We start from the raw sequence: 237,428 nt of genomic DNA, 5'->3' as shown, positions 1-237,428 counted from the left end.
ATTAATTAGATAGAATTATTTTTAATTAAAACACGCTGCTTTACATCCTTAATTAAACAGATCATTCAATTATCCCCTTTGAATGAAATTATTAATAAACATAATATAATAAGCGTTAGATTCAGTTTTTCGTGTTTTCTGATTAAAAAATGGACAATCATTTTAGGAAGGCAGTTTACACCATCGCGAAGTTTTGTTTCTTTTTGTTTTTGTTTCGTATCTCATTCGCGCGCCCCCTTGTGGAGCGTTTTCCCGTCGTCGTGACAGGCGCTCAGCTGTGGATGCAGACACGCACACATGCAGGCACATACTCGCGCTCTCTCTCTCTCTTTCTCTCTCTCTCTCTCTCTCCCTCTCGCTGTGACACACGCACGCATACGCACTCGTCCAGTGGTCGAGTACACGCAACCTCCTTTACTCGACTGACGACGGCCGCCGGAGCATGTAGTCCTCCGCGGCTCTTTTGGCCACTAACGCCCGCCACAGTCTGACAACACTCGCCCGGCGAAAGTGCTATCGAGGGGGGGGAGGAGGAGGAGGAAGCTCGGATGGAAGACGGCTAGAGCGAGGTGTCCCCACAGTGGAGCCATTTATTATTATTATGTTTATTTTATTTTTTTAATTTCCATTACTAAATAGTTTTTTTTTGTGTAAGGTTGTTCCCCACCGCGACTCCCCCTGGACTAAAGCTGTCATCGGCGGCTCCAGGCCGTCGTCGTCGTCGTCGTCTACCATGGCGAGCGGTGACTCGCATTTGTCTCTTTTTGGTCAAAACTCCCAATTCGGATGTTGAATGCCACCGTCGAGCTGCTTTTTCGGGCTGTTTTTTTGTGTTCGCGTCACGCTAAACAATTGACGGGAGCTCCAGAAACAGACTAAAATAGGGAGATTGTTTGTTCTCGTGGTTCCCCGGGCATTATGGCTGGTGAGTGGGGCTGGGGACGCCGGCCAAGGCTCTCCAAGGCTCCCCCATGCTAGCCGAGGCGGATGGCACGGTCCCCCATGGCAGCGACAGCTCTATGAGGACAAGCGATAGCGACCCTCCGCCGCCCAAAGCCGCCGCCGCCGACTCCTCGATCCTCATCTCCAAGATGCAAGACGTCGTCATTCCCTTCTCGTCCGAGGTGCCCTGTGACAATAATGGGCAGCGCATGTGGTGGGCGTTCCTCGCCTCCTCCATGGTGACCTTCTTCGGGGGGCTCTTCATCATCCTGCTGTGGAGGACCCTCAAGTACCTGTGGACCGTGTGCTGCCACTGCAACGTTAAAAGCAAGGTAATGGGCTTCCGTGTTCATGTCTCCGGTGGCTGGAAACCAGATGGCACCGGGCCACAGTGTGCTACACTTAGGGGAGAAATGTGTTGGCACAGTGAGCCATGTGGTTAGCGGGGCTGCTTCACAATCTAAAGAACCCAGATTTGAATCTATATGTGCTTTCGTAGATTTGTGAATGTGAGTGCCCAGCGATTGACAAGTAACTACTCCAGGTTGTGCTCCACTTCTCTCATCAAAACATCTCTAGATTACCTAGGTCCTAAATTAAAAAATCTATCTTGGATTGGTTGTATCCTACTTCTGTCACACACAAAAGCCCTGAACCTGATAAGCGGTCTAAAATCGATACATGGGCTGGTGACCAACTATTTATTACTTTATGAGAAGCATTTGAGATTGACAGGTGATCAGTCCAGGATGCACCCCAACTTCACTTGCTAAACTCAGCTGTGGTCGGCTCCAGCTCAGGTTGCCCACTGCTTTGCCTTAGAATCCTCCTCACTCGCTCCCAGCTGTCTGTTTTATCCATGAACTTTTGCGTATTAGTGGGCCGCTTTGGTTTGAATCATGGCTCTGACTCACATGTATGGGTGGGGGCTGGGGCGGGGAGCAAGCGGTCCCCCCAGTCCTCCCTGACTGCGATGCGCTTTATTTCATAATGGCTGCTGCTGGGAGCTACTTTGATATTTGAGATGTAAATAAACAAGTCTTGTCGGTCCGTCTTAGGTGAAAGCAGAAGGGTGATTTAAAGAGCGTCATGATAGATAGATGGATGGATGAGTGAGTGAGTGAGGGAGGTGGGCAAGAGTGATCTGCTTTGACCTTGATGTGTTGGCGCCGTGTGTCCAGTTCAAATGAAAGTGTGAGATATTGTATATCCCCTTGCTGCAAGCCTACCATGTTGTTTCGACCACTTTGTCATGCTGAGATACATCCAAAGACGTATGTGTGTGTGTGTGAGCGTGTGGCCTCTGATACTCCCCACTGGTGTTGTAGTACTCAAGGTTAGGTTTCTTGATCTTGGTCTGGTCTCCTATCCTTTTGTATTTCAAATCATGGCAGACTCAAACAGGGGAATCTGGATGATATCTCCTTCAGAATATATCGCACTAACCCTTTAACACCACCGATTTGAATACAATCATCTACTCGAACAAACAATTACAAATGTTATCATACGAGCATTAACATGGTCTTGACTTGGTCTCGTTCTTTAATGTTTTGGTATTGACCGGATGACGGTTATTTAAAGTTTTGACTTGGTTTTAGACCGGGTAGCTCTTGACCTTTTGAATTTTTGGTACTGGCCTGGTCTCAGTTACTTAAAGGCTTGACTTGTTCTCTTAAAAATTATTCATCTTGACTTGACTGTGGTTCTTTAAATTCCTGATGTTCGCTTGGTCTTGGATGCATTATTGGTTTTTGCTTTGGACATGGTTAGTTAGTCTTAGTTTTTACTTAATCAATGTTCTTTAATGTAATAATTTGGATTTTCGGATCCTTAAAATCTTTGTCTTGAATTGGCCTGTTTCTTTAAAGTCATGAGCTTGACTTGGTCTGTGCTCCTTAAAGTATTGATCTTTGTTGTAAAATGGTCTTGCAATGGTCTCATTTTGGCAAAGTTTTAATCTGGAAGAAAAAGATTTCTACAAAAACGAGTGGCTTCTTTCTGGGCCTAAACTAACCCCTCCCTCAAAGTTTGGTATAAATCTATTCATCAGTTTTTGTGTAATCCCGTTAAATAACAGACCTGCAGATCTGAAAACATAATTAACCTCATGACATGAATATCAGCCATCCACTACTGTACTAATTTATCATCAAGCATCCACAACTTTCATGCTCAGTTTATCTGTTTTGCCTCTAAAAATGTGTGAACATCAATTGCATAATCTAACACGCAAAATTAGATTCCTTGAATCAATAGCGTTTTCCCTTTTGGATTTCTTTAATTTCTACTGAGCGATGATTTGGACCACATTGCGGTGCAGGCTATAACTTCAGTATCTCTCGCTCATCGTTTTTGTACATAAGAAATGGCTCCAAACCATCCATCAAACCTTGAACGGTCTCGTAAGGATACAGATGAAAATAAACCATTCAAGTATAATTTGGAATCCGTCTTGTGACTGCTGGTTGGGATCCGCTTGTGTCCCCTAATAAAAAAAAGAAGGAACCTTGTTAGAGTTCCCAGTCTTTTTTTATTTTGGAAGGCTGCGTCATACTGTTGGGTGACTTTGGTAGGCTTGACACTTGGCTGCAGAGGGAAGAGGCTCGTTAGGAGTATTAGAGAGGTGGAAACGGGATCTGTGTTCAGCTGACTGGAGCGGCCGGCTAAGTCCGCAAGTGTCAAGAACAGGATGCGTCTTCGTTTGGCGGGGGGTCGAAAGACTTTCTTCGGGACTGTGTGCAAGAGGAAGGAGGAAGTGAAGTCGGTGCGAAATGAGCCTGTCGCCATTGACACGCAGCTGTGTCCTAATTCTCGCAAGCGATTGTCGTCTCTGTCAGGGCTTTGGGAGGATAATTGTAGAGGGATATCAGTGGATGCAGGAAATGTCAAGTGTCTTCCTGGAAACACCGGTTAGCATGCCGACTGCGTCCAAATTCAGGACCCAACTACGGTGTTCTTGGAAGGCCAGTGGCTCCCGACCTTTATTGAACCAAGGCACAATTTTTACATTGGAGAAATCTCACCACACGCCACCAAAAATGCCATGGAAATCTCAATTTGCTCAAATTTACTCACTCACCGTGGCAACAGGTTAAGTGAATATTGCAATAATTTTTTGTTTTCATCATTGCCAGTCAAAGGTTTTGTCACAAATTCTTATTGACCAAGAGACCAAGATACCAAGAGAAAGTTTGTCCACTCCAAACGGTTGACTGGTAGAACTTGCTATATAAAACATGAAAGGCGTACAAGTACCATTCATCACTGCTCGCAGCTTTGATCAATCAACCAAATTGCCTTTTTGAGGGTTTTAACATACCCCCAAAACTTACCAAACCACAGCCAGCTAGTTAATCATCTTCTACATGTTTTTATGCTATAGTATTGTCTCTGTGCAGCCAATCAGATTGCTTTAGGTCCTCTCTATGTTGTTCATGTTTTGTTTTATGTATCAATTAGTGTTTACAATCTTCCATTTACTTGTTCGTTAGCTTTTTTACAGTTCTGTTCTTTAATCAAAGGCTTCTTTTTATTTCAACGAAGGGCTTCCCAACGTGTAAAAGAATCACTGGGTGAGGGTGCATGCCACTATCTATTTTCTCTCTTGCTGAATGCAAAGCTTGTTTTCAGTGTTTTTGTGCTTCTTCCTCTGTGCTGTTTGGTTACCTAATAGTCTAGTTTATCTACGGTACTCTGCGTCATGCCACCTCCAGAAGTTCTTACATGATGCCTCTGCTAGTGGAGATGCGTGTGGGAGGGAGGAGCATAGAAGCTTTTCTAACTTGAATGGTATCATCGTCTGTTTGAGAGGCTGGCGGAAACATGGCACTGCTAGTGAGATTCTGAGAATTTTTTTGAAATATTTCTAATGGGATTGGAAAACATCTTTCTGAATGTTATTAACTCAAAACAATTCCGCCAGGCAGAGTTGCTATAACAGATGATTACATGGATGTAACTCAACTAGCTGATGTAGCTCATTTTGCACTTCTTTAGCTGGCAAACTAATAGTTGCAACCAAGAGGTTTTGTTCAATATTTTGCCCGAATACATCCTGAATCAATATTTAAAAAAAAAAAAGAAAAGTCTGCTTTTTGTCTAAATTCAGCAAGTTACATTTGGAGATCCTCAGGGATCATTATTGCATCCCAACTCGATTCATCACCATGTAGCTTTGCCACATTTTGTCCTCATGTTGTTCTCTCCGTAATTTCACCAACTTTCTCAGACAGTTTTTTTTCATTCATTGTCCTCAATTCGTCCCTCTAGCATTTCTGCTAACGTCTGCCTTGTTCATGTCTCAATCCTTGTCCTTGTATCACACAGGCCCAAATTCAATGATGGCACTAGGGCAAATTTTCCACAGCCTTCCCTTCAGTGTGTTTCATGCCCCGGTCACGTCCCCTATTGATTACTGCGACATTATTTTCACTGGCATCCAATAAGTTCAAGACAATGGCTCCAAATTATTCCAAAAGACCTGCACCAGGGCTTTTGATCTCATCTCCTGACTCTCTTGCTCTATTGGCTTGTAGTTCAGCCAAGGACACAGGGATTTTTTTTTTTTTTTACTGCTTAAGCCCACACATAACTTTGTTCCCACATACCTGGGTTTAATATCAGCCCTTCTTCTCTGATGTATTGTTTATTCCTCGGGTGGTTTGGAAGCTGCCATAAAGTGTAAGGGTTATTAATTGAATGACTATGCGACCCTATCGAGGACAACCTGCCCACATGAAACTCGAGAGTGTATTTGAGCACAAGCATCATACATACTGTCTAATGTACTCACATTAGTGCGTTTTGGTGAGCTGCAGCTGATGCAGCTACTGTACTAATAAGCACATTCGACCTCACCCACCCTCATCTCCCCGTGCGCGTTAATGTGCACTTTAGAGTCGACAGCTGTCCGAATTGTACAATTGTTTCTGTCCAAACAGCTCAAGCAGAAGGTTGACGTTGCAGTGTACCTGCCACCCCTCTTGTGTAACTTAACTTCCACTCATGACATTTAGCTTCGTCATCTAATGTAGCTCACATTTTGATGTGATTGTTTGTGGCATCCAAATGTTCTCACCTCGCCTTTACAATTGTTTCCTGTGGTGAATGACACAAGCGGTCACAAATCAGAGCGGGGTTTTATTGCAATTTCATTATTGCGTTTCATTGGCTTTGCACCTGAATCCTGATTCTAATCTCAAATGACAGTGTAGTACTTTTATTTAACCTGCTTTGTGATGCAGTTACCGGTAATTACACATCTTAAAATGAATCCTCGTTGAGATTTCAAAACTGCAAAAGCTAACATTGTGACATTGAGGGGGTAGATGATCCCTTTATTTGTCTTTTGGAAATATTTAGGATCAATGTTATTCTGTAATTGGCAACATTAAAGACACAGTTGAAAAATAAACACATTTAATTTAATCTAATTACAAAATAAATGTCTGAAATAGTGTTGAAATTATAATCCATATACAATAGTGCTACTTATTATTAGGGATGGGCATAATAGCCTGTTAAGTGGTAAGTGAGAATGGTATAGAATTCATTGGATTCATTTTGTCTTGTAGGTAAGCAGTGCAGTACTTGGTTGCAACCAGCAGAGGCGCTGTTGACTCACCCTTAATGAGTTTGTGACATAAAGAAGTGAACAATTAGAAATTAGTTAATGAAACCAAACAATAAGCAAACAGTAAATATGGCTTAAGCGATGGCCTAAAACTGGGGCGTTTCTGTGACCTCTGACTGGGAATACCCATTGGGACTATTCCCAGCAGTCTTCCATGCAGCATGAGCATCATTACTCACTCTATACAATAGGTACTGCTATGACAACAAAATTTGAGAACATTAGGAGATTCTAAATTGATTGCAAACCTACTTGGTGATGAAATGTCAACTAAATTTCATTAAAACAGCCTACTGGGCCAGCCTGGCATTTTTGCAATGCCTTGTGGGGCAGTAATGAATGACTCTATAAACTCTGTCTGGCAGTAAGTGGCTGGTGACCAGGAAAAAGAAGAATCCAAGTAATTCTGTTGATCTGAATTGCCACATTTGCTGCATAGTTAAAAAAAAAACATTGTTGCTGAAGCAATTTAGAGTGCTGCATTAATTCCATCGAAGTGGTTGGTGCCCATATCACACCGTTTACAATTACAACCCCTAGCAAAATGCTTTGAGGGAGTAAATCCAAACCGGATTGCAAGGAAGCACACAAATAACTCCGAGTACATACAGATTTTCTGCTTGATTGTGTGTGTATTCGAATGTTTGTTTGTTGGCGCGCCAGCCAGCGTCTAGTGGGACTATTAAAAATTCATCCTGTCTGGTCGAGATTTTGATGTGCTGTTTGCGTTACCCGCACTGATGGGCCCACTCAGCACCAGTGATGGGACACATCCTGAGAATCCTGAGAGAACATTGCTTTTTCCTCAAGTCTTTAGTAGCATTTTGTAAGAAAATTGAATTTGCTGTATTTTGAGGACATTTTGAATCGTTTTTGCCTTACGATTATTATCCTTATTGACATGCTTTAAAATGTTTTTTCAAAGCAAACTACAGCCACTTTGTTTGTGGAGTGTCTTGAGACTTGATTAGCCTTATCGAGGGGCGTGGCTAATGATATTCATGCTCCGGTTTGAATTGTCTTCTACATTTATATTGATTTCCTCCTAAATTCCTGTGAGGACATGTCAGGCGCCAGATTCGTTGCTCAGCCTTCATTCAATAGTTTAACGACTGTTGTTTTAATACCGCCAGATAAATTCCAGCTAATGCGCACCGCCCAGTGATGTATGGCAGCCTTGGGGGAATTTTACATCACAACAACTCATTTCCATAAGTGAATGTTGCTATTGATTTTGGGGCCTGAAGCTTGCCAGGATTTAATTGAATACTTGAAAATCCCTCCCAACGTATGCGTCTCTTCATCTCGGCCACAATAAAGTGAGATCCTCTAGAGCAGAGTGCTCCACTGTATGCGTTACCTTTAATGCTAATGGCTTGTGTAGGTGTCTGCGCAGAGGAACTGTTGTGTGTGTGCGTGTGTTGTCGTGTGCTTGGCAACACACCAGCTGTGTTTTGCAGAGCTCACGCCCCGCAGTCAGCTGTCGCGCTCACTAACCTCGGCCTTCCTCGGCGCAGCACAAGGCAGTCACCAAAATAAAATGCTGGGATTGTAGCATTCTGCATAAAAAGCTTAATCTTAAATACATTATGTCAAAGAGCAGGGCCATTTCCATGCAGCACAAGAAAAGAAGGACCTAAAAAGAACCCAAACAGCCCCCCCCCCCCCCCACCGTGCAATTAATTAATTAAGGCTCATTATTATTATGAATGTAGCTATGTAATGTGTGTAATGGAATGTAAGATCTTCCACTGTTTTTCGCAAATCCACCAAATTTTCTCATCGTGTTTGTCCACACATGTTGTCAAATATTTTGTCCAAAGTCCAAAAAGCATATTTTAAGTACAGTATATGGAGAAAAAGTATACACATCATTAAATGGCTGTGAAATAAAAAATAAATAAAACCGTACGGCTTTGAAAAGAATCCCCTGGCCACACCATGAAATTCAGTATTGTTTTACAAATGGCACTTTAAACTTGAAGAGGACCATATTATTGAAAAGGTATTTTTAGACGCTTGTGTTGAAATAGTTGGTTCTTTCTGATTTGGTGGTAAAGAGATGAAGTGCTGCCTCCAAGAGTGAAAAGACAATCAATGTTCATTTTGCACTTGCCTTTTTTAGACCTGTTAGCTCCTCCCCCTAGTCATCAGGCTAACAAAAGCGTTAGTCCACAATGCAGGGTGGCATTGTGAGTAGTGGTGCATTCTTGGCTGTAATTCGTGATGATTGGAGTGTTGATGAAAAATGACAGACATTTGGACACCTGGGAAGTGTTTTTAACATTGAACATTTTATGACTGTTTAAAATGTATGCCGTGGATCAAATCGAATGAGCTTGTGACCTCTTCCAAGGTCAGACTGTGTCCCGTAGGTGGAGGTCATGTCTACTTTGGTTCATATTTTTCCATAATGATGGATGATAAATTCAAAGTTGCATATGTGTAATCCCACCATTTTTTTTTTTTTTGTGTTATGGGTATAATAATTGTACAATTGATTGGATTATTAAGGAACGTGACGTGTAGAATAGTTAATTGCGTCTTGAAGCAACTGAATTCAAAACAAAATTCAGTCTCAACTATGTGACGTCGTCTATGGCAAAGTTGCAGCATTTATAATGAGCACTTCTGCTGTGATTTGCACTTGGTGGGAGCAGTGACCAGTTTCGGTGTGGACGTAGCCTGAGGATTTTAAAACAACTTGAACAGTTAGCCCTTACAAATCTCAAATTTTTGAGAGAGAGCACCTGGGTTTGAGACCACACCTCCTTTAATCCTGTGAAACCGCGATATTGACATTCCTCACAGTAATCTAACCAACAGAATCTGATACCGGCCCGTACTGTAGTTTGTGTATTTGTGTGTATTTATGGTTTGAGGAAACATCCATTGCCAAGAGTTGACATGAGGAATGCGTGGGTCTAACGCGTTCTTGTGGTCGCCGGTCAAGATGCATGTGTCCCGTCATGTGTTGTTGACACATGCTGGGTAGGGTTTGGCAGGGGGCTGGGGAGGCAAGTGTCCAAGCGGTGCAAAGCGCGACTTCTTTCCACCACAGCCTCTCACGCCTGTCCGCGTTGCCGCCACAGCAATAAAGGTGTCAGCAGTCTATCGGTGTTAAATTTAGCCGATAAAAATCAGAGGGCCCACCGACATTACTCTAAGTGAGACGTACATTCTCGGCAGTCCAAAAGTCCCAAGAAATTCTTGAACATTTCAAAGGAGACAGCTATTGTTTTCTAGTTCTGGCGAGAAGCAAATCCCAAATTTCCTCCGTAATCCTAATGTTTTAGGACTTGGGTCACGGTATCAAGTCTGTTAACAAGCTAACAGACAAACAAAATACTGAATTGAGCAATATTTTTCAATTCAGTTTACCAAATTACTTTTCACTTTTTACTGTTTGAGTCATAATAGACACATTCCCCGGAATCAGAAATGGTTCAGTCCGGTTGGCTAACATGATTCTTTGTGAACCAGGATGTAGTTAGTTAAGTAAAAAACAAAGCACAAGTAAGGCGCGCCACAATATTCAACTTTTTCTTGTTGCAGAATTTTTTCCCAAAATGTTCTACCGAGGGGTGTTTAATTTTATTTTTTGAATATACCATACACTAGCTAAACCAGTCTTCTAACAACAAATGTGTGTGTGTGATTTTGTATGGTTGTCAAAGCTATTTCGCCCTTGAAATAAGTGAGTAGCTTGCTATCTACTGTAACCAATGGAGAAAACGCATGTAACATTAAACCTAAGTCCGAAATGAAATATGGGTATCATCATGTTGTCATACGTCATTCTCCGTGGCGCCAGGAATAGCTAGCTAACTTTTTCTCATATCATTGTAAGCATTTTCTGGATTGCAATCACTTCGTAATATGTGTTATTTTTATTAATATGCTGTAGGCCAGTAAAAACACCACTTGAAGACCACTGTCCAATGCCATTCCAGTTAGCTATTCTGCTATGTGTCAAATTTGAAAAGTGTTCTAATACAGGTGCTGTTCAATTTGAGTTTAAACATATACTGCCATCCAAGTAAAAAAAACCAACGAAACAATGGGCCTCATTTTGGACACCGCGGTCTCATGCAAGTTTAACAGGCTAGTCTGCTAACAACAAACATGTCAATATCTTATATTGACTTGTTTTGTTGTTGTTATGACGGATGGTGTGCTTCATTTTTTTCTTTTCACTTTTGCTAAGAAATTATTTCCTCATCCTGCCATTTGCATCATGATGCAAGCGTGTCCCAGAAACAGAGCTGGTACTGTGCCAACGTTTTCCTAAGTAGCTAGATAATTAACGAGCTACATAATTTTGCTTCACTTATGTTCACAATTCAATCAAAACAGAGATCTGCATTCCATCAGTGGCATTCTTGTTTTCTTTAGCATTTTTCTTTTTTTGGCTACGTGCAATTGTAAATGTTAAATGTTTTTTTTTTTTTTTTTAATCGACTAGGTCAAAAGCAGCGAACGGTCAACTGTCTTGCCCCCCCCTCCCTCTGTTGTCCAATGTGGAATGTGTGACTCATGAGTTATTCTCCTTTGGACATCCACACTTTTCTCGGCCCTAATCCTTAATTCACCAGGCCTGATTTGATGGCCATCTAGGGACAACTTTAGTGCGCCATGCTGATGTATGTTAATCCACAGACAAGGAGAGGCCATATATCAAGCAGGACTATGTATATCATGAGGCGCTCACACACAACTCCAGCCGTGCTAGCCAAAGTGTTGGCTCGCTGTCATGTTGTTATGTCTTCTTTGGCCCGTCAGCGTGCTATTAAAAGGACATCCAAACCCCGGGAAGTATTGCAAGGTTAAAGGTGAGACAGGAAGGGTATACCTGGTTTCACGGTGAAAGGGCGCTAGATGGGCCTTCCCCTGATTGGAAACGTGTGATAGGTGATACTCGTCAAAGTGTATGGGCAAAACCATTTGGGGATGAACCTGACGCTTGACACCAGCTAGGATGTAGGAGGGAGCTAGCTAGGGCTTGTTAACTTGCGATTCAGCACCTGGATGGCTAGCGTGATCATGGCTGGCAGTTGCAAATCTTTTTTTTTTTTTTTTGTATTCCTCCTGTGGTCCTTGAACACAGGTAATAACAGGGAAAGTGTGTTTTTGTTTTCATGTAGACATGCTGCTAAAATAGATCATAACATATTACTGAATATGCAAAGTTTGAACACTTCATTGTTTTTTAAAATTTGATTTCCATTGTGAGACAGCAATTTCAACCAATCTGGTAGAACGGCTCATATAAGCTTAGCTCGTTAGTTTATTTAATACCACCACTATCACACAATTATAAAAGCCGTCAATACTGAGAAGGAAAAAAAATAGTATACATCAACACAGATATAAAGTATATCATATTAACCAGATATGATGATTATTTAATCTCTTCATGTGTGCAGATTGTTACAAACTTGTTTTGCCCTAACAAACTAGTCAGAGTCAGATTTATTAAATAACCTGTCCCGTTGCTAATCTATTTGAAGTTACATCAGCCAAAGCTACTTATTCTAAAGACCATTGGCAGATTAGATTGACGTGGCAAAACATTGATGTTGAATTGGTATTGGACAAAATGTTTACCATCCACATCATGTACTAAAGCCACACTAGAAAAAACACTTCATTCACATTAAAGTTGATCTTATAAATGTGGGTCAGAGCTTGTGACAGTGTTTAGGGCAGTAGAGCCTGGCGATCCGCCTCTGGTTAGCAGGATAATGCAAACCCGGCTCAACCAATTCTAAGCATGTAAGAAACAGTTAAAAATTAGAATTAAGAAATGTATTTTATTGATTTCTTTTCGCCATTTTAGCCACTATGATGTCAATGAAAGAGTCCCCTGCCTCACTATCAAAGGAATCCCCTCTATCCATGAACTGGGAAGTAGCCTGTTAGCTAGCAAACGGAAAAACAAATGATTGCCATTTCATGTTTTCTCGTTAAAACAACTCTTTATCATTCAGCATTTTTACATGTCGTTCACTGGAAAGAAAGAAAGAAATGAATGTGTAACCAAGCACAAATTGTCTTTTAATGAAACCAGAGTGTTTATCTAAAGCCTCATTTCATCACCATTTGTGTTCACATATAAACAGTAGAGCCGGCTTTGTTTTACATTTTGCATGCAAATCAGAAATTAAACATCTCCTCCACCGTGAAATTTCCCAGCTCTGGTGGGACTCGTCTTTTCTGCTTGTGATTAGCAGACACAGCCAGTCATCTCCCGCTTCCACACACACACCCACACACGCGCACGCACACTCACACACCGCCTCAGCGATTGGGGTGAAATGTGGACATCACAACGCGTCATAATTGGCCCTCGGATGGAGGCTCTGTGCAGGGGACACGGCGGTGACCTTCAAACATCTCAGCAGGCATTTCCAGATTGCCTCTCTCTTAGCAACGCACACACATGCACACACAAAAGTATTTTCACTCTCTCAGGAGGTTAGGAGTGTCTGAGAGTCACCCATCGCTACGGCGACCGACCGCTCGCAGCAACCTGTTTCGGTTAACCTGAGTGAGGGCTAGGCTGATATTGCTAATTGTCGTCTTCCGAGCAGGCCAACGGCAGCTTGTTTTTGTCTGCATGTCAGCCATGTGATGTGCCCTGTCTAAGAATAACTCGTATTATTCTAATCGGCTAATAATAATAATGGCAGCTGTGCTTGGATTTCAACTTATTGCAAGTGGTTATAACACCACATTTTGTCTAGTCATGGGAATCTAATTTTAATCAGGCAGTTTAGTTTTGATGAAATTCCTGTTATAAAATCAACCAGGTCGTGACTGTGACTGTCTTTTTTAATAATTTACCTCAGCCAAGGTCATCATCAAAATATGATTGTTGGTTCATGTTCAGCAGAAATGACTTAATCTAATGGAACAGACAACAGGTGAAATGAGGTGTTTATATTCTTTTCTCAAATTCATAATTGCTTATTTTTCACACATGGACAATTCTTTCAACGCCAAACCTGAAAATGAGGGTAGACTCACATTGCTTCCATCGTCAATGGAATAGGGCACAGCTGGGCGACAAAACAGTGTGAGTCACATGTTCCAGTGCTGTTGCTAGCATGTGAAATGGGTACATTGAAAGTAAAGGCGCCATCTTCTAAGTAAAGGTAAATAAGTACAAGTACGACTTGTAATTAGTAATGGGGAACAATAAGACATATGCGTAATTGTCAGTGCAATCCCTGGCTGAAACAATTAATACTAATTAGTATTGAGTGAAAGTGTAGTCGGACTCGCCGACGGACAGCCGTTTAAAATTGGTGGACCGGCCTAAAGACGGGTACTACTAAAAATGTGTTGGGAAATGTAAACTTATCATCTGTAAGTCACAAATCATTATTCACAATAATGAGATAATATACACTGAAAGGTCGAGGCAAACCGTGTAGTTGTTTCTTTGAGAGACGCTCATTACTCCTTTCAAATGTTAGTCCATATATAAGTTCATGCTAACAGGTTAGCTGGCTAGTTAACAGCTTGCCAAATATACTCTGTTAGTCGCTGGCGCTCATGTCACTCACCAGGCAAGGACCCACATTTTAAAGTCATACACACTCAAAGTCACAGATACCGCAGTGCAGTACGGTTCAGAGTAGCCAGCTATATATTCATCGGATAATGTATTTGGTGAAGCAGCATGTGATTTATTGCTCAAGTTTTGTTTGTGTTCTCTCTGTTCCTCTCTGCAAAACCTAAAATTGAACCACGATTAAAAATCTCAAATCAAATCAGAATATGCTTACTCTCCTATTTCTGTAGGAATAAAAAAAAACACCTCCTGGTGTCTCCCTCGGGTTTATTACAGCAATATAGAATATTGTCACAGCTGTGTTCACAGTCACCGGGAAGACGGATCTTTGCACTGTGACAAAACGACCACCATCCATTTAGTGAATGTCTTGCGCTGCAGATAACAAGGACAATGGGATGTTTTTACGAGCAGCGAACAGCATCTCGCTCGCTGAACACCGCTCAGACAAAGTTAGTTGGCCGTCTACACATTCGTCTGACATTTTCCAGTATGCCTGCGCAGCACGAGTTAACCCCCGTTGCCAATTACAGCCTCGTTTGATGCCCGCCGAAAACGGAAGCTCCCGTCTCGCTCAGGTTGAAGCCGCCTTTTTTTTTTATTTCTTCCCCCATCGGAAAATCCTTGAAGTCAGGAAGCGAGCAAGGAGGGCCAATTTGAGAGTGACACGAACTGTGTAAGATGACGCGGCCAGGCGTGAGCGCCGAGGCCCGAACGGCAGCATGTGTACACGTCGTCGTACGAGATGATGCGCATGGATTCATCATCGGCGGCGACGGAGGCTGATGTGCAACTGACACGCACGTCGTCTTACATTGCTTCCTTCATCTCCTCGCACACGCAATAAGGAAGCCATTTGTTTTTTTTATTGTTCTGATCAAATTCAACTTGACTGCCGTACAATTTACTGCCATTGTCATATCAATATCTCCCAATTGATTTGCGTTTACGATATGATGTGTATTTTAGCAGCAGTATGCGCCTTCATTTAAGTCAAATATTCCCAAGGTCTATATATTTACCTTAAAAAAATACCTCTGAGTCTTCATGGGATTATTATTATTTTTATTATTATACATAAATACCTCCAAAACATCATCATTATTGTATTGTAGTTTTCTACTTTTATTTATCGTCATTATAATGGTACAATATTGATGCCGTGTTAAAATGGCATATTTAAAAAAACAAAAAAAAAATCCATAATTTTAAGTGAAATCACAAAATATTGAATTATTATTATTGTTATTGCAAATTCATGACTTAAAAGCCGAGCAAATGATTGTAGTACATTACAGGACCTTTTGTCCCTAATGTTGTGTCCAGTGAGCGTGTCTATTTCTCTCTCATCAGGCCCTTTACAAAAAAAAAAAAAATCATTCCATCATTTTGCCCCCCGTGCCTCACACGTGTCAAATGGCAAAACCACTCAGTTTGTCAATGTTTGCAACCGAGTGAGACTTACCTTCAAGAAATGCTTTAAGCTTTCTTTGCCATCTACCTGTGGAAATGCACTACGATGGTCCAATTATCACGTGGGCCGAGGCTGCAGCGGGGATTAGTTGTAATATTCAGACTGCTCCTGTGAGAGGTGGAATCCATTGGCCACACTTTTGTGCAGCAACAGTTCTGTGATTTGGCAGCTTGTATTAAACAGAATGACGGCCCTGGCTATTCTGTGCAAGTGAAGGCTGTTCAGCACCACGGAGAGCGCCGGGAGGGACAACTAAAGTAGACGAGAGTGGCTCTTTGGCTGCTGTTTAGTATGATCAAGTGCTCGGACGTCATCTTGTCTCTTTGTTTGAACCTTTTAGTTGATTGTTTGAACAGACACCAAGGTAAAGAGGGATCTGGCTTTAATGGAATAGCGCTTATGGAATAGTGTGTTTTCTCTAACTTCAAAGTAGCACATATGGACTGCGGCAGCAAGCATTATTTGCTTTGGAAAGGCAGAATAAAGAATTAATGTAGCTCTTGTATTGAATGCCATTTAAGTGTGCTGGTGTGCCTGATGAAGTGGCCGGTGAGTGTGTATTAATATATTAATGGAATAACAGCACCTCAATGATGTTACAGAATGTATATTGTATGCATTGACAACCACACATTCTGCATTAAGTGATTTTAAAAACAATTATGTCAATCAACTGAGGAATGTATTAACAATCACTATCACTCTTTTCACAAGAGCCTCTTGTTTTTAAATGTGTAATTTGATTGATGTAGACTTGACTTTATTTGGAATTATGGATTTTTTGGGGTATTTTATTTTTATTTTAAATGTACTTCTATTGATTGATTAACAGTTGTAACTTGTCATAATTTTATAATAAATACTAATTGTAATTTTATTTAAACTACAATTTAAATGTTTGAATTGATTTTACTTTGTAAATTAACATCAGATTGATTGTTCATTTTGAATGTAATTGTGTTTTTTAAAGAGGTTTAAATTTAAATTTATATTCAAATCTATCTAGAATTTTGTTTAAAGTTGAAAAAAGTGATAAATTTTAGTTCTTTAGTTTAGTTTGTTTTATGATTCTTTTATTGTATTCATAGTATGATATTTTTTAGTTTTAACCAGACAAATGCAAATTACAGAATTTTATCAGAAAAATGGAAGCCAGTAAAAACTGTTTAACATATTGTCAACTTCAAAGCTACATCAAAACAACTAAAACAGCTGTCATGACGTTTTAAGGTTTTATCCAAGAACAACAATTATAAAAAAAGCATTAGAGAGATCCATGTTTTTTGTTAGGCAGCGGCGATATGCCGCCCAAAAAAAGTGACACTCATTTGTTTCTGATGTGCGAAGCATTGCAGGAGCTCGACACAGCAGACAGATTACCAATAGGGACCATTTTCGTTGGCAGCCGCGGTCGTAAAAAAAAATGTGACAAACAGGCAGGAGTGGGTTGGCACATGTGCACAAACAACCAGTCAGCCATTGTGTGAGTGGGCATGGGCGTGGGTTTGCGGAAAAACAAACCCCTCCCCACCCACCCGCATAACAAACACACAAAAAAGGCTTTAACTCTCAAAGACGCGCTGCCAGTTCTGTCTTGCCTGCCCTCATCCTCCTCGCTGTTCAGGTGTGCCGAGTGGCGCTAACAGACTTAGCGACGCACCATTTAGCAACGAGATAAGTTGATGTTTGGATGCTCACCCCGATGACAGCTACGTCAGGCTTTATTAACCTTGAACGCTTGTTTTACCAAGCAGAAAGTGTTTCTTCATGCCGGAGCCAAACGTGATTGCGTTAGTGAAATCAAAAGGTTGGTTGTTTGGTGTATAAATAGCTGTCATTGCAGTCAGCACATTAGAAGTCGACGTATGTTAATTCTGCTTACTCAACAAAGGAAAATACAGTTGTCATGTTCACTTCGATTTTTATTTAAAAAAAAAAAAAAAAAATGTGGTCTGAAATTCAATTTGTACATATAAGCCTAGAACAATTTCTTGTTAATAACCTATCTAAAAGTGGATTGCTCCTTGGTGTCAATTGGACAATTTGAGTCCCAGGGTAGATGAGAACCAATTTTCTTTACCATTTAGCTTTTGCTTCTTTGTGTTTCAGAACAAAAAAATGCTAAAGTAGCATATCAGTTTAGAATTTTGATTAGATTTGGTCCAAAACTGTCGACGGTACGAGCTGCCCCAACTCAACAATTAAGGATTCAAGCCAAGACTGTTTAAGAGTCCTTGCGGCCAATGTTGATACTTTTCAGTTATTATTACGTTCTCTTTAGTGGCGTAGCATCTTAGTGGGGTAAAGGGTAGCCAACATATTGGAGGTTACAAAAGTCAAAAACTCTCCTACCCCTTTAGAGTCTCTGTTGGTCTAGCAAGGATGTCGGAAATTTAGACATTTGCATTATTTACAGATTTAAATAGACTAGTGATCTGCGATACCACAAAGATGCTAAACTTCCTGTACACAAGAACTACGACTCGACTTGTGCCGACAATCGAGCGGACCCAGAACATACCTTGTGCTGCTGCGGAAGCAACTCCGAGTCATGCAAAATACCTCACATTACAAGCGCCACCCCTTTAAATGCATGCAGCACGTAACATAAGCTTCAAGTTCTTCAAGCTGGACCTGACCTATGAACCTCAGCCCTGTTGCACATACCGCTTGGAATCTAGGTCAGTACGTTGATCGCTAACGTCACTCCGATACCTGATAAGTGCGTTTGGACGCTATCTGCTGCTGTCACTGGTATCGGATCAGATCCGTCTGCATTTGTCTCAATAACTTTGTTTTCATCGGATCTGCTTCTTTTTGTCATGTGTATCTTTCCGCTTTGGGCCCTGATTACGAATTTGAGAGTGCTCTCGGAAAAAGATTGAAATGGATTTTGGATTCGAGCCATGACTTGATTGAAGAGGCGTCCGCAAGGAATTCGGTGACAAAATATATTCCTCGACGTCCCGTTGTCATGGTTATGTACGTTTTCCCTTTAAGGGTGTGTCTCCTTTGCCCGTCACACCAGAAATGGAGAACTGTGACATGGGTGCATCCAAACGTGGTAACCTTTCACCTGTCCCCACTGGGGGTCGAGAGCAAAGGTGGCGAGGGTCGTGGGAGAAATGGGCCTGTCTGCATGTTCTCATGTGACATGTCGAAGGCAAAACCCCAGTCAGGGCTGCTTTTCGAGGTGAAACCTTACCTTTGCACGCGGTGTTGGCCTCTAGTTCCTCGGGGGGCTCGCCATTCCCCCGCCCCAAGCCCCCCCCGCACCCCCCGTTAGCTTTGCAATTAGGCTAATGCAGTCTGGGGCCATTGCTGCCTTGCTTCCACATTTGGAGAGGAGTGCTCTGATTGAACCAATGCAGTGGAACCATTTTTTTTCCCATAGGAAATTACGGAAATAGAAATGTATGTGCAATGGTATCCATAAACTTGGATAATGAGCCACATGCTGCTTCACCATGTGTATAAAAATGCATTTTGATCTGATCACATCCAACAGCCTGCTGTAGTAAATTTCCTTTAAACATAAACACATGGTTGAGGAATCATGTCCTTAAAGGTCAGGGTGCAAACATTGAACATTTTTCTGTAGGAAATGCATAATTGTCATTAAAATGGTAGACAGCAGTTTACTCACTAAATACAATTCAGAATGTGTCGTCTGCGTTTGAATCTCGCGTCCCCTCATCTTCGGCTTTTTGCGGAGATGTGACGTCACAGTAGCCGGAGGATTCAGTGACTATTAATTATGAACGGTCTAATAACGCCCCCTTCTGTCGGCTCGTGTCTTTCAAAATCCTCTCATTCCAAAACGTCGCTCGCCATTGAATGTGCTATGTTTGTAGCGCGTGGACATTGTACAGTCTACGGTGTAGCGAGCGGTTTAGCTATATCTACGTCACTTCCGGTGGCTAGAGCCACGATTCCTCGAGCCTCCATGAGGTTCGGAAACACTCGGAATGAGTAAGTAAAACCTATTTTCTAATCGATCTGTGGTTGACAACTTGCAGGAAGTGAGTTGTATGTACTATAAAACCTATTACCAATCAAAATATGAATTTTAAAGACTCTGAAAAATGTTTGCACCCTGACCTTTAAGAAACTGTGGCAAAATGGATTGCGGCCAGCAGAGGCGCCGTTGATTCAGTCTTGACTAGTTTGCTGTCTAAAGACGCTCCAACATGAAGTCAGCTATGGGTGCCATGATTTTGCTTAATAAGGCAATGGAAAGGAAACAGAAGTTCAGAACATTCAGGAACCTCTTATATCGTGTAAAAAACAACGAATCATTGATCCCTACTAAATATAGTCAACTGATCAGGATTGTAATCAGACTTCTGCAGAACATGCTGATGAGCTGATCATTTCAATCATGTGAGTTGGAGGAGGCACTCATCCAAAACATACAGAATTGTGGCCCTCCAAGACGAGAGTTGCCCACCGCTGCACTAGTTTTAGCCACTACATCCGAATAACCAAATAACAGAGGGGAAGAATCATTTTACTCCCCTGCAGCCTTCCTTTTAACATGCAATTGCATTTAATTGGCCCAAACGCTGTTCCTACTTCCGCTTGTGGTTTGTGTACGTGCGTGTGCCTGCGTGTGCCTGCGTGTGTGTGAGTGTTATGGGGAGGCCACAGCAGTGGTCAGCCAGTGGCAGGATGGCCGTGCCTGATACGCAGAGATTGCAGTGCAAAATGTGATTTAGTGCTGTCTCAGGGCCAGCTTTGTCCGTGCTGTTTTTCTTCACTCATATTGTACAGAATAGATGTGATGAATAAAATGCCCCCCGCCAAAAAAAGGATAACATTAAAAAGCATTAAAGACCTTGAAAAATGAATTCAGAGGATTGTTGCTAAATACAGTGTACATATTTGAAGATAATTGCCGAATGCGTGCAAAGACAGAGCTACAGTGTAGTTGACTTACATGGGGATAGAGCATTTCAACATTTCAGTTGACCAGATTTTTGGGGGTGTGGCTAAAATGGTGTCTAGTGACACACTTTGGAGTCTGCCATTAGTTCCCCCTTTCCCCTCTATATAGCAACCTTATTTGCATCAGCTGTTTTCTGGCCCAATTAGGACATGTTCTTAGCTAGCTAGCCACGCCCATATGCCAAAAAATGGGGGAAAAAAACTATAACATCAAATGTTTATTGAGTGGCAGTATTCGCCACTTGTGCTGACACGCACCGTCGCCGTGTCTCAGTCGTAAAGTTGTGACCCAGCGTTTATCTCCTGGAAGGATGCCTGACCTCCTGCTTGCCAGCATGCAGGCGCACGGGGTGTTTTGTGTGACCCACTGAAAGAAATAGCCGCAGCACAGAAGGACTTAAAAAAAAAAAAAAAAAACTTTCATATGGATATACTGTGCCTTTGCACTTTCAGGTCTATTTATTAACAATCATTCCATTAAACTATCTTGTAATCTTGTGAGAATTAAAAGTCATATTTTTTGGATGAAAAGGTAAACATTTTTTAAAGCATGACATACGTATGACTATTCTTGTAAAAAAAAACTTGATTTATTCCAATGGATTACTTTTAGTGTTAAAAAAATGAATTCATTCAGGTCAGATTACAAATGTCTTTCTTAAATATTTTGACGTTTTTTTTTCTTTTGAAATAACTTTGTCATAAAATTATAGGTTTTGTCCTCATTTGATTACAACCTGCAATATGTATATATATATATATATATATATATATATTTTTTTTTTTTTTTTGGGGGAATCTCGTAAATATACATTTATTATCATTAGACTCCGTTTTTCCCCATAACATTTCAAATTTACTCTTGTAATTTGATCACTTTTTTAAGATCATGGAATTGTTTTTTTTTATAAGATTGGAAAAAAAAACCCTTAAACTCCGACTTTTATTTTTGTAAAATTTCATCTATTTTTGTAAAATCTTTTTTTCTGCCTCAGAAAGTTTCACTCTGTAAAAAAACAAAAAACAATTTAAAAAAAACGTGTAGCTCAAGAGCTTCTTCACTGAATAAATTTTTCAGAGAACAAAAGATGTCTTGTGTGTACTTCTGCAGGTTTTAGCAGCATAGAACATCATGCTGTCCATGTAGCTGTTACACGTACCACATGAAATAGCCCACATATCTGTAGCCTATTCTTGTGGCAGGCATACTATAGAATGCAATGTGCAGGGAGAGGCTATGGGGGGTCTACAGGTGGAATCCCACATGAATAATGGAGGAAGCATCGTGTTGTTCATTTGTGTTGTGGACACAGATACTGTGGCTGAATTATTGATGGCAGGCAGCATTCTTTGCCCTTATAGTCATGAATCAATCATGAAAAATCCCTCAAGCGGTCAACATTTTTTATATTTTTCCCCACAACATACATGCAGTCATACATTGTATTTATTGTATTGTTTCCTCTTTCCACTTCAGCCCATTGTTGCATGAATATAAATCGTGTTTGGATCCGTGGGAAAGTGCATGTTATGACTTAACAATACCTCTACCTGCTTGTCTTTCTCACCTCTCTCTCTCTCACTTTTCTCTTTCTAGTCCAGTTTCAAGGGGCATTGATCTCTGCTAACTTGACATGATGCAGGAAATCATCTAAATGCACCCGGGCCTCCTGGGAACAAACTTTGGCATGCTCGCCCAGAACTCTCCTGCTAAAGGTTGGACCTAATCCTGCCTTTAATAGTAAACAACAGCTATAGGGCACCAGAGCGCTCTGATTAGAAAGAACAGTGGAAAACTGCACCAGTGGGCTTTCAATACAAACTGATGTGCAACAAATGAAGTACATGACGCGACACAAGTCTGCAATCAATGCTTCCTTGTAATTCTGTTCTGCAAATGATTAGCTTTATTGCAGTGGCGGATTGCTACATGAACTGCAAATAAACCAAGGAAAAGAACACAACATACTCCTTTTCATCAAAACACACACCACACTGTTATGAAGGTTCATTTTACTTTTAGGGCTGCTGCGGGGCTCTGCCAGAACATTTCACGAGTGGCCACTGGTTTTGCGACGATTCAAAATTTGAATCGCAGTCGCATAATGTGGCGACCTTGCAAATTATAGCCAATCAAAATGCACGGAAGCATTCACACAGGTGGAAAATCGGTTTCCGTGTTATAAGTGAGTGAGACACAGCCACCCACCAGGTGCAAACGATAGAAATATAGCATAGATGGTACACATATGTTTCACAACAATACATAACCATATTTACAATTTCATAATACCTTGGGATGAGATTGGGAAGCTTGTGGTAAAAAAAAAAAAAAAAGCAGTTCACATCGCAAGGAGTCAACAAAGACACTTCTCGATTTGAATTTGTAATTACTATCCTCAATGACAAAAACATTGTCAGATGCTAAAGACACTATGCTAATGAATGTACCCGCTATAGGATAAGAGAATGAACGCCTTAATACTTTGAAGTGCAGGAAAAACATTGCACAAAGCTCTGACGGTTGTTCTGATGTTGCCATGGCAACAACAAAGCCAACCAATTCTATTTAAATTGGGATCGATTCTCAATTTATACCCAGAAATTAGTGTTGAATTTACTCGGTTTCTATTAAAGCTGCTGTTGTAAGTTGTCAGTTACAAACATTAACAACCAATTCAAGTTAGCCATTGATTTTTTTTTTTTTTAATGAGAAAGGCACATTGAGGAGAAGTTAAGCTAATTAATTTGGTAAACAGAGCTTTCAACATTATAACTTGAATGAGACATTTTAGTACACGATCGAGTGTGCAAACACTCCACTCTGAACAGTAACGTTTGTAAACATGCTGGCGTTAACCCAACATAAATGATGTCCTCCAACAATTTTAAAGGCCGCAAAGTTTTGAGTTCCCATGGCAACAACAAATGCACAGTTCTGTCAATTCGACAATTTTTTGCATCGCTATCCCTCATGTGTGTAAATTAGCATTGATTTTACTGGCTTTATTTTAAAGATGAGTAAAGAACAATTGGGCGTTTTGGCTTCCATGATAGATGTAGATTGGGGTAATGTTTTTACTTTTCAACCACAAATTCAGATGAGAAATTAATAAACAGGAACGTTAGCATGCACCCAAGTGCTTGAGCTTGAATAATTGTCCTGTTCACCGTTGTTGGGTCCACCAGTTTTAAAGCCCTCGAATTGTGCTGAATAGGCCATGGAAATAAATAAAGACAGAGTTCTCCATATTACAAGCCAGCGAGCTACCAAAATTATTTTTGAATCTGATTTTCAACGTATTGTTTCTTTAATGACATCTAAGACAAAATGAAGTCGCTTTGCTTCTTAATTGCTTTTTTCATGTCAACGAAATAGAAAGCTCTTAATGTAATTCATGTCAAATATGACAACATTTTGACAGCATTAATAGCTTGTCATAAGCATATGTCTGCCAAATTGCCCCCTTTGATGTTACTCATGAGCCATGCGTACTCGCCGTACACTGTAGCACATATACAGTAGCGGACTAGCATAAAAGGCACTTACACATGCTAGACAGCGAGAGGCTGAGGTGTACAGTTTCTTTCCTTTTGCGTAATGTTTTTTCAGGCATACTGGAGCCTCCTCGGTGTGTCATTGTTGAACAGAGTTTAAAATAGATGGGCGGGGGGGGGGCTTTATTTGCAGGCAGCTTAGTTGCAACTGCGACCACACGTGATTGAATTAGAGCACTGTCACTCGAGTCCATTATGGCCGCTTGGATATTTTCCATCAGCAAGTCATTCCTTAGTCCTGTTTAGCAATTTCTTTTTTCTAAATTTATTGCCCCACAGCTGCATTACGTTGTTAGTTGATGCTTCCGAATGGACACTTTGGGCATTGTCTAAAATCGTAATTGACATGGTAATTGTTTAATATGTATTTGATACAAATATGTAATTGCCATTTTGCTGAATTCTGGACGGTGAATTATTATGCTGATCTTCATTGTACACCATTGTGGAAACTATTTCCACAAAAACAAACATTGTTAAATTAGTACGGCTCTGACAGTGTCAGTCAATGTCACACAATCACAAGAATGAAGCCATAATTCCAAAGACAAAAAGTTGAAATGTTTTGAAAATAAAGCTTTGATTTTACCAGGAAAAAAAGTTGTGGTATCACTTTCTTTATTATCTTAATACATTTTTATCAGGGATGTCACGATATCCAAATGTCACGATATGATAATATCACAATGTGGACTTCACAATACAATAGTTACCACGATATTGTGGGGACGTTGGCAATATATGAAAAATCTCACGATAAAATAAAAACATCACAATATTCTGTTTTTGTGCTGGAACTGTACAAAAGGAAAACAACTTGGGCTTTCAAGCAGATATGCTGCTATTAACATCGTGACATGACGACGACAATATATTGTGGCAATTTTAATATCGCAATATCACGATATTGCTGATATTGTTACATCCCTAATCTTCTTAAAGTTTCACAACTGTATTCTTTTACCCTTCTTGTAGTAGTATCTTCGATTTATGACTTTATTCTTGATCTTTTTTTTTTTTTTTTTTTAAACAATGTTTGTAGTGAAATGTATTTTTTTTTTTCTTGTGGCTTTCAAAATTTTTCTTGCAACTTTACGATCACTTTATTGTACATTTATGACAGTTTTCAGTTAAATTATAACATTTTGTCTTCTCATAACGATACCCTATTTTTCCTCATTATTTGAACTGTTTTCCCCCTTAATTGTATGCTAGATTTATTTATTTTATTTTCATAGTGGCCTTAATACTAAAGTAATGATCATTTAACCCTAGAACATGATTGTAGTTCAATACTCTAGTAGTGCATTACAGTGGTGATAAGAAGGCTGCATTTTGAGCAACCTACCTTTTTTCTACTGCTGATTATAAAAGAATGGAAAAAGGTAGAATCTAACTTATTTTCCCTGGTGAAAGGAGAGAGTCTATTCTCTCATTGGTAGTTTAAGTGTACATATAATCATCAAACACAATAGCCTGTGGGTCTTGAAAATGTCAAAACGCCCTAAAAGGGCTGGCGGTGAATGCGTTTGAAAGGCCGCTTTGGTGACACAGCTCTTTCTATTGGCTCTGACCAGCTACAGTAGAGTTCGGTGGCAGAGCATGTGTGCATGCAGGTCAGGCCACATGTGTGAAAAGCTCAGGCGTACATTTTGACTGACGGCGAGTTTAAGGGCTCAGCGGAGTCACAAGTGGGGGATGAATGACGCGGCGCGTGAAGCATGTGACGCCTCCGCAGCGTGGCCTCCGGTCCTGCCTGGTGAGCCGCAGAGCGCCCGGCGGCCGCTGACGCCGCTACCGTGGAGCCGGATGCCATTAAAGCCGGCTCGAGCAGTGCTCTATGACATTTTCTTCAGAGGTGTCTGCAGTAGAATCAAAAGTGTCTTGTCAAGCCCATGCCCAGCGGATTGAGCGTGCACCAAGGTTGCACTTGGGAGTATTTTTCACCCTCCTCCAGGCTAAAAATAACGTGACAGTATTTTGGTATTTTAGCACCTGCATTATTAGAACGCCCTTCCTCGGCCTACTGCAGCCTACCTTTTTAATATGGAAATGAAAGATTAGAATCATCTAACCTTGACATTTGTTGCACTTTGACCAAAAAAATGCGTTTTTATTGACATTGAAAATGTGGACCTGCCGAGCCTTCGCTGCACGCGATTAGCAGGCATTAAGGCGTGAAAGTAGTGTGTGATTGAGAAATGTGCATGTTATCAAAATTCACAGAAGTCTCTTACAGGGAGTACAGCATTCAGAAGCATAGCGTTATAAAAGTGCTGACCATTGCTTCTAGTTAATGAATGGAAGAATGGAAATCATTTTTATATATGTAGATGAAGTCTTTCATGCAAAAATGGTTATAATAATGCTCTAAAAAAATCTTATCTGAGAATACAATGGAATTGAGATCTTCATCATACTAAAATTATAAACTATGAATGTTTTTCTTGCTTTTATGTACTGTATAACGATGCTTTTGAGATACAAGTGACGCTACTTACAAATTTTTCGACGCTAACGGTTAGCATTGCTGGTTTTGGTTTTAGAACCCTTTCAGCAATGAATATTTGACACAAATTGTGGCGCAACAAATGTAGATGGGTAACATAACAGTACTCACATGCAAATATTCTTTATTCTCCATAAAAAAATGATTCAGCAGCTTACTAAGTTACTAAAATGAGCAGTGGAAGAAGGACTATTCTTTTTCAATTGTGTCTATGTGACTGTATTATACTGCCTCCCCGTGGTCAAGGCAGCCACACCAGAAGGAGCAGCACAATGAATTGCAGCATTAAATTCCGTGCACAAACTGTTTAATTCTTAACATTGTATTTGTTATTACTCAATGTTTTTATGAAGTACAGTATTGTAGAGTGCTATTTTTCCTTATTAAAAACATTAATGCAACACGTTTAGGAGGCTGCAACAGGTTTCTTTCAATTCATTTTAATGGGAAAAGATAATTTTGGAAGTGTTCTGAGTTTAGAGTGTCGTCATGGAATGAATTTAACTCGCATCTCAAGGCACCACCATATTTTGACCCCTCTATTGCTAAAATATTTCACAATATTATGACCCTGTTGTGTATCTTAAAAGATGTTGTACTGTACATTTGAGCCAAGTGTGTACATGTACTTTAGAGTATACATGAATATTTGTATGTACCAGGGTATAAAGATGGATGAGTTCCATTTTGTCTTAACCTGTCATACAAGTACAAAACTACCATAACAGTATGATGTGTTCCACCCTTTTATGACAAGTGATAAGACACAGTTACAATTTACAAACATGCCTGGGAAGTGAGTCTCTTCACATTAATATTGGAAGTTATTTTCTGGTGTCAGTTCTTTTATCATTTCCAACTTTGCTGTATTGTTGCAAAGATATGTTGTACCAGTGTACAACATCAAAATAGGTTTCAGTCTTGCTTCTATGGTTATCATTAAATTATATTTGTAATAGCATCATACACACATAAACAACACAAGAAAGTACTTCTCTTACTCTGTAAGTACTTTTGAGCCTTTTCACTTGGCAGATTATGGTTGCTCTGGGGCCTTATTTGCCTTTGGGCCCTTCACAATCGAGATTCGCCTTTGTACACACCTGTGGCTGGAGGCATGAATGCTTATTTTTTTTGCCCTGAGGACTTGACTTTTTTATGTTGAAACCAAAGTGGAACGCGACTGTCACCATCATGATGCCAGCTCTCTTCTAGAAAGTCATTAAAAGTAGTTTGGAGCATGTCAACTGTAATCCCATGATGACCTCCTGTCCAATATGTATTCTAGTTTATTCGCCTTGGAGGTCATGAAACACCTTTCCGCAAATAGAGGAGGGAGGCCTTTATTCGAATAAATGCATTTTTAATACTATTAAGCAATATTTCCGGTGAATTACAATTTTTGCCAAGTGCAACTGAAAACTAAATCAAAAACACTACTTGGACTTGCACACAGTAAGCTGCTGGAATGTTCGCCATAATTTACTGTAAAATCATCTAAAATGCTGCGTAGAGAACATGCAGTAAGTCCCCACAATTTGGATAACCTGAAACACTGTTAGCATGCTTTGGTTTTGCTGTTTTGGTTAGCAACATAGTTCAAATGGGCTCTGCAGGCAAAGTTTTCATGTCTGTGTGAATGATTGAATCTCTGAACTGTAATGATTACAATTACTTCCTGTTTTTGTTCAGTCGGGAAATGGAGGTATTTATTTGGCGGATGACGCACCCAACGATTAACTCGGATATGGTGTTTATTATTTATGGAAAGACGGCAAATAGACTCTTCTTGGCATTTAACAAGGAACCGTTTGTGAAAATCACTGCATCGACACTGACCACATCTCAGTCTTTCTCCAGCAACTTGCCTCCCTGTTGCTCAGCTTCAGCCCCCCCTTCGCCAACCACCATACACACACGCACACACACACACCCCTCCTCCAAGCCTCCTCTCCCACACGCTCTGTCTCACACACCTACCGTCTGCCCGCCAGGTCTCTGTTGCTAGGCGACAAGCAGTGAGCGATGGACTGCTCTTATGAGAACGACGCTTGTCCGTCATCAGCTCACCCCTGCATGCGCATGCTTTTTTATTTTGAGGGACTTGGCGCGGGCCTCTTTGCAACACAACCGTTTTATTCACAGATGTTTAGGGCATCTTCATCACTCACATAGAAATAAAGAAATAGTTCTTGTCTCATATGTCTTCATTTAACAAAAAAATCAAGCTTGTGATTAGAGTAGGACCCTTGATTTTGTAGTGCAGCAACAATTTCATCATGAATGTGCAGATGATATTGATCAATGTTTTGATCAACATTTTTTCATCAATTATAGTTAATTATTGCTTATGTAGTGCATACAGATATCCAAACCCAAGTGATACAGCAAACCTCATGGAATTGCATGTCTTGTTGATATGATCTAATAATGACAATTGGAAATTATTCAGAACTTAACGTTAGATTTGTTGTTGTTATATACGAGTAAAATGTAACATAATGTCGCCTAATTTGTATTATGAAAGTTAAAAATATTAGAGTGTCTGTTTGGTAGCTCACAGCCTACTTTCTGGTTCATAGAGGCTGACAACCAGTATGGTGGTAAGATTATAGCCAAACATATTTGAAAATGCCTTCCATGTTCTGGATTCAAACTCATTGAACAAAGAAACCTTGGCCAACTTGCGCACGTGTGTGTGTGTGTGTATGTGTTGGGCGGGGGCTGAGTGCAGCAAAGCAAAGGATCAGCTCATAATCCAAAGCATACCACATCATGTGCCAAAAATGGTGGAACCAGTGTTACAGCATAGCGCTCAGTGGTGTTTAATAATAAGGTGACTGCTGATAGATGCTGACAAGATATACTGTGAGGTTTATCGAGCTTTTGGGGTCATATAATAATAAAATTAGGCGACGACCAATATGGATTTTTTTTTTAGGCAGATTGTGATATTTGATTGAAGAAAATTACAATGAATTGGTTTTGGTCCCTTAATGCTTACAACAATAACTATATTAATTACAGGCAGAACATTAGACTGGTTTATAAAACATTGTCCTTTAGTATTCATTGAATTTTACAACAGAGACAAAAATCTGCCATTTTTTATGCAGATTTTTTTGGAGGGGAGGATCGAGGGGTATTTGAAAGCCATTGTTTTTGTCTTATGTCATAATACATTAATGTGTTTATAAAAATAAAAAAAATGACAAAAAGAAAATGGAATTTTTGCTCATTTTGAACGAGCTAATACCGATTAAATCAAACGGCTGATTAATCGGTTGGGCCTTAATTAATGGTAGAAAACCACATCCTAACTACTGCATGTTTTACCTTCAAATTTTTACAAATGTGTAAGGTTGTTTACTTATTGACTTTTGTGCTCCAATCCCAAAATTCAAATCCCTCCGCACACATTGGCCTGCGCCAAGGTAAGACATATACTCTAAATTTAAACAAAATTCTAGATCTCAGTGAGCCTGCTCCATTATACGCCATACACACCTGTGCCGTAGTGCTGCCTCAACCATGTTTGACACATGATATAGTATGCTTTGAATCATAAACTGGTTTTAAAATGGCTGTTGCTTAAGCGCTAATGATGTGATACATCACCATTAAATCACTCTATTGATTTTTCGGTCCCACCGTGTTCACATTCAAATAGTATACAGTTCACAGCGTGGATTAATGAGTGTATAATATGTCGGCTCAGTACAGCAATATTGAAGTCAATCTCGACATTTAAACAGGCTTCCCTCCCTCCTCGCATAAGCAAGCAAAGAATTTCAGCGTTTCTTCCTTCCCTTTTGATCCGTCCCGCAGGCCCCGGCGCCTTTTATTTTGACAAATGAGCATGATGCAAAGCGCTAAAAAGCACTTAGTCCAGTATCGATCACCAGCCGGCGATCGGCTATGTGGCAGAAGACGTGAGGAAACAGTTGTTGCAGTGAACCTCCTGGTTGGCTAGGCGCTGTTAAATAAAGTACACGGATGCCGGGGATTAGCATCGTGGATTTTCTCGCCCAAGAGGAGCTCACGATCAGGCCGTTCCTTTGCTGCAACAGGCATAATGCATCCAGATGAGTGGATTACTAATGCTAGGTCTTAGCATGAAGCCGGAAGGTTGGCTATCTTGGCTGTGATGCGTTGTTTCCCAACCCCCACCGTTAAACCTTTCACGTCCATGTTGACTCGCCAAGAAGCCTTGGTCTGTGTACACATAAGAAGCGAGGCCGTGAGTACATCACTGCCGCCGTCGTCCGCAAGGACAGTAAGCGATGATGTGAATGGCTTTGTTCTAGCGGTTAATCTCTCGCTCGTTCGTGCACAAACACACGCGCCTCCCTTGTTGTCTGCCTCCAAAATGCGATTTCATAAAATAAATCCCCCTCGCATGCAAATGGAGACATTTCGTCCTTGCGTCACCCTCGCTAACTTCACACTGTTGGACGGCAAAGTAGAAGGGGGGGCGCTTATTCTCACATCCTCCCAAATGAATCCCGGCGCAAATTGGGTTTAAATAATTTGCAACAAATTAATTTAATTATCATTTAAAATATTGGATATCTGTCCATGGGGACAAGCGTGTCACTAAATACTAAACCAATCATTGCTGCCAACCTTAACTTTGGGCCAATTCAAAACTCTACATTTAAAAATGTCCCTCCACCAACCTTTAATCTGTATTTATTTCAGACTAGTTCTACATGTTGGAACCACTCAACGTCATGTACATTTTCTTCCCATTTTGATGTCTCCTGTAGCCCATTTAGTCAGCAAACTCATTCAACCTGAATTGAATGCACTCAGTGCTGATGGCTGCCAACTAGTAAAGTCATTCATGCAAAGGCAGCCAAGTGACAGTCCATCCAGCAGTTAGATACAGTGGCTCCAAACTTTGCAGTTTTGTGGATGTATTGAATCCTTGGCCGGCTTGTGGAACATCACTCCATTCACTTTCCACCAAATGCGGGTCTCTATGATAATATGGACTTTTTATTTTCTGTATAAAAATAGTCTACTATCTTTCATCGCTCATGATATCAAAATTAGTTTTACATCCTAGTAACGTCATGTACTTTTACTTCCCGTGTTTATTCCTCCTTCTGCCCGTTTAGGCAGCAAACTTCTTTGACCCGAATTAAATGCACCCTACACAAGGCTGGCTGGTTCCGGATGTTGCGACTACACAATATAACCTTGTTGACCTCAATTTTAGATAAAAATGTTTTCCACGAAGAAATCACATATGAAACGTCAACATTCAGTTCCTTGTATACAAAACAAAAGCGTAACACCTGCAGGTATCCGGGAAATACTGCAAAATTCCGAGGCTCAACGTTAAACTCTTGACATTTAAATGTACAAGCAATCAGATGAACAACCTCACATTCATTTTCCATCAAATGTCACTGTATGTATCTATCGTAGTACTATATGATTTATTTTCGCCCTCAAAATGGTTCACTAAACTTTACATTTTAGAACTCCTATGTTATCACATACTTATTTCTCATGCAGCCCGTTTAGGCAGCCAACTTGTTCATCAAATTTACCATGCTAGTGAAGTCATTTGGAACCAGAATCCACACCTTAAAGGCATACGTCTAAAACATGAAAAATACAATACATAGTAGTTATTTCACTTTATAAAACCAATTTCTCTCTTTTACTTTCTTTTATGATATTTTATACAATGCAGTACTATTTTAGTTAGAATTCAAATTCAACCATTTCTTCAGAGTAGCAAATAAACATGGTTTTAATGTGTCAAACGAATGTTTCCTCTTGACACTTCCCTGCTTTTTTTTTTTTTTTAGCTGCTTAAAGCCTTTGATTTGCGAGGCGTTAATCAGAGAGGAACAGCGGACGCCTCAGACCTCGCCGGCAGCTTCATTTCCACTCCACATCACACGAAGCCTCAATGCTGCGACGCCACACGACCCAGTGTTCCTTCAAAGGCGGTGACCTATCCTATAAATACGGGCAGATTGCTTAGCTGCGCCGCCGTGCTGCATAAACACGCTGATTCTCTGTAGGCTTCAACAGACGCACGCACTCGCTGTCTGCCCCAGCTCGTCTTAATGGAGCTTGTTAGCTGAGGTCACAGTGCTTCCCGTGCTGGGGTCACAGTTTAAAAAAGACAACCCCAGCCACCGGAGACAATTGGCGATAGAGAAAAAAAAAAAAAAGTATTTACTGATCCCCCGGTGTCCCCGTTTTCTGACTGCGGGCAGAAAACCGTGCAAATTCTGCATGATTTATTTCCCCCAGTGGGAGGCGTGAGATTCAAATTTAAAATGATGTAACGAGCCTGCAGTCAGAAGATCTTTTGCGCTTGCATTTGTTGGCCTCTCAGCTGCTCTCAAATCAAGGACAGGTCTCTGAATCATTTGGCTTTTTTCTTTTCTTTTCAATATTTACAAAACGCCCTACTGCAATAACCCCCCCACCATGAAATCACTCACAAAGTAGCAAAACCTCCTTTTGTTACACGGCCCCTTCTTCTGTAATAACTTGCAGTCACAAAAAGAGTGAGAATCTCAATTCCTAATCTAAAATTTAAAAAAAAATATCAGACTAATTAAGAATCATTTAAACTGAAACCTTTCGCTTGCCCCTTGTTATACACTTATACACCTTTCTGTATTAAAGGTGAAGTCAACCCAAAAATGTTCTTTACAATAATACATTCTATGCACCTCCACTAGTCTAAAAACAGCATTCTGATCAATATTGCGTTTGTGGAATATTAGTTCAGCAGTAAAATCCACACGTGTTTGTCCATCCCAGGGGGAGACAATTTTGCCATTTGCTGTCGACTGAAAATGACATCACAGTTGCTCACGGCTCAGTTAACGACCAATCACGGCTCTGCTTCAGAAAACAGGTGAGCCGTGATTGGTCCTTGACCTGAAGAGGTCAAGAAAATGTTTGGTTTGACTTTGTCTTTAAGGACTCTTATACCCTATTGCCCTACTATTTTGTTAATTCAAAGTAGGCAGTTTTGTTCAGTTCTACTTTGAATACATATACATATATGTATATGTATATATATATATATGTGTATATATGCGTATATGTATATATATGTGTATACTGTAAGTATATATGTGCATAAACATACACCAATGTTAAAAAAATACTTACGTGCCAGTGTCAAAAAATCTTTGTACTGGTAAAAACTTTATTTAAATCTGATCTCATTTTTTTGGAGCGTGTCTCACAATAAAGGTGGCATTTCACAAATGATCACCTTCAAACACAATTAATGAAGAAGCCGCGATAAGCGCTATCATCGTCAGCATCTCCACACCATGTCACACCGTCCAAGAGCAGCTGCCAGCATCAGTGCGACAGTATCATTGCGTCAGGAGAAGATCACGGTAATGAGACCTGCCTCTCAAAAGGGAGAGCTCCTAATCTCCTCGCTCTGCACGAGCTTCTCTTAAGATGCCCGAGTGGAGTGGAGCGCCAGTGAAAATACAGCGTCGGGAAGCAAAGTTAAAAGTGAATAGGTGGGATGAAGGAGGAGAGATTACCGCGGGGGAGGAAAATGACAATGGCAAGTTGGAATGCGGCCTGCTGTACAGTATGTGCTCGCACTAGTTAAGACATCCGTCTTAGTGGTCACTTCATTAGGTACACCTTGACAATCTAAATGACGTCCAACACAAATATTCTGCTGTTGTGAAGATTATCAGCTTTGATTGACACTGTCCAAGACAAATTGGAAATGTATTTTACTGCAGTTATTTGATTTTATGCACATTTTTGCCTCCTAGATGATTAAATGACATGTGGAGGGGGTTGCTCCATTGAGTGAAATTTGCAGCTATGCAGACGACTTTTTTTCGAAATTAATACAGTACGTTTTGTACTTTTAATTTTAATTTTATTTGTTTTACTTTTCACATATAGTGCATTCATCTTGACATTAGTTGAGTCAGTTGTATTTAACCTTTAATTACAGTACAATAAATTTGCATTTAATCTTTAAGAGCCGTTTTGTTTTTCATTTCAGTATTTTCTTTTTTTATTTAACTTTGAGCAGTAGATTTTAAATCAATAATTATTTTAGTAGTTTTATCTTTTTCTATATTTAAGAGTGCAATTTATTTATAATGTTACAGTGGCCTAGGTTGTACTTGTTAGTTGTATGTATTGTTGATTTAGTAATTTCTTCTCAGAAATTTGCTCTCATGACTCTTGTGGCACAGGTGTAAGACAACCACGATGCATTTTGTAGGCTTTATGTTTAATATCATTTTTAACCCTGTTGTTGTGGCTGAGTTTGTCAGAATTTATTATTTTTTTAAACTTTGGGTACTTTTTTTTGAGTATTTTTAAGGGGTGATACACCTGAAAGAGTGGAGGCCACAATTCGAAAAAATCTTTCCATAGCACCGTTTGACGAGTGTGGAGAATATGCCTCATAAGTACACACACTCTTTACTTAATTAAAGTCCAATTACACCACCCGCTGCGTCTGTGCTAAATGTCACAAACAAAGTAAAACATTTAACCTTCAGCGTGCTGTGACGCCAAGTCAAAGCTAACTCCAGTCACGGCGCAGCCTTCCACCGAGCTGCTGCTGTCTTTATAAAAGATGTCGCTGCTCTTACTGCAAAGCAGCATCATTGATCAGCGCAGGTTTGACAGCATTGGGCCAATTAGGGCAAAAGCTACAAATTCGGCTGATTTCCTCTGTGGAAAAACACCTAACACCTCCTGTCCAGCGGTAACATGTTTTGTCTCTGCCTGCTTGAGTGTGAGAAAAGCTGCGTTTAGGTGGGAAGCTCATTAGAGAGGGGTGCGAGGCTGCTTGGGATCAGCGTGGAGACAGCACTCGTCTTTGTGGAAGCACTCTACTTGTTTTGTTTTTCTTTCTTCACATCCACTGGAGGAAGAAACCTTTTGAAGACCTTTTAAGAATAAAAGTTGCTAATTTTAGTTCCTTGTAATGACCTGCAAGACCTTTTTTTTACCAAGCCAAAATGATAAAGGGCATTCAAAGTGATATATATATATATATCCCTGTTAAATACTAAATAAATATAATTTTGCTGTCGCTTACATACAAATCCACATTTTTCTCATTTAAGTCTTTGAACAACATTGCATCAAGTGTCTGGAACATTCTTTTGGAGTGCTCAAGCTTGAAGGACAAAATGATTGATGGAGTTACTTCGGTTCTTCCATCAGCCATCACACTTTTCAGGTCCATCTTATAAGGCCAACTTTGTGTTCTGATTCATAGGTAGGCTAAGTGATGTTGACACTGATGCAATAGAAATCAATCATATATACGGTATATACACAGGTGTACACACACACACACACACACACACACACACACACACACACACCTATACTGTACATTTTTACACGGACTCGCCACGCTCCGTAAAATTGTCCAGCGACCTTGAAGGGATGAAAGTGTTATTCTTGAAGCAATCATGGAAAACAGTCAGCCTTCAAGGTGTTGTGGAACAGATGGCTTGTTAGTGGGTGCTGACACTTAAAAAAAAAAAAAAACTTATTGTGGCATTTAATGCTTAAGATAAATGATTATCTCAAAGATTTGTTCGGAAAAATACAGCCTTTTTATCAAATGCTATATCTCCTGCAGGAAATGCAACCGGTTGGGAGGCTGCTTATAAATCATTCACCGTTGGTCTGAAATATTATTAAGCTTGAGCTTTTCGTCTCATATTAAAGACGTGCAATTTGATTTATTGACAATTTATTGGTAACAAGCCTTTGACTGGCTGTTTTCTTGTATAGCTTTTTCTCTTACCAAAGCTGTTCTGTATTGTAGCAGTCAATGATGTTCAAACCTTCAAACAAATCTTTAAATAAAGTTGTTTTATTTCGAGAAACTGTGTGAATGGTTAGAGTCGTTTCGTATCGTTTTATTCCACGGAGCATCATATCTGGGCTCGTTAATGAGAAGCATCTCTGTCTTATTATTCGCCGGGTTGAATAACATTCACTGGAAGACAGATGCGTCCTACAATTTATTAATTCGGACACAAACGGATGTTATTTATTTGTCTTTGCCTATGTAATGATTTCCCGTGAGTTATCTGTGTTGTTGTTTTTTTTTTTTCACTGCTTAGTCATTTGTTAAAACTGTACGCCTCCGTCTGCATGTAATTACGTGGTCTATTTGTTTTCGCGGCGTGGCTGTGTGAGGCCATAAATCTCTGCTCTGTTGGATTTTTACTGGATGAGTATTTCTTGCGCTGTCAAAAGCAGTCAAAGCAGAGCAACAATCAGCTCAAGAGGCTGCAAGTTATAGTCTGGGGATCTGAAAACTTTTTTTCAGGGGGAACACACAGTCCAAGCCTGTTTTCTTGGAGTTTAGATACGTTTTTATAACATCAAACCACAATTTTAGCTTGCTAGTTTGTGATACAACAGTGATCCATACATACCCATGCTATAATACTGTCCCCATGTTTAACACATGATGTGGTATGCTTTGGATCATGAAATGGTTTATAAATGGCCATAATTCCCAAATGGTAAATCACATATTTTTGTGAAACCCCAAATTAGCAGTTATGCATATGGATGCCACAAATTAGCTTTCATCATGTTTGACAAATGATGTGCTACACCATGGATTCTAAAAAGAAAAATACATTTATTTGTCCCAATAATGAAGGACTTAATAGGTTACGCTCTTCGGTGATGTTCTGATCCGGGATGAAGTTTCAGCACCCCTGGTTTGGGATTTACTGGCTGTTCCCAGAATTAAAACTCAACTTGATGAATCCGCCTACATCTAAGCTCCTAATATGGAGCTGAACGTTAAGAGCTTTTGGCTTGAGGAAAGCCTACTGTAGGTTTGCTTCTTTTTATCATTGTTCTTCTTTGTTCTGCATAGTTTGTTTGCTAATAAATTTGGGTGTCTTCTAATGGGTTCTATGACTAAATTCCTTGCCCTTAACCAAGCTTTCGCATCAGATTGCGATCTTTTTTTTATTTATTTTTTTTACATAAAGCCCATCTTTAGCTCTCCCACAATTTAAGCTACTCCCCGGCTATTTTCTGCTGACATTAGAATTATCAAATTCAAAGATGTTATGGATGACGAGTTCTGACCTTTTTAATCCCCCACAATTCACAGCGTCATCTATTTTTAGCCAAGAACCACTGGAGCTTTAAAGATTGTATCAATGGGAGAGGAGCAGTCCGTGGTCTAATTCAACCGGATGGTACATTCAAGATTTTTCCTTTAATACTCGCTTCTTTTGGTAGGGAAATAAAGTGACTTCTATTTGAGTGGAGGGTCATAAAAGAATGCACATCTCAGACATCCCCCGCTGTCAGGCTTGCTTTATGATGCTATGATTGTTTCTGTCCAGCGGCAGGAGGAACGTTGCGAACGGGGCTAAAGTGTACTTAGTGTCCAGCCATTGTGAAGAATGCCTTCCTCTCCTGGTGTGCTGATAACGTTGAAACGATTCTGCTGGCGGATGCCATCTATTTAGTTCACCATCCACAAAATGTCCAATCCCACTCTGGCCTGAAGGTCTCAAAATGGGGCCAATATGAGACTGATGCTATTGTGGAGATGGATAATCGTTTGGTTTTGGTATGATCGAGCCTGATGACACCAACAATACTAAGACTGAGATTGCGCACAGTATTGGATCGTAGAAAACTCACACACAGATGGCCTGATTTCCTAAAGGGTTGCATGTGAAAAAACAGGTGCACACTTAATTGCATATGCAAACAGATGTGGAAGCTGATCTACCATCCGGGTGCGATGTGACTTATCAAACCTGAGATGAATTGCGCTGGCTGATGTACTTTTAGTAGTCCGTCTGAAAGGCTAATGCAAACCAGCTTGCAAAGCGGTGCCAGCTTAGTACTGGCTAAATCGGAGAACCTATCCCCTCGTCGAAAGATTTTTGAAATGTTACAAAAATTAGCATGGCATGTCTATTCAGAAATTACATTTTGGAGCTTCTGAATGATATAAGGTCTATCCTGGAGACAGTCACAAGAAGGAGTCATGCCTCACCTCTGCATTTCCTTGCATCTTGCTGAGTTTAACACACTGCGATAATTGGCGCTGCCCTTTCCCAAAGCAATTTTAACCATAGTTTAATAATAAATGGGATCAAGACAGGCTTGTAAACATTTCAAAAAGGTGTGATGGACAACCTACTGTTTGCTGTATCTGCTTTTTAGTAAGATTGCAATCTTTGTAAACCATTCACAACACGTCCTACAACTGCGTGCTCAATTCGGCGTTCACTATTTGAGAACTTAGTAAATCAGACCCACGGTCACAAATGATAGTGTTTCACTCGCCTGAGTTTCATGTAGGCAGCTAGGGTTGAGTTCCCACTCAGTGAAAGTGTGAATATGAGTGTGAAAAGTTGCTATATGTGCCCTGTGATTGACTGGCAACCAGTGCAGGATGCAGTCAGTCCTTCGCCTGAAGTCATCCGGGATAGGCTCCAACACCAAATGTGTTATACATATAGATGGATCAAACTCTAAACATATCTAGTGAATCATATCATTTTCCCACGTCTTTAAAAATATATACTAAACTGGGAATCGTACCAAAGCCTTCTTATCTATGGTTGCTTCCTTCAAGTGACCCAATTTCCTATTGTTTTTCTTCAATGTGGCCCAATTCAGATATGCATCGTGGTCGTGTTAGCAGAAAAAAAAAAAACATGCTGAATTGGACATCCTTAGACTCGACTGGATATGATTGATAGAAATCTGATGTCTCCCAATGAAGCAGAGACAGAGAAAATAACCCCGGAGAAAACCATGACTGACAAGATGTTCCAGCCGTCCAGTATTGCCACTTACATTTTTATAGTTGTCGAAGTTCATTTTGGCCATATGTACACGTGTGTTGTTAAGGGGTTTTGATTTACGTTATTAGCCAACCTGGTAGTATCTGATATGTAAATTAACAAAAAACTAATCTTTGAATGTTCTGACCTCCAGTTTCCATGCAGGTGTAATAGTGAGCAGAATAACGTTGCCATACTGGAGATATCAATGGAAGCATCTCATCGTCCCAGAGTTGATGTCATGTTGCCTTCTTTTGACAGCAAACTGGTTGAGACTGACCCAAACCCTGACACGTAACGAGATAAATCATAAAGAAAGTGAATGGCGAATTGAGAATTATTTGCGATAAAAAGTCCCTCTTTATTTCATCAATTTTATATCCAAGCGCATTAGACTCTGGCAACAATTCACCCTTCTCTTACAAGTGGCATTAGTGGCTCTTGTTATTTTGCTGTTGCTATGATACTGGATGGACTAAAAAGGAAGAGCTTTTGTGAGATTGTAGTATTACTGAAAAGAGACCATACTATTATTAAAATGACTCGCCAAGGCATTAGACGCGTTTCCCGTGTTCTGCTAAAAGTGCCTCTATGGCAACATCCACGCTAATCTCCCCAGAGGGCACCGTCGTTAGACAAGAGGGATCTTCTCACGTTTCCCAAACCCAGACCACTGATTAGTCTGTTAGTTTTTATTGGATGTCTGTTTTAGGTTTAGTCAACGCAAACGTGGAAAAAAAACCCCAGCCTTTTCCCACATGGCCTTATCAGATTCAGCCTTCCACCTGAGCGCATGTGCATTTGCCCAACACAGGGCTCCTGTTCACCGTCCCTCCTCCCTTTGCGCCGTGACCCAGTGTCGGCCTGTAACCCATGGACACTGGGTAACTGTACCGCCATTAAAATAGCAAACAGGGCGAACAGAGCGTGTTATGAGATTCGCTCGTTTCTTGTCTCCCCGGGTGAGTCTATAAATAGCCGCTCACACTGGAATAGAGTTTTCCCCAGCGATGCAGACGAAAGCCAGAGGAACAGCTGCACTAAAGCCAAGTCCAGTTAGATCAGCACGGTCACATGGGCGGCCGTCGGTCACTCACTCTTAAAAGCTAAATTTACCTATGAGGATGAGGCTCTTTCTCTGAATCAGCCTTGCATTTTCCACATTGCAAGCTTTTTGTTTTCACTCTGGCTTGTTGGCGTAATCTGCGTCGTTATCGCTGTCAACCTCGCTCTGTCGTCGTGTCACTCTTTCCTTTCGGGCACTTTGACCTCGTCCTTCTGCGGTCTCCGTTACCCCGTCCTGTCGATTTCCTACTGTCAGTTTCTATTTTGTCTCCCTCCCTGTGTCATGTTTTAAATCTCTTTCCATGCCTCTCGCTCTCTGTTCCTCTCATTATTGCTTCTCCTCCCCTGTGTATGCTGCTAATTGGCCCAATCCTAATATTAACTGTGTTCGCGGCTCTCGTTATGGGGACGCCTCTTGGAGGAGGAAGATGAACTGAATACACGTTTAAAAATGGGAATTCTAAAAGGAGACACGGATCAAGCCTCTTGTTAATAGAAAAATACATATATAAGTTATACATCAGTTTTATTGTTGTTGTTTTGTTGAGATGACCCACAAGGTGTTTTAGAAATGCACAAGTCCATTTGGGATAAAGCCGAGAGAAAATGAAAACTAGGGTCGGGAACCTAGGGGTTTCTGGATATTGGTTGTGCCGAATGTACATGCATGTGAATTATGGGATATAACATTATTCCAGCAGTCACACTTTGGTATATGTACTTCGGGTTTAATGTCACTGTTAAGTTTCCTTTTGTGTAAACAATTACAGATATAATTTGTTTGCTTGAGTTTCGTTTGCTAGGTATGTGCAATCCAAAGAGTTTTATATTTGAAAAAACAATTTAGCAATTTAAAACAAACCAATAAAACCTGACAACAATGACAACCATGAAGCAGGAAGAAGCCTGCTAAGTTAGGAACGCAAATATATACACGCGTTACACATGCCATGATGGTTTGTTGACATTTCTTTTAATTCCCCCATCCTACATATATTGCCCTCCTTTTTGAGGTTGCACATGAACAAATTAGCTACCGGCCATCCCATCTCGCACCCCCTTCTGTGGCTGTCTCACACTGAGTGTTGACATCACAGGTGTGTATATATAGCCAGCAGATGGATTCTCCCATGGCAGGCTGCTTGCTCTCCTCCCTCGGCTCAGGCCACACTGTCGGCCCCTCAAATGAACTAGAAACAATTTCTTGTTTACATTGTCTTCTCTGATCTGTCCAGCCATCACTTGGTGACTGCATGCATTATTCATGTTTCCTTCCTCAACTGGCACGCATGCATGAACACGCCTGAATGCACCACTGCTGCCGAATGTGCCATCCTAGCGTTCTGTGTTCAGGTGTGCACCAAACTCATTGCTCTCTACAAAATCTCATGAGACCTGGACCGATGGTACTGTACACTTGGGCTGCCAAGATTAGTCGACTAATCACGACGACGTCGCCAATCAAAATTTATTATTAAAAATTATTTGGCGCATTGTTTTTCTCTCAAAACTGCCTTGTCTCGCGCTTCTCGCTGGCTGTTCGCCTGTCTGCAGCGCTCATGCGCAGTTGATACAATCCGGGTTATCTGTGATGTAAACAGAAGCATTGTGGCTAAAGTAGTCTTAGCGCTGACTTGAAATGGCAACAGAGACCGAAAGTTACGGCGCATTTCACCATATATACTCAATACAATGCAAACCAGCCTTTCATGGCGGGACGACGGGGATGCACGATCATTTAAAAAAGGAACAAGGTCTTCTTTTTTTTTTTTGCTACAGGTGCATACCACATTTTGATCGTGCAGGTGAATTTACTAGTTTTACATGATGCATACAAGTAAAGAAAAACAAAACCTTTCGGACAAACGGTTAAATTAAGAAAGTTAAAAGCAAATACAAGTGTTCATTTGATTTTTCTTAAGCACAATTTAATTTTAATGTCTCTCGAACATCTTTGCAACATTGAACATGCTCTGATGGAAAAAATCAACAACACGCTCGCTAACACTAGCAAGACTTCACCGTTCAGTGAGATATGGGATTTAGGCAAAGTCACTGCTGTTTTAGCTAAAGTGAGCCAAGCTGTCAACTATTCCGGGTCATTAAATGAAACAGTCTTGGTTTTATTTCCGCTTGTCTTCCCACAGTCAGGCGGTGAGAGATGCCTGATTTGTGAAGGGATCGTAGATGTTTATGATGGCCACTTTGTGATTGTGTTGTGTCTTTGCCACTGCTTCCAAAGTTTCTCCATACTCTTTATTAACCTTTTAGCCCTCATCTTGAGGAGGAGGAGATTGGAAAATGTACCGGTATACAGTATCATAGCTGATATCAACTGGTTAGGGTTATCCCGAAAAAAACCCCCCAAAAAAACAAAAACGAATGAACAAAAACAAACGAGTCAGTTTACTTGTCTCTCTGTTTCAAGCCTAGCTTATCCTCCTGATCTCGTTGTCCATAATGGCGGACAAACAACTACCAATAACGTGATGGAAAGCTGCCTGTTTGATCTGATTTTTAAAGTACCAATATACTTCATACAATCAAATGCAGGTAAGGAATTAATAATAGTTGATTGTGGTTGTAAGCAATTTTCACTATTTCATAATTTCTGAGGAAAAACGGTTAGGTAAAATAAAACATTCTTCGTATATAAAATATTAACATTGGTGGAAGTGCGCAGTCTAATTTGTCCAATTCAAAACAATACTGTAGGTTAGTGCTTTAACAACAAGCATCTGTAGTTTCAATAAAGTGTTGCTTTAATTCCTTGTTTTAATGATACGCTTGAAAGCGACTCTGTTCTGTGAGACGTCTGGAGCCAAGAAATTACTGCAATGCATCGACATCGCTACCGCAACATGCTTGGGGTGCTTTGGAGCAGGCGCGCGGCCAATCCGAGTGAAACCTCAGACGCACGCACGCACGCACGCACACACTCAAGCGCTCACACACACTGGACATGGAGTTCTCCACCATGTGACCAGTGAGACAAATGCTAGTTGCTCCGTGACTTCTGAGAATGTTAAAAGGAGAGGTGAAGTGTTGTAAGGTGTTGCACATTTAATTGGTCTATTTAAAAATTGCGTTGACACTATAAAATGACTGTGAACTTTAGATTTTCTACAAGTGTTGAGCCCTAGCTAAAAAAAATCATGAATAAATTCACTACCAAATGATCAATATCCAAGATCAACATAAAAGTTGTGAAATTTATATTATTTTTCAGAATTTGGAGAGACACCGTTAAGTGTAAGGTTCACAAATACACGTTTGTAAGAGTGCCATCTGTTTCATTACATCCAGCAAGTGCAAAATTGCAAGGTTTTTGTTTGTGCGCTGTCAAAATAATCTAAGAAAGTGTTTGGGTCCGTTTCTCTGCTCTGTTCCAGCTGCCAAAAACAACTTTCTTAAGTAATTAAACCTTGATCCTCATGTTCTTTCACAAGTCAAGATGCAGAGTTGATGTATCTAATCCTTCATTTTAGTCGGCTCCTCTCTATTTCTATACTCTGGCCAGAGCCACCAAAATTAGGCCTAATTTTGTACCAGACCTTAAATGTTGCAGCCTTGCTTCAGCAGTTACATATTTTACACTAAATGTGTTTGATTACATGCTTTCTTGACACTTTGAGGCTGTGAGTCCCCTAACACTAATAACCAAATAAAGCATAAATAAGCAAATTAGCTAGTGGCGTTATAAGGGTGGAGGCCCCATGGCAAGAGCAGATAATGATCTAATGACTAAGTCTGTCTGTTTTAGGGCTAGTTTATTGGCATTGTTCTGGGGGTCGGAATCAAATTAGGAAAATGGCAGCTGTGTCCATGCCTTATCATTATGAAATGTAATCCAATTTGACGAGACAATCCTCTTGAAATGGACATAGCAACCTCCCGGGCTCATCTGTAATAGCACTGCTCTTTAGTCATGCTCAAGTACTCACGTGTCGTATGTCTGGTTTGGTCTTTGTGGCCGAAGGGATCCATAATGGTCAGTCCATCGGTTGCTTGGTCTATTTGGTTCCTAGGTACAAGTACCATTGCTTTTTAAATTTGGTTTCATCTACTTACTGTGGAATCTCCAAGGTCAAACACAATCTGTTATGAGGGGAAAAAAATCCAAGAGAGAAATAGTGGAGATACAACTAATGAGTTCAAGTGTTGCCATCATAACATCTTAAAGTGCAGACAGTTTTTAAGTAACATTTTACTGAAGGGGTCGTAAGTGGAAGTAGCAGTCAGTTCATAAGTGTTGTTGTGAAAAAAAAACTTTTTTCTTTCATAATGGATGACAAAGGCTGAGTGTAATGTAAACATGAGTTATATCACAGCTAACTTTGTCCAAATGTAAAAAGAAGTAAAACTATGTTAGTAGTGTGCAACGTAACCGATGTTCAACTAAAGATGCCTCACTGTATTTATTTTGCAAGATATGGGTCCATCTTCATGAGTAAAGCAATAGCAACCACAATTCCAATTGTTGACATTGCACGTAGTCATGAGCCTCTTTTTCCCGTCTTTTTCCTGGCACACAGTGTCGTAGTTGTAAACGTACCCATACAGAACTGTGTTGTCAAAATAGACATGGGAATTTCTCGGTTTAGTTGCCATAGTATTTGAGGCAATTTGTGAAAACACAAATCGGTACTATTAGTCAGTCCACATGGGTCTGTTGTTTCGACAATTTAACTAATCTGTTTAAAATAGATCTACAACTTTAGTGATACTATGTTCAGTAACTCAAAAAATATCCAGTTTTCCGCCTGATATGTACCCTAATTTTTCTTCACTGGAAAGTTGCTATAGTGCAAGACTGCTGTTAAATGAACTTCATCGGAATGGGCCACTATCTACAAGATTGAACATTATTGCAATTCCAAGAATTCCCCAAAGATGCTTGTTTGATAGATATGACGGGTGACATTTTGCATAAGTCTAAAGGGTATAGGAATGTTGCAACGTGACAGTACTTTCCCCCCTGTCCCGCACGCACGAATTAGCATTGAAAGGCCCGCACGACAGTCACCCCAAGGAGCAATTAACTTAAAGAAGCATATGTGCGGAATGAAAAGCGCAACTATACATCATTCTGTCATTATCTAATATACACCCATTCAAAACCACGCACGCACGTGTGCAGCATATAGCAGATGGATGTCATTATGGCGTGATGGCCTTTTCTCCCCCCCTCAGAGGTTTTTAGCTAATCATGAATGTGGACATGCTTACTGAAGCTTTCCCACTAAGTAAAGAGGTTGTTTGAGGAGCTCGTATGACAAAGTTGACAAGTATAGTGATGATATCATTAATCAGACTATTGTTCTGTCCATGTGCGGTGGACGCTGAACAAAATCCCATGAGGCTGACCATTGCTTTCAAATTTATAAGAAATTGAAATATTTATTACAGTGCTCATGATAAATGCTCAAATACTGTATAGGTAATGTTCTATTGAGCTTTTTAGCAGAGTACTTTTAATGTAAGTGCCAGATGAAATTAAACAAACAGCTGTTGTAAATGATAAAAGGGCTGCTGATAAATTCCTTTTCGAAGTTCCAATGTTGTCAATACTGTTTTACTCCTTGGTTTATTATAAAAAACAAAGATAACACATACAATATTTTGGGAGAGAAAGGACCAAGTGACATCGGGGTTTGGATTCTTCTTCAACGTTTTGTTTCCCTTGACGTTATGTCCACCTGTCCTGTACGAGAGCATCTTTTTCTATTGTGTTCTTTGTCGGTGCTTAACAGACTCTTTATTTTTTTGTGTTACAGGAGGCTCAGAAAGTGAACAACCCCGTCAACAATCAAGCAGCTGACAGGGCGCTAAAGGGTCCTGATGAGAAGACGGAGGAGGTCCCGGCCAGTGAGGTGGGATGGATGACTTCGGTCAAAGACTGGGCCGGCGTCATGATCTCTGCCCAGACTCTCACTGGCAGAGTTCTGGTAGGTTTTTTTTCTCCCATATAAAAATGTAAACATAACAAAACCTAGGGTTTCAAATTCATGAGCAGTATGTTGTGCATTGACATGCCTACTTTGAGCTAAGTGCTGAATTTTAGTCTTTCTCCCTGGGGCAAGCAACTCGTTTTCACAGTCAAGCTGGCCTCGGACCAAATTGGCTCCGCTCAATGTTTAGCCCACTGCTATAATTTTTTTGGTGTTACAGTGCAGAGGTTGGATGAATATGTAACTCTGAACATGCAAATCAACTGTGTATACTTTTGAGTTTTGCCTTTGATGTACAACTAAGGTTATCATTAGCAGTGTTTCACTCTTGTTCTATGCTACACCTTACACCAAAGCTCCAAAGTTTCCAAACCCTGATTCAGACCAAAATCAATTTGGTCATCCACATCCCACATTTTTTAACGTCATGTACCATTTGGACAATGTACAATTAATCGCCACCACACACTGTCGAGACGTTATTCGATTCCACAGGGGAAACTATTTGATGTCAAATTCTGGCACACTGATTTGGCCGGCACTGTCCAATTAGCAATTATAGCCGACTTGTGGCATGCTGTTGTACAAGGTGGTGTTTACTCTGCCAGCTGAACCAATGAGTGAACACGCTTACAGTATGCTAATTTGTCACGTGCAAGCGGCAGATACCAAACTGTAAATGCTGCCACTGTAAATTGAGAATTTATTACGGTAGATTAGAACTGATTTGAGACAATCAAGATGTGATTGACGTGTAGACTTTCAGCCTCGATTGAAGAGGTTTCACAAAAGTAATGCATTTGCCATTTAGGAATTACAGCTATTTTATGCGGGGCACCTCCATGTTCAAGCGCTAATTAATGCTAATCTGGCGCTGTCGATCAAAATCGAGCATCGTCATATACTGGAGCTCATTATAGTGCAAGTGTAGCCGATGAAATTTCAAATGAGTATGCATGATCCACATTGTGTAAAATGAGATATTTCCTTGACGGCCTTAAAAATGTCATTGTTATGAGCCTGAGTCATGTGTCACACTGTGGGAAAAGGACAAAAGATTTTATATTAAATGCTTTTATGGTACTGTCACAATTATAGCCTGACCGAAAGCATATGCCACATTGGCGTACTAATAGCAGTCTGTTTGTTTAACAATTTAAAATATACCATGAAATGGTAGCTTGTGATAGGCAATTATTGTGGCAATTGAGGCAAAATAGAGTGCTATCATTGACTGCCTACAGCAAGCATGCTGTTGATTCAGTCTGGACTTCTGGAGATTGCTGTCTAAAGAATGACAACAGCGTCAACTATGGGAATACACTGTCAGAAAAAAAAAATTGTGCACAGGGTACATATTGGGACCCTCCCGTTTGTAAAACTGCACTGCATACAACAGTGGGCTCTTTCGAAAGGCATTCGCATAGGCCTCACACTTGCTGTACACTTAAATGCAAATAAAAAGGTACAGAAAGGGTCCCTTTGCCTCCTTGGACCATTTATATATCTTTTCTGACCATAAACTGTACTTATTTGTACCATGGGGTTCAATTGTTAACCCTACAGGCAGGATACATAACAAAAATGTGTAGCCGTCGACAGTACCCTTTTTCTGAGTGTGGGGAACACCAACGAGCAATTTTTTTTATTTTTAGAGTTGGAATAAGGAAATGTAAAATCCCCAAATCTCCAATTCTAAGTAGCAGAGGTAAGTGGTAACGCACTAGATTTACTTTTTTGATTTATTTTTTGTGAAGAAGCATTATCTCCTTTCAACTGAGCTACATTCGGCTCACTTATCTATTAATCTACTGTTTTTGTGTTGGTTTGTCAGAGAGACTTGGGCGCTGTTTCATGACCTGTTTCACCAATTCATCGTAAGCACCAGTAAAGTTTGACTCCAATTCACCAATCAAACAGCCAGGCCATTACATGACAGGATATGACATGTCTCCGGCTTCACACAGAAGTGTTTTCAAAGTGACTAATTTATGTGAAGCAGGGCAGAATTAAAAAAAAAAAAAGAAAGGCTTTTACTAGAGTCACATTATTCTAAAGTAACAGTACTCTTACTGGAGTACAATTTTTGGCTAAGCAACTCTGCTCAGTAGTAACTGAGAAAAGTCTGAATGGACTTTCAGGAACTGCCATTTTTAAGTTTGCCGTAAAGTGACAGTTGCTTCATACTTGGCCAGGGTAGTGAGGAAACCGGGAGAGATTGGTGTGGGCCTTTCATGACGGAATATGAACAATCCTATAGGGAGCTGTCAATTTACAAAATGAGCCTCTCTTTCATCCACTGGCATAGTCTCACACTTTCATCTCGTACTCCGCCTCAGAGCTCCGGCTCCATCTAGCCGCTATGCATAAATGTATGTGAGCGAGTGACATAGAGGCAACGACATAGAAGATGACACAGGCGAGGAATGAGACACCAGTTGCTTTATGGAATATGCAAGGAAACATCACCTTCTCACAAGTCTTATTTCCACTGGGGACGATAATTGTGCCTTGTGGTTTTTCCCTAGTTTGCATACATGATGTAATAATATGCAGCGCAAAGTGTGAATACTATGTGTAGGTGAATGAGTATCTCCTCATGTGGGCGGAATATGTACATTTGTGGATGCTTGGATTTGTCCACATACTACACAGTTCTTGCTCGATAGCTTGGGTATGTACTCTGTGTGTGTGTGTGTGTGTGTAGGTGGGTTAGCGATGTTTGTGGGACTCGTGCACTCCTGTCAGTGTTTCACTGCAGATCAAGATTACAACGAGAATCTATGTACACAGAACCTGGCCGGTAACCATAGCAACTGCCGTGTAGTGGGGCTCGGTCAACTGACATTAAGGGGGTGTCTGCCTAAAGTGAGCAAGATTGGGCAACGCTCACACACACGCAGGTGGGATTCAAGCGTCTTGATGCCGACTCCATTGCATCCAAATGGCCGAAGCGAAGAAGCCCAAGGTGTTGTTGCTCAAAGCTGATTGATGCAGTCACAAGTGGGTCGCACTCAGGATGTGTTGAGGGCGCTTTCACATCTAATCACTCTGATGGAGTTTAGGGGCCACCTGGGCCACACTGAAAGTCCACCTTATGGGCTGCTTGCCTACTGTATGTGTGAACATTTGAACGTCTTCAACAAACTAGCAGTGTTGGATTTCACCTGTCTATGGGATTTTCCTCCTCTTCTGCCTCGTTTATAGTTAATAGCTGTAACACAATACACAAATATTGAAATAAAGAGCACATCTTAAATATATTCGGTAAAATATGTTTCAAATGTTTGCAAGTATGTTTTTTTAGTCAACAATTCTTTTGTTTTTAGTACACTTTACGAACAATCCGTTCTCACAACATTCTGTTGGTAAAAGAGGTTCGGCGGTGGCAGGAAATGACAACCCACCGCCCTCAAGAGGGGAATTGATGGTACAAGGTTTGACATATTTATGAAGAGATTTGCAATCAATGCTCATACAGTCTGATTGTTTACAGTGCAGCAGAGCTTAATGTAAAGAAAAGGCAACTGTTCCCGTGTGTTTTCATGGTTTCTTTTCCAGGCAGAGGGAATGTGTTGCTACATACCGCTGTGTTTGTTTGCATATAGAGAGGATGAATGAGTTCCGATGTGGAGATGCGCGTTAATACCCAGTAGGAACACAGACTTTTAAAGCTGTCAGACAGTGTTGGATTACCAAAAACTAGGCATTTTCAAAATTCTTGGAAACTCTCAATGAGAAATAATGGGAAATGCACAGTACTGAAGTGGAAATGTGCAAAATTACTGGTACAAGGACCTTGAACTTTTTGGAAAGACAATGTTGACACATAACTGTGGTTACAACAACTATGCATTTAGGCTAATCCGTTTAAATTTGTAGTCTGAACAATGCTTTACACTATTGCCGTGTGATGTTTTGATCATATGTCACAGTGCAATATAGAAACATTTACAGTATGTTAGCGATTAAATGACTTCAGATTTTTTTGTCGTTAAAGCTGAGGTGAGGTAGAGTCGATGCCACCACTAATAATTCAACCCCTACCATTTGTTATAGGCACCTGACCCACTAGTTTATTTTTCAATACATTTTTCATTCGTATTTTGCTTTAAATCTCTTGGAAAATGTCCAAATTTGGAATAGATTCCCAAATTCCCAAGATGAACTTCCCATCAAAAGTTTGTAGAAACTCGACTGAGAATGTATGAGGAATAAGTCCAAGACAGAATCTCATTGGCATCCCCCACCTCCCTGACACACACACACACACTAATTATGCCGTTTTTGTTTATTCGCCTTGATGAGATCCCTACCAATGAAAGATCAAGCACAACCGGAGGCTCGCTGACTGAATAACCAACAACTCCAAATCCAAAGGCTTTGCCTCCAACCTCCCATTTTAATCCACCACGCTGCGCTGATTGAGCGGCGTTAGAAGCTCTTTTTCACCAGTCCGTGATGCGTGATTTGACTTTGCCCAAATGGTTCGCTCTGATGAGAGTGGAATTAAATATCCACCCACGGTGCATAACCATTACGATCTGACATGTGCTGCATGAGAAACAGCTCATTCTAGTGATTAGCAAGAAGGCTAGTAGAGCAGAAACCTATTAACGCTCAATGTATTGTTCAGAATTTGTTCGCGGCGCCATTAAAGACAGGGCTGTGGGCGTACTTGGCCACTTACAGTATGTTTTCGAATTTATAAGTCCATCTTTGTGCTTTGTGTGATATTGCCTGACATCGGCTCTGATAATACATTGTGACCGCAGACTGGTCCTTTGTCAAAGTTCTCATTATTAGTCTACTATCACTCAAAAACACACCATATATTCTATTTCAATAAGGCATCATCACCCTATGTGCTCAGGGTTAAGATTGATGTCAACGTTAGGTCTTTCCAAGGGTGTCTTTGTTTTTTGCCTGCAGTTCTCTGTTGGAATAGCACCACATCAAATATTTAATAGCGTCTGTAGTGTGGCTTTCAGATCACTCTGATCTCAGGGTCATAGCAGCGACAGATATCAAGAGTAATAAAAGTAATCGCATGAGACCTCCGAAATGGAGAGGGAAATGGACCGATGGGTGAATAAGTGTGATTTGTGTGGACTTATGCAAAGCAGAAAGGAATTTAGCAATGGAGTGCCACTTGGAGTCTAAGGAGGAAGTGTTTCTGAGAGCCCTGTGAGCAGCTGTTCACTCACAAGGGCCTGCATGTAGGTGAAAGGCACGGCACCTCTGGATGCCTCATCAAGCTCTTGACAGGGGAATCACTCCAATTGCTTTGCAGATAGACCTCATTAAGCACCCAAGGGCACACCGTCCAAGGAAATTTCCCGTCGGACAGCTGGAAATGCAAGTGGCCCGAAATTCTTTTTTTGGACTCTTGACTAATTGATTCCTGTGTTAATGTTACGCCGATAATGTATGTAATCCCATAATGTCTAAGAAAAACAGGGATTATAACCTCCAAACGTAGATATTGGACTATCTCCCTGCGCAGTGGATTTGCACGGCATGGTGGTTTCCAGAAATAGGTCAGGTCCCGCCATCTTTCTTAATGGGATCTTGGGCGGCAACCGGGGACCATCTGTTCACAAAGCCTATGGTCATCCCTCTGCCTTCCCATCAACCCAAACATTGCATATCAAAACTTATCTTCTGTGTTTTATGAAATACAACACACACATCTATCTCTCTTTTAGCATGTGCATTCTTGCTAGTCAAACATGATATGACCTTATTGTCTGACCTTGCAGATGTTCACCTACCTGAATTTTTGTGTTCGAGTAGTGAATGTAAACAGCTGGCATGAGTTGATACTTTCCCAGTTAATTGTAAATATCAGTCCAGCGATATAGTATCAGTGGCTATAGTTACATGGAAAAATGATCTTTAATCCGTTCAGAGTTGGGATTGAAATTATGATCTGACGCACTGTTTTAATGGGACACTAAAAATATTGATCCGATTAGGACTTGTGTATTCATGGATCACACTTTCGATCGGAACAAATTATTTTGACATGCGCAGATTGACCAAATATACTGGAAATAGTAGTAAAAGAACTCGTGTTAAAAAAACATCGCTCAATCCATTTCTTTTTTCAACATCAGCGTTATTTTGCGTATTTGTCCCGTTTGCGCTGTCACGTGGAGTTAACACTTCCTAGTGGAGCTGCAAATGTACCAGTTCAGTCTTGCCGCCGCTATTTCTTTCGCTCGCTCTGCTTCTACTAGCTTCCGGGTACAACAAAAACACATTTATTCACTCCACATACATGCGCGATAAAGACGGTTTGCTCCGAAATTTCAGAATAAGTGTTTTCATGCGCGGCGATCGGAGTATCAATCGATATACCAATCCTCTCGTTCGGAATAAAATCTTGATCGGAATGGCCTTGATCAGCTCAGAATATTCCGAATAGGGTGTGTACATATGTAATTTTTATTCTGATCAAGCTTTTAATCTGAATAAAGGTGTGGTTGCGATAGTGCTCTTATGTAAACATAGCCATTGAGAATTTATTTGAAGACGGCATTTATATGAGAGGAGGCTTTTATTTGTACAAATTCTACTGTATGTGTGGATTCCATTGGTCAATCCTTGGGTCCTAATATATATGTACTAATAATGCAGTGCAGTTGGAGGTAGAACTGCGTCGGTAGAACTTTTGGATGAAATGGCAACACCTCAAGCTTATAGTGATACAGACTCAGTGCAGATTGGTGTTATTTTACTGATATTTCATATCTGATATTTCTTCCCTGCACTTTATAAACAAACTTACTTCAGTATGAACATGGAAGTACGGAATGTACTTTCTCACGTCATGTCCTCAAATGAACAGAAGCACAATTGGGTGCATCTTGGCAGCAAAGCAAAGTGTACAAGGCCACTTTGCGTGTATGTTTGTTGCGGCCTATTGTGTTTGCGATGTGTCCTCAAACGTCCCGTAGTGGAGAAAATGAGTGTGAAAGTGTTCTCGCCTGCTCCCTGGGATTGTGACCTCTTTCCTGGTCCGAGAGCAGCTGTCATTCACTGTGTTCTCCACGCTACTGCATTGTGTTTACCTCAATGTTTTACACCATTACACCGACAGTTATCGTACACTAGTTATCACTAGCTACAGTACAGTATGTTTTCTGTATGCTTTCTGTTTGTTTTTTCATGTGGATGTATCCTAGTTTGCTTGCTTGCCGGTGTGTGTAAACGCACAACTATGTGTGTGTCTGTTTAGCCTCGCTGATTACGCTTTCCCGTTGAGTGTGTGTGTAACTAATTTATTGCTGTCAGCAAACTCCTCAGCATGGGTACAGCTGTCAAAACAGCCTCAGCTCCTGCGTCGTGACAACGGTTTCAACCCTCCACATGAAAATAACTGGCGGCATCCTGCGCCGTGCAGGCCGCTTTGTTTGCATATATGGCCCGATTGCAAACATGAGGGTTTTGCATCAGTGGCTTTGTCCAGCCAAAGGGAGCCCTGTATGTGTGAGGGAATTCATGAGGAAGTTGAACAATAAAAGAAATCCACCCACTCGCTCCCTCATGTTAAAGGAACACACAGAAATATTGGGGGAAAACAAAACTGATGACTAAACAGTGACCATCGTCCTATTTACGCTGTTGCTCTGTTTTGTTTTGTTTTGACAAATGATTGTAGTATTCCGAAATGCCTTACAGTACAAGTATAAATAAATATGCCATGTCTCAAGTTCTGCTAGAGTATTTTAACTTTTGAATTTCCTTTCCTTGAATGTAGCTACCTTTTTCTTAACCATATCCATTCATCCGAATATGTTATTTATGTTACCAAATGTACCGTACTTCTCCAATAATGTCAATAAAAGCAGAAGGATTTTACATGTAGTTTATCCATTGTAATGTATCACATTACATTATTTGTTCATTAAAACCTGAAAATATCAGCTCCGACTCAATATATAGAAGTATAACACAATTGTATCCTTGACAACATGACACACACTCCATTCTCATAGTCATTGGCTGTCCAGTAAAAAAAAAAAAAAAAAAAAAGAAAGGCTTTCTGGAAGCGCATCAGTCATGTTGTTGTGTGAAATAAACAATGGATCGCCGCCTCCCGAGCCAATTTCTCCGTAAATTAACAGCAGTGGACACGGACAAATCTATCCATTTTTCACCTCTCCTTTTTGCCATTCGCCAGTGTGTTCCACAGTAATGAAAGTCAACACATGAGCCAAGAAGCTTTTATTTCCTCAACTCAAATTCTGTGTGCCCTTGTTCACTCTTCTTTTCCTCTCTGCTGCTTTGTTTAGCCGCCTTATCCGTTCGTCATTTGGCGTCATTTATCAGCTCAATCAGTAGGAATCCAATTGGCATAGACCTGGAGCCTCTGAATGGTGATGAATAGCTGTTTATGCCCGTGGAAGCAACCCTGCAGCAGAGTAACTGAGTGGGAGAAAGCGCACGCCAACGTCTCTTCTCGGTTTGAGAAATATGAAGGAAAAATCACAAAAACATTGCCTTAAAGGACAGCCATGTTTTTTTCATAAGTGATCTCTATGAAATATTGATGGCTCAATCCCAGTGAGGGGCTGATGGGTGCGGTTCTCTCTGCATATAATCTTATTTGCACCGATCAATTTGAGCCTGTCATTTTGATGCAAAGTATTTATAGATTTGGGAACCCCACTATGGTCAAACTGTACATGGAGCATACTGGGCACATATTGTAGTTAGTATTGCAGTTTTATTTGTGCCAAATCAATCCTAAAATTGTCCACATCTTCAGGTTTTGTTTGACATTATATTAACACGCATAAAATATGAGTGTTACGTGCACATTTGCTGTAATAGTTTCATGGCAATCAACTGGCCGTATATTATTGTCATTTGGCTTCAACCTGTGATTTAACAAACACAGGTTGCTGACGATTTATGGTTGCCATGGTCACAGGTTGTCCGTGTGAAGCCTTGCGTTGTCTGGAAAGATACCACATCAGAAATGTGGATATACTGTATGGATGGATGTGTGTGTTTTATTAATCCTGTAGGAGTAATGTTTTATTGATGGATCTATCTACATCTAAAAGTCATGCACTGGGCAGTGGAGGAGTGAAATGGAGGGAAAAGGCTTAGGAAGGTTCATATACTCACATTGTTTCCCATAGGAAATAAAATTAATCTGCTGTTGCCATCATAAACGCTTTATTAACTGTAAAGGCCAATTAACTGTCATCCAATGTGTAACAAGAAGTTACTCGCCGTTAATCGTAAAAATTAAAAACGATAAATCCAGTTGGTGCCAAGCGTGCAGCTGGAGATTGTGGCTTCTTGCTGGAGGTGATACAAAGCACTGTTTACTTCCCAGTGTGCAATGCAGTGTTCAATTCTTTCTTTATTATTACTATCAAGTTATTGCTGACCTATTTTGTCCTGAGGACAGAGACAACTTTCCCATTTTGCAAAAAGTTCAGTTTCCGTTTCGCTTTAGACAGATTTATTTTTGTCGTATTTCATGCACATTTTTAACGAGAATAGTTCGAATTGTACAACCTCAGTGTTTGACTTTAGAGGTCACCGGTGCAGGAATTTCCAACCAGGGGTGGGGATGTTATGGGGGGTAAAAATGTGTCCTATGTACCACCCAAATACAATGAAGAAATATTATATCACAGTTTAGCATTACGTAATACTAAAACGACAAAAAAATACTTGTGGTAGAAATCAGTCAAAATCTCTTCAAATATTATTTTTGAAGGATGACTGAAACTGTCCTAAAAGCAAAATGGCAGCTTCAAACTAGCACGTTTGAATTATTTTTTTTCCCCCTCAGGCATTTGATTTTGAGACTTATTACTGGGTCACTCTTGAAAATGTACCTTCCAAGTTCCATGGTCCTTAATGAATAAAATTGGCTTTTAGTGCTTGGGTCCTGATTGCACTAATCTTGAATAGACAAGGTTGAGAACCACCGGGACAGATTAAGTACCAGGTACGTTACACCGTCACGTTAGCCCCTTTACTTTATTATTAACCAAAGATTGTATGTTTGTTTTCCACGTATCAAGGTTATTTGTTTCACCCTTCCCACCGTGCACTCCTTGACTGTCCGCTTTTGTTTCATGTATTGATCCGTCTTCTATTGGTTTTCAATTAACAGCACACAGGGGTCAATTTTACAACTGTCAAATGGTAGGTCTCGAGTTTAACCCACAAATGAATTCTCTGGTGCCCCCAGTCGAGGCCCTTCATAACGCTGCAAGCCTTTCTGCGACGATGACTCATCACACCTTGGCGTTTCTCTCTCGCTTCCATCTATTAACCACTCCATTTACCACCTAGACCTCCGTTTCTTTCGAGTCCAAGGCCAATACTTATTTTCTCTTTTTCTGCGCTCCCCTGTGTACCTCGTCTGTCCCACCCTCACTCAGGCAGCAAGGTCAAGAGAAGAGGCTCAGTTGTGATTCTTATTAGCTGCCCTTTACAAAAAGTATCAAACACTCTTGAATCCTTCAGGTCCTTCTAGACAAGAGGCACAGCACATTGTGTAAATATTAAGAAGGGCCATATTGTGAAAATATGACTTTTCATATTGCGTGCATTCAAATATTTATGTCTCGGGAGTACCTCTCGAATGTTTAATGATAAGTACATTTTCTATGAGTTGCCTACTGTATGTCAGGCAGTGTCTTTAATAAAGATGTCGGCCATAATAATGGGACATACTAGAAGTCGGACAAATTTAAATATTACCACTCTCACAACAAAATTCTTCACCCATAACTTGGCTTATAAAGAGTCACCGTTTTTTTTTTATTACTGACAATAGCCAGACCACATAGAACCACTATCATGTCAAAACCAAAATCTCACCAGAGCTGCAGTGTTCAAGAAGAGTTTAAGAAGAATTACATGTCCAGGGACTCAGTTTGGTAATTTAAATGTAAAAAGCCTATATTTATTTTGCTGGATGCAGAATGTTATCGATATATACACACAATATAACATTACATGGTAGCGGTCATTAGCACAGCCACCACAGCCCAAAAATAACAGAGGAACTTCACCTACATTTAAACATAAAAAACATATTCTGTTTTATCTTGTTGTATGAATGCTTCCTGACCTTGTTTGAGACCATCCTCTTACTCTGAATTTGACTCCAGTTCAAAAATATATGTGTCTTTACTGCTGGACTTTAAGCCGTGGTACTCCCAGAACCACCCTGTCATCAGGGCTAAGGCAAAGGCATGCTCACCTTGGCAGATGGCAGTGAAGGTGAGCAGTGGCTCATTTGCCTGAAACAGGACAACCCTACAAAGCTGGCTACTCTAAGGACCGTGTAGAAAGGGGACGATTGGGTTGTAATTTGAGACTATTGTTGTGCTGTGACAAAAGCATGAATTGGATGTTTAATTCAGAGACCTGGGAACAGTTTCATTGTGGAAGAAAAGAATATGTCACCTTTAAGGAGATGATACCGAAAAGTGTGTTGCTATATTGACCCTCTTATTTTTCTTTATACTGCTAACAAGGCAACTGCTATGGTTGCACTACGTTTTTGAGAAGTGTCTTCTACGGAATCACTTAGCTAATTGCAAGAAAGCCTGGGCAGTTGGCCGTTGCTATTAGATAATTAAAATATGACCGTTTTGCTTTGGTCTCCGTAAGTGATGGCGGTAATGCTGTTCCGAGACTTGTTTGCAGTGAGTTGTCTATGCTACTGAAACCGGGGCGAAGGCAAGGGTCAACAGAAAGGAGATTTTCCAAGCACATGCGACTTCAGGCCTCAGACATACACACGCATTGAGTCCTGACAATGCAGGTACTGTATTTTCATGTTTTGTCAGATTTGGAGCTTCCTGTCACCTCCGAGACAAGTGCTTGTGGTTGTCATGATGGCTCGGAGTAGCCCCGGGGATGAGCGCTTGATTGACTCCAGCACGACGCAAACCTAATGGATCATCACAACTTGCTGTGTCACGTTGATCCAGCTTGCATCCAAGAACGCTGTCGCCGCCAGGCACAGACTGTAAATTTTTCCAAAAGCACAAACCTTTCAAGGGGACAGAGGGTATTTGTAGAAATATTAAGGAAGGAAAATGGCTTTGGTTGCGATAGTGCTCTTAGTCAGCAATATACATTTTCTCTTTGAGACTTTAATGAGGCCAAAATGCAACACTATATGCCATCCTAAAAGTTCAGCCAACCAGGAAGTGCTGTCTCTGCATGTTTGCCTGACCAGGTTCACGTCGCTCAATTTACACTCGCTCTAACCTTACCATTGCCCTCTGTAAGACCTACGATGCAAACAAATTCTCGACCTGGGTTATGCAGTAGCAATATGTCAACCTTTGACATTCAACCTGGTGGCAAAGGGTCTCTGTACAACACAACAGGATGGCAATTAGCTCTAATGTAAAGCCATTCAGGCCACTAACTCCCTGCTGATACGCCAGTGGCGTTAAGTCGATGCTTCTCCTCAACCCAACAATCTCTTTTTGTGTCAAGACAGACCTTAACCCAAATAGTGACATAAATCATTAAATGGCTAACCTTTCAGAAATATTGTATTCTTGATGACTTGGTGACAAGGTGCTAGAAACCGTCTTTCTCAGAGATGTTTGCTCCATATTGAGGTGGACATACAGTATTCACAGCCTGATTTTTGGAGGCCCTTTTCATGTTTGAAAACCCACTGTGAGATTATTTTAGTGTTCAGTATTAACCTGCTGGAAATAACAACCAGAAGATGATACACTGTTGTCATCTTGTGTTTGGTAATAATAATCATGTAGACTGTGGTCCTTGTGCCAAGGACATAGCCATCACAGTTAATATTTATCAACACTTTGATGTTGTTTACCTGACGGTTAGCTCAGTAATCAGGGGTCTTCAGTGATTTCTCTTTTGACCTATTTAGTTAGTTCTGGCATTGGCTATTCTTAACTGACAGTAGTGCCACCTAATGTGGTGTCCTTTTACTGTAGCATTTCCTGTGAAGTTGTGATACGCACTTCTTGCCGTCATATAATTGACTTACAATTGCCTTTTTATCAGCGCAAACCAGTTTGACTATCCTCCTATGAGCTCTGCAATTAACAAGTCTTTGGAGATATGGCCTTGAAGAAGGCCATGCCACCTTACCTTGTCTACAGCGGTTGGAATAACCCAATTTCTTTACCTTAGCGGTTTCAGTTTGGTATCATCGTTATGACATGGCCCTTGGTGTCATCAAAGTACAAAGGTCTATTCAAAATTGCCTACTGAAAAGCCATTTAATTAAAACTGGAAGTATAAAGTCCATACAATAAGTATTTTTCTGTGTGCTTGATGCAGTATATATTTCTTTATCATTTTCTGAGAATTGTCTGTAAACCCAAGAGATAGTTTGTCAAAATCTATTTCATTAGCAATTTGCAAACTATATTTGGCTCCTTATTAGGATGCTCAATTCAAAGATAGATTAGAGGAGATTATCGTGACCACCAGGCCCCATTGTACCAAATTGCTACCACGGGAAAAGTTACATCGAAATAGTATAATTACATAGCCAGTGATTGTACTGTATATGCTTCAAATTGGTTTGGGAGTTTTTTCTTGCAATGCCAAATAAAATTCACCCGAAAGCAAATAAATTCCCAACGTACATTTAAAAAAACTAAAAATCAAGCAAACACAAAGCACTACTTGTTAACGGTTTTGACCGTTTCTCATTCAACGCACTAGGAAGTGTCTCAAAACATTTGACTGATAGTGTACATTAATACAATTTCATTATATAGGTTGAAAAACATCATAACTAAACTGAAATTAGTATAATTTATTCTCTAATGACATGCCACACGCTGAATGATAAAATATCTGTTACATGAGATGATTCATTTTTCATTTCCAGGCAATATTACTGCCAACAAAACACTTTCTGTCCTTGTTTTTAAGCTTCAGTCACCAGCAGCAAGTGTTTTTGACCAACTCATGCACTGAACACCCACTCACAACATTTCTGATATTCCCTCAAGCGCCGTTTCCCATCCTTGATAAGGAAACGGGAAGCCAATGCTTTTTTTCCCCCGGTTACTCATTATCCACTTCTGCTGAATGACAGTAAAATGACCTTGAAATTCTTTGAGGAAGAAATCTCTTGCAGCTCAACCCAGGTCTGGCACTGTCACTCAGTAAGAGCGCCAATTGTCACACAGCGGGTAAACCTTTAAGAAAAATTCCCTTTGGGGACTGATTAAGCACCACCTTGTTAATATTCAACATTTTTTGTCCATGGTGCAGGCTTTTAATGCTGCGAGTCAGCTGCTGCCTCCACTTCTCCGTCTGGCTCAGCCTCTATATACATCAGCAGGTCTGAGTCACGCAAAGAGAGAGAGAGAGGCAGTGTGGGAGTGAAGGGATTGGGTGCATGGTGATGGGGCTGACTGCATCCCTACCTCTCCTTTGCAGGGCGGACAGGTTATTTTTGGCGCTACAACAGTGAGAGGATATATGGCCCCAATTCACATAAAAAACGCACAATGGAGGCGACCAAAACCAACTCTGTCACTGTGTTTTACTGTATATTGATGGAATAAAGTGCGTTGTAGGCTCGGGCTGTTTATACCTGACAGCTTGGTAGGGTTAAAGGCTCATTTATGAGGATTTTTTAATTCTATCTTGAAAGCTTTCTTTTTAAAAATGTTCCTTATACCTAGAAATAAGGCTGGCTATCGGCCCGATACTGATACCACATATCAGTGCTGGCCCATCTTTTGTGACAACCATAGCAAAATTGTATTTAAGTTACATTTCCATCTCATATCAGTTAGTAAATTTCCTACTCATAAACCAAATCCAACAAGCTTAACGTGTAAGTCAACCCAAACATATTTTTTTCAAGAATATGTTCTATGCAAGCCCACTAGTTGAAAAAAGGCATTCTGATAAATATTACGTTTGTGGAATAAGAGTTAATTCGCCCATTTTTAGCCATCTCTCGGGGCGGCCATTTTGTCACTTCCGTCGACTGAAAATGACATCACAACTGCTCAGGGCTCAGGTAAAGACCAATCACAGATTACTTTTTTCAGCAGCTGAGCCGTGATTGGTCGTTACCTGAGCCCTGAGCAGCTGTGATGTCATTTTCAGTCGACAGAAGTAACAAAATGGCTGCCCCCTGACATGGCTAAAAAGGGGTGGATTTTGCTGCTTAACTCATATTCCACAAATATTAATGAGAATGCTGTGTTTCAACTAGTGGGCCTGCTGGGAACATACTGTATTCTTGAAAAATGTTTGGGTTGATTTCCCCCTTTAAGTCTCGCAGTTGACAGCATTATGTCTAAGTTTTGTAACACGAAATGCTGTCCAATCAGGTTTGTTTATTTGCTTTGTAATAGGCAACTTTTGTTACAATGTTGTAAGTTGTCACTGTGAAAGCTTAGTGAAGGAGGGCCAATTGGGCGATTTTCTGATTTGTCCTGCACCGGAGAGCTAGATTACAAGTGTGAACATCCATCCTAAAAACTCAAATGTGTTTTTCATGTTCTAAAAAAACAACCCTTTTGCACCTTGTTAAAAGGATTTCTGATTTTGTTCAATATATGCTGACGTCACATGTGGCTCTATGTAGTTCTCATGGGTGAAGTCAGCAAAATTGGTACCATCTGTTTAGCCAGGTTTCACATCCGTTTACCCCTGCTGCCACGCTGTTCCCTGGGACGGGATAGCCTCTCAGCCTCCCCAAAACATATCACCTCTGCCACCGGCCCTGCTGCTCATAGTTTCCATTCGATCATTGGCAGGAAGATGAGGGTTGATGTAACAGGCTCAGCTGCGTGAGGCGAAATTGACAAATGTTTTGCGGCTCACCTTTGAATTGATTTATTGATCAATCAAGCATTGGTTGAGTGCTGCTACTCAGGAATGTGGGTTCTGTTGACAAATGTGAGATGCACTACAACAGAAAGGATGAGGTCCAACATAAGTCACCACTCACATTTTCTTCTGAATGAATGGACTCATGCTATATTTTCTCCCATCCAAACCAATTATTCTGAACATGCTTTGTACAACAGGCAAATGTATCTCAGTTTACAGGTAAAGAGCTCTGACAGAAAAAAATCAATTTTTATAAAGCAAACCTAATTTGACTGGAAGAACCTGTTTTTCGCCAACCAAACATTGATAATAGAACCTATCGTCAGGTCAGGTTTTGGTTCCTGAGTTTTCACATTAGAAGTCTGGTAAAGTGCTAAGTAATGATTTGTTGCCTCTTTTGCTCACTGAAAAATGGTCTTCAATTGCATCCGTATCGACTTCCATGCCTCCAATGAAGGCTTAGTAACAGAATGACCTCATACAGCTTCAAAAAATGCACCTGTTCATTCTCAACAGTTTTTGTTTCTCTAACTTCTTTTGCTGCTTTGGAAACATTCGGCGGCACGGTGGTCGACTGGTTAGCACGTCCACCTCACAGTTCAGAGGTCGTGGGTTCGATCCCGGCTCCGGCCTCCCTGTGTGGAGTTTGCATGTTCTCCCCGTGCCTGCGTGGGTTTTCTGCGGGTACTCTGGTTTCCTCCCACATTCCAAAAACATGCATAGTAAGTTGATTGGACACTCTAAATTTGCCCCTAGGTGTGATTGTGATTGTGGTTGTTTGTTTGTCTCTGTGTGCCCTGCGATCCTTGTCATTCAATTTGACTGATTAAATAAAGAAAAGGGTAAACACCCCTCCAGGTAGAAAAAATGTGAAAACTTCAAGGCAATAGAGGCTGAAATTTGAAGCACAATAGCCCTCCGGGTGAACGCTACATCGTATCATTTAGGTTTTTAGCATAACCTCGTTATTGCTTTGCTGTTATCATGTGGCTGGAACATTGTATTTAGGAATCGAATTCCCTCAAGTGTCATATCACCGTGGCAAAATCACATCTGTAATTCACAGGAATCAGCCTTGTGCACTCAGCTGGTCTCACTCCACTCGCTTTGGATGTCGCCGTCCTTATCATACACACGCTTATCAACGGGGATCAAAATTCTACATAAATATTATCAAGTGGCAGTGGCAGACAAGAAGCTGTCTCAGGCAACAGTGTATGGCAAAATAATACCAAACGTAATATTAAGCGGCCTGAGGATTTATTCAGTCAAATACACATGTGGAAAGTGTCTATCATTGGTGAGGCCTTCACAATATAATTAATTTATTGTTTTGTATGTGGAATTGGAATTTTAAACAAGATAAAAAGGGCTATTATGGAGAAATGCCTGGGTGGAACAATTATGTTTGCAATTACGTTCGTTAGCTCTCCAGAGCATAAACATGGCCACACACACCATCACGTTAGGGTCTCCTCGAAAAGTAAATGTTGTTAAACTGTCTCCATGAAATGTGAAATAATCATCAATGCTGTGCAGGGAATTTGTTTTCTATACTCTGAGAACTGTTTTCTTGCATCTGTGCTGCTGTATTGGTTAGCAATTGGTTAGAGTTATAATGAGCTCTACAGTCAACTCTTTAATGTTCATGTGTGAATGATAGGCGGAGGTAATTACAGCTATAGTTAGGATGTTTTGTTTGGTTTTCCTCATGGAAAAAGTTGTCAAGTAGAGGGACGACCACACAAATCTGTTTGCGAAAATAAACGCTGAGTCTAAAATCCACATCATGACTCATCAATGTCATCACAAGCCCAAAATCAATACCACACTATTTAATGGGAGCTCTCTCTTTCCTGGTGTTTTTCCTTTCCTGTGTTTTTTTTTTTTTTTTTTTACATTGGTGTAGGTATGTACCCTAAGAATGCTCTTTGTATTGCATGTGTCATCATTTACAAAAGAACATGTGTTCATAAGGGTTGTATTATGACCGCACAGCAGCTAAATTGAGTTTCCTCTGTAACATTCCTGCTGTTCCATCAAGCTGCTATGCTATTGTACATGCCGGGCTTTGTTTATGGTCTCATATTCGTCACCGCCGCTGCGTTAAGAGCTCTGCAGAGGCATCCTGTAGTTGCCCGCCCGAGTGTGTAGGCACAGGCCTGTGGTACAGCCGTGACTCCTTTTTTTATGCTACTGTCACTCAAGACGGATTGGTGCAAGCTTATACGGCTAAAATTAGTGTCAAGGTTGAATAAGAATTCCAAACATGTGAAGGTAGCCTAAAAGAACAGTCCCTTGGAGATGAGAGCTAAGCTAGTGGGCATTTGAACTAAGAGTATGAAGGGATAAAAGAAGCAAAGTACAATTTCATAAAGTTTATATTTAACCTGCTCATTATTACATATGTAAAGCCATACTTTTTTGATACAACGGATAAATCGTATCTCATTAGATTGTGCTGTAAGTATAGCATGTACATCATGACTTTATTATTGCACGCCCTGTTGATGTCAGGCTGGCTTGACGCTAAACCTATAAAATCCTCTCGTCTCAGAGGAACTAATTGCCTTGCAGGCACCAAGACGGTTGAACTTTTCACTGAGGAGCCTGTTGGCTATTGAGCAGTGATCACTGACATCACCGCTGGTTAACAATCAATCACACCAGCACCAAAGCAAAGGTGAGAGGTGGAGCTAATGGACGCTGAAGTGGAGCTGGGCTCAATGTCCTCTTAATGGAGGTCAGGGTGTCTGTGATGGGTCTGAACCTCCTCTGATGATAGGTTCTCTTTGAAGGCATACAAGGTCCAAAAATTGGGTTTAAAATAGAATTGATGTTGGAATTAGTTCTGCCAGTGAGACTATTAATTATCCACAGAATTAATAAGCGTGCGAATAAAGCGCAATTAATAATACAGTATATACCCCAACGGGCGAAGAAGACAGTTCGCAAATTAAGCTTCCATTCATATCTCCAGCATTTGAGAGCATATGGAGGGCCTGATTAGTTGCAGTGAAATCTTTCAGATTTTTTTTTTTTTTTTTTTTAAATATTTCATGAAGGAGCTCAATTCTAGGCTCCTTTTGCTTGGAAGCTTGGTGATAGTAAGAAGCTTCGTGCCTCTCGCTGGTGGTATCAAAAACAAGTTCGGGTCATTCATGTCAGGTTGCAAGCATCCACCCACCGTATTGACCGAGTTGCCTTGACAGCTGTACATGAGGATTGATCTGATGTGGCAGCAGAAGAGGGGCTGTACACATACCCGTTCAACAAGCGCAGACTACTAATACGGCCTTGCCTTCCTTGCAGATCCTAGTCTCGGGTTTAACCTTGCCGCTAGGGGTGCGAGCGCCCCGCCTTATCAGGAGCCACTACATGGCGGTACCGAGCGAAAGTGGGCTATGACGCGGATGATAAACTTCTCATTAACCTTCAGGAAATTAAACGAAACCTCAATTTAATTAGATAAAGATAGTGTCACCGCCGCTTCTCCTCCGAGATGAAACGTACCCTCCCTTGGGGAGGGCGGAGATAGAAAAGGATCTGTAAAATGCTCGAAGAAAGGAATGATGTTTTTTAATCCAATGTGGCTGCGCTTTTAGCAGACAAATGCACTGCCGGATTTTGCAATATGCATCAGCCAAAGTAATTGCATTGTAACATAAATGGCATCGGTGTGATAAAAATTTGACATCATTAAGTATGGCAGCATGATTTAGGGCATGATTAAAGCAACATAATAGGAGAGCCGGGCAGTAATGTCACTTAGACAACTGCGGAGTGACCTGAATGCATTATGACCATCTGAACAGATGGAGACAAAAAGCATTAAACAATGACACCAAACTTCCTCTCGCCGCACTTTTCTTAGCGTGAGTCAACTACTAATGGGAGGAGAGGCGGTGCTTTTTGTGCAAATGCCAAGCTTGCTGCAGTTTTATTCTGACAACAAATTAATGAATGAATTTAAGTACTGTATGTTGTTGATTACACTATTTGTTATGCGTTTTCTAGAATTATACATTTCAAACATATTTCCCCATACCGAAGTAGGTTCAGTTGCTGTTTACTTTCTGTTTGGATTTTTGAGGCAGCCATTAGAGGCGGCAGCCAAGTTGTGTCAGATTTAACTGAACTTATACTGCCCTTGAGGTTTTGAAAATGCATTAGGTGTCGACGGAGAAGAGGGGGGGGGGGGGGAGCAGTGGCTCATTTGCAAGAGATCAGATCACCCTTACAAAACAGACTTTCAGATTTCCTCCATCCATCTCTCATCCGTAACACTGATCCTTTTTACGGTTGTAGGTGAACTAGATCTTATCTCATCTGACATCGGGTGAGAGGCGGAGTCCACCCCGGACTCGACGCCAGGATGTACGTAACAGTTATAATGCCCACAGAAAAAAATGCAAAAGTTTGAGCAAATTGTTGATACTTGATAGAATATTGTCCAAAGTAAAATCTTTATAGTTCCAAAACAATATATTTACGAAATTTTACTGCTCATGTTGGTCCCAGTAGCGACTACTGTATTGTTGATAGGATCTAGCCCTTGAACTGCCTTGAAATATGCCCCGCGTTAAGTCTTTAATACATCGCTATCTTACTGAGCTGGCATGGCTGTCACGGCTGAACACTTTGACTGGAAATAATAGAAGCCCGCAGCTACAGCGCATCTGCATAATGGCATCATATCAGCTCCGTGTCGTGGCAGCAGCCAGCTCTTTGCAGGCTGGTCACATGCATCCTCTCATCTTCTTGGTGCTGGTTTCATCGCGGTAGGGGTCCTCCTCCCTTCTGTCCCACGGACACAGCGCTCACACACGCGCGGCACAAAGGTGGAAGACGGCACGGGCGAAGACGTGGCCGTGAAATATACACGCAAAGAGAGCGAGAGCGTGCGCGCGGACGTGCACACGCTGTGGCATTTAAGCTCTCGCTGTGCCTTAGAGGACATGCTCTAATATTCTCCACCCATCTTTCTCTTCAGCTGCTCTCATTCTGTCTCTCCCACGAGCCATTTTCTGCTACCTCCTCATGCTCGTCACATCCCACTGGGGGCGTCTCTCCAATATTCCCCCATCCCTCCATCTCCCGCCGTCATTTCCGACTTTTATCCCCTTTCGCCTCTCGCGGCCTCGCTTCAGTTCTTTTTGTCATTTTGGAGTCTTCGAAAAAACCTTCAAGGTCATGAGTCCACAATTGACGCCTGGGAAAGAGAAATGTTTGAATCGTAGGATGCCATTGAGGGAGGCCGACCTTTACTTCACGTGTCTAATACTGTTTTTCCCAACCATAGGATTCTGACCCCAAGTTGGTCCCGGTTCCATTTTAATCGGTTCTATGTATGTATGTAAACGTTGAAGGACTTTTCAGTGACAGTCAAGCAGGCACATTTTTCTGTCTTGGATTCATAGCTGTTGTTCTGATTATCATATATGTACCGCCCACCATCAAAATGCAAAAGCAAGCCATTCAATGAGGCTTTTTGACTTGTCGCTTTAGGAAACCAGGTAAGGTCACAGAGAGCCGATTGGAATGGTCCGCAGGTTGGGCCAGATAAAGTCGGGGGCTGTCCTGTTGTCAGCGTCCAACATCTTGATTCAAACTCTGGAACTTGAGTAAACATTTCTTTTGATGGCCAAACTTGGTTAAGATGTTCCAGTAGCCTTTCCCAAAGCCTGTATCCCACTTAGGGATCCCGCTCAGGGGCGAAAGTTTGATTGTTCGCGAAGGTTGCAAATGTTGGGTTCTCGTTTGGGTTCATCAGGCTTTGTTCAAGTTCAGTGTTCTCCAGACGTTCTGCAACGGTTTTAAGGTTGTCTCTTGTTGCAAGATATTCAAAATGTCCTTGTGACATTAAAACTGTTGGAGAACATTTGGTGTTGACCCATCCCTACTAAGCACATGATATTTAAAAACATGTTTATTTAATTGTTAAATTGACCACTTTATTTGACTTTTTCATAATTGTGTTGAGTTCTTATTAAAGATTGAATATTAAATGCTAAAATAAAACAACTTCAATTCAGCCTTTTTTCTCCAGGTCCTTATTTTCGGTCGTTAAAAAAAAAAACCCTCAATATATATCGATATCAACCAATATGAGACAGTGTCAATCAAGAACCAGAACAAACGGCAGGTGGTCCTCAACCCTGACCTTTGGGTGTGCAGCTCTTCCAAACGGTTGTCCGGTTAATCGTCCACCAACACCGATAAGCAGATTGTTCTACAGAAAATGTGCCAGGTGGATTTTCTAGCTTGGATTTCTCCGTACACACAAACCTTCCTGTGTGGAGTTATCGCAATGCCGAAGGTGAACTTCCAGCCAGCTGCCTTGACAAAGTTGCTGACACAAGATCTCGATCTTGTCCCCGGGGCAGAACACCTCAACTATTCAGGCATAGGTCGAGTACAGAGACGAACCTTTGAGTGGTTGACGCAAAGTCACTTCATTGGGATCTGAGGATTTTTCTCAAGTACTTGGTATCCAGTCATTTTACGAGATAATAGAAAACTGGACAATGTTTTGTGTGAATTTTAGCCTTGTAAATTAATGTAGAAGGTGTGTCTAAGTTACAAGTGTTGTTAAAATTTACTGGTAGAGGAGCTATTTTCTCGTCCAATATGTTTTATGTTTATTCCTCTGTTCTTGCATCATCACCGTTTTTCTCTTTGGTTTATCGTCACTGATAAAAACAAAAACACAAACACCCCCCTAAAAAAGTTGAAATACCATGCAAGAAAAATTACGCAATGCAGTCTCCTTTTCATCATTTAGTCTTTTATTCAAATGGTTGATTCTTTTTTTAAAATGTATTTTTGACCATCTTTCCACACCAAGATGAATCTGTGAGTTACTCAAGCAGTTTGTGTTCCAACGCCCCATTGTACGTGTAGATATTATGACAAAGTATTTTCATACATTTGGGGATCAAAGAGTGAGCATATTTCGGATCTCACGAGACGTGTACGATCTCACAAAGCAGACTTTGTTATATCATTTATTCTTGCAGTATCACAGCAAACATATCTCGGATGTGAATAAATGATGCTGATGGAGTAACTTTTAGAGGAGAGCTTGTCCTGTCCGTCTGTCTGCTTCCTCCCCACTCGTATCACCCCCACCCATCTCTGGCTGACAGATGCTCATTTTAGAAACTGTCATCTTGTCAGACCTGAGTGGCTTCCCTCCTCACCGGGCCGCTGCGCCATCCCGCCCATCAATCACCGATACTGTTGCTGAGGTACAACAATAACTTGGCGTCAGTCTCATCGAGGCCACCGGGGTTAAAGGAAGCAAATTGCAGGGCTCCAACTCTAATGGCCGCTTTATATGATGGCATCTCTGTCGGGCTTGGATGGTAATGTTCTGTTTGAGTGATGGATTGTGATTTCTTTTAACGGTTATGCATGTAATAGGAATTGTACTCTGTCCGAAATAAGGGTAGAGTAGGAAGATTTATATACTTCAAGGTACAATCGCCACTGATGTTGTCCTTTCACAAATATTATTTGACTCCAAAGGGTTACACTGCTTGTAACATAACGATACATTTCTCAAGCTGTGAAAGTTAGTGATTTGCAAACACAACATTTTATTTTCTCACAGTATAAGGTCCACACGTGTTGGCTACGATCGGGCCACATACTGCTCCCCAGGTCTTCACAATTTGCCTTACCACTTTGCACCTGTCCTGATGCTGATGCCAAAGTTAATTTTAATTTGCGTCGGCACTCCGATGGTGTTGCATTTCACACCACTCTTTGGATTTTCACGCATCAGAACATAGCTCTCTGCCAGCGGTATTACCTTAGCAGATGCACAATGCTCACACGTTTCAGAATCGAAATAGTACGTTGGGATCGGATCAGGTGAGCAGTCAGGAAAAGTAAGATGATAGACTTGTATGTAGAAATATGGACAAATCATGTATTGAGGTACGCTACGCAGAGCAAATTAGTTTTGTAGCTCACAGAACAGAAATTCACACACATGTTGGAGTAATCACATCAGCATTTACTAGAACACTTACCGCCGTTAACAAGGCCGTTTTCACTTCATGGGATATACTCTGTAATACTACGCATGAAACATGGTAAAACCTCATATTTGAATTCAGTCTATGTTCTTTTGTAGGTGCCTCTGTTTTTGTTAGCAATAACGTTCAACCTGCCCCTTTGAACTGAGATTATTGCAGTTACTGCACGTGGTGTCGATTAACTAATAGGAAGGATGACCATTATTTTTTAACATGCTGTAAATGGTAATACTAAGAGTGAAGAATGGCATTGATCTGAGTATCGGGAATTAATGAATTAATTATGAGTAGCTGTGGACTTCAGCATTTCCATTTGTCGCTTGTTAGCAGATCAAAAGTGACTGTTATTCTGACATTGCATTACAGTCTTGCCATTGTTTTCCTGCACTTTGTTGTTTGCTCCTCTCATTAGTTAGGAGCTGTGGTAGCTGTCGGCATATAATTGGGCCCTCTTTGCTTGACAGTTATGCATCATTAAAATGTTTTACTTGGAAGAGAATCACAAAATTAAGTGGAGCTCCAGCATTCAGAGAGACACCAAATCCAGCACTCCAACCGCCTGGGAGCTTATTGTCGTCAAAGTGTTTGATTCCAAGGGAATGACTTTAACTTTCCCAAAGATGTACTTATTATGGAATGGGAACTATTTGTTAAAACCAACAATGGCGCGCTGCTATCATTCGGTACGCTTGTGCTTCATGTGTTGCACAGCAAGAAGGGCTGAGTTATGCCCGCGTGTGACCGGAATACAAAGTGTGCTTTTCCTAACTGCATTGCCGGGTCATTGCTGCACCTTGTGTCTCCAGCCTCCTGCCATTTCAAGCCAAGATGTGTTTGCTGATATATACATCAACATGTAATAGTGGTTTCAATCCTTGTGGTGCGTGAGATTCTTGTCACTGACCGTGTTTGTGTGTAGACGTGTGATTGTGCCTATTGTGCTTCTGACAGCACACTGATGATTAGTAGTAGTATTTGATCTGGAAAGGAAAACCACACACACACACGCAATGGAAGCGGCGCAAGCACTGTGACAATTTAATGAGAGCACAAATCAACAATCTGTACTCGCTGAAAATCAGCATGGATTGTGAACAAAAATTGACTTACTATTAACTTCCATCTCTGATGTTATGAAATAATTGTTTTGAATACAACCCATTCCAACAACTACACAGTGTTTTCTAGGGATGTAACTGCTTCAAATATGCATCGATGTAAAGAAAAAATTAAGAATCGATATTGAATTTTTTTCCACCTAAGTCAAGGTATTTGTTTTTAACTATCTGCTGATGATTATTCTCGATCAGATACCTCAGCAATGCATTACAAATTACCCTACTTATTATTATTTTTTTTATTCCAATAAAGGTATCCCTATGACTTAAGAAATTAGGAAAATTCAAAAATCCGATCTTTTTCTGCTGATATTGATAAGATAAAAATCATGTTTTCGCCCCAGATTTCCGATTACATGATCGGAGAATTTACAAAAACTGTTGTTGTTTTTTCTGGTGCTAGGAAAGATTAATGGCATATTTATGCATTTTAATGAGGAAAGATGATATGTAATCATGTTTTTGAAATACGATCAATGTCACGAAATGAATTAAAATGAATTAAAATCCAAGCACCTCTGTATATTCTATTTTGTATGCATGTCATTAGAAACTTGTATGACTACTCGCGTGACAGTCACATCACAATTGAGCAATATATGTTATACTGGGCTCAGCCCAGGCTTAGAATGTCCCCAAAACCCACCGTTCTATTTCTATTATTTATATCAGGTGTACAATGAACTAGCTTTACACAAAAGAACTTGAAATTGTCAAAGCTTTTACTGACCCCAATGCCCATCCTTACTCATGTACTCATTGTCTGGCATGGTTCTGTTAATAAAAGACATAAGTCACACACACTAAAGCCATTAAAGTGTTTTGTATCCTCAATACACTCAATTGCCCTTTGTTTATTGTTGGACGAATCTACTGAAATAGATGTATGGTCCTAAAACAACACATCTGGCTAGTTATTACTTTGGTTTTGGTGCATTTATTCAGTGCTTGAAGCCTATTTGGCTTAGCATTAATGGAATTTTGCTAGGTATGTCTATCACAACTACAGCCACAAGAAAGTCTCAAAAACCCATGGCCAAAAATAACTCCATAAATGACTCCTTGGCTCAGTTTTTGGCCATTTTGAATGACTTCCACGTGCGATGATCCCGGACACTGCCAAATCAAGTGAGAGCTTTTGCTCCTCAAGTGTGTTTAATACATTATGTTTTTACAATGCCGCTGTTGTCATATGAGAACTTTTAGCCCTTTAGCTTGCAATGCCAGAACCCGAAACCTTCACAGACACATGAGCGAACACAAGCCTTTGTAGCCACCATCTTCGTCATATCCAGTCCTGGCGTAACATTTGCTAAAGGGCACCTCGGAAAACAAATGACAGATTTAGCTTATCACTTTGAATATAGCGTTGGACGCACTAACGAAATCCAAGTGTGGCGTTATTCAGAAGAAAACATAAACATCTTCTCAGAATCGTCAAGGCGTTTGTTTGGACCGTGGCGTAGGAGCACGCGCGGAATCTCGTCGCACGTAAACCTTTACGATGACGATCACACGTGCGTTTACAACAGCTGCTATTTTCATTTTGCATATCTGATTTTTAACTGGGAGGGGAATGCCCCTCTGCCTTAAAATACTGTTATAGGTTTCCCCTTTTGCTGTGGTGCTTGCACAATCTAGTGAACGTGCGATGGAGGGGTGGGGGATGGTGAGGTGGGCTCTTCACAGCTGAATAACTAGGTCAGTTTAAGATGATGACGCGTCTTATCTCTTCAGCTCGTCGCCGACTTTTTAGCGAGCGGCCAGAATGGCGAGCGCCAATTGTTCCGTCTCTTCCGGTCCCTCTCGTCCTCAACCTAACGTGACCTTTATACTCACATAGTGGCCTAAATTCAAGGGCACATCAGCCAATGCGGGATTGTAAGATTATGGGTCTCAATTGAAGGACAGTGAAAGAGAAACATTACGTCCCTGGATGGTTAAACCCTTTAATAACGTCCGGGCATTCATTGATATCGTACAAAGCATTGTAGATGTTTTGCACGGATGTTGTTGACAGTCCGCACGTCGATACTTATATCTCTCTTAATTTTCTTATACATATATTGTTAATTTTGACAAAATTGTATAGTATATTATAGCTGTAAATATGCATTGTAATTAAACAAAATAAGTCTGTCACATGACGTTTGTGTATACTATTGTGGTTTATAAACTGGTGAATATTTTTTGCATTTTGTTGGATTAAAACATTTTTTTTTCAGTTTCATACTTTTTACTGTAAAGCATACTGCATCCGTTTGTTTTTACAAATTGAGAACCAACAATCATTCTATACATTTTTATGGTAAGATTTTTCGTACAATTTTCATTAATGCAGTTATTATCCGCGAGGTGATTTCTTTCTTTATTCTTTTGTTCAGTACACGCTCAATATAAGCCGGGCTGTCAGTTTGGCAGGTGGACATCTTGACATGTTTTTTTTGCTGAAGTGACAGAGGGTTACTTTTGCTCGTACGGATGACACACCATCTTTAGTATCCTGTCGTGCCGCCCACTCGCTTCCTAATCGCCTTTTTCTTCGTTTTTCATCTTGAGCCTCCCATCTTCCTTTTGTGTGGGAAGTCAATGAGGTGTTGCGCTCGTCAGGGTCATTCTGCCCTGCGCAACAATGCTGCATTCAAGCATCTTAAATCCATTAAAAATGCAAGCCAAGTGCTTAATACCTCTAGCACAATGCGTCAGATCAATCTAAAGGGCCATCGCATGAAAGTAATCAAGCTCCGTCATCAATAATAAATGGCACGGTTAGGCAGCACAGTGTGCTACTATTGTTGAATAGGCTCAATAGGAAACTATTGTGCATCACTACCATGTTCAGCTGTTGGGAAGATGATTGCACTGACATTGTGCTGATGACGAGTGCACTAATTTGAGTCGGAAGATTTTTCAAGGCCTGGTTTGATGTTGTGCCGCTAGTTGCATCACCGTACTTTCTTACCGTTAGTTATATGGTATATGCAACATTATACGGACACGTTTAATCCAGCAGTGCAATAATAGTTATGTCGAACACTTGATAGCACCTCAAAGCGCTTCCTCGCAGCACTCCTGGTGTTAGTATGACAGGTTTTATGTGTGTGATTGGACCGGCAGGACCTCGGTCGCGTTCGATCCACTGTATTTGCTGACATGAAGGCGGGCATTCATTATTTAGAGCCGACTTTGTTAAGACGTCCGTCAGTCTGCAATCCGAACATGACAAGACGGAGTTTAATTGCGTGTCCCGTCAACAGTATCTGAAGATAACATCCTGATGCACAGTAGCATCACTTGTTAATCATTTGCTCTTCTCTTCTGTCTCCTCAGGTGGTGTTAGTATTTGCACTCAGCATCGGGGCCCTTGGAATATACTTTATAGACTCCTCAGAGTAAGTATCTCAAATTTCCTTGGAGATATTTGGAATGATATTTCCTGCTTGTGGAACCATGCGAAGTAAAATAAACATGACTCGATTGGCCTACATACTGCGAATGAATCATATGTGATGTCTCTGAAATGCAAATGCTCGTATTTACACACTCATACACGTGCGCGCGCACAAGGCTGCACCTTGTCAATGGAAGGCATGTCAGTTTCCATGGCAACGGGAATAGGAAGATACTGTATGCGTGTGGAGGATCTTGTTTAGTTGTGTGTGTGTGTATGAATAAGTGAGAAGGGCGTGTGTTGCCAGTTGGTGCATCTCCCTGGTTGGCAGTCACCCAGCGTCACATTGCGGGCCTGGCAGCCCTCTGACAACCACTGCAGCATTATCCACTCCCAAAAGTACTTTTTTTTTTTTTTTTACTTTAAGATTTGAATTCCTTTGAGGTTCAAATAAGAGGCTGCTTTGATTGATGGTAAAACTTGGCAGTGGCCTCAAGATGGCCGAAAAATGAACATGCTTGATAAGTCTTTCACTATCTGCCTGTTTAGATGTTTGCGCTGTGTGCAATAAATACATGTTTTGTTTTGCTACAAATCCAATAATTTACAAATAGAACTGTAAGTTTTGTCAGGCCGAGCCCCTAGATGTAATGTCAAAGAAAAAGAAAGGTAAGCAGTGCCCTTCACAATGCTATTTCATTGGATTAAGGGAAAATACAGCATTCTATGGCAGTGTTTCACAATCTAATGAACCAAGACATATTTAGTATGAGAAAAATATCAGGCGCACCGCCCCAAAAATGTCACATAAGTAAATACACAGGTCATTTAATTACCTTCCGCTATGTAACGAAACAGCATTAAATGGTTCTGCCTGGCACTATATGTGTATATACACATGTTACTGCGTATATCTACATAGGTTTGATTCTAAATGTTTGCCGTCAATGTTATACATTAATGGCCACATTATGCCGCCGCCCCTGTGTGACCTATATCTTTGCTACTGTAACAATGAAAATTTCCCCACTGTGGGATCAATAAAGGCATTCTTATCTTATCTTATCTTATATGGCACTGGCATAGATGAACAAAGATGCATTATTCATAAATGATTTTTTTCAGCAATTATGTAAAATTGGATACTCTCATGGCTCACTGGTTCGGAGTCACTGTTCTATGTTATACTGTGGAACTTATAAGGTCTTGTACTAAGCAGCCAGGACAGAGAGTCAATAAGCCTCATTTTTGGATTTGTGGTCATCATCACACTTTTCTCCATTGATATCGCTGATCGCCTTTTGTAGAGGCATTCAAAAAAGAAAAATAAGAAAAGCAAGAAAGCTAACGACAAACTGAAGGTAGTTGTGGAGTCCCTCAATGAGATGGCGTCTCATAAGATTTCCCAACCTCTTGTGACATCATGCAGGACAACAATTCAACCTCTGGATTTTCAGCATTTTTCAAGTCTTTTTTTTTTTGTGGTTAAATTCCAAACTGTGCAGGAATCAAATGGAGATGCAAGGCAACCAAGATATTAGAAACACCTTCACTCGGAGGACAGATCAAATATTGTGCCTGATGGGTGTACATACACTGGACAGTATATTCCAGTTAAAATGTATTGCCTCCCTGCATCAGAGGCATTGCCTAATCCGTCAGCGCGGCAGTCCATATTGCCCCCAATCCCCCCCCCCGTCTATGCTTGGCATTGTGATTAACTCAGGCTTCCTCACTGGGGGACGTCTTATCAAACCAGAGCAGGTTCTACAAACTCGGAGGGCTTTTTACATTACAAAGATGGCGGAGCTTGTGTCATTTTGACGCTACATTTTCGACACACCCGACTGGAACTCAAGAGTCTCTCGATAAGAGCTTGCTGCATTCTGCTCTGTTCGATGTGTATCAGATGGCCAAAGATGTCCCCACGCTGCCAACCTCAAACTAATCCAAAATGCATCACTTAAGGGAGGCACAAATGGCTCTCCATCATCACTCGGACTCGTCACCTACACACGAGCTGTCACAGCAATCCTGCAGCATCTCATTCATTTTGACTTTTAGTGTATTTTCGCTGTGATCCGCACGGAGGCAATTATTGACTTCTTATTAGCTGGTGTGAGGCGTTGCATGTGCGGGGATGCGTGAAGAAGAAGACGGCGAAGCAGTAGCATTACACCACAGGCATAATTCAATTAACTCACTCTCATACACCTTCTAAAAATAGACCTCCTCATTTACCTTTGTTGCAAATGAACGCCAACAAGAGCTGAAGAAAAAATCAATGATTACAGACTTGTACCTCACACTTTTAATGATTGGAATTACCCTTCTAAACACTGACGGCTGCGTGATACGGTCACTGGTGGGCTGCTCGCCGTTCTCTTTCTTAACAGTAATCATGGCGAACGTATGAGTCAATGCTGTTTTAGCGGCAAATGCGCCGTAGGGCACAGAAGTGCTTTTCGATTAAGTCAAAGTAGGGTAGCGCCCGACAAGATCCAGCAGTTGGCGCTGTGGTGTAAAATAAAAATATGTTAGTGACTCAATTGGGAATTGAATGTATTTGAATACATCGGGCTCTAATTATTGTTGAGATTAAACCTGAGATATTTGCAGGGGGTAGGGACAGAGTCCTGCGGCGCGTAGAGGGAAAAAAACAAATTGTTGTCCTTGCTGAAATGTTCATAATACATCGCAAAGCATGACCCCGAAAATTTTTAATATACAGTCGTTTCAAACTCAACAATACCCTTGAAAATCAATCACATACAGGTGATTTGATTTTGAATAAAATGCACCGGTGGTACGTGTGTAAATGCAAATGTAGCAAAGACTCTAAGTAACTTCCACTAACAACCCAGGTTAAACTTAGCTTGTACCTGACACGCATACATACCCTGTTAAAACGTATGTACTGTATGTATAAAGTGAACGACATTGAAAATGCACTCTATTTCAATAGAGCATTGAATTCTGCCTAGCAACAAGAGGCCTCACTAATGTATAATGCGAGCAGGAAAAACTAACCCCAGACTTGTTACAAATGTATTTCTGTAACAAAGAATATCGGCTATTTGTTGTTGGTTAGGTTGGAAGAAAACTGGACGTTAAGAAAAACACAAATAGAAAGACAATTAATACAGAATGTTCATTTTCTATCCTGCCTGCACTACGGAGTCCCTGGTGAGAAGACTGAGCGAGAGGCAGGGTACACTAATTGTTTCATATTTGTTGTAGTTTACCATGTAGCCTACCTACAGTTTGTGGTTGTGACTACAGCTTTCATCCTCATCATAAAAACTCCACTGAAAACGCGTTATGATTAAGTGTATGTCGCTAAATGACAAAATTATGAATAATCAGGAGAATTGACCTCCTGATTCAGCTAACTGCAATTGGTTGAAAACCAACTTTTTAGGTGGTTACCAGTTATATAGATAAACAAGTTCCTAGGATTGAATGGCTGGACTGTGTAAAGACAAATAAATACATCAATGGAAATGAATGAGTTAAGGTAAATTTGATTTGTCGCTTTCAGAATTAAAATAATCATAACGCCAAGGCTGAACTGTTCATGCCCCAAAAAAAAAAAGTTGCTTATTGTGTTTGTTCCATAGTTTGCCAGCTACTTCTACTGGGCATAGTGCCGTTATGATTCCAATGAAGACAATTGTAAATGCAAATAAATAAATAAAGCTTCATCTTTATTTTGTTTCCTTACAAAATGTCCTCTAATGTAATTCTTCACCCAAGTGTCACCACTGAATTTTTGTTTATCTGTCCCATTTTCTGTTTTGACTGTCGACATTAATACAAGCTTCATATGACTACCAAAAATCTGAAAAGCGCTTATAGACGTTTGTTTTAAAAGGCTTAATTGTTTGTTGTCACGAATGAGCTTGCATTGTAGTCATTAACTTGGCAAACATGCTGTTGTTGAGAGGTCTGTTTATGAATGAAGCCTAAGCACTGAAAATGACCACCCATCTGTTTGCTGTTACGGGGAGCTTGTTTACCTCCAATCTGTGCCCATGGCGTGTTTGAATTCAGCCTTTGTCTGCTCCTCTTGTAGCACACTCATGCTACAGTATATGATGGCGTTGTCAGCGGGAGGATGTAGTTTGTCCCCCGCAACCATCCCCGCCCACACGACCATCGGCTTGGACACCTTCGTTCATCCCTCTGCCTTCATTTTCCTCTTGGGTGCGCCCATCAACCCTATAAAGACAAATGTAGGACAAAGTCACCGCTGGCTGCTCTTAACTCATTCATTGCCAGACATTTTCAGACCCTTTTTTAACCTAACGTTTGAAAAAAAAAATGGAAACAAATATAAATACGTTAGTGCGATTGAATGGCTGGACTGTGAAAAGCACAAATACATTTGTCTTTGGCAGTGAATTAAAGGCATGTCCCTGCTCCACTTCTGTTTTCCGCTCCTCGCCCTTGTTAAACTGATGGCACCAAAACAGACCGACACGCCGTCCAAGGCCACATCAACCTGCACCTGTAACGCTATCATTAGCGTGTAACCAATGTCAACACCGAAACAGAAATGGCTCCTAATGACTAATTAATGGAGTAAGATGAGAAATATGGTTGAGGAGCGAGCTGAGGCTTGGCAGACCTTGTCGCAGCAAACGCTCGCCTAAATGCGGACCTCCTGGGCGAGGTGTTGATAGTACCTGGCAGTGAGGTCAGGTCGGAATACCAGAGCCTCCATTTGGACCACAGAAAGTGTGTAACCATTAGAGGACACCCTTAGTAGCAGACACCATTCCCCGCATTTCAATACACAAACCTATTATTAATGGCACTCGTTCATTTAGCTCCCCTTTTGAAACTGAGGCAAAGCGCCTGGAATCGGATATCGTGGATTCCAAAACTGGCCGTGATCATCCATCCTGGCCTCATTAGGATCACGGGTGAGCTGGAACCTATCCCGGCTGACGTTGGGCGAGAGGTGTGGTATACACCCTGAACTGGTCGGCAGCCAATCACAGGGCACATGCAGATAAACAGCCTTTCACATTAACACAGATGGACAATGGGTGCATACGTAAACCCAGAGGGTCTTTAATAATGAATTACAAAATATTTTACTGATTGTAATGACGTTTGAAGAGGTGCATTTTGTCAATTCCCAAATTATAGCAATAGCGCCATTTTTCAGGTTAGCATCACATTCTAGACAATTTTGATGATACATCAATGCAATATGTTGTTTTTCTCCCACATGTATTGATTAACATAATGTTTACTTACTTTTGCTACTGGATTTGAGCATTTTTGTGCCGATATCTAATTGCTGTTTCTGCAAGTTTTGGACATTTTGGTATATGGGGTGCTCTAAATATGTCAACGTCACATAAATGGTGACCAGTCATGATTATTATGGACCATCAGCTATTTTATGATAATGGTTTATGTCTTTGAAGACTAAAATGTCTTTTTTTAAAATTGTGTTTGATATGAAAGCCAAGGCCAATCGCAGAGCAATGTATGAAGTACTGCTGAGCTAACACCTTGTAAGATTATGCGCTAGTAAAACATGGCTCTCCCAAACTGGTTTTCTAATGAGATTTGTGTGTTTTCCACTATCTGCTAAATGCAAATGGGCTGCATGAAAACGCTAATTAAAAATCTTATGATAGCAATGTCTGTGTCGCTAATTAGTCGACTCAAGTCTGCAATTGCACGCTCAGTGGAACAGACTTTTTTTTTTTGGGGGGGCTCAAAGTCACCATGACGATGTTGAGGAGGCCTGGTATCCCACAATGCAGAGTTAGTTATTTTTAGTAAAAAAAATAAAAGGGTGAACACAGCATGAGCCAATCTTTAAAACACAGGCTCATCTTTTTTATTTTTCAAATCACAATGTGCGCAATAATGTATGCAATATTTTTAAATCATTGATACTGTCACTATTTCCACTGTCCTTGAATAAAAATAGTAAGTTCATTATTCACAATGATATTCACAAAAAAAGTTCGGAAAAATTACAAAAATAAACTAAAGACAAAAAATGCAAACAATCTACCACAGAGAGCTTTTTATTTTCATTACCTGAAGAAAACCTGAACTTTTTTTTCTAGTTTTTGTACAGAATTTTCTATAACTAACTACTGTGTCATTACAACGAACAATTGAGAAGGGATATTCGCTGTGTTTTCCCATCTTCCAAAAATGTGAGTGAGTGTTCTATTTTTAGTTTCCTTACAACCTATTCCTATTAATAAATCTTGGTCCATTCTTTTACATTCTATTTTTAGCCATCTTTGAGTTGCTGATGTACTCATTCATCGCCCGCCCTTGTTGGTGCTATTTTTACTTTGACCTAAGTGAATTATTTAAATGCTAACCTGGCTTCCCAGACGTCCTCCCGCTAAGTCGCTTAGAAAGAGACTCTTTCTAGGCAGACATTTACTGATTAGGCCTAAATCGCTTTCAACATCTGTGCTGGCAGGCACGGAATCAAAACATTCATTAGCGGTGATGCATGATGGTATAGGCGGCAAAATCCCTCGCTGTTAGTCCTGCAGCTTGTCAAGGTCGCGGTAGGGCAAACAAAGGCCTATTGTCTCACTGAAGGTATTTTTGGGCTATTTTTAAAGTGTCATAATCAGCCTAAGTTCTTGCCCTTGTGAGCAAATGAGGATTTACGTATGTGCCGGTGAGTTGTTTTTGGTCAGAGGAGGTTAATGTGACAAAACATTTTCGGTCCTGAAATAGACAAATGTGCTGTGCGGCGTTCCCCTCGGGCGGCCTGTGTTCTGTATGTCGTACGTGCGCATGCAAATGTGTGTACATCAGGTCCAGCTTCACAAATAAGCAGCAGCCATGGGGGTTGGACTGAGAGCAGTATGTTTTGGTGTTTTTTTTTTTTAACTGAGTTTTCTTTTTTGGGACATTCACAAATATAAACTGCGGATGAATACGAGAGCTTTTTATAGAAGTGCTGGAGTCCCCGGGATTTAGACCCATTTATTTCCATCGAGCCCTAAGAGGATACAGTACACTGGCATTCGTCTCCACACACACACACACCCACGCACACACACACACACACACACACACACGGATTCACAGCCTCCTATGACTGTCGCTATGTCACATCTTTCTGCCTTTCTTTCAGCACATCTCTCTCCTTGCCATCGCCACGCTTTAACCCCGGGGCTGTGCCAGGGCTTAAAGGAGTAATAAGAGCCGCGTCGGGCCGCGGTCTATTTTCCGCAGGACGTTGGCAACTCGTGGCCAGAAATCCCACGTGATTGTGTGGTGTGAAGTGACACCCACCTCCAACACACACCCAATGCAGCAATCGGGATTTTTGTCTTGTCTTACATTCGTTTCCTGTTGGAAACACTGACACGGGATGAGATAACGCAATCCGGTGCAATAATTCTGTCATCATTTCGCTATAATTGTTTCAGAGGCGTTTAGTGTAATGCTCACACGTTCATATTACAAAGTATTTTGGGCAGTGTTGCTTTGCAGAGATGCAAGCTCAGTGACGTTTCATGAAACTCCTCCTTTTATTTTGACTTAAAAGAGATTTTTTTTCAGTTTAAACCAGCCCCCCCCTCCGTACTGCTGGGCTGACAGAGTACAGCTTTTGTTACCATGGCGACTAGGGTTGAAGCTACTTGTTGAGCCTTGAGTCCACAAAAGGTTAGGCTAGAGCTCTCCTTGACCCTGAACAGGCTACGAGGTAGAAAAAAATGAAATGAAATGAATGAATATTCACTTTTCGTCCACATGGTAATTTTGCTTGTTTATCGTGTAGAACGTTGCTATTCATGTTGAACATTCTCGGAATATTTTGAACTCCTCTTTCCATGCCAGTGTCGTTTCATCGGTGAGCTGGTTGTAGCCACAAAGTCGCTCCCATAAAAAAAAAAATTTTAAAACGTACAGGAAGCCAACTTTATTAGTCATTTTCAGTGCTGGTACAAGCGTCCGATTGCTGCTGAATTTGAAGAAGTATACTTACCAGTTGGGTGAGAGTTTTCATCTTGGAGTGTGGGCGAAGATGGGCTTTTGATATTGAGCATCAAATTGTCGTAGAAATTCTTCCAGGAAGCTCCTCCAAAAGCCTTTTTTTTTGACTGCTTGCACACGTTGACAGCGTATATTAGACAAATGGATGACATTAATCAGTCAAGCTTCTGCATGTTGGCAAAGCTTGGCTTTTGCATCCGATTGAAATTCTCCTCAAGGGCCCACTCATCCCTGCTCACGGCATTGTTTTTGAATTGTATTTCCGTTTTACGACTTTTACATATTTGTTTTGATGCCCTGTGATTGGCTGGCGAGCATTTCAGAATGTATTCTGTACCCAAAGCGTTGGTCAACAGCAATTTATTTAGGTGGATATATGTGACCCCAAAGATATTTGTGATGCAGATTTTAAAAATGTCTTTACTTTTTTTTGGTAGCACATCAGCTTTTTTTTTTAATATATATATATTTTTAAAGTTTGACTTACAAAAGCTTGCCCAATACGGATTTTAGTTTATAGCTATGGAGTTTCAAAAAATACCCCTGTTGCTGAACCTAACCCTTAATTAATACTAAGTATATTACTATGTTACCTATTATATTATTCTTATTATATTGCTATTATAATGAAAACTTGATGTGCTAGAGAAAAAAAAAAAAAACAATGGCAGATTCGTAATGAGAAAAAAAATCATCTAGAAAAGTTGACTTAAAAAATTAAAAATTAAAAATGCGCAAAAAAACTTGTTGACCAGTGAAGCCTGCTGGTATGGGCTGCAGCTGAGCCGTGACGCTAATGAGGACAAGCGCTATAGAAAATGAGTGGATGAATATTTTGAAGCCCATTTCGCAGCACTTGAAGACTGTCCCAGCCTCTTTTGTGATACTTTTTTCTTCCCTCTACTTAAGTCACTAATGTCATTTGACTTCTAATAATGACCAAATTAAATCTTTCAGACGATGTGATCATTGAGCATGACGCAAAGTCAAGCTGACTAACCAGCGAAGCCCTCGCCGCATGCTGCCATCCTCTCGCCGGGGTTATCGAGAAAGCTTTGGGTCATATGACTCGAGATGAGCAGTTAGTCAGAATTAGGCCAGAGCGGAGCCCAAGGGGGGAAACGCCACGGTGACCACTCCAAATGGTGTCTTCACTGTGCACCATCTGTGTGTATGTGTGCACGCATGGTCTTGTAAGAAAGCTATTTTTATGATGCGGCAGCAGAGGAAATTTGTTGGGATGATGCATGACTCTTTAATTGAAAATTTAGAACATTGGCACTTACTCCTTTTTGGGGACAGATTCAAATTAACCTCTGCCCAAAATATGATAGCACTTCACGAGGAAATTGCCTTTCAACCAAATCAAAGCGTTTATTTTTAACAATAGCCGCGAGTGGTTCTAATTTCTTTGGACATGGGTGAGGCTTTTACATCATCTTAAAGAGCAGAACAGTCCTAAGGATACGCCCGAGACGGACAGTCTGAATTAAAAGTTGGATCATCTTCTCGGAGCAATAAGTCCTCTTTGGCGCGTCTCGACTCATTCATCCGAATTCATGGATGATAAAATTCTCGACGCCTCATTCATCCACCTCTGGAGGTCATTATGCATTATGCAGTAAACTCAAGCCTCGAGCCATTTAACGATCCATACATGAACAATTTTAGAGAAATAAAGAATAGCAGTTTTGTTCCCCCTCAATATTGCGATTGCGATTAAATATGCGATTACAGTATATAGACACTATAGAAGTAAATAAGTTAATAAAATACAGTATAGATAAAAAAAGCCTACCGAAGAACTGAAATTAAGCATTTTTTTTTCCAAAAGTGCAGCCTTTGCGATTTGAAAACTGTATTCTACTATATTGTATGTTAATTTCAATTTGATTAATTATTGTGCCCTACTGTCATACTTAAATGTTCCTCTTAAACATATGCGACTGTAGTTTTATAATGCATGTGTGTTCCCTTGTTAGCCTAGAAAATTCCCGTCGGTCACGTCTATCGGAGCAAGACGCATATTCATGATTTTCCTACTTGGGGGTGGGATTTCCTCTTTCCTGATGAGGGAATGATTGTAGGCACACATCCAAGTGATGAATGAGATGGTTACTGCCTTTGATTGCTTTTTGTGCCAACTCACTAATGCTTCATCATCATCGGGTAAACACAAGGATGGAAATTATCACGGGTTCGTATAAGAAGCATCCGGTTAGTGGCTGACTCCCCCTTGACAGGCGAGGAAATTCATATGTCAAAGTCATATTGGGGAATATCTGTGTTTGATATTAGTGGTTTAAAAAATGCCGTGCAAGATATGTTACGAGTGGATGACAGGCAGAATTTCTCTCGGTATGAATCTTATAATCCAGCATTTCCTCAAGTGGTCTCTGCTCTAATTGCTGCCGTGCCCCAATGAATCACTCATTGTTTACTTGAATAAATACACCGCGCCTCCAATTTGCCTTATGTAATCGTACAAATAAATTTACCAATGCAACAGACAAACAAAATGCATTTTGTTGCCAGCCAAAACATCAGCACCTACGGAAGCTTGTAATCAGTCTTACAGAATGTTGAGGTTCCTTGCACAATATTAAAGTTGATCTTGCATTTTTGTCCCAATTTTGAATCCGTCTTGTAGATTAGATGGTCGTAATGGGCAGTGTTCCTCTGGTGCTCGCCAAAACAGCAACGCCTAGTGAAGAATGTCATCAGTCTCTGACGCTAATTAAAGTGGAGTCTTACCACATGTTGTAAAGTACTTCAATTGCATAAACTGCATCCTTTTTGCCGCTTAGTGTTGGGATCTGCCGATCCCATCTGATATGCTTGATCATAACAGCAGCAAACCTTGGAGTCTTGATTAAAAATCTGAGGTGTCTTTCTTTTTTTTAGACCAATCCCTGAAAACAAGGTTGAAAAGAAAGAAATCACTTTTAATGCAACATATAATGAACACATCAGCATGATGTTACGGCCGCGCACCAAGCACAAATTTGAATCTCATTTTTCAAATAAATGTCTTTCTTCAAATTAATATCTGCACCAACCCTGCAGTTGAGGAAATACAGTACATTGTTGCTCCCTGAATAACATCTTGCAAGTAAATCTAGATTACTTTGGCTGGAGTCCCATTTCACTTTCTTGTGATAAAGGACCAAACACACAAACAGAAGCGTCTCATATAAGATTCTTTTTAATATGGCGATATTGATTCCACCCATATTACTCATCCTGAGAGTGTGTCTCTGTCGGATATGAAAAAATAGAGCACCGTAATCATCAATTCACAATGTCCTTTGAGTAACGTGTTTATCTCTTTTCTATTTTGCAGCCCTATAGAATCCTGCCAGAACTTCTACAAAGACTTCACGTTACAGATCGACATGGCCTTCAATGTCTTCTTCCTCCTTTATTTCGGTTTGCGGGTAAGCAAAATGTGCCCCATTATGCTGATTTATTAACACACCAGCATCTAAATAAATGTTGGCATATTTTTTTATGGAATAAACTAGTAGACCAGTAAACCAGTAGATTTAGTTTTATACCTGTGCATATGACCGAGCCAATGACTGGTAGTGGTGGACAACTGCTAAATGTTTGTCGCTAACTATCTAGCCACTGACTTGCTAGCTGCTAGAAGGGTTTATTGCAAACGAGGCCCATCTGTAACTCAACATTTGGCATAAAAGTGAAGACGGTGTTTAAAGAGAGATTTTTCAAAAGGGGGGCGCCAAGTACTACGCCACGGACTCTCCAAAGGGAAAATGCATTTTTGTAGTATAGGCAATGCTAACTAGCTAACTGCACATCACAATTGCGTTGGATAGCCGCTGCTGCGAAGTAAGATGCTCAAATTCTTATTTGGTGGAGGATGGAAACTCCAAAATGCGTCACGTTTTAGCCATGCCCCACAAGAATCTGGAAAATTGAAATAAGGAAAAACATCTGACTGTGATATCACCACAATTCAGCTCAACTTCTGAGTTCTCAGTAGGGATGTAACGAGTGATTGAAAATCAATTCAAAATCAATTTGCCCCCGTTTAATCGAAAAATCGAGTTGGTTAAATTCATCTAGAAAGTAATGTCTTGAAATGTTTTTTCATTCCAGATGCATAGCACATTTTGAATGTGTAGATCAAATTATGCTTTTGCGCTAAACATCATTGCGTGTTGCGTTCGTGGATGGCTGCAGAACCACACCAGTGCACAGAGACGGTTGCATGGTAGCATTCGAAAATATCGAATCAAATCGAAAATCGGGAACTGGGAATCGAATCAAATCGGGGCTTGAGTGAATCGTTATCTCCCCAGTTCTCAGTATTCGCAAGTATCTTCAAACATGCATTATGTAAACAAAACACATCTCTGAATTGAATTTACCGCGTCTTAAGTAATGCGGTGTCAAAGTCGCAATTATATTTATGCACAACCCTTGATCAAATGAGCTCTGTTTTACATTACTGTCATCCCAGCAAAGTCTTCTGGCAAGTCTGACATCCTACGAATGACTAAATCAACTCATAAGCTACTTATGCCCCCAACCACGGGGCATGAATCAGCAAGTAGGGTGATGCAAGAGTGGAGTCACCGCAAGTTGTTGTCAACGTACGTAGGTGTTTCTGTTTGTGTTTTTCACTTCCCTCTTTCTTTCTCTCAGTTCATAGCAGCCAACGACAAGCTGTGGTTCTGGCTGGAGGTCAACTCGGTGGTCGACTTCTTCACTGTTCCTCCCGTCTTTGTGTCCGTCTACCTGAACAGGAGTTGGCTCGGTGAGTTGTCGCAGCGAAAATTGTTTTCGCCTCCACACAAGCATCTCACCACTCCTCTTTTCTACCACTGGCCTCAATCTTTACCTGTCAACCCTCCTCTTTATCACTGACTATCTCCCCACTCCCACCACCCCCCTCCTCTGTTTCGCTATTACCGCGAGCGCGTCTCTGAGGCTCCCTGGCTGCGAGGCTGCAGTCTTCTTTGCCTTGTCATGGAAAGTGACAGGAAATCTCCTCTGATATTTCAAGAAGCACAGCACAGCAGAGTGTCTAATGGGGAGGAGAGTGACTTTACTTGTGTGCATGTGTCTGTTGTTTAGACGTTGCACCTGAAATAGCTCACGGTGACCCGTCGCCGCAATAAATTTGCAAAAAAACAAGCGTTAGTTCCTCATACGCACACATGAACGGGCAGTCTTGCATGAGCAGTCTGGAAAACACCCTAACCTGTATTACATAACGGCCTACTTTTATCTGCGAGTTCAGAGTATTGTGACCTAAATTATATTGCGGTATAAAGGCTCTCTATCTTGCTCGGGTGCACGGCTACTCTGCTTGTAATACCGTGAATAATGCAGCTACCTCAGGACCTTGGCCAAACACAAACAGAGACTTACGTACGTGATCCTCGGCTATGATGCTGTCACAGTAAGACGCTGTTCTCCAAACTGGAATAATGTGGCTCCACTTCAGTTAGTTTACCTGCACTGCATTTAACGTGGTATTATACAATACCTACGAGTCACACAAGATTAATAAATGGTTATACTGTATGTGGCATTATGCTATTGTGTTTCGAGATTGAAAAGCCTCCTTCCTAATCACTACTGTGCTTGGTGCTCTCTGCAATTGATTAAATAAACATCTTAGACTCTACAGTATTTGATCAAGAATAATGATTTTTTTTTTTTCTACAATTAAATGCACCGCCCCCCAGCCCCCCCCTCATTTAATGCCTTTGTCCGCCTGGATGTCTGGTACTCTTTCCGCAATTGCGTAGATAAGCACAATTAGCCACTATTTTAGCATACTGTGCATAGTGGAGAATCAAAATGTGGTTGCGCAAATAAATCCCTATGCATAAAAAGAGGCTTGTTCTCAAAAGACGCTATTAGGTACTCTGTGTGTCGTTGACTAAATAATCACCCACGGCCACTATATGAGAAAATACTGTATTATTAAAAATATGTTCATACAAATAAAGGCCTCCCCCTGATAAATGCCTTATCTCGAATGGATGCTTGAAGAAATACAGATTTTTTTTTATATAGCAGTCTATGTAGATGTGGCCTTAAATTATATATTTCAACTTGAACTGATATTTAGAAAGACACCCAGCATTTGTGAGTTGTAATTATCTAATATTTAAAGAGGAAGTCAACCCAAATGTTCTATGCAAGACCACTAGCTGAAACAAGACATTCTGATAAATATTGTGTTTGTAGAATAAGAGTTAATCCACCCATTTTTGCCATCTCCGGGGGCGGCCATTTTATCACTTCTGTCGACTGAAAATGACATCACAACTGCTTAGGGCTCAGGTTAACGACCGATCACGGCTGACCCGTTTTCTGAAGCTGACCCGTGATTGGTCGTTATCTGAGCCCTGAGCAATTGTGATGTCATTTTCTGCCGACAGAAACGACAAAATGGTCGCCCATTGATGGCTAAAAAAGGGTGGATTTTGCTGCTTAACTCATATTCCACAACGGCAATATTAATCGGAATGCCGTGTTTCATCTATTGTGCCTGCTGGGAACATATTCTTGAAAAAAAAATAATTTCCCCCCTTTAAGTACATCTGTATGCAGGCATTTTGAATTGTGCCTACCTGAGTCTCAAAATCGCTGCGTAATTATGAAGCCAAGGCATTGACGGTTTTTGGAGATGCCCCGCCGTGGCTAATGAATCCCACCAGGAGTTCAAGTGGTGTAATGAATTAGAGATGGTCAAGTAATCCGGGTCTTGGTGCTCATGATGCAAGGTGTCCTCGTCTCCTCCTCAGAAAATCACCGCAACAGGGGCCTTGATGAGGATGATGAAATCCGCTGAAATGGCGGTCTGGCTTCTGCTTGACATTCAGTACGGTGTAATTACCTGTGACTCTTTTTTTATGTCCTATATCTGGGCTTGAAATTGATAGTATCGGGACTGCACTGCAGTTGCTGCGCAAAACAGGAGCTAAGATGAGTGGAATTTCAAGCGTCAGATTTATTATTAAAGACAATGATGGTTAGAATATCTGTTTCGTTTATATCATGTTGGACATCTATAACGGCGGCGAGGAGATTGTAACAAAACTCCAAGTGGCATGTGAGCTAAGTGTGTGTTTACTGGGGGTAATATTTCCCCACATGCCACAGGCTTCATAAACCGTTGCAAAGTATTGCTTATGAAATTAACATGCATATCTGCCGGCGCATGTTACACGGCCGAACGGGCTGGCAAAAAGCTTCCAGAATACTAACGAGACAGTCCGAGTCACCGTTGATATTCACGCTGTGATGAGTTTGGACAGGAGTCGTGATTAATATACAGGTCATGCATTGTGTAATGTGGCTTTTTGGTACCCTCGTGTGGCGGGTGAATAATCACAATTAATCACCTGCTGTGTAACCTCTCAAAGTCAAGTGCCCCAAAAGTAATATTATTTTGAACTCAAACAGCAAGTTGTGATTTTTTTGGGGGGGCTTTTTTCTTATTTTTCACAGGAGTTGCAGTCCTGATGAGGTGGAAACGTATGATGATAACGACAGAACCATAAGTAGAACTGCAGCATAGAAAAGTATCTTACTGTTCAATAAAATATGAGCAATATACAATTAGATAATCGTCACTGCTGGGCAGAAACCTCCCATGTCCAAATTTCATCAATTTTAGGTATATTTGTTCCACGAATCAATTTACAAGCCCCGACATGGGTTAAATTAATGACCAATCTAAAATGTTGGCTTGCCCTCTGATGATGCAATGTTAATTGCTCTACAAACATGCCATTTTTTTGCCGATATCTGAAAATTGAAAAAGGACAATGGCTAATGACCGGTCAAGCCTTTCATCAATGTTTTAATTTTACAGTAATCCGCCACTATTCACAGGGGAAAGGGATGGAGCATTGCTGCAAACTAAAAAAAAAAAAAAAAGTAATTGATGCCCCGTCATTATACTTCCTTGACACCAATCAGCTACTTTTCTGTTAGACAGGGCTTTGGCGCCATCTTGTGTCATTTTAGGGAATTTTTGTGGTTTAGTGGTCATGGTTCGACCAAATTACTGTACATTGAAGTAGAGGTGTAATGGGTTCCCTACCAATCAATACACGAAACTGTAATTACTGCCCCATTCATTTACTGAAGTGTCTACTCTTACAGTATTGTATCCCTTAAAGGGAAGCCAAATGGAGTTGCTAAAGCAGTGTCAGGCAATGCATTCCCAAATGCGTCCTTTTTGTTTACATTGACGCCCAAGGGATACACACCCGAGCAAGTTGTAATGCATTATAATTACAGCGCCTCCCAGACTCCTCGTGACGTCCAGCCCACCGTGCACCAGCACAAACAAGACACTATGTGCATGTCAAGTTGTCCTCTGTGCACAGCCCCTGTGAAGTGGCGATGGAGCGGAATAGAGATGTGCGGCTAATGAACGAGACCATGCAGAAATTAATCCCCCTTTAACTGATTTATATTGGTGTTGCTCCCAAGAGAACGACGGGATTAGCATATGATAACTCTCCATAGCTAGTCCACCTTTAATTGTCCGTCGGTAAGGGAGCCACACAGTTGGTTTCTGTAAATAGAATCAATGAATTTATCATGCTCTTTTTGAGAACGTGTTGGTGAAAGCAGCTAAATGTCCGGGATGCACTGGCTCTCATAATGCAAACTACTACTGCCTCCAAGTGGTGCTTTTGTGCACTGCATGTTGATGGTATGCGTGCCCACGAGTGCATATGGAGATTAAGTTCCCTCACTAGCTAGCAGCAAGCCCTTGTGTGCATTTAGGTTGGACATACAAATTTGCATGACGCTTAAGCTTGATAAAGCCTTGTATTAGAAAATAGCTAAACCATCATTATTATATGTTCTTCGTGGCACACTAGCTTGCTCCCGCATTCCAAAAACAAGCATATAAGGTTAATTTTAGACTAAGAATTGTTCATAGGTTCAAATGTGAGTGTGCATTAATGTTTGTTTGTACTCCCTGTGATTGGCTAGCAACAAGGCCAGGATGAACCTAACCTCTCGCCGAAAGCCAGCCTCGAGAGGCTCGGTCACCTGCAACCATAATGAGGGTGCACGGTGTAGAAATTGAAGAGATTGTTCACGTATAGGGGTCATGGCACAGACGCTGTTGGAGAGGGTTACTGCTGCATCCCAAATTTTGGAGTATGTGAAATACTGGCTGCTATCTTTTTTCGAATTGCCTGGCAGGCCAGATCAAATACTCTTGCGGACCGCTATTGTGGATGCTAAAAACATGGAGGTTATGAGATGCAGATTTCCATCATTCAATATGAATGACTGTGAGTTTGTGTTGAGCATGGCATCATCTAAATCCTAGCAGGGTATAATCCCAGATGAAGCATCCTGCAGACTGCTGATTGATAAAAGGCCCCGGTGCGCCGGCCCATGCCAGAACATGCGCTCTGCCTCGCAAAGCCTCAATGAAGCCTCCGGAAAAGCCTTTTTTTTTCAATGAGCATCTGGCCAGCTGACATGTGTGTTCGACCCCCCGTGTGTACAAGAGGCTTTGGCGTGTGTGGCAAAGAGATTTTCCTCATACGAGCGCACGTGTTTTCAGAGGCACCGGAAATTCATTGAGATTTTTTTTTCCAGCCTTTGCATGCACAAGCGCAACACAACACGTGTTAAGAGAGACACTGCACTGCATTTATTTCGGCAAATAAATACCATTTTGGTTATACTTGACATTTCTTTTTTGGACTTCACCATCACAATTTTTTGGGCAACGCTGTATATATATATATATATATATATATATATATATATATATATATATATATATATATATATATATATATATATATATATATATATATATACTGTACATACATCGCTGTCCTGTGAAAAACACATATGTCCAATTTTGATTTTTTTTTTAATTGTCACATTAATGGGATGTCTGTGATGCAGAAACCCCATTCACGTTGAAAGAAACAAACTAAATAAATGGACATAAGTGTTTTTCACAGGACAGCACCGATATATTAGTTATGTCAAGTGATTCCAATTTTGTAACTTATAACAGTAATCGCACAACTTTCCATAATTAATCATCATAATCATTTTTTTCTTGTACTATTTTCTACAATGCCTGTAACAGATATTCGCTTGAGTAAAATCCTGGAATTAATGTAAAATCATCAACTACAAAATCGATGTCAATTCAAAGGCTGTTTTAAGAGCTTTCTTTGGTCCTTAAATACAATTCTTCTCCTGTAGAATAGAACCGTTGAAAAACAAACAAACACTGACTAATCTTTACAGGCATCTTTCTTATATTATTCTCAAAGGAACAATTCTCAAAACTTCTCGCTTACAGGTTTAGTTCTGCCAAGAGCACTACAGTCCTGGCAGTGTTGACTTGCGAGGCCTCACGGAGGGTGTTTTTCTTTGAGATGATACGCCAAAGATGTACAACTAATATTTTATTTGAATCAGGCTTTGGAAAGTGCACAAATGACTTTACTACAACAATTGTCAAGCAAGTAAAGCTACCTATTTGTCCATCTTGGTGCCAGTGGCTCCTCTAAGTTTGTTATAGGCTGCCACAGGATGTAAATACAACTGTGTTGGGTTAATATTTTAGCACTTTAAATCATTCATCAAATCATCAAGTTTAGTAACCCTCGTTATTGATGTTTGACGCACCTACAACCCTTTCTCCAATCTGTAACTGTTAGGCGATCTGCCCTTTGAAAAAAAAAAAAACAATATTGTTCTTGTTTATTTAAGTGGACAATGCACTCAAGGCCACTCTTTGAGGAAATATGGCATTTCTGCATTCATAGAGTTGTTATTTTCATTCCTGTCAGAAATTGATTTCCGTGCATCTGTCTGGTGTGAACACTTGACAGATGAGCTACTGCTCATGTCTTTGCCTTGTGGAAAATAAAGCGGGAGTCAGTCGGGGTTTGTCCATCTCTTTGCTCTGGATTGTCACCGTTTGATGTTTTCATTGTCGTAAATCCCCTGCAAGGTTCATTTTTCATTTGACAAAAAGGATTTTAGGTAAAGCACAATGAGAATGAATTATGAAGGCCGATGAACGGTGAAAATGTTTGGGATTAAAAGCATTGTAACAAAATGAAAAAAACAAAATATATATATATATATATAAAATGAGATGATATTTGGCTCAGAGGGACATAATCTCTCAGAGGTCTCGTAGTTATAGCTGTGTTTCGTTTGTCGGCACTGACCGAGTCGTCTCCTTTGGATCTCTTAACACTGGACGGAGTCTCTTGCGTCTTCATTTATTACTTTTTATACTTTGAAGACATCGGTCTGGGAAGGCTTTAAGAATCAAACTCGGCTGAAGGAGAGCAAAAGAAAAAAAAAAAAAAGCCATGATCCCGCCAAGGCTGCTCGTGTACCGACGCACTCTCGGCGAGGTTAATTTGGAGCAGCTCCAGCAGACGCCTCGACGGAAGAAGTCTTGTAGCGATCTTTTCCAGAACGGCTACCGAGTGAAGCACAGCCATCCTGCATTGGCGGTGCAGGAAAGGCAGACCGGAGCATACCATTCTTTCCGGGGCTGTTTGCGCCTCTTCTCCAACTGGGGTAAAAATATTCTTTTGAAGCCATATTAATGTTAAAACTTAGTTGTAAGGGCCTTCTTGGGATTTATGTGTTTACTTTGTCATTACTGTTGACAGGGGTACACCCCCCAGGGGCGGAGCCATGAGTAGGACTGCCCACCCAATGAGATTCATGAAAAAATATCTATGTTTGAATTTTTGTAAATTATGAAATTATTTGTGTTATTTATTTTATTGAGTTTGATTTAGAATGGCATAATTGTGGTTGTCAAGGAAGATCTGAACTTCATATTATTCATGTTTGTCATTTTATTTGACTATACAATGTGTCGGGGCAGGAGGATTGTGCGAAGTGAGAGAAATCTTCAGGCCCACCCAGATTTTTCCAGGCCCACCCATTAGCTACGTTCTGGCTCCGCCCCTGGGGTGTACATTTGCGAAAGCTTTGCACATATACGAAACGGCCGTGAAAAAATCTTGGAGATTCTGAATTCAAAAGGAGGAGTCATGTCATATCACTTAGAAGAAACTCCTCTCAGCGTACTGTAACAATTGATGCTGGACTCTCCCAGAGCAGTTTTTTGGGGTGTGCCACCTCAAGTTTTAAACACAATTTTACATAGAATGGTTACATACATTCAATTGTTACTCAGCTGGGACAAGTTAAATCAAACAAAACATGGATTTTAGGTTGCTATCGGACAAAAAGGTTTCTTTTCTGTAACTAGGATAGTTTTTTTTTTTTTTGCGTCTTCCACTGACACTTCCCATTCCATCACCCCAAATGTTCCAAAATTAAAACCGTCAGCGCTACCTCAATTGCAGAAATGTGAGTTTTCATCATTTCGTGCAGGAAGGCAAAGATTGATAAATCACCATTCAACACAGAACCAATATCGCAGCTACGTACTCGGGTGTAGAAAAAATCGGGAAATTTGAACCACAAAAAACTAAATGGCAAATGTAAATGTTTTGTTTTTGTGTGGTGGGGGGCGAACATGCTGAAAAGTTTGCTCCTGATTGATTCAGCGTTCCTGATGCTACGATTAACTTTTTGTTCGCTCATTGAGTCCTCCGCTCGAGGGCCCATTCACTGCTCACGGGTTTAATTATTGTGATTTCAAAATGTGTTCCTCGATAAGTTTCGGGGCAATTGTAATCATTTTGGTGTTAATTGTTTGAGGTATACATTCTCTCCCGTTACGCACATACAGTGTTGGGACACAATCACACAGCCTTATCGGGGGATTACTCATGTTATTAAAATACCAACGAGATAGGTGTTGCATCATAATCCCTAGCGAGCTGCTCTGTGGTCCAGATCGAGGCTCATTTATAACTAAGCCATTTTAAGATGCAAAAAGGTATAAAGATATCATCGAGAGTGCAGCGAAGTGTCAGCAGTCTTTTTGTGCTTGCCCCCCCCATGTTTTCGACGTGTTATTGTAAAAAATACATCTATTCCCTCCTTATGCTTTACCTTCTATTTTTCCTTCTCTCTGTCTCGTAGGTTTAAGATTCCTGAGAGCGCTAAGATTGATACAGTTCTCGGAAATCTTACAGTTTTTGAATATCTTGAAAACAAGGTAACGTTCCCCTCACAAGCACATCCAGCTTCCATAGTACATTCACTCACACGCCCATCGCATCATGATATTGGTACAAAGTATAAGAGCCATGTTTAGTAGCGTCATTATATGTTTCAATAGTCAATTATGGGTTCATGCGGGGATATAAATAATTATAATATTTCATAATTCTGCAGTACAGAGACTATGATTATAAAAGACATGTTAATTATTAGTCTCTGATGGAGGCTCACAGTTATGCAAAACTAAGATTTACAGTGTGCTTTGTCAAATCTAATCAGTATAATTTTTGTGATTAATTTCCCATTTTATCCATGTAAATATGCACATAAATTACATGAAGTCAAATCATATCTTGAATGTAAAAATGGAGTTGAGTCAGAGGCTTTTCTTGCAAGGATTTAATAGGATTTTCTCCAAAAGCAATGCACTTTAAATAGTAGAATTTGAACATACTGTTGGAGTAACTTGAAACAGTTTTTAACTTAAAGGGGTAATGACCAATCGCGGATCACCTGTTTTTTGAAACTGAGTCATGATTGGTCGTTTTCTGAGCAACTGTGATGTCATTTTCAGTCGACAGCAGTGGCAAAATGCCCACCGTGTTTGAGGAGTCCTTCAGAGATGGGCATTTGATGATACTTCCTTGGGCAACTATCATAAAAAATAAATCAATTCATATATATATTTTTGTGGTAAATATTATTTCATGAAATGAGAAGACCTCTCTCTGCTCACACGTCAGTGTGTTGGGATTTAGCAGAATAATGCAGCCTGGAGGAGCCATAACAGAGGTCTTCCTAAAGCCGGTGTCATTTTGCTCTTCTATCGACGGCAAACTAGCTGAGAATGAATCAACATCGTGGTTGCAGCCAAGTATTGATTGTTGAATTTTGTACAAAATGAGAGTCAATCATTTGCGCTGTAGCAACCTCCCGCCAACATCTTTATGACTTGTTGTCTTTTGCGCTTCTTCTCGTCAGCAATTCCATCAAGCTGGTGAACCTGTGTTCCATCTTCATAAGCACATGGCTCACCGCTGCAGGATTCATACATTTGGTAAGTGGGCAGAAATGACATCCAGTGCGGTCCGGTGATTAATTAACGCCGCCACTGCGAGAGCTCCCACAGGGGCGCCACCCATCCGTGCATAATCCTACGTGTCACATAATATTTCAACAAGTTCAACCTCAAGACCCTTCTCGTCTGGTTAGCACGGTAATTTATACAGAGGAATAAAATAACCAAATTGACAAATTGCCATCTTCTATTCAACTTGTTTCTCACATTCAATGATAGTTTACGTTTGATCAATTCAAATTGTATGTCATATTGTCAACACAAGCAGTTTTTCCTCTATTTGTGACGTGCAACAGCGTGAGCCTCAGGTCGCTACCTACCGGCTATTATTCTGACTTTGTGGCTGCACCACACACACAAGGATAATCATTTTTGAACATTTAAAATGAACATTAACAGTATGTGTGAAGCCTGCTTTAGATTAAAAAGTAGATAAATTAGACAAATGTGTGGGTGGGAAAAGTAGGTTCCAGCAGGCACAGTGCGGAACAAATTGTCATAAAACCAGAAGAGACCTTCCATCATGACATGCTTTTATGTGGAATACTTCAATTGCCCAATAAAAATAATTTAGGTTAAAGAGCTTCTTCACATACTGACTACAGAAACATAAAAAAATGATTTTAGTAATTACTAATGCTGTTCATTTAGGCCTGCTGTGGCATAAAACGTACATTGGTTAGTAGGTCTAATACAGTGTATGTAATATGTTATAATGACAGTCAAAAGACACGTCGCATTAGTGGAAAATTCTGTGGACTAGATGGCAAAAAAGGCTACACATGCCGCAGTGCGTTTAAAAAATAGATTTTCATCAGTACTGCTGCAGTAAACAGTATTACCACTAGATGGTAGTGCAAGATCAGTTTAGTGACAGCTTCTTGCCCCAACCAAAGATGAAAGCTGGCCCACTCGTCTTTGAAATAATCAACTTGATTGTATGGCTTTGTGCTCAGAGAATATGTTTACAAATTCTCTCTCCCCTCCTGTCATCCTAGGTGGAAAACTCAGGGGATCCTTGGGAAAACTTCCAAAACTTCCAGACGCTCTCCTATTGGGAGTGTGTCTACTTACTGATGGTGACCATGTCCACAGTGGGCTACGGGGATGTCTATGCAAAAACCACCTTGGGGCGCCTGTTCATGGTCTTCTTCATCCTCGGCGGTTTGGTAAAATCGGACTTTAATCCATCCTCCCTTGTTCCCCCATTTATTCCCTTCCCCCTAACTTCTTACCTTAAAACCTGTCTGCCCCTTTCAATATGCTGCATAGACTTGATTATGATGTAAATGACATAATGCTAAGGTGACACTTTCTTAACATTCCAATATGAGAAAACCTTTGTGCAGTTGTATCCTTCCCTTAAGCCTCTTGTCTCTTGTGTATCGTAATTACTCTGTGCTCCTTTCTGCCCTTCCCTTTCTGTATGTCTCACTTTGCGCTATTTTATACTGATATTGTTAATATTCACAGTTGCGGTTTCAGGACACCCTCCCTCTTGTGTCCCTTCCCACAATTCCAACAAACACAGGGGCAGGGAGATGAGGCTTAGGCCGCCCTGACTGTTACCACAGCAACAGCAACCTCCCCTCAGGTTTTTCCAAGTACTGTCCGGCCACATTAATGCTAATAATAAGAGAGAGGTGCATTTAAACCACGTGCTAGAGTTCGTGAAAATAATCATCAAGCAGCAACGATCCAATGTTTTGCTGTACTTTGGAACCACCGGGAATGAGAGCAATTTGGGAAAGACTCGCAAAATACGACTTTTGAGAAGCTACAAAAGCTAAAAAGACATGACCCGAATTTGTGCACACGTCGCAACACGTCGCAAACCCAGACTCGATAAAAAACAGCAAAATAAAAGGAGTCAAAACAGCGTACTTTTTTTCAACTGAAGCAGAAGTATTAGTCAATGAATCTTTTTCCCTTGATGAAAAATTGAGAAAAAAAACAAGTTTGAGGCAGGAGCAAACAGAGAAAGCAGCAGAATAGTTTCACACAAACTAATGATAATAATAATAATAATAATAATAATAATAATGTTATGGAATACAGTACAACATTGTAACGCAGTAGGGACTACCTGATTTAAAAAAAAAAAAAAAAAAACATCCTACAGTTTAATTTTCGATATCTGAAATGCAGACAAAAACACTATTGATGAATTGAACCTAGATTGCACAAGACAGTGCCCAAGTAAAACTTTTATCATTTTACCCAATCAAAAAATAAGCATAAAGGACTATTTTTTTTTTTTTTTTTTTTTTAACCAATAACTGACGATCTGCAAATGAATGTGTGTAACTATGTACCGGTAATAAATTATCGGGATTGATCACAGGATAATATTGTATGGTGATATTACTGACATCAAATACCTTATAGTGGGTTTGTGTGTGACCCCGCCATCCTCTGTTGCTTCAAAAAGAGAGCTCTAGTTAGCCAACTGCCACCGTCAGCACAGCCAGGGCCAGCAGCTGTGTGAAGATTTCTAGTGGCATGGCCATGGTGATAGCCGTGTATTATTGTTTTGTTTTTTCTCCTTCAGCGCTGAGAGCTCTGTAAAACTTTAGGCTTCCACCTTAAGTTGCTTTCTATCATCAGCCCAGTCGGAATAATCACACCAACCCGCAGATGGTTTCCAAGCCAGGGATCGTATGAGGCTACCCCGAAAATGCTGAACTGAAAATACCCGTGTACAGTAAACGAGTGTAGCGTCGATGAGGCTTCCGCAAAATGCATTCAGCTCATTCTCCAAACCCCGACAAATGAGTGTCAATGTGTTTTGCAGCTGCGGGGCATCAGGAGGGTCTATTCAAATCAACCTACCCGATCATCTGTGTTTGTTGGACAAAACATGGCACATAGGTTTTTTTTTTATTAACAATCTGCTTTGCTGCGAGAGGAAAAAAAAAATGCATTGCTTCTATCACAGACTCAACGTAAACCTGCTGTGATAAAATTGCCCCCAAAAGCCCAAAATGAAAAATGTCTCACGTCTCCATCAACGCATGGAGCGTTACTGGATTTCGAAAGCAAAGTCATATTTCTCTCCTTTGGGGAAATGTGGGTTCACGCACACCCCAGCGCCCGCTCTTTAGTCTCTTTTTTAGCCTCTGCTTCTGTCTTCTATCTTCTCCTTAGGCCATGTTTGCCAGCTACGTCCCTGAAATCATAGAGTTAATAGGAAACCGCAAGAAATATGGTGGTTCCTATAGTGCGGTTAATGGGAGAAAGTAAGTATTCCAGACGGTTCTGCTGTTGTTCAGTGTGCGGTGGAACCCTCTCTGCATGCCTTTTGTTCTATTTTTTCTGTTCCATGCATGTAGGCCATGTTTGCTCGCTACGTGCCAGAAATTGCTGCTCTCATCCTTAATCGGAAGAAATACGGAGGGAGTTATAACTCGACACGAGGCCGAAAGTAAGTTGGAACGCAGACAAGGTGTGGTTGTGTGACTCAAGAGCGCCCCTAATACCCCAATCTCCCCCCGCCCCCCCGCCCCCCAACCCCTTTTCACTTAAAGTGTAACAGTCACCGGGGGGTGTTATCTGACTTTTTAGAGCACTAAAAACAATGGTAACAACAAGTCACACTGCGTGACTGGAGACCTCGGCCATTAAGACTCACATGTTCATGCATCTTTACGCTCTTTGCTCTTTGACATCTTCTTCTTCTTGCTCACTCTTTCTCACTCTGAGCTCATCCAAGGGCCACACTGAAAAGAACATTACGAGGAAAAAAAAGATACGTGAAAAAAGTTTGAAGTCTTATGGGAATAAATGCAATGTTGTATGAATAAAGACAATTCCGATGAGTGAATGTCAAAATTCAAAAGTCTGAGACCAGCAGTCATAAATTCATGAGGTAATAGTATGCGAAGCCCTGGAACAAATTTACACTTCCTCACAAGTCTTTACAGTGTACGGACAATAGGGCTGTAAAGATTAGTCGCCAAGTCTCGGCAACACAGACAATCAAAATCAACGACAATTAATTGAATAGTCGAGTCGTTTATCTATTTATTTATTTATTTCTCTATCGCTTTGTTTTTCTGTCTTGGTGGCCAAGAAAAGCGAAGTATACTTACGAATATTTCTTTTTGTATTTATAGATAGTTTCATAGTATTAATGCAACTCTGCATGCTGTATTGGTTTTTGGTTCCATTTTAAAATGCATGAAACATTTACAGCTAAAAATTTTCAGGCCACCGTATCGCCTTCAAATTAAGTATAATGTAATATATAATGATTTTGTTTTGTTTTGTTGCAATATTAATTTATTGTCTGAACATGACTTTTTATCTCTTGCAGTATTATATATCTATATATCAGTTTTCTCTGTTTTTGTTCTGGTAACATTAATCTCTATTTTTGTAAAAAAAAAAAAAAAAAAAAAAAAAAAAAATTACATTTTTGTGTTCATCGTTTCATGACTTTTCTCACAAAGTCAATTTATTTAGTTCATAATTTGTTTAATCATTTAAAAATTACCTTGTTATATTGCAACTTTGTTTTTGTAAAAATAACAAAAAAAACATCATTTTTAGAGTAAAATTGACATAAAATTCAAGAGATCAATTTCTTTGACGGTTCACTGACCCCAATTATTATTTTACTATTAGCCTGGGCTCGGTGCCATCTTCATTGCAGAAAGAGGACAAAAAAATGCTAATTGGCAAATAATTCATCAGATAGCTATGGATAGGTTGCCCAGAAAAAAACTGTTGAATAGATTAATTTATGAAATAGCGAACTGCAAATACATGGCGGTGGTTTGCTGTAGTCGCATACATTTTTTTTTTTTTAATATTCCAACTTTTTTGTCACAATATTGCACCATTTTTCCTCCCAAAATGAAATTATTATTCTTGTGATTTCATTATGTCCTTTTCACTGTGGCCCAAAAACTCCTCAAGTCATTTGTGTGCTGTGCTTTTCTTTCTTGATTGCTTGAAACATTCAGCGTTTAATTTGGATTTTGACAAAAGAGCTTTCATGACTACTCTGCTCTTAAACTTGTGTTGATTATCCTGTGCAGTGTTTGGATGTTGCCTGTGTTCACTTCCAGCTGTCAGTGTGAGCATTATAACAATGATAGAAGGAAACATAAATAGTCATGAAAATCTTCAATGGATTCAAATATAAAATAAATAAATAAAACATCTGCAAATGCGTTAGCATTGGTGGTCCACTGGAGTATCATCAATGATCCATTTCCTCTTCTGATTTCATTTTGCTTGCATGCTTTTGTGGGCTCGCGTATTGTTCGGCCGCATCATTTCTGGCATGTCCCCCGCAATGACGCGCAGACTCGTGGCTTCTTCATGCACTGTGAAAAAGCCACCTTCCTGTTGTCTGTCACCGCTCGCCCCCATGACATCATCAACGCTTGACACCACTCTGGCCCTGATCTTCAGTCAGCTCCCACACCCTTGAATGCTGGTTCGCCTCGCTCCCATTTGGAGGCTCTCGAATGCTTTTGGCTTTCTTTTCATTTTTTATTTTTTTGATTTTTATTTTTTTACCCTGCTTGGTTCTCAGTGCTTGCCCGGTTCCTCTGTTTGTCTGGTTGCCTCAGAGGCTCTCACAGATGAGAGTCCTCATGTGACGCTGTACGCAGTGCTCGTTGTAGTGTTGTGCTCCTTCTCCTTGTGGCTCTCCTTCTCCTTGTGGCTCAAACGTCATTGATATTCAGCAAACGTTGTTTTTTTTTTTTTCATTTCTACGGCATCTTCAGTGATGCTGCCTCGTCTTCTCTTTTCCAATCTCCGTTCGATTGGGAAATAATTCAGCGAGTCAGATGTTAGAATAGAAAGAGGCCCGAAGAAGAGAAAGAAAAGCCTTTGTTCAACAGTGTTCGCCTGTCAGTGGCACAAGATTGATGAAATGTTATGTTTGGCGAGTAACTTCAGCCCGGACTCACAAATGGGTGCTGAGAGAAGCCCTTGTCAAAACCCAGGATATTTTCTCCCACACACTTTATTTTCTCCTTCCACTTTCATTCTGGAGAGAACATGTGGTTACAATCACGATATCAACCCAGAGCAAAGACATGATCACGTACAGTAGATGCAGTATGTATGTGTTTAGGGTTTGCATATTATACACAAAGCCAGGTTTTGGCCGCCATTGACATGCATTGAAGGAAGCTCTCATGGAAATAAGATTAGGCGATTACAAGTATCTGACTGATTACTGAGCTGAGGTCACGATACAATGTGAACTATTAAAGAAAGTTGCTCTAATTGAATCTTTCTGTACGGGCACTGTCATTTGAAACCGCAAAACGTGAGAGGAAGCCCTATAGGGATTTTTCTCTTTCATGCTCGCGCTAGCCTGCGCAGCGTAGCGCACACCCGCCAGCTGAGTGACGGCGCCGGGCTTGTGTGTGTTGATAAAATAATGGCGAGCGTGGCGTTGAGTTGGCAGCTCTGCTCTCGCAGCAGAGCTGTGTTTTCCATTATGGTTTCCATTAAGCCGAGTTCAGTTTGAAAAGGGGTTGGCACAGAATCTGGTCCCGAACCCTGCGACATCTACCTTTTGAAAAGATTTTGTCAGAGCCAACAACTCTGAGCCATTTCTAAAAAAAAAAAAAAAAAAACTACATTGAAATTGTTGAGAAAGTGTGTATTTGTGTGTTTGTTGCTTTGCCTACCTTTTGTATGCACTTGTGGACTGTCATTATCCTCAAATATTTTTTTCGCTATTCTGTGAAAAACTCGTATGACCATTTGTCATTTTAAAAAATTATTACGTTGAAAGGGTCTCCAAAACGTGGACAATTTTTATATACAGTATATATATATATATCATCAGTCATCCGATTAGACGTTGTTTTTATGATGTAATTATTTTGAAAAACTGCTATGTCAAGGCTTTCAGATAAAGGTGATAAGGCACATAATTGTTATTATTTTTTTAGGTTTGGTATTCCATTAGTATAGCTGAATCTCATCTCCACATGCAGAACCAAAAACAAGAGCAATCTGTGCTAAAGTGACCATACTTGAGGACAAAATAATGTGATACTGTATATTCACAAATCGGACCTTGACACTAAGCAGAAAGTGGAAGAAACCATTTTTGTTTCTGAGATTGAATTATCTTTGTTCTCCACGGTGTTATGAAGAGAAATTCTGTGACCATCCCTGTTATGTCCCAGCACTTTTTCGACAGTTACACTCATAATGCTGCCCACCCCACCCTTTTTTTTAATTTATTTTTTTTAATAACATTGTAGGCCGTGTCAAAAGTTATTTTCAGTATATGCCGCGGCCTGATAAAAAATGGACGGCGGATTGGAAATGGCCCCCGGTCCGTAGTTTTGACACCACTGCTCTAAAAGATTCCTGGCACTCTGCAGTTGGGTAAATAAACGGCCCCGGCCACATGAAAGGAAGTTGCAGTTCCAAATTAGCGTCCATTCGGGCACTTACAATGCAAACACGTTCCGGCTAAGCGAAGGATTAGAGCAGTAGTGAGTTTTTGTGTCTGTTGCTGATGTTTGAGCTCTCTTGGTTTTCATTTTCAAATCATTCCAGACCACATCCTGGGATGTTGCCCCGACTGCATGTTCTGTGTGCATGTTCTGTACTGCCCGCTTGCATTCAACGTAATTGTGTCAAATCTGTATTTAATTTTTGGGTTCAACTGATGGGAATGTATTATTATACATCCATGATATAACATGGAGCTGAACTGTATAGTCATTCTAACTGAACTGTTTTTTTGTTTTTTTTTCACGAGATAAATAGTGGTGGATGTTTATTTGCTAGTCTATATTTTTCCACAATGTTTTTATCTCAACATGGAAGGATTTGGTGTTGAGAAGCTCTCAAGTTTCTCATTTGTTCCGATTTTTTTTCCCCATAGGAAATACATAAATGGGTACAACTGTTGTCACTATTAAACCTTACTAACTGAACAGACAATTTTTAAGTGACTTTTTGTTATCAGGATGTTCATGGACAATTAAAAAGTCTCTAATTGTTCTTTCCCAATTAATTGTTGTTCAAAATAACATTTAATCCTCAAGGTCTTAAAACGCCTCTGACCAAATAACTATTGTTGCTTTATTTTCTTTTTGGAACTGAGTTTGTAATTGGGGTTATGAATTTAATCCTAAAGAGATTGGAAATCGCTAAATATCTTAAAAATGATAAATACTATGAATGGTCACATTTAGTGAATGAGAGCTATGACAGTTGGCACTTGAGTGGGCCGTGATTTCGGCACATTCAGCTGACGTGCCAAAACGTTTAAGAGTGGAGACAACGGCTTGATTCTTCATGATTTCAAAGCCTCATTTTAGAAACATCGTGATTCTTTTTATAATCATTACGATTTGGCGGGGTTGTGAACAACGCTCTTTGGTGTATCAGAACGACAACGCATTTATTTCCACTTTACAAGTATAATCATAATAACGTTATAACGACGTTGATGAACGTTCCCTCGCGTAATTATCGGTCTACCTGCCCTACGTCTCATTATTAGCCAAGCATTGTAGCATATATCTGCTGCATTTGATAACATCTGCCCACAAACCAAGTAGAGCTCAATGCTCATCACCTTGGAGAAGGACATAGAGTCACTGAAAGCATGAGGGAAAACATGAGCGATGTTTCCCGTCCACTCGTGCCAAATGCCGCTAGCTGCCCACACATATGTCAGCTCATCAGACCTGACGGCCCTTCTTCGTTGCTTAGCCATCACAGCTGCCAGTTAGATTATTTTAAAGGGCATCTGGGAAGACCATCACGCGCCACAACGTCCATTACCGGACGCCCCCATCAATCTGGAACCGCAGCTCTCCACCGACATCAACTTGTATTTCCTCCAACTGATTTCACTCCATACAATTTAAGATGCCAACTATTAAAGTTTCCCCCCGCCGTACAAGAACGTAACGACGACTTCAAAAAAAAACGCTGACAAATCTATGGCCGTGAATAGGAACATGAATGGCGAACACTGTAACCGCAGTTAATTTTCGGAAAGAGTAACTTTATCCTTGTGAGTGCAGAGGTGTTCGGTGCCAGGCCAAAACTAAAGTGTCTCAATTGTCTCCTGGCACGTCCCGCTAAGTAGCGGATGGGGCCCATCGTCATTATGAGATATCGTTACACATGTCCATCGGGTAATTAGTGTGTCTGCCAAGCGTCCACACTAATCTGTGTCAGTAGAAGGGCACATTTGGATCCGATGTTGGCAACAGAACGCCATCACACTCAAATTTAACTTCATCGTTGAACTACGTAGTTAACAATGTCTCATCACGGCCTTAGTTAAAACATCTGGGCTGCACACAGTTTATTTGAAAGGAATCACCCCAAGGGGGATACCACTTAGAGAGCTTAACCCCACACGGAATACTTAGAGCCACTAATATTTCCATGCGCCAAATACTTAGGATGTTACGCAAATTTTAAACGTCCTCATTAGAGGGGAGACTGCTACCAAATCTAAATTGTTAATAAAAGTGAAGAAAATTGTGTTAGACATTTGACCTTTTTCTTCCAATTGTTTATCTTTTCTCAATGAGATTCAAAGTCTATTTTTGTCATAGGAGTAGCCCCATCCCCCCCCCCCCCCTGCCCAGCCCCCGAACACACACAACCGCAGCATTAGCATTTCTCATAAAACTATGACTTAATCATTGGAAAATTTAGACATAATATACGGCACTTATAGCTGAGAATTTTTCATTTTAATGACAAGCAAAAAGTCACAAGTTTATGATGACATATGATGACAGCTTTATTTGTGTAATATTAGTAATATTTTCTTACAATATTGCAATACAAATATTTTCTTAGAAGGCCTTTTTGTGGTAGAATTGTGACCTGATTATTAATATTCAAACATTGTGTATCGTAATTATACACAAGTAAATTCTGAATGTTCCATGAAATAAATGTCATTTTGAATGCCTTAATGTTGTTGCAACATTTTCATCGTTAAATTACAACTTGATTCTGGTAGCTTTACAACTTTTTCATTTGTTTGTTAGCAGGCTATGTCCTGGTTAGTGGAGGTTGAAGTAATACCTTTTGAAGGAGGGGAAAATCCCATTTTTAATCTTTGCCGATCACACAAATGTTCCTTAAAATCGGTTAAATGGTTTTTGGGCAGTGATCCTGCTCGACAAACACAAGATGGTCGACCAACTCACTTGGCCTCTTCTGATTAGTTGTGCGATGAATTTCTCTGCCCACTTCAAGATAAATCGATTAGAGAAGCATTACCGTTGTTATTAGCACTTTTAGCGTTATCATTCCAAGACCCCGGCCATGACAAACATTGTTGTCTTCTTCATTTGTTTTGACATTAAACAAAACGCCAGTAACTGGCATCTATCTACAGGACAAAACCAGAACATACAGTGTGAAGAGTCAAGTCGTGGTCTTTTTACTTTCCGTCGCAGGCTATTCGCTCCCACAGCATGAGTTGGAATAACCAAACAGACGACAATGACAACAAATACCCAACCGACATGGCGACGATCGCGCAGAATAAGAGTTAGGCGAAGACCGCACCCTTTCATCAGCGTTGCTTTTGTTTGGCTGAGTAGCTGACATTTGCACTTGATCACTATAGCCTGCAGTGCGTACACCCAAACACGGATCTAACGCGCTGCCGCAATCACCGCCTGTCAGATCCCTCCGCCACCGGCTCTTGCCAAGTTCTTGTCACCGGGTCCTGTTTAGACTTTGAGTCAAGCGGAGGCCTCCCGAATCCCTTTGAACGTCTTTCGCAGCGTTCTGCAGAAGAGTGCGATCATATTGATGTGCATGTCTTTGTCAACATCCATTCCGCTCACACGGGGGCGGTTTGGCCGGAGGGACGACTTTTATATTGAGAACGGATGACGGGCCGACCGCTGCGGGCCGCGTGATTATAACTTAGATTTGCTAAAGTGGCTCACAGTTGAGTGTTTGATTGCGCTCGTCCTGCAGGTTTGAACCACTTTTCATGACAAGGGGGGAAAATATTCACTTTAATGGCAAAAACGATATAATTCAATTATGTGTTTTCTTTGAAAAGACATTTCTTGCCTTTTTGTTTTTTTTCTTTTGGTGCTTTGGTTTTGGCTGATGATGTTTGGGAGACATGCCAGTGTCTGCAATGATTTATGTTGCCCACTCAAAATGATTTCTTCCCCTCCCTCCCTTTCAGGCATATTGTGGTCTGTGGTCATATTACCCTCGAAAGTGTCTCCAACTTCCTCAAAGACTTCCTACACAAGGACAGGGATGATGTCAATGTAGAAATTGTTTTTCTCCATAAGTAAGTTCACATATTTGTGCTCACTGTCTTGACAAGGCGAGCCGTATCGGAAGTATGCATTCATGTATTGACAAATCTCCCCTTTTGTGCCAGTATTTCCCCTAATCTTGAGCTGGAAGCCTTGTTCAAACGCCATTTCACACAAGTAGAGTTCTACCAGGGATCTGTGCTCAATCCTCACGACCTGGCTCGAGTCAAGGTACATTCCAGTAAAGCGCTTTTTGGAGTGCTTTTGATCCGTTGAAATGTAGCGCGGATACTCAACAAACCGACATGTACCATTGAAATGATTCAGACACGAGCAAACTTTTGTGGTTGGCAATTGAAATGTGACCCATATAAAGTCTTTGAGCGAGAAGCCGCGAAAAGTGACACGACGTGGTCAGAAAAATCAATCGACAAAATGCAATACGGTTGCGTGGAACGGGCTGAAATAATGACCATAATTAAAGTAGACATTTTATTTATTCTGAATGTCAATTATGTGTACACATATTTGGACGGTGTTTTCTGCTATGGAAGTCAGGGACAATAAATGTATTTTCATAAAATTATGACTGTTCTCGTAAAATGAGGACCAAAAATGACTTTTTCCTTGTAATTTTTTATATAACATTACAACTTAATTTATTACTGTACTTTGACTTTATTGTCACAATATACTGTAGGCGTGTAGAAAAATACATACAATTTCATCAAAAAAGTATGACTTTATTCTCATAATATTCTGTCTTCCCCTTCATTTTCTTTATTTTCTGCAACTTTTGATTCATTTACTTATTAAACGACAACTAATATTTTGGATTCAATTCTAAAATTTGGATCTCGGAATTGTAAGACTGGTTGGTATTGTAATTTTATGAGAATAAAGTCCAACTGTTACAAGAATAACATAAAATTAATAAAACATAACATTGTGAGCAAAACAAATCTTAGTTTTTATTTCATTTGTGTAAAAAAAAAATCATCGTCTGTTACTTTCAAGTGTTGTGTCAAACTTTGTAAAAAAAAATAAAATAAAAAAAAAGAAATTGTGTGTAACTTGCAAATGCACCGGTTGCAAATTTCCATAAGAACATTTGACAGTGATAAAAATGCACCGCTTGAGGATATCCACATTTAAAAATCCATTCCAGGGAAATCCCAAGACAGATCACATGACTAATGTCTTTGCGAATATCTGAAGAACAGAGGCAGAAGCGGAACCATGTTAAAAGGCAGATACAGTACATTTGATTTGTGCAGGCTTGTGTGACATTACTGACACACGCAATCATGATCAAAAGCGTTTCAATGACGCATGTGTTTCGACCCGGCACTCATGCATAGATCGAGTCAGCAGATGCCTGTCTCATCCTGGCCAATAAATACTGCGCGGATCCTGATGCTGAAGACGCCTCCAACATCATGAGGTAGCACATCATCTTCACCTGATCATGTTCTCCCTCTCTTTTTTTTTTGATTGTTTGATTGTGATTTTACCTGTTTTCCCCTCCTATAGGGTCATCTCCATCAAGAACTACCATCCCAAGATCAGAATAATAACGCAGATGCTTCAATATCACAATAAGGTGAGACAATGTTGACGGACCAAAGCTCTGACACCCGCTTGCCTAAGACCAAGAAATATTAGCAGCAACCAGGGGCGTGTCCATCTGTGGAGAAACCGGGGAAGACTCTCTGAGGGCCTCCAGCATTTTGGGTGGCCTCTGTGATCTCATCACTTTATTATTTAGGGCCCCGACACCAATCAGTGGGAAGACCCTGTTGGAATCACATTCTCGAAACAAATGAATTGCCATTTCAAGCGCCTCAAACAATGCAGATATTTTCACAAGCATGTGTATTCTTGTGAAAATGTACTGTTTTTTCTTTTTTTTTTTCAAGATCTTTAACAAGAACTTCCAGAAACTCACTCAGTTCCTTCCCTTGGAAAGTTCGATAAAAAAAGTTTCATCCATCGACACAAAATTGGGTAGACATGTTTACCATAACAGGACTTACCAAAAGTCTGGCATACCTGAAACTAAAGACCGTATTTTCCGAACTATAAGCCGCTACTTTTTTTCCTAGGTTTTGAACCATGCGGCTTTTATAAATGTGCGGCGGTCCAACCGGAATTACAATACAACACAATTGACAATAACAGGATGTGACTGCAGGTGGAGGAGTTCAACAGGCGAGGGCGCTATGCACTAGGTTATGAATTAATGGTAGGCAGAAGCAGAGCGATAAAAGGTGGACGTTAACTGACAAACGGGAGTGGCAGCGGGCAGTGAAATGAAGTTAAGTACTGGTTATTTTCTCTAGGTTCTGTTCCGTTTTAATCAGCAAAGTTGCTGCCGTGTTGAAAAGCACTGATAGGAAAGAATCTGTTCAGGTACATACATGTACATTTACAGTTCAAAATCCTTCTGTAAATGCAGTTAAATATTACATTTTTCAACATAGATAGGAGCGGCTTATATATGTTTTTTTCATTATTTTTTTCAAAATAGAGTGCACCGTCTTATAGTCCGGAAAATACTGTAGTCAGTTGGCCATTTTGGGTTGAAGCAAACATTATGAGGGAATTCCAGGGCTCGTATTAGGAAAGTTACCCAAATGAGCCCTAGTCGGAAGCAGGTATCTTTGACAGATGGGTGATGCTAATTTGCTAAGATTTTTTGGCCAGTGATTTGCAAAGTGTGCTACGTGTAATCAGTCTCACGCATGATGTCTGACATGGAAGATCAGAGTCCCTTTTTCTTTTATTGATTTTTGTTTGCAAATTGATAGAAGAAATAATGAAAGATGCACAGATTTGACTGGGTTACTCTTATTGTTTCGCTATTGGCTATTGAGTGAGGTTGAAAATGACCAGCAGGCTGCGATATCATCGGACGGAAATCCGTACGACCTCGAAACTGCTTCCTTGCATCTAACCTCACAAACTGTTAAAAAACGAGTCGGTCATTAAACTCTTTCATGACATCCTCCGCTCGTATGTTGTCGTCTGGCGAAGGCCCATCTGCTGAACATTCCGAGCTGGAACTGGAAGGAGGGCGACGATGCCATCTGCCTGGCCGAGCTGAAAGCCGGCTTCATCGCCCAGAGCTGCCTGGCCCAGGGCCTGTCCACCATGCTGGCCAACCTCTTCTCCATGCGGTCCTTCATTGAGGTAACTCCTTCCCCGTCACGCAGATAAATCCAGGCTCACGTTGCGTTTGGCTTCAATAAACTGATTCACGAGGAGATTGGAGGTGAGGCCGACATAAGTGGCGACAGCGTGCGGGCGAGTGATGCAAGGCAGAACACTTCTCCGGTAAATCGAGACATCCTCGTCCAGAGCGAGGGAGACTTCCCAAGAGTGTGTTCAGACATCCCGGCACGTCGTATTTTTTACCGTGATATTTCATCTGGAATCTATTTCTGTGGCCGAGCGCCGAAGAGGTGCTCGCCTCTATCAAAGGACTATTCTTATGACATTAAGATGATGGATCAATGCATAATGAGCAGGCCCCACATCTGCACACCATATCGGCAAGAAAAAACATTGACGCTATGACTTCTCCGCCGTTTATTTTCAGATTGAGGAGGACACCTGGCAGAAATATTATCTTGAGGGAGTGGCTAATGAGATGTACACAGAGTATTTGTCCAGTGCCTTTGTAGGCCTCTCCTTCCCCACTGTGTGCGAGTAAGTACCCCTCTTTGGCTGCCTGGCCAGCCCACCGCCCACGGTAGGTTTTTTTTTTTTTTTTTTTTGTCGAGCCGGAGTGAAAACGGGCACGTAAAACAATGACGAGCTCCTAATATTCTCCGCATATTTTACAGGCTGTGTTACGTGAAGCTGAAGCTGTTGCTCATTGCCATCGAGTACAAGTCCGAGCAGAGAGAGAGCAGGTTTGTATGTGGCAAACACTCCCATTATAACCGAGAGTAATGTACAATGCGTTTGACGCCGTTACGTTGGGGAATATTGCACCAACCGGAGATTAAACTGTCTGCGTTTTAAATGCCGCAGCAAAACACTCAAAGGTGTCTTCTTGATTCTTCTACAGATGTATGGAACCACAACAACAATTAAATAACCCCTTCTTTCTGCTCAATTACGTTCTAGTGGACCGGCAAATAAATGACTGATGTCATAATAGACCAAAGAAAACACAGAAAACTTCATGGGACAATTTTTAAGATAATCAAATGCACATTTCAATGTCATGTTTTTTTTTTTTTCCTTAACTTCTGTTGTTTCCCTGTCAGTTTTAATTCCAATAACCCAAAACTATTTCAGTAATCGCAGTTGCCAAATCAGTATAAGGGCTACACTGAAAAGAAATAATAACGTTTTGAGAAAAAATGTCTTATAGTTATGAGAATAATTACTGCGTGAAATAAGTCTTGTCGTCTCATCAACAGCATCATCACTATGAACACTCTAAATTCTGAATTTTGATTTGACTCTCATAATTTTTTAACTTTATTTTCATGGACTTGCCATTTTTCTGTAAAATAATATTTTTTTTCCCTTTGATCTCATGACTTGATTCTCATAAGATTAAGAATTTTTTCTCTTCTTTCTCAAATTATACCTTAATTGTCACAATTTGACAATTTTTTTGTTATCGGATCACTTTCCCCTGCAATTTTAAGAACATAGCATTCAAGTCAAATTAGAGTCTTTTAATATTACATCCTTTTCTCATGAAATTCAGATTTAGCTGAAAGAGTTTGACATGTTGAAAAAGACCTACATTTTCAACTCTATGGTAATATTTTGAATGTAGTTCTTGTAACATTATGACGTTTATGAATGATACTTATTTATTCCATTTGAAGAAGATTATGATATTTTTTACGATCTTTGTAATTTGCCAATTTAAATCCAGCAAGATCCTTGCTTTATTTTTGTACTATTTTAACTTATTTAATTTTTATTTTTTATACTTTTTCGTGTGGCCCTAATACTCCCACTCCCTCTTACCCTTGAACACTTAATCAGTGTTTTTTTTTTTTGTTTTTTTTGTTTTTCTTGCGTGCGTGTGTGTGTGTGTGTGTGTGTGCTCAACACACCGGAAGCCTTAATATTTAAGATGTACTTACAATATGTTGAGAAAGCTCTAGCTTTGTCTCAATGGATTCTTGAAGTTTGCATATCGACTGTAAAAGTAACGATAGACAAACATACTCCCTGGTTGGTGAAGAAAATGTAAATCGACATATTTGATAATCGTGATTTTTATAAGTTGATGACCTGGTCACACACAAACAGTAAAGCATCCAAACGTTGGCAACAGCTGGTTGTGTTCTCCTGTTTGATTTGAGGTTTTGTTCTTGTTGTTTGCAGAAGCCGAAAGCGGTATGCCCTCTACCCTATCTTACTTCCAAAGTTCCGCCACTACTTTAATGCTTCTGACTTTGGGAGTTTTCCCCCTCAAGGAATATTCCCCAAACGCTATCTCACACGGGCCTCTTTTTTTTTTTTCCTCCTCCTCCTAACTCTTTTTTCTTTGATATTTTTGATGGTGTCCCTTGTGCTAAATGCACTAACTTCTTTGCAGGCAGAGAAAGAAAAAACAGAAAGAGAACTAGAGGAACTAGATGCATTGGACATGTTTGTAGGAGTGCTGTTTCTTTGTCTTTGCTGTTGTCGCTGTACAAAGGCCAAACGCTCACCCTCTCCACATCTACCTCTTATTTGATTTTGTCCTCGACCAGCCCCTTTGCTTAGTTGATTTCTCTCACTTTCAGTTCCCTTCTTTCAGTTGTGACCTAACTATGTGTGCGTTTATCTTTTTTGATCCAATTACCTCAAATCTTTGCCCAATCAAGTGCGAGGGTTTGCACAAAAATATAAACCGATGTTTCCGCCGATAATCTCTTGTTCTACATTCTGGAGACCCGCTGATTATACCTGCCGGCGGTGCTTATCATGCTAGCATGTTTTGTCCCACGTGGGTTTTATTACCCAGCACCCATTCATCCAGGGAAAAGGCATGGACATTTTGGATGACATTAAGTTTATCCAAATGAAATTTTACCCCCCGCCCCGCCCCCACTCCCCATATGCATTCACTTTTGCATTCCATCACCTTCTCATGTTGTCAATGCTTCACGTGCTGCGCATGTGTGTGAAAAGGGAAAAAGGGGAATGGGTTGAGGTGTGTGCGTGTGCGTGTGTGTGTCGAGCCGCGTTGTCCAGTCACTCCCATATTATGTGTGTGTGTGTGTGTGTGTGTGTGTGTGTGCGTCTATGGAGTAGATGTCCTCAAGTAAGGTCACTTCCTGTCAGTTTGGTGTTTGAGAAACAATCCAACTGCACAGAAGTTACTGCAACCGTCTGCATCTACGTCCCCTATACCTGTACTGCAGTGGCTCCCACTCCCTCCTCCTCTTCCTCCTCCTCCTCCTCCTCCTCCTCCTCATGTCGTTTGGTACCTTTGCATGCTCTGAATATGACGCCTTCACATGATGTTGGTGTTGGACTGCCTGCCTTGTTGCTCACAATATGAGGTTTCCATGCTTTTGGAAGTTGCCCATTCGCCACCTGGAAAATCTCAGATTGGGGCAGCAATGTTTTGTGCAAGTGTTTTAATCGGTTTATTTCTTTGTTTGTTTTTCACTAATGAGCATGCTTATCTCTCCGGGGGGCTATTCAATCTGAGCGAATTTTGACTTGTATGTTATTTTACATGATGGCAGAATGTGGACCTGGACATCCTAACTGCAAGACTTGCACAATTTGATGACATATGGATTCAATTGCTCCCTTGATATTTGTGATATGATTATTAGAGTGTGACAGAGCCCAGAGGAAAGATATACAACGTCTAATTTGCCGAATCGCTGATTTAAATATCAAAAAAAATGTCAAAATCTGATCAGTGTGTAGTCTTTCATCTGGGCTCGCGTTGTGGAGGAGTGTGACCTTCAAGGTCTGTGGAATCTGTGTGTTCTTTGATTTGGTTTCACACTCACATCATTGATGACTGTTGCCCACAGGTAACCATTAATGACCCGTGTGTGTGGGTGTGTGCGTGAGCCTATAATAGTTGTGCGTGTGTGATGTTTTCTCTCTTCATGTCAGTCTAATTAATGGGGAATGATACAGCCATTTTCAGTACAAGAGCATTACAGTCATAACACAAAGGGTCACGCTCACATCCTGTTGTACTGTATTTTCATATTTTCATTGAAAGTAAAAAAGTAACTAATCAACATTTAACCGTTTCTACCCCGTGTTGTAATTAAATTAGGAAGCCGTTTCAAATAAACCACATAGAACAAACAAATAAGAGGAGGGAACGTTCCTGCCCTTGCATCCCATTGCCAAAAAATAACCCAAATTATTGTAATGCACATCTTCTGTTCTGCACTCGTCTACCTGTAAGTCTTATCACAATATGAGTCCAAGTGACGATCTGTAAAGAAAGAATTAAAATCCTATGAGCGTTCATAATGTTTTACATTCTGTCGCTCGGCGTGATGAACATTGCCGCAAATAGCTAACAGAAAATGTTTCATTCAAGGCTGCTGGGCAAGTAGGAAATTACCCACCCAGAGCTAGCATGTACCTCAAAGCATAATTCATCTTGGTGGTGGTGAACGCTCACTTATTTGTGGTTCGCTATTCCCGAGTCTATTGTGCCTATCGTCTGCCATGTGCTGGGAAACTTACTGTAGCTGTTTGGGTTTTTCGTGCTTTTACGATAATGCTTTCTAAGATTCCACCAAAGCCCTGGATAATAGACAAGTAGTCACTGTGGTTAAGGAAGTATTGTTGATGTGAAGTGATGCCTCCCAACCAACATTTGTTGGGTTGTTGTTAGGACTGGAACAATACACCTAAGTTAAGATTCAATTTCTTGATTTCTGACTCACAGTTTAATACGCGATTCCATTTTTTAAAAACAAATGAACATAATCAATGTGATATTTTACAACTAGATTAAAATAATGTGTGTATTTTATTCATTTATATCCAACAATGTCATATTTATTCCATATGAATTAATAATATAAGAAATACATTTGTCAGAAGCAATTTTGGCAAATAATCTGGGTACTGTCAACAACGTGAGGATCCACAATCTCAAAGTTATTTGTAGTTCTAGCCATATTTCCTCTGCTCCGCTTTACATAGTTTAGCTAGCATTAGTGATGGCCACAGTTTTCCCCTCTCTGGTCAAATGACCGTCACCGAAAAAGTAGTTAAATGACACGCAGTTGGAGGAGGCTTGCTAAAATGTTTTATCTTCTTTCTATGCTTGTTTTTTTATTAAATTATCTTAAAATAGTACAAAATTGTAAGTGAAAGTTACGGAGAGTCGTTGTCGCATGCACACGTGGATATCGGGTACAATTTTTCAAAATCCAATTATCTAGAGGCAATTTTTTTAGGATACTGTTTTGATATTTAGTTAGGAATTAGATGGAAGTGTTTTGGGATGATAGTTTGTGATATGTTTACGGTTCAAACAATTCCAAACAATTTTGGGGGGTTGTCAGTTACTCCAGGGCTCAGTCCCTAAACCACTTGAATAGTGGGGGTTACCTGTGCTAATTAGCTCCTCTCAGGGAAGGAGCCATATTTGTTAAAAGAAGTGGCCCACATACTGTACTATAACTTCATTACGTTGCAAAATAAAGAAATCATAATTTGGGAAAATACATAAAATGCTAAATTAGAAATATATAAAAATACAGACGAGAGAGCTAATAACTATTTTGCTAAACTCACATAAAATGCTCCAATAAGTTGAAATTTTCACATCCCCATGACTTTCTGATGAAAGCGTGTATGTACCATTCCTCTTGATTAGCATGTGGTGTCAGCGTGAGCATGGGCATTGTCCCCCAAAGTTAATGAGCGCCTGGTGTCTTATGTCTCTCCTTCCCCAGCATCCTCATCAACCCGGGCAACCATGTCAAGATGCAGGAAGGAACGCTGGGTTTTTTTATCGCCAGCGACGCAAAGGAAGTAAAGAGGTGAACGCCGATGACTCCCTGTTGGGACCCTCGCAAGCTCGGGAACGTGCACTCAAGATGCGCATGTGTCTTTTCAGAGCTTTTTTCTACTGCAAAGCTTGTCACGATGACATCACCGACCCCAAGCGGATCAAGAAGTGCGGCTGCAAACGACGTGAGTATCCTGGCCTTTGCGTCGTCCCTCCCTCTCTCGCCCCTCCTTCCCTCCTTCCCTCCCTCTCATTCCCCAACATTCCCCGTGGATCCGTCCGTTTGCAAACTTTTTAAACTCTGCTATTACTCCTCCCATTGCGTCACTGCTCCTCAATACTGTGGCACTGAGTGTGTTTTTAAAGGTAAATAAACGTTCGAATGGCGTGCTGTATATACGTAGCATCCAGTATGGTACAGTATGATCATCAGTTTTACTTTTTTGTAAATACTTAGTTGGTGTCATCTTTTTAGTTATTTCATTTAACCATTGTATCACTCCACTGATAATATATATATATATTTACTCTACTGCTATTATTCTAATAATGGAAGTTCCTAAGTTATTTTATAGTTGCAGCTCAGTACATTCAAATGTGGTAGAAAAGTTCATTCATTTAAAGAGTTCAAATCCAAAGGCGACTAATATACAAATCCATTAAAACAAAGAAAATAGATTTCAGAAAGCCACATCCTAACTAATTTGCATATTCAAAATCATTTTGATTGTATCGTATGTAATCTATCTTTTGAGGTGCTGACTTTGAGGTGAAGTGAATATGAGTATTACTTTTTGAATTCAGATACTGAAATAGATGTAAGTTCTTGACAAAATTCTAATTTGTTTAGACCTGTACATATTTCATTTTATTAATAAACATTATATAGAGTTGAGACAATTTGTATTTTTCAACAATATTCCTTAAGTTTTCATTTAAAAAAATGCATGCATTAGATTGAAAAAGTCAATTCTGTTAGTACGTACACATATAGGTCAACCACAATACTTTTCCACAATGCTTTAAAAAAAGAAAAAAAAATCTTAAAGTGGAGGCTCTTGACATTTTGAAAGATCACAACAAATTTGAGTGGACTCAACAACAACAATGACCCTATGCTTTTGTCCAGTATGGTAAAGTTAAGTTAAGGTAGAGTTTACAGTGGTTAACTTAGTTGGAATATTAAAATATGAGGAGCCACATTTGCCAGGCAAATAATTGACATAGTCGTTTCGCTTGACTTGCATTTACATCTCGATATTAATAGTAGGTACCTTTTTCTCTCTTTTTTTTTAGCTTTAGTGACAGTTTATTTTGTAGGTTGAAACCTTACAAAAAATGCATTTACTGTTACTATTTACACATAGTGTTTTCTTTTAAAGAAATCTGAACAAAATGCTTCAACTTAGAGTTCCAGTGTATATAACACAGCAAATGACTTTGAAAGTGTCATTTGTTCATCTTTTTGCCTATGTAAACGTTAATCATTTGAACCTCCATGTGAACTATCGCCACCAACAGTTCTAGAGAACAGCCCATATTTAACTAAAAGGTCAGTAACAATTACATTAGTGAGACAAAGCAGCGTTCTAAAATAGAGACTCACTAATTCCCGCTTTTGTCGGTGTCACCTCAATTCATCAGGGAATTGTATACCCTGCCCACTAAGTTGAATTGGCTGACCTTTACACACCTCATTTAGACAAAATGTAACCAAAACAAAACAAAAAAATCTGTTCTGTTCTATCATATTTGGTTCTCCTCTGTTGTTTTTTTTCTCCATGTTTATTTATGACAAGTGACACACTCTTTGATGTATTTCCTCCCCTTGCTGCCATTGGAAAACACCACTTAATTTTAACTACTCACTGCTAGTGATTTATTGTGAGTAAAAACCAAAAAATGGGTGTCCTACTATCCAAAGTGTTCTTTTATTCCTCCTCCTCTCTTCCTCAGCAAATAGCACACTGTATCTATGTTGCATGTACCAGTGTAGCTTCTGCATCCCACTCCTCGCCTCTCATTTTGACACTGTGCTCAAACCAGCAGAAGCGAGCCTTCTCATCACTGCTCCATTCAGCTGGTGCTCTGACTAGGCTTTAAACAAGCAACGGTAGAGAGTGTGACCCAATGCCAATACACACACACACACACACACACACCCACACGCACACACACACACACACATACACACAGGAAAGTACTCAAGAAATGTAATGCACATGTGAGATGTACATTTAAAAGACCTAAACTATGAACTGGGGTTTAAATCTGTCAGAGGAAGTTTTGTGTGTGTGATTGTGCTTTGTGGGAACCTCTTCAAATCCAACCAAGCACCCACACCACAAAAAAAAAAAAAAAAAAAAAAAAGACCCAGGTTGCCAAAGCACAATGAAAACAATCTGGACTACCCTTTAGCCCACTTCCATGTGATCTCAGCAACCCTCAGGTTCTCTCCTTTCGGGTCAGTTTCAGTTGCCGTAGTAATAAATTGCCACTAGATGGTGATGTTGTGCCAGGAAATAAACCCCGCCCTATGAATTCTGTTCAGCAAGAACAGCATGAAGCAAATGTGTACTTACAACGAAATTAGAGATTTGAAAGAAAGAGCCAGCATTTTTCTTTGCACGGAGGCTCCCTCAACTATGGACACCCTTTCCATTTAACATCCCCAATAGCAAGTGTGAGCTCAGGCTGGATTTACACTGCAGGTCCACTATAGCATTGCAAAACATTTTTGTGGGGGTTGTCAATTTCATACTTTTGTTTCTGCTATTCACGGCATGGCTCGATCTCGTGCTGGGGTTTCGCACTTTATCTAATGACATCCTGTCTAGTTGGCCTGGGTTGACTCCTTACGCCTATTGGGTTAAAATCATCTAACCTGGAGGTTGTTCGTTTTCCTAATTTAAAGGGGACACGTGAAACCCATCAGGTGTGCAATTACACAACCAAAAACACATTTTTTGGGTTACTGACACACTAAAATATAAAAAAACAACTGCATAGTTCATATCTGACATTTCAGTAACATATAGTTGTATATTCTCTTGCTACGAGTCAGACTCTCATTCTAATACATCACATAATTTAAAACGTGTGATTTAGATTGGTATCCTTTAATGGGCACCAATGCACCTCGACTGTATCAAACTGGGGGTCCTTGGTTTACGGCAAAGGTCCGTAAACCTAATTTGTATGTAAGTCGCAGCACACCGTTGTCTTTCTCCGCCCTATGCTAACTCAGTAGTTAAGTCAACTATTGTAAATATTTGTATGAAAAATACTTCTAGGCCATCAATAGAAAACAATCAAATGAAAAAAAATAATGAGACCATTACGAACATCGAAACGGTCGCTGTGTTTCGATGACATCGATGTTTCTGCTTTGCCAGATCCACATTTGGAATAGGCCTGATTCCAATTTGATGATATTCAATTTCAAGGGTCAATATCCTCTTCACGCTCAAAAATGGCCGTTTCACTTAAAAGCGTGTAGTGTAAGTCCAGCCTCGATCAGTAAACCTATCAATTTGTCAACCTCCTCTCAGCAGAAATCTGCTTATTTGTGAGAAGTCAGAAGACATTGTCAGCGTGTCTGTGTCGTGTTCTCCATTCCTCCACAACACACTTACCATGTGTCAATTCTCATTGGAACATAACATACATTGACTGTGGTCCCAGTGCCCCACCCCAACCCCGAGTGAAAACTCTGAAGTGCAGAAGTTCCAGCATGACCCGATAGCCTTGCTGCTCTTGTCTGCCATTCCCTCCAAACTGCTTCATGACTGTGAACAGTTATCTTTGCACCTTCCCCCTTGTCGCTGAGACCCAAATGACTTTTCTCTGCATGTTCCGGAAGCCCACATGCATGCACGCACGGGTTGACAACGGTCCCTGAAAACCTGCGTTTCCCATTCTCTCCTCGGCCCGGAAACGCATGACTTCATTCGGGACGCGATTGTCGGACGTGCGTCAAAGTCAAGTCAAAGATGGCCGCAAGTGTCAAGGCGCCAGACGGTATTAGGCGGCTGCCAGTTTGCACCTGGCCAATGAGAGAATGGGGAGCGGGGACTGTTGGTGCACAGAGTCGCAGCAATCTAGAGACGCTACTCAGGGGACTTTCACTCCCGCTTCCCTCAGGGTTCAGGGCTTCACACACAGGCAGACCAGAAACAAGCTTAACAACATTTCAGCCGCGAGAGTGTTTACCGTCCATTGGTTCTAATGATGTGTTGTAATAGAGTACTACGACTGTAGTATTCTCATACTACTAGTTGAAGGTCAATGCAAAGTTTGTTTTTGTATGAACAGGCTTAAACAATAGTGTTTGAATGCATACACTTTTATACTGAGCTACTTTTAAGATTTAAATGATTCATATGCTAGACAAAAAGCGATGTTGGGTTAAAAAACATGTTGGATATGATGTCTTTTGTCAGGAAATGAAAAAAAGTGACAAAAGGCTTTATTAGGTTTTGTTATGATCCAGATTTTCATGGAAACACTCGTCTTTTCTAGAAGTGTAATGTGTATTTTTTTTAAAACATTTTCCATAATGCTTACATATTTTGTTTGTATAAACACAATCATTACTCTAATTACTGCAATTGCTGTAAAACATGCATTGAGATTTGATAATGATAGTATAAAATTATGTTATTTGTAGGAAACACTTTTGTTTGTACAACACTGGTCAGCAAATTGTAACTTTTTTTTAAACCCAAATGCAAGTAAACTTTTCTAGATATTTTTTGGGACTAATTACAAATCTACCCTTGTTTTTTTTTTCTCTAGCACATCAGGTGTTCATAATAATAACAACAATAATATAATTACAATCAGGGTTTAGCAACAAGTACTTTTTTTTCCCCCCTGAAACATACAGTAGTGATACATGAGAATACATGGTAACATCCATATTGAACAAGCTTTTATAGGTCAAACTTTAAAAAATAAACAAAAAAGAAAACACCCAACTCTCATATGCCCGATGCGCAAGAAAAAAAGTGAAGATGTTTTTTTGTTTTTTTAAATCAGCGTCAAAAATACGTTAAGGGACACATAAAGCCATATCTGATTAAATTTAGCGATTGACCAGTGTAATTAATGTAAGATAATAGATAAGATACATTAAATTAAATGTAATTAATTCAAGTACACATGTGTTTAACAACAGTACAGTAATGCATTCTATTCAGGCAATCAGTGCAAGTAAGGCACCACTGTAAAGATTTTTCCATTTCAATATCTACTGTATATAAAGTTATATAAAATGTAATGTTGTTTTCAATTGGAGGCGGAAGACTTTCAAAAAGTTCCAGTGCCTTGCTACCTAAAATAAACACACGCATGCAACAATACATAACGCACATTAGAGTGAAGCTTCCCTTTGGGCGTGGAGCAGTGAAACTTCATTTGTGCAAACGACAGCATGAGTTGGCACGTGCGGCCCGCCCGTAGAATAGTGCCATGCCTTTTTTGGACAGAGGCGCTTCCGTAGCGCTGCTGCATGATGGGATACAGGTACGTGCTCCGCTCTTCTCAGACCCACCGGTTTGCGGGATGTCAATGTAAAATGTATGACAAGTTTTGTTGAGGTTTGCTGCTGGAGACATTGCTCATGCCTCTCCCCCTCCCCCCCCCCTGAATGCCTCCCCCTCTTTCTCCTCACCCTCTTCTCACTCTTATGGTTTTGCCTTTTTGACCTGTTTCGGCCTTAGCACGCAGCTTGACCCCCTGAACCATGCCAATTAATTCATTTGTGACTGGACTTTGATGGGACAAGCTGAAAGTCACAACAGCGACTTAGTGTAAATGTAGTGTGAACTTGGCTAATTTGGACATGTTTATTCCACGTACGGGGGCTCAAGTCTGCTAAGGCCTGCACATTCTGATGAAGTGACCTTCCGACTTCCTCCCTGGATGAATATTTTCTCCTCTTGCCATTAACCTGCTGCTTCTCCTCTCCTCTCATCCTGACACGTGACTGTAGCCAAGATGTCCGTCTACAAGCGAATGAAACTGGCATGTTGTTTTGATTGCGGCCGTTCAGAGCGAGACTGCTCTTGCATGTCAGGCAGTGTACATAGTAACATGGACACCCTTCAGAGGGCCTACCCACTTTCCTCTGTGTCTGTTCATGATTGCGCAACCACTTTACGTGCCTGTAAGTGACACCGCCCAACACATGCTGTTACGTGTTGTCTGTGACGTGTGCTTCCATGTGTGTCGTTACTCGTTACCATGCGCTACCGCTACCGTAACGTGTAGTATGTGTGGACACGTGTAGCCGTGACGTTGTCCACGTGCTGTGGTGGTCTCGTTACTTTGTGTAAATGTGGATTTGTGGCATTAATCACATTTTACTTTATTTCTTAATACTGTACGATCACTGTTTTTCTGGCAATTTGTGTAGTTTGCTAGCTAGCTAGCAGTGACTATCTGTTTATCCATCCGTCTATCTATCTATCGTTCTATCATTCTATCGATCGATCTATCTAAGGGTTGGATAGATTTGTTTATGCATGTAGGTTTGCGTTTTTTTAGCTAATGCTATTTTCAAGCCTATGATGTAGCTAGAATCACTAGTTTTGTTCTCTCAATCTATCTATCTATCTATCTATCTATCTATCTATCTATCTATCTATCTATCTATCTATCTATCTATCTATCTATCTATCTATCTATCTATCTATCTATCTATCTATCTATCTATCTATCTGTCTATCTGTGTCTGTCTGTCTATACACACAGTAATCTTCGTAGAGTACCTTTTCCTCAAAAAAGACTATATTTGGTCCCAGTAAACAGAGTAAAATTTGAGAGTAAAATTGTCAGCGTGAAATTGTCAGTAAATCTTATGCTGAATTTTACGTTGGATATTTTACTTTCAAATTTTACTCTGTTTACTGGAACCAGACATAGTCTTTTTCGAGTAAAATGTACTCTACAAAATTTACTGTGTCTCTGTCGGTATATGGATCTATCAATCCTGTACTGTATGTTGCTTGCTAGCTAGCACTTCTTCTCTACATATCGATGTATATTTTTCTTTTATTGTTTTTTTCCTGTCTTCCTCACATAAATATTGTAATCATTTTGTTTCACTCTGTATCGTGTGTTTTGGTGGGTGCGTAGTGTTGTGGCTCTGTGGTGCTGCTGTATTGTACAGTACTGTAGGTGGCCAGCTAGCTATCGCATGCTGCATTCCGTCATGCAGTTGTGTGGTAATAATCACTACTTCACATTGACTGTTGTGTTTTTGATAATTTTGACTAAGGTAAGATGTGTGTCCATCAAGAGTAGACTTACTGTTTTGTTGAACAGATTTACTGCAATGTAATGATTTGTTCTTCTAATTTATTATGCACTACAAATTTGCTTTGGCAGCAGACCCTGAGTTAACTTATTTTTTAAGTTTGTATTTTTGTTACCGTTAGCATTGTCTTTCTTTCATGTTTTTGTTGACCTACTTAAAATGAAAGTTTTAGGACAATAAAATAAGATGATCGGCCCTACGTTATGTTGCAATATCGCTATTCTCACAGATCACAGTTGGTTCACTCTGTCTATCTCCGTGTTTTAACTATGATAATCACAAAGAGAACACAGGCAGAACAAACGATAGCGACAATGTGATCGCACGAAGGCTCGTGGGCGAATCGCCTCCTTGCCGCTTGCTCTTGAGTGGGTTGGAACTAGTAAATTGTCTGTCAATTAGACATGGCAGCGGTAGGCCTGGCTATCAAAGCCAGGGCCTCAGACGTGCAGATCTGATTTCCTCCTCAGCATTCTCCCGACGTCGGCCGACTCAGCCTAGATTAATGTCAAACGTGCCATGATGAGTTTAGTTTGGCCCCGTGTACTCCGGCACTGCGCTGGTATCCCTTGGTACCAATTACTGGCCATTACATGGTTACTGATCTCACTTCTCCCTCGATCCCCCCGTAGGATTTCAGGAAAGCCTCCCCTTCCTTGGATTTCTTTCCCCCCCTCATCCCCCGGTTTGTCTGAACAAAGTGAGTTTTAGCGAAGTAGTGCTTGTCAAGTCGAGGATTACTGGATTTCCTCTCGCCATTTCCTGTTCTTCATTCTGCGACCAGATAAGACATCTTTATACGTGATGACTTCATGACTTCTCGTGCATCTGGACTTCATTTTCTTTAGCCGAAATATCCTTACTGCTACCTCTATTGAGGCAAATTTGTCAAGCTAAGTTGCTGTGGAACTCTGTGACATTTGGAGGTTGCCACTTATTTGAATTGAAGGCGTATATTAACCGATATTAGTTTGCGCTTCACCACCAATAGTTTCCCTGTACTGCAAGCTATCCTGGATGAAAGTGCAGCTGAAGTGAACAAAATGCACTGCAAAACACAAATGCTAAAATACATTTCAGTAGTCCCGACATACAACATTTCGAGCTACATAAGGTGTAAGAATGTCATCACACGTACTGTGTATTTGTCACCATACCGTACTTACTGATTTTCATTTGATTGTTTTATTTTTGTAGTATTTACTGTAATTATGGTTTTACTACTGGATTAGCGTTGGTTAGTAGAAGAATACGACGCGTTCAGGCTTCCGTACAAAGCCAGATATGAGAGTCACTCTGTTACTAACCACTGCAATTGGTAAGCAAAAAGAAAAAGGATCATAAATTACTGAATAACCTATTTTAATGGCGGAAGGTTGGGTAGACCGTGTACTGAATCGAGAAAACTGAATCGAGAAAACGTGTCATTGCAGTCTCATGTCTATTGACCACTGTTCACCACGTGTTGAGATACAAAAGGAAATATCATGAAAAAGTCTGGATGAGGAGCAAGGAGTGCGGTTTTAATCTATTTGGCTCGATCCAAGGCTATTCCGTGACCTTCCATTGGGGTATACCAAAATGCATCTTCCCTCTCCCCGTGCATCTGCATCGCATTGCTGGAGACCTTATCTCTCCTGACACCGAAATTATGTTTTCATTTTCCCGGCCCTGCTGGTCTGTCACCAAACTTGCCCTGACAGCTCCTGTCCACCAGGCAGACTCGGAAACAACCCCCCAACCCCGCTCCAGCCTCTGTCCCGCGCTTCCTCGCTACGCCCCACATGCTAGCCAGTTAGTCCGTCGCTTTGGTGGCGCCGGCAAATCTCTAGAGACAGATGCCAGGGCCGCCGTGGGTTGCTGTATGAGGATCTGTGTCATAGGCCAGCCGTGGGCGTTTATTGTGACCTTTGGTGATGGAAGAGACTATGAGTCGAGAGTGTCAGCAGTGCCCAGTTGAGTTAAAGTGCCCACCATGTTTGTTCAGTGTCTCCTGAGTCAGGGTCGCATATGATTGCATTAGCAGTTCATAGTGACGAAACATTTCGAATGAATAGTCAGATAATAGATGTGGCTAATTTAGGATTTTATAATTTTGCTTCACACAAGCATCCGACCTGTGACACATCCAGCATTTGCTTTTTACACAAAACTCAAACTAGACAAAAGCAGGACAACAACAGCGCCAGCATCTGGTGTGATGTAGTCTGTCAGACTTCACATCACTGTGCCGGCATTATGGCATTCGCCATTTAAGCAGCCGCTGCCCTGGGCCTGATAGTAACCCAGAAAGTGGATTAATGGCCCCAATTTCGTATTTATGCACAACCGTTTAAAAATGTGGCAGTATAAAGGGGCATGCAGTTTCAGGAAATCCACTACTTTTCACCTATATTAGGGATGGGCATCATAATCAATTATTTAGTTTGGTTGCGTGGAATTGGGGGCTGTTGATTTACTCTCAACTAGTTTGCTGTCTAAAGAAGTATAAAAAGTATGAACTGAACGAAAAAAAACTGTTGTATATAAACTAAATCTTATTGAAATGATAATTGTACTTTAGTGGAAAAACACAAGTATTTTCTGCCATCTAAAAATAATATTGTGGGTGGGGGGGATTCTTTAATTGATCACTATGCTTACATTTCCCGATTGGAATTTTATCAAATGCCCATCTCTAAAATGTACAACTTTTCAGATACAGACAGCAACATTTGTTCACTGCCTTGCATTGTTCCACAGATTTCATATAGCATTTATCATATTCAAGTGCTTTCTAATTGTTTCCATCAGTAGTCGTTAGTTTCAAAATGTAATATTTAGCGCTTTACATTTCATTGTGTATGAAGCACAGCGCATCCTGGCAATGGACAAATCATTTCATTTCCCTTTTTTTGTGCCACATTCCACAAATCATCCCCACTGCCTTTTTCTTATTAATTTATTGCATTCCTGATTTATTCCCATTAGTCTGGTGTATGCATCTATGTTTTTCACTTCATTTCCATGCCACATTCTTACGTTGATGTCTCTTATTTCCTAATGTGTGCTTCACGGCATCCTTTCTCCCCCGTGTGACCTGCCACTTGTCTTTGCATTCTCCTCAGCCAAATATAAGTATAATGGATATGTCAGATCACGTAAGTGTGCTTCTCTGTCCTTCCCCGTTCTGCTCTTTAGGCCCTTCTTAATGTAACACGATTAGTACTGATGGTTTCCCTCATGCCTACTATTCCCTTAGCATGTAACCTTGTCGTCTTGTGACATTAAGACCAATTGTTTATTCTAACAGTGTTGCCACCAGTGTAACTCTGAAAACACTGTTATATCTAATGTAATTATTAATACTGTTATTTTTCTATACTGCACGTAGATTGTACATTTAAAAACACAATTTGTGGTGTACTGTATAAGAAATGGCTTTGTGTTCAATAATAATAACAACCTGTAGTTCCATGAACCATTCTTTTTTGTATTGTGCTGCATGTAGCAGCAGATGGCGCTACAACACCAGGGAACAGTGGAAGCCAAAAAGAGACTGGTGTTCGATTCAAAGCTGATTGCAATTTAGGTAAATAATTGCTACTTCTGGTTAAGAACAAAAATATATAGTGTGACATGCTATATAAGTTCACGTATAATTTAATTTGTCATTTTGTTATTATGTATAGAAGCATATTGCTATTTAAGGTGTTTGTTTACTCTTGAAATACAGTCTGCTTAAATCATCCGCAGTAATCAGAATATCGATTTGACTTATTTATTTTCACTTAACTCTAACAATACATTGGCAAAGGCGGAATGGGAATATAGTTTCTCGGTGCGGACGCAGTGCGGATGAAGGGAAACCGCGTGCCGGCGCAGGCTACGCAATAGAGACAAAAAGCCAGCTTCCCTCACATGCTAAAGTAAACATTTTCCCTTCTTCTTCATCCAGTTGCACGCGGCGCAGTAGCGTCATGTGATTAGCATTTCAGGAAGGGACAGTTGCCGTCTGGCTTGTTCAGAAAGCACAGTGGAGCTGCCAAGGCGGCTGAGCGTGCTCTAATGCTGTACATGTTTGACAAGGGCCAGATGAATCCAGGAGCTATCGGTGGCGCCCCGTAAATCAAGGAGGCAGCTGACTGCTGGGATAAACGTCTGTTTATCGCCCGGGGCCACCCAAGCATGCTCTGTCCTCCAAAAGGACCAACCGGCCACCCTCCCACCCAAGGCAGGAAAAGGCCTCTCCCGGCCGACTTTACAAGCACAGATTTGACTCGTCTCCCTGCCTCGCTTTCCTGTGGAGAGCCTTGACCCCTTTAGTACATGCAATTGTGTGTTGAGTATGTGACAATTTATTGTCTTATTAAAAGCAAACAGGATGCCACAAGACACACGGGAGGACTGGAAACCCCGCGCAGTTTTAATCAGAAGAGAATGCTTTTAAATGAGTGCTATCATAAATTATGAGTTCAACGTTGCGTATGTTGACGTGACAAAACATCTGAAGGGATTTGACTGGCTTAAGCCAAGCTGCGTTTGTCCTGTGCTTTGTTGCAGCGAAGGCCTTGTAATTAATGCATGTTTGTCACAAACGCAAAATAAATGTCGTCGCTCGCGGGCGGATGACAGGACGATAAGGAATGCGAAATAACAAAGAAATGATCGTGCTTTTACTGTCTGCTTATTTTAGACTTTAAAACGGAAATAAATGCCCTGTACGTCAGCTAAGCTATTCTTTATTCTTATGCGCAACATGAGCCTCGTCAGATATTTAAACTGTGTTTTTCATTTCTTCGTCATTGACTTGTCTCTGAAATCACAGATAAAACAATGTGATTAAACGTATAAACAATGTCAATGTGTTCATTTATAATTGCTCATCTAAAAGCGTCCCTAAAGCTTTCCTTACACTTTGTATTCTTCATTGTTTGACAGTAACGGATGACGTTAGACCGTCTTTTCAAAACCGATCCGTTAAAACCAGCGGCTGCCCTTCCACTGCCATCACCTCAAACGCTTTCTCACCCAACGCCCTGCAAAGCAACCAGGACGCTTCGGTTAAGCCAGGCGCCATCAACATCCCCCTTGTTAATAACCGTAAAGGAAGCCTGCTTCCCACGGGGCCGGCGCCTGCGACTCGCCATTCCAAACTGCGCCTCAGTATCTCGGTGCCAGAAGACGCCAGATCCTTGGCGGAGAGTCGGCTGAACCGGGCCCGCAGTCTGCCGGTGAAATACCGCTACCACCCCAGTAATGCCATGCTGCACAGTCACAGTAGCCACTGTAGGTTGCCCCCTTAGCGGGATGCATCAGTCAGTAGCCTGCCTGTGCTGTTTGCTGCATGATGGTTCACTCCGCCTGGGCTGCTTCTCTTGTCCTCCTCGCTTCTTTGTACGGAATTGCCTGCCAGTGTCGTCTTAGCAGCGATCAGGCTGAGGGGTTGTGAGTAGCCCGTAGCTTGGAGACTGAGCTTTGGGTGTCGAAATACAATTGGCGTTACATTTTTCTACTTGCTATGTACTAGGGATGGGCAGGCCAAGGACTATCGACTGTTGTTGAAAATGAACAATTATCTTTTTTAAATATTTTTTTATTGATTTCCCAGTTATTCTCACAGTAAAAGCAATATTATGCCAGTCTTGTTTAAGCAATCGGAAAGCAATCGGATTGGCACTATATATATATATATATATATATATATATATATATATATATATATATATATATATATATATATATATATATATATATATATATATATATATATATATATATATATATATATATATATATATATATATATATATATATATATATATATATATATATATATATATATAGAGAGAGAGAGAGAGAGAGAGAGAGAGAGAGTTTTGTTGAGGCGTGAGCTAGAGGCTGAAGCAGACATATAAGACGATGACGAGCACCTCACTCTATTCACTTTGGGTTGGAGCCAGACAAAATCTTGAAATCTTCCCGTTTACCATCCGTTTCACCCCATTTAGGCAGCAAACTAGTTGGGTCTGAATTAGCTATTGCCACCTGGTGGGGGTTTCCAACTGGTTGAAATCCGTTGCAGCTACGCATTGTTGTCTATCCTGCCCATCCTTAGTATGTCCTCTAGGCTGAGATCGTTTTGTGTGGTCCTGCTGAAGTAACTACACTACCTTGATGGTTAACAAGTGAAACGTTGATGTGGACTTAGCGGCGACAGATGACACAAAGTAAAAATCGACAACTTTTGGACATTATAGTCTGACATGGTGGGGAATTCCATCTGTTTGGAATCGCCATGCTTTCTTTGTGTCCTCTGATTTGCGCTTATATCACGTGGTGTTATTGATTTCTAACCCAAGGACTAATACAGGTGTGCGGTGGTGCAGCCAGAAGAGTGTCTAATCGTGTCCCGTAGAAGCTCTTAAACACAGACAGTAGTGAAGATCAGACTAGTGCCGGGCCTGACCTCACTCCGGCTGCTCTTCCTTGTCCTTTCAGTCTGGGAAACTCTTGCAAAGTGCTTACGACCAAAGTGTCAACCCCCCAAAATTGAATATTTAATCTTACACGGATCATTAAATCCCAAGCTAGTCCTGACCTTCGTCTGCTGGAGGGTTATTTGTCCTTACTAGCCGCTTCTGACATGTCTAGCCCACTAATTCATCGCCCCTGTTAGCGTGTCCTTCATAATGTGTGTGGAGTGTTCTCTTGGCATGGAGGTAGACCAGTAGAAGAGCCATTTTCTGCGCTAGTACTGGAATAATGGGCCGGATAGGCTTTTTAGCGAGAGTCCCAAAAACGAGCCACCGTGAGATCCATCTCCATAACCTCTATTTACTGTATCTCATTGTCATTGCTTTGTCCACGATCCACTGACAATGACAATCTCCACCATCACATGGCAATTAATGGCGTAGGTAGGCATGGTCACTCTGATGCAGACTGCTCGAGGTCCAAAAAACCCTGTGCGACTCGCCAGGTCTACATAAAGAATGCAGTAAAGCAAAGAAAAAAACAAAAAACTGAAGGCCCTTACGTCTCTTCGGCATTTTCAGGTCATCAATTGGTTTTTCTCCAAGGTTGTCTCCTGCCTTAAGGATTCCCCCATTACTAATAATCTATCTTGGTTTTGTTCGACTTATTAATTTACCATTTGTTTCTGTTCACTTTTGTTGTGTTTGCTATGATTGAGTGTTGACGATTTATTTGTTTATTTTCATGTCAGGTCCAGCTCACTTCCCCATCCGTCTCCGTCTCTGTTCTGACACTGTGTGCGTGTGTTTGCAGTCGAAGACGAGCATCCGTCAACGCTCTCGCCCAAAAAAAAGCAGCGCAACGGAGGGATGCGGAACTCGCCCAACTGCTCTCCCAAAATGATGAGGTAAGAGACGCTTGCGTTCGCCTCACCGCCTTCAAACGGGGAGGAAGACAGATGCAGGGGAGTGGAGGGAGGGACGGAGAGACAGCAGACACTTCAGAGGTGATGCTGCCGATGGTGGGCGTTTGGATGGCAAGCGGGGCGGGCGGGGTGTCGAGAGGGGGGAAGAGAAATGTGCCCTGATAGGCTCAGGCTGTTTAGGTTGGCACACTGTCGACTGTTAATGACAGAGCTGAAATAATGTATCTGTCACAAAAAGACGCCATCAAGGAGTCGTTTGAAATGCACGAGCCTCCATTGGCCGACTTTAAAGCCCCAGCTGTCACCTCCTCCGGTCAGGTCTACATGTAGTCCTTAAACAATGCTGACACTAATGACACCAGCGGCCAATCAGAAGGACCTGCATAGCTACTTTGCCCTCAGGCTACCTCTCTATTGTGGGAACCCAAGTGAGTACTGTTTCTGGTACTTAACGGCCATATGCGAGTTGGATTGCCACAATCAAATATGAATTCAAATATTACCTTCCTTTTACCCTGTCCTGTGCTATTAAATTGCTCTTAATTGATTTTGAAAGATAAAAGGGGCTAAGGTATCACATGCTACAAGGCGAGGGTTAGCCTGATGACAGCACAGAAGAACAGAAAGGCCGTGGTGGCGAAGATCTAAGAGGACAGGAACACTCATAGCTCGTTTGCTGGCTGTGTCTTAATGAGCGGAAGGTGAGAGCTGTGGGGCTCAAGACATTTGACAAGTTGTCAGTATTTATAAATGAAAACGGTCGTACACACTCTGGACAATAGAACGAGACCACTTACAATGATAACAATGCCCGAATCCCTGTCACAGGGTTATGAATTCCCCCTCTACAAAGACAGAAAAACAATTCCAGTTTCAGTTCTCGCGACATTTCCCAAGGAAATAATGTCAATCTAATTAATCCGTTCCAGACACACAAATACATTTTATACCGAATAACGATAGCTGTACGTACAAAAAGGGTGTGAAATAAATATGAATGACAAAAGGATCAAACTGGACAATTGAACAGTTAACATCACTTTCCTGTATCGAACGCTTCGCTGGCATATACATCGAGGACGACGCAAGGGTGTCAACTTCTGGAATTCTAGTGTTTATCACTTTTTTTCGTTCAATAGATGGAATTTGTAACTTTCTGTTATGTCAAAAGGATTTAACAGATGGCAAGTTATATTCCACAATGAAAGTTCCAATTACAAGTCTCCCGCTCTGCACGGCGACACTCGGACAAATTGGGGAAACAGTGTAACGTCCTGTTAAAAATCAGTCCTTCAAAATAAAAGCACACCATTATATAATAAAAGTTCACACACTTTATTTGACCTTATTTAGAAGTCACACTCAAACTATTTTGATTGATTCATTTGATTTTGATTTAACTTTAATAGGCGCTCCTTGCAAAACGATGCTCCATGTTAGCACTCTAAGTGTAACCACTTCAATTTATCGATACTATCATTCACCCGCACAATTTTTCAATAGTTAACTGCAGAGCCTATTTGAACTCTGTTGCTTGCCCAAACAGCAACACCTACTGAAGCACATCTCTCAGATTAATTGAAGTGAGAACTCAAGTCTTACAGCCATACTACAGAAGCTCTCGCATTATGTGGACTAGGCGACTGTGAGTCATGTTCCAGTCGACAAAAAAATGTGTATGTTATATTGTATGATGTTCTTCTAAATGAGAGTCTTCCCCTAATGACCTCATATAGATGTGTAGAAGCAGCTGGGTAAATAAATCCCCGCCGGCCCCTATATGAGTTAATAAAACAACCGTCTATTTTTATCACTTTGTCACCTTTAGGACCACTTGCTGAATATGTGCAAGATAATCAAAATATTTATTAAAACACTTGTCCATGGTGCGATAAAGTTCTGCACTGCTTGCGTAAGCTACTTTAATAATACACATTTTGTTAAAGTTACCCTACTTGAAAACAAGAATAATTGCTACCACTTTATTTTCTTTACATTGTAGTTTGGTCATTGTAGGTCTTCCTCCCTTAGGCAGAATCCTTCCCACTGCGCTGGCAAATCTATATGTTTTTTTTTTTGTTTGTTTGTTTTTTTTATCTAGCGTAAAGCCGAAAGGATAACAACAACTTGTGGGCCTCCCCCTCAGTTCTCCATTAAACAAGCACTTAATAAGCCGCCACACTTGCCAAAACCATTAGGCAAACACAAGAGTGGTAGCCTTCAGTCAGAGTATCGTTTGAGATGCCCTTGCTCAGAGGAAGAAAGCTGCTACAAAAACAAGTTTATCCTGGCAGCTTTCCAGCAAACTTTTGTTTAGTTTGCCTAAATTTCAGCACTAAACCCTTTCTTCCTCTTCCTCTTTGGCTTTAAAGACGGTCCCCTTTTGCCACGTAATATAGGATTTGCCTCTTGGCTTTGATCTCGCAGCGATAATCATTTGCGCACAGTTACTTTCTCAGTTTGGAAGCGGCTTCAAAGCAGCGTTAAAGTTTGCTCTGCTTTAGGGATGCTTCGGTGTTCTGAAGGCTCTCGGGTACTGCCATGACAGGTCCTCTGTTATAGGTGTAGATGTTTTCTCCAAGTCTTAGCCCACAGCACAACATCAAATTACCCATCACAGCCCAAGCACCCCCCCGCCCCCCTTTCCCACAGCTGCCCCTGTCAACATATAACAGCATTTATATTAAACAGTTGTGCTTTACAAGGTGGGTTTTATGCACAATGAAAAGTGATTGTTTGAGGTAGCCTTAGGGATGCTTTATTCTACAAGCAAGGAAAGAGGAGGAGCGGTGGTGGGATGCAGCAAGAGAGCGAGCATACGTAGCGAGTATGGTTTTTACAGGACTCGCCGCCCGAAGGCCTTTGTAAATAAATAATGATCAACAGATTGGCTGTGGGCTTTTGAAAAGCACGCCTTTGTCAGTTTGCATGATGGGGAAAATTTTCAAAGCGCGAGGCTGCCTTCGTAGTCTGCCAGGGAGGCATTGGGGGAGCGGCAAACCCATCCCCAGTTTGTGACTGCAGAGTGTTGCACTGGAATAACTCAACTGTTTGAAATACATGCTGAAGAACGAAGGGAGGGGGAAGACACTGGGGGGACACATACTATAAAGGAAATACTTGTCCTATATAAATTCTTCTCTCGTGAAATACCGTATTGTCCAGCGAGGGAGAAACAATATAAATTGATTCATTGCCTAAAGTCTTATTTCTTAGGGCAAAAACGATTTGAACCAGAATGATAGCATACGCCTCCCAGGCCAGGCGGTCTTAATTTGGACCGGCCTTCATAGGGCTTGTTCATACTGCATCAGATTTACGACTCGGTCCGCATCCTGAAACTTCTACGCCATCGCTGCTGTTTGAAAGTCAGCACGAGTTGGATACGGAATTGTCTCCATAGACGTGAAGATTGGTGATAGAAGAATGATAGAACAACTTCAAATTTCCAAGTATTTTTTTCACCCACAAATACAACATCCACTTTTCAAACCCAAGAATGTAACCTAAAAATCCAGACCCTTTCCAAGTCTAAAAACACATGAAAATTTAAGCATTTTTCATACCAAAAAAACCCCCACATGAACATTCACATTCCTTTTCAAACAGTAAAAGTCTACGTAAAAACTTTGTACATAAGAACCCTTTAGTACAGTTTGCCTAATAAAAACAACAACACATTTTTAACACAGAACCTCTTGAGTGAAGTTCAAATTTAAAGTAAAACTACATGGGTAAGCCTTTGTTAACATATTTAAAAACATACATTTGGCACATTTGAGTTGACCTGGCCATGTCACTATTAGTCATTTCCCAGCAGCCTATCCCAGGTGTCACCTCGCTAACGAGCTGTGCATTCTCACGGCTGCATTAACACCATTTCCACGAACCTTTGTGACGGCCCCCCCCCCACCGTGAGTGACGCCGCACATCCCAATCGCAAAAACAGTGTCATCTGGAACCGATGTCCCGTGGGCGTGGCACCCCTGTCTGCTCTGCCCGAGCCTGGCGGAAGGTTCAAGCTGAGGCAGGGAGAAGGCAGAGGGGAGGATGAGGAGGTGCGCGGCGTCAGTGACAGGCTGCCAGTCACGGCGCTGACAGCTGGGTGAAAGATAGCTGTCTTGACACACAGGAAGAGAGAGAGAGCGAAGAGAGGGAGGCGGAGGCATGCGCCAGTCAGCCCCAGTGAGGAGGCGAGCGATGCCGAGCAGATTGAAGTGACGGCGGCGCCGCGGCGGAGGTTGATTGGCGCAACGTGCGGCTCAGAATGAAAGATTCAGGCTGAGTGTAAAAACACTAAATGCTGTCAGTGTTATTATCACCTGCACCAGCTGATAGAGGGAAGCAGAGAGGCGGGTGGCTAATTGACAGCTTTTTTTGTTTTCTTTTTCTGCTACTTTTCTGCAAGCCAAATGTAGCGTGAAGAAAGCATCGCCATCAAAGCCTTGTCAATGAATGACAGCGCTGATGGAAGATAGACGGAATGATGATTTTTTGAGAGATGTATGTCAAACTCCTGAGCGCTTTCCCCCTATATTTTTCAAATTTATCTGACTTCACATCACCATTGAGTACAGTATATATGGATGAATATTGAATGACTAGCGCCTGAAATATAAATGATCAAATATTAATTCGATTTGGGAGATTTTAAACTTTTGTTATTGATTTGCCTTATAACTCAGGGCTGACACACACGTGCACGCCAACTTCATTTTATATACACACCATTATCCATAATCATAATGAAACCTTATCTTATTTGAGTTGGAAGACACAATTGCAAAAAAAAACCATCTTAAGATACATGATTGCATTAGCATTATTAATATTAGTTGTTAACGCACAGTATTCAATTTGAGAGAGAGAGCGGGATCGAGCACTGCCGCAAATAGCGAAAATCTGCGACTAACTGTCTCCACCACCCAAAAAGGTTTATAATTGCTTATAGATGCTACAGGAAAAGCACTACATGAAGTTCTTCAAATCACTTCAACATAGTTTCTTGGGCCCAAAACATCACATGATGGTGCCGAAGGAATATTTTTATATTAGACGACAATTTGGCTTGAGCACAACAACCAGGATAGTTTCCACAAGTATGCTTCACTCTAAACAGTTGGGTTAAAAATAACAGAATTTTTCATCAAAAATCGACCGATCCACTTCTTGGGTCAACTTACCCAACTATGAAATAAAAAAAGGATAGTTTTGTACAAAAAAATGCAAGAAGTTGGGTCGAATTGACCCAATTAGTGGATCGGTCCATTGACCCAAAATGGTGTTATTTTTAAGCCGACTCTTTTTAGAGGCTAGTTTAATAAACATCGATGACAATTCCAAACATTTTTAGCTATGAATATCCTCTGGCAGAGCCGACCTGCCCAAATGGCTTGAAAACTAATAACAAAGCAAAACTAAATGACACAAAATGTTCCTTGGCAGACTTCCATGAGTTAAACGTATACCAACATTTTTGTTGGAAATGTAAAACTTAAACTTCAATACCCCGAGTTCCAAAAAGTAAATCGAAAAAGCAATAGTATTATTAAGCGGAAGAACTGTGCTGTGTGTTTCTGCTCTATATCCCGAGTCAGTGTTGTGGATCAAAATGTCTGCATTGCCTTTGTAGCGACTGCGAGAAGACGTCTTGTAGAATAAGCGCAAGAGCAGGAGCGGCGTTAAAGCTGGACTGACAGGAACCCTTTCATGGTCAGTGTTACACTGGATAAAACTCAACGCCCCACTGCTGTGGATTAGCCCGCTTGCTTGTGACACGCTGCTGAAACATTCATGGCCGTCAGTTGGGGAGGCGGAATGTGATTGGGCAAACGCTTGAAATATTTAAAGTGGGAGCCTGTTGGCACCTTTTACTGTTTGCACGGCGTGGCGTCAGGAGCTGGAAAAAGAGGCTAAAAGCTGGTAATTGGCGCTGTGTTGTGCGGCGTGTCAGTCTGTAACATTCAAGTCTTGCCGCTCTCCTCGCTGCCGCTGCGAGCGAGCGCCTGCCTGCGCCTTTGAGCTTCCTGATGACTTGACATCAAGGACCAGAAGTAGAGATTGCAATTCCCTCAGAAATTGCGTGTCTGCGCTGAGGAACGCTGTCGCCGAGGCAGAATGGCAACAAAAGAAATGAAGAACCTGATTAATAGATCACAGCATCTCATAGCGGTCCCCAAATGCCTCGCAAGCATGCCCCCTAGGGGTTGTGAACAGCATAGGATATTAGATGAAATCCATCTGACGGAATGCGTACGAAATGTGTCATATAAAATTGTAACATTTTGTTTTCACATGCTCGGACGATTTGTTTTTTGATACATTTTCTGTACGACATTTGTCCAAATTTTTATACATATACTTGGTTTTTATACCTCCCAAAAATAATGCAAAGCTTTTATTAACAACTCAAAAACCTTCCCGGTCTGCTGGGCAACACTCAGGCAACATCGGTGTAACACGTCCTGTCAAGTCAGACCTTCAAGATAAAAACCAAGCAGCATAATACAATACAATACAATACAATACAACACTAAGTTTCACTTTCATTGACCACATGGTGGTTCATTCACCAGTTGCCCACTTTAAGATAGCACCAAATATGTTTGTGTGACTGTTAAATAACTCAGAGTGGGGCCAAAGAAAGTGTGGTGAAACAATTTTTATTTCTGGAGATTTTTTGTTTTGAAGTTCTGACATTTGACAGGATGCATTACACCAGTGTTTATTTAGGCTTTATTGCCTTGAGTTGTTTAATGTTTGCATTGCAGAATACACCTTGCCTTCTGTTGAACCATTTTAACACAATACAACAGAAAGTTCCAAGTTCCAACCATGAGACAAAAAAAAAAAAAAAAAGACGACACGACAGAACTCAGCAAAGAACTCGTCGCAAAGTACGAAAATAGCTACATCTTCCATACATCAAGCGTCTTCAATTAGGTAAAAGTGTGTGTTAAATGTTCATTTAATCTGCCAATATTTTTGGGTGTCTAAATTCCAGACTCTGGAACGGATCGATTGGATGTATATTATTTCCTATGGGAAATATTGCTTTGTTTTTTGTGTGATTCAGATAACCAGAATTTCTGGAACTGATTAATCACAAAAAAAAAAAATATTCCACTGATTAGAAGTGACAAAAATGAACACACCTAACTTATCTTACCCTGTTGCTATGCCTTAGCTGCAGCGTTATATTCCACAATCTCCACTTTGCTCGACAGTTTTGAAGGCATCATGCAAATCCTCGCTAGAATGGTCTTGCATGAAGCTATTGTTGTTGTTGTTGTTGTTTTGCAGTAGACACGACCCTCTTCTAATACCCGGTAATGAACAAATCGAAAACATGGACATGAATGTGAAGAGGTATGACTCCACGGGAATGTTTCACTGGTGCCCGTCAAAAGACATCGAAAAAGTCATCCTGGTGAGTGAAGCTCAATATTTATGACAACATGATGTAAAAAGAAAACAAAAACACATGAAAAATCACATCATATACAAAATATTAGAGAAACTAAAAGTAAGTATCCTCAGGAGTCTCCCCTCACACTTGACGTCATCCAATCACATACTAATATGTATTGACATTTCTTTCTCTGCCTCTCTGCCTCAAGGTGAGTTTATGGTTTCCTTCATATATGTGCATCGAGGTTTAAGTGAACAGCGTTGCAGTCGTCCACGCATGCGTTTGCTGCGACGTCTCTGCAACTGGGCAGTTTGCAAGCATTTAGGTGTACCCCTAAATCATTTGTGTCGTCAGAAAAGACCACTGCGCAACATTCACTCCAGTACAACAATCTGTGGATTCCTTGTAGGGTTTGCCGCATCTTCACCATTAGATGTATATTTATTGCCAGGGGCCTGCCTTTGGTATGATTGTTGTCCAATTCAAATAACGAATTACAAATTTGAAAACGCATGAACCAACAGGTACTGATGATTGAAGAAAATACAAAATTACCATAACTCTTCAAATATGAACCTACACCGAAATAGAGGCCATGCTTGGTCCACTTTAATAAATCTTGTGGGCCACTTACCGCTTTGTTAAGTTCCACCTTAGTCTTTTCCATTTGGTTTTTACAACTTGCACTTCTACATTTTTCCGGCAGGTGCATCCATCCTGTGCGACGGTGCAGAAACATAAGTAGTCAACAATTAATTCCGCCTCTAACTGCACTGAATTATTGATAGGAACCAAGACCAAATGGGCACATACGTAGAGCACGGAAGTGACATTCCCCCGTCAGACGTTAGCCTGTTTTGCTTCACACGTACAATGTAAACAAGTGCCTCCTCTGGAATACTCCTTACATTAAATAAACAGCTGATACTTTCTGCAGTTACGTTTAATGCTACGCTAATAACAGTAGCAGCGATACCATTGCTATCAATTATCCTTCAAATTCAATAATCCTTGATTTTACTATTATTACTATTTTAATCGTGCCTGAAGATTTGAAAGCGCATTTCTACCATTAAGGTACAGGGCACTCGACTTTTTTTTTTTTTCTAATCACATGACTGCATGACATTACCCCTTACGATAGCTTATTTTCTTAACATGCTTGTGCTTTTAATCAGGATCCTCCTTATCTTTACCCAACTTACCTAAAGTCTTACAAACTGCGTTCATCAGCAACTGACTCTGGGTCAGCTGCTCTTGGTCATAAAGCACAATATGACATTCGCTGTATTAGTAGTAATCAAACTATTCTTCTCATGTTTAACTTCCACTTTTTTCCATTCACAGCACATATACAGGGTCGCTCATCCCCTCATTGTTTTTTTTTTTTCTGTTCTCTTTCCCCCGTCCCTCTTGCGTCTGCAGACTCGGAGTGAAGCCTCCATGACGGTGCTGAGCGGCCATGTGGTGGTCTGTATATTTGGGGATGTCACGTCCGCTTTAGTGGGGCTGCGAAACCTGGTGATGCCTTTAAGAGCCAGCAATTTCCATTATCATGAACTCAAGCCCATCGTTTTTGTGGGCTCGCTGGACTATCTGCGGCGAGAGTGGGAGACGCTACACAACTTCCCCAAGGTCTCCATCTTACCTGTGAGTCCCAGACGGAGCAGCAGCTTCTTTACACTACATTTACATGGATTGTTCTGCGGCAAGATCCAGAAGAGCTCGTTAGGTCCGGTCTGACCGGATGGTGCGAGCTAGTCTTCAGCGCAGTCCTCCAAAACGCCGCTAACATCAATGAAATGTTTTCACTTTGAAACGTGTGAACTAGTTCACCACAGCACAACGTTCCCGCTCACTTCTTCAATTTGTTTCTCTCTCTCTTTTGCTCTGCCTTCCTCTGTGCTCCCCCCTCACCCCAAAGGGTACGCCATTAAGTCGGGCAGATTTAAGGGCTGTCAACATCAACCTCTGCGACATGTGCGTAATACTGTCAGCCAATCAGAACAATATCGAGGATGCCTCGCTGCAGGATAAAGAATGCATTTTGGCGTCACTCAACATCAAGTCTATGCAGTTTGACGACAGCATTGGGGTCTTGCAGGCTAATTCCCAAGGTAAGGAGCGACATCTCAAACTCGGGGTGTGCTGGTGCCCCAAGGGGACAGGTTGTGGAAAAAAGTCAAAGATTTAAAAAAAAAAAAAAAAAAAAAGAAGGAAGGAATGGTGGGGGGATGGAAGATGACAGTCACCAGGACTATTTTTATGCACTTTAAGAATCTCACTGTTGAAACACGCATTCAGTCAATGAATCCATCGATCAATCCATTAATTAATAAAACATGAAAAAAACGTCCATTTGATGCCTTTTTTTTTTTTTTTTGTATTTTAGCAAAGGCCATAAAAGTATCATCAGCTCAGTTTGGCGTGTGACACTTGACCGGCCCACACAGACTGTCAACCTGAATTCCAAGAATAGGTCATGATATTCTTCAGTACTCACTTCCTATAAGAATATCATTACTTTCTTTACATTGCTAGTAGTATTGGTAAATATTGTTACTGCAGTCACACAAAGTGATCCTGTAGGTTGTTAGAAGCATTTTGCATATTGTCAAACATGTTATTAATCATTGAAACTTCCCAACGATATATGACAGCATCATCTGCATAAAACCTATTTGATAAATGTGCGATGTTTTCACCAAGAGAAAATGAAGAGGAAGGTAAAGGGTACTTAAAACCAAACCCTGGGAGACACCTTTACCAAGCGAGATGTTGGACAGTCAAACTTGGTCAGTCAAGTAAAGCAACATATAGGATGATGTGAAATTGTGTCCCTCCAAAGGCTCCTAACTGATTTGGGGGTTTATAAACTGGCATCACTCAAGATGCTTTTCTAGCGTGTTTACGCCGCGTCGGTTTCTAATCATTTCAGTCTTGTTCGCTGCTAATTACAAGCTGCTAAAGCTCCCTGCTAATACTTTTTAATGATATCAACAAGCTGGTGTCATTTTTGATGTTGTTGTTTCCCGTGTCGGGCGGTTCGTCTGGAACAGATTGTGGATGTTCGCCGGCAAACGCGCGATCTGGGCCTCCCATCAGGCCTCATCAACATAAAGCGGCGACTACAAATCAGCGGGCGGCGCGACTCAGCTGCCGCTCATTAGTCACGACCAAAACGGCGATGACTTCCTGAATGGATGGCGCAGCCGCAAGCACGGTCAATGCCATCCACGCGCGCGCGCGCAAGCCGCACTTTATGATTAGCTTGAAAGACGACGTGGCTCAAGCTCCAGACTATTTAGTGCCACCGTTGTAAGTACAAATCAAAGCGCGAGGGTTTTAGTGGCGAGCACTTGCGCATGTTTTAGGAGAATGCCAATGCGGTTATTCCTGCAGCCTTGAGTGAGTGATGCGCTGTCGATGGCCGTGCGGCTGAGCAACAATAACAAGAAGTAAATCAGCGAGGGGACCGCTCTGGGGAGCACTATTCACAGGAAGCCACCCCAATATGGAAAACCCACTTGCCCGTGTCTTCTCCCAGGGTCGATGGATGGGGCCCATTGTCATCAATAATTGGGTCTTATATCAAACACTCATTTCAGTGAAAAATACTTCACTTTAGAGAACACTACTGCAGTGCACGCATGCATACATCAGGAAATACACACATACCCAGACACTTGCGTTGTATCATAGTAACGCTTTGGGGGGTTCCTTCCTCCCAGCGACGCTCCCATTCACGCGCCGTCTGCGGAATTGAAAACAAGAAGGCGCAAATGAATAAGTAAACAAGCGCTTTCCTGGGGGAGAGCTTCTCACGGCGGCTGTAGCCTGTAGTCAACCGCAGAGCATCGCCGTGCCCGGGGGGCTACAGGGATGAGGGGTGGGGGCGACGTAACCCAGATCTCGCATGACTGTTGCAACATCCCGCCGAACACTTGAAGGCAGCGCCAGCCTCGAGGAGATTGTTGTGTGTATTCAGAACACAATCACTCCACGGACAGGTAGGCAGGTGGATGCTGTGAAGCTGCAATTTTGGGGGGCTTGCTATTTTACAATGAATATCGGCTCCGGAGTTGCCTTTCAAGATAGCTTTCTTGTCGCTGGTCTATTGCACAGAGACAGTTGAACAGAATTGGTTTGATGCCACTGCAGGAGTGTGTAGTTTCACGCCGGAGATTCAATTTTCGTGTTGAAAGCGGTTTTTCGACATCACACTAAACAATGTCAAACAAATTACTTAACTTCGGAATGCTGTGTCACTGTGTGAATAGTGCAGTGATGTGTCAACACGAGTTAATTTTGGGAGATAATGAGGCGTCATTCTGCTCATTTTTTTGCTTTGACTTGCAAGCGTAAACTTGAGATGAGAGCGCTGTATGGTGACGGACAACTTCTGATTACAGGATGTTGTCTCCCTGTGTGAACAGGTGTTGCCGTATCCCACATTTCCTTTTTTTTTTGGTTGGGTGTGAAAGGCAAAGGCGGCATATTACCGGATCTTCCGTTATGGCACATTAGCAGGAAAACGGTGTATAAGAGACTAGCAATAGATACAGTAGAGAGATTTTCCAACGCCTGTAACAGCATTAGAGCCGGTCAGGTGCCTGCGTAAAAATAAATGCCGACAAAGCCGCATTTGAAGTTTCACACTCTACTCTCACTCCTCCCGCCATATTGCGTTGAAAGCAATCGTCACTGTCCAACGAAGTATTTTGCACTGTCACTGGTGTCGCCCCCACATCTAATTATCTGCTTGCTGTGTAAAAGTACGGCCAGTGGTGGCAATGTACCGCTTCGCTGGATTCTGTTTGTAAGGCAAAGGGTGGCTTGTTGCCTTCATGCAACTTTAGTGTCAATGCATGGTGTATGATATGCCGGATGACAGATACCGCACAACACAGAAGTAATCTCTCTTGTTCCAGCTCACCATCACGAGTGTCGAAGAGGTTTGTAATAGCTTTTAAAAGCAGCAGCAGCAGCAGCAGCAGCGTCAGACTCCATGTTGTCTTTTTTTCCCTCTGTGACAATGACTCGCTGCGGTAGTCAACGGAGCGCCAACTGCATAGTCCTCCAAACGATGAGAGAGAGAGAGAGAGAGAAAAAAAAGTTGATTCCAGAAAAGGGATAACGTCATCCTTTTTAATGGACAAAAGTCAACATGATGACTTGGGAGTGTCACTCCAAGTGGCATAATTGGAAAAACAAGATTTGTGATTAGCTGCATCGACGACTATGTGGGTCTTTTCTCTTTTGTATTGTAAGCGTCTCATTCACTATCTTGACAGGGAAGACACACACAGTGATAAAATGGTGACCTGAATGTATTGTATCGTTGCTGGCTGGTGGCATTTCGCTGTAGTCAGCACTAAATGATGGATGTCAAAACACAGGTGATGCATTATGCATCTTGCATTACCAATTTAAGGTGTTTACTTGTCACTTTGAGGGAATGCAAAAATGTGAAGTCATGCGGATTCGCGCCGCTGTCACTTGTCGTCGCGATCCACGCCATTTTCCATAAAAGGTTTTCTGGTATCCACTTGGCCAACTTTTATTGTTACAAAATGAGGGACATGTAAAATTGATGCTGGGCTGCTGATGGAAAGCCATGAATGCTAAATATGTCCTAGCTGACCTCTAAAAGCACCGTATCCATACCGCTGCACTTTTTTAGGACGCTGTCATCTTCCGCCACTTCCTCCTTGTCATTGTTTCTGTTTGAAAGATGCCAAACAACTTCATGCTGACTTAGCTGACATGCACTATGTGTAATGCTGTCAATACCCTCATCCATGTTTTATGATGTTTGCTCGACAGTGGAACCTTCAAAGTTGACGTGATGTTGGTTGACCTAAGTCATTCTAATGTCAAAACCTTTTTTTTTCGACAGAAAATAATACAAAGGCAATTCATTTCTATCATAAAACCTTTTAGGTAGTTTTAAGTAAAAAAAAATTAAAGTTAAGTCAAGTGTTGACAAGTTTCCTGCTGCATAATAAACTAAAACCAAAAGAAAGTGCAGTGAACCCCCCCCCCCCCCCAGGGATATGTTCTAGACCCACCCACAATCAATGAAAATTCACATCAGAGAGAGACCTAATCAGAAATGCTTTTTAAAACATTGTTTTAACCCTCTCACATGCTCACACATTTAAGTTACACATTAAAATACACTTTTTGAAGGTTTCCTTCGCATGTACTCTCATTCTCGAGCTCACTCTCAAGAACGTCAGTGAAGGCACATATTTCACACTGGAAAAAATCTCACGGCGGACCACAAAAATTTCACAAAAAGTGAATCCATGTTATTTCTGTCATCAATTGATAGAGCAATTACACATCAGGTTGTCTCCAGGTTTTGAGGTGTAATTACCGACAGAAAGGTGTTTGAACTCCAAATTGCTTAACCTTTTGACTTTATTCTTCACTGACCTTTTCCAATCATGTTTTGGCCTGTGTAGGTTTCACGCCTCCTGGAATGGACAGGTCATCTCCAGACAGCAGTCCAGTACATGGCTTCGTGCGTCAGGCTTCCGTCACCACCGGATCCAACATCCCCATCATCACAGAATTAGGTAAAGCTCACCTCCGATGCAAATGCCAACAAATCATCGTCGCTGTCCAACAAAAAGTGTGTAAGTCCGATTTTTGTGAGTTTTTTCTTTTTATCTGAAACACGGCGAACGGCATTTATGTTGTGTTTCGAATAAAAATGAAAGCATGAACATTTGGAATGACATGTTTTTCATTGGACAGTGACACGTGTAAAAGTGATTGGCAAACACTTTGAATGTCATTTTGCTCGTCGACTGCTGGATAGTAAAACGTATAAACTTATATAAATTGTCATGGACACAGATAGAGTGTGTTCAAACTAAATGCAGCTGACTTTTCCAATGTGGATTCCATGATTTTTGTACCTTGAATACCTTGACTTATCCATATTGATATTAAGTGACTTGTGTTTCACTTTCTTCGGTCGTTCTAAGTTCCATTTCCTGTTTTATCGTCATCGCATTTTCCGTCTTTTCCCTTCTATGGTGGCAAACATAAGATATCATTCTGCTCCCAAAAGTTCCAACTCACAATCAAATGGAATTTTGGTTTCACTTCAATGTTGTGGTTTTCATCGCCTAACACTAATGTGTGTACGCGTCAAGTGTCTTGCAGTGCTAATTTAACAATACGGACTAACTCTTCCGTGAGTGATTCGGACACATTTTTTTAAAGGAGCGCCACCACATCCTCTGCAATTTGTCCACTAATGCACAAGAGCAACTCAGCCTGATGGGAGGGAAAGATGGGAAGGGGGGTAGAAAAGAGAGCGAAAAAGGGCCGAAAACTGCCTTGGTTGCAAAATGGGTCCATTTATTAATAACAATGGCAGTGGCTGTATTCCCACTGGTGCCGGGGACTCATGAAACTTTCAGATCTCCGAGGGGTCTTGAGAAGCACCAGAGACTGCCTGCTCTGTCTCCCCTGACCCAATTAGGGAGCAATGGAGCATGAGAGCAAGCTAAGAGAAGGCCAGCAAAAAAAAAAAAAAAAGGAGCTGTAGCTAATGTTACTTGTAACCAGGCCGGCCGGCCATTACCTGCAGAGAGGTTCTCCCATTTGACCGCACACGTGATCGCCAGAGCGCCGTTCCGTCCGTGTCAGCATCGCCCACTCCGCTGCGCCCCCCGCTAGACGCTTTCCGTACCGTGACGCATAGCATCGCCCCTCAGGAAATAAAGAAGGTAAAGCTCTGCAACATCCTTTAATTAGAGAGTTTACAGGAAAAGACACTTTATTAGGTACACTTGCACCAACAATTGAGCACCTGTACCAGGGGCGAAGCCAGAACGTGGCTAATGGGTGGGCCTGGAAAAATCAGGCTGACCTGAATATTTCTCTCACTGAGCACAATCCTCCTGTCCCGACATCGTATATTCAAATAAAATGACAAACTGAATAATATGAAGTTCAGATCTTCCTTAGACAACCACAATTAAGCCATTCTTAATATTCACTAAAATAAATTAAAAAACACAAATTGAAAAATAATTGAATAATAATTTACAAAAAATTTAAAAGTGTATATTTTTTCATTAATCTCACTGGGTGGGCAGTCTGTTAATCTGGGTGGGCCTGTGCACACCCAGGCCCACCCATAGCTCCGCCCCTGACCTGTACTGAAGCAGCATCGCTACAGTGCTCGAAAAAATCGAATGAGAGTTCAATTCATCAGGGGCCAGAATTCAAGTAACATTTATACAAGTGTAAAAATAAATGTTGTCGTCTTCTTTTCATAATAATATCAGCAACTTGGCCATATCGTACTAAGCAGCCAGGAATGATCTCAGCGTTAGCCGCTCAACGGTTGTTAAATCCAAGCTGCTGTACATTCGGACGCCGGCCGGCCGGCCATTAGCGAGACGACTGTTGGCGTCGGAGACAGCGAGATGTCTTTAATGTCGTCTTGTGCAAAGTGTTTCAATAACGACGCCATCTCTCCCTTCTCTGCACTGCCTCGTCACCATTAGATAAGCCGGGCAAACCGCTGCCATCGCTTTCACTCAGTCAGGAAAAAAAAAGTGGGACCAACATACAAATGATAACAGAGCTGGGTAAGATGAGCCTTTGTCCTCCGCGAGCCGTCTGCCCCTCCGTCCGTCCGTCCGTCCCCTCGCTCCGCCGCCCCGCTCCTCATCAGCTTGTCTTGATTTATCTGGCTGCAGTCAAGGCCCACGCTGCTCCCATGGCTTCACTTTGAACACATTCATAGTCTTCCTTCTTGTCGAAATTGACTGTCTTGTTTGGCGCCCTTTCTTTTTAATGATTTTTTTTTTTTTCGAGCTTTTGTTTTTTTTTTGTTTTGTTGTTTTTTTATCCAGCCCTCCAGTTGCGTTTGCAGAGCATCGCTAAGGCCTTTGATCATGTTCGCTCTGTCCTTGTGGCTGTTTTCATAGCAACACCTCTCATCCCTCCTCCTCTTCATGCACACACACACACACACACACACACGCAAACCCCCAGTTCACGTCTTTGGCCCGGGCCTGTTTGCATCAGCCTCTTGTCTCTTTGACTGACATCCCCAGCACTCAGGGAGCCTGCAAAGAAATCAGATTTCAAACTTAAAACAAAACTAGAGCTCATACCGCCTTCTTTAGCTCTTGTGTGGTGCCCGTTGTTAGACTTTGCACTCATTGCAGGTATTGAACCACTGTACTGGGGAGACAACTGATTACTGTTTGCTTCAGTTATTATTGTTATTGAAAGTGTGATGACAGCATTCATTTTCAGGGCTCAGGTAAATATGTGAGGAGCGATGATGTGACAGAACATCTATCGACTCAAGAAAACTAGCATGACATTCGGTGTGCATGGATTTGGGACATTATAAAGGCCATTGTTGAAGTCTCATTTAAAAAAAAAAAAATGTCATTAGGAATTATTGGCAGTTGTATTTTCATTTTCATTTCCTCCTTACAATAACATTGTGTGTCTTTTCTTTAAATCATGTGTTGGCGTACTATTCTTCACAGTGGACTTCTACAATGGTTATGACACCAGTCAAATAGTGTTACTTGTTTTTCTTTTAAAATGAATTTATGGTTTGTCAAACTGTGTGACATGCATCCTGCATGAGATTGTGTGGAATTAAGATTTGCAATGCTTCACCACTCGTACATTTATTGATGAAGCCAACGAAGTGGGTGAAATAACATTACACGAGAACATACTGTATGTGCGACATCATATAATATGTGATACGAATTGTAAAATCACACATATATATGGCTTTATAGGGCACTCCGCTGTATTTGATTGCAACTTCTACATTATTAAAATGGCTTTGTTTTATTTGTTGATTGGCTGGCAGATAGCACATGATTGCGCTTTCAGCGAAACATGTGTTGTCCATTTTGATTTTCTGCCCTATAAAAGGCCACAGAAAAAAGCAAAAAGTTGCCTTCACGTCTTCACTGCATGTCGCGGCTAATTCTGCTGCTTTTGCGTCCTCCCAGTGAACGACTCGAACGTTCAGTTCCTGGACCAAGACGACGACGACGACCCCGACACGGAGCTGTACCTCACGCAGCCCTTTGCCTGTGGCACCGCATTCGCCGTCAGCGTCCTCGACTCCCTGATGAGCGCTGTGAGTAAAAATCATGAAAAACGCTTTAACTAGGCCGCGCCTCTTAAAGGCATCTACACAGACACTACAATACATATTGTACTTTCTTTTTTCTTGTCTGTGTTTTTTTGGGTGCTCAAATATCTTTACAGTAATTAAAAAAGGTGTGTTTAAATTTGTTTGAATGTGTTTGAAAAGGCATGGGAAGGGTGTTTTTATATGGGCTTTCTATCACTATCACAGATTTTCACCTATTGTGGGTGGTTATGATGGAAGGTATCGCTGTGATATAATGCGCTGAAGCCGAAAAACCTGAAACTGACTGAAGCCTTTTCGGTGTTGCTAATGTTTGTTTTTTAAGCGAGGGAATTCACAACAAGACTATTTTCTGTTTGGAAAAGTGAGAATACGTTACCATGCTTTTTGAGCTTCAAGCTTCAGTGCCTGCACCCAAAAAGCAGGAGCGGGTAAATGAAATGGTACTGGTACATTGATCCGACACATGTGCCAGCTTCGCTGACATCAAAGCCAGATAGTTGGCATGGATCCTCATTTGAAGCAGTCTGAATTCAACTTAGTCTTTTAATGAACTAAGTACGGAATGTTAGCGTAATGGCGCTGACACCAGCTCGACTTGAACAGTCCTCGCGAACGCTCTTTCATCTCTTGACAATGCCACCATCGCATCAAAGATCAGGAAAAAAAAAAAAAAAGGAAGAGGCAAGAGGGGAGAAAATATAACCTTCAACACTTCGTTTTTTTTCTCAGTCATGGCCAAGTGTATTTTTCCGCTCGGCGCCGTGATGGCTTCATTCCAGCGGTTCGCTTAGTGAGCGAGGAGGGGGTTAGAGAAGCTGCGCGGAGGCGAGCCGAGGGAGTCGAGTGGGCATCAGCTGTAGCGTGGCGGCGGTCAGAGGTGAAGGCGGCTAATGGACAGTGCTCATCCATCATGAGGCTCCGCAGGCCTGTCAGGGGCCCGCCGAGAGGAGCTGCCACTCTCGGCTTCGCCTGCCGACTGACACCAACTGTCTTCGCACGCCGCCAAAAGCAGCACGTGATCGGCTTGACGGACAGGAGACGCTGACGCCCGCAGAGCGCAGTCAAGTCCCATGTTTGTGAAGGGAGAGTGCTGTTGGACTCAAGCACAGCAAGCCCTACATCACAATACATCCTGGCGTTTGTTTTATTTATTTATTTTTTTAACCTTAATGATTGCTGATGTAACGTAGAACAAATTGAAAACCTTTTTACATTTTATGTTTATTTTATTTTGCATTTATGGCCTAACGGTGTTTTTCATACCAATATTTACTGTAACTGTGACATTATTACTGCGTTAGTGTAGGTTACTGATATACTACGCCGCAACAACGTACACATCGTACGTGTTTGAGCTGCGAAAATATATGCGCCTGAACCCTTTGGTGGCGGAAATATACTCCACCGTGTCATCGCAAGGAATTCGTGGCCAGTTAGCTCACAAGCTAACAGGCTTGGGCATAGTATTTCTTGCTGACATTGCCAAAGTGTGGCGCTGGGCTCACAGCCCCCCAAAAATCAGGAAAACACAAATAGATCAAAATCGGTTTAGTGTACTCCGGCGTAAAAAGTGGCATTTTTGGGCAGTTACATGACTCTTTTAGTGTGTTTGTGAATTTGGCAGACCACGCCAAATGGCATTGCTGGGCGTTCTGGTGAAACGAGGGCGTTTTGTTTTCCATTTCCCCGCACTTCAAAATTTGGTGGCTGAAAGTAAACTACATTTTATCCCTGCAGAAAGCAGGTCTAAGTTGTGGCGCAAGTGGTGTAATGTGATTTTAGTGAAGTTGAAGTTAAAACTGATGTGCGGGCAGACAGATTCTGAGCTCGGGGCACATGCGGTGGATGTCATAGTAGTTCATTCATTATTGTTACCCTCTACTTTTCCTTTCGATTGTTCCACATTTATATTCTAGTTTTCAGCTATATAGTTACTGAAATGATTACTTTGCAGTTAGTCAGTTAGTGACTACAGTGTGTTCACTTACAAATTTGGGTCACGTCTCGTTGCTGTAAACCGAGGGCATACTTAAGAGGTGAAAATGACCTCAAAAGCGTTCTTGGCACTGGTCAGCAGTTTTAAGAGGTCCTGTTGGTCCAATGTGAAAATGTGGAACCTCTCCCTCTTCTCCCCAGACGTACTTCAATGACAACATCCTCACACTGATCAGGACGCTGGTAACCGGAGGAGCCACGCCGGAGCTGGAGGCTCTGCTGGCCGAGGAAAACGCTCTGCGCGGAGGCTACAGCACGCCGCAGACGCTGGCCAACAGAGACAGGTGTCGCGTCGCCCAGCTCGCCCTCTACGACGGGCCCTTCGCTGACTTGGGGGTAAGAGGATGTTTAAGCGGAGATGACACATTTTGGCACTAGCCGGCAGCGCGCATTTCCACGCCTCCGCCGGTCGCCGTTCTTAATCCGATGTGAAGAACAGCGATCACGCAAAGCAGCTCCTGGTAGATGCTATTCTACGCGAACGATCGTATTTATGTTGTAAACATGATGTCGTATCGTGTGACTCCTCTAACGCCTGTGTTGCTGTTGTCACCAGGATGGCGGCTGCTATGGGGATTTGTTCTGCAAAGCGCTGAAGACGTACAACATGCTGTGTTTTGGAATCTACAGATTGAGAGATGCTCATCTTAGTTCACCAAGCCAGTGTACAAAACGGTAAAATATCTGCAGTTAACACTACAAATATATAATTGATTGCCTATCTTAAATGGGAAATCAAGTCCAAAAATGCATTTACAGTAACATCGTCTTTGCGCCCCCACTGGTTTAAACACGACATTCTCATTAATATTGTGGAATATGAATTAAGCAGCAAAATCCACCCGTTTTTATCCATCTCAGGGGGCGGCCATTTTGCCACTTGCTGTCAACTGAAAATGACATCACAGTTCCTAAGGCAAAGGGTACTCAAGTGCGGTCCTCCAGAGCCCCTATCCAGCCTGTTTTAGATGTCTTCCTCCTCCAACATACCTGATTCAAAAGTCATCAGCAAGCTTTGCAGAAGCCTGATAACGATCCTGATCATTTGAATCAGGTGTGTTGGAGGAGATCGACATCTCAAACAGGCTGGATAGGGATTAAGGGCTCATCTTGTGCGCAAACCCCGAAATGATGCAAGCCTTGACGGCCGTTAGCTGAGCCCTCAGCCGCTGTGATGTCGTGGCAAAATGGCCGCCCCCTTCACATGTATAAAAATGTGCGGATTTTGCTGCTTATTTTATATTCCACAAAATAGAGCTGTCACAAACGGATCTTTTTTTTTTTAATCAATGATCCTATCAATTATTCCATCGATTACTCGAGTAATCAGTTGACTGTCGACCAGATCATCTTGGATGGACTCCATCTTACATAAGGCCCGAAATGAGATGATATGAGAAAATGGACGTATGGACCTGAGTTCCGCTGGTGATCTTGTTGTTTGCTTAGCGTGTCGCTAAGGTTCCTGACTGTGATACATGCCGTCCGTGCAGATACGTGATCACCAACCCGCCGTACGAGTTCGAGCTGGTGCCCACAGACTTGATCTTCTGCCTCATGCAGTTCGACCACAACGCGGGCCAGTCTCGGACCAGCTTGTCCCACTCTTCCCACTCCTCTCATTCCTCCAGCAAGAAGAGCTCGTCCGTCCACTCCGTCCCAGCCTCCAACCGGCAAAACCGCAGCAGTAAAACCCGGGAGGCCCGAGACAAACAGAAGTACGTGCGCTCAACGTTGTGTGTCCGATGCATGCGAGCTCTGTTTTCTATCTGCGTGACTTATCCGTATTCTCAGTGTGTTTGTGCGTGAGTGTGTCGTGAGTTTATTTTGCGTGTTGTGTTCTGCTTCCTTGCTTATGCTTTTCTTCCATAATCATCTCCACTATGTCATCACATCACATTAACTCACAAGACTGTGTGTAGACAAACTGCTGAGTCACTTTTAAACAATCTAAAATTGACTGCTGTTGGGCAAATTGCGGTTGGAGAGTAGCAAAACTACACACACATCGATGGTTGTTGATAGTGGTGTACCTGTTGTATTGATGTCTTGTGGCCATTGAGTACAGATGGTAAGGGAATTATAATTGTGTGTACTCCCCGCAAAGTTTAAGGCCCAGTCGAAATTTGCGGGATTATTGTCATTTAGCAAATTAGGACAAAATTCAGCAACTATAGTGCACTGGATTGAAGTTTAAACAAGCTACCTAGCTACAAGCTTTATCCCAACATGTTTGTATTTTATTTGTATTTAATTTGATTTTTATTTAATTCAGTAATTCTTTCATGTACCTCTAGAGGGAGTCCGCGTACCACGAGTGGACCTCATACAACACTTTGAGAATCACTGATTGATCCATGTTTGTTATGTATTATTACGGACATATTTCATATAAAGGGACTGGTGGACTAGTAGAATCTGTAACATTTATGAACATAAGACGTCAAAATATTCAAAACATGTTTTTCATTTTTCTGTAATTGTCACTCAAGTATAAAAAGAAGTATAAAAGGTGAAAACACTGGATTGGTGCCAGTGCGTATTGGTGCGTGTAATTTACATCCAGTATTCCTCACTGTGCCTCCACAGTGATTACTTGGCGGGGACTACATGACATCATCTGCCTGTTTTCTCCTTTACTTGCAGTATGTTCAGAATTCGTCGTTTAAATGAGGGAAAAAAAAGTAGCAATACCTTAGGTGTTGCGGTAAATGTCATCCCCCATGAGCTGTGTTTGTCATTTTGTTGTTCACAGTGCATCTGCTTCACTGCATGTTAGCAGGCACTTCTTCCTGTTTTGTTATAAGAGATAAGAGTTTGACCTATATGTTCCCCTTAAATTTACATCCAAAGGACCATTAGGGCCACACTGAAAAGAAAATGTCATTTATTACAGTACAGGGATAAAGTCGGAATTTGATTAAAATAAGATTACAATCATGTTTTTGAGGAAAATCTCAAACAATAAAATGGTATTCAGTTATTTGTAAATTCATAACATTTTTCTTAGAAAAAAATGTCTTGTATTTTCCAGAAATAAAATATTCCAAAAATTCCAACATAAAATTACAGGAAGATGGCTCTGATGTTTTTCTAAATAAAAATGCGTATGATTCCGAAGACCATCCTTATTAAAATATCCACATTTAAGGTTGAAGCTAAATAGAAAATTAACCTTAAGGGGAAGTCAGGTCAAAAATTAGCTTTGCAATGGTGTGTTGGACAATTTCTTAGGAATTAATATATTTAAGAAAAACAGCATCTATGACAAATATAATACTATGTTTTTTTCCAAAATCATAATTTTACAAGAATTAAGTCATACATTTAAGGGGGATGGTTGGAAAAAAATGTTTATGCTTTTAATGAAGTATTTTTTTTTCTCAATCAAAAGATCCCATTCTAAAAATTCTAGTTAATCTTACAAATCTAGTATCAGTTTTTTTTTTCCTCCTCGATAAAAGTTGTAATATTATTACTTTTTTTTTTTTTCTTTTTAGTGTGGCCCTGGTTCTTCTAGTAAGAAGGAGCACAAATCAACAACTGTGATACAGTTGTGAAAAGCATGCGGATTAGTCAAGTTATATTGTAAAAATACCTGTAGTCATTTCTAAGCCCTTAAAGTGAACATGTATGATGTGACTTTAGTGGTCTGTCCCTTGTGTACTTGCTGTGTAGACTGTAAATACTCACTCACTTACAGTAGATGACTCGCCTCTCTCTCTGAAGTGCAACAAGGATGAATAGAATGGGCCCAGGTATGCAAGTTAACGATTCTGCATGACTTGGCAACCTTGACGTTGGATCATAACCGCGTCCTCTGCGGACGTCGTTATGATGCGGGGAGTTTGCTTTTATTTACGACCTTCACTTAAAAACATGCCTCACTTTCAGTTTTGCTTGAAAGCAAACACTGCTGCCGCTCCTTCCTCCGCCCGCTCCTCCTCCTCCTCCTCCTCCTCCTCCTCACCACCCAAGCCCATCTCTGCAATGCATGACGACGTTGACAAACTTCCTCCCCTTTGGTTCTTCTATGAACTCTCCCTGCTATCGTGGCTTTGTTGTGCCATCTATCGCACCCTCTGATCATTTCCTTTCAACTTTTGAGATGGTTTGCGATGTGTGAGAGGGCTGTGTGTTTGCGCATCTTTCCCTCCTGTTGCTAGCAAGACGATTTGTAGCCTGAACCGGGCAAACAACGCATGTAGGTCACATTGATTCAAATCCTCCCAAAGCAGCCGCGGGACTTTCTTGTGAGGTCGGGGGGGGGTGGAGTGCGGGCAGCCTTGCGCCATTGGTCACACTGAGAAAGTAGGAGGTGTGACCGATCGCAAGCTTAAATTGGAGGGGATGCGAGTCGTATGAGTCTCGCTCCTCCTAAAGCAGCGCACCTGATGTGCTGCTTTGAGGCGACAAGTTCGCCGTATCGGAAGCGGCGAGACGGCAGACGTTTTTACCCCACCGCCGGCGCGACGCCACACATCAAATGTAGCGCACGCCGGCCCAAAGGCTTGGCGACTTACGCTGCAGCCCGCACAGATGAATCTCCACACATGCGACGCACGCACACATAGCTTTGCTCCACATCGCAAAAAGTTGAAATTATTATTTTTTTTTTTTACAAGTGGCTTGGGAAGTGTTCAGAGATAGTTTACAAACTCTAGAAACTCTCAAACGCTCTTAAATGCGTCAATGTTGATAACCACGTTCCCTCGAATCGTGGCCTCAACTAGATGCTTAAATGATGTGGCTGGTTCGAACGGAGCGTGAGTAGCACAATACATGCATCCGTATACAAATATTTACTGTAATTATGACTATACTGCGTTTGTGTGGGATAGTGGTAGACAAAGAAGCATTCTAGCTTATGTACAAATTCACGTCACCGTAATTTGCCGTAAAGTATCACTTTGTTTCCGAAGTATTTTCGATGATGTCCCAAAAAGTTCGTATAATTTTTTTTTTTTTTAAAACTCACGGTTGTGATACTGACCGCAACATCCATCACTCCAACTGAGTCGGTTTGCTTTGATGCAACGTGATTCTTCTTCCGATTTAACTCTGGCCTCTGTGTCTGTGTCACCTTGTTTGTCCTTGTCTCCAGAAAAGAAATGGTTTACAGATGAACCGGACAACAGCTACACGCGGAACATTCAGATCAAGCCCATGAGCACTCACATGGCCAACCAAGTCAACCAGTACAAATCCACAAGTAGTCTGATTCCACCCATCCGAGAAGTCGAAGACGAATGCTGAACCGCTTTTAACGCTTTAGCTCGCTCCCTCAGCAGACGTCTTGGAGGCATGACGCTGATGATGATGAGGACGATAGGACATTCTTCAGTCTTTGAATACGAGAACTGGACAGGAACCCAAACTGGACCTGCTATGTGTATACCTTTAATGTTACTTCCATGCTCTTTGGACATTGTTTTATTTATTGATGTATCAATAGAGATGTACATAATGACAATCAAATCACACATTGTACAGCCCCCCCTCCTCCCCCCTAGCACTTTTTTTGGAATTATCATTTGAGGATTTGACGAGAGAGCGAGCAAGAGAGAGAAAAAGTACTTCCTGTAATGCTTTGCAATAGTTGACTACGGGTGACAGCTTCTCGGAGGACGAGGCTCGCATCATCACCCCAAAGATCGCACCGGACGAGACTCTTCCAGCCGGCTGGGCTCACCGTTCTCCATCTTGTGTACTTCTGTTTCTATTTGCACTAAAAAAAAAAAAAAAAAAAGGGGAAAAAAAAAAAACAAGAACATAGTGAAGGAACTGTGGTCTTGGAGGAGAGACAATGAAGGGGTTAAGAGGATCCTATCATGCAAATCATTTCATCTGCAGGGTCGTCTGAATGAACAAACAGCCAAGTAGCCTCGGAAGGTTGACGTGAAAGATGTTGCATCCGAGCCGAAACCCGACCACGTTTGAGCAAAAAAGCAGCAGCAGCTTTCGGGATCACAAAAGAAAAGAACGCGCGTTGAAAAAAAAGAATTGCCACACATCGCGTATAAGTGGGCGCCAATCGGGTCCTCCTCCGACCGCTAGAGACTGCCTGGCACGGGCTTGGCACGGAGGCGCTTGGATGTTCTCCGTGGCCAATCCCAGATATCCGTCGCCTCAATTAAACGAAAATAAGACGAAGAAACTCTCAGGAGCGAAGCTGCTCTGTGCTGTGCTGCTCAAGGGAAGGCTCAAACCTGGTTGGGCGCAGATGCAACGGTGAGGACGGGAGGTTGTAGGCTTGTGCTTTTCCTTTGGACTCCCCGAAAAATACAACGTTCACAAGAATCGAGGCAAAAAAAAAAAAAAAGAACAAAAAATAAATAAAAAAAAAGAGATGAGTACATATCAGAGTTACCTTTCTACCCCGACATCTATGCTTTTATCAAAAGAGTATTTTTTTAACTCGCTAACCGCCATCTTCAGCCTGGCAGCTCGCCTCTGCAGAAGTCACCTGAAACCGAAGAAGCTTACCTGGACAAATAAGCTCAACGAAGCATCCTTAGCTCCGAACACGCGGACTGAAAGAAAGGTTTAAAGAGTTATATATCTAAAAATATCTATCTTAGAAAAGTTGTAAAAAAAAATAACACAAATAGATGAGTGTCGCTTCCTCCGACTGAATGACCTCATGTGTTTGACCTAAATTAGGTCCCAAGAAGACGAAAGCGAGTGCGCACTATTGCAGAGTGTGACCATGTCGGTTGTTTTTGTGTGTGCGTGCGCGTGTGTATGTTTTTTTTTTTTTGTTGTTTTTTTTTTTTTCCTCTTCATGTCGCAAAAGACAATTTAAAACCAAGAGAGAACTTCTTGCCGCGTCTCTCGTCTATAGGCTGTAAACGAAGTCATACGTGGAAAAGAACATGATATTGTGCTGTCGGTGTTTGTGTAAACTCAAGCCCATTTACTTCTACGGTCAAGACGCTGGTCTCTTTCATCGGAGCTAAAAAGCACGTCGGAAAAGCTTTCATGTCCGTCTTTTGGGTGTGGTGCAACTATACTGAAGCCTCATGCACATTGTCCTGAAGTGAACTTTGAACTGTGATCACATCGTCGTCACACTTGTAGCAAATAGATTTCACAGAGAACAAAAAAGAAAAGCGAGAAACAAACCCGTGAGTACAAATCTTCCAAATTGGATTGTTACTATTTGATCATAGCAGCGACACTGAACCAAGATAGTTGTGGTTCAAGTTAAAGATGGGAAGGTAGCACCGATGCGGTTAACCGAGTGAGCATCCTTAAGTTTCCTGCGTTTTATGACCCCGTGTTCATACAGCGTTAACATTCCAGTTTTGTTTACAGGCGATTTTTTTTTTTTTTTTGGGAGGTTCTTAAACATAATCACAATATAACACTCGTCATGCTGCAAACTGGCTTTAACGTGACTACACCGATTAATGCAATATTTGTCCGATTGTTTTTATTTTTTGGTGAGGCTTTTTGTTGTTGTTGTTGCGATGTGTCTCCTCGTCACGTGTCTCTTGTCTGTGTTTCTCAACGCGGTTTCTTTTTTTTTTGTTGTTTTGTTTGTTTTTGAAGTGCCATGAAGAGTTGTAGTTGAGCATCCTTCAGTCATTCAGGGACACAAACTCGCTTTTTTTCTCTCTCGTTAATTTCCCACTGTGACGTTGTTGTTCGCACCGGTATGGAGAACAACCAAGTCGTCAACAACTCCATGCCGGTGCAGTGCCAGGCAGTGCTCGAAGGTCAAGAGGAGGGCCCGCGTCACGCCCCACTATTCGCGACAAGTGGCATTCGGCGGATTTCGGAGGTGTTAAGTTACGGTACGGATGACTGAACGATGCACACGTTGTCCACTTAACCGATCATCTATGGCGCATCGTATGTTGCACTTCATGAGTTGATCTATTTTTGCTGTAAAAGAATGGATAGAATCACTTATTTGCTGGGAGTTGTACTAGATATTCTAATATATTACGAATAGAGAGATTGGAGTTGGGTCTCAAGTCTTAATGCATTAAAACTTGCATTTTTTTTGGGGGGGGGGTTGTTATTTTTATCAGCAAAAGGAGGATTTCAGGCATCTCATCGTCGTCGTCCACCGCAGCAAATCGGGAGTTTGACATAGCAGTCTATTTGTTTTGGATGTGTTCTAGACATGATGGATTATTTTGATGGTGCTGAGTTGATCTACCTGACTCTGTCAAATATAATCTGCTGATAAATATACTGTCTTGTACAAAATGTTTGTACATAGATTGTACATGGTTTCTTTTTGTATTTTTCTCAAATTAAAAATGGATGTATTTGTGTTCTAAACCGGAAAACCTGACTTTTCTGTTCTTTCAGTTCCGGCTCCAAATATGAGCTGTGTCAGAAAAACTCCAGGACTGTTGTCACAAGATTTTTTTTAATGCCATCCGTTCAGGAGTTCATCCTGTGCAGCTTCATCAATGTTCTTCTCAGCCAGGAACTGCCGGATGCTTTGGGCATTGTGTCGCACTCTCACCGAAACAAGCCGCGGCTTTGACTGCATTGCTTTCTTCAGCCTTGGCGAACTCGGACTATTCCGCAAAAGATCCATGACTCATCACCGGTGATGAATCTCCCGAGCAAGTCTGATTTTATTAAGTCTCATCATCCCTCTGCTCATTGCTTGACAGCCTGACACAAAGGATATGTCGGCCTATAGAAAAGCATGTGGAAAAATGTTCAGTGGCTGCAGAAAGCTCAGGTCAGTCACATTTTCCAGGGCAATTGGATTGAAGGAGAATAAGGGTTTGAAATATATGACACCATTCCTGGAACCTTTCTGACAAATCTTGCACCTCATGATAGATGATATTCAAGTACCTTGTCGTCTTAAAACTAAACAATATTGGAAAGATCGTTGCAGGTTTACTTCACCACTCAACCCCCACCTCATGTTATCTTCTGTACGGTTTTCTTTTACTCATTAGACTTGCATCTGTCAGTAAACAGCTACATTAAAACAAAACAAGTTCCAATAATAACAAGTTCCACTCAAAGAGCAAGTACATTTTTGGAGGGGAAAATTCATATAAAATATGAAGATTTCTGGCCCCAAGTATTAAATATGGCCAAATTGCCCGATTCAATGTTCACTTTATTCAAAGTTGTCAATTCCTGCATCATTTTTGTTGTTGTTTTATTAATCAAATAATTCATACTGAACTTTAAAATGACTGTATTTCTCTAATCCCAAATACATTCCATTCATTACGTTTTTAAAATGTTCAGCTCACATTGTTTTATTAAAATTACATTGACCTATTGAAATATTGTTCTTTTTTTATTTAACAATATTTAATTAGAATATAACTTTAGAAAACAACTTTTTGATCCAAAATAATTGCACTTTTTTTTCATAAACAAAATTTGTTTTTTAATTTATTTCTTTGTTGAGTTATTGTCATAGTTTATGGACAATCATTATAGAATTTTTTTTTTTTTTTTAAACAGCTGTCTGTTGCCTAATACGAAATGTTTCCATATAATGTACATTCTGGCTTTCAGGATTATGAATTCCTATCCAGATGTGGTATCTGTTTATAAAGGTGAGACACACCATCACAGTGACTCCCTGTAAATGACAGGTGCTGATAGATTGCACTGTTTGACCTTGACTATGTTAAATATAAAATATTACACCGCCAACCCCCAAGCTGCTGGGAGGAGGACGCGGGGGGCTCGTTGGTGACCCCTCGCTCCGAGCCACCGCCAATACGGACGGTGTTGCGGCATTAGTCTTGATTTACGTATAGTGACATGTTATTAGCTGCTCCATCACTTTCAGCTGTCACTCTGTCAGTCAGCAAGGATCCACTGTGATGTCTGGGAATAGAATTGGGGGCAATAACATCGCGTTCGCATCGCCTTGTGGATCTCCCGGGATGAGGCCGTGGATCAGCAGTCATGGCGACCGTTTGAGAATTCCAGCACAATATGTCGCAAGTGCATCGGCTTTACATCCAATAGAGCATTTTTAAAAAAATTTTGTAGTCTGTGGGTTTTTTTATTTTATTTTTTTCGTTTGGATCTTTTAAAAAGAAAGTCAAACAAAAGTTCAAACTGTGCTCAGAAAATAAATGGTTGAGCAATCAGTTAAAAAACCCATCTATCAACACTTGTGTCGTTACTTCGCTGCTGGCCTCTGATGTCATCCTAGCACAAAAGGAGTTTACAAACTTGACCGGAGAGACAAACCTTCCCAGGTTAGCATAGCGCTAGCTAGCTGGTACGACAGAACAAGGTCAGATTTAAAACTCTACCAAAAGCGAAAAAAAAAAAAAAAGTTCTGCTGCGGGCCAGTGTATGGAAAATGTGGTTAAAAGAAGTGATTTTAAACTAAATACGAAAAACTTGCCATTGTTTCATACAGCTGGATTAGCACGTTGATGTACACTATGATATGTATTCAAAATAGTGAATATGAGCCTTGGTAAAGTGCCTTGGACAACATATGGTGTAGCTAAAGTCGTATATAAGTGCACCCATTTTATTATTTACCAATATGATCAAACTGGTGTTTTCATTTTTTGTATTAGTACATGTTTTTCAGCAAAGTAACACATTTGAGTTGATTCGGGTTAGGGTTCCAATAGAGTTTCGCACTGAAACAAAACACCACTAGGTATCGCTCTAGAACACCTTTACTTTGACTTACTTTTTGGTTTCAGTTAAGAATGTAAAAAGGTTGACTTCAAACATTGCCTGTACAGTTATGAAAGGTTTTATGATTACGACAAAACAGTAAGCAGCCATGAACAGGCACCCCCTTTTTCATTGGGAACACTTGAAATAATCAGCGAAAGGTAACAGCATCCTCCACCCACATTAGACTTCAAATTTTGCGTCAAATTGGCAAGGCTGTTTCACCTTGCCGTCAGGTGGAGATTAGGTGCCTGTAGATATAGCGCAATGAGTAAGGCGTTGCCCACGTCAAGGCGACTCGTTCATCTCCCAGGAGTTCTTCAAACGTCACCAGCAGCACCAATTCTGAGGTGTTATGATGACCCCCCCCCCCCCCCTAACAACAAGACCCTCAATCTTGTGGGCAATTTCACACTCCGCCATCAAAGAGGGGGTCGTCAGGAGGATGTACATGCCAGCCAGCCTGGCATTTGCCCTCATTTCTCTTTCTAATGTGAAAACACAGTTAGCCCCAGGTTAGCATGTGCACGGGAGTTGGGGGACTTGGCACGCGTCCACTTGCCAGACACAACGTCAAAAGTGGACAAAGTGGCCAGGGCGCAGCAGCAGTCACAACACAAGGCGGAGGTGTGAGATAAATATACAGAAATGTGTGTGGGGCGGAAAAAAAGAAGCATATACGGTACAGCCATGCAAAACAATTAAGAGATAACCTTCATTTCTTCAGTTTCCAGTTCATTTTAAATGACTGGTATGCCAACTAAAGGTAAATTTGTTGGGAATTAATGAAAATAAAATCAGCTCATAAGATTTCGAAAACCTACTTTAAAACTAGTTCAAAACCCTAATTTGAAACCCTAATCCTAATTTAAATTCCTATTTTAAAATCCAAACTCATTTAAAACCTGCCTGTTAAAGCCCTATTTTGAAACCCTATTCCGGTTTTAAAACCGTACTTTGAAACTGTAACTGTAAGGTGTTTTTTGGGGAAAAAAAAGCGACCATGTATAGTTCGGCGTATTTTGTAAAATAAAAACGACCATATATAGTAAGCTGTTTTTTGTGAAAATAAAACCGACTATGTATAGTAAGGCGTTTTTTGTGAAAAACACAAAAAAAAAAAACGACTGAGATGTCGACAATGTGTAATCATAATTCATTATATCAAACAATATTAAATGTGAAAATGACTGTGAAAAGTGTTTTTTTGGAAAAAAAAAAAACAACCGTGGTTGGGCGTTATATAGTAAGGCGTTCTTTGTGTGAAAAAAAGCGACCATGTATACTAAGGCTTTAAAAAAAACAAAACAAAAAAAAAACCGACTATGTATAGGAAGCCGTTTTTTGTGGAAAAAAACAACCATGTATAATAAGGCGTTATTTAAAAAAAAAAAAAACAAGAACCAACAACCAAGACGTTTTTTTTTTTATGTATAGGAAAGCATTTTTTAGTCAGGCGTTTTTTGTTGAAAAAGTGTAATCTAAATGTTGAAAAAACGACCATGTATAGTAAAGCGTTTAAAAATTTTTTTTTTAAAAAGATCATGTATAGTAAGGCATTTTTTGGGGAAAAAAAGACCATGTATATAGTGAGGCTTTAAAAAAAAAGAAAAAAAAAAAGACCATGTATAGTAAGGCGTTTTTTTTTTTTTTTTAAATGACCACGAGTCGTGAGGACAGCACATTGTGTGTTGCAAACGGATTAGGTTAATTGTTTCCATGGCAATCCGTCGAAATGATCTTTTTGTAAATTCCGTGGTACTGTACTGTGCTGAAAAAAATATCAATGACATTGATTAATCGCCTTGAACTCGACTTTTACCACATTGGCACGTGTGTGTCGAGTGTGCACAATGAGGTAGGAGCAGGTGTTTGCATGGCTGCTGATTTGTGCTCTGATAAGGTTGCTATGCAGGCACGAGGAATTGATGGCTTGTTAGTGAATGAGGACCACACCCCGCCCCACCCCTGCCTCTTAATACACACACACACACAGCCCATGTGAGATGCTTTCAAAATGATTGATTTACAATAAAGTGGCTCAGGGTGTGCGCATGCAGGCAGAACTGATGCCGATCGATCTCTCTGAAATTGATTGATCAGCCGTTTAGCTCGGCCGTGTGTTTACCGCGTGGGGGCGAGTGGGCGACGCCTCCTCCCCCACCCCTTCACCCCCCCCCCACCATAAAGCGACGCCCAAATGCCCCCTCGGCGTCTCCTTTCATTGCACGGGTGATGGCAGCAAAAACAAGCCATATCGCAATATGAACCATAAAAATGCAATCATACGGCGAGAAATACTGCATAAACATTTACGATTGTGTACTTTATTCTGCTATCAACGTGTCCTTCTGTGACTTGGAGATAGCGCGCGCCTTTAAAAGTAATGACTTACCTGCTCTGTGCGAGGCGGGGGGAGGGGCGCGGAACACTCTGGGTCTTATCACGGTGTCACATTGAGGCTCGCCCTGAAGGAGGTCGCCCAAATAACTAATGGCGGCGGTTTCATGTAAACAAATAGCAAGTTCTCAGCCGTACGTAAAAGATGGCACATCAGCAACCGTTGCCTGTTCGAGCACACTTGAGATGACGATCATACATAATTTAAACCAAGCGCCTCGTCTGCAAAGAGTGCACGTGAGGGTGCGGGACGACACTGAGCGTGTGACCTCTGTGACGCAAAACAAAGCTCTCCATTCTGCACCAGGTTGCAAAACAAGCTATTATTTCAATGATTGCCAATAACACCCTCTTGTTCCTTATTAACAATTTTACACATTTGGGTACAGCCGCAGGATGTCGCAGCGCCAGTAAAGTTTAATGTCGGCTATGTGAAATTCCTGCCAAAAATGATCTGGGGAGGCGTTACTATCTTCCGCAGAATACATTGTGGTCATATAGCAGGTGGCCTCTAAAACAGGACTCCGCCGTTATTACAAAAAACACAATGTGCAACCTGAAAGACGACGACAGTCTTCAAATGCTTTGCCATCTCATCGAACTGTGACCAACACTAACCTTAACAAAACCAAACCCTTAGCCCCAAACCCTAATCCCATCCTTTATCCTCTTCTAAACCCTAACCACTAACCCAAACTGCAACCCCAACTCCTAAACCTAATCCCTACTATAACCCAATCCTTTCTAAGCATTAAGATTTAGCCTATCCTAATTCCAACACTGACCCTAACCCTGAATAAAATTCAACCCAGTCTTAAAACGTAACCCCAACTCCTGTCAAAAATGCTAACCCACCCTAACCTATCACAAGGGTGACCCCCCCAAAAAAAAACCGGCCCCAAAAGATTTGGATTTAGAAATTTGAAATGGATTTCTGAAGAGGAAAAGGCCAATGATCTCAAACTAGTCATACCTCAAATTGGATTTGAGTCTGTATAAATTTTAAGAAACCGTGTCTTTTCAAAGTATGGTCCCGTTTTTGGATGTAACTGTGTATAAACCCTAACATTAACATTCAAACATTCTAATCAGCTCACCCAAATCGGTACCGTATTACCTACCCAAATCTGTACCGTAACCTAACCTTCAGTAGACTCTAAATAAGCACCTAGCTGCGGGCTAATCCCTACCCTAACCCAAATTTAAGAACGCCTCTTGATGAAGTGCATCTGCAGACAAATATCACCTCAATATAAAGAGTCAAATTGGGTAATCAATTATAAGTAGTGTTTAGAACGGTGGCACAAACTGCCACAGCCACTCCATTCATCAAATACATCACATTGTGCGAGATTTCAACATCATTTAGAACCGCTGACCCCTGTTGACTTTGACTAGTGTCACATTCAAGCCCGCGCAAAAAGTCGGAAAAAAACGGCTACGCCTTCAAGTTATCAATATATTGCAGACGCGCATGTGCGCGTGTGTGTGACATGCACCGCCAATCAGCCGTGATCATCGTTTCCATGACGATGAGGCATGCTGGGCACCTGAGCCGTGGCCCAGATAAACAGTGATCCTTTAGCAAAACAAGGAGGTCATTACAGCAGCTTGTCAAATCAATGCCCACTGTGTCCAACTTGATTAAGACGTCTCCGCTCAGCTCCGACGCGCTCCGTCAATAGTGGCGGGGAGGAGGTGTGAGGCTTGGCCGTGTGTGCGTGTGCGCGCGCGTGCACGTGGCTCAGATGATTGGAGTGAAATAGCCATCAGTCAGGGAGGCGAGGTGGACTAATGATTCCCTGTGCTGCCTATTAGAAGTACATGACAAGTCAATCCTGCTCACAAGGAGACAAATGTGTGTGCGCGTATACGTGTGTGATGAAGAAAAAGAAAAAAGTGACCTTGTAGCGGCAACATTTGAGGCTGAATGTAATTGGCAAGAGCAGCTAATCTTTACCTGGGAGCGATTAACAGAATTAAAGGGGATGAACAAAGGCGCAGGGGCGGGGCTTCTCTCTTCTTTGCTGCCATTTGTAATTTGTGTTTGGATGACGTTGATGAATCCTTCTTTCTCGTTCTTGTTCATGCTTTTCTCTTTGAGCCTTGACACAAAAGAACAAGGAGAAGGTTTTGTTTGGGCAGGAAATCATCATGAACAAACAGTCTGTCATCATTGTAGTCCATGAGAAGAGACTGGACTACAATTAGCTTCTCCATATACATAAGTAAGGACTTACTTTTAGTAGCCCGGGTTTCGAGAAATCTTTCATATAGTAACTCTTTTTATTGATTGTAAAAAAATATTTTTAGAAAAAAAAAACACTTTTTTGTTGTAATATTACAGAACTAAGTAATCAAACTGATGGAAACATGCATCATTTTACATAGAGTTGACCCGATCCGATCATCTGATTGGAAATCGGGGACAATCGCATGATTTTCAGATGAGCGGTATTGGCTGATAAAGATCGGGGTTATAAATGTCCTTCATTTATTTCTAAAGTCAAAAACAGAATATTTTTTTACATAGTACTTTTTCACACAGGGTCAGGTAGTGTTATCTGTCTAACGTTTACATTTTGTTTGATGATCTCAAACATTAAAGTGGGAAAACTATGAAAAAAATAATTTTAGAAGGGGGTTCATACTTTTTCATGGCTCTGTGTTTTTGGGCAATATTTATTTGCTTTTTTGTAATTGGAGTAATTGGAATTGAAGTATGTGGAAAAAGGAGAATATTTGCTCACAAAATAACATTATTCTCTGAATATTACTATTATTTGCATTATTCTTGTAAAAGGCTTCCTAGTAAAATCACAAATCTATTCCTATAAAGTACGATTGTTACTGTAATATTATATGATATGTTCAAATATGCATATGAACTTTTCCCTTCATTGTGAAAGGCTGATCAATACGTTTGCAAAGACAAGACAAGGTCGGAATCATCATACTGCCTGGTGAAAAACAATGTTAATACCCTCATGTGAAGGTTCATGCTTCACACACAAAAACAAACAAGTCTAACAAGCAATAATAAGCCTGGAGCTCAGGCAGGTCCAACTAACTGTTTTCTTAGTGATCAATACATTTGTGCTATTGGCATCAAGTCATCATGTGCTTTTTATTACGAGGGACTACTGTACCAAGTATCTCAAACATCAATGTCTGGAGAGGTTGGCAGAACACTTTTGTTTCCTTTTACTCTACTAAACTGCAGAGGTGGGAATTCTGTCAGACTGACAGACCGCCGTCACTGACGGCCGCCCGTTTTGGTGACCACTGACGAATGATGGGATACTTTTTAAAAATGATGGAATAAGCACAGACGTTAGTGGATTTTTTTTCTATAAGTGTAATCATCACTAAACGCGTCCATCAGTGACAGACCTCTCAGTCCGACTGTTTTGCTGATGTTTTTTTTTTTTGGGGTGGGGCTGAGGGGACGGACTGATGAACCGACTGAAGGACTGACAGATTTCTGATGGACGAACGGATGGACTTATCTGACGGACTGACTGACGGTCTGACCAACTGACGATTACAACTCGGTTCGGCTTGGAAAAATGACGGATGACAAATGATGGACCTACAAAATGTAGTCAAAACTCTACTCTTCTCCATTTTTGTTGTCACTCTAGCTAGCTAGCTTGGCAGCAGGTCTCACTCTTTCTTGACGAATATGGTAGTCGCCATTTTGCTGTTGCTGTTGAAATCGGAAATTCTCTAGGTATCTATGAATCTATGTATCGATCTATCCATCTAGTAGCTAATGTATCTATCAATCGTACCATGGTAGCACTCTTGCACTGCTAGCCACCGGCTAGCTTTCCTGGTTGTTTATTCCATTTCTTCTGTGTTATCTGTGTCATTTAGAATATACTGTATGTTACTATTTCATCCACAACAATAACATTTTCATATAATGTGTTCATTCCCCATGAAGCACATGATGGTAGAGAAGACAAATGCAATTCAATATGCTGCCTTAACATTGCGTCCCACAGAGAACAACATATACTTAAAACATTGCACTGACCACTTATTCTCTATGAGCTCCATAAATTGCACCACGTTTGCGACTGCACAGTTTTCATGATTCAAGGATTTAATTTGTGCCTTGGCAGATGACCCCAAGAGAGTGGCGTCAGGTGGGATTTCCATGTCTTAAAGTGAACAGCCCCCCACTCACTTTTTCTTGGCCATTCGTCACCAGCTGGTGTTCGCAAGCCGGGCTCGTGTGCATCGCTGTCATCCTAACGCCTCCCTCCATTCTTCCCTGTGGGAAGGTTGGTTGCCGAGTGCGTGCACACGCACACATGTGCACGCACACACGCATCCCCCCTGGTCACACTGATGAGTGTGTTCATATGAAATGTAGGAAATGTGTTTACTCTTAAAAGACATATATGTTCACGGGGAATATTGTGCAGTGGGGAGTGTAATTCCAGCATTCACACTGAATTGCCACACAATCAAAGGACACTATTTTTGAGTTTGCCTAAACGACGGTAGATAAGAAAATACTAGTGTAAAACGGTATGAGAAATAGTGGCGTATTATATATTTTGGTATTGATCCGACACTAAGTAAATACAGGGCCAGTATCGCTAATATCAATAGTTTTTAATATAAAACAAGTGAAAATAATTTTTAACAAAGTTTATTAGCAAAGAAAAAATACTACGCTTTCACCATACTTTGTCAATGTCCAAATTTGTACAAAGGGCACGATCACAAAGTTAGGAGAACGATCTCATTTTCCATGAAAGAATTTTACAAAAATAATTTTAGAATTTTGTGAGAAGAAAGTCAGAACAGAAGAGGTAAAAAAAAAAAAAAAAAAAAAAGCTTGGGGACAATTTTTTCCCAGTTTATTTAATTTTTTTGGTAAAGGTCATTAAAGTTACAAGTGACAAAATCATATGTCATAAAAGGTATAATGTGTTTTTAGATTGGGTGTCCAATACACACACTCACCCCCGCACCCCCACACATACACGCAACACACACACACACACACTTGTGCAGTGCAGGAAGAAGCTGTAAATGTCACCGTATCCTGGGATGTGCGTTCAAATGTTTGATTGATGAAGTCGAGCGTGTAAAATCAATGGCTGATGCTTTGTGTCGTGTTAAATAAAGCCTTTAGGGCCTCAGGGTGCAAACATTAGCATGCAAACATTACATGCGTGCCTCGTCGTGCTTTTGCAATTCTGTATCATTAGCGCATTTCTGCTGCCAAAATGCATGTCGTTGTTGTTTTAATGATGTCTGTGACACCGTAAAAGTGACAGCGTCTGATTTAATATTCATAACATGCAACCATTGGAGGATTTTACTTTTTGAGGATTTGTCTCAAACCAAATATGTCAAATATGTTGTCAAGTCAAATTTATTTATAAATAGCCGACAACATATTAACGACATCCCCCGATCTTAATCCCCAGGAGGGCAAGGAAAAACGGGGAAAAATGAGAAACCTTGAGAAGGGATCACAGATGGGGGGATCCCCCTTCCAGGATGATCAGGCTGCAATGGGCAATATATAACACATATTATGAAATGTGGTTGCACTGGTTGCAATGTTGGTTAAAAGTCAATCAAATGAAGTACTGCAGGAAGATGCTGTGTTACAGGTTTAACTGGTATATTAAGAGAAGACAATAAAGTCATCGTAAAAAGTCATCATTTTACAAGAAAAAACGTCATCATTTCATGGCGATGATGTTGTGATTTCATAATTCTCTTTTCTGTGTATGAAATCTTACATTTTTGTGAGCAAAAAAAGTGTGTATATTATAGTAAAAAGTCCGAATTTTATGGGAATTTAGTTTTATTCTTAGGTTACAATTTTAACACAATCAATCATATTAAAATAAAATAAAAACTTTTCATAATTTTTGTTACTAGAATACTGTTGTAATATTACTTTTTTTTTTTTTCTTTTTAATAAAGCCATCATATTCCCGGAAAAGGTCAGAATTTTTTGAGAATAAAAAGCAGCCATGCAGTCCCTGACGATGCCAATGATTAATATTCATCAGCCCCTCAGGATGCTCACATTAATTATGCTAACAGGGTCATTTAAGTGCTTGATTCGAAGCAAGCAATGCATGTCCAGTAAATGACACAATGATTATGTACAAAAACAAGGAGTGGCTCTTCAAAAAAAAAAGAAACAACTGTTGTTATACAGTAGAGAATTAAGTCATACTATTATGAGAAAGCATCTGAAAGTATGAGAAAGCATTTGAAAGTACGAGAAGGAATAAAGTCTCAGAGAGAAAAAGTGGTAATTCTATGACATTACATAATGTGTAGTACGTATGTATAGTATTTAAACTTAAAATAATAAAGTAGACATTTTACTATCATACTAGCTAACTATCGTTTACATTTGGAAACTGGGGAATTGAGTTGAAATATTACAAGACAATGCAATAAAAAAAAAAAAACAAATTTTCTGAAAAAAAAAAGCAGAAATTTTCCAAAAACAAAAAGTCGATATATAAAAGTCAAAAGTTTATGAGTGTCACAAAATTATGAGAATTTGTATACTAGTAGATTTGTTACAATCAAGTACAAGGATGGAATTGTAATGCCGTGGGAAAATATTATGAATTTCACGAGAGAAAGAACATTTTCGAGTGGACTTACCCTTATTTGTCCTAAAAAAAAATAATTTCCTCAATATGAACACAATGACCCCACATAATATACTACTTGAGTAAAATGTATTCTCTAAAATAATACATGGCTTTTTTTGTAATATATCTGATAATCTCATAATATTATTTTAAATTGTAACTGTTTTCCTTTGTGGTGTTAAGTTTTTATACCAAGAAAATCTGCACTTTACAGGAACAAATGGTCATCAAGTATTTTTTTTCCTTATATAGATATTCACAAAATGCAGTTGAGCAGCACGCCACGACAAAAGTGCATGTAAACAACAACGAAAAGGTTGTCTATTGCTTCTGTGCACTCAACGTGATTTGTTAGGGAGTGTTATTATTTCTCCTTGTTCACGGAGGTGTAATAGAAATGCCAAGCAGGCGGCTGATTTACTCACTTAGTCAAATTGTCCTTTCAAGGCCTTTGCCGGCGTAGTCGCATGTGACACAACCTTGAGGCTGGCGGGCCGTATATTATTAGCATCAGGGCCACCTTCGTAGCCCGAGATACGCGTGGCGCGTTTAACATTGTTTTACAGTGCATTAGGAGGCCTTAACATGTGCTGAGCTCACTTTATTTGCTCATACATTTGGCAGGAGGAGTTTTATGTCAGCCTGATGGTGAGCTTGCCGTTCGCCTCCGCCGAACCATTTGGAGAGACAAACAAGCCGATTTTCAAGCCGTTATAGAGCGAATGCTGACTATGCAGCTCAAAATGACTTTTATTGTTTTTTTTTTTTTGGTAATAGTAGCTTAACAGGTTTGAACTCAAAACAACATGCACAATGCGTTATATATCTATTTATGAAACGTTGCAAGAATGTGCAGAAAAACAAAGCACGATGCCAGTCCGTCCAGGACCGTCTGGCAGACTTCCCTTTTGGTGGCTGACCGGAGCTGTGGCCATAAAGTGGTTGGTAGCTGGTAGTGAGAGTTGCTTTCAAGCTAAGGAACGAGTCCTATTGGGCCTTTTGGCATGGGAGGCCAGGTGGTATGGAGCTTTGATGGTCACTAAGGCAAAAACTTGGTTTGGAGGTTCGGTGAGGTCCTGGACAACAACTTCTGACCAGCTTCGATTAAAAATTCTGGTCCACCATCCGGTGTCTTAGGAGAGGAAGCAGTGCATTATCAACACTGTTTACTGCATAGTGGGGATGGGTTGCCACTGACCATGACTCGTACGTTGTGTGAGTCAGTGGGGAGAATACTTCAATGAAGCAGTGTGTGAGGCGGGCTCTCCTGTCTTTGAGGTTGACGTCACCGAGGCGGTTAAAAAGCTCCTTGGTGGCAAGGCCCCCAGGGATGGACTCTGGATGTCCAGAGTTCCTAAAGGCTCTGGATGTTGTGGAGCTGTCCTGGTTGACATCGAGTAGGTATCAGGGACAGTTCCTCGTTCTTAGCAGACTAGTTGGTCCGACTTTTTAAGGTGAAATGTTGTAACTATAGGGGGATCACACTCCTCAGCCTCCAAGGCAAGGCCTATTCAGGGGTTCTGGAAAAGAGAGTCCATTGGGAAGTTGAATCTCAGCTTGAGGAGGATGAGTGTGATTTTCAACCTGGCTGAGGTCATTGTCCTTAGTCAGAGAAGGGTGGAGTGTCCTTACATGTTGGGGATGTGACCCTGCCTCAAGTGGAGGAATTGAAGTATCTTGAGGTCTTGTTCACGAGCGAGGGAAGAAGGGAGTGAGAAACAGGCTGGTGAATGTCTGTATTCATGAAGATTCTGCATTGGTATGTTTTAAGTGAAGAAATTGAGCTGATAGGCAAAGATCTCAATTTACTGGTCAAGCTACATTCCCACACTCACATATAGTCATGTGCTGTGGGTCTTGAAGTTAAATAGTAAGATCAAAGCTTACATGCAGTTGAAATGAGTTTCCTCCGTGGATTTTCTGGGCTCTAAGAAGCTCAGCTCAGAATAGAGCCGCTGCTCCTCCACATTGAGAGAAGCCAGATGACGTGGCTTGACCATTTAGTCGGGATGCCATATTCTGGGCCCCGGGTATGACCTAGGACCTGTATGTCTTTAGGCTGGCCTAGGAACGCCTCGGGATACCCGTGGAAGAGCTGGACGAAGTGGCTGCGGAGAGAAAAGTCTGGGATTCCCTGCTTAAGATGCTGCCCCAGTGACCTGACCCCGGGTAAGTGGACGGAAATAGATGGGTGACCTTTTCTGCCAAGAATTTCAAAGGCAAGATGTGCAAGTGATGCAATGGCGTGGCTTCATACTCAACCAGATTGCATTAAGATTTACAAGTAGACTGCGGGCCCAAAAATATGTTATAGTACGTATGCATGGATATGTATAGACAGATCCACACGTAATTTTCTAGTATGGGAACCAATCCCTGGTGTAAAAACAACATTCACTTCTGAGAGAAGCATCTCAGCACCAACTCACCTGCACCCATTGATTGGCCTTGCATTCCCAGGAATGTTTATCATTTTTTTTCCCAGCGAGTGATGCGGTGTCACGATCAATATTCCCGCTGATGGTTAAGCATTCACAACCTTTTACGAATATCAGTGAGAATCGATCACCCGCTCCTAATTGTCTTTGCATTCTCCAATGTAGTTATCTTTCGCAGCACAAGCAAGCCAATGACATTTTAAGAGCCTGGAGGTTGTGTCACGCGACTCCTTTGAGGTAAAGGTCAGAAAAAGCAGATTCATTATTGTCCACAATATTTTCCTTGCAGCACCATGTGAAGGGGCTATGTTCTATTTCCATATAAAAAGCCATTTAATTATAGGGGGGTGAAGACGCTTGTTCTTCTTATCCGAGGAAATGATAAGGGAGTAGCAGAGTGAAAGTCCATTTTGACATAATTGGCAGTGGAATTATTTATGACATTAATTGCCACATTATCGACTGGCTGTCAGCTTGCGTGTCAGTGTGTCCATCTTTCTTAGCACAAGCAGCCCGCTCAGCCTGAGGCCCCCTGACAAGCTAATTAGAACAGCACAGAACCACCCCCCGGTGCCACAACCAATGACAAATGTTTCTCGTCGAAGAGCAGACACGATGGAAATAAGGGCCACATTCATCTAAATATCTTTTTTTTTTCCAAAACCAAGTAAAGGATGATCATATTATCATTGTTTCTCGGGTGAAAGAAAAGTTTTCTTTTATCATATCAAGTGTCCAATCATATTGTTCTGATCCCTAATTCATGCCCCTGCTGTCCATCGGAACGTTTGTAACTTCAAATTGTGTTTTTCACAATAATACGTAAGAAAAATATTTATAGTATGCCAAAAATAAGGGCTTTTTGGATCGAAACTATTTTTTTTCCCCATATGAAACAAAAAATATACAATCAATAAAACGAAGACATTCTTTACTTTTTTTTCTTTGAAGTGTTTTTATTGAAGTTTTATTATTTATTTTCATTTTAAGAGTGACAGGGACACAGATTTTTTTAGGGGCTGCTCTGCTATCAATGGCCAGTTGTCACTCATAAAGACGAGTCCCCTTTCTTCCTGTGGCTCCTTGTATATTTGGATTAGCTGATGTCAATCAGCCATCATGGCTGCGGGCTTTGAACACTGTGATGGGGTGATTGGCCTTTAGTGATTTTGACAGGGGAGAGCGTCACACAGACGAGTGAGTGTGCCTTTTGGGGAGGTGAATCATGCACAACCTCCACTTGTATTATTGTTACACTGTGAAATTACACATTGGAAGTAAATAAACAGAGATTGGAAGCATCTAAACATTTGTGTCATATTGTGAAAATAAAAATGATTAAAAAAAATAAAATTCAACAATTTAAAAATAAGTATTAACCCATTATATGTAATGCCCCATGTAACTTTTTTTCTTTGAGGAGCAATTTTGCTAATCAGTGAATTCATTTGAGGAGCAGTTTTTTTTTTTTTTTGCTGATCCCAGGTACAAGGGTTTTATTAAATATAAATATGACAATAACATGGGAGGTTGAACGTAGGGCTGCAACTGTCGTATATTTCAGTATTAGAGTATCCGATTGAAAATTCTGTAGGATAGTCATGTATTTGGATCAACTATATTTTCACTTCTTATATTTCACTTAATAACGAACAACCAATTGATTTCTTTTGATATAATCATTAGTTTTCATTTCTGAAATTCACATTGCGCATAGTAGCAAATTTTTGTCTGGAAAAAAAAAATCAGTGGGGCAAACAAATATCAATTTAAACTTAAACTTAGCATGTCTTGTATCAAAAACAAGGCATAAAATAATAAAAAGGCTTTAAGAATCTGTCAGTCAAATGACTCGCTATGGCCCTGCGCTGAGCTATTGACGTCGCAAGCTGGCTGACATACCCACAGAGCTATTAGGGGCTCCTGCATTGATGAAAAAGGCAGCTATTAGCCTTGATGACTAAGGTAAATTTCACAATACATTGACCATCGACATATCACATGTACTGTACGTCACTGTAATATGTTTCAGCTCAGCACAAGGACAGGTTCAAAGGAGTCGGGTTCTCTTTTCTGATCAAAGACCGAGCCTAGCTAGCTAGTTAGCTAGCTTTTATATATATATATATATATATATATATATATATATATATATATATATAATTTAGCTAGCTAGCTAGCTATGTAATACATAGAAAAGGGGGTTCAACGTGTTTGTGGCAACCCACGATACGCTACTGAGTCTTACTTATGCTCAGATAGTCAATGGAAATGTCAGAGATCATGCACTCTTGTGAGCGTCTTCCGTCACTCTGAAATGCTACTGCGGTTGTGTGGTCGTTCACAGTGTCACGCGCGCCGACTTCCCACAGGAGTGCGTGTGACCATATTCCAGCTGACATGTCGTTCAGGAGCGTGGTCACTAGTGGCGGCGTTTCAAAATGACAAGGTTTATTTGTCTACGTTGTGATATGCTCACAGGAAACTGGGACTGACAGCCTGAGGAGGCAGGAAGAAGAGGGCCACACAACAACACACGCCAATGCACACGCAAACACACGTACACACACGCTACAAATGTCATCCTTCCCCTGGCTGCAGCGTGCGCCCAGCCATCCTGCTGAAAAGAGCAGACATTTAAAAGTTTGTGACATGTGTCACAGGCGCTGCCATTGAGCCAGTGCCGGTGACAGAGCTGGAATTGACAGGCGCTGAGCCACCGGAGCTGGCTGGAGGACATACCGAGTTTGGTGGGTGTCACCTCCCATCCTCGTCAACGGCGCGTTCGTTTGCGAGCTGCCACACTTGAGCGCAAAACACATCTCGGGAATGGACGCCGGTGCCACGGCACCTTGACGTTTGCTAGTCTCCAAGGTCGTAACGTATGCATTTTTTATGGCCGGTAGATTAATTATGGTATCATTGATACACATTCACCTGCAGGCTGTAGTTTCTTTGACCCTGAATGCAGCATCACTGCTGCCGGTTGCTTGGGAACTTCCTGCTCGGGCAAAAATGGCACGTTACTTCATCAGAACAGATCAGTGACATTCTGCATTAGAAGCCCTGCAGGCTCCTTTGCTAGCCTTTGTATTTGTGTGTGCTAAGAAAGATAAGACACTGTTTCCACAGTTGAGTCCAAAAGTATTTGGACAATGCTTGTAATATACTGCACCTACATCCGTGTGTAGACGCTCAGTATGACATTATCATTTAGGAATTGCAGCCTTGCTACTGTATGTACAGGGTGACCTACAATTTCATGAATTTTAATTTTAATAGTAATATGGTGGACAAACAGTTAGCAGGTCTACTTCCGAGTTTTGAGGTTCAGGTTTTGAATCATCCATCATGTTTCAGGCGTCAGATAACTATTTGATCAGACCTGGGCATTAAATTTAAATTGACTGTTTGCATCATACCGGCCAGGTCATCTCAGTAATTAGCGACATATGCTAACATTGGCAGCAAGCCTGCTGTTAAATGCCCTTAGTGGTAATGCAGGTGTTATAGTAATGTAAACGGTTTAAAGGGCTGAGATTCGCAATGAGAATTATATTTGAGGCAAGTGTCTGGTGTAATTTTTTATGGTTCAATTGAAATTTAATCACAGAGGCATGTAAACATCACTGTACAGGGTCAATTGAATGAAAAGAGGGGCCGAAATGACAAAAATAAAATAAAAATAAAAAGTACAAATACAAATTTTAAAATTTTAATGTATTTAATACAATAACAAAAAGGTTTTGTGCTGATAGAACTGGGAAATTTGTCATAATGCCTGATTTTTAGTTTGATTCTTGGTCACTGGTGTCCAAACATGAATTTGGAGTATAATGTAACAACTGTTTAAAATGCCTTTTTAAATGTTGAGTGTTGTGTCACAAAATATGGTCAAAAATGATATTGTAAATTGGATTTCATTGACTAAAAACAGTGGCATTTAAACAGACATGAGGGGCATTTTCTTTAGCCATCTAAAATAAGACAGACTAGTAAACACATCAATTTATATTGAAAAGATTAAAAAAAATCTCCAACATTTGGCAACATTTTAGTGCTTTCTATTTTGTGCTTGTGTGTGTGGGTCGGAAATGTCCGTGTCAGGTCTCAGGTGTGTGACCGTCACCCCTTTCACCCTTGATTAGTGGCAGCAGTGGATGGGTGATCCATCATGGCTGTCAGGCCGAGACACGCAATTGGTTGGACCTGTTTGTCAATCTGAGTGTGTGTTTGAACGTGCAGAAGGCAGGTACAGAAGTCAACAATACTGTCTTGAAACATCTTTTTGCCACAAAGTACAGCAACTATTTGATTGAAGTGCATTATCATCAGCGTAACATAAATAATGACATGATTTCTCTTCCCGTGTGTTATCAGCCATGTTCTCTGATGTCCCTCTTGTTCCTGGACCTAACTGCGCCATCAAAGCTGGTCGTTCTGGATGAATCTGTTGCCTTCGGAATGCTTGCCGTAGTAGACGTAGCGGCATTTGGCGAAGATGCCTAAAAACCCCACGGGACATGGTTAGGTAAGGATCGAGTACAAAAATACACTTTTAGCTATAAAGCAGTCAGTCATTACAGCTAAACTACTGAGCATTCAGGATGTCACTCAGTGTCTGGACATGCCTAGCAAGTAACGCTGAGTAAATGAGAGTTGTTTATTGTTTTTTTTTGTTTGTAGTTAGTTTAGCGCCAACATTTTGGATTTTTTCCTAAAATGTCAGATTTGCTGAAAAAGTAAAACAGATCAATAACACAATTTGTTGTCTTGTAAAAGTCCAACTGTGTATCAAAATTACAACTGTAAATTAAAATGTCATAATTACAATTTGAATAGAATTTAGCAGTTCTTTTGGTTAAAGTCACACAGAAGTAGTGCAAGGTGATGCAATTCAGGGACAGATGCAATACAACTAATACTACTTTCAAATGATAAGCAAAAACCACTATGGGAACATTAAGATCATCATAGCTCTGAGAAGTTGTTTGAGGTGAAACTATGTGGAATTGTCCTTAAGCTGAATGAGGGGGCACATTAGGAAGGGGCAAATGTCTTGATTTGACCTTGAAGGAGACACGCACAAAGGACAACTCCAGTCCCCCAAACACACAACACTGTGTTGTACCATCAAGGCGGGTGTGTGACATGTCAAGAGTGCATTTGTTAATGCATTTAACAGGCATATAAAACACATGACATCATGATAACCAATGGTGGACTTGCTACACTCATGCTGCACTCATGTTTTATTTCACTTGCTCCCTGCAAAAAGCCTGAACTCCAGTCTCTCGTACCCTTGAAAAATGACTGCTTAAAAATGACTTCATTTGGAACACTTCAAGCAGAAGAAGAATGTCAACAGTCGCCAAACTGCAAAAGTCATAGAAGAGTCATGTGGTCAAGACGGCAGCCGGTGGAGAGTCCGTTATTCAAGATGCAAGCACACTTAAGTCTGAAATATTAAGCTGCTACATTATGTCCACAAAGTTTCATTACACATTGCAGTTGCCCGTAGAATAAAAGGAATTTGCAGATGTAATCTATAGCTACGTACTTAAGTCTCCATTTTTTGTGTACATGTATATACACATGTACGCAGAGGTAGCCAGCATCCTTAGGAGATTCTATACAACTACTGCGTTCTGTGCTCTGTACAATTTCTACTCTCTTGTGAGATTAAAACCCAAATAGACAAGTTAATATCTTGACCTACTCTTCCTTTATGGTTGTAAGGTATTCATCGCACGCTTATATTTTCATTAACATGTTTCAAAACAATGCAATGTGCCAGTGAAACACGTATGTTAACCACGTAAGTGTAATTTTTCGGAACACCCTGTATCATCACGGCTGGCCTTGTCGAGGGCTATCGCTTCTCCAGTCACACGCCGCCACTTGCTGAGGCAGGCGGGCCACTGCTTGGTATCACCTCTCGCCAAATGAAGCAAGGACAAGTGGCATTAGTGCTGTCAATGATCCTCTGACAGGAGAACAGATACGTCTTTCGCCAGGCTTTTTAACATCGACATCAAGTGCACCGCAGGAGGCGGTGAGGAGGAGGAGGAAAGAGGAGGGCCCGGCCGGGGAAGGTGGCGTCGCTCGGGGGCGGGATGGGGGCTGCTCCGAGTACAATCACGTAATCCAAAGAGACGCTGTCAAAGGCGGGGAGAAGATGGCGACTAAGTGACAGAAAGCAGAGACGGGGACAGAGATACTGGTGCCATATTAGTGCCAAGCATATTCTGATGCCACCCTCAATTCTAAGCCAACCTGACGTCGCTCTCCTCAAAGTGGTCGCGCACGCACACACATACATATATATATATATATTTATACACACATATTAAGTGTGCCGACAGATGTGCACACACCAGTCCCTCGCGGCAGCAGTGGGTGTTCTTGTCAGGCTGCAGCAGTAGAAGCAGCCCACGGGCCCGAGGACAAGCTCAGTCAATCTAAATCTGGACTTTGTAGTGGAGCAGTGCTCATTTCCCCCCCTCACAGCCCAGCTACTTGAGGTGATCCAAACACTCAAGTGTGAGAAGCTGTCACCTCCGATAAAATCCGGGACCAGCTCCATGCCTGCCTGCTCTCCCGGTGTGTGAGTGGGATATAGTATATGCTCATCAGTCGGTATGTGTGTGTGGCTGACAGTGAGGAGGTTCCAAACTCCAGCTGCCGCACTTTGCCCGAGGACAAAGGTAAAATGGCTGGAGACTGGGCTTGACACCGCAGGACTCGGGGGCGTCTTACTGCGCTCTGATCAGACAGGCACCGGGCGGGGGGGCCCATTTTATATATACTGTAACATAATATGTTCCGTGGAAGCTGAGAAACGTGTGATTTGTTGAGTTTAGAAACAACTGTTCCCATAGGAACCGATGGAGGTACGACTAAAAGCCGTTCCACAGTCAAACTGTCATGTTTAGGTAACATTTTAACGTTCTTAGTTGTAATGAAGTTAACCACAGTATAATTGTTGGGGCAATATTTTTTTTTTCTATATTACTGCAAGAGTTGTAGTTTTCGTTTTGATCTTGCAAGAGAGGCGAAATTGTACAGAGCAAACACGAAGTGCAGTATACAAGGTCTTCGAACACGGCAACTGTTGGCAACATACACATCTTAAATACTTCAAAACAATAAAATACTCTTTTAGTGACAAAGTCTAAAACTGCTGCCAAAAATCACAAGCTTAACTTGAATTTGGTACTTGTAATTTCTGAAAGTTACACATTCTTGGAAGTGCATTTGAGTTTTATATGATTTGATGTTTTAATGTCAATTTTACACACAACTTAACTCTTTTGGACATACCTGCAACAAGAGTAAATCAATGTTACAAACATTAAAACACTTGCTTAGAGACATGTACATGAAGCACATTTTCTTCCTTGATTAAGTTGAATGATGCTGCTGCTATTATTTAAAACGTGGAATAATAAAACATTTTTTTTATGGTTCACTACAGTCTTAGTTCAATAAGACTTAAAGTGAAAGTCAATCCAAACGTATTTTTTTCAAGAATATATTCTATGCAACCCCACTAGTTAAACAAACACTTCAACATAGTGTTGTTTGTTCTATATCCAGAATTCTTATTTTGATACTGTGGCTGTAAAGGCAAAATCATTAACTTTGAGATATTTTGGGATCAATGAAGTAACTAGCTACCCCTTACCCTGCATTGTTTTTCAGAATCAATATTTCTGTCTTTCTAATAAAGCAAAAAGCAAACAAAATATGGAGGTACGTGTTTTTTTTGGACAGTGATGATGGAATATCATCAGTATTGCATGTTGCCCAACCTGTTTGCTTTTTTTTTCTTTCTTCTTTTTTTAGCTCAGACCGGCCAATTACTAATTTGTCAACATTCTATGTGTGCAACCTCATTTGAAGAAACCATTAGTTTATCAAACATTTTATTTCTTAATTGGTCAAACGTAGTCACTTTGAATGCGTAAATCACCAGTAGCGCTAATAACAGAAGCCTGGTGAAGAGAAGAGGTTGTTTTGATGATTTTTATGGAAATTCGTCCAACTCTATTAGGCAGAAGCATGTACAGGTAGCGTTGTCCATGTTGCTGAAAAGACATCAAGCCCCTGTTGTGAGGAGACACTCATGATGGAAGCACACTGTTGCATTCACCAAGAGGACAATTGTGGATATCAACTTAATAAAGAGGAGAGGAGCTTAAAGAACAACCACAGTGCGAAGTGACGAACAGCAGAAAGGCCAAACTGTTACTCCGCAAACATGAGGCCTTTTGTTACTTGCTTAATCTGTCAGTTTAACGGCTGCTCCCGCTGTGTGTTATGGTTTTGTGAAAGTGGATAGCCATCGTGGAGTGACTGGGATGTGATCCACTGAGGATGGCTTTGGCACTTTGGTATCAAGCAGGAGTTCATCAGGTAGAGTCCCAAAGGCGCCACAAGCACTTAAAAGAGAAGTCTAGTATAGTTGCTCACTTTCTGTCTGCCATCTTTGTCCATCTTCTCTGGTAATAAGCACAAGCTCTCGCTGTGAAGGGAACTTGTTGAACTGTTTTTATGTACCTTTTAATGAAAACGGAGTTGGGATGTAACTTGAGTTAGAAAAACTCCAATATTCCCCATTGCTCTTCTTCCATTTTGTCTTTCTCCCCCCAAAACCGGTGTTGCATCAGCGCTCACAAACTGTCCGAAGTTTCTCCGGATAAGTGCTGAAGAACTGGATCCCTTCAGTCCTTCTCAGTCCCTCACGGACAAGTGGTGAACTCAGCAGAGCGTGAAGGCTTTGGGGCCCTTCAGCTTCAGTTCCTTCATCTGTGAAGGTTAACCATGAATGTCTACAAATACATACCCTTAAGCTTATGTCTACTGGAATCTTTGGTTGTTCAGTGGCTAGTCTCTCTTAAAGGCCTCCCATATCGCTTTTGTCGATGAACAATTCGGAATTTGATCAAAATGTTCAGGTAAAAATGCCTGAAAAGTTGCCCCCAAAAAATGGAGATTAAAACTGTCACTAGATGTCATACAGAACATTTTTGAAGTCCTCAGCTCGCATCCGAGGGATAAATGGATTGCGAAAAAAGGAATAGGAAGCAGTTACACGTCCCCCTGAAGTTCCCCCACTACCGCTCCACGTTTTTTTTTTTAGGACTTTGGGCCCTATTTTCATGCCCACTGCAAGTCGAACGCAAAGTACAGTCTAACTGTACGCATGGATGGAGTTTTCTTTCTTTTCCTATTTTCGTAGACAGATGCGCTTAGAAATTGGCATTTGCGCCATTGTGGGTGTGAACACAGCCAACTTGATTCTCGGCTAATCGAAGCAGCCCCCTTCATTTCCTTTAAATTCAGCTCAGGAGAGGCATGCGGTCTACATGGCAGAAGCAGAGCGGACTCACTGGAGACCGTGCAGGCGATTAGTGAGCACTAAGTATTTTTATAAGGTAGTGTAGTGTAGTAAGATCTCTGCTTGTAGATGATGTTAAATTGCTCGCTGTGAAGTGTGCACGTGGAGACTGCCGATCATGAGTCTTTGTGTGACACACAATTGCCATGTCCACCAGAGGTGTGTAATAAAAAAAAAAAAAACACCCTCGTTCCACTAGAATACCAAATGATGCGTTCAGCGGTCCGTCAAATTCCCAAACATGGTAAGCTATACTTGCCCCAGCACAAAAATGAAGATATGTTGTGTGCTTTGTTTGTTTCATCTAAGATCGAATCACCCTCCTTAAATTCCATTTCTCCTTTGTCCTTTGCAGATGCTCTTGATTTGTTTCAATGTAAAATATTTCATTTCCTTGTTTCCATTAAATTCTTGTTGTTTCATTGACAATGTGCCATTGCTGTCTAAATCCAGTCTTGTCATTCCATGAGCTTTGCATGAGTTTTCCTGCCTGTTTTCGAGGCAGTTTTCCAATAACCTGTACGCTCTCATGATAAGTGTGTCATACATTCTGCCTTCAGAAAGTATCAGATTTTTTTTAGGACAGTCTGAACGTCTCAATTCTGATTTTTTGAAATCCGACCTGGGTCGCTTTCATATGTGGTCCTAGATCGGATACGTATCCGATTTTTTGCAATGTGACCACCGTCTGAATGGCCAAGTCGCATTTATCCGACATTGACGTCATCCCAAGCCCAAATACACTCCACGCAGGTGGAGGGAAAGTGCTTGCAGCAGGGGGATCAAATCTGCAAAGTTGTTTTGAGTAACAGCATTGACTATTTTATCGCACTTAAAACATGAAGCATGAAGTGGACATTTAAGGTAATAGTAGTAATTCAGCCACGGTTAAGATTGATTCACTTTTTACGCACGACGTGACGTCATCGTTAATGATGTCTCCATGAAATGATAAGCCTTGCCTCATAATTTCCACTAAATATTGTATTTCTTTCTACCCCCTACCAAATCGCTTCACTGTAGAAATGCCCCGACACGCTGGACCACATTTACTTCCGCAAACAATACGTCGTGAGTGACGTCGTCTCTTCTGCGCATGCGGGTCAAATTGGCGACGCATGTGTTCATAGAGCAGACAAGACCGAGGTCGCATTTATAATGTAACATGAATCTTTACACACACACACACAAAAAAAAAAAAAAAAATCTTATTTTTGGAAAAAAAAAATCTGAATTGAGCATTAAGACCTGCGGTGTGAACCTAGCCTGATAAACACAATGCCTAAATAGCAGGATTCACATACAGTTGAGTAAATTATCGCCTTACTTACTTACTAACCGATCTCATATTAGCTTAACTGACTGATACTACCCTCTATCACGTTACACACAATCAACACAGCAGACGTGGCACTTTTATAACTGTCGGACACAGTTGCTATATTCCTTCTACATTAAACATTTACCAGATCACGTTATTCTTTTTAATACCTGGTGCCTTCTAAACGACAACTAATACGAGTGATCCTGTTTGAAACACATTTCAAAAAAGGCCATTCATCAGAGGGCACACACACACACACAAAATTATGCAGAGATAAGAGAAAGCGAGAGAGGAGTGAGCCGGAGAGGCTTTAATGATTGTTCCCTGCATACAATCAGCTTGACTCTTTTCAAGGGCCATCAATATGTCACCGACAAGACACATCCGACGGATGTAGCTTTTAACATCAAGGTTATCTATTCTTGGCATGAATCCACTGGCTGTCTCCTTTTCACGTCCTATAACTTATTCCCCTCGGCCTGCCTCTTATTTTCTCCTCCATTCTTCACCCTTTTCACCAATTTCTATTACTTTATTTCTTCACAACCCCACCTTGCTTTTTTTCGCCACTTAGCCAACAATTCCATCAGTGCTGCCATCCATCAGGGGGGAAAAAAATGCAACGAGGAGGGGAGGGGGAAGCCAATTAACAAGGCAATTACACCTTCTGTATTATCTCTCAGGAGTGACAAAATGCTAACGCGCATGTGGGGGAGCTCATACAGGGGCTTAGAGAGGCGATCCGAATTTTCTGCAAGAGTGACTTATGAGCGTGAGGTCTACGCTGCTGTGAGCCACAGCTATTATTGTGGTCACCATCCATCTCCAGTCACCCTTTTATCAGCTCAGCCCAACGTCATGAGATGCAGTCAGCAACTACCCGCTACTCTGGGTGGGTGGGGGTAGCTAGACAGATAACCCCTCCGTGTCCCATAACCCGACGGCCATTGGACTGCGATGTAGCTTGTTATGGCATGCAAAGCATGTTCCCACCCAAAATATTGGATGTGTTTCATTTCATGGATGAGAGACAACAAGGTAAATCAAATGACCACTGAAATCCATGAATCACTGGGAAACAAAAAGGCAACAGGAGATTGAAGCAGGACAAACATACTCCAGATGTGTGTGTACCGTATGGCTCACAGCAGCTTCTCAGTGATGAAATGTGCCACAATCGTGGTAACAAAAGTGAGATTGTGTTCTAACTGGCCTATAAGCACTTACTATTTGGTCCGGCCGGACAAAAAGGCCGATAGACGGACGGCGTAAGGGTACCCCGGCTGCAGGCGGACGGCGATAAACAGACTGTGAAATTTTAGTAAAATGCCCAGCTCTGCAATTAGCTCTGAGCTGGTTAAAAGAAGCATCGCGTCCATGTCACACAGTCGCCCATCCTCTCCCTGCTTTCCACGATGCTCATGAATGCTAGGTGCTCAGCTAACTAGCGCTGCACCATTATGAGCAGCCGCTACGAGCTACACGGTAAGGGTAAGGATCCTCTCCTCGATGTGACTAATCCTGACCTACGTGGTGGCAAATAAGATACACTTCGATCAAGTAGTGCAATTACTAAAGGCAGACGAGGAGCTAAGCATGCAAACCCACCAAGAGAAATAATGATAATTGCTAAACTAATGAAACTTTTTCAAAATTGCCTACATTAATAAATTATAAATATAACCCAAACTTTGATCTAAAAAAAAATCATTACAGTAATATTTATAAACTTGTCTTTGCAACGACTATCTTTACTTGGCCACTTGTACCTTACGTTAAGCAGCTAGCTGTTAACAGCTAACCAATTGTAGCTTCCACTACTGCCAGTAGCGATCCAGAACTTTCTCTGCATCAACTTGGGAAGTTTTACACCCTACCTGTCAGGCCTCGATTGAAATGTTTCACCACGCTCCTGTTTGCTGTCAAGGCAGTGAGCTGGTGGCCAATACTATAGCTACTCACTACAGTAAGTATTCCCACCTATGGACCTCTGTCAAACGGAAATTCCCTCACTCTGAAAAAAAACGTATGCATCAAATTTTCTACTACTATATTACATTAACGATCAATTTCTTACAACGGAAGTTCCGGTGCTGTATCCGAAACCCATAGCAAAGTGCGCAGTAGCGCAAACTCAAGCAGTTCCCGCTCGATACTACGGAAAAACTTTGACCGCTCCGCCATCATCGGATCCAAAACGGCGACATGTAAAGTTACTTCTTTGGCATGCGTTTTACTGAAATTGCCAAAGATTTCAAATGTATTCATTTACATTTTCGTATGTAGATCAAGACATCCAAACGAAGAAGAACGGTAATGACCGTGGAAGAGAAGAGTGAAATGCATCCAATCAAGCTCAGCTGGACACAAAGTAAAAAACATCCAGGAGACACTTGGGAGTTGAAAAACTCAAATCTACGAGACTTTGAAAAACAAGGAATCGATTCTGGCTCAGTACGATTCCGGCAGTTTGCCTGCTCCGAGGAAATTGTTGGCTGCTCGACGGACCAAGTACAGTGGCGTAATCGTGTCCTTTTGTATGTACAAGAATCATCAGTGATGATCAACGGGACAGTTAATTGCAATTAGCAACAAAACTGCATGATATGCAAACATTTTCATACAGCAAAGAATGAAGCTAACACAACAACTCAAAATAGACTCATTTTTTCCTAAGTCTGAGAAAAATCAACATTAAAATACAGTACAGTTTACTGTAGTTAACTACAGTACTGCATTGGTGTTACAGTATTTGGGCCATGTTTGTTATACTGTACTGTATTTTGTTCATATACCTATACTTTATAGTGCAGTTTTTGTTTGATAAAAATATTTTTTTGCATTATATTGCTTGTGTTGTTAACCCTGTTACAGAAGTATTTTGTTAACATAATTGCACGTTCATACCGTACCGTGGTCGTTTCCCACATCAGGAAATTCCGTTATAAGGAAAGATTAGACAATGGAAATATGTCCTTACTGTATTTACCAAAAATTTGAGTAGGTGAGTTTGCAAATGGTGAATCATGAAAAGGTGGTGGTTCACTGATTTTGATGTATTACATATCCTGTAAAACATCACAACTGAAACATTTCAGCTCAAATTAATTTTCTTGGTCACACATGTGTGGCAACTTGTTGCTAGGCATAATTTAGGCCCAAAAGTCAGATTTAAAAGGAAGGACAGGGGCAACCGTCTGGTGTATAGTGGACATCTTTCCAAAAACAGAAAATGCAACATGCTTTGCAATTTCACAACAAACATGGCTGGTTAACTCTGTTGAGTAAAAGCATCATGAGGTGCATGTTGTCATTTTAATGATGTGCATGCTCCACCGTGGTGCGCTTCGTCATTTTAACAGCTGAGGTGACATCTGCCTCCCTCGCGGGGACTCAAACAAAACTCCCAAGTGCAACTTTGTGAAGTAAAGTGACATTTACCCTCCTGCAATAAAAAATATTTAGTCCATTAAACACAAATAGCTGCCGTCATGATGCATGTCGTGAGCTCGGGCTCGCTCCTCGACGCTCCCCTTCCCGACTGTTTACTGCGGCCAAACAACTGCAGCCGCTGCATGTTCTCAACTTCAGCGTATTGATTAAACTTTTAAATAGCTGCCATATAACCCTGGGACATCAGGGAGATTAATTTGCGTCAATGTTCATCTGTAATTCATTAGCCATTTATACTCTCCACATCCACACAGGCTATCAGGGAAATGTGGGCCATTTTTCACCCAGCAGAAGCCAAGAAGACGGCGGAAAGGGAGGGGAGGCAGGAAAGAAAGAGAGGGGTTGCCTACAATAGAAGAACAAATGCATAGCAAGGCATGCAGGATAATAACACTGACATTCAACTTGTGCAGCCTCATTCAAATATTAGGAACTGATCATTATATGCACATCCATTTTAGTTCGGAGCAGGCTGCTACAGGTGATCATATATTATTATATTTAGACTCGGTGAATCAGCAAGGCTATTTTTGAACACACAGTTCTAAATAACTGGGAAAAAAAAAAGTTTGGGATCATGAGTTGGTTCGACGTTGAGCATACAGGAAGTGGGCCACATTGTATATAAAAACAGTTAGGTGAACTCAAAATTCAAGGCAACGAACTTCGATAGCATTTTTGTAGTTTTGCTGTTGGGACATTTGTCTTGACCGCATTTCACAACAAAGAAATAAGAGTTTAAAGAATGGGTGTTCTCTTGTTTTGTCCTCCAAATTCAAGATAGATGGAAAAACAACCCAGCAAATTGTTTTGGAGCAAACAATTTGCTTGCTTTGTTGTGCTAACTAACATCGTTGCCATAAATGTTGACAATTCATATTTTCAAGTAGTTCTAACTTAAATGACAGATAAAAGCATCTGGATCCAAAATGCATTTTTTTTAAGTAGTTGATCTTAATTCGTACAAAACCATTTGGTGAAATGAAATTGAGTCAATTCAACACACCATTTTTTTAGTATATACAGTCAACCCCCCACATGCTGATTTCTTTCCCCCAATGTATTTCAAAGGGCATCGGTCATATACGGATTTTCGCTATTTGCTGGCCAACCTGGACCCTATGCCCTGCAAATAGTGGGTGTACACTGTATTGTGAATTATTATCTAATTTGACTTTTCTTTACAAAAACTTTTTGAAATATTAAATAATTGTTTAATTGTAAACATAGACTAATGTTGCTAATGAGCATTTCATTTCTTTTTTTTTTTCTTCTTTTGGACACTCTTGGGTGTGTTTGTACCATAAGTCATAGAAAAGGTAATTATGAAATCTATTCAAATATATTTGTTGAAGTATACAGTGCACAATGTGGTATTTGAGGCCACTATTTGAGTAAATGTGGGAAACAGACCATTACTATCTTTCTGAAGGAATAATTTATGATACAGTTCTCAATAGAGTGTAAATAATAATGTCAATTCTAAACTACATGCATGCAATGTAACACGGAAACAGGTATGTGTTTAACAATATACCACGACACTCCATCATTGTCATTTGACTAAATAGCCATAATCAAGCGCTTTAAATAGAGGACTGCATTATTCACTGATGGCTGAATTACAGTTATAGGCGGATAAACGCCTATCATTCGCTGTACTTCCAACCCACGAGGACGAGAAAGGAAATTGAATTCCGGGGCACATAAATTTTGACTGAAGTATGATATCACTGTTGTGTGTCTGTGGGTGTGTGAGTGTAGGTGGAAGGCGGATCTAATGAAAAAAAAAATGGTGAAATTAATTTTTGTGACATTTATTCCACATGGTGCCGGGAGAGAACAGTGGTTACAGTAGCTCTGGAGTGCGGAGATAAGACGAGGTTGCTTTCACGAGATTATGAAGTTTCCTTGGAGCGTCTTTCATGAGGCATTCGCTGTCATCGAGCAACTCTCACAGAAAAAAAACAATTACAAAAATATCCTGTCAGCGCCACAATGACAAGACGATTACTTACTATGCCAGTCAGTTAACGACATTGTCAACCCTTCAGGGCGCGTGGAGCCACTAATGATGCCACTAATCACCAGTGCTCATTTTCTCCGTCAACATATGAAACCCACACCACCGCACGGACGGCGTGACACTGATCGATTGTGTTCTTCATTAGGCCCTGGATTTCTAATTAAAAGAAATGCTACAGATAAGTGCTTCAAACCTCTGGCCGGGACGGTTGAGGGAAAAAGTGAAAACAGCAATTAGAGCCTCGTTGGTGCTCGGTAATGTCGCCGTTAATAAGAGCTGCTGGTGAGTCACTCCATGAAGGTTTAATCACGGGGACAGGATTCAATAACAAAAGAGCGCAATATTAATCACCAGAGAGTGATAACTTCACTGTTCATCTCTTTGACATTGGAGGAAGGGATGAATTAATGATGCTCTCCATCTGAACACATTAAATAATAATTATCAGGCAAAACAGCATGAAAGGGACTGCGTAATGAACCCCATTGTCAGGTCAATTACAACGGCATAAATGTGTTCAAAGGCAGGTAGCTTGCGAGTCCACGGCCACGGCGCAAGGACACAAGTGGCCTCCGAGAAGGAGCTTTGGCACAGAAAAAACACTCAGATGCATCGGAAACGCATCTCAGCGAACGCGCCAACTGTAAGATGCCAGCAGCGGGGCGTTCGGTGCGCGACGCATGTCAAATTGGCTCGCCGAAAAAGACAAATGACATGACGCAATGACAGTGTTTTGCTGGCTCCCGAACAATGTCAGTCGCTAAGTGCCGCGTTAACTAAACCACACAGACAATGATGGACTTCACGCATCGTTGGACAAAATAGCACCTTGCCGCCTGTCACCAACAATTTCCATCAAGTCCAAAATGTTGGGCAAAAATTTAGTGCACTGGGGTTTTTATACACGTCAAATCTTTCTCTCGATGCAATTTCCTTGCACTGCTCAAACACAAATGTTTGTAAACTGTATTTTCACTTTTTGCATGGTAAAAATACAAGACTCTTGAAGTCTCAAAATTGGGCTTGCTCTGAATGTGAGAGTGAATTGAATGATTGTGTGTCTATGTTGGTCTATAAGTGCCCTCTGATTGGCTGGTGACCCGTCCACGTCCGTACCACCTCTTTTGCCTGAAGTCATAAGGAGTATAGAAAATGGATGAATGTTTTCTTGACAAGGAAAATAGCACTCTACAATGTTGTACTTTATAAAAACATAACAGTAATGGTATATTTAAATATGATAATTGTACCATTAAATATCATAATTAAATGTCACAAATAATTTACGTCACATTTTTTTGTTCAATTTAATGGACAGTGTGCTTCTCCTTCTAGTGTGTGAACCTTGGCCACTTGGAGGCAGTAGGTACAGGCATAAAGACATATATGAAGAAGGGTTTCACTGACTCATAAAGCTGGAGTAATAATTTTTTGCAAAGGAAAAAGAATGCACTATATCCCTGTGAGTATGGTTATATTGTCTGTTTACATAGTCACCCTACCGTTTGTGACCGAATCTCTTTCCAAAAGGGTTTGACCACCACAACAGCAATGCTAGTCGTTAGCATGTCTATTTCATTTGATAACAATAGCATTGTTGCACAAATATGCCTGGATACAGCAATTCCTACATTTACTCTGGCCTTGTTGACCTTAAGCAAATCATGCAGGAATCAATACACACTGATGTCTTGTTCAACATTCGCCAACCTGGTCAGCTACACCTGACCACCTCCAGTGTCCAAGGATGGCCGTCCTGCTTCACACATCAGCCTCCCCTGCAGCCACCATACACTTATAACTTACATCCTGGTCCTTGTCACTGAGTTGCCTGTCTGGGCCACACAGGCACCCCGTTATTAGAATCATTTCAGAGTCCATCCTGACGCCTGTGAGGCAGTTTCTACCTAGGGCTCCCATTCCCCGCCTGCCCGACCGGGTGCCAGGCCAGCCGGATAGTGATTGGACGTGACACGGTGAGGAGAAGGGCAACAGAAATCGGAGATGGCAGAGCGAGAGGAGGGCGGGTACGTTAGCCAGGGCCCTCGTGGCGTACGGCGCGTGCCCATCAACACGGGTGAGCGTTAGCCGAGAGCCACTTGTCACAATGATGGAAGGGCAGGATCACTCACGTCAAGGCTTCATCTGACTGGAAGATATCAATCTCCGAGGCCTAATCTGAGAGGACACGCTAAAATATCCTTTAACATTTGCTGTTCCACCTCGCCTACGCATGTGTCTCCAGCCTCCATCTCCCCTCACAGCTGAAAATGTGCCCAAACGCCATTGTTTGCTCGCACTTGTTTTCACATGCCATTACCTCTGTCTCTGGCGCTGACAGTCAAATTATGATGGACCAAATATATATCACAATTCTTGGGGACAGTATGAGGCATGTAACATAGGACAATAACTACCTATGACAAGGTCACATGGTCTGTTTGATATTGACTGTGGTGGTTTTCTGAATCCATATACAGCACCAGGTGAGTAAGGTTTTTCTCACCACAATTTGTTGTGTTGCAGCCACATTGCAAAATTGATGACATTGTTTTTTCCTGTAGTATTCAACAAACTGACAGTCAAAAAAGTTTTACCTTTAATAAAATATATATGTACGAACGTTTATAAACATTCATTAACATAATGATCATGTAAATCATGTAGGTATACATCAATCAAGTTGGACTGTTAGAGCAAAGGGAATTACAGCCACTGACCAAATTGGGGCCCCAAGCAAAAAACTAGGGCTGGGCGATATAGTTGAAAAGTTTATCACAATATCATATCAGTTGATAGCAATATACAATGAATATTTTCATTACTATTATTTTTTGACTCTTCAAAATATGGACCCAAAGGAAAATGGCTGAATTTAGGTAATCTTATTTTAAAACATAATATTCACCTTAAATAAGACCTTAAAAAACTATAAAAAGTCAAATTAACTGGTCAGTTTAAAGATTAAATGAATGTCAGTTCAACATACTGGCTGGGCTAATCACCATCGTGTAAGTATTTCATATTATCCATCCACACATTATCCAAACCGCTTATCATATTAGTCTTTTGATTATTGATTTTTTTTTTTTTTTTACCTATTTAAACCCTAACCCTAATGAAATTGATACAATTAAAAACAATCAAATTGATTAAAGAAAACAAATAAAGCACAACTATCAAGAGGAAAAATACCATTCAAAACATCTGGTAGTGAAGCACGCTTTTGTGCCCCAGAGTTCCTCTTAGGTTCTTGTAATTTTGGCACAAATCTAGCATCATACTGCCTACAGCACGCATAATGACTGGGTCGCAGTTTGCTTCTTGATTTGAATGTTTTGTGTTTGGTATTATATTGAGAGCAATTTCTATTGATATTGATCAGGTCTCTATTGCGATATATATTGATATTTAATTATTGCTCAGCCCTAGCTGTAACAGAAAAAAAAGTATGAATATTTACAAATGCCTTGGTAGGATTCCAATTCAAGTGAAAATTGTGCACACAAGTTAAGCACTATAAAGGTGCAAACTTAATTTACTACAATGGCAACTACTAATATTACAACTACTACTAATACTAAAAATGCATATTTAATTATTTAAACTGACAACGTTAAAAAAATCCTCAAAATAATAACAACATTTTATATTCTAATAAAAGAAAGCTCTGTGGATGAATTTTATTGATAATAATTCTAACTGCATTTGAATTTTTAAAAAATGTATTACACAAACTTTCACTAAGACACTTGGACAATGTATTGAGGGAGCAATTACAGAACGTTAGAGAAACCTTGCGCATTATACCGGCTGGAAGAATCGAACCAAGAATTGCCCATAGCTGCCCCTGACTAAAGTGCTCACTCAAGACAGATGGCTCCACAGCATCTCTTCGACTATTAATTGATAAGGCATATCCACTGTTCACATGAAGAGATGAAGCTATGAGGCCATGATTAACTGCTGATCCGTCTCACCTCATGAGAAATTATTTTCTGCTCCCACCCCCAATGACACTCTTCGGACTGTCTTCAGCCTCCCTTGCGCATCCCCTGACAGGCGGAATAATAACGCTCGTACATCACTGCCCCCGAAAAGTCCAATAACCTAAATCTTCACTCGCCGCACACCCCGGGACTCAATTACTTTATTGACATGTAATCTTCATAAGGGGAGAAATATTGAGCATGTAAGGTCAGCTGCTTATGAAGACATATTATCATATTATCTGCATGAGGGTTGTGGGGGCTCAGACCTGACAAAGCTAATTATAATGGTACATGTTTCAGAGCTCAGAGCGTATTATCCGCTTGGCTGCTCGGTTGAGTCACAGCTGAGGTATGGCCGAGACGGGGATGAGATTTCAGGACTAATAGGGCCAGGATGTCTTCTCAGGGCACGGGAATTAATGAAGCCAAATATTATCGACTGCACATCACAGCATTAAGATCGGCCATTTGTCAGAAGTACCTTGTCATAGGCTAGTGGCTTCTAGGATATCACCATACAAGTTGGCCACGGACGCTTTGTCTCAAGAAGCTGCCAATACAGTGGAACTTCCAAAGTACTTTTTCAACCAATTTTGTGGGTATCCCTCAAAAAAGACAAGCCAAACTGGAGTTGCCACATCATCATTGAGCAATTATCAAAAACTCATAGTCGTAAAATCTGTGGGACTGCAGACTTTAGACACAAAAACTAATTTCATCAAGCAGATGCTAACAGATGTAGCATAACGTTGCTGTCGTGTGAAAAACACTTTTTTGAAATAATTTTTACATTAATGCGATGCCTGTAACACGGAAATCCATTCAAAAAATAAGAAAATTGAGAAAAAAAATGGACATACGTGTTTTTCACAGGACAGAGAGGATATACAGTAGCTGACTAAATGAGTTGCTCACATTAGCATTAATAACTATTTGTGGCATGTCTCTGGTATTCTGCAATAAACTGACACATCATTCACAAGGTGCTCACACACTGCTGTGGGATAGCACTCCTCCTTAACCGGTAGTTGTCTCAAATTAGCCAACTTGGTTGTCACACCACACAACACTCTGGCACGTCATCCACATTCTGGTCACACCTTGCTGTGGGATGTAATTCCACTCCTCAACCAGAAGTCAAGTCACCCAAAATGGTTGTGTTGGTCACTGTAGCATAAACAACCATGCTGCGGGCTGTCTTTGAAATCCAGTAAGGACCGAACAACTGCAATGCCCTTGCTACAAATACAACTGATACGATAAGGCTTATCAATACCTTTAAAACACCACTAGGTGTCAGTCTCGCTCTGCAGACGCATTTTGTGAACACTTCATTGTAGTGGTCTCGCTACCTCAAAGAGTTTTTCTATACGGTTGTTAACCCCTCTCTTTAGAATTGTACGACATTCGGAATGTTAGCTTGTTACTTAAAACATGACATCTTTAGATAATACAGTACCTAAAGAGGTGTCGAGTCCAGGTCCAGAAAGTAAAATAACAACCCCGCAACAGTGTGGCTTTAGCCACAGGAACTTCTACTCAACGAGCTCGTTTGAGTCCTCAGTTTATGATGGTCCCTGATGTTTCGAGGTTATGCTAAAAAACACAAAACAAAACTAGACTGCGGTCTTTGCGGTCACTTGTCAGTGAACTAAACTCTGTCATCACCGCAATTCACTTTACATTATTTCTATGGGAAAATTGTCTTGAAATTTCAACATCTTGTAAGTCAACCAGCGTCATTGCTTTCCACTCTGGAGGTTCCAGTGTAAAATGTTATGGCTTGAAGGACAGATGGTTATTATCACTTACCTCCCAAGGTTATCTTAATATCATCCTTCCGAGCTGTGCTTTTACAATCTACTGCCTGCTACATAAAGCAAAGCATGGGAGATAATGCAACATATATTTCCTCAGTGAGACTAGAAGGCTCAGGACAAAAGAATATATATAGTTTAGCCAGAATCATACTGGGTCAAAGGGCGTGAAACAAACAGTCGGCTAGCCCAGAGACATTGCATCTCAGGGTCACAGTGTGCAAATAAAGAAGAGCACTGCCCGACATGTGAACAGCACACTTTGTCAAATAGTATGCCCTCTTCCCCTGCCTTTGTTTTCCAACTGCCTCAATCCTTAACTCGCGGGAATATGCCCGAGTTGGTGTTGCGTGGTCGTCGGGCGCTGCCAAAGGTTGTGTGTTAACACTTGCTAATGGTGTCAAACTGACACATATTTTAGCTTTCTTGTGAGGCTCTGCAGGCACACATGCTTTGGTATAAGAGATAGAACTGTGTTTTGTACGAGAACAATTTGCTTTCAGTCATTCTGAAATGTTATACATTGATTGTCCTGTATTTGTTTTGTTTTTTTGCAAAAATACTCAGCTCATATGGTTAACAAATACTACAAACTACATGCAATGTCTCCATCAGACACGATACAGTTTGATGGCTAGCAAACAGAAGGGCTGATGTCGACATGCATAAATGTCCTGCGGGAGGACAGGGAAGCTTTTTATATCACAACAATCTGGGATACATATGTGTTTCTGACCAAAAATGACTCAGTCAATCCGTTGGTCTCGCACTGCAGTGACACAACGTGCCAGACAGCATTCACAAATCAAATGATGATGGTGAAATAACTTGTCGGCCCATATTATCGTGACAGAGAAACCTGCTCCGTCTGTTTAAAGTGGCTTAATCAGTGGAATTGAAGTGACAGACTAAAAGGTTGTTTTGGGCTCGCTAGCATTATCGGTGACCTCGCTCTTTTCAGTCCGAAAGCCGGTCGAAACCTTAAAAGACCTACGAGATCTCGTGACTCTGCCTACCCTTTATATTTTTCTGCACCGCAATGCTTGTTAGTTCAATATTATCGGCCTTTAAGTCCGGCGGTACAAGTTGACCCACAAAATAAGGCATCGTGTTTATGTTTGATTCAGCTCAGTTTGTCACGGGATTGAATTGCAAGTAAATCCCAGCATGTGCAATAATGTCCATCTTCTTTACAAGCAGTGAATCCAAACAAGGCTTTCACGCAGCCCGCTGCAATGAATAATCCAAATGGCACATAATGTGTGCTGTGCTGATAGTCTGACAACAGTTTGTGCTCACACGTCACAGCTTAGTGTCTCCCAATTGTATATTGATGTCAAGGCAGCTGACAATAAATCAGTGGAGTCAGCAGGCGAGTGAGAAAACAGTTTAGACAATGGCCCGATGGAGCTTACCGTAATTGACAGATGAGTCCGGCTCTTTCCGCCACAGTAGCTTTGGAGCACAGAGGACACCTGGGAATGAGTGTCTGTGCATGTGTTTGCAACGGACAAGGACAGACAACCGGTATTTACGATCTGGTCTTCAAGATTTGAGGACATAAACAACATTGTAGAATCTGCAACACACTGAATTTGTGAATATCAACAACTCAGTGTCGAGTCAGAAAATTGTTTGGAGAAATTGGCTACGACTTTCAAAAAAGACTAACTCAGGCTATCTGAAGCATCTTTAAAATCAGGCGGGGTTTTGCAATGACACAAGACCATAATCCCTGGGAATTTGAAAAAGGTTTGGTTGAAAATCAAGACGAATAGACAGGGAAGGAGACGAGAAAGTATTTTTGATTTGTCTTCAGCTACCCATAAAACAAATGTGGTTGGATAACACTCAAAATACATAGAGGTCTTCAACATTAGCGGCTTTCAAGTATGTAAAAATATCTGTTCTTTTTCAATGAAGCTTATTCAATGCAGGTGTATGGTGAAGCATGCCCAAGCTGACATGATTAGTAGGTGGGGTGACCCCAAAGAGTCACACAAAGTATTTACTGTACATTCATAGCTATACAATAAAAAGCAGAGTAGTTTTCAACAGTATAAGCTCAGAAAATGCAATAAAGTAGAATGTTGAAAGTGATGTAAGACTTGGAATTCAACCAACATTTCTGGAAAACTGGCCCTCGGATTGCAGAAAAATTCAAATTCAAAATTCGAACAAAGGCCTCAAAAATGAAGAGAAGAAGGAAATGAAGAGCGCTTCAATACACCTTGACCATCTGGAGTATTTTTTCTAAGAGGACATTTTATGAACATCGCAGTGTAAACAATCACCAATGGTCTCTTCTCTCACTGCATATCAGTGACTACTTGGCGTGGATTGCGCTATTCTGACCATGCGTTATGGAAACGTTCAGTGATGAAGTACGCCTGTTAAGCCATGCAGAATGTGTTGTCGGCCAGCAGTGAATTGGAAGGTAATTTGTTAGAGCCATTAACCACACAAGCATTAAAGTGTGTGCGTGTGTATGTGTGTGTGTGTGGGTGTGTATTTTGACTGATTACAGTCTGTGATCAGTTACTACGGAAGTATAATGTACAGACCTAAAAATAATATATTAGACGAGATTAAGATGTTTGATACAATATCAACCACTGAGACACGTTTCACAACTATTCTGTATTACTAACTTTCCGTTTATTGTTATTATCCAATCTGAAACATGAGACATTTGAAATCTGAGTAAACACCCTTCGTAATAGACAATAATTACTACTACGACTCATAGCAGTCGGTCCTTTTTAGCATGACAAGTTGTCCAACGTCTGCCAGCATATTAGCAGCTATTCATCAGAATGAAGGGTCGAGAGCCACCGCACGCAGACAGACTCCGCCTGCTCGCCGAGCCATTTGTTTTCGGCTAACGACACAGAAGAAACCTGCTGGACCCAACATCCATCCTGCTGGAAGCAAAAATATCCAAAACCATCTGGCAGCTAAGCCCTATTGTAAATTACCATGATGGACTCCCACCATTGGAAACCACGAAGCTCGGCTGGAAAGCGCAGAGTGTGTCTCAGTTTTCCCCGACAACAAATCATTGTGGAAAATGAAAAATAGCGTGGCCGCTTTGGAAATACTGGAATTTCAAAGCTGCTTCTAGAAATAAGACCTTCCCACTTGAGCTGATTTATGTTCTGCTTCTCTTCTGAGAATGACCAATGCAACTGGGAAGTAGACCAAAGTCCAAAGCTTTTCCCAAGCGCTCATGAGCGCTCATGTCCTTGTCTATCACGCTGACACATTTGGAGCGGAGGCCAGCGCGTTACTTCAAACGCACATCTGTTTGCGCTTCAGTGCCGGGTGAGTCAGCTCGACTTTGTATCGTCGTAAATAGCGAAGGTTTGTCTGCAGCGGTCACGGACGATAAAGATTTACGAGGCGTATTTGCCTGCTGCTGAGAAAACGCTTCAAAGTTGGTAATCATCATATTTCACAGCTGGTGGAAGAGGGAGGAAAACATATGACGGTTGAGCTTCAAGCTCATTGTTCAGAATGCTTTATAAGGATACGGGAGACGTCGCAAGTCTGCCAAGTTGGTTGTGTCAGACACTCGAGCACAGACAGCCACTTTGCGGCTTGTCTCTGACATTCCACAACAGCCTGGCACTTCATCCTCCTTATGCTGGTTCCACGCTGCTGTGAGATGGCATTCCACCCCTCGGTGGGGTGTCAGCCAACCGGGTTGTGGTGGTCACTCAACCACCAAACGGCCACTCCCCTGCTTGTATCTGACATCTCATAAGAGCCTGGCAATTCCTCCTCATGCTAGTCACATTGATGCAGGATGGTATTCCACTCTGAGTTGTCACAAGTTAGCCAACTTGGTTTCCATGTTGCGGCCTGTCACTGACAGCCCACAACAGCTTGGCCATTCCTCCTGAAGCAGGTCACACACTGTTATGAGATGGCATTCTACTTCCAAATGGGGAGTTCCCACAAGTCAACGAACGCGGTTATGTTGGTCACTTCAAGACAAGCAGTCACTCGATTGCTTGTCTCGGACATACCGCAACAACCTGACACCTCCTCCCCCTCGTGGTGGTCACACACTGCTGTGGGATGGCATTCTGCTCCTCAACCAGGAGTTGTCACAAGTCAGTCAACTTGGTTGTGTAGGTCATTCTGGCACGAACAGCCACGTCACAGCCTGGCACTTCCACTTAATGGTTGCCACACACTTCTGCGGGATGGCTTTTCAATCCTCGACCAATCACAAGCTCCTGATCTTTTTACTGTATGTATGTTCTATGGTGGCATCAATAAAGATAAATGGCTGGATGTGAGTGTCGTTATTCCGCTGTGACCAAAAAAAAGAAACCCTGAAAGCGTCTCTCACCGACATCAAACAGCAAGGTAAAACAAAAAAAAAACAAAAAAGACAGACATGTCCTCAAAGTGCACACAAACAGAATTATTCAAAAACTGCAAGAGGAGTGCCATCCGGTAATGGAGCACTAACGACACTTGATGGAAGGCGGCCTCTTCGAGAGCTGCCACATCAAGAGTTCAGCAGTTAAAGCTGTCAAGGAAACCAAGGAGGTTATACTTGCATTTTAATACATGCAAAGAAAGAAGACACAGTACTGCCTTCCATCCAGGGTGACAAATAAGGACGAGGCCTGCCTCCAGAAGTCGGCGCTCATTACTCTGGATGCGGACAGTGCAGTAAAGGATTGCTGGCCCAGCTCCATTTGCCCCTGTCCCTTCCCAGTCCCACCTCATCCAACTTTCCAGTCATCCATCTCCATAGGCTCGGCTCTAATGGCCAGTCATGTTGGCGGGCCAATGCACACGTGGGAGAAACAATATCATCTTACAAAGATAAAGCAAACAGAGCCTGCTTTCATCATCATTGTGATGAGCTGTGATACGCAGCAGGAGATACACTGCCTCATCATTGATGGATGCCTTTCAGTGACTGAGGCATCTACGTATGCCGGGATGATGACAAACATATCATTGGTATACATCTGCATATGTATATTCAATCAACATCTGCATATGTACTTTTTGCCACATACACTACTGTTGCTTATTCTGCTCACTGCCTGGTGTTGTCATCTACCTGGTGACATCTCTTCTGATTTCAAATGCATTTTTCTGCAATACACTTGTAACTGGAGGGCAGATTCCATGTATAGGACTATGGGTTTATTTGCCAAATTTTCTGTAATATCGGACCTTTCTTTTTTGACTTCCCGTTAGGCGGAAGTCTTACTGTGAAGGGATATGGAAGGGGATAACGGCTGATTAGACGGTGAATTGATAGTGCATATCGAGACTATTCTGAAGAGGTAGAACAGATTCACAGACGACAAAATTAACAGTATAAAGATACTTCGCCCGGTTGAAAGTGGCAATAAGGTGAATATTTGTATTTATCTGTTTATAGATTTATGTTTGTGATTAGAATGTGGGCTTAATTAATCACACTTTCCATGTATGGAGATAAGTGTGACTTATGGCGTCATGTTCGTTTTATTTTCTAGCTCTAGTGATTTATCTTCATTACTTTAACCGACACTACAGGCTGTATGAAATTCACTACATTGACAAAAATATTGGGACATTTACTGGAAATGAGGATATATCTTTGTTCTGGTTCATTCAAAAGCTTTTTAAAGGGGTCGAGTGCAGGGCTCTCAAATTCTTCCACATTAAACCTATGGCCTTTGCTATGTGCAGTACGGAAAATGGCTGTTTCCCAAACCATTCGCACCGATTGAAAGGATAATTGTTCAAAAAGTTTTACTAAGATAAAGACTTAAGATGTTGGGGAAACTAAGGGGTTTAGCCAAACTACTGATTGATTAAGAGTCTTGTCCTTTTGTTCATATAAAAAAAAAAATAAGATAAGACAGACCACTAAAATAAAAGTGATTTGTAGTCAAGCGAATACTGTATATTAAAATAAAATACAAACTATGATGCAACCCATACTGATTATTCACAGTGGCCATTAAATCGAGAGCAATAAATTAATGCTGGCAAACTATGTATCGGTTTCAATAAATTAACTTGAACTTTGGCTAAGTGCATTTGTGCAGAGAAACATGAAGTCATCAGTCAAAGCAACAACCTTTCCCTTCATAACGACAAGTTTCAACACTGGCAGTTTAGTCATCCATTAGTCATGTATCCCATCCAGATGTCTGGCGGTGGAGGCGGCGAAAGCAGCAGGTGTAGATCAGTGTGAGCCCAGCTGAGCTTTAAAAGCAGCGCTTAGCACCCACAGCTCCGTCATCTGGCCTCTCCCCGGCCTCCACCAGCCTCTCGACAGCCCATTCCTCATCATTTACCCCTTTTTGGCAAGGCCCAGAGCCCTTCTAATGGGCTGCTCTGAATGCTTCCAGATGTTTGTTTATTTGTTGTGCTGCAACTATAAAACAGTTTACTTTCCAGTTTGGATCCGTTCCCATTGCTCCCATTTTGCGGGGTTGCAGGAGGGTTGGTGTGGGAGTTGCGGTGCACATCACCCCCAACATGAAATGAATGTGGCAAACAAATGTGATGTGCCTCATGGGTGTCGTCAGGAAGTTGTTGTTTTTTTCATCTTTTTTTTTTTTTTTTAAAGCTTTGAAGGCTGCTTTCCTCCTGGGATTTTAATAACAGTTGTGCACTATTTAAGATACATCCATACAAAGTAGCTGGAAGCTGGCCCAGAACAACAAGATTAAAGGGGCCCAGGGCTCATACTGTAAGGCACATTTGAGGCATTCTTCCTTGTCTGTTTACTCGGCTTGTACAAAGATATCCCTTTCATTTACTGTTGTCACCGTTGAGGAATGGCCTACTCAAATTTAATCTGATACCTGTATGAAAGCAGCTACTCCTACTGCCAGCCACATTTATTTACATATACAGAGGAAATGAAAGGCATTTTATTAAAATATCCTTGGCGCACATGGATATATCAATCAAGTCTGAAAGGTCTGTTTCACTTGTTCGGCTATAATTAGATCTGTGAAATAAACTTGTGAGTCATCCATAGAAGGTGACAGGCTGACTAACAATAAGAGAACTGCAATATTGTTTTGCACAGAACACATGGAAATGCTATGGTTGAATTTACACTACAGGGCTTAATATTTTCCATTTGTTGCTCCCATGGTTTCCTAAAATCAGATTTTTGGCAGCCGATCAGGCAAAAACAAATGTAATCCGATATACTCAAATCATAATCAAATGTGGATTAAAAACCTGATCTTAATCGGATATCGGATAAAGTGACTACAGTAAACAGGCAGATCGGACATGCCAGTAGCAGCTAACAAACAAAACTTTGGCTATACTGAAGAAGCTGGAGGATCAACTCAATTTATTGAATGTCCCAGTTTACTGTGTAAACGTGAGGCCTTACAAGACTGCGGCAGCAACTTTATTTAAGAGCAATGAATGCTAAATGACAGGAGTGACACTCCTGTTGACAACTTCTGTCATATCTGTAGCCAGCCCATAGACAAAGCTCATTGTTGTTGTTTGCCAGTTAGCTGCAAGTTGCAGCTAGCTGTTAGCTGCCTACCAGCGCTATTGTGGCAATCACATTGAAGTACCCTTATCATTGTTGCTGTGTAAGCATCCATTTTTTGTGGCCCTTTGGAATGAGGAGAACTGTTTTTATCATCTTAACTCATTCACTGCCATTGACAAATTTATTTGACTTTTCACAGTCCAGCCATTCAATCTCAGGAATTGCTACATTTTTTTTTTAAAACGTTAGGGTAATTAGTTAATACTCATCAGGCCACCTCTATCAATGCCAGCCTGATGTCAGTAAACTACACCACGGACGCACGCCTACCCCAAAAAATGCAAATTATGCAGTGTAAATCTAAGCCGACGACACGTAGCATCAGGCGAACCAGTTTATATATGGAGACACACAGGCTGGGACTCACTTATGGACTGTTAGATTTCGAGTGGACTTGACAATGGCGAGCAGTCCTACGAGTCAGAGTCAAGGTGACAGTTGTGGAGGATCCTCGGGCCCCTCTGCCAGACCACATCGTCCACTTCGCTCTGTGTCACGCCTTCAAGCAGACACCATGGATCCCCCCACCAACCTCCTCGGCGTCGTCTTTTGTCTACTTCCATCTGATTTTTAAGTCCTATCCCGACTGCTCCCCTCGTCTTTTCATCTCCCCTTAATCTTTTCCTCTTGTTCGGTGTCAGACTCACTCTATGAAACACTTCCATATCGCCTTTTTAATCCTGCTTTTACGTCTCCTCGCTGCCTTGTCTCCTCCACTTTGACTCCTCACGCCAGCAAAGACAGGAGCTTTTTCTGGGCTTGTGTCCTTGCTTTTTCCATCCCTTTTTGTCCCAGGGGTGGAATCCTGCCAGTGCTGCCATCCTCTGGGAGCTACTAGCAGCTGAAATTACCTCTGGCACGTCTTGACACAGGTGACAGCGGAGAGGGTGGGTGGACATAGTGAAGCGCTACCACAGGAAAAGACAATGCAACCTCCCATCACATAAAAAAAAACACAAGTGGATCTGTTTCTCAGGGTGTAAAAACTTACCATATTTGAAGTCCACAGATGGCCCATACTGTTTATTTTACAACTGCAAAAAGTGTGCCGCATTGAAAGTCACACAATCATCAGCATATGGTCTCATCCAAATTGTTTATATCCTAAATTGGACCAACGTAAACACTCACTTGTTTGGGTTTAGCATCAGATAAACGTTTAAGTCAAACAAATAACTAACAAAGAACAGTAAGGGCTCGGAGGCAGCCAGGCAAAGATGACTTGAGGGCAAAGATGAGGGCTGTGTTATCTAAGTCTGCAGTGCAAAAAAATAAAAACTAAACAAATGGAGACTGTCACCAGCACTCGGATCTGAGGCGGAATGGAAAATATTGCATCTGTCAGTTGTCTTCACCTTTAAATGGACTCCTTAGCCAGGTCGGACAAAGCACAGGACTTGTTCCGTGCCTTCTGATGTGGTATAGCGGCTCACATCTGATGTGAGCCGCTATATCAGTCAGGCTTGGATGACACTGATCTGTCCTTGGCACTAGAAATGGTTTGTGTTCAGGGACGCTGTGCTTTTTGTGTAGGCCACTCATTGTCTAGAAGTGTTCTTCTTGACAAGTGGTTTATATTGGCAAAAGATCTTTGTGGGTGCACTTTCGCCAACAAACATGTAGATTAATTTTCGGCACTTAACGCTTACTTTGTTTTGATCTATTGTAGGCCAAAATAATTCATTTTTGTTCAAAGTCATACTCAGTAATAGTAGTAAGCTTAGTTACTACCTCCAAAAAAAAAAAGATGGTGTATTTGTTTATTCATCTTGAGTGGATGATGCACCTAGCAGCAACTGTTGTTCAGTCTGAAGGATAGTTACGCAGAATGTCGAAAGCATTTCTAGACAATAAGGATGGCTTACTACTTTGAGTCAATATGAGAACTAATCAATGTCTTGTACTAACAGATCAAGGTTCCTCGTACGCTCCCACACATACACTCGGACCGGATTTAATGAGGATTAATCGGATTTATTCCCGCTATCAACATATCAGACTGATGAGATGTGATCAATAAAACTAAAGATAGACTTAGTTAATTTTGCTGAAGTTCAATAGATTCCCACTCTCTGCTTTTGTTGGGGTCATGACGTATATTTACATAATCCACGGGCCTGGATTTTGACTGAATGCATATTTCATCCTGTTGCTATTAATTGCATATCTGTGTATAAAACGGGCTGCGTTGAAAAGGTTATGACGTCTAAAAGGTCATTATTTTGCCCTTACCTTTGTGGTTTGTAGCATCTCTGGATCCTCGGGGTAGAGGAGTGTAGGGCAGAGGGCGGTTCTCAAATCCGGCTTCGTTTGGCAGCTGCGAGAGCAGAGACACGCAATACCGTATTTAAATGGAAATAGCTGTGACAGCTTTTGACATGATGTCAAATAGTTGGGGAAGCCAGTCCTCGTCGAACATCATAACAAAACTTCAAGAAGGACTTCTTCTGTTCAGATGCTAAATGTATTTTTACATCCTAATGTTGAACAGACAAATTATAATCATACCTAAAAAAAATATGCCGCAAAAGTCAAACAAAACGTGGAGTTAAAGCCATCATCAAGTTCACGTGAGACGTCAGCAAATCTCATGGGACCAGCTCAGGGAGCATCTAAATGATCAACTACACAAGTATGTTGTGCTTTCTATTTTGTTTTTTTGACAGTAATACCTACACATCTGATAACCTCCCTGTGACATTTAACATGTACATTAAACGTTGAGTAATTTCACTTAATCTTACTTTTATTGTACAGTGGTTGACTTATTTTATTCTTGTATGAATAATTGTTACTGAAACCACTGCCTCTATAAAGACAAATTGGATAACTACAATCTATCCAATTAGAAAATTTGCAAGTGAGAGAATAGTGTTCTACTTTGGAATGCCTATTGAATAAATGAAGTTTGAATTGAAAAAAAATCTTCAATTCCGTTTAGTTGCTGAATGTATTTTTACACCCTAGTGTTGAATAATATGTTGAAATATCTTCACACGCACACATTTTAATAACAGATGCATGGATTCCTCATTGTACAAGCTGCTTGACACTTGGCAAACTCAGGAAAGTGAGGCAACTGTTACTTTGAGGAAAAACAACATAAAACTGAATCCTGAATCTATTGAGTACGTAATGTCCCCAAAGCAGGTCAAGAGTTGTTGTGTTTTTGTTCTTTGGAGCACTTTCAAGGTCCAAAACATCCTCCTTCCTTCCCTTAGCCTTTTAACTAGTGGAGGAGGTACTTCATCATGACACGGCCATATCTGATGCCTTTGCAGAAATAGTTTCCTTTCCTGCAGAAAGGAATCCACCGGGCCTTTAATCATAGCAAGAGACTCAACTGACAAATACATATTAGCGATGGTTTTGGCGGTGCATTTTTTTTATTTATTTTTTTTATTGTTGTTCCTCTTCATGGCCATGCATAACCTTGAGAAATGCAACGGCCCGCTCTGCTAAATGGAACCATATTTATCACGGGCAAGAAGAGCACGTTGAATTGAAACAGATCACATAATGTGCTTTCAGATAGGATCTCTGAAAGGCATTAAGGTCGGGTCGGCATGTGTCTCATATTACATCAACGTGGAGAAAAAGTGACTTTGTTCCACGCATGCTGGTGGACTGTGATTTGGAAAGAAACCGCCTGAAAATGGAAGCCCTGTTTTGACAGCAAACTTGCAGCTCGCCGCCTCCGCAGTGGCTCAAAATCTGTTCAGAAGCATCAGTGCTGAACTCCTATGGAATGCCAAATAAAAAAAGGAAAAGAAAAGGCAAAGTAGGAACATACTGTACACAGTGAGAACTGACACTTCAATCTAAGGAGTTGCGATTTTTGGACAGAAAGTATAGTGGAACTTTCAACGCTGAACATAGTTTGTTCTGTGTTGTCGCCTTTGACGTAGTTCTAATTTCAAAACTACAGTTACCATTGGAAATAATTTTCAGTGAATTAATTTGTTCCGAGCTTTAATAAAGGAATGTCAAAATGTGTTGTTTGTTAGCAACATTCTGTGGTAACTTTCATGCTAGTCATGAGCCATTTCGCTGCATGGGATTTATATCTGAGTGGGTAGACATGAATTTGCGTTTGCAAGTGCTGTCAGTCAGGGTCCTCACAAATTAAGTTATTATAGTGAGCAGCCAAACTCTTTTTATATGTTCCAAATTTCCATTATATGTTATTTTTATCATCCTGTCCTTCGCCATCACTGTTACCTCTCTATGGTGGTATCGCAAAAAAAAAAGAAAAAGACACTTGTGGAGTTCGTCCTTTAGAATTTAAACGTGTTTGATACACATTATATTGCTATAACTCTCTGCCAGTATTTACATTTTCATATGATCACTTCTACAACATTCCTAGAAATTCTGCAGGCTTCTTATGAGTCGATGAGGGCTACGCGGGCACCACGTTGGTGACCTTCTCACAAGTCTTAATTTTTGAAGCCTATTTTCCTGGACAGCTTAGTCTCCTCTCCAAATTGTACCACTTTTGGGGCTCCACTTTGGGGTTTCCACTGTTATGCACACACATGCCCCTCAGAGGCATCATGATTATACTTGCATCTTCTTTGCCTCATTTCCTGTCCCACTTGAAAGATCACAAACCTGGGCCTCCTATCTGCCTTTAATCCAGCTGCTTGCCTACAATTCATCTTCCACATTATTAGCAGTACCACACACAAACTCCTGGGCAAGTGAGTGAATTGAGACTCACGCATGCCCACCCCCCCTTACACTCCCCTCTATTTCACTCCCCGAGGAACTGGAGTCACCTTGCTTTCAGGATCGCCAGCCACCTGGCCGGCACGCCTCGCTCGCCACCGCCCGTTCAACTCACGCCCGCTGATCAAAAGAGCCAACGGCATTCAACAGCTTTGCTCGTCACATCCGGCGAGATGATTCCACCCCACCCACAGAACATCAATCAGCCACCCCGTCCAACCCCCATTTGCTTTGTAGGCGACTGAACCTCCCCTTCTGCTGGTTGGCTGCACTTAATATACTCCAGTCAATAACCTAGGACAGCAGCAATGCTTGGGGATGAGAAGGATTTGCTTTTAAGTTGTCCAAGTAACATTTAGGAAATTGTATGTATGCGCGTGTGTGTGTATATACACACACGCACACATATATGTTTGTACGGGAAGAATTGTAGTGGTTTTCATTACAATATGCAGGTGTACCTAATGTTGGAAACTCTGCACTGGTGCTCATGTTCTTCTCTGGTTGTACCTACACTGAACAGAGGGAGGTGCTGCTGTGTTGTGTATTTTAATACACTCAGTTGGTCCCTCACACACCCCCCCCCCTCTCTCTCTGCTGTCCAGATTAGTCTGCTCATCAAGCTGAGCATTGTTTTAATTTGCTGGGCCTGGGGCATATGCTGAGTGGTCGCGTCATTATTGTCTCCACGCGGTGTGAGTTATCACCACAGCACATGACAATGCGCCGCAAATTTACAAGAGAGGACTCTGTGTGTTAATAAAAGGCTGGACAGAGAGGAGGAGGAGAGGAAGAAGAAGAAAGTGCGTAGCTTTGGAGAAAAGGAAGCTCTGTTAGATGTCACCATGAAAGATGATGGCCCGCGCCGGTTAATACATCATCGCATCAGGGCTTGTCTTGTCGGCGCCTTTTCAGTGTTGTGATGGGAATAAATGCTGATAAAGCCAGAGGCAATAGTGATTATTACTTCCAATGTGTCACCATGAGGCAGGGCATGGTTTGGAGGAAAGGCAAAGCAGACATATGGAAAACATACACAAACACCTCAGATGTGGGTTTCTTGAACGGATGGTACAGTTGGACGGTTGGGCAGGGTGTTTTTTTAAAGTTTTACTTGTTTTTTTTTTCTTGTTTTTTTACTTGGTTCATGATTAAAAGTCCAGGAACCATGCTAACATACTAACAAGAATCGCATACAACACAGCGTGAATCTCAGCACAGGACAAATAATCCCAATTTCAAATTGTATGACCTGCTTGTTAAACCTGCATTTTGTTGACAAGATCCATACATTATTCACTAACAAATGAAAAAAAAAAATATTTCCAAAAGTGGAAACTGCAGTCGAGATTTGTTCCAAATTTAAAGGGGTCCTCTCTCAAAGTTTTGTGAAACGTGATCAAATTACATATTTTCCGTGATGAATCTCATCTTAGAATGTGACAAGTTAAGTATCACATTATAACATGATAAAGTTCAGATTTTAACGTGATAAATCACAGTATGATTTGATACATTTCACATTTGAACATGACAAATTTTGTGCCATAACTTGAAACGTTTCACATTTTAGCGAGGTGGGTTTCAAATGTCAAAAAATTAAAAACTCCAAATGTGGCGAGTTAATTGTTTCAAGTGATTGTCGAGTGAGAAGTCAATATGATGGGAAGTAGAGCTACATCACAACTAGTCAAGGAAGTATTCTTGCGCTTAATACCACCATCACATTAACATGAGTTCAGAACTTTCCTTTAACGTTATTTGAAGTTTAGGCCGTGGATGCGCAACCTGGCTCACCACGCGTCGACCTGGGCTCACCTCGCCACTGAAGACAGAGCGGCCATACAATCTAATTACAGCGGCGCTACAGAGGGAAAGCGGTGTAAACAGCAGGCGGTTTTATCTCCTTATACATCTGGACAAGTAGACAAAGTGCTAAAAGGAAATAAATGTGGCCTGACAGCCACATGAAAGGGTTCAGCCAGAGGCTTACTGCTACTTGGGGCACAGGAATGTTGTTGCTAAGCATCAGCCTGCAACCTATCAGAGTGCACGGAGGGCCCTGTCCTGCCTGGCAGAGCCAAGGGGGGAGGGGGGTGGGGTGCTTCGTGGAGGAGTGCAGGGGGCTGACATTGAGGGGAGGCTTGGGACTGGAGGAGATTTTTGTAGCTTAAAGCAATTGTTGCAAAAAAAAACCAAGCCTTCTGTTTTGTTTTCTCCTGACACCACTCGGGCTTTTTGTACTTGCAAAAGACATGTAGAAAAATGTCTTTTGATATGTTTTCTCTTTGGGTCTATATCAAACTACTTGTTTGGTGTCTTTTGCGTGAAACTGTTGTTTGTCGTCTCGTCTCTGTAAAGTGCTGCCGCCTTGTGATCGTGCCGCAGATCAGAGGGGACGCCACTCGTGAACTCATTGGAGTCAACATTTAATGTCGCAGCTTGGCTTTGATTGTTTTTTAGCATTTAAAGTTCGAGAGAACAAAAATAATAGAGAAACTTTTTAAATAAATAAACAATGAAAACCCATCTCACTTTGTAGTCACAGTAATACAATGAATAATACAAACTAGGCTATAAGTTACCTGCCATTTGAGCATAAAAAAAGGGCGTTTTTATAAAAAAAAAAAAAACGTAGAGTATTAATGTTAATATGATATGGTAATGTTGTAACGTGGTAAAAAGCTACTTATTTTAAAATATTCTTAACCCAATTTATGTATTAGTATCTAGTTAGACAGCTAGCTAGTAGTGAGTAGGGAACACAAGCAGTGTCCTCCGAAGGATCCTGCACAGGCTGGGTCCTTCGAAGGCTACGTTGAGTGCATGAACCATGGCAAATTTGGACAGGCCTAGCGACTCTCACTTGACTGTCTTCTATACCGCAGCAAGATGGCGGCAGTGTGCTCGGCTGGTAAACGAGACTTTGAAGCATAGAAGAGTTGCATAGAGTAGCGCAGAAGAGTTGTGTAGAAGAAAAGTGGAGAAATATAGGCTACAAACGTGCGTTCTGAAGCAGCCTTCGCTCAAGGCCAGATTTGAAGGCTAGATTCGAAGGCCCCGTGAATTTGGACACTGGTGTGCGGTCGAGTCGTAACACAAGTTACGTCAAGTAGCCTTCAAATTCAACATTTGGAGGACGCACACTACACATTTGGACACAGCCACAGTTAGATAGCAACCTGGCTTCTCTAGCTAACTTACTTGCTCCATACATGCCTGGTTAGACAGACAGATATACTGTACTGTATGTTTATGATAAATACAAACCGCAAAGACTGCTGATTGGGCAATGGATAGTTAGATTGCCAACTAGTTCACTATACTAGCGAGTAGCATTGCTCTGGTACGTGAAAACTAAAAACATTAAAATAAAAATACTACAATGAAATTGTACACATCTAGCTGGAAAAAAGTCTGCGCCTGGGTGTTTATTAATGATTAACTGTTCTACTCCAATGATGCTCCTTTGGGTTAACTGTATCATGTGATCAGTGATCACAGGAGTGACTGTTTTGATGTTTCACTCGAGGCACAAGCTACCGTCGGTGCCACTGAGAACAGCACGTATCCTTACAAGTCAAAGGTTGAGTGCTGCTGGACGTTAATCATCCATGGCCATGACTCAGGGATGCTAACAAGGCACTGTTTGTTTTTTTCTTTTTTCTTCAAAGGTGGAATTTTTGAAAGTCATTCGACCTTTCTTTGTGGAGTCTTGCGGAATAAGCACAGGTGATTTAAAGTGAAAATGCAGAGCCATGTAACAGGTAAATAGCACAATTAGCTTGGGGCTATTTCTTGTTTTGGTCCGGTTTGACCTTTTCTGTCAGTTCCAATGCTGCAGATTAAGTTAACATTCATTCCGGATTTGCTAATGTTAAATCCAACTATACTTAAAGCACAGAAAACATCAGTTTCAGACATGCTGGGGTTTTTTTGGCCGTGTTTCGCCTTATTATTAGCATTATCTCAATGTATGATTTTCAAAGTGTTTTTATAGTAGTAGTTTAATAGTCTGTGCCAGATTCTCAAAATTAACAATTAGGTGGGGTTTTTTTCAAGTTGTTACTGTCCCACTTCAGTCCTACAGGATTCAAAACGCTTCTGACCATATTTCAGCCATTTGTGGAATCAGAATTTTTTTGCTAAAAATAACACTAACACCTAATCCACATGATTCCCTGATCATCTGAAAATAAAACATCATGTAAACGGGCAATAACACACTTCATAATGTGCCTTTAGCATGCTCAACCGTTGTCAGGGACAGTGAAGGTAAGAACCCAGAGGTTGGAAAATACCAAACTCAATCGATCATCGTACGACTGGACAAACGGACCCAAATTCAAACGTCATATGACACGAAATTGGACTTAACATGGGTTTAAGTCCCACCATTTTTAGGTAGCCTTTTCCCCACTCATTTGAGTCACCTAATGTGAGTTTAACTGTTGTTACGTGTACACTCAAGGCAAGTATCATTGACTTTGTAAGTATTCTGACAAGAGCCTGGTTAAAAGTTACCGATAGTTCCTACATAACGAATCGAAATGGGGCTAAAGCCAGGCGAAATTGGCACCATCTTCCATTAAACACTTTTCCATCCCACATTGTTTTAAGGTTTTAGTTGGTCATAAACCTCAGTAAATGCTGAAAGGTTTTGTCCATCATTTAGTGTGGGGTTGAAAAGTCAGGTAAACTACTCACTTGGGTGTTTTCAATGTACTTTTACAGTTCGTTTACAGTATGGCTCTCCAATAGCAGGTCTTTGGGCACAACTTTAAATGAAGGTCATTTACAAAAATGATTTTGTGTAACTTAACGCCAAAAACGCAGCAACTCAAGCGTGTGACACATGATGAGGCTTTCTGTTCCGCTTAAGTTCTGCAGCCAACATCGCGCCTGTTTTCTGGAGTGTAGACTGTTTAATAATTGAAGACTCCAGGAGCGGGCCTGTCACACTGGCTTGTCTCCAATATTTCCTTTGCAATTAGAAGCCACGGAGACATTTGAAGAGGGCCCCGAAAGAAAGTGTCGCCCAAAAAAAGTGACACGTGAACTTAAAGGAAATTAGCTCTTCACACGAGTGAAACGTGAAGGTTACTTAGCAATGCTTAACTCAGACTTCGGCTGCGTGAAGTGCATGTCTGACTGAGCCCCGTCACGAAAAGACGCAGATTTTCTTTACTTTGAGATGGCTTCGCCACGATGCGATCACAGACGAAATGAAAAACTAATTTCGACTCAAGGACTTTTGACTCATATATATATATACGAGAAAGGATTGGAGGAAAAAAGACGGGAAACCCTGAGATGTGTCGGAATAATGAGATCTCTTGATGTTGTGTGGGGAAGATGTGCAACGACCGAGACGGATACACAACGCACATCTTCACCCAAGAAGCAAACACACAACATTTAATCATAACTAAAACACACGGTTGTGCATGTGCTCAAAAATACACACACACACTCTTTCTCACATTATCTGACTCCATTAAGCACAACATGTGCATGTTGTAATTAGTAAAATCGCAAATGTACACTTATGGAGACTGCACTAGGATCTAATTAAATCTATTACAAGAGCTACATAAAAAAAACTTTAAATTTTGTTATTGTAAATTAATAATGTACAGAAATGGCTGACACAGAACTCAGAGAAGTAATAATTGAATGTGTTTATTAGTGTATTTTGAGCGGTGTAAAACAGTGCTTCACCTTACTGACAGCTCCTTCAAATAGTTTGGCTACTATAGTTAGCCACATGAGGATATTAAAATGATATATTATGTAACATACACATATTCAACATTTACTATATAAGTATAGGAATACAATTTGTCATGCAATGATTTAAAAAAAAAACAAGAAAAAAAAACTACAATTAATGACTAGCATCCATCCCTCCATCCATTATCCAAAATGCAGACAAAAAGAACTGCACTACTTGGCAGACAACAGTAGAGGCACTGTTGAGTGTCAACAGGTTTGCTTTCTAAAGGAGGCTAACATGACGTCAGATACTGGGCAGTCAGGTATGGCAAAACTCTTCCGGTGTGCATTATTCTGTTCAGTACAGCACTGGCACGGAAACAGGACTTCAACACAAACAGAAAGCTTCACTTTTTGCTTAAAACCAGCGGTGGGCAAACTATTGTGCTCAAATTTGATTTTTAAAATGGATAGATAGGACAGGACATTTGTAAATAAGTAAAAAATAAAAAAAAGTTTCAAAGCATCTGTAAAATAAAGAAATATAATTGCGATTATAATATAATAATGTAAATACTGTAATATGAATAAGAACAATGAATTGTTTCCTAATTACTTCAACATGAATAATATAACGGTAGATACTTACGTAATGTGTACATATACTGTATACAATACATACCTATTTTTTGAATACTAAAAGTAACAACAATTATTTATATTTAATAGGGTGAAAGAATATACTGTATATATATATATATATATATATATATATATATATATATATATATATATATATATATATATATATATATATATATACACACACGGATTATTATCTTGTGTAATTCCAACCAGGGATGATCTTGCTATCTATCTTAAACTTGCTTCCAATCCCTGACAACCTTTGGCGGGGAAATTCCGCCCCTTTGCCGCGTCTGAGTCTCCGTGCGGTGGCGATAACGCTGTCATCTCGCACACCGATCATAAGTCACCGGCAAACGAGCACACAGATCCTCCGTGGCGAGACAGAACCCTCAGCGGGCCTGTAAGCTGTATCATTACACCATGTCATCTTTATGGCACGGAGCAAAGCCCGGCTCTCTAATTACATCCTGCCGTACTCCATTTACGCAGACAGGGAAGCGAGCAGCAGGCAAACAACGCGTTGGAAAATGGAGTGCCTCTGCCTGCTACTCCATGCACGCCCTCCTCGCTTGCTCGTACCTCCAGAGAGGCGAGATAACAGGGGGCCCTCCTTGCCTCATCGACTTCAACAAGGACCCCGCAAGGTGAGCGGCCGCGCCGCGGACAGAGGAGACAAACCAAGTAAAATAAAATAAAAAGAAGTAGCTGCCTTTAAACGGTAATTGCGCCCCTTTTCCCCCGGAGCGTGCTCGCAGGTATATAAAGGAGATTTACAGGAGGCGTCGGTGCCACAAATCAGACGGCCCTCTGAGAAACACTCGTGCTATGAAATTGTTTAATCTCATCAAGTTCTGCCTTCACTGCAGCCCATAAATCACAAGGTCTTTCTTGTCATACAGCACCTGAGGAAGGCAATGGCTGCTCTGTATATTCAGATATACTGTACACATACACAACTGTGCAAAAGTCAACAGTAGTTTCAATGTGCTTTCACATCAGTCAAAGAGACGACTATTTGACTACATTGTCAAAGTAGTCATATTGAGCAGAATTGTTGCGCCATATAGTATGCGATGTAGTCTTCAGCTGTCATCATATTATTCTTCTCGAGACAGAAAACCAATGACGACTGAAGAGTCGTGCACTCCATTTTGACTCAAGTCGCTCCAAGACACCATAAGGTCAACAATCAAGTCCTTAGCTACAATCAAAATGATTTTTAACAATCAATTAATTGATCAATCAATGATTAGACCTATTCCTAATTTAACAAGAATAGATACAATACAAGTGATACAAGTCTTGCCAATGAAAATTATTACGGTTACATTCCATTTTGGTTGCTTTCTAATCCCTTCATTTGCAATTCCATTGAAGACCAAGTTGAAGAGAACCATACTCTCTATCCCTTTGGTCATCCCCCCAATTGTTTATGATACCATTTTTGTATGTAAAGATGCAGGGAAGGTTCCGTACATTATACTGAAGTGTGATGATTGTGACGGTACAGTATGTAGAACTTTTAATAACGAGAAATAATTGGTTGAGTCACAAGGTATTCTACTGGGCATTTTCCAGTTGTTTATGATATTAACTCATAGTTATTAGCAGAGCTGGGCATTTAAAAAAAAAAAAAAAAAAGAGCCTCCGTTATTCGTCATCCGTCTGCAGCATGGGTACCCCCCATCGTCCGTCATTCGCCTTTTTTTTTTTGTTAAGTAGTCACGTGGGTTCAGTCCACAAACATCTTGCGACTATGACTCCAAGTAAAACAACACATCTAATGGTGTCCTAATACATTTTCAGAATATATGTGCTACGTATTGAGCAGTTGGTACATCCCCAAACTCTTCGTATTAGCCGCGGTGCAGCTGGCGGAACACGAGCGTCCTGATGGATATCTCATTTCCTGCGCTCGGCATCCAACGCCAGCAAATTATTACTGCATAAATTTCATGTCAACAGAAACGGCCAATTAATTAAGTTAAAAATGCACTCATGATGGCGTCTACACACCGACAAGGAGAGCCGGGGGGCAATTTTCCACTCTGTGAATTTACTGCAGGGGTCACCGTAATGGAGGATTTTAAACTTTGTCATAAAGTGGCAGACAGGCCAATGTCTACACAGAAGCCGCCGAACCCGTGACATATTTGCATAAAGCATATTTATGTGAAAACGCTAGAGGACGGCAGCAAGGGGCGAGGGGATAAAGTTTACAGCCAGGAACAAAACCTCTGGCTCTCGAATATTTCATACGTCCGGGTAGCGATGACGGTAGCACCTTTTGCCATTTTAGATGTGCGGAAATGTACACGTTTAACAGCACTTGCGACAAGAATGAATTATTCATCGTGTACGAGGGGCTTGGCTGTTTGTGGGGGTGCTTGTTTATTCAGCTTAGGCCGTTTATCAGGCGGGCGAGGATCCCACAGCGGGGATGAGCCTCAAGATTTATCAGCGTTCCGGCTCCAAAAGAGATAAATCAAAGGGTGTAATCATGCCGCCGCTGGCCCACATGTGACCCCGCTGAACTAATGACACCGGGATATCTAAACCCCCTTTCCTGTTCCTGGGTAAGGCCCTTAACTCGGGTCCACCCCCACAACCTCTCTGCTGTCAGAGCTAAAGAAAGACACTCAGAAAAAAAACACCCCTGAATGTCCCTTTGTCCTGTTTACACGGCGCACTAAAAATAACAGCGTCGGAACAAAGCAGCAGAGGCTACTGTATAACAATGTTGGCTCAAACAATAGCACCCAGTATCGATTCCAAGTACACACGGTTCATGAGCTACAGCTATTCCCAGTGTAAGAGTCCCTCCCGCCCGCCTCCATCCCCTATCGGAGCACAAGCTTCTGATTTATCATGTCTTCTGCTAGCGGGCTGTCCGCTGATTAAGCCAGCGGAACTTTGTTTCACTCTCCCCTCTCTTTAATCTGTCTCTCCGCCAGATAAATTAGCCAGCGCCATGCCAGCTCCCGCTCTCTTTACCTCCCTCCATCCCTTCTCCCGCTTTATCTCCTCTGTCTGTCACAGCGTGCCGAGAGAGCAGACACATCTGCAGGAGATACACTAACACACATTTAGCCCAGCCTGTGTGTGCGTGTGTGTTTTTCCTCCCTTTTTCTCCCCTTGACAACGTCCTGTCAAACAATCTCCCTCTCCCTTCCTGGACGGCCTCACACGCTTTGTTGCGAGCTCGTAAATCAGCGACTATTTACGAGCCGCAATCCCTATTCTTAGTCGTTTAATGGCGACACGTTTGCGGGTGAATTAAAGCGGGGTTTTATTCACCAGGCCGTGGGCCAAGGGGAGGCCTGACTGCAACACATACGCACACACATACACACACTCTTCTCCACTCTCGTCCCGGTGGTAAATCACGCTCATTGTCGCAGTGCAAAGCTAGTGTGCGTCACTGAGGGGGAGAGCAGGAAGCACTGGGCATAATTCTGCCCATCACTTTAATTTATAGTTTCGGTAGCTTTGTAATCTCAGAGCCATAAATTTGAGTGGTTGACAGTAAGGAATTTGGAGTCATCCGGGTCCTTGACGGCTGCAGACCTTATTTCCATCTCTACATTGCTCTCTCGACCTTATAAAAAAAAAAAAAAAGTAACACACTGTATTTTAGAATCCTTTGGTTCCCTTTCATATTGTTTGTGATAAGGACGAAAACATGACAAACATGGAAAAGGGTCAAATAAGCAGTCCGTTTCTGAGGTTTTAGTTTAACTATAAACATGAAGCGTGTAGGATCTGCTTTTGAGTTAATGCTCTTGGCTGTGTTAAAAGTAACTTTCTAGTAGCCAAATAAACATTCAACACAAGTTTAAGACCTTACAAGATGTAAATACCATAAATATGTTGACTTGCAGTGCTGCTTTTGATCGCATGAATGTATACTCCTGCTCTATTAGACACCATCTCATTAGTTGCCGTATGCATGGAACACTGGAACAAATAAACACCTTCCGCAAAATAGGCACTTGCCTTTTCTCGGCAGAAAAAAAAATAACTGCAATGATATTGCTTCACTGTTCTCAGACATGAAATGTGAATCTGCTAAGCCTATTAGAACTCTATTGCTAACCAAAACAGCAGCACCAAAAACACTGTAGACTGTTGCACCCCAGCATAACCGTATATTGTAATATATACCAAGTACAGACATTCAGACACGTAGCATTGCGGAGGACTCGCATCAGAATTAATTAATATTTGTTAAAGTTGTTACCTCCATAGTGTTTACATGTTCCAGTAGGTGCTGCTGTTTTGGTTAGCAAGAGAGTTCAAAAAGGACTCTGCAGCTAACTCTCCAATGTCCAAGAGTGAATATTATCAATAATTACAGTTAACACAACCAGACTGCAAGGAATTGGAATTAAAAAGCTCCATATCTTCCTGTACAATAAACATGGAGGCACACTGTGTGTCACGATCACATCAGAGTTTAATGGAATGCTCACAATCGTTAAAGATGGTGTCTCCACATAATTTACAATGACCTTTAAAATTGCACAGCAAACCTGTTAACAATATATCTTAAGTCTTTATCTGAAATAGTGTTTACTTCAGTAAGTTGCGTTGTTTTAGTGAGCAATGGGGTTCAAATGGGTTTAGCAGCCAACTCTTTGAAGTCTGTGGTTGAACATTAACAATAATTACAGTTACTACAATGTCACCAGTTACTGTTTTTCTTTCCAAATAGGGAAAAGTGGTAAGTGTATTTGAGGGAGGCATTCATTCATTTTAAGTAGATGACACACCTGATGGCTTAATTGGGGCATGACATTTATTAGAAGGACAGCAACTACCTTACGTTTCTTCAGTGAATTTGCTAACAGTTGTCTTATACTTGACATTAACATTTAATTATCGTAATGTAAACGGTGTCAGCTGCTATGTGGTGACAACAAAGAAGGCGGACCAAAGTAAAGCGAAGCAAAGCACTCCAGCGACTTTATAAAACATGCATGCGTAGAGACGCACGGGCCTCCTTTGTGGCTTTAACCTAGCAGAGGTTTACAAGATGCTGGCTCTCCGGATCCGATTGTGTTTAGCTTAAAAGGCGACACAGGCGGTGAGCAGAGCCGACAATGAACCGCATCTCCCTGTAGCCCCCCCTTCAACACGTCACATTTACATATCACTAGCCCGCTAGCTTGATATGTAAACACATTCCATCAGAGGACCGCTATGAGAGTCCGCCTCCTGTAGAGCTCATGCACGTCAGACAAAGAGACGGAGCCCGAAAAAGACATCATATGTCATCACCCAAGAGAGATAATAGTATTGTTATACATGCTTGATCACAGACACTCTCACGGTATCTTGCTCTCCGTTTCAATCGCTCTTTGTCTCTCTATCGCCCTCTCTCTCTCTCTGAGTGAAGATGCCAGCACACTTCAGCGCGATAGCTCCTCTTCTCGTTCAAGGCCTCGCATCTCAATAGGTTTTTTTTTTTTTTTTTTTTTTTTAATCGGAGCACTTCAATTTGCAAGCCTAGCTGGAAGGCAGCTCCTCCTGATATGTTAATTGCAGGGTACTTAAGCGCTAAAAGATTAACATAAAACCCTTTGGAAACAAGCTAATAGTTTATGATAATTTGCGTGTGGCCTTTTGTCTGTCCATCATTATATAGCCTCAGGCGGCAATTTTATCAAGCGGCTGTAAAATATCATTTAAACAAGTTCATGTAACGGCGGAAAATCTGTATCATTCAATTGGGCAACAATGGCACCATTAGCAATATGGCAAACGAAACCATAATTAAAGTATTTGCTTTTTATTAAGCTGTTCATAACAGTGAGCAAATGATGACACAGAGGCAGGTTTGTTTTTTTTTTCAGTGAAAGCGCCATCTCCGGGGCAATTAAGAGGAAAGTCAGGGTTATCTCCTCTGTTAGCAAAGCTGATAGAAGCTTTTCAATTAACAAACATACACACAGGTATTAGACGTCTACACAGCTGATGAATTGGAATTTTGTCTGTTTAGCAGAGGACAAGAGCTTTTCATTTGGGTTGGTTGTCAGGAGAATAGATGGGAAAGCCCGCCAGTGGTGTGGTGCGCTCTACTCCTGATTCTGATTCTCCTGATTCTTACTGATCATACAGGGGCAGTCAAACACAGCTCTTTCTGACACATTTCAAAATAGGGTTTTCCAGTTGTAAATAATCTCAAGTAAAATCTGTTACATTTAGAAAATAATAAATAGATAAACACATGCAAACACTTTTAAAACTACTGTATATTGATTGATAAATGAGAAATTGACAGTTTTCCTCTCAGCTAATGAGATGCAATGTCGGTTTGATGTTTGTGCGCGAATTGGGAAGCATGTTTTTACTGTGAATTCCTGAATTTTGAGGTCTGATTATTGAGGCAAGTCAGCATTTCTAAATTGTGTTCTTTGATCCCCGACTAAATACATCTTTATATTCATGCTTCAGATAAAATTATATTCTACAGGCAGCGTAGAACGGGCCCTTGACCAAGACACACAAACCAAACAGGGGCATTACTTACTGGACTGAGGACACTGTGCAGACAGTTACAAAACATGCTCTGATGGAACTAGACTAGAACCAAACTGTGTTTAGTCTTGGATTCTTACTTTTCACGACAATTTTGGAAAAGATATGATCTTCTGCACTGAAATTATGGAACTTTGAAGGTCAGTGGCGAAGCCCGATCTCCGTCCATAGAAACTTCTGGTGGCGTGTGATATTTTGTAACCCTGCCTTGGTCAAATACATACTTTTTCAGTCAAATGTGTAAGCACCTTGTAGCTGGTGTTGCTTGTAATTTCTAATGACACGTGATTGTCATTTTATTTTTTTTTTAGATGTCAGCTAACCCTGGACTCATATGAAAAGTCATCTGGCATACAGGAAATAAAGAGCAAAAAAATAAACAAAAAAAAAATAAGACTAATGCTGGCCATTTACATTGAAATTCATCAAGTCTTGTGACACTCGGGTGAGATAATCACAATATGCCATACACACTGTCTTGTTTTGAGTATGTCTTGATTCAAACTGGAACATGACTGTCCATATGAAAGTAGCTCATGGTTTGTTGCATATTAAAGTCGATTATTATTCAAATAAAACAAAGCATTTTTCCATCCAATGTCAATAGAAATGTAGAAGTCAGAGGGTGTATATGAAGTTTGACAAGTGACACACACGCACGCACGCACGCACGCACACACCCTCTCATGAATAATAGAAAAAGCCCTTTCACCAAACAGTCAAATAGCTATTCATTCATCTGCATACCTGCAGCCTTGCAAAAATGATTGGCCTGCCATTACCGCAAGTAGCAGGAAAAAAAGAAATGTTCCCCAAACAATTTGCCTCAAAATGAGACAGGAATGATTCTGTTCTTTTCAACGGCGCAGACAGGCCGGTGTGCATAATGATGTTAGCGTAATGGGGTGACAGATAGACTGCGAGAGCATGACATTAGCATGAGAAACGCACCAGTGAGCAGCCGCTCAACTGTGGTCTCAGAGGGCCTCCCGAGACGCGCACACTCGTTTGTCTCGTGCCCGCTACCAGCCTGACAAATGAAGACATGCGCGTCTTATGCAGAGCGATATAGCATTCCACTTTAGCCAGCACATGACTTTAATGACGGGGGAAAAAACCTACTTGTGCAATATAAAAGCTTTCTATCTCTTGTCTTATTAGGGATGAATCACCTCATTCAAGAAAGCGCACACTGTTTATGCCTTTGGGAGACGTGATGGAAACAAAATTCTAAAAAAGCAAGTTAATTCATGAGACCATTTAAATTAAGGTGCTGTTATTTTTTAGATCAAGCTCCCCCTACAGGTACGAAGTGTAATTTACTATTAAGCCAAATACAAATGTAGAGCATTAAATAAACAGAGCTTAGGTTAGTAGGCCCTGAACAGACTGACTGACTGAACAGCTCAACCTACTAATGCATAGCAGTCTAGAAAATCCATCCTTCCATCCATTATAAAAAAAAAAAAAATTAAAGTAATTTCTGGCATGTACGGTAAAGCTATGCTTTTTTTGTTTGTTAAATCGTGTATGCTTAAAATAATTGAAAATGAAAATATTTATATTTATTGGTTCAAATTGTATTTTCTGAAATTTATAATGACACAATATTTCTGAAATTTAGAATGACACAAGATATGAGATTTTGAAATAAAATTTTGAAACGTTTTAATATTGAATTATATTTGATTTAATTTAAATATTGATTTTGTATTGGTTCAAATTAATTTCTGGCATGTATAATGAGACTAGAGTTAGCTGAAGTGTTTCAAATGAAAATGTAACAAAAAGTAATTATAATAATATGGCCATAAAAATGCAAATATCTTTAATGTCAATATTTATTTTATATACTGTAGCATACATATTTAAAAAAATATTTTTTACATTGAATTTTATTTTTTTAATTGCAGAATAATATTGCTGCAACAAACCACTAATGGAAATATTTTACTTACTTTACTTTACTTATTACGTGTAATTATTTTGTATCTGTATAAGAAACTCTCTGATGTATTTCACACATTAATTTCCCCAGTATCTAACATCTGGTTATTATCAAACACTGAAATAACTTCAAGCTGGTGAAAGAGACATGTTCAGGACCTAAGTTGGTGAATGTACATGCACCACTACTAATAGAAATCATCCATGTTATAACAACATGTCTTAAAATAAGCCTTGTCTAATCATTTCAATCATCTCCGGCTAAGTTTGTAAAAGCACAACACAACATGAATCCATGTTAGTGCAGTCTGGGGTTGTCATGGAAACAACAGTGAATCTTTTTCACTGCATTTTAAGCCGACGCTGTTATTATTAGGTCAAATGATTACATTTTGTTGCTTCAAGCGAATGTCCGGACAATAAACCCCTTGCTTTGTTCTGCAGTCTTATTCTCAAAGGCTGTATAAAGCCTAATAAACCTCAGGTGGACGTAACGCCGCATGACTTGATGTCTTTATCAGCGAAGGCAAATTCCCAATTTCACCTCAAAGAATTCATATTACGAGCATGCATTAGTTTTACTAGGCGTGAGGAGAGGTGGTGGTTCGCTTAAAGAAGCGTCAGCTTTTCACGGAAAAGGTTACGCACTTTTCTCAGAAACAGAAACAATGTTTTCTCCACATAAGCTTTGACATTATCTTTTTGATAGCATGTCATTTGGACACACCCACATTACATAGTAAATTGAATGAAAGACACAGTTAACAGAATGGCAAAATTGATTCTTGAAGCTGTGTGGCTACTGGCACGATTAGAAAGAGAAGCGAACTGCTGTATACTCTGAAGAAAACTACGCATCCATCCATTTTCTGTTCTGCGTGTCCTCATTAGGGTCATGGGAAAGATGGAAGGTTTCTCAGCTGACTGAGCGAGAAGCATGGTACATCCTAGACTGGTCACCACCCAATAACAGAGTACATTATTCACCATTCAATCATTCCTAATTTTATTTGGTTGTTGCACAGTGCCAGTAAACAATAGTACACACACGTTTCTCTTCGTTTCAACTACCAAAATGGAATGAATGGACTGAAGCAAAACCTGCTTGTTTAGGGCCCATCTCAAATATCACACATTCACATCAGTAGATCAAAATAATCAGTTCAGTTACATTTCGTTACAGTTAGTCCCCCCCCCCCAAAAAAAAAAATACATAAATATTTTATCAGTTAACACTTCAATAGTTTTGTGTAGTAAACACAACAATCATTGCTAAGTATTTTCTGTTCTAAATACTTTTTAAAATATTGTCAGAGAACTTAAGAATTACAATCAATCACACCTACAAACAATTTTGAGTCTTCAATTAACCTACTATGCATGTTTTGGAATGTGGGAGGAAACCAGCGCACCTGGAGAAAATCCACACAGACAAACTCCACAAAGGAAGGCAGGAGCCCAGATTTGAAACCATGACCTCTCAACTGTGAGGCAGATGTGCTAACTAGTCAGCCTCCATGCCACTCCCTTTTAGATCCAATGCTGGAATTTGTGCCATGTTGTGTATTTTATACAAAACTCTCATGTCAGTTTGGTTTGTGGTGGTTATCATCAGACTTGATCTCTTTGGCATCATTGATACCTGTCTGTGATGGATCTTCAACAAAGTCAAAGAAAAAGCATAACAAAAAAAAACAGCCTTGTTAGCTTTTTAGGGCATGTTTTTTAGTTTTATGTGAAGACATACCTGCACTGACTGGCACAGAAACAAATAAAAACAAATGATTAAAAAACTCACCGTTATGCTGAATGCCCTGCGTATGTTTATCTTTTCAATGAGCCATCTGAATTCATGTTTTTCTCTTTTGTTCCATAACATTGTGTTTCAAGATGGCAAAAAATATACTTATTTTTATTGTATTGCGGATAGAGTTGAATATTTTGCAAGTGACCATGCTATTGGCCTTATTTTTGGTCAAATGGCTGTGCCCTCCTGTGAAAAGATGTCGTAAAGCGAAAAACGCGTCATAATGTTGGTACGTGTTGAATAGTACAACTTTTATGATGAATAAAGTCGTGGACATAATATTTTGTCAAAAATCAAAAGATACAAAGCTATAGCTAGGCTAACCCCAATTCTCATCCACAACCAGATTATATTTGTACACTTTGAACTGCACTGCAAATTGTCTGATTTGAAGACGAGATGGCAGAAACACGCGAATAACGACTAAGCGACTTCAAGCTTCGAACGTCAATGCGGAGTCGACCAGTCGACTAATTGTTTCAAGTAAATATACTGTACAATGGTGTTCATAAAATGAACTTGTCAACATTTTGAACGGTAGTGTACATGTAAAATAAGAGTAAAAAATATCCGATTCAATCGGCATTAAATTAGAATGACCTGAAGTGTACTTTAGCCCAAGGCAGCTGTCTCAAACTGGTGGATCCGTGACAGTCAAAGCATGTCACAGTGAGGGGTCGATGCCTCGTGTAAACATTTATCTCCTCCATGAGAGCGCGTCTGCGTGGGGTATAGGGCTTGGCGACAGCGGCTTCTCTGAGGCTTTATCTTGCGCCACGAGAAGACAACTTGGAATATACGAGCATCTGGAGCTGATCTTCAAACACAGCCTTATCTCACGCCAAACATTCCCTCCTCTCCGAGGACGAAGCGGAGCGCAAGAGTGGCCGGGACTGGACGGGACCTCACACCATCATCACACCCGATGCTGGAAAGGGTCCCTGGGAGTGCATGTGCGTGTTTACAAGGACCTGACGGATTAGAGCAACAAGCTGACATGGCTGTGACGGAATCCTTCTGCTTTTCTTCCGTCTTACAGGTCAAGCTCAACACAAACAAACAGTATCCCTCTTCATCTATCATCCACGACCTTAAACACGAGACTCAAACCTAACACAGACCCTGCATGTTTGCTGGAGCTTGAACAGTGAGGCACTTGAATGGGGCATTTTAGATCACAAAATAATCAAAGTAAAATGTATTTGTTTCATGGCCGTAAGCACTGGCGCTCGCTCGGAACAGCCTCACAATTGTGTGGGTGAAGAAGATAAAGACCCATTCACTGTGCCTTCAGCCAGCCTATGGGGGGGGATGTAGCAATGTGCCCCTCTCTGGGGTCTCTACATACGGCCTGTGCCTCACTTCAAAGAGAGGGCAGAAGGGCAGCATACTCCCCCTCCTAACGCTGATCCTTTCAGCTCACAGCTGATTCCTCCGTGTGTGTGTGTGTGTGTGTGCGCGCGTGTGTGTATATGTGTGTCAACCCCTCTAGCTTTCATTGCAGACTACCTTCCACGCTCTCGTTGTGGTTTTTTTGGAGGATGTCTGAACCAGAACTTGTGATGTCTGATAGCAAAGCCCAATGTCTTAAATTGGGCATTCACTGTTATCTTTTTAATGCATTGTTTTCAAATGTCAATTTACACTAGTCGGCCATGTACAGTCGACCATTTAGGTGGGCCAAACACTTTAATCCTGAATATGTCGGTATTGCATGTTTCGCAAGGTCAATGTTTAATTAATGTTTAATCAATTATCTATGTTTGCCCTTTACTACTTCAGGGAGGGAGGTGGGAAGGGGGCATATTCTGAGGGGCACAGGCCCCTCTCTCTCACTCTCTCTCTCACTCACTCTCCTTCTCTCACCCTCTCACTCGCTCTCAATTTAATTCTTTGTAACCACTTTTTTCTGACTGACTTTTCATTTTTTTGTCCTGAGCACATTGGTGTTGGTCCTACGCGCTGACCCAGAGAGATTTTTGTACAGCTGTGAAGCATTGGCTTCGTTTCGCTCATGAGCATAAAGGGGGCATCCCAAGGCATGCTATTGCCTTAGACGCAAGTCAAGCTTAGTTTACTGTGGTATTGTTCTTTTTTGGATGGATTTTTATGTTATGTGTTATGTTCAAAGAATATTTTTTTACAGCAATATGGACTGTCGTTTTTACAATCAATCACTTTAGATTTAGTCGATTTAAATCTTATGGCACGTGGTTGGCAAACAACCATTTCAAATGACTAATATATGACTAAAACTAAATGATCTTATTTGAAACACTGACTATAATCTAATAAATGTATGGCCAAAATCAACAAACAGAATAGAGATGCTGAGGTTTACTGAAAGTATTTTGATCTCTTCTAATAGATGTTTTAATATTAAACATGTTTTCTGTCATAGGTTTCTCATACATTTGGGTAAGTAATGAAAAAGCTAACATTTTGTAGTGGACTAACCCAATATTTTTGTTACAGTATTTTTTAAGATTTAATGTAAAATTTAATTCCAATTTAGATGATGGCTGAATTAATGTTGTTTCCTTAACATTGATTCAATAAAAAAAAAAAAAAAAAAAAAAAAAAAAAAAAATCAACAAAAAATGTGCATGTAGGTTCTGGTTTAGATGATGTTTGAATCAACATTGATGTTGTGTGATGTATGGTTGAAAAGCAAATGTTGACCCAACATTTTATCAACCATGCGCTTTCTGTATAATTTCTACTTTAGGTCTCAATGTAGATTCAACACTTAAGCATAACTGTATTTCAACAGTGATTCACACATATGTTGCTATCTGGGTGTGTACTAATCCATTTAGGAAAGAATTGATGAAAATTTGGAAAAGGGCAGGCAGCGGAAGGTGATTGGATGAATACTGTGCTGGTTACATTTGTTAGGTTGCAGCAAGTGCAACGTCACAAACTAATAGGGCTGGGACGATACACTTGTGTCCCAATCTGATACGGATCCCGATACTTGGGTGGCGATCCGATACGTATTGCAATACTTAAATGTTCTAAAAATATATATTAAAAAAAAACGAGTCATGTGTTTCCAAAGTTTTAACTTAAGTGCCATTTGACATTTATTCAAGTGTCGTGATTGAAAAGTGCATAAACTGTTCCAGTAACTGTTCCTGATATACAGGAGTGCAATAAATAAAGCTCCATTCACAAAGCTCAACTTTAAGGACCTCAACAAAAGTATCTTATAGGAAATGCAAAACATAACATAAGGTATCGAAAGTATCAATACTTATCTTCGTATCGATATTTGGTATCAGCATAAAAAGTATCACGATACATCGCGATATGATATTATTTCTCAGCCCTACAAACTAATATGCATTAGTTGAAAGACAAAAACAACTGTTTGTGTTAAAAATTAACCAACAATCAGAATCACAGGGAAGAATGAAGGAGAGGAAGTGCAGTGAAGAGAGGAGCTGATCCATGGCACAGGGAGGTCTGGCCCTTACAAATCCCTTCTTTTTTGATCTCTTCATCCAGATGAAAGAACAGCGGCAGGCGGGATTATGTGGGACAATTGCGCTTTCTTCCCTCAAACCCCGACTGGATCGGCTTTTGCAAGGGCCCTAATCATTTTCAATTAAGCCCGTTTTCTGACATCCTGTAAAAGCTTACAGTGCTGGCTTGAACTCTCCCTGCATCACCTCTTTCGCTAAGCCTCTCATTGCCAGTAAGTGTGCGTGTGTGTGTGTGTGTGTGTATATGTGAGTGGAGTTTCTCCTGACATTTTGAATGGGCCTGGACAGTTGCTGAGGTGCCAAATTGCACACTCAGGTGACAAACGTGTTTTGACAATAAAGGAGAAAATTGTACAAAGGATTTAGTACTATGACGTTTGAATGGGTCTATTTTATAGTAACAAGCAACTGCGCCTGCGCAAATAGACAAAACGACCGCAGTGACACACGCAAATTCAATCACGTCAGGGGGCCTAATCCATAAACATTGCCACATAAACATTACAGTATACACTGGTAGCTAGGGTAGACTTCAAAATAGCACTTCCTACAGAGAAGTGACAAACAAACCGTCCTCCAAACTTTATTAACTGTATAGGCAATTTTTAAAGTCAAATTTTAAGATTAGTAATAGCAAATCAGTATTGTCAGAAGTTAGTCTGTGTCCAAAAACACTTTTAAAACATTCTTTTAAGGGTAATAAACATTGGTCACCTTTGAAATCTAGTGTCACAGTCAACATCTTGTCTTGACCTTGGCTTGAAACTAATTTGAAACCTTGTTGTGAACTCTAAACCTGAATTGAAAACCTTATTTGAAATCCCGTCTTGAGATACTAATTTGAAACACTAACCTTTGTTTGAAACCCTAACCCCGGCTCGAAAACCCTAATTTGAAACCCAATTCTTTTTTTGCTTCAAATTCATTGCATTAGGATATATAAATCCTACTGCGCAAACAAAGCTTTGGGAACTTTATAAAGCCACTGTTTGTTCATTGAGTGCTTAATTTTGGTTCAATCTGGATGTCTCAAAGATGGCGGCAGAGACAGACAGCACCATTAGCAGAACCTGGACCAGACAAAACCCTGACAAGCACTCACAGCTGGGCAATGGGCATCCAGAAGAAATGGTTCTCCATTCGCTCCTTGGTTTATCCAGAGAGAAGAGTAACAATGTCCATCAATCTCTCACTCAGGACCCGGCAGGACAGCCAAGACAGCCAGTTTGAGGACAAACAAGTAAAACCTTGGCTGGATCTGACAGCCGTAAAATTAAAAGAGTCCACTCAATTTGATGAAACTTGAGAGATATCTTATAGTGTTGCATAGATTGGGATGAAAGACGAGCAAAAGTCTCAAAATGTTACATTACGTTTCTGGCTAGAAGATGACAAGGTGACAGAAGTAATTTCCTAGCAAACTGCGTGCGGTGGCACCTCAAAACAAATGTAATATTGTGTTGCAGTCTCACAGAAACATTCCCACTTTAGGCCTATGTGGATTTTAACTTCCATCACATTCTCTGTTAAAAGTTAGACGCCATGTTGAATAATGCTGTGTTCATAGCAATTACCTCCATATGTTGTCAGAACTTCCAAACATTACAGTACTTCCTCATTAGACCACACTTCTTCATTCACTTTGTATTGGAGACAAGCAAGAGCACTGCCCTGCGGTTGGCTGACGAGGACAAGTGCTATACAAAATTGATGGACAATGGACAAACAGGAACACAAATAGCGCTGAAGATGAAAGCCCATCATCGTCACTTGGTTGTGTGTGCTGTTGACAAACCTGGATTAGGAGCATTACATTTGGAGCAGACGATTTTAGTAAGGCTAAAAATTCACCTTCAAACTAGGAATTATGTCATATGCATTTCCAGCTGACACTAAACTTTGTGGAAAGGTTAAACTACACTATGAAACAATACTGCCTCAGATACTAAAATATTCATTGGATATTCTTATAATGAATGTAGTAGCCTATTAGTGAGATTTTATACTCATGGTGTAAGCTCTTGTGTTATGGCATTCAACTTAAACCATCAGATTCTAATTACTTCACCCTTGCCTACAAGTGGATGAGCTTGAGCCACATTACACCAAAAATACCCCCCTCCCCCCCACACACACACACCAGTTTTTTTTTTTTTTACAGATATCACATTTACAAGAATGGGACAAACATGTGGGTTAGCTGAACACAAAATGCCTTTGGTTATGGCTGTCACGACAAGCAGAACGAGAAAAATCAACAGGGAATATAATATTGGACAAAGGGGATATCATATGACATTTGCACCAACGAATGTCAGTCATCCAAAGACCTGAAGGCCTATGGAAGTATTTTTTTGTTTTTTTTTAAATTTCACTCCAATCATTGTACAGTTTAACAAAATAACCATTTGCAATGCAATTGGGGGCAGCATGGCTCAGTGGGTAGAGTGGTCGTCTCCCAACCCAGAGGTTGTGGGTTCGATCCTCGTCCATTGTAACCATGTCGAAGTATCCTTGAGCAAGATGCCCCCAGGTGCTCCTGACGCTGCGTCATCAGTAGGTAGATGAGGTAAAGTGTAAAGCGCTTTGAGTACCGAGGGTAGAAATTACAAAAGCGCTACACAAGTGACATCCCATTGATCCCATTTATCATTTAATTGCCTACAGCTGTTTGCTACTTTTTTAAGGTGTAATATTTAATCAAAGGCTAACTTGCACCATGTTAGAAGAACTACAACGGCACCTCAAAAAGATGGTCAGCTTTTAAAACAAGTTCATTGAGATCCATTATGTCGGTGGAGCGCTAGCTGCCAGCTAGAGTTAGAAGCTAACATAGAAGTCTACATCTTCAATCAGCTCTCATTCTTGTCAAACATTACAAGCATTGATCAATCCATTTTGAGTACTGCTTATCCTATTCAGGGTCTTGGGGAGCTGGGGCCTATCTCATCTAATTTGGGGCAAAAGGCAGACTGTGCCAGTCAATCACAGGACACAGAAAACGTTCACCTGTCGCTGAGTGGGAATCCATGTTGCTTGAGCAGAAGACAAGCAAGTAAGGCACTACATTATCCACATCACAAACATCAATCCATCCATTTTCCATACCACTTATCCTCTAATTTCCTAGCTGACTTTGGGTGAGAGGCGGGGTACATACACGCTGCACTGGTTGTCAGCCAATCGCACATGTAGACAAACAATTATTCACATTGACATTCACACCTATGGAGAATTGTCTCCAGTGAACCTAACAATGTGGGAGGAAGCCGCAGCACCTAAAGAAAAACAATCAAGACATTGCCACACAGCATGGGGAGAAGACGCAAACTCCACACAGGAAGGCCAGAGCATGGATTCCAACCTGCAACCGCAGAACCCTGGGGCGGATGTGTTAACCAGTCCTCCACCTCTGACATCACAAACAGTTGGACTCAAATATACAACACCAGAAACAAATGATTCGATTCAGAGTCATCTGTTTACAAACAGCTTCTTGAGTCCTAGCAAAAATGGCAAGAGCAAGTACAATGTGTAGAAACGTACCAAAATAAATACAGTAATCATGCTAAACAGGTCTTAACAAAAATCAAACACGCAGATGTTGTGCACTTTCCGTTAGCGCTGCTGGAAAAGTTTCCCCGACTATCTACACCGAATACTGCACTTCTAATCACCTTTCATCACAGTCCTATGATCCCCAGCTACCCTTTGTGCTCCACACTTCATCATCTTTATTTTCTCCCTTAATTGCCGGTGAAAGACAACCCTCTTTGATTCTGCCTACATGCCAAAGCTTTATCATGGAGGGAAAAAGTGTCATGCATGTCTTTCCACGTGTAGGAAGAAGGGGCCATGGCTGAAGACAAACCCCAAATTCTCTGGATGACGTGTCTGTCGCCAGCTCAGAGGATACCAGTGCTGTCTGCTGACACAAAGGCGAAATGTAGAAGGCTACTGGGGCCCGAGAAGAGAAATAGGAAACCCCGAAACACAGACTGGCCAATCAGAGAGCAGAACAGTGGTCTGACACTTTCCAGCGTCTGTTGAAGTCAGTGATTCATTTGCTGATTATTAAGTTTTGGCGCCGTCTTTGCTCGTTTAGGAGGTCATTACAGTTAAACAAAGTGAAGGGAAATGCTTGTTTTGTTCCATTTCCAAAAGTCAAAACTAACCCAAACGAATGCAAGAGCTTTACAAAGCAATGAGGTCAGCCCCATAGACATTTGAATCTGTCGAGAGGCCATTTTGTCTCACTGGCTAATGCTAACATAAGGGTAGCCATGGCATTAGCAAGCGTAGCCAGCCAATGCTAAAAAGGCTAGCGCCTGGTTAGTATAGGCTAATTTTCTTTCTGCTTTGATGACTGATCGACAGCCCACACTTTAGTGTGAAATTTTGTTTCTCAAAAAATGGAATAAAATTTCATCAGAGGACATGTCATGTTGATTCAGAAGTATGCTAAAGATTGCAGCAGTAAGTAAGGAATCTATGACCATGGTGCACAAGTCTGTTCAAATCGACTGAATCTTGTAGCTTGCCAGAGGCTCTTTTTTACTCTCGGTTACAATTACAATAGGAGAAAAAAATCTTTTATGACTACCTTTCACTTTCTTTTTCCCCCCAAATGCCATCATTTGTTGCTGCTCACTGGAGGTTGTGTACCCAGCATGTTTGCCTTGTTCCCTGTCAGTGTTTAACCTTTTCAATATGATGTTCCAAAGACCCCCGGTGACCACTGTACTCGCTGCACAACGGCTTATTGTCTTGCGGGGTTTACGTCCGGGCTCTTCTGCAGGAACTCGCTTGAATGCGTGACCTACTCAAAGGAAGAAAGAGGGAATGCACTGTGCATGAACGGCAATTAGACAATCCGGTGGATAACGTCTGGAAATATCTAACTAACAAAAAGGTGTTCTATTAGGGAGGTAAAGTTTGGAAACTTTAAGGAAAAAATATGCCTGAAGTGGTGCAAACTTCAGGGTTTGAAGCACTGTGAATGGGTGTGTCTTTTGCTTTTGGGCCATCACCACGTGTGATATGACACATGTTGTACTATGTGAAACATTCACCTTAACGGCCTATTCACAATGCATTTAGCAATGTGCCGCCGATGAACCCATTTGTTGTGTATGTGATATGAGGGCGCGAGGTATTGCTTTTTCTTTGGCTTTTTTTGTGACACTCATTCCAACTTGAATGAGAGAAGAGGACATAGACATTAGAAGAGTAGAATGACATACACGGGAATCTATGTGACATGAGCAGACACTAAAACCTCAGCATGCTAATGAACGTTAAAACCACAAAATTCTCGGTTTTCAGTTGTTGATTTTACACTTGTGGGGCAGTTATGCAGCTATTACATTGTAACCTAGACATTGCCTACACAGTTAAAAAGGATTTATGATTGCAAAGCTCAATCCTGGAATTGATTTTTCTGTTTCCATTATCTTTTGTTTGATAAAGCTCTAGCATTGGCTGTCATTGGATTGTGCGGGCATACCTAATGACGTCTCATTTGGCTGCGTGTTCATGGTTAAACTGCCGTTCCAAGAACGGGCCGAGACGGGAAGTGGGAGAGACACGGGGAGACTTCAGCCTGACAGGATCTAATCAAGAGTTGCTCCAACATATTACAAGTGACTTAAGCTCTATCTTTCCTCTCACTTAAGTTTCACTCACTCTCAGCGGGAAGAAGCGGAGAGACAGAGACCAAACGCGACACAGAAGAGGATTAAAACCTGAAATGAGAGCCGACTTCCGGTGCCAATTTTGCCATATGCCAGGGCAGAGCCGCGGAAAGATAAATGAGCTCTTCAGCGACGAGAGGAAGCCCATTGGTTATCTGGTGTGGCACTATTTACTGACAATGACGATGATAATATCAATCAGCAGCCTGTCAGCGAGCCAAGTGGGCTTGCGAGGAAAACAAAGGCGACGCTGTCTCTCGTTTGATACGTTTACAAGGAGATGTTGATGTCGCTGCCATTCAGGTGCAAATAATGTCATCACCGCACAGCCAGACCAGTGACGACTAAAACTGCTTGGGGCCCTTTTACCAAATCCTTGAAAAATAAAGCTGACGGGTTAATGAGCTAGCAATCAACACGAGGAGAGCAGCAGCAGCAACAACAGCAACAGAGCAGTGACATCTCTGCAGTCCTCGGTGAAATATAGCTGTGGGTAACACTTTTTCCCCCCTTCTTTTCCTCTGCCTTTAGTGGTGACGAGTGGGAGAAAGCACATGGCGGCAGCGTCAGGGAAGCGCCTGTGTAATTACTTTTGGCCATCTTTCAAGCCCCGCTCTCACCGGAGAGAGATGTGTGACAACATATGACAAGAGAGCCAACAGGCTTTCCATACAGAATAATGGAATCCATCATCAGTGAGGCAGACACACCTGTCTGGCTTTGAGAACAATGCCACACTGCCTATTTATTAGGTGCCAGAAAAGTTTATGTTTGCTCTCTGACAGTGACAGCAACTCGATCCTTTTCATTTTTTTTCTTTTTTTTGGAAGGGGGATCTCAAGCTTTGGGGGAAAACAGGGAGGAGGGGGGGGAAAGTCTGACTCAAATATTTTCTTCTCTCGGCGGTGCAAGCTGACTTCTCTTTCTTCCTGATAGCTGTCTGCTAGAGTCAGAAGACAAATAACAAAGGCTGTCACTCCCCCCGGAGGCTTCAACTAATTCTTTTCTTCCCCCTGTACTATTGAAAAATATACAGCACACATTATATCCTTTTGACGCTTCAAGTCCATCACCATCTCAATCTTCCTCGGAATCCTGTAGCAAAGCAGGAAGTGATTAAATTATTCATGCTGGTTTGATATCTGTTTCCAGGATGATTGATAATGAGCCAGATGATTCCATGAGTGAAAAAAATATTATTTATTTATTAAAGAAAATATTAGAAATCACTGTCAACAATTGTACCAGATAATGCTCCGAAAATCCAATCACAACATAATAACATGCATACATGAGTCTGTGTGTTTACTGCCATCATTTGCCAGACAAATAGTTAGTTTAAACACACTAGTTCATGCAAATTCAATGGCGTGCTTATGGTGGCCCCCGAGGGGGGAAAACACGACATTTTTGGAGCGTTTCATAAAACACTGTTCACACTAAGCGACTATGTTTTATAAAACATAGGTTTTCACAATAGTCAACATTTCAGAGAATGTTTTGAGGAAAGAAAAGCATTGCACAGTATACAACACAATTCCCAATATGGTATGTTTCCAAAAACACAATAATGAAGGAAATCCAACAATGTAAGAAATGTCATGAAGTCATGATTTCACTTTATTTGTAATAATGAGATAATAGGAACGTATACATTTATAATAATAATTACTACTACTGTTATCCATCCATTTTCTATACCACTTATCCTCACGGGTCGTGAGTGAGCCACAGCCTACCTCGACTGGCTTTGGGCAAGATGTGGGATACACCCTAAACTGGTTGCCAGCCAATCGCAGGGCAAATATAGAAAAATCCAGCTTTACGATTACATCTACACCAAAAGACAGGGCTGGGCTGGCACAAAAATAAAAACAAATGTGCACATATACGCACACGTGCACATGGATGGTATGATAAACAAAATGACTTTTCAGCCATGTTGTTTGCTTGCTATAGTGTGAAAATAACGGATATAATTGACATTGACTGCAACAATAAAACATATTCTAGTTTCTTATCAAATATGTATTCAGACAGGGCTCCTAACCACATCTGGCTACCACATAGCTCTGCCACTGATGCAAAATGGATTAATGGGCTGCTCCCTCTAAATTGGGGGCCAGCCTATTGGAAAAATGGAAGAAGAAAATAAATAGCACTACATCGGCCCAAAAGACGCCGGCCCACCAGGCATCTGCCCTCTATGCCAGATGGCCAGTCCAGCCCTGCATACAGACAAGTTAAGAGTCTTAAATTAACCTAAGAATTTGTTTGTTGTTGTTGTTGTTTTGGTTGCTGTGATTTTACTATTGTGACTGAATACAACTGTCAGCTTTCTGACAAAAGGTAACTATGACTTAATTTTCAAAATAAAAAGAACAATTGCTTTTGTTAAAAAAGATTCAAAAGAAACTCTTAATGTAAATAATGAAGCAGTGCATTGTGTTGTGCGAGGGTGTTCTGTGGGCCACCGACTGTCAGGCAGCCATGTTGTCGCAACAGCACCGGATGTCATCGTAACAGTTAATAATTAGGCTTCCTCTCACCACAAAGCGCGGTGCCACGGCGACAAAAGCCAACGGCAAGCTGAGGTGGTGGCTTTGGCGGCTGCATTCTAAATAGTCTGACCGGATGATTAATGAGCGAGGGCCACCAAGCGAAAGCGGCAATCTCGACTTTGCAACAAAGGCTGCCTGCGCACCGAAAAATTAAACAAAACATAACAAGACAAGCCCTGTCCCCGCCGCGAAACACCAATTGATGCTGGGTGGAAACATGCCAAGTAAATAAATTGAGGAATTTTGACTGACAGCTTGAGAAGACTTTATTTAACCTCGGAGTGGTGTGCTGGGATTCCTCATTAACATTTTGACACTCTCACTTGAATGGCAAGGTCAGCGGGGGTCCTCATGCGGGGACACTGTTGCGAAGATGATTGGGGGATAAGTCATATAAAAAGTAGCAGAAGACCACAATGCATGTTCCAGTTGTTTGATATTACTTTGAAAAAAAATAAACACTGGATGAACGTAAACAAATTGAAGTAATCCATCACAGTCAATATTTAGGCTTCGATCAAGTAAAAAATATTTATTTGGTGTGACCTGAAAGTTTTTCTGACAAATAACATTATTAAGGCAAAGAAAAGCAATTACGTTTGGTTGTCTTAATTTAAAGTAATTAGATTTGATGAATTACATAATGAAGAGTCCTTTCAATGTAACTTGAAATATTTGAATTTATGTAAACCATATTTGTACACTGGAACACATCAGGTTTCAATAATATCCACCCATATCGTATGCCACTTGTCCTTATTCGGGTCACAGGTAACATGAGCCGTGCATTCAAACTGAATGTTGTGGTGAATCTAACCACTCTCTTGCTGCACTGCTGTTCCAACAATCACATCAGGTCTAATGACAAGAAGAAGAAAAAATGCCACAACTTTGTCAGAATTAAGGAGAAAGATACTATTTCAGACTG

General features: G+C 41.0%; 2 protein-coding genes across 29 annotated transcripts in view; one reads left to right on the top strand and one right to left on the bottom strand.

Annotated features, from left to right (window-relative positions):
• The first annotated feature begins 288 nt into the window (after positions 1-288).
• On the top strand, positions 289-159,954 carry kcnma1a (potassium large conductance calcium-activated channel, subfamily M, alpha member 1a). Of its 28 annotated transcripts, XM_086045479.1 has the most exons (35): positions 289-1,274; positions 46,329-46,499; positions 74,851-74,912; positions 86,259-86,352; positions 87,587-87,698; positions 95,993-96,068; positions 97,055-97,130; positions 98,150-98,320; positions 100,299-100,390; positions 108,334-108,444; positions 108,538-108,643; positions 109,774-109,856; positions 109,946-110,015; positions 111,449-111,604; positions 112,014-112,123; positions 112,261-112,329; positions 113,774-113,785; positions 117,328-117,414; positions 117,492-117,568; positions 123,379-123,552; positions 127,812-127,844; positions 128,198-128,275; positions 129,625-129,972; positions 131,974-132,067; positions 139,388-139,514; positions 140,922-141,146; positions 141,421-141,613; positions 145,967-146,080; positions 148,031-148,114; positions 149,516-149,646; positions 151,801-151,995; positions 152,216-152,334; positions 153,153-153,377; positions 155,389-155,417; positions 156,764-159,954. In XM_086045479.1, exons 1-35 carry the CDS (start codon positions 972-974, stop codon positions 156,913-156,915), a joined length of 4,359 nt encoding a protein of 1,452 aa, XP_085901605.1. In that variant the 5' UTR covers positions 289-971; the 3' UTR covers positions 156,916-159,954. The 28 variants fall into 28 exon arrangements, with proteins under 28 accessions (XP_085901605.1, XP_085901604.1, XP_085901595.1 ...); XM_086045478.1 differs by lacking the exon at positions 113,774-113,785 and having other exon boundaries at positions 300-1,274; positions 128,195-128,275; XM_086045462.1 differs by lacking the exon at positions 129,625-129,972 and having other exon boundaries at positions 302-1,274.
• A 17,424-nt stretch (positions 159,955-177,378) lies between these two features.
• lrmda (leucine rich melanocyte differentiation associated) overlaps positions 177,379-237,428 on the bottom strand; it is a 248,002-nt gene continuing 187,952 nt past the window's right edge. Inside the window, exons 7-8 of the mRNA XM_086046070.1 lie at positions 205,603-205,687; positions 177,379-178,305 (exon numbers count right to left, since the gene is read on the bottom strand). Of these exons, the coding sequence (XP_085902196.1) occupies positions 178,226-178,305; positions 205,603-205,687 (165 nt within the window). The 3' untranslated portion in view covers positions 177,379-178,225. The remainder of the gene's footprint in view (positions 178,306-205,602; positions 205,688-237,428) is intronic.

This window comes from Filicampus tigris, chromosome 11 (genome assembly GCF_054856515.1).
Source record: "Filicampus tigris isolate MCC_2025a chromosome 11, RoL_Ftig_1.0, whole genome shotgun sequence".
Classification (NCBI taxonomy): Eukaryota; Metazoa; Chordata; class Actinopteri; order Syngnathiformes; family Syngnathidae; genus Filicampus; species Filicampus tigris.
The sequence above is the reverse complement of the archived record's forward strand: the minus strand, read 5'-3'. Positions and strand labels throughout refer to the sequence as shown.

Coding starts and splice junctions, on each gene's coding strand:
- kcnma1a (XM_086045479.1), top strand. CDS start 972: ATGCTAGCCGAGGCGGATGGCACGGTCCCCCATGGCAGCGACAGCTCT. Junction 110,016..111,448: donor TGCTTCAATATCACAATAAG/GTGAGACAATGT, acceptor CGTCTGGCGAAG/GCCCATCTGCTGAACATTCC. Junction 117,415..117,491: donor GACGCAAAGGAAGTAAAGAG/GTGAACGCCGAT, acceptor GTGTCTTTTCAG/AGCTTTTTTCTACTGCAAAG.